Raw genomic sequence first — 288,358 nt, forward strand, 5'->3', positions numbered from 1 at the left:
GTCAAAGGACTTTAGCATGTTCCGACCCGACATTGTCCTAAAATACATGGATTATAGTTCTGGTTGAAATGTTCAGTAGGGCCATGGTGGAGAGACAGCCAGAGTTTCTGCCAGACTTTTTCTCCGGGGGGGGGGGGGGGGGGGGGGGGGGCACTTGAAATTTTCGGGGGGGGGGGGGGGCGGTAGAATTTTTTTCGGGGGGGGGGGAAGAGATGCCTGGAAGAAACTCTGGAGACAGCCCTAGGACCATGGCGGTTGACGTCACCAAAAATAAGACAGACCAAAATGACGTCAAAAAACTCCACCCAACCTGCTAAACTACCACAGCATAAAGAGATATTAAGAACGTAATGCTTTATAAAAATTTTCTTTAAATTACAAATATGTTAATTTTTTTTTAGATCGTTTTAGGAAGGCTTAACCTCTCAAAGTCATTTTCAAGTTGTCTACAGTTTATGTTAGTGTGCTACTGAGGTGATTTAAAGAGGTCATAGACTAATGTCAAGTTGTCTACAGTCTATGTTAGTGTGCTACTGAGGTGATTTAAAGAGGTCATAGACTAATGTCAAGTTGTCTACAGTCTATGTTCGGCTGTGAGGCGTCAGATGACCACTCAAACGTTACACAACCACAGTTCTCCAGCGAGCCAATTAAACAGCTGGTTAAGACAAACACGTGTCTAAAGTTTGGCCGACAAGTGGCAAAAATCTGGCCAACAAGTGGCTGAAATGTGACTCACTGCGTGGTGGCGCCGTCCCGAACAGTATCAGCACACATGTATTGTAAGATCAGCTCACAGTGGTTGTTCGGGTTGTTACACGAATGCTGATTGGTCCTAGAGGTGGAACAAGAAACATCTGTTAATACAATGTGTCATTTATTTAAAGAGTAGCATCCCAAAATAACGAGCGCAACATTGTACAATAGAGCTAGTTGTTCAGTTACTCATGATAGACTATAATTTATTATGTGAACTTAATGCTCTTAGCCATCCATTATTTAAAAAAAAAAAAATTCTGGACATTTCCACCTAAAATAGAATGACTGAGTAAGAATAACACCATCAATTAGACCAACAATAATACCAAACATTAGACGTACAATAAAACCATCAATGGGACGGAGTGGTCTAGTGGTAGAGAGCTGGACTGCTAACCCGTTAGTCTCGAGTTCGAATCCGGGTTCAAGTCAGTAGACCGTCCCTGAGTCCACCCAACTCTAATGGGTACCTAACTCACGTTAGGGAAAGTAAAGGCGGCTGGGCATAGTGCTGACCACACTATCTCTTCATATGCCGAGGTCACAGAAACAAGTGAACTCTACTTCACTTGCCCCATAGACCGTCAGGTTGAAAGTGAAAGTTTTTTTTACTTTTAAGACCTACAATAAAACCATCAATTAGACCTACAATAAGACCATCAATTAGACCTACAATAAAACCATCAATCAGACCTACAATAAAACCATCAATTAGACCTACAATAAAACCCTCAGTTAGACCTACAATAAAACCAGCAATTAGACAATAGACCTACAAAAAACCATCAATTCGATCTACAATAAAACCATCAATTAGACCATCAATTCGATCTACAATAAAACCATCAATTAGACCTACAATACCATCAATTAGACCTACAATAAAACCATCAATTAGACCTACAATAATACCATCAATTAGACCTACAATAAAACCATCAATTAGACCAACACTAAAACCATTAAGTAGACCCACAATAAAACCATCAATTAGACCTACAAAAAACGATCAAGTAGACCTACAATAAAACCATCAATTAGACCTACAATAAAACCATCAATTAGACCTACAATAAAACCATCAATTAGACATACAATAAAACCATCAATTAGACCTACAATAAAACCATCAAGTAGACCTACAAAAAACGATCAAGTAGACCTACAAAAAACCATCAAGTAGACCTACAAAAAACCATCAAGTAGACTTACAAAAAACCATCAATTAGACCTACAATAAAACCATCAATTAGACCTACAAAAAACGATCAAGTAGACCTACAATAAACCCCCCAAGTAGACCTACAAAAAACGATCAAGTAGACCTACCATTCCACCGAGATCGTAGAACCTTGATAGTAGTACAGTGACCCCACGTTGTAGCCGCCCCTGTCGTTGTTCTGCGAGTCGAAGTTGCTGAAAGTAAAATGTAAACTTTTGACCACAAAATCAAATTACCACATTTTTAAAAATAAATACGTCTTAGAAGAATGCTTGACATATGGCAACATACACCATCACCAACCTACAACTGTGGCAGCGAACAACCCGACAACCCGGTATACATGACATCCAACCATGGTGATGGGTTGGCCAACACGAGGAAATCCTACGACCAGTATATCAAGTGTTTCTTTCAGACATTATTTTACCGGAAGGGGTGTATGTCTGATTGTATACTGTTTATTGCTAGGGTACTTGTTCTGACATTATTTAGGGGGGGGGGGGTAGGGGGTAAGTATGTGTATATTTGATGGTGTACTGTATTACTTTAGTACCTGTTCAAACATTATTCATGGGGGGGGGGGGGGTAAGTGTGTGTATCTTTGATGGTGTAATGTATTGCTTTAGTACTTGTTCGGACATTATAACAACTCAGGTGATGTTCATGTTGCGATGTGGAGTTTGAACGACTGTACAAGGTAGAAAAAAAAAGCAGCGGTTGTGAGTAAGATTGCCATAGTTATGACAATACGAACAAGCTTCTGATCCCAACAGTTATTTGTTGGTGACGATCGCACACACCTATCATCAGATTACTCATCATTGTCTCAACAACAACAACACCCCTACCATGTCCCCCGTCCCAATACAACAGCTCGTGATTATAGATTAAATTATAACAATTTAACACTGGACTCAGCTACAAGGCGGGCGTCAACAGAGGCCCGGCTTAAAAGATAATCACACACAGGTAAACGGTCTTACTTGACGAGGTCTTCTTATCAGATCCATACATCACGTGACTAAAATAGTAAACAATGTCCTACCTCAACATCGGATATCTCCTAAAACAGTCAACAATTTCCTTCCTCTACATAGGATAATTCCTAAAACTTGTCAACGGTGTATCATTTCTACATGGGATAATTCCTAAACTTGTAAACAACGCACCATTTCAACATGGGATAATTCCTACAAATTGCCAACAATGTACCATTTCTACATGGGATAATTCCTAAACTTGTCAACAACTCACCATTTTTACATGGGATAATTCATAAACTTTTTAACAAAGCACCATTTCTACATGGGATAACCCCTAAAACTTGTCAACAATGTATCATTTCTACATGGGATAATTCCTACAAATTGTCAACAACGCACCATTTCTACATGGGATAACCCCTAAAACTTGTCAACAATGTATCATTTCTACATGGGATAATTCCTACAAATTGTCAACAACGCACCATTTCAACATGGGATAACCCCTAAAACTTGTCAACAATGCACCATTTCTACATGGGATAATTCCTACAAATTGTCAACAACGCACCATTTCTACATGGGATAACCCCTAAAACTTGTCAACAATGTATCATTTCTACATGGGATAATTCCTACAAATTGTCAACAACGCACCATTTCAACATGGGATAACCCCTAAAACTTGTCAACAATGCACCATTTCTACATGGGATAATTCCTAAACTTGTCAACAATGCACCACAATGTAAGATAGCAGCTGACAACAAAGAGATTGAGGTCAGACAAACAAATTTTCCCAAGCTATTTCACTTGCCGTCAACATGTTATTGATCATGTGTTGATATGTTTGGGTTATTTTAAATCCAACACATTTCGTATTGTGTCGTTGTTCTATTATGTTATTGATCATGTTTTGATAGTTTTAAGTTCCTTTTAATCGAACACATTTCGTATTGTGTCGTTGTTCTATTATGTTATTGATCATGTTTTGATAGTTTTAAGTTCCTTTTAATCGAACACATTTCGTATTGTGTCGTTGTTCTATTATGTTATTGATCATGTTTTGATAGTTTTAAGTTCCTTTTAATCGAACACATTTCGTATTGTGTCGTTGTTCTATTATGTTATTGATCATGTTTTGATAGTTTTAAGTTCCTTTTAATCGAACACATTTCGTATTGTGTCGTTGTTCTATTATGTTATTGATCATGTTTTGATAGTTTTAAGTTCCTTTTAATCGAACACATTTCGTATTGTGTCGTTGTTCTATTATGTTATTGATCATGTTTTGATAGTTTTAAGTTCCTTTTAATCGAACACATTTCGTATTGTGTCGTTGTTCTATTATGTTATTGATCATGTTTTGATAGTTTTAAGTTCCTTTTAATCGAACACATTTCGTATTGTATCGTTGTTCTATTATGTTATTGATCATGTTTTGATAGTTTTAAGTTCCTTTTAATCGAACACATTTCGTATTGTATCGTTGTTCTATTATGTAGCAGGTGAAGCAGACGCGACCTAGTCTAGCCAAAGACAGACAACTACATACAAGACTTATTTCTCTGTCCCACACATCTCAAAGTTTGGATGTTGTTTTTTAAATATTTTGTATTACTTGTAGTATATATACTAGTTAACAATTCAGCAGAGGTAGAAGTATTAGGTCAGTGATGTAGAGGCCGATGGGACATTTCCAAACCACCCTATGCCTCCTCTAGGCTCTAATACGAAGACCAACCCGGCATCTTGACGTCACTAGAAAGTTGTGAGGTCAACTTAAAAATTAAACGACAATGATTTAACTTACTCAGGTAGCCTATACATACTATCTCACACGACCTGATTTAATTAACAGGCCTGGGGTAATTGACACAGCAATCGATTAATTACGTAAAGCTGCATCATCAATTAAGGTTGATCTCTTCAAGGTGGGCACCTTTCTACACTAAAAACAAAATGTTTCACATGCCCAACTTATTGACCAGATTCCTATTTTTACATGTGGAGCTCTAATTTAATTATTTACCCCACAAGGTAAACTTTACAGACTAAAAAACCAAATGTTTTACGTGTATTTCACGAGGACCCGATTCATATGTTTTACGTTAAAGCCTAACCTATACCACTGGGTAAACTAATCAACGAACATCTCACACACACGGGTTCAACAATTTGGTCACTTCCAACTTAACAAACACTGCTAATGCTTGCAACATTGTCACACAATTTTTAAAAATATTATCAGCATCGTTAAAAATAGATCTTCTATAATTTTTTAGTCTTCGTGTTATGCTTTATGTAATATAAGGCATGGATAAAATTTTTAATATATATTTGCAATCAAATGTTTCAGTTCATGGTTTATGGTAATGATACTGAATTCAGTAGGCTGTCGTCTAGGTATGGTATAGGGCCAACACCCCAGTAATTCAGTATGAAGTGTTTTGTCAATTTTTTCTTTCCACAGCAAATCGAAAAAGTCAATATTGAATTTAAATCTGAGTAATTAAAAGATAAGAATTTCGCGTAGATATAGGTATGACGTAATGTAGGTGATTCTCTTGTGCTAATTTTAGAAACAAAATGGCGCGGTTCATCGGTGGAGAAGGAAATATCCCAATGATTGTATGTGACAAATTTTGAATCACCGAGTCCTACTTTCTCCCGGCCTCTAGTCACAATCTCCTACTTTAATGGTATGTCTGTAACTTCAACCAACCAGTTCCTTGTTACCAATGACACAACCTCAAGTGACTGCAGACAACCATGTAGGGAAACTGTGTACCAATGACACAACCTAAAGTGACTTCAGGGGCTGCCTGTGCCCCAATAGTTGGTGACCTCAGCAGGAACTGAACAAGACCTTGTTAAAATTTTGTTATTGAAAGCACGAGGTACGTTACACGGAGATACGCTAGCGCCTAATTTGCATATGAAAAGACTGTAGGTGGCGCAGCGGGGTTATAAATAAACAAGTGAAATGACGTAACAGTACACAGTCTTTCATACAGTGGTAGGGACGGGAAGAGCCCCGATCATATGCTTAAACAAACACACCGCATTTAATCCGCGGAAATCCCGTTTCGATATCTCGCTGCGGGATACAAGAAATTGTGCAGTCAGTACAAAGCAATCGACGTTCTACAAATGTTACAAGCCATGTAGCTAAAATACTGTCTCAATCTGACATTGAAATAATCCTACCTGTATATAGACTATGACAAAAATCTGTAGATGTGGTATACAAGTTTTCTAATGGTCAATCTGACGTCCGTAGATGTGGTATACAAGTTTTCTGATCTACAATCTGATGTCTGTAGATGTGGTATACAAGTTTTCTGATCTACAATCTGATGTCTGTAGATGTGGTATACAAGTTTTCTAATGGTCAATCTGATGTCCGTAGATGTGGTATACAAGTTTTCTAATGGTCAATCTGATGTCTGTAGATGTGGTATACAAGTTTTCTAATGGTCAATCTGACGTCCGTAGATGTGGTATACAAGTTTTCTTGTGGTCAATCTGACGTCCGTAGATGTGGTATACAAGTTTTCTGATCTACAATCTGATGTCTGTAGATGTGGTATACAAGTTTTCTAATGGTCAATCTGACGTCTGTAGATGTGGTATACAAGTTTTCTGATCTACAATCTGATGTCTGTAGATGTGGTATACAAGTTTTCTAATGGTCAATCTGATGTCTGTAGATGTGGTATACAAGTTTTCTGATCTACAATCTGACGTCCGTAGATGTGGTATACAAGTTTTCTAATGGTCAATCTGATGTCTGTAGATGTGGTATACAAGTTTTCTGATCTACAATCTGACGTCCGTAGATGTGGTATACAAGTTTTCTAATGGTCAATCTGACGTCCGTAGATGTGGTATACAAGTTTTCTGATCTACAATCTGACGTCCGTAGATGTGGTATACAAGTTTTCTAATGGTCAATCTGACGTCCGTAGATGTGGTATACAAGTTTTCTGATCTACAATCTGACGTCCGTAGATGTGGTATACAAGTTTTCTAATGGTCAATCTGACGTCCGTAGATGTGGTATACAAGTTTTCTGATCTACAATCTGACGTCCGTAGATGTGGTATACAAGTTTTCTAATGGTCAATCTGACGTCCGTAGATGTGGTATACAAGTTTTCTGATCTACAATCTGACGTCCGTAGATGTGGTATACAAGTTTTCTAATGGTCAATCTGACGTCCGTAGATGTGGTATACAAGTTTTCTAATGGTCAATCTGACGTCCGTAGATGTGGTATACAAGTTTTCTGATCTACAATCTGATGTCTGTAGATGTGGTATACAAGTTTTCTAATGGTCAATCTGACGTCTGTAGATGTGGTATACAAGTTTTCTAATGGTCAATCTGACGTCTGCAGATGTGGTATACACGTTTTCTAATGGTCAATCTGACGTCCGTTGATGTGGTATACAAGTTTTCTAATGGTCAATCTGACGTCCGTAGATGTGGTATACAAGTTTTCTAATGGTCAATCTGACGTCCGTAAATGTGGTATACAAGTTTTCTGATCTACAATCTGACGTCCGTAGATGTGGTATACAAGTTTTCTAATGGTCAATCTGACGTCCGTAGATGTGGTATACAAGTTTTCTAATGGTCAATCTGACGTCCGTAGATGCGGTATACAAGTTTTCTAATGGTCAATCTGATGTCCGTAGATGTGGTATACAAGTTTTCTGATGGTAAATCTGGCGACCGTAGATGTGGTATACAAGTTTTCTGATGGTAAATCTGGCGACCGTAGATGTGGTATACAAGTTTTCTGATGGTAAATCTGGCGACCGTAGATGTGGTATACAAGTTTTCTAATGGTCAATCTGACGTCCGTAGATGTAGTATACATGTTTTCTGATGGTCAATCTGACGTCCGTAGATGTAGTATACATGTTTTCTGATGGTCAATCTGACGTCCGTAGATGTAGTATACAAGTTTTCTGATGGTCAATCTGACGTCCGTAGATGTAGTATACAAGTTTTCTAATGGTCAATCTGACGTCCGTAGATGTGGTATACAAGTTTTCTGATCTACAATCTGACGTCCGTAGATGTGGTATACAAGTTTTCTAATGGTCAATCTGACGTCCGTAGATGTGGTATACAAGTTTTCTGATCTACATTCTGACGTCCGTAGATGTGGTATACATGTTTTCTGATGGTAAATCTGACGTCCGTAGATGTGGTATACACGGTTTATGATTGTCAATCTGACGTCAAGTGATGCTGTGGCGCCTTTGGAAACAACAGCCACCACTAAGGAGTGTGATGTGCTGAGAGGGACATCCCGACATATATTGCTAGCCCACTTCTCCAGCACCCACCATAAAACAAGCATGAGAAAATGAAACCAGACATAGATGGATTACTGGTTCTATTTTAGTCACGTGACTGGTGCAGCGGCACAAGACACATGTGTCACTGTGTCAAATGGTGATAAAAACAACACAACAATCTCAAGAAATAACTCGAGGCTATTGTATTTATGTGTTTTTATACACACATTGAATTCGGCTGTTGGTTATATTGAAAGCTATTAGCTACCAACTAATGGCCGTTTCATTACCATTTTGTGTTGTTTAGGGCAAGATTAATATTCTCCATTCTAGGGAAAGATTATAGTATACTACCACTTCCGCTAACCTTGCAGAAGTGGTTAGAATGCTAAAATAAACTAGTTTGCTAAAAAGATTCACCTTCGATGGCTTAACTAGCTGTAAAGCTACCAACTTGTACCAAGCTTTGATTAAACTTCTCTTTATTTAAAACATTCATGTCTTAAACACACATGAGTTATTTTGTATTCATAATGATTTATTTTCTACTCTTGCTACGCCGACATTAACTTCTTATAAAATTAATTAAAAGTACGCTTTAAACTGATAACATTGAAATAAATAGTTAAACCCTTCTACATCGAGGTGTGTGTGTGGGAGAGGGGAGGAGGGGTAGTTATAGTATCATGAATTTATGGTACGAAATTATGTACGTCCATATGTATATAGTGTGACCTACTTAGGTCGAGTCATTTTTATTTTGACATTGTATATTTCCTTATATGGAATGATTGTGTAACACCTGGGGTTTTTCCATTGACTATTAAGGTGTTTGAGACATAGAAAATTTCCATTAAAATCTGATTGAATGATTCTGATCAGATGATTATCCCAACCAATGGCGACATGAGTTGAGGATAACCTCCCCTGTCACAGAAGTCTTTAATTGCCCCGCACACTCGCAACACGTGGCAGTTTATCTTGACCTGGCAGTCTACGAGGCCGTTTTACCTTAGTCAGGCAGCCGTCCATATTGTCCGGCTATAGACTCTGACCATTTGAACGTGAGAGTACTTAAGACCTGTGTGTGCTTTGCTTTCTTAAGTTGCTTTAATCTTCTAGTTTAATATTACTTGTCGCTAAGTAAGTCTAGAAGCTACAGCAGTGTTGTGTGGCCTGTAGCTGTTCTTTGGACAGTGTAGAAATCTGTGATAGTGTTTTTTTCCTACATTGTGTAAGTTGGGTTTTTGATATTTTATACATTAAATATTTTATCTAGTTCATCTTTGTGTTTTGCCACATCTGAGTTCGCTGATTAAATGGTCGTATGTAGATTGGATGAGTGTTAATTACAATAGTATCACTAGCTCCCCTAGACATTAATTTCGAGCCCTAGTGGTCGTTGTGTTAAGTGTTCATCCACTTAGGCCGTAAGGCATTTGCATATGACCCCGAAAAAAGAATCCGGGGACGTTCTCCTTCTATTTGGCTGATAGAAAGGTTAACGTTACAAAGTGGGAGCTCGCCGAGATTTAATCTGTCGTTCCAGTTGTTGGTTATATCAGTTGAATATTAAGGTTAGTTGGATTTAGTTGTTTTTATATCCAGTAGCGCAGTGTTCTTACAACGCGCGCTCAGGCTAGAGTATCTAGGTCAAATAAGCAGACGTGTCACGTCCTACATTTAGAGGTCAAGTACACGGCCCAACACGGTGTATTAATTTAAAGGATCTAGGCTTGTTGTGATTTTCAAGTAGTGTTATGGAGTCTTTTTTGGCTAATCCTACTGTTGAAGATGTAGAAAAGTTGAGTAGAAAAGTTTTGGTTAGTGTTGTTAAGGAATTGAAATTGGATTATTCTGTTACGCAGAAGTCAGAGGTGTTGAGAGATAAAATTGTGGTTCATTTCATTAATGAAGGAGTATTTGACGAAAGTTTGTTAGCTAGTGTGTTGCTCCGCGAAGAGAAATCTATAGAAGAGAGGGAGCTTCTATTAAAAGAAAAGGAGTTTGAAACTAAAAGTGCTCTAGAGAAGGAGAAAGTTGCTCTAGAGAAACAGGAGTTAGAGGCTAAAATTGCTTTAGATAAGAGGAGGTTGGAATTAGAGTTTGGTCAAGTTAGTGATGTCACTTCTCCGGTAGATCCAAAAAAGTTGTCGGTAGGGCAAGTGATTGCCAAATTTGGGAAATTAGTTCCTAAATTTGATGAAACAGATTTGGTCGTTTTCTTTAACTCGTTTGAGAGTTTAGCGAAGACATGTGAATGGCCCGAAACTTCCATTACTGCTTTATTGAGCTCTGTCCTTACCGGGAAAGCTGCAAAAACATACCAGGCACTCTCTCACGACGTTCAAAATAACTATAGTTTGGTCAAGACTGCCATTTTAAAGGCCTACGCTCTGACGCCCGAGGCCTATCGGACAAAATTCCGAACACTCCGCAAGTTACCCACACAATCATATGTGGAATTTCTCTTTGAAAAGGAGAAAATATTCTCAAGGTGGCTACACTCTGAGGAAGTTTCTGAGTTTGAGAAACTCAGGTCTCTTATCCTAAGGGAAGAATTCCTATCGTCCCTGCCTGAAGAGATACGACTACACATTCTGGATAACAAGATAACTGACATCCAGAAGGCTGCTGAGTCGGCTGACACATATATGTTGGTGCATAAGAAACCACCAGTGTCAGGAAACCGCCTCAACCCCGTGCTTCCCCTTTTTGGCAGCAATCCTCCTGTTGGCCAACACGTGAAGGCATCACAGTCCAGAGAGAAACCAAGATCAACTCTCAATCGTCGAGCAGTATGCCAGTTCTGCAAAAGGCCTGGTCATCTTGTCAAGGACTGTTACAAACGTCGTCAATATAACAGAGAGGTGGTGCGTACTTCCGCGCACTATGCTCTATCCCCTCAAGCAGCCAGTTCAACTATGAACTCTAGAATTCTAAAGGACTCTAACCCTAAGTGTCCGCAAGAAAGTAGTCAAGTCTCCACACATTATGTGCAGTCACATTTTGACTGTTCTCGCCACCATCCAGTTTCTTCCGAGTCTACCGATCTCGAGAGATCGAGAAAAGTTGACTTTTCATCTTTTATTGCCGAAGCCATCATTAGCAAACCAGGTGATCCGTTGTCTCAGAAGAATATCACCGTTCTAAGAGACACAGGAGCGTCACAATCTCTCCTTTTGAAAAGTTCAATGGACATTACACCAGAGACGAACACCGGAAGGATTTCCATTATCCAGGGAGTGGGGACAAAATCTACTGTCGTCCCTCTACACAAGTTTGCCCTGAAACATCATCTCGTCGAAGGTGAGGTCATTTTAGGTGTGATAGATAGTATTCCTGTCCCAGGAGTACACCTACTTCTAGGGAATGACCTTGCGGGAAGCAAAGTATACCCCTGTACGGTTTCAGACCCTTTGTCAACATTTCCAGATAATGATTATGAACTGTATCCTGCATGTGCGGTGACAAGAAGCCAGACCAAACAATTGGCTGACACAACGTCTGAACCACACCCGCCATCATCGTCAAGAAATTCGACTCCCAAACTGGAGTCTATGCTTCCAGAAAACACAAGTCTGGGCTTACCCCTGAGGATATCTCAGGAAGACATCATTAAAGCTCAGCAAGTCGACGCGGAACTCAAGGCAGCGGTCGAAAAATCTCTATCATCTGACGATGGAGAATATTTCTCCGAGAACGGCCTCTTCTTTCGTCGCGCTATACCAGTGATTGCCTCACCGGCCGAACCATGGTTGGGTAAAAACCAGCTGTGGGTCCCTCCACCTTATCGGCATGAAATACTTAAGCTGGCACATGACCATCCAATGTCAGCGCACCCAGGTGTCACTAAAACGACGGCGAAGATCAAAGAACTGTTCTTTTGGCCCAAAATGAGAAAAGATGTGTCGCGTTACTGTAGAAGTTGCACGAACTGTCAGTTGGCCGGAAAGCCAAACCAGACAATTCCTAAGGCACCTTTGAGTCCGATTCCTGTATTAGAAGAACCTTTTTCTAAAATCGTCATGGACTGTGTAGGTCCCTTGCCTAAAACCAAGGCGGGCAACGAGTACCTACTTACCTTTATGTGTTCAAGTACCCGTTTTCCCGAGGCGATTCCCTTACGGAACATTAAGGCAAAGACTGTAGTCAGAGCCATGACCCGGTTCTTCACTACCTTTGGATTACCTAGAATCGTGCAAACAGATCAAGGCAGCAATTTCACCAGTCACCATTTTCAGGAAGCGCTAGCCAAGCTAGGCGTTACCCACATCACCAGCTCAGCCTACCACCCTCAGTCTCAAGGCGTACTTGAGAGGTTCCACCAAACCCTCAAAACCATGCTAAGGACATTCGCTAACAGTAACACCCAATGGGATGAGTCTGTTCCTTGGATTATTTTCGCCGCGAGGGACTGTGTCCAGGACTCTTTAGGCTACTCGCCTTTTCAACTTGTGTTTGGACATTCTGTCCGTGGCCCCCTGAAGCTGATACACGAACGTTGGACAGGTACCAGTGATCATCCAGTGGAAAACTTCGACGATTTTCACGTTCGACTGAAAGCCGTGTGCGAAATGGCTCACAAGAACTTAAGAAAGGCCCAAGTTAGAATGAAAGAACTGTATGATAAGAGTTCTTGTAAACGAACATTCAATCCAGGCGACAAAGTTCTTGTGTTAGTGCCTAATCTGAACAATGCGTTATCCTTGAGATATTGTGGACCCTTTACTGTGCATTCAAAATTAAGTGATTTGAACTATGTTGTCAATACGCCCGACAGAAGAAAGAAACAGACAGTGTATCATGTTAACTCACTGAAAAAATATTATGATAATTGTAACAATTTTCAATCCACAGCTAAAATTAATTTACCTGTATGTTCTAATGTTTCTGATGATGTGATACATGATAAATTGAAACCCCCAAAATTGGTAAATTCTTCCTTTTTAGATAATTTGAATGTCCACCTTATGCATTTGTCCACAGAGGAAAGCCATAGATTGTCTCAGTTATTTGAGACATTTCCCTCTATTTTTGGGGATGTCCCCAAAGAAGCGAAGGTTCCACCTCATGATGTAGACGTTGGTGACGCAAAACCCATTAAACAACTCCCCTATAGAGTTAACCCGGAAAAAGCTGCTTTGATAAAAGATGAAATTGATTACATGCTCAAGAATGATATCATTGAGCCCAGTTTCAGCAACTGGAGTTCCCCATGTCTCCTAGTCCCGAAAGACGGTGGATCTTTCAGGTTTGTGACCGACTTTAGGAAGGTGAATGCGCTCACCAAAGCTGATTCCTATCCCTTACCTCGGATAGAGGACGTTATTGATAAAGTTGGTCAAGCTAAGATAATTTCCAAAATTGATTTACTTTCAGGATACTGGCAAATCCCCTTATCTGACCGTGCAAAAGAAATATCTGCTTTTGTAACCCCTAATGGTTTTTATAGATACAAACGTATGCCTTTTGGTATGCGAAATGCTGGTCAAACTTTCCAGAGGGTCATTAACTCTGTCATTGCTGACATAGACCAATGTGAGGCCTACATAGATGATATAGTTGTATTTTCTAATACTTTTGAAGAACATATTGTTCAATTGACTAACCTTTTTAGAAAATTGTCTGAAGTTAATTTTACTGTAAACTTACATAAAAGTGATTTCTGTAAAGCTTCAATTACCTATTTGGGTTATCAAGTGGGAACGAACCAAGTTCGGCCCATTGAAGCTAAAGTAGATGCTATTGTAAAGTTGCCACCTCCCAAAAATTGTAAAGAGATCAAAAAGTTCCTTGGGATGGCTGGTTACTATAGACGGTTCTGTCAAAACTTTTCAGCTATTGCTGAACCTCTTACTGCATTATTGAAAAAGGGTGTTGAGTTTGAATGGTCAGATAAATGTCAAGAAGCTTTTTTAACCATTAAGTCATTTCTATCTAATGCTCCTGTTATGGCTGCACCAAATTTTAGCAAGCCCTTTAATCTTGCCATTGATGCTAGCAACTTAGCCATTGGCTCAGTCCTATTTCAAGAAGACAACATGGGAATTGACCATCCCATTGCCTTTTTTTCCAGGAAGTTAAATGAGAACCAAAAGAATTATTCTACTATTGAAAAAGAAGCTTTAGCTTTGGTTTTATCATTACAACATTTTGAAGTCTATGTCTCTTCTTCAACCAATCCAGTCAGAGTGTTTTCTGACCATGATCCCCTGAAATTTACCTCTAAGTTAGGACAGACAAATCAAAGAATATTGAGATGGTGCTTATATTTCCAAAATTTTAATCTGGAAATTTCACACATTAAGGGTAGTGATAATGTTGTGGCTGATTGTTTGTCAAGGATGTAAAATCTTGTTACACACATTGATCATGTGACACGCTTTGTGGTTCATTAGGACCATAAGCAGGTTTTGTTTGAGTGTCACTCATATGAAAATGAGTGGTGTGAGTTAGAATTTTTCAAAATTCCAATCCTGTTGAATATTTTGTTTATTTTCAGGTTAACCTTAATTAAAGGTGGTTTTTGATTATTTGTAATCTTTTATAATAATATGTCTCATATGACTCAATTGATATTGTAGCTAGTCATTGAAATAAAGGTCTTGCCCTGGCGGGTTTACCACTTTTAATATCCACATGGAAATATTGTAATACCCTTTTTTGAGGGATTTTGATGTATAATGACTTTTTGAAGGGTTACTCCCCTTTCACCAATTGTAAAAGTTGGAGTTACTTCCCTTTTATGTTCAGGGATATTTTCATCTGGTATTATGATTTTGATTGCCTACATTTGTAAAACATTTTTGTTATTTCATTGCCAGATTGGTTCCTTATGTATGTTTTTGTGGAACCTATCTGTCACTTCCAAAAAGGGAGGGGATGTGACCTACTTAGGTCGAGTCATTTTTATTTTGACATTGTATATTTCCTTATATGGAATGATTGTGTAACACCTGGGGTTTTTCCATTGACTATTAAGGTGTTTGAGACATAGAAAATTTCCATTAAAATCTGATTGAATGATTCTGATCAGATGATTATCCCAACCAATGGCGACATGAGTTGAGGATAACCTCCCCTGTCACAGAAGTCTTTAATTGCCCCGCACACTCGCAACACGTGGCAGTTTATCTTGACCTGGCAGTCTACGAGGCCGTTTTACCTTAGTCAGGCAGCCGTCCATATTGTCCGGCTATAGACTCTGACCATTTGAACGTGAGAGTACTTAAGACCTGTGTGTGCTTTGCTTTCTTAAGTTGCTTTAATCTTCTAGTTTAATATTACTTGTCGCTAAGTAAGTCTAGAAGCTACAGCAGTGTTGTGTGGCCTGTAGCTGTTCTTTGGACAGTGTAGAAATCTGTGATAGTGTTTTTTTCCTACATTGTGTAAGTTGGGTTTTTGATATTTTATACATTAAATATTTTATCTAGTTCATCTTTGTGTTTTGCCACATCTGAGTTCGCTGATTAAATGGTCGTATGTAGATTGGATGAGTGTTAATTACAATAGTATCACTAGCTCCCCTAGACATTAATTTCGAGCCCTAGTGGTCGTTGTGTTAAGTGTTCATCCACTTAGGCCGTAAGGCATTTGCATATGACCCCGAAAAAAGAATCCGGGGACGTTCTCCTTCTATTTGGCTGATAGAAAGGTTAACGTTACAATAGCCTACCAGATCTAATACCATTTCAAGTGTTGAATATATGGTATGAAATTATGTACGTTTATATGTATATAGCCTACAAAATCGAATACCATTTCAAGTGTTGAATATATGGTATGAAATTATGTACGTCCATATGTATATAGCCTACCAGATCTAATACCATTTCAAGCGTAGCAACCAAACGAACAAGTTATACCGTCCTATTCAATACCCATCAGCCCACATCCAGCCCACCAACACCCGTGTTTGATCTAAGCTGTTGAGATACGTTCTGTGTAAAGAAAGGGGCTGGGTTTAACTTGTTTTGTAATAAGTCCAATAAATATTTCAATCGTCTTTTTGAAAGTTCAGTTTTTAAAAATGTCATCACTTTAGTGGTACAAAGTTGGCTTGTTATTCCATCAAGACCAGGGGCGGAACTACCATACCGCCAGACCCCGCAATGCGGGGGGGGCCCAGGGCGTTTAGGGGCCCATTTCCGACCAAAAAACAATGAATTTACTTTTTCAAAAATTATGTTTTTCATGCATCTTGAAAGTGGTTTTGTAAAAAAAAAAAACAGGTCTACTATAGCAGAGATTGTTGCGTAGAAAAATATTTTAAAATCTACAAGAGCTATAGTTTGAAAGGTAGGCAAACATTCACACTACTTCCATGACTTACTGCCCTTCTTTAAAATAGGGATGCCCACAAAGCTCATTTAAATAGTTTTGTACTATGTATATTAAAAAGCAATTGATTCTCTGAATTATTATTTAAATAAGACGTACTAAACAATGGTATAGCTATAAAAATCTATGTTTACAAATTTGATATTATAAAAGCCAAAAATGAAAAAAATAAACATAACGCGAGAAACCATTCATGAATCAAGCTTACGTCTTTATATATTTTTGACCAGCATGTTTAGTAATATCTTTTCCTAGCCCAAAATGAGTTTGGACTAAATTTGTCTGGTTTGTTCTCTCAGAATGGTTATATATTGCAATGAAGTAGACCAAATTACTCAGTTAGGATTATATATATCCTATATATATATATATATATATATATATATATATATATATATATATATATATATATATATATATATATATATATATATATATAAGGGGCCCTAATTTTTTCTTTGCGGGGGAGCCTTTTTTTTCTAGTTCCGCCACTGATCAAGACAGTACAAAAAACAAATAATTTCCGTACAGAGGATGTCTGTAATCCAGTTTACCGATATTTTTGTCTTTATGACAAGTTTTAAAGTTTTCATGTGCAGCTCTTCAATGCGTGATGGTAGGAATCTGTGACATGTCTGCTAGGTCAACCTTTTCATAAAGAACCGTGCCGACAGTTCACGGCAGTTCAGCATCAATGCGCCAAGATGGCAGCTCAGTCGAAAAAAAGAAAGTAGTCCCAGCTCTTTGTTCACTAGGCCATTACGAACAATATTTAAATTTAAAACGTGACGTCTGACTTATAGCACGTGGTGTAATATTGTAAAATCTGAATGTCCAAAACAACACAAAAATAGTGTTGTAAAAAGAAGATAGGGAGAGCGGCCAGTGACTAAAAGGCGCCACATTTTTAAACCGTCTTTGTGTTACTCGTAACTTCAACACTACGTTTCCCAGAGCGTTATTTAAGACCGTGGCGTCACTAGGTCACCTCGCCACCAACAATTTTTCATTTCCTGTTGTCACCTTCTCCACCGACACTTTTATTATTTTAACTGTATAAAATATTGTCTTGAAACTGAATTGTACGTGAATTGTACACTAATGGGTGTCACTGATAGGCGGTACAAAGTTTCTTCCAGGCATCTCTTCGGGGGGGGGGGGGGGGTCAAAGCCCCCCCCCCCCCCCCCCAACGAAATGAAATTTATATAATTTATATAGAAAATATATACTTTTAACAGTGTCCGCCCCCCCCCCAAAGGAAATCTACCGCCCCCCCCCCCCGAAAATTTCAAGTGCCCCCCCCCCCCCCGGAGAAAAAAGTCTGGAAGAAACACTGAGGCGGTATCAATTGACGACTATAACTGATAGAGTAGAAGCTAATAAAAAAAATATGGCGACAACCAAACCGCCTGGATTGTGCAGAAATACGATTCAATTTTCCCCACTAGATAGGGTAGAAATACAACCCAATTTACCCCACTAGATAGGGCAGAAATACGATCCTATTCACCCCACTAGATAGGATAGAAATACGATCCAATTTATCCCACTAGATAATGTAGAAATACGATTCAATTTACCCCACTAGATAGGGTAGAAATACGATTCAATTTACCCCACTAGATAGGGTAGAAATACGATCCAATTCACCCCACTAGATAGGATAGAAATACGATTCAATTTATCACACTAGATAATGTAGAAATACGATTCAATTTACCCCACTAGATAGGGTAGAAATACGATTCAATTTACCCCACTAGATAGGGTAGAAATACGATCCAATTTACCCCACTGGATAGGGTAGAAATAAGATTCAATTTACCCCACTAGATAGGGTAGAAATACGATTCAATTTTTACCACTAGATAGGGTAGAAATACGATCCAATTTACCCCACTAGATAGGGTAGAAATACGATTCAATTTTCCCCACTAGATAGGGTAGAAATACGATCCAATTTACCCCACTAGATAGGGTAGAAATACGATTCAATTTTTACCACTAGATAGGGTAGAAATACGATCCAATTTACCCCACTAGATTGGGTAGAAATACGATTCAATTTACCCCACTAGATTGGGTAGAAATACGATTCAATTTACCCCACTAGATAGGGCAGAAATACGATTCAATTTACCCCACTAGATAGGGTAGATATACGATCCAATGTACCCCACTAGAAAGGATAGAAATACAATTCAATTTTCCCCACTAGATAGGGTAGAAATACGATTCAATTTACCCCACTAGATAGGGCAGAAATACGATTCAATTTACCCCACTAGATAGGGTAGAAATACGATTCAATTTACCCCACTAGATAGGGCAGAAATACGATTCAATTTACCCCACTAGATAGGGTAGAAATACGATTCAATTTACCCCACTAGATAGGGCAGAAATACGATTCAATTTACCCCACTAGATAGGGTAGAAATACGATTCAATTTACCCCACTAGATAGGGTAGAAATACGATTCAATTTACCCCACTAGATAGGGTAGAAATACGATCCAATTTACCCCACTAGATAGGGTAGAAATACGATCCAATTTACCCCACTAGATAGGGTAGAAATACGATCCAATTTACCCCACTAGATAGGGTAGAAATACGATTCAATTTACCCCACTAGATAGGGTAGAAATACGATTCAATTTACCCCACTAGATAGGGTAGAAATACGATCCAATTTACCCCACTAGATAGGGCAGAAATACGATCCAATTTACCCCACTAGATAGGGTAGAAATACGATCCAATTTACCCCACTAGATAGGGTAGAAATACGATCCAATTTACCCCACTAGATAGGGTAGAAATACGATTCAATTTTCCCCACTAGATAGGGTAGAAATACGATTCAATTTACCCCACTAGATAGGGTAGAAATACGATTCAATTTACCCCACTAGATAGGGTAAAAATACGATTCAATTTACCCCACAAGATAGGGTAGAAATACGATTCAATTTACCCCACTAGATAGGGCAGAAATAGGATTTTTCCCTGTAGACTAGTGTAGACCGACGGCCCAGTCCACACCTGCATAGGCTAGTGAACAACATAATTATGGGCACTTACTTATTGCCATTCGCTCTTTCCCGAGTCGCCTCATCAAGACGGTTGTTACTTCCCCTGATAAAAGAAAAAATGAGTAGAGGTCACATATCTGATTTTATTTTAAATTCATTTAAAAAATATTTTAAAATTGGTTAAAAAACGCAATTGTATTCATGAAATGTATTAATAAGATGATAACCAATTAAAACTTGTCACTGGTATGTACCCGTAAATTATTGATGGGTACCCACATGTCAGAGATGGAGAACCAAATATCAGAAATGGGACCCACATGTCAGAAATGGGGACCCACATGTCAGAGATGGGGACCCACATGTCAGAAATGGGAACAGGGTATTACCCCCCAACCCACAAGTCAATTCCCCCCCCCCCCTGGAGTTATTACCCCCTGTGAATTAACCCCCCCCCACCCAGTAGGACATCACCCCCCCCCCCCCCCGGACATGTTTAGGGTTAGGGCTAGAGCTATGGCTTGGGTCAGGGTTAGAGTTAGGGCTATGGCTTGGGTGGGTTAGGGTTTGGTCTAGGGTTAGGGTTCGGCTAGATTATGGGTTAGAATTAAGGTTAGTGTTATGGTCAGGGTTAGGGCTATTGATTTGGCTAGGGTTAGGGTTAGTGTTAGGGTTAGGCTTTAGAAACAATGTCTAGCACTGGTTTTGTGTTAAGTTTTAGGCTGAGTTGAATGCTTAGGCTTTGCTCTTTTTCTTAAGTTTAGGATTAAGATAATATATAAGTATAGAATATGAGTTAGAGTTAGGATACTAACTTGAGAGGGGGGGGTAATTGCTCCGGGGGGGGATAAATACGTGGGAGAAATGTCCGAGGGGGGGGGGGTAATTAATTGACGGGGGGGGGGGGGGGTAATGTCCTGTAGCCGTCAGAGATGAACATTAGCATTGTGCATTTTAATACAACCAATTTAACAGCTATATCTATATACTTATCGGAGTATATTTAATAAATGTATTATTATGATAACATGTATTCTTACCTTGGATTGTGAAGATATATATCTCCTCTTACGATATTCGATATAACGAGAATTAAAATCACTAGAATGTTCTTCATGTTAAATTAATGGTTGCTTGTTCAATATTTGACTTCTGTTGCCGAGTTGTTCACTCGTAAAAACAAATCTAAGAATAATTTAGGCTATATTTTTATTATTAGTAGGTCTAGATTTTCTAGCATTAAACTGAACTCACCGTCGAGATTTAAAATTAAGACTAAAATCAAAGTCTAGCACTATAATCTCAGAATAACTATATTATTTATTACTTAATGTATTTATTACAATACATTTCATTACTAATCCTATAGTTTACTACTAGATTCTAGTTACTGGGCCTGCCTATATCAGCTGTTACGAAATTAAATAAACTCCATTTTTAGAATCCGGATATCCAAAACACTTGCTACTGCTGTGTAAAAGCCATGTCTCACGAGCGTGTGACGAAGTGGAATACCAGTGACGACACACAATAAATAAATATAGACCAGCCTACAATATCTTAGAAGTACACAACACACTTTTTTGGGTCATACGACAAAAACAGTTGCAAGTGTTCAGTTCTGTCTGAGTCATTGCGCTGTTAGCTGTGAGTCCTAAAATGAAAGTTGATTAAAATTGTGACGTTTAATTATTTTGCCAGGTTCTTAATCCTATCTGAGTACATTTTGATTATTAATCCAGTCAGACGAAAACAAGTTTATTGTTTGAATTCAGGTCTAGAAAATAGATCTAGATTTACATATTTTTAAAGGTGGATCTGGCATTGGGCCTAACTAAACTGCGTCGTCAATGAAGCGATAACATAGGATTCATCCGCGTAGAGGTGTGTGTGTAGTGTTGTCACTGTTCAGGTAAATCGTGTGTATTTCTAAGAGACCATGGACGGACTTGACTCAAATTATTCAATTTAATCTGTTCGCCCCTGACATTTGGAGAACATTTCTTTGGAAATCTAGTATTTTATATTGTAGTATTAGTTAGAGGCTAAGCCTGTCACCTATTCTATTATTTATTAAGCCAAGGCTACTATATTTAATATTACTATTATTAAATTTAAATTATTAGCCTAATAATTAATATTAAATTACAAATAGGGCCTAATAATAATAATAATAATAGAATAGGCTAAGTTAAGTATTATTAATTAATAGATATAGTATTAAGTATTATTCTGTGCCAGTGGCGTAGCGAGGTCGGGTGTCACCCGGTGCGGCACTTAATGGTGTCACCCCCCCAGAGGCATAGAGACCCTTCCCAGGGACAAACTTTCAAATTTTCGATTTGCACCCCCCCCCCCTCCTCAAACTTTCGTTTTGCACCTCCCCCTCGAGTTTTTGATTTGCACCCCCCCCTCAAACTTTCGTTTTGCACCCCCCCCCCCTCGAGTTTTTCTCTATATATTTTGCTATTTTTTGCCTTGGTGTCACCCCCCTAAATGGTGTCACCCGGTGCGGTCCGCACCCCCCGCCCCCCCCCTCGCTACGCCCCTGTTCTGTGCTATTACTTAGTAACTAACTACTAATAGGCTAGTAATAGGCTTACTAATACTAGGCCTATTATAAGTTTTAGTTATGTGTATGATAAAGTGCTTTAGAGAGTTTTACAAGTTTTACTACTAATACTTAAATAAAATAAAAGAGCCAAAAGTTTTAGTTAGGTCTAATCTAGATCTCCCAGACGGATCGGACCCCCCCCCCCCCTCCAATTGAGATTCAGTAGCCCCCCCCCCCCCCCCCCTATACATAAAAAATAATTATAATTTATATTACAGTGTTAAAGCAAACATCAACTTGACATCTGTATTTAGGACTACTTTAGGGGTTATCTGCCTTATTTTACTTGTTTACATCAATTTTTTGTTGGACCATATTATTAAAAATCTGTTGTTTTTTTAAATTACAACACAAAAAATATATCTTCATGATCTAGTAATAATATTTGTAATCAATATATTGTAATGGCAATGCAAAATTTTTCCAATTAAAATACATGGCAGGATTGCATAATTGAATTAATTTACACTTCACAAAAGCCTACAAATAAAATAATCACAGTGATTTCACACAGAAATATATTAAAATTATTGAAGAAGGGGTCGGCGTGGTCGAGTCGGTAAAGCTCATGGTTGCTAAACCGAAAAGTCTCGAGTTCGAACCCTCGGGCAGATGAGGCTTGTTAGCTGGGGACAGCCACTCATCTAGGAGAGATAACTCCAAAATTAAACAACTGCTGCCTTGTAGTTTGTTCTTGGTTGGACAAAGGCTATGGAAGCAAATCCAAAAAGAAAAGCAGGCTGAAATCGGAGTCAATGGCCTCAATGGCGCATAACCAGTTGACACGTACCGCTTAATTGTGTTGGAGGCGTGCTCGAGTTGGCAAAAAGCTCATAGTTGATAAATTCGAACAAAGTCTCGAGTTCAAACCCACTGGCAGATAAATCTCGATCCCCTTCAACACTAATAATTAAGAACGAAGAAGAAGAAGAAGAAGAAGAACAGCATTTAATAATTTTAAACTATATGTTGCTTTTACCTATTGTATAATATAGACTTAACCTTTTTCTCTAGTTGAATGATAAATTATCAAATATTGTTGAAATTTAGAAATAAGTTATGATTATTATTTTGACAAAGTAAATGGCCACTATGTTACATTTTTTGCTTAGCTCTATAAATAAACCACACTCATATATTTATATTTCAGTTACAATGGCCTTCACACTACAGAGAGTATTTCATGTTGTATTGTTAATGTCAGTTGCTTGTGCTGACATCTATCTACATGTACCAAGGGGCAGCAATAATCGACTGAATGAAAATACTGCCACGAGGACTAATGCCAACAGGCTCTTTGACAGTCAGGTCAGTGGCTAATACAGAACTAGCAATAACTTCCAATACAAATTTTAAAATTACAGTTTGACTTGGTGTCCCAAGCTCAGTAGGCCTATAATTTTTTTTTTTTTTAAAGTGGACTCTGTTTTCACAACCAATTGTTTTGTTATGTTTACTGGTGAATGTACCAGCATTGTTAAATACACAGGAAAATTACATTTTGTTTCTTTTGTAGGCTTATACTAGTCATACTTGTCTAAAATGGAACAAAAATGGCTTTTTTGAATGAAAGAATGAATATGTGGGCTATATAATGACAGAATATCATTCACGATGTAATAATGTTTAACTTATTAGTGTCGGTACTGCAATAATTTGAATTAATATTACATGCATTGTGTTAGTTCTGTATTATATCTTCATCATCTTTTCCTTTTTGTGCCCAAAACACATGGGGGCCACCACAGAATGTTCTCCACTTTTGTCAGTAACAAGCTATTAACTTTCCCCCATGACAGTTCTGCCTCTGCCAGTTGCTTCCCTGCTCACGCCAAGTCTCCCTTGGCCTTCCTTGCTTTCTTTTGTATTGTATCTTAGATCCTTTTATTTAGCTAATGGCATTTTTCATACAATAACAATAGAGGTGGTTTAATTTTTTAGTACCCATATTGTAATATAGTGAGACTTGTGAAGTCAAGGGAACTCACTCTTCTGTATTAGTATTATATTTATACTGTTATCTTGAGTGATGTCCCTTACATGTTTATGTATATAAGTGTCTCGTGACTTCCGCCCTCCCTCTCTTTCCTCATGGTGTGAATAAAGTACTGTTAACAATCAATGTGGCTTCTCGTCAGTGATTCCAACCCATCACATTGGCGACGAGGATAAATAATCCACTAGAAAGAGCACCTACTTACGCAAAAAAGAGGTTTGCTAGAGCATATTGGCTAAGTATTTCTAGAATAATGGCGCTGTATGGCCAAATAAAAGAATTTGATTCGAATGATGAAATCATTCATGATTACCTAGATAGGTTAAGCTTTTACCTTGAAGCAAACAACGTGACGATAGAAGCCAAAAAGAGAGCTGTTTTGTTAACAGTCATAGGGCCTCAACAATTTAGGCTACTAAAGGACTTATGCGCACCAGCTAGTCTAACTACCAAGAGCTTTAACGAGCTGAGCAAATTGCTAACAGACCACCATGCGCCTACCCCATCAAAGTTTCTATGTCGAGCTAGATTTGACAGTAGGACTCGTCAACCAAACGAGTCAATATCAGAATATGTTGCTGCTTTACGTCATTTAAGTGAATTTTGTGAATTCGGAGACACGCTGTCTGACAGACTATGTGAAAAGTTTGTGACAGGTGTAAACAGCCCTGATGTTCAAAGAAAGTTGCTGCTCGAGTCAGATCTAACATTGGAAAAAGCAATACAACTTGCGACTTCATTCCAGCAGTCATCCGAGGCAGTCAAATCTCTAACGGCTTCAGAGATCCATGCAGTAAACAGCAGGTTAGTCAATAAACACCAACCCCATCAGAGCATTTCAACTTATGCTAAACAGCCTGCACGTTCAAATCCTAGATCTAAATCTAGTAATAATTATCAAAAATGTCATCGATGCAAAGGTCCCCATGCATCTCATCGGTGCAAGTTCAAGTCAGCAACTTGTTATAAGTGCAGTAAGCAAGGTCACATTGCCAAGGCCTGCTTTGCAAAGTCTTCGTCTGTTGCTAAATCTAGCCAGTCAAGACAGTACCGCAACCAAAGGCAGCACTATGTTAACTCTCACCAAGACTACCTAACCCAACCAATGAACCACTCTACCTGTGAAAATGCTCAAACTGATTCGCAGCCGGATTTCAACCTGTTCTCCGTGAAATCAATAAGTCATGCTCCCATCAATGTACCAGTTTATATCAACGGTAAGAGCATCAGCTTCCAACTTGACACTGGAGCATCTCTAACAGTCATCACAAAGAAGGACTTTGACGCTGTCACAGGAGGATCAGTGCCTCTACAACCATGTCACAAGTGTCTAACAACATACACTGGTGACAATGTTCCGGTAATAGGAGAGTGTATGGTTCATGTAAGTTATAATGGTCAAAGTGTTAAACTTCCTCTTCTTGTGGTTGAAGGAAATGGACCACCATTACTGGGTAGGAACTGGTTAAGTGATCTTAAGTTAAATTGGGAGAGTATATGTTCATTGAACAATGCAAGAGAATCTAGTCTTACTTCAATAGATAAAGTTATATCTGAAAATAAATGTGTTTTTGGTAATCCTGGATTACTAAATGATAGAACAGTGAAGTTAAGCATTAAAGACACAAATCCAAGATACTGCAAAGCTAGAGTTCCACCTTATGCAATGAGGAATAAAATTGAAAATGAGCTAAGTAGATTGGAATCTAATGGCATCATAAAGAAGGTGGACTATTCCGATTGGGCAACGCCCATTGTGCCAGTGTTAAAGAAGGATGGTTCTATAAGAATTTGTGGAGACTATAAAACTACACTGAATAAGCAAATAGAGCTAAATAGGTACCCTATTCCTAACATTGAGGAAATTTCTTTGAATTTGGCAGGAGGAGACAAATTCACTGAATTAGACTTTAGTCATGCTTACACTCAACTAGAACTGCATCCAGATTCAAAAGTCTATACGACAATAAACACACACAAAGGACTCTACCAATATGAAAGACTATGTTTTGGCATATCATCTAGCCCTGGAATTTTCCAAGCTGTCATGGACAGTATTTTTAAGGATATTCCAAATGTTTGTGTTTAATTTGACAATGTGTACATAACTGGTAAGAATGACACTGAACATCTTAAAACACTTGATAAAGTCTTGAAAATAGTTGGTGAAAAAGGTTTAAAGATAAACAAAGATAAATGTCAATTCATGCTGACAGAAATTAGTTTTCTTGGTTATATATTAAGCAAGCAAGGTATCAGACCTCAACCTGAGAAAACAAAAGCCATTAAAGAAGCACCCAAACCTGAAAATACCCAACAACTAAGAGCTTTTTTGGGCTTGATAAATTACTATGCAAAGTTCATAGGGAATCTGTCTGGTAAACTATCACCACTGTACAAGCTGCTACAGAAAAATGCAACTTGGCACTGGGGTAAACAACAAGATACTGCTTTTAATACAGCAAAAGAGGCTTTGTCTTCTGACACCTTACTAACTCACTATGACCCAGGGAAAAGACTTATATTAACATGTGATGCTTCACCAGATGGTGTAGGAGCAGTCTTGTCCCACATGGATGAGAAGGGTGACAGACCCATTGCTTTTGCCAGTAGATCTTTGAACCAGGCTGAGAAAAATTATTCTCAGTTAGATAGGGAAGGCTTAGGCATCATTTTTAGTGTTAAGAAATTTCATAAGTTTCTGTTTGGTAGGAAGTTCACCATCTTTACAGATCATAAACCATTGCTAGGTTTATTTGGAGAAAACAAAACCCTACCTGAGCATGCCTCACCAAGAATTCAAAGATGGGCTATCACACTAACTGCATACAATTATGAATTGAGATACAAACCTGGATCTGAGAATAGTGCAGATAGTCTTAGTAGATTACCTTTAAAAAAACCAAAACCTTAGCTATATACCAGAAGATGTATTTGTTCTCTTCACTATCATGGATAACTCCAATATAAATGTGAATGATATTAAAAGAGAAACACAAAAAGATGAGTGCTTAATAAAAGTATATGAGTACTGTAAGAATGGTTGGCCTGAAGAGTCTGTGAATGATGACTTAAAGCCATATAAAATAAGAAAAACAGAGTAAAGTCTAGAAGATGGATGTATACTATGGGGGTCAAGAGTAATTATCCCCAAAATATTACAAAAAGAAGTTTTAAGAACTTTACATGATACTCATCTTGGTTCTTCCAAAATGAAGAGTCTAGCAAGATCATGGTTCTGGTGGCCACATATGGATGCTGATATTGAAAAATATGTAAAGCTTTGTTCAAGCTGTGCACAACATTCAAAGCAACCAGCTACAGCACCTTTGCAAAACTGGGACTGGCCAATCGAACCATGGAAACGTATACATATAGATTTCGCAGGACCTTTCATGAACAAAATGTTTTTAATTGTTATTGATTCACATTCTAAATGGTTAGAAGTTAAAATCATGAACACAATCACTGCAAATGATACCATTATAGAACTTAAGGAAATATTTTCAACTCATGGATTACCAGATCAAATTGTTTCAGATAATGGGCCTAGTTTCACAGCTCATGAGTTTAAACTGTTTTGTGTGGCAAATGGTATTGAGCATATAACCACATCCCCCTATCATCCTGCTGGGAATGGTTTGGCTGAAAGAGCGGTAGGCATATTCAAAACCGCTATGGTAAAAATGAGTACCGGTAACAAGTTTTCTCTTAGAGAAAGAGTAAACAGGTTCTTAACCAAATACCGCACAACTCCTCATATAACAACAGGTGTTGCACCATGTGAATTGTTATGTGGTAGGAAAATTAAAACCCACCTTGATCTACTACATCCAACTGTTCAAAGGTCTGTTTCCCAACATCAACATACACAAAAAGTAAATCATGACAAATCATCCATTGAAAGAGAATTTGGAGTTAATGATAATGTGTATCTAAGAAATTATGGGAGAAAGGAAAAATGGATACCAGGTCAAATTGTTAAATGTACAGGACCTGTGTCTTATAAAGTAAAAACAAATGATGGACTTATTGTCCGTAGACATGCAGACCAGTTAAAAATAACTTGTGCAGATAATAAGTGTGAATCTGTCAATCCCACCAAATCTGAACAGTTCACACCAACTCAGTTTGTTCCACAACCAAGTTCTGTTGATATGAGTGAACCAAGTAGTCTGGAGTCAGAAAATGTAAATTCTGGATTTAATGATTTAAATCCTAGACCTCCTGAGATAGAGAATCCAAATGGTCAGAATATTGAGTCACCAAATCAAAAGCCACTGAGAAGGTCAAACAGGACAATCAAAGTCCCAAATAAGTTAGACCTATGATTTTAAAGGTCAAAAGGACTTTGACATCATTGTTTGTATTTTAATTGTGTTGTAACATATTGTGCATTGTTTGTAAGGATGTAATCTACCATAGTGTTCATGTTACAATATAATTGGTGATTTTAGGATACTGTAAATTGTTCTATTGAGAGATGTGTTGTGTTTACTAAGGGTAAAGGGATGTAATATAGTGAGACTTGTGAAGTCAAGGGAACTCACTCTTCTGTATTAGTATTATATTTATACTGTTATCTTGAGTGATGTCCCTTACATGTTTATGTATATAAGTGTCTCGTGACTTCCGCCCTCTCTCTCTTTCCTCATGGTGTGAATAAAGTACTGTTAACAATCAATGTGGCTTCTCGTCAGTGATTCCAATCCATCACACATATAGTTATAAGTAAATGTATTAATGGATTGTTGTTAGTTCTGTATTGCATATTATTATCTCCCTTAATTTAACTAATGTCATTGTTTCACAGAATAACAACAGAGGTGGTTACAATGTGGGGGACAAGACTGACCAGCCCTCTGGTGCTAATGCCACCAACCAGTATAGAATGGTAATTTAACCCTTTGTTTAGCTGGTACCAACCAGTATAGAATGGTAATTTAACCAGTATAGAATGGAAACTTAACTTGTATTGTTCTTTGATTTTTTTCATTTAACGCTGCAACGCGAATCTTTTATAGAAGAAAATCTAAAAAATGTTGTTATATAATGATTCTCATTTTAGTCAGTACTGAAGCTCTGATTTTCAGAAAAGACGAGAATCAAAATTATAAATACATTGGACTTGAATCTGATTCACTACTATTTTGTGTAAGGGCAGATATATTCTTTTCCTGGCAAAAGATTCACTGCTATTTTGTGTTCATGCAGAAATACTTCCAAAGTTCTCCCTGGAAAACATCCCCCACTGGCGAGGGTAAAAGTTATCTGACCATCGAGTGGACAAACCAACATGGCTGTGGTGGCAATGACAACACAAGCCCAAACAAACAGAACTGTGTCCTGCTCCTACAGTACATGTGTGAGGACGAGCCGGACAGCCCAACAGGTAGTTGCTTCAACAACCCTAAACATACGGAGCTCATTTTTTAAACATACGAGTTCATTTTTTAAACATACACGTTCTTTTTTTTAAATCATGAGTTCATTTTTTAAACATAGGGGTTCTTTTTTTAAACATGCGAGTTCACTATTTAGACATATGAACATCATTTAAATATACGAGCTAATTTTTAAACATACAAGTTCATTTTTTAAAAATACGAGCTCATTAATTTAAACATATGAGCTCATTTTTAAACATGCGAGTTCATCTTTTAAACATAAGAGCTCATAATTTAAACATACGAGCTCATTTTTTAAACATAGGGGTTCATGTTTTAAACATAGGAGCTAATTTTTTTTTAAATAATTTTTTTATTTATAATGAACTGCGTTACTTTAAAAGTTACTCCCACTCAAGGAAGATTAGCTAGATGTAAGTGAATTTCTCAGTGTTAAAGTTTGGAAGTTCTTAGATGAGTGTATATTCTAAACAGTTGACAGCATGAGAAATGGAGTGACAACAAATACACAAGACTTCACAAAACCAACCAAGACAACACTTGGCAGTGAACGTAAGACCAAAGACGTGAAAACTGACAGAGGTCTGCATGAGCCCTGGGACTGGTACAACAAATGCTACATTCGTGAACGAAACAAAGGTAAAATACTGTGTAGTAAGAAACTTTAAAAATCTGTTCTGTGTTTTTTTTGTTATGGAATATTTAATAATTAATTTCTGAAACTTATACTAGAAGTTTAAAATAAAATATAATGTTCTATCATTACTATAAAAAAAAATTGTACTTTTGTTGATGTTAATAATTGCATTATTTGAAGTGAATTATTGAATGTTGTTTTGTGTTACCATAGGCTTGTTTGTTGCTGATCAGAAGCTGACGGCTGATAATGGTCTAGGCTACAGCAGTGCCATCTACACTCGTCAGAATCCAACTGGGAATCGTTATGGTTACGAATGTCCAGAGGAGCGGGATTATTTCCCTTACTGGCATCCAACACCTTGGGCAGACATAGCTGTGTTTGCTGAGAACTCATCAATGTGCAGGTAAGGGGAATTACTCACTAACACTACATGAAAGGGGAATAACTCACAAACACTACTGGTAAGGGGAATAACTCACAAACACTACTGGTAAGGGGAATATCTCGCTAACACTATATGTAAGGGGAATAACTCACTAACACTAACTTAGTTACACCATAATTCAGGTGTGTTTACTCATAAATATTTAAAGGGGTCGGCGTGGTCGAGTCGGTAAAGCTCATGGTTGCTAAACCGAAAAGTCTCGAGTTCGAACCCTCGGGCAGATGAGGCTCGTTAGCTGGGGACAGTCACTCTTCTAGGAGAGACAACTCCAAAATTAAACAACTGCTGCCTTGTAGTTTGTTCTTGGTTGGACAAAGGCTATGGAAGCAAATCCAAAAAGAAAAGCAGGCTGAAATCAGAGTCAATGGCCTCAATGGCGCATAACCAATTGACACGTAACGCTTAATTGTGTTGAAGGCGTGGTCGAGTCGGCAAAAAGCTCATGGTTGATAAATTCGAACAAAGTCTCAAGTTCAAACCCACTGGCAGATAAATCTCGATCCCCTTCAACACTAATAATTACGAACGAAGAAGAAGAAGATTTAAAGTTATTCTTGGCAAATTTTTAAGCTTCCTCGTACAGCTACAGATAAAAAAAATCAATCTTTTGTTCCAGCTACTACACCAGTAAGAGTTTTAATGTCCAGCCTTACACTGAGTGTGTAAGTACAACATACCCTAATGCTAGCAGGTTCAACAATGAGAAGGCCTGCACTGATAATGGCGGCACATGGCTACTGATGTATAACTACTTGGAAAAAGACACATGTAAATAAATCTTTTGGAAAATTTTAGTTTCTAAGTTCTGAGTCTATGATAATATGAAAACTTGTATAGCAGTATTAAAGAGATGATTGCTAACACTGTAGCTTACATCACTAAATGTTATATACACTTGGTTAAGCTGTTGTCAGTATACTCTGTGGATAACTTATTTGGTTTACTTTATTATACAGTCTTACCTTTTCAGCAACCTATTGTCATGAAGAATAAGCCACTTTCCCTTAGGGTGTTCAATTCCTAGCTGTTAAAATTCTGTTGTTTAATGGTTTGTTTGTTTGTTTGTTTTAGCCAAGAAAAGCCAGTCCACTTGTGAAAGCAGCAAGCAGGCTGGTCTGACCTACAAATGGGCCGTCCCACAAGACAGCACAAGTTACCAACCTGAGTGTCTGATCCTGCTTGATGCACCTGACTGTCAGGTGGCACCTTGGTCAAGGTCAGGGCTAGTTTTTCACCTGGGAGATTGTTTGGTTTCCAGATCAAATCAAGTGCAGCATTGATAATTTTTTTTTTTACTTTATGTCAGATCCAACCACTTAGGCAATGGGAGAGATGGATTACCCCTCAACTATACATGGACTCTTCCACACTTCCCATCAAAAAAGAACAAGCAGTGTGTCTTCAGATTTAGGTATCACTTTTAAATCCCTTTACCATTTACTTTATTTGTGTTGTTATAGTTTTACAAGAGTACATTTTATTTAATCAAAGCAACCAAATAAAAACATTTTGAAGTAGAGAAATCAATAAAAATGTATGTAATACATCTCATTACTCAAACTAGACATATCGAGAAAAGTACTTGCAAAACCCTGCTAAAAATTATGGTTAAGGATGTCATGTAATCCCTAGAAAGTTTAACTGTCATAATAATCTGATAGCTGAGAGGGGTTTAAAATATCTTCTTGTCTCCTGTCAACAGGTACAATGTGTCTACAGAAGATTACGATCCTTACAGGACTGACTCAAAGAAAAATGACGATTTGTAAGTTACATGGTACTTGATCCTCTTGACAGAGTTCACAGTATTTACATTAATGAACATGCACAAATTCACTGTATTTTGACAAAATCAATAACAGTTTTAAAAAAAATTAAAGAGTTTTTAAGCTCCTAATTTAAAATTAATGGAGTTCTAAAATGAATGTATTCATTTTATCATTAGGTTAATCTAATTGAAAGTTCTATCTCAACTCTGAATATTTTAGCCCTGTGGTGTCACCTATCAAACAAAATCCATATGTGTATGTTATGAGCAAACAGTCCCCGCTTCATCTAGCCATCAACACTGCGCAGTACGGCAGAGTTTTTCAGGACAGGAGTCACCTGTTCACCATCAGACCCCGGCCAGACGGTGTCACCAACCAGTACATCTACAACCTGAATGTCCGGGGCAAGAGGGGAAACATTGTCCAGAACTTTCCGTCTGTGGAGTATGATTTTACACCCAACACCCTTAGGCTGGGGACTGAGGATCTTGTACACATACAGTGGACAGGTGTGATATTTTGTACATGTACACTTTACGTATCTAATTACACTCCCAATAAGCAGAAGAAAGAGCCTGACATTAGCCCCTCATGTTATCAAACTTTGTATTCCAGGTTCAAATACCCACAATAATGGCAACCCTGCTGGGGATGGTCAAGCCGGAGACGCAGGGGAAGGCAAAGGAGGTGAGAGCTCATCAACATGTTTCTTATAATCATCACCAAATGTTTTTAAATATATACTCTGTCAGGTTTTATAACAAAAATTAAGTACTCTTGTCTATACATGTGGACATGTTTATGATTTGAAGAAAAAGCAATACGGGTTGTATTTTTAATAGTTTTTTTTTTTGTGTTATAAATTTTAAAAATCCTGGTTTTCAGGCACTGATCGCAGCAACTTTGTGGAGATAGGAGAGAGAAATGGAAATATTCCAACCCCTTTTGAACAAACCCAGCTATGGAATAATGTGGAGGTGTTGTGGATTTATTTCATGAAGAAGAACATCCAGCCAATGGACTTGGCCATAACCATGGCATCAGCCGGCTATTACAGGTACAATAAATATTTCCCCAGGTTCACATCATTTCATTCCTCATGTAACATTTAGTCCACATATGCCATTATGTTCACAAATAGAAGTTATATCCTTTTTGAATCAATAATCAATGTTTGTTTAACCAACAATTTTGATCTATAGTGATTCTTTCCATTTACTATGCAAAAATTAAGACTTTCTTCAATTAAACATACATAATTAATCTATGTGAGTCCCAAAGAATTCTATTGGAAAGAGATGGAACAAGATAAAGACAGAAAAGCATGGGAAAATGTAAATGGGCTACGCTCCACTAGTAGAGAATCAGTCCATGTGCCCTGTATAGATTGTAATTACCATGTTGACTTCTCCAGGTGTGCTAGTGCAACAACATGCAATGAACCAGACAACAGCAACTACCTAGTGTCAACCAAAGCAGCAATCAGCAACGTGCTGGACAACGCCCCCGCCTCTTATGAAGGTGCTTTGATAAGGATCAGGCAACCAGGTGTCTACAACTACACCTGCACCAGAAACAACAGCTTCAGCAACCGCAGTCAGAAGGGTACCATTGTGGTGACATAATACTAACAACAGCTTCAGAAAGCGCAGTGGTACCATTGTGGTAACATAATAAACATTTTGGTCATAAATAATTTTTAAAATCTGACTGAAAGCATAAGGGAATTGTATAGCATTATCATATTTATATTATACTTTAGATAGTAATTTTGTGGGATAATAATAGGTTGGTATATGGAAGTGTTTTAATGCACCACTTCCTAGGCTTCTGAAAATGGATTTGTATATATTTTTAAACCATTCTTTACATTCCTGATGTAACATATGAACTCATTTGCTTTTTTTGTTTTATTTTACTGAGTTTTTACTCTTAATGGTTCAATTTTTTTTTAAAAGGACAATTTTAAAAGCTACAATAATTTGTTATCAGAAAAAGTTTATTGACTTTTCATGATGTTGTCTGCTGTTTTTATTTTTCCTATAAGAAGAGTATTGAACAAAGTTTCCACTTAGTTTTGTTCGACATAAAGGTCTTCAATTTTATTTCTTGACCTGCTGGTTCAGGTTGATACTGTGTGTTTTTGATATTTTGTGTCTTTAAGAAAAAATATGTTCTTTTTTATTATATGTAATGCATAATTCTAGTATAAATAAGATATCAGAGACTTGCACACACAAAATTCTCTTAAAGAAAATCTCATACAACCAATTGTAAGAGAATCAAATCACATTCCTGAGCTGAAAAACCCTGTAAGCAATGGAACTATTTTATTAAAATTGTAATGATTTACATTTTAAGCTCCTACATAACATGTTCTTAAAATGTTTGTATGCATGTGAGCTTGATTTTTATTTAGAAGTTATTTGTATGAGTCAGCATGTAACATTCAGAGGTTTTGTCTTTTAAGTCCCAGAACCATTTGATGCAGAAACAAAGTAGAACATTAGATGGTTAATGTGGAGTTATTGAAAGCTGCCTAAAATTAGATCTACAAGATATATCACCTTGTGTTCAATAAGAAAAAGAACAAATAGATCAATTTATTTAAACATTTTTTTGTGCCCCAATTTCAAAATTGAATGTACAATTTATTTATAATATTTTGCACGCAATTTACATTGTTTTAATAAACTATTTTCTTACAAGCTGGGCCTGATGTGTTTATTTTCACAAGGAACCATAATCCGAACTCCGAAATGAGGTAATGGGCAATTAAGTTCATTTCTTTATTTGCAGAGAGAGCAATTTGAAAAAAAATTCATAAAAAACGTTTTAATAACAAGCTTTTATGTAATGATGCACTAAAAAGTAGAAAATAAATTATAGACTACTATTTAAATAACTATAAAGAAAAGCGTGGGTCACTTTAGTATCTATTGGATACCTTTACTAATGTTAAGGAAGACACCCACGCTTTTCTTTATAGTTATTTAAATAGTAGTCTATAATTTATTTTCTACTTTTTAGTGCATCATTACATAAAAGCTTGTTATTAAAACGTTTTTATGAATTTTTTTTTCAGTACTTTACATGTTTTATCTACAATAGAGTTACATGACTAAAAACCATTGCGCGCCTACTGAATATCACGTTCAGTAGGCGCGCAATGGTTTTTGAACGCAGCCATTACGTGGTCGTGATGGCGCAGCTATTGATGACGCGTGTGGTGTGGTTGGCTAGACATGCCTACTAATTCGGTCCAAATTTTAATTAATTCATAAAAAATCAATTAGGCATCCAATTAAGTCAAATTTAGTTTCAGATTGCATTGTCTTCATGTCTTGATCCACGTGCCAACTGTGAATCGTGTCGGTCAAGTAGAACTGTCCGAATTTTCACTCCTGCGTTTCCGTCTAGACAGACAGACTGTCGACTGACGAGGAAGTGAGTTAAATAAAAGCTTGTAAAAAGTAACTAAATTTGATGCTCAAATAATTACTTCATTTTATTTACATGTTCTTTATTTACAATTAAATATATGCTTTATCATTTTAAAGATTCAAAAAATAAATGACAATGTTTTTACATGCCAAATAATGTAAAAGCTCAGAAATGGCTCAACATAAATTAAATTTGTTACAATTTGTAATGCCTCTTTGACACATCCACATTTGTCCTTTGCAAATATTTCAACTAATTAGCATAATGGGTGTAGTAGTATTAAATTACAATTGATATTCCAAAACTAAGATGCTTAAGCTAGCACACACACTGATTTAGGAAACAACATACTAGTGTTGGTGGTTACTACAGCAGCAAGATGAATGAGAACTGCCATAACACATCACCAACTTTGTGACCTAAGAGTTCTATCGATCAACTAAAGTTTCAGCCAATTTATGCACAAACACATACAAGCATTTCTGAGCTTGGTCAAACTTTGACAAATTTATCATTAGCTAGGTATTCACATTGCGAAAGTTATCTCCCCTCAAAAATTGAGTTTATTTTCTTTATTACAATATTTTCTTTGTTAACTCCCTTCCCTGGCAAACAAGCATCACAAAATGATTGTTATAGTTGGCGAGTTGTCCTGCTCACTAGATGATTTCTAAAAGAAACGTGTCGTAAGCTCACAAAATTAGCTATTCAATATGTTAGTCAATTCAATACTTAGTCTGTTTCTTTTACGGCTGTTTCACATAATGAAAAGTTTATTTTCTTCTGAATCTGTCTCACTCTCTAGAGTGCTAAAGTTTGTTTTAATTGAAGATCTGCAGAGCCCCCAAAACTTGCGGGGTGAAAGACTTTTCTCTGTGGCTGTAAACATCCACCCCATGTGTGAGTAGCACTGCTTACAGTTGATTATTGTCCACGCATAGCTGAAAATTTAGTGACAGATTATTATGTTAAGTCTTTTTAAACCACAACTCAAAATTCTAACTTCTTCTTCTTCTTCGTTCTTAATTATTAGTGTTGAAGGGGATCGAGATTTATCTGCCAGTGCGTTTGATCTCGAGACTTTGTTTGAATTTATCAACCATGAGCTTTTTGCCGACTCGACCACGCCTCCAACACAATTAAGCGTTACGTGTCAACTGGTTTTGTGCCATTGAGGCCATTAACTCCGATTTCAGCCTGCTTTTCTTTTTGGATTTGCTTCCATAGCCTTTGTCCAACCAAGAACAAACTACAAGGCAGCAGTTATTTAATTTTGGAGTTGTCTCTCCTAGAAGAGTGGCTGTCCCCAGCTAACGAGCCTCATCTGCCCGAGAGTTCGAACTCGAGACTTTTCGGTTGATTAAAAACACCACAGTGTTGCATACAGGCAATACGACATCATATGACAAAGAGTTTAGGTTAACTCAACTGGGTATAAAAATAGAGTGCAACATTTAAAACCAATTTTTGTCACTGGTCACTCTGCTTCCATTTCAAAGTTTTTGAAAATCTCTAAACAATGTGATAAAAACAAATTTAAAATGTTTCTCACCCAGGGAACCAGCTGAACTCAGTTGAAGAGCGGCCACTAGTGTTTAAATTTTGTACTGCTGTGACTGTAAACATCTCATGCACATAACCTCCAGGATTTACATAGGACCCCAGTGGGCCTTCTTGACTCATACCAAACACATCATTTTTACTTGCGATCTTTTCATGGCAGGAGTGACAACACAACAGAACATCAGTCTAATAGAACAGGGAGAGAAATGTGGTTTAAATGTATAAGTAAATGGAAGAATATGCTGGCTGTGAGATTAGATTTCTATCATCAGAATCTGAGTATTTCAGCACTGATTTTGTGATAAGCCTACACAGCTGTCAAATGTACTGATAACCAGGTGTAGTGCAAGTAATTACCACAAACTCTTTAACATAATGTATAAAACCTTTAGTTACAATTTCAGTTATATTATAAAGCCTTCAATATTTAAAGTTAATGAGATTAATCCTATTTACTAAATGTTGGCTTACTACAGTCACTGAAAGGAAAACTTGGTTAGTACCTTACGAATAATACTGAGCCCGAACCGCAAACGCTGGACAACAGAGTCAAACTGCAGCAGACGCAACCTCAGCTCGTCATCAATGGGCAGATTATGTGCCACCCAAAAGGACAAGTCCACAGGATCATCTGGCAATGATGTGGGACACCAGCTGTGGAGTTCTGCTCGCGTCTGCTCAGCTAGCCATTCCTATCAATCGCAAATTTTAAATATGACAACACACTTTCAAACATGACCACATTTAGGCATACATCATATTTACAACATCAAACAAAATACTTACAATGTCATACATTTTAGATATGACAACAAACTTTCAAACATGACCACAATTAGGCATACATCATATTTACAACTTGAAACAAACTACTTACAATGTCATACATTTTGTAGACCCATGGTGGCCACCAGGTGTAGTTAGCTGAATACAACTTGGTTACCAAACTTTTCCTCCTTAAATCAACCGAGGCAAAGGCCCTGCCTTGCCTGTCTACGGCCGTCTTTATCATGTCGTCTGAATCATCAGGTGGGGAGACCATAATCTTGTAGTGGGATGGGAGTCTAGCACCATCCAGGGCGTGGCAGAGAGAGATCTCAGGCAGTATTCTTACTCTAGCCATCACATCCCTGAACCGTTTCAAAAATTTTTAAAAAGTCATTAAGCTGTTTAAAAAGTGACTATATTTTAAAATCAGTATATTGTCTCATAGTAATTAAGTTGCAATAACATAGCCACGTGGTAATAAATTTATTTACTTTTTAAATGTTTTAATCATTTTTAATTAATTTTTTTTCTTCCTTTGGAGATGTTAAAAAAATGTAAATTTACCCAGTAATTTCATGCTTGATTTCCTCAATTCTAAATCTCTGTCGACCTCTAGCCTTGACCCGGACTGTAGAAATTCCTGACTGTTCATCCATCTCCTCCTTCATGGAAAAAATTTCTGCTGTACAACCCAAGCTAGAGGATTTCTGCCGATCATCATCGTCAAATGATTTCCTGCAGGAAAAGTTTCTAAATGTAGTGCTTCATTTGTCTATCTTAAGAAAAACTTGTTTGTGTCTATTAAGTTAAACAAAATTCCTAATAATTAAAAAAAAAAGATAAAAGATAGCATGCCATAAAGTCAAGCACTCCCTGACACTGTTCCCCAGAGCTTACCCCATGTTACAAGTTCCCCATGTGACCTACTTAGGTCTTCTTTTTTTAATTGTTTAATTTTATGAAATTTTAAATGGCCTTGAGCTAACTGTTTGTTCAAACTAAAGAAATTTTCCATCACGCTCATGTGATAGTATTCACTGAGTTTGTGTGGCTCGTGCTTTGGCTACTTCCTCCCAATGGTCCTTGATATTGAGGTCGACATCCCATAATTTTGGTGTCGTATATAAAGGAGGAATTTTCCTCGCGCGCAAGCCCACTAGATATCCACAGGAGAGAGAGCCACATATGACGCTGTGTTATAATTCTAGATTAAGTAGCAATTATCTCTAAGTTCCAGTGAATTCAGTATTTTTCTGTGTCTTATTTTGATAATGTGTAGGTTGTGTTGATTACTTAGGTACCTTACCCAGTGTTAGTAGTTTCAGTGTGTTATTCTTTGAATCGTAAGTTGGGTCTTTCTTTACATAGCTATTTATTATTTAGACTTGTTTACTTATTAGAAGGGTATAGATTGATTAAAAGTATTATTAGTTGCAGAAGGTCTTTGTGTGTGTTTTTACCCTAGACATTATATTCGAGTCCACAGAGAGTTTTTGTTGTTTGGTAATCCTTTTAGTTTTTAAGTCACCAGTCTAAGACCATCCAAAACGAATCCGGGTATTGCATAATCTTTACCAGTGGTAGAGGTACGTAATACCCAGAGTTTACCCCATGTTACAAGTTCCCCAGAGCCTACCCCAGAGCTTACCCCATGTTGACAACACCAAATGTTTTGTCCTTGTCTGCCACACGTCTCACCATGGCAACCAATCGCTGCTGATACAGCTGTAGCGGGATCACCTGACCAGGGACCAACACAACTCCTGGCAGGAGCAGCAATGGCATTGTAACAACAGAATTTTCCTCCAATATGGTTCTTCCCCTTACATCTTCAAGGTCGTTTCCAAGATACTATTTCAAGTAAATATGTAACAAACTGTCTATTTTTATTGTAATAAAATTTAAGTGACTATTATACATTTAAGTTGATGAAATGAGTTAGATTTTTAAAAAACATTTTCTATCAGAAATGATCATACAAGCAATTTAATATATTTCACAGTCAGGCTTCAGACTCAGTGTGTCTTGTAGTAATTTTTTGTTTCAAATAAGAAACAGGAGGTAATACAATATATCAACATACATACTGAATGAGCGGATGGGAGAGACTTGTCATATGTTACTAAAACTTGAGACATCCGCTTCTTTGGTTTTTCTTGCTTCTTTCTGGCCTTTTGACCACCTTCATTATCAGAATTTAAATTTTGTCCATTTTCCTCTTCATCGTCAACCATATCATCTTCCTGATCATCTAAAATAAATATGAAATGGTTACCCTTACTACTTACTACACTACTTAGGCAAAAAACTAAATTAAATAAGCTTCTTTAGAATTTTAGAATTTTACTAATTAGCAATACAGACAGTTCGATTCTTGAAGTCTTGTTCTCGCTGCTTTGAAGCCATAGGGTTTGGACGAATAAACTAAAGCAGGTGCGTCTGTTTTAACTTTATTAATATATATTTTTTTTTTAAATCTTCACTATTAAATAAAAATATAATTGTATAATAAATTAAATATGGAAAAAAACCATTGACTGTGGAAACAACCTTATTAATAACCTCTTACGACGCCATTTTGTATTAATCTAATTGCCGATTCTGGAAAAGGTGAAGGTGTGAGGGTGGGTTTTTACAGACTGTTTGAGTGAAAAAACACTTCACTTGATTTTACATACTTTTTCCACGCTTACAATATGAAATAAAAGTGTTGATAATTTAGCCCTTAGCCTTAAGAGGCGGATAGTTTATATTTACTTATTTAAAAACTGGATTGCTAAGATATCGAGTTTTGTTATTTAATAAGGTGTGTACGTACTGTTCTATAGTTTGGGGTTGCAGATGTTGGAGGCTTAAATGCCAAGATCACATAAAAGTCATCATAACTCTTACTCTTAGCTAGCTAATTACAATAAATTACATACCACTTTAAAAAGTTTTTATATTATTTTATTACCACTTACTTCTGGCAAGTTCTGGTGTAACTCATAGGCCTTAAAGCTGTAAATTTTATCAAATTCTAGTACTGTTGCCTAATAAGCTAGTCTATTCACTATAACATGTAATCTAGTTATTCTAGGTCTAGTCTAATACCGACCAGGCACTAAGTGACTATATTGTTTGTTTATTAAACAATACAGAAGATTTATGGATGGCCCAAGGCATGATATATAATAAAAAATATTATATTTTCAGAAATAATTGGCAAATTATTATATTATGTAATTATGTATTCTAGTTTAGTAATTAACTGATTTTATAACTATAGTGTAAAGGCCTATTTATTTATAACGAGTGTTTCGATTGTGGTTATAATAAAATTTAATAAAATACGCTCAACTGGAGGTGAACGTGAAGCGGGGAATAAAATACGCTAAAATGGAGTTTTAGTACCAGTGCAGTTGAGTACAGGTCAGTTACAGACTGTGTTGTTACAAATAGAGAATCTAGTATTAGTATCAAGTGACAAGTAGCTATCATGTGACTCAGTGACTGAGTCTGAGTGAGTACATCTGATTCTGACATTTCCATCCAAAAAAAATCGCTCATTTTTTTCTATGACGTTCCTTGGCCCTAATGTAGCATGCAAAAAAAGTTTTGCTTTAAATCAAAGCACCTGAGCATGTTTCGCCACTTTCGGTGTCATCCGAATCCTCTCCGTCAATGGGTTGATTGATTCCTAGTAACGGTAGTAAATCCTCGACAGGGTCGGCCATTATTGTTTATCATCTTCTGGGGGAAAAAAATAATAAAATAAAAATAGCTTCCGCATCATGTGACTAACTTAGCCAATAAAATGTGTTGTCGTGTACCTTTTTCTACTCTTGGTCAATATGCCATACTGGCAAATTTGTTTTAAACGAAATATGAATGATTTCAATGCATTGATAATTATTTAATTGTGGCCTAGATTAATTAAACCGCCACAAATTAGAAAGAGAAATTATTCAGTGCTTATGTTCTAGAGCCAATACTCTACTCACTTATCATCATTTATAGATAATTGAACAAGAAAATAGATATTGTGTGGATTGTGATATATAAGGGAATATAATACATAACTTTTATTTTCAAGTTTAACTATGATATCTAAGCCTACACGTAGATTGATTATGTCTCTACAAATTAGGCTTTACCACAGTTTGTTGGTTGGCGAAATACTTTTGCATGTTCTACAAGATTTTATTTTAACTAGAATACTTATTTTGGCAGTTTTTCCGAACATTTAAACTGGCAGTTTTCCATGACGTAATGTGTATTTATTTGCTCTTCTATTATAAGCAAGCCTCTGTTGTCGCTCAGTTTGCACAGTGGATTTAGATTCTCGATCTATCTAGATCTATAATATCCTAATTCTAAAATACGAAAAGTGTTGACTAGAGATCTGATCAAAAAGTAGTTTTTTTCCCCAGTACTGCAGAATCAAAGAATGAATCTTTATCCAAACTACTTGGTGGTGTGTGCGCTTTATTTGGCGATTCTCGTCGTTGCCAATGCCGCAGAAGACTATTACAAAATTCTAGGAGTTCGTAAATCGGCAAGTGACAAGGAAATCAAGAAGGCTTTTCGGAAACTTGCTTTAAAATATCATCCAGACAAAAATAAAGAAAAGGGTGCGGAAGAGAAGTTTTTAAAGATTGGTAAAGGTACGTGGTTTTAGATTTTAGTTTTGTGGTTACTGTTCTCATCTGTTGTTAGAACAGTTTGTTAATTGTTTAGGTCTACTCAAGTTACAGTTACTTACTGTTTTAAAATTCTAAAAGTTCAGTTCAAGTGTTATATTTTAAAAATTTTATTTTTATGTTTACTAGTGTAGTACTGTTACCAGTTACAGTATTATAAAATATAGACTGTGCACACAGTATTTGTATTTAGTAATAGAAGCACTCTAGACTAGAGTGTAAACTGCATACTTACTATTACTAACAGCTTATTTTATTAGACATTAGATCCATAATCTATATATATAATTCTCTTCTTGGAGACATTAGAAAACAAGATGTAAGCGCGCTCCCTACCACCCCCACCCCTACATGTGATGGTCTGGTGAGCTGTGGTTCACGCTAAATGTTTACAATCATAGAGCCGGGTTTAGTGACGGCTATTAGGGGCAGATAATTTAGTTTGAAACGATTTTAAACTTAGGCGAGGTAACTAAGAGGAGTTTGCTTTCACGGGGGGGGGGGGGGTAGGGGTTGGGGAAAGGGGGGGGGGTATCATCTTTAACGAGATACTGATAGTGTTTAAAAGCAAATATTTTCAGTGGCAGCATTGGTACTGTCGAATTCACTATTGATGAATTACTGAAAAGTAGAAAATAAAACAACTAAATAGAGGCGTATGATACGCCGCGGGTCGGCTCGTAAATTTAATTTTAGAAGATCATCACTGTCTCAAAATGTTTTGTTTTAACTTTAAATTGGCTTGTTATAAATGTCTATTTCAAGTTCTGAGACTAAACAATCTAGCCGTAGCTGCATTTCACTTTTTATACTGTCAAAGAAAAAAAATCATACTTCCAAATAACATAAGATTGTAGGCTTCAATAATTATTAGATTTTTAAAGCAATAATAAATCAATCATGTTTTTTCTTTCTCTATTGCAGCTTATGAAATCTTAAGTGATCCAGAGAAGAGAAAGCAGTATGACATGAATGGGGATGACAGTTTCAATGCAAACAGTGGCCATGGTGGAGGCTTCCAACATGCTGATTTCCAACAGTTTTTCAAGCAGTTTGACGAGGCAATGAACATGCACAACAGAGGTCATCACTATAAACACCATGGCAACGATGGCTTCAAGCACTTCAACAACTTTGGCAACGGAGGAAGTTTCTTTGATTTTGATAATCTGTTTCATGATGATGATGAAGACGATGTCTTCGATTCTCTCAGAGGACACAGAAAACCTAGTGGTGGTTTTGGAGGTCACTTTGCATTTGATAGTGGTTTTGGTGATGATATGTTTGATGATTTCTTCTCTGGGCACAACAAGTACGACAGGGCCCACAACTCAGGCCATCACTTCCATCACCACCAGAGGCACCATGACTTGCACCATAATATGCACCACAGCATGCATCATCAGCAGTTCTCTCAGAACAGTAAGATAGTTTTTGTTAAATTCATTTGTAGTTTGAGTACATGTAATAATTAGTAGTTAGTAATTTATTTACTGGAATAATTTGCTCCTCTTGTTAAATATTTTGACGGTTGCATTATTTTTGTTAAGTGTAAGTAAGTGTGATGGTAACTGTTTGTAAGCAATTAGATTTATTTTTCAATATAATCAAATTGATTCAAATGACATTTTTGTTTTATTTTCAGGACAGCAGAGGTGTACTAAGGTGACGCAGCGTGTAGGCAACCAAGTCATCACTTACACCCAGTGTTCATAAAACTTGATGGTTAATTTCCCCTGTGTGATAACTCTTCTCAGCTGTTTTTTTAGGCCAGGCATTCAGTTTGGTTAGTGCCTTATTGAAACTAATGACATTGCTTCCCTTTGTTTAGCCAGCTTATTCTTTTCATCCTTTATTTGAATATCAAAAACTTGTTATTTTTTAAAATTTGATGCACTGGTATAGGGTGTATCTGCACATTCAAACATTTTCTATGGAACACTACAATGTATACCTTTAGATCTCTTTAAGCTAGAGACCTAAACAAAGTTGTGATATTTGTGAAAGAAAGATGCTGAACATATGATGTACATACTATAGTTATATTCTAGTATAGCTAGATATTTTAATACAACAGCTAGTTGAATGTCTTCTCCAGTAGATAGGACATAGTTAGTGGTGGTGGCTGGGTCTATGATTGTAGTTGTCTTGTTAGCCTACTTATTTTATTTGTTTATTCATGTTGAGATCCAACTTGCTATTGAATTAATACCTTTTTTAATTTCATTATATTTTTGGTTCTCCCTACTTAATTTTGATTCTAATGTAAAACCTTATAAAGTTTAGCTTAAAATTATTTAGTTGTATGAGATATTTACCCTAGGTGTAGCTGTCTTGGTAGAGTTGAGCAAGAGTTGCTTGCCCTGCTGAGTCAGAGGGAGCTAGTAATGCTAGTGTGGGAACCTCTGTTGTTGATTTTGTTTTCTATTGTGACATTGCCAATGTGAAGAATACTGTCTTTCATGGTGTCATCCACTTCAGGATGGCACTCAGATGTATAGTGTGACAGGTGTTTGAAATATCAGGTGATGGTGTGACTGGTGTGTGAAGTGTCAGGTGTATGAGGAGAGTGTGTAATGAGATAGGTTGTGTGTATAATGTGCGGATTAAGTGTGTATGACAAATGCTGTATTAAAATATTTCTAATGCCTGGAGTCTCCTGTTCCTTATATTGTACATATGGTTAATACCTCATGATATTTATTTTCATGAAACTTGTATATTCTCTTCATGAAATGCCACTCCCCTTTTTACAAGTATCTTTTCTGACATTGTAAAGCTTGGCTTACCATATCCACATGCTGTAAGCACGTCTCAAGAATTTTTTTCTCTCTCTTATTGTGCCAAATATTGGTGGTGTTCTACATCAACAATTATTAGAGGTGTTAATTTGGTATCGTTAATTTTGTTACATAATTACAATTTGTTTTTGTGATATATGCCCCATCAGTGGCCAGATCAAACACAATATGAGAGAAGTCATCTATTTTATTAAGTGGCCAAACATTTGAAACACAAACCTTGAGTTATATTTTGTTGATTATACAATAACAAATAAAAGGTGATCTGCAAATGAATTGTGTTAAAGTGTATCCATTATGTATTCAAGTGTGTTCACTGTGTATTTAACTGTATTCAAGTGTGTTCACTGTGTATTTAACTGTATTCAAGTGTGTTCACAGTGTATTTAACTGTATTCAAGTCTTAACATTTCTTCCTGCGTGGAACAGTTTGAGAAATAAAATGCCTCGCAGTCATAACGTGGTATGTGGATGAATGCAGCACAGATGCCGGAGAAGTAGATCTCCTCTGACTGAAAGAGTGGCAGTCTTAGAGCTGCCTCGTACAGCAGGTAGCCCACCTCTGTGGGGTAGCCTGTGCTGGCACCGTACAGGTAGTCGGGGTACTTCTCCAGCTGGTAGGTGTCGTCTGGGAGGTGTAGGCCAGTGGTGTTGGGGTTCTTCATCTGACTGGTGGCCATCTTGCCCAGCATGAAGACCGGCGTCTTCTGTCTCCTGGCCCTGAGTTCTGTCAGCACCAGCGGGATGTTGATGTCGCATTCGTCGCTCGTCTTCACCGTGAAGGTGGCGTTGTAGCAGTAGGTGTTGACCCACTTGAGGGCCGCCAGTGTCTTCATGTTGGCGGTCAAGGGCGTGTCCACGAACCCGGCTTGCATGATGTCCCCGTGGGTACGGGCCTCCTGCTCCACCCCCTCCTGAATGCTGCGGTCCTCACTTGGCTCGCCCACCACGAAGATGGTGACGACGTTAAGCGAGTCTCTGAGAAGCTGCTCTTTCCGCCGGTACGTCTGCCGGAGATCTTCACGCTCCTGGAACTGGTCAACGGGCACGGTGATACACAGAACGAGGTCAATGACCTTTTTGTCGCAGATAAGTCGCGGGCTGATATGGAATTTAAAAGAATAGTCATTGATGATAATCTTCCGTCGAATTCTCATGAGCATTTTAGTCATGGTTTCTTCATAACTCCCGGGGATCAAAAGGTCACGGGCATCGAATGGCAACAGGGTTTGCCTAGAGTAATAAGGCAATTTCTTATTTTCTTCGCTAGGCTCATCATTCAAATGGTACCGGAATTTTATCCTGGGCGGCTTTGAAGCCGTCGACTGACTTGTAAAGGCTTTAAGTGTTATGTAAATGTTACTAAATATTGCCAGGACCAGCATGAGGGGTAAGAGAACAAAAAGGACCCGCCTGAGTTTATTTGGGTGCATGGTAGATCTACCTCCGTTTAGCAAAACAGATTAGTCCTAAGGTTGAATTTGCTGTCAGTGTAACGACACAAAAACAAGTGCTCTCCAGAACAAAGTTAGAAAGCTAAACGATTCAGTCATCTAACGAAACTTTGTATTACAAGTGTATGGAAACTTCCGGTTGTAAAGCGTTATGGCTTAGAGAGTATTATGCTATTTTTAACGCTATATCTGCAAAATAGGAAAAGTTACTCATGCTTTGTGGTTTACGAATAGGCCGGTGTGGGTGGCTAATATCAATACGCCGATTGAAATTAATTCATCTCTTGTTCGGTTTTACTAGCAACAAAGATTGTTTATTTTATTATTTCGTTTTCTATGCAACAGTGTGCTGGCCACATTACATTCTGTCAGTATGGAGGATAAACGTGAATGTAATGGTTTATTTTATGTACAACGTACAGCATCCAGGAATGTCATTTACACATGACATGGATGTCATTGTGGACACATCACAGTTCATCGTTTACCTTATTGTGGAGACTACACGGTGCAAGGTTAATTTATGGTCGGCGTGACGGTGCAAGGGTAATTAAGGGTCAATGCGACCTATTTGGGGACATTTTATTAATAGTTATCACGTTGATGACCGTGATGACGCAATGCTACACATACTATAATTAGATCTTTAACTAGGACAAACCTCTGGCCAGTCGGAGTGACCCAAGCAGAATTAAACCCCAGCACTACAACACTACTGGGCCCATCCCATGACCCCCCCCAGCACTACAACACCACTGGGCCCATCCCATGCCTCCCCCCCTACTCCCAATAAAACACGTCACTACAAAATACGTGTCCCAACTTTCACCCAGTGCGCGTGCTAGTTATCAAAGCCCCGCCCCCATGTGTAAACACACGTGCTACCACATTACTTAAATTACATTCTACCAGACAAAAACCGATGTAATGAATACATAATATTTTCCTTTTGAAGTGGCAGGTGATGGTAATAGTTAATTACCTATAGTGGACGTGGCCTTATGTCGAGCTCTCGATAAGAGGAGGTAAGAATACACGTAGCGCACAGCGATTGGCTGGCGATGAGATATGGGTCACTGTCGATCATGATGGCTGATGATAGTGATAGCGGTGTCCGGGGCTTGATGGGGCTCACGGTGGTCCTCACGCTTTAGCAATGGGGCAATGGAGTGTTCGGTGCAAGCCTTGCACGTATGATTGCTGGCCCCTATCTAGAGTAGGATATACCAAACATGAAAATATGACTATTTTAATCAATTAGTCACGTCATTTAGATTTATATTGGCTTCCAGGCTTATGTCTGTGTGGACTGGCCCGTCGGTCTACCGGAAAAAAACCTGGTGGGCCCCAGGAAAAAAATTCGGTGGGCCCACAGGAAAGCTGCTGTAATAGTCGTATTAGTGTTCTGATTATTTAAAAGTGCAGGCACTTTACAGTTCCTTCATACCAAGGCGTAAAATTCTGTTTTTAGTATAAATTACACCATTTATATTTACAAATTCTGTTTTTAGTACAAATTACACCATTTTCATTTACTGTCTGCAAAATGTTTTTTTAATGTTTTTTTTTTCATTTTGTAAATAGCATCCATTTATGTAGGCTAAACATAATCATTCAACTATTCTATGAATATAAACAATGAACTTTTTTTCCAAAGAAAAACTGCAGCACCCATTTTTATTATTAAATTATTTTTAGTAAACAAGAGTCCCTCATCAGACTAAAGTCATTAGGTCAAATCAATCATTCTTTACACCTGAAAGGTTATGTTAATTTTTGGATACAAAGTTGTAATCTCAAAAATGTTGATGTTGATATTTGGATATCAGTTTCAATGCTGATCATATTATAAGCTTTGTTTTCAGTAGTGAGATGTTGAATTAAGGTTTTTAAAAGACACAAAACAAAGTAGTTTTAAACCTGGTGTCACCAGCCATCTTTATTGAAATGTTTACAAACAAGTGATGCCAATGGCCCCCCATTGGAGTTGATTAGTTTATTTGCATATTGGTTTTGATTAACATAATTAAATGGGAAATTATTTTTAAACAAAAATGTTAAAAAAAACAACTATTTAAATGTAACTGTTTCTATAAAACCTAAAATAAAACAAAATCGACAAACAAGATGAAACATTGATCATATAGAGACTAGCTCTAGCTGCTTTTACCTTTTCAATATAATTATTTCTTTAAAATAAAAAGCAAACACAAATCACATTTTTCAAATTCTGTGAAAAACAAGATAAAAATTATTTACATCTTCATAAAACATATCAGCAGATCTAGAGCCATGTTCTCCATAGGACAGTCTTAAAAACTATCCATATCAGGTTATCCACATAATTGTAAAAAAAATTACTTGACACTTTGAGTAAAAAAAATATTGCAATAAAATAATATTTGTTTTTATTCTCAGGTATTATTTTAAAAAGATTTTAGCAAAGTGAAAATTGCATTTGATTCAAAATAGTCTGAATACATTACAGAAAGAAAACTTGATTATCCACAGCAAATTAACAAAACAAAAAAAAACAATATTAGATCTAGGTCTTAATTTACAATGCATCTGATGTTATGCCCAGCCCAAACAAAACATTAACAGGACAAAACAGTGTGAAAAACAAGGACAATTGCCATCATCGAATACATCACTACAGAAGTTAATAAAATACTTTGACTTATGCACATATATTTTAATTTGGTTAAAATATACTACTAGCATCTAGTATAAATATAAAAAAAAATATATTTTAAATATTATTTACAAGCAAACTCAAATTATTTTCACATGTATTACATTTCTCATATGTCAATCACATAAACTAGCAACACACAAATGAACAAACAAAGCAGTACATAACACTCTTCCATTCTGGGGACAATGTTATACATTTTAGAACCACTGACCAAAACAAAGCATCAATGAATCAGTGCTATCTATTACAAATCAAATATTTTGACAGTGCTTACCCTGACTGCATAAAGTTATTGCTAAATTATTGTAATCATTTCATGGTATTAGTTTGATGGAATTAAAGATTTAGACTAAGGATATGGATGATGACTCACACTATTTTGGGATGTGTAACACTTAGAGCTGATTGCCAGTAGGGATTAATTTTTCCTCAGGGCAGACCCAACTTGACTAGCTCTTCAGCAGAAAATTATTTTGGCTTACTTTAGATTTCATATTTTATTCATGTTATGTTCTAATTTTAGTTGTTACAAATTCTAAAAAAAATAATGTATAGGAAAAGTTCAAAATAATTACCTGTGGTGAAGTTAGATTGTAAGTAATTTTTTTTTTAAGTTTTAGTAAATATTCAATCAAAACTAGAGAGGTAAGAGCTCTTAAATTGTAAAAAGAAAACTTGTTTGGCCACAGTTTAAATTTTTATTTTGCTGTTGAAAAATAGTTAAAATAAACAAAGATATAGATCTAGTTAGCCAGGTACTAACCATCATTTTAACTTTTTTTTTTTAATTTAGCTCAATAGTATTTTGAGTTACTTTTAACTTTAAAAAAAAAAAAAAAAAGTTTTCTTCAAGCAAAAATTCTGCTCAACTAAAGTTTTAGACAAAACTCCTTTACTATTCTTACAGGCCTAATTGTAAAATTATGACAGGGCTTAATTTTTGGCCGACATTTGAATTCATTTTTATTAAATTAATAGAAGCAATTTTATTAAAATAATGAAAAGGGAAATTATTTAAAAAATAAAAGTGAAAATATCTAAATTAAAATAATAAAAAGAAAAACATTTTAATTAAAATAATAAAATGGCTAACATTTTGTGTAGACCTGCACACATCACACAATTCATATAAATATTATACATAAACATTTAAATATACATAAACATATATACACACAAACAATCTGTACTATAACTCCAGTCCTCTGTGTCTAACAAATAAGGAGACAAAAGCAGAAAGAACCACAAGACTTGGCACATATCCCAGCTGTTGACCGGTGTTCTCTCCCTTCAGACTACTGCCTACTCCTCCTGATCTCCCCTTATCTGTGATGTGGGTGCTCTTTGAGATAGGTTTGTTTGTTGGCTGGTGAAAATAAAAAAAAAACATCATTTTAAGATGCTGTTGACTTTACTTCGTGGCATGTCGGATATTTTAATAGCTGACAATTATTCTTGCAGATTGAGAATTATAGCAGATTTTTAAAAAAAAGATTTCTTTATGGAAATTACTGTGAAATTTCATTGTTTTATTCAATTTTAGACATTTTATTATAAAAACATTTTATAATGAATAAAATATTAGTAATGGGATAGTGTATAATTTGAAAAAATAATTCATAATTGTTGGTAATTTATTAATATAAATTCTATTTTAAAAAGATGTTATCCAAGGGAGGAAACTATGCAGAACTAATAGGAATAAAATATTACTTGGGTTGCTTCCCTTGATAAATAACTGCTCGCTTTCAAGTTTTTATTTTAAAAATATTCAGGAGACTAAATCGCTTAAACAGTGTTTCAGAAGTGTTTTTTTTATCAACGAATCGCCGAGCTATTATTAAAGCCATACTTTTTCCAAGAATTTTGTCTAAAAACCTATTGGACATCGAAACTAGCTGAGCTTTTCAAATAGTTTCTCAGAAGAAGGTATACTAGACTTACACCCCAATAGCCTGTATAAAACACACATTGGAAAACCGAGGTGATATTACCAACTATGACTTTTTTATCAGCGTATAACAACAGCATGCGTAACTTATTGATCATTTATTGACAAAACTTGACAGTGGAAGCCAGTCCTTTTAATATTTTTTTTTCTCCACGACAATTGTTATCATTCCACTCATTATTGTTATATCCCCCCCCCCCCCTCTGCTTTCCCACAAATTGTTATCTCAGCCAACAGCAGATCGATGTCATCTGATGGCCTGGATCAATCAAGCCGAACGACACGTTGAAAATGAAATCTCCAGCAGGAAGCCACGCCCCCTGATCACGTGGCACCTCCATACCCAAGACTTCAGAAAATTAGATTAGAAACATCTACACCGACCCCACACCCCCACCCCATACACACAAGTTGTAATACAACCCCCAACACTCAAGTACAACAAGGTACAGTACTCCATAGTAAAGCCAGTATCCTCCCAACTTTGCAGCCAATAAAAAAATCGAAGAAAAATTTTGAGTTAGCATCTTTATAGTTTTCCTCGTCGTCTGCTGCACGGAAATGGGCTTAACGCCCTTTATTAGTCCAAACAGCGACCGCCATTTCCCATTTCCGGTGGCGCATACTACAACTGGGGCGTCACTTCCGGGATATGATGGGCGACGTTACGTGGCAGGCCGTGATTGGCTAGTTATCTTGGCACTTAAACACCAGGACGAACAATTCAATCCTTGATGTATGACTGGTGATTGTTGCGTTGCGTGATTGTAAAGATTGGTGGGTAGGTTATTGTGAAATAAAGCTTTATTTATTTCAGTGTTTCTTTCAGACTTCTTTCTCTGGAAAGGGGGGGGGGGGCACTTGTAAAAGTATTTATTTCCTGTATAAATTATATTTCGTTGGGGTGGGGGGAGAGGCGGTAGAAGATGCCCGAAAGAAACACTGCCTACAATAATAAGCTGTTTTTTTTTTTTGGATGGGTTGGTACTCACCATAGGTTGGATGGGTTGGTACTTACCATAGGTTGATGGTTGGATGGGTTGGTACTCACCATAAGCTGATGGTTGGATGGGTTGGTACTCACTATAGGTTGATGGTTGGATGGGTTGGTACTCACCATAGGCTGATGGTTGGATGGGTTGGTACTCACCATAGGTTGGATGGGTTGGTACTCACCATAGGTTGATGGTTGGATGGGTTGGGGACGGTGTAGTCACACTGGGAGCTCTCGTTGACCATCGTCTTGACGAAAAGTTCGGACAGGGGGATGGCCTTAGCCCCACACGTCATGTTGATGCGCCGCCTGACGCACTCAACCGTGGCCCGCATTTTGCTGTGGAACACACACAAAATTAATGTCCATGACGTCATAGGTACCAACTTTCAAACTGTTGAGTTGTGACATGCCCTTGACGTCATGTAAGGTACCACCTCCCACTAAGGTTCCAGTACTCACTAATTGTTTAGGTCTAACGTCTGTAATCTTTGTCAAACTTCACTCAAACAATACACCCCTGAAACGTTATCCTAGCCACATGATATTTTGTAATTGTCGTGTAACAGGTTTAAACCATTGGTGTGGTTTCATGATGAACGCGGTGGGTTGTCAACTGCTGGGCATTGAGGCACTTACTGGCAAAAATGTTCCTTCTTTCTGTACGTGACTTTGGTTAGGAACCGGATCTTGTTGCCGGAAGTGAAGTCGTTGAGATGTTCCAGGAAACATTTCTCTGACGCCGGTCCGGCATTGGTGAAGCAGGATTGGTGCATTGCATAGCCTGGGGGTGGGGACAGAGGTGGTCAAAACATGTGGGGGTGGGGACAGAGGCGGTCAAAACATGTGGGGGTGGGGACAGAGGCGGTCAAAACATGTGGAGGTGGGGACAGAGGTGTGATCGGTCAAAACATGTGGGAGGTGGGGACAGAGGTGTGATCGGTCAAAACATGTGGGAGGTGGGGACAGAGGTGTGATCGGTCAAAACATGTGGGAGGTGGGGACAGAGGTGTGATCGGTCAAAACATGTGGGAGGTGGGGACAGAGGTGTGATCGGTCAAAACACGTGGGAGGTGGGGACAGAGGTGTGATCGGTCAAAACATGTGGGAGGTGGGGACAGAGGTGTGATCGGTCAAAACATGTGGGAGGTGGGGACAGAGGTGTGATCGGTCAAAACATGTGGGAGGTGGGGACAGAGGTGGGATCGGTCAAAACATGTGGGAGGTGGGGACAGAGGTGTGATCGGTCAAAACATGTGGGAGGTGGGGACAGAGGTGTGATCGGTCAAAACACGTGGGAGGTGGGGACAGAGGTGTGATCGGTCAAAACATGTGGAGGTGGGGACAGAGGTGGGATCGGTCAAAACATGTGGGAGGTGGGGACAGAGGTGTGATCGGTCAAAACATGTGGGAGGTGGGGACAGAGGTGTGATCGGTCAAAACATGTGGGAGGTGGGGACAGAGGCGGTCAAAACATGTGAGGGTGGGGACAGAGGTGTGATCGGTCAAAACATGTGAGGTTGGGGACAAAGGTGTGAGAGATGAAAACATGTAAAAAAAATGGCAGTTCTTATGTCACAAAATGTCGGTTAATGTGTCACATATGTGTCACACATGGTCAGTTGGATCAGTCATTTCTTGGGGTGGGGGGGGGGGGGAGCACAACCCTCTCCCTTCTTGGAGAAAAAATAATTTAATTAGAAAATACATCCTTCAACCATTGTCCGCCCCACCCCAGAACGCTTGAGGTGCCACCCTCCCCTGAAGCAAAATGTCTGAGAGAAACAGGGGCGAAGGGACCCTAAGAAAACTGGGGAGGGGGTGTATCTGAACGCCCCAGTATCTGCCCTGACACCGAGCAAAAAGGAACATGTTCCCCAGTAACCCAACATTAACTGTTATCTAAGGAAACACAGACTAGAAAACACGATATTAAAAAAAATTGTTTACGTACGGAAGCCGCCATGATAGGAGCACGTGACAGGTTGGTACTATTTTTAGGCCAAGGTTGTGATTGGATGTAATTAATTCAAATAAATACAACAAGGAATTATTAGACAGGTTGTGCTGCGTTACGTGTGCTGTTTTAAAGTTGCTTCTTTTTTCTTCAGATAAGACTCTACGTTGTGAGGGGGTGGGCATGTTCGGTAAAGTGCAGGTATCTTACAGGTGTTGGTACACAGTGAGGGGAGCCTCTCTTACATGCTTACACTTTATATGGGGAGTGTGTCTCAACACAGCAGTTGGTGTGTTGATTGGGAGGGGGGGGGGCGGCTAGCATTGACTCGCGACTATAAGAGACCAATGGGACCCCACCCGCACCTGGGACCCCACCCACCCCTGGGACCCCACCCACCCCCTCCAAGCTACACACCCTGGCGCTCATCGACCAGGTCAACTCAGCTTTAATGACTAACTAAACATTAATGTCCAACCCCATCTCTAACTCAGCATTAATGGCCAACCCCATCTCTAACTCAGCATTAATGACCAATCCCATCTCTAACTCAGCATTAATGACCAACCCATCTCTAACTCAGCATTAATGACCAACCCATCTCTAACTCAGCATTAATGACCACCCCATCCCTTACTCAGCATTAATGACCAACCCCATCTCTAACTCAGCATTAATGACCAACCCATCTCTAACTCAGCATTAATGACCAACCCCATCTCTAATTTACCCCTCCCCTTGACTGAACCCAAACCGTTAAGGTCCGAGTAGAGTAACTGACGAGCCCCTACAGTAGAACACAATGCGCCAGACAGGAGTCTCTCACTTCCTTGGATTGATCGGATTGTCTGGGGGGGGGGGGGGGGGGTGGGGGGCTCTAGTAGGACGCCATCTTGAAACATCAACTCGCCTAAAATATAACCTATATATAGGTATATAAATATAACCTATATATATAGGTATATAAATATAACCTATATATTTGTATATAAATATAACCTATCACGTGTAAGGTGTCTGCACTCAACAGTTCCATGTCACGTGAGCAGGGGGGGGGGGGCAAAGGGGGTGGGGCTGGGGTTAAACCAGAACAAAAGCAGACGGTGTGACGTATTTAGCTGATAAATTACCGCCAGTGGAGTCTTTAATTGGCGGTGCTAGTTCCACTGGGGCATTGACCAAGTTCTGCGCATGTCACTCGAGCCGTCCTTCTAATTCACTTCCGGTGACGTCATTGGACTACTTTTTTTTTTTAAGCCAGGTTTTTTTTAAGCGCGTAGGTTTAGATTTTTTTTAGGCGGTCAAAACAATTAGCCCTTTAAAAATGTAGAAATAGGATGGTATTTATTGTATTTATTTACATCACCCATTCAATGGTAGGGTGGGGGGGGGAGAGAGAGAGAGTAATGGCCAGTAGCACACTAACACATGTCTTTTAAAAAAAGTGAAGGTTTTTTTTCTTTAAAAACGGATATAATTACCCTTTCGAACCTGACGGTCCTTGGAATAGGTGAAGTAGATTTCACCTGTTCTTGTGACGTCCTATGAAATGACATGGCCAAAAACTGAGATGGCCAAAAACTGAGATGGCCAAGAACTTACTTTCTATAAGGCTGTCATCTGAGCACAGGTCATGCAGGATGGCCAAAACTGACATGGCCAAAAACTGAGATGGCCAAGAACTTACTTTCTATAAGGCTGTCATCTGAGCACAGGTCATGCAGGATGGCCTGACTCCCAAGCAGGGCCGCGTCAACAGCGGCGTCAATGACTCGGTGTTCGTACACAGGACACTGCTGTCTTAAGTGTCGGACACACGCCATGGAGCTTTTGTAGGAGCTAAAGGAGAAAAACATTTGTTATATGTCATGGAGCTTTTGTAGGAGCTAAAGGGAAAAAAAGAATGATTTGTTCAAATGACAAGAGCTTGTGTGAGATAAAATAGGGGAAAACATTTTTGGAAAAAAATACAGGTTTGTTTCGATAAATATTTATCCCTCCAACACTAAAATATTTTGTCTCCTAAAACCAATTAACTATTTGAAAACTAAACATTTTTCGTGGATACGCTGACAATACAATTTATTCCAACTGCAAAGTTTCCGTTTTTTGTTTTAAAACAACCTCTATTTTGTGTTCGGGGTTGGCGCATGCGCTTTCAGTACACCAGTTGAGGAACACCCCCGACACCGCGAGTGACGTGTTTCATTATAAACCTGTCAGACGGCAACATGGAAAAATCAGGCCAACATTCATACCGCTCTCTGTAGAGCTAGGATCACAGCACGGTACAAGAAGCAAAAATATCTGAAGCAAATATTTTTTAGTGTGTGTGTGTGGGGGGGGGGGGGTAAAAATTTAGGCTCTGAGATCCGGCAGTTTAAAACAGACTCTACATATACAAATGACTCCACGTGTTTAGCAAATATTTCAGCCAGTGTCTTTTAATTTAACATTGATAACACTATGATTTCCACCGTTTGTATAAATTTAACGTAGCGTTTAAAAAAAATAATTAAAATTACTCTTTGTTTTGAAGTTAAGTTGCTTCAAAAAAATATTTGAAATAACCAAGAAAAAATCAAACCAAATGTTCAAACCTTCACCCACTCCCCGCTGTTTCGCCGTAGGAAATAAAAAACATAATTTAGAGTAGACCAAGAATAGTTGGCCATTTTTTGAGGAGGACGTCCCAGATAAACAACGCATGCGCAGCAGGCGGCATAATGGGATAAGCTCGATGAAGAACGCTGTACCTCCGCTTAATGGCGACATTCGGTGAAGTTTAATGCCACGGGCTAACTTTGAAGCTATTGTTACTGCGCTTTACTGTCCCATTCAAGATTACACGGACAGGTTCTGGAAGATTCCCCAACATCGGAGAAAAGTCAAAGCGAGTTATCTTTCCCATAGTTTACTAAGGCTGTAGAACTATGGGAGACAAATGTTTACGGTTTGAAAATCAATGCAGACGTCTAGAAAACATCAGGGCAGGCGTATCGTTTTCCCCCGGGAAAATTTGTAATTGAATTTTTACAACTGCGGTACACATAGAATTGTTAACGAATTCAAAAGCTGGTGGCATTATCATTTCCTGCCTGTCATAATCACAATAGTAGGTTTTTTGTCGTTGGTTAATATTGTGAGGTTTTTGAAGTTGTAAGTTTTATTGTACGTTGTTAACTTGGCTAGTGTGTGCTAACAAGTGAGACAGATAGGTTTGACAGCGTGACTGTGTAATTGTGAGTGTGTCTGTATGATTGTAAGTCTGACTGTGTACGTGTGACCGTGTAAGATTGGCGGCGTGATTCCCTCCCACCCCCCCCCCCCCCGTGTCTTTGAAATGTGAATCCCGTTTTAACAAATAAGACCAAGCCATAACATGCAGCAATGCCGGTTTAATTATTTCCCTCCATTGTTCGTAAGGCCTGGTTAACACTAAATGTTCTCATCCAAAAGATTGTCTCCTAATCCAGAACTTTGTCAATACAGACAGACATGAAGGCATGTCTTAGACAACAAAAACAGACAGAAGACAATAATTATTTCACGCCAGACTAAAGTGTATGGAAACAAAAGACAGACAGAAGACAATAATTATCTCATGCCAAATAAAGGTGTAGGAAAACAAAAGACAGACAGCGACTGATTTAATGAAGATCACAGAGCGACGACGGAGTAGATTTTAACACTGAGGCGCAGAGAATCCATGTTTGACAGGTATGATGGGCCCCTTGTATAGTTGAGGGTCCGCTGGATGTAGGTTTGGGGGCCCACCTGAGACAGGTGTGAGGGTCCTACATGTAACAGATGTAAAGGCCCACCTGTGACAGCTGTGAGGGCCCACCTGTAACATATGTAAGGGCCCACCTGCTACAGTTACAGATGTAAGGGCCCACCTGCTACAGTTACAGATGTAAGGGCCCACCTGCTACAGTTACAGATGTAAGGGCCCACCTGCTGAAGGTGTAAGGAGCACACAGCACCAGGCAGGTGTGTCTGTGTGTGGGCGCCATAGTTAAATTATTTAACACCAAATCTAATTGTTTCAGTGGCTAGGCTGACCGGGCAGCCACCTAGGGCCCTGAACTTCGGTGCCCCAAATTATGTTTTATATTTATTATCTAAAAAACCAGTTAATTAAGCCACAGAGAATTATTGAGTAGACTAAACCAAGACAACCGTACAAGTTTACTTAAGCTGTGAGACGGCTAAGAGACTACATGAATGTCTACAGACTAACATGGAATTACTCACGGCGTCCATGTTCCATAATGTAATGGTTATCTAGTCGTTTCTTATGCGCCCTTACATTTTAAACGTGTATTAGAAGGACGCTAGTAAACGTTGTATTGTGAGATGAGACAATCAACTTCTGCATCAGACATTTCTGGGGCACTAAAGGGCAGATAGTGCGTTAGTTTTAAAGCGGTGTGCACTTGATGACCCGGAGATCGTTTATAAAAATGTGCTTGATTGTGGCTTGTGCCCTTAACTCAACTTGCTTTATCATTGTTGCTTCCCTTAGATCAGCCACAAATGGAGCGGTGTTATCTGCCCTTGAGGCTTGTGTCGAGGGTTCAAGATTCGGTGAGCGGAACAATTTGTTCTCACGGTAGTCTTGCTGGAACTTTTGCCAGGCAGTAAAATTTTAAAACTTCCCTTTGTGGATACGATCTAGACTGGTAGATTGTATGAGGGGTTCGTCTGGAGTTACACGGGGAAGGTCAGGGGTCGAAGTATTACGTCACTTCCCGTGGTTCACCTAACTTCCAGCACCATCAAATGGTGCACGCTAACTTTATCTCATACACTTATACACATTCATCTATCACACACTTATACACATTCATCTATCACACACTTATACACATTCATCTATCACACACTTATACACATTCATCTATCACACACTTATACACATTCATCTATCACAAACTTATACATATTCATCTATCACACACTTATACACATTCATCTATCACACACTTATACACATTCATCTATCACACACTTATACACATTCATCTATCACACACTTATACATATTCATTCCTCACACACTTCCACTCTCGCATCCAACACACACACACACAGATAAATGGACATGTGGGGTGCGGCCTGTGATACAGTGTACACTACTGGTGAAAGTTTCGTACCACACCGACATCGCTAGTGAGGGCGAAATCAGTGTGAGGGTGAAACCACAACCACACCACCAGTGAGAGAGTGATACCACACCCACACCACCAATATGAAGATGATACCACACCCACATCACCAGTGAGAGAGTGATAACATAACCACACCAGCAATGTGAGGGGGATACTACAACTACACCACCAATATGAAGATGATACCGCACCCACACCACCAGTGAGAGAGTGATACCATAACCACACCACCAGTGTGAGGGTGATACCACACACACACACAACCAGTGAGGGTGATACCATAACCACACCACCAGTGCGAGGGGACACTACTCACTAAACTATAAATACGGCGGTACTCGCTATGTTAACAAAGGGCTACAACTCACCCCTTATCTACCGGGTGATACCACAGTGTGCGGGCCGTCTAGGGCAGGGATGATTTGCTTGTCTCAACCTCCCCCCCCCTTGTCTTATCCCCCCTCCCATCCCACCCTATCGGGACTCCCCGCTGGTGTCAGCACGTGCTTGTGTCTGGCATATTTAAGGCGCCGTTAGGGGGAGGGAGGGGGAGGGTCAGTGTGTGTTCCCCCCCCCCCCCCCGGTCTAAAGTCTTGAGGTACATCAAGTTCACACACGGACCAAGCCAGTTGACCAAAGTTTGACACTGTCTTGTCCAGCTCTCTGTAGTCTGTAACTCTCCACACAACACCAGGTTAACTGTACACCAAGATGGCGGCAACCGCTCCATCCAATGAGACGAGGTCACGTGACCCTTTAACAACACTCAGCTAAAGTTGGTACCCAGCTGAAGTAAAACGTATAGCTAATGTGTGGCTAGGGGACATTACTCTGGTTACCGCTAGCAGATACACGGGCTGTGTTATCTCCACTTGTATGTGACATTGTTATATGACGTATCTTGGGTTATGTCCGATCTTGTGGGGTGTGTTATATGTGGTATATGTAGATTTTCTTTATAAGCCTTTGCATGACAAATTATGTGTTTGTTTTAAAATAGACCAGACTTTACACAGAAACACAGAAACCACCGACGTTATAAAAACCGCCGACTTTTAAACATAAACCACCGACCTTAAGACAGAAACCACCTTCTTTAAGAAAGAAACCACCGTACGACACACCACTTTGTAAGATTTAACTTCTAACCTCAGTTCATAAGAATAAGTGAAAATGGAGGAGTGAACCATGATGCGTGAAGAGTGAGACGTGAAAGTGAGCTTGTAAAACAGTTTTACAGCCTAATTTTCTTCTTTTAAATTAGTCCCAGTTTAACTGCACCAATTTTGTTGCTGTATCTTTGGCTAAACGATCATGCTGTTAAAAAGTTTTTGTTGAAAATCCAATTATATTTTGCTTAAAATAGAAAGTTTTATTAAACGAACATAGTTTTGTGGATACATCTCTCGCTTTCAATAAAATAAGAAATGGTTGGGGCAACAGCATAACGCAAGGTGTGTGGATGTGTGATTGGGTGTCTTTACCGGATGCTTGGTGCACTCTCTGTTAATTAGTGCACATTTGATAAGCGGCGCACGATTTGTCAATATCACAGTAATATCAGCACAATTCGTGCGCATTTTTATGTTTGCGTATTTTTCAGTTTGTGCAATTGTCTTGTTGCGTATTTTTCTTACTGCGCGTTTATCATAAAACCAAAATGAACACAAATGGCCTGCAAAGAAATAATAAAAACCTGAAATGTCAGTGTGACAATGTCATTATGATCCTATGTCTTTGCCATACACCACTGATACTTTCACTGTCACTGACATATGCCAGTAACATGTCAGTGCCACATGTCAGTGCCATGTGGTACTGCCACACGCCTCTACAGTACAGTAGGCCTATGTCACTGTAACATGTTAATGCCACATACCAATACAACATGACACTTGTCACTGTCACAGGTCACTGCCATATGTCTCTATCTCATGTTACTGTCACATGTCACTGTAACTGCCACTGTCATGTGTCAATACCACATGTCACTTCAACATATCACTACAACATGTCACTGTCACAAGTCACTGTCACATGACACTGCCATGTCACTGCCACGTGTCAGTGTCAGATGTCAGTGCCACGTGTCACTGTCAGATGTCAGTGTCTGACAGAACGAGACCACCTACCCACAGAAGGCCCTGAGAGTCTCCACATCGATGCCGCAGCAGAGTTTGAGCGGGTTGGTCTGCATGTTGTAGTACTGGAGGCTGTACTCGTTGAAACACGAGCTGGACATCACATCAAGCTCTACTCGCGGACACGACGCCATCGCGGTCAGACCTGCAACAGCAACAAACAGACCGTCACCACCACATACACTGGATCAAGCTTGGTTTTTTTTTTTATTTTCTCGGTAAATAATCTGTTTATAGTTAAAGTTCTGAAGATAAGTTTGGTCCTTTAAGTATGTCAAAACTTGTACATTTTAAAAATTAAAGACAAATAGAATTTACATATATTAGTCACGAGCAGGCTAGAAAAAAAATCAACATCTGATTATTAATAAGGACATCACAAAAAGTAATAAAGTCGGTGTACGGCTAACCAACATCTACATAGTGATAGTTTCATCCAGAGTGGAATAATACAATCTGATTTTCACAGAAATTTTTTGTATTGGGTATTAAGAATGCTCAGTATAAGGGTAGAGATTAAAGTCTAAGAAGGGAAAAGGTGCAAGAGGGAAAGCCATATTGTAAATAACTTTTACACGTTCGGTGGGTCGGGTGGTAGGGTGACGGTAGGGTAGGGGTAGGGTGAGGCTCTGGTGGTAGGGTGTGGGTAGGGTAGAGGTCTAGTGGTAGGGTGCAGTGTTTCTTCCAGACTTTTTTCTCCGGGGGGGCACTTGAAATTTTCTGTGGGGGGGGGGGGGGGCGGTAGACTTTCTTCGGGGGGGGGGGACGGACACTGTTAAGAGTATATATTTTCTATATAAATTATATAAATTTCATTTCGTTCGGGGGGGGGGGGGGCGGAAAAAAAATTCCCGAAGAGATGCCTGGAAGAAACTCTGGTAGAGTGGGGTGGTAGGGTGGGGGTAGGGTAGGGGTCTAGTGGTAGGGTGAGGTTCTGGTGGTAGGGTGTTGTGTAGTGGAAGGGTGTGGTGTAGTGGAAGGGTGAGGTTCTGGTGGTAGGGTGTTGTGTAGTGGAAGGGTGTGGTGTAGTGGAAGGGGGAGGTTCTGGTGGTAGGGTGTTGTGTAGTGGAAGGGTGTGGTGTGGTGGTTTAGTAATGTCTTGTGGTAGGCCATTTGTGGATTAGCCTATCCCATTCAGATTCTGAGACCAGAGCCCATAGACTGTATTGTTTAGAGATGTTAGAATTGAGATTGTGTATGTATAGAGAGGATAATGTGTGATGTTAGAATTGAGATTGTGTATGTATAGAGAGGATAACGTGTGATGTTAGAATTGAGATTGTGTATGTATAGAGAGGATAACGTGTGATGTTAGAATTGAGATTGTGTATGTATAGAGAGGATAATGTGTGATGTTAGAATTGAGATTGTGTATGTATAGAGAGGATAATGTGTGATGTTAGTATTGAGATTGTGTATGTATAGAGAGGATAACGTGTGATGTTAGAATTGAGATTGTGTATGTATAGAGAGGATAACTTGTGATGTTAGAATTGAGATTGTGTATGTATAGAGAGGATAATGTGTGATGTTAGAATTGAGATTGTGTATGTATAGAGAGGATAACGTGTGATGTTAGAATTGAGATTGTGTATGTATAGAGAGGATAATGTGTGATGTTAGAATTGAGATTGTGTATGTAGCCTATAGAGAGGATAATGTGTGATGATAGAATTGAGATTGTGTATGTATAGAGAGGATAATGTGTGATGATAGAACTGAGATTGTGTATGTATACAGACGATAGATTGATGATCTGATTGATCAAAATCGATAGCCTCACAGCTCTCTAAGTTAACCCTTCGAGACACCACGCCCATCTTATTGAACAAACGAACTGACGCCAATATTTCGCCTGACCCCACCCATCCCCTCCCACCCGTCTTTTAAAGTATTTATTTTCCAGATAACTCTTGTTATTGTAAACAAACGTGATCTATCGGTTACTCCCCCTCTCTGTACTGGCGCTGTAAGGGCTATCACTCGCACCAAACAATTTTCTTAAGGGGAAAAAACTGATTAGTTTTTTTTTTATTTACATGTGGACGGGTAGATAGAGGCTGTGTGGGAGGGGGGGGGGGGGAGGGGGGTGGGGCAGGGGGTAGGCTGCAACAGAACACATTTTTCTTGTCAGTTAGTTTGACAAGTTATTGCTCTGGGTTAGTGGACTGATTACAAACGGGTCAGCAGGGCCGTTAGGGTTAGGGGTAGGGTTGGGGTTAGGGGTAGGGTTGGGGTTAGGGGTAGGGTTGGGGTTAGGGGTAGGGGTAGGGGTAGGGTTGGGGTTAGGGGTAGGGTTGGGGTTAGGGGTAGGTTAGCGGATCAAATGTCAGCACATATTGGGGGTCCTGGGCGGAAAAGGCAGTGGGGCGAAGGCAAGTTATAGCGAGAAGATGTCCTGGGGAGCTAAATAATGGGTATCATGGTAAAATGATGCTTGGTGGGAACATTTATCGCATATGGTCTGCCTTGATATAACGTTTATATAAGGCATATTATACATCACTCAAATAGAACAAAGCGCTTTTTACAATACCATGTGTGGGTGATTGTGTGGGGGTCAATGACGTTGTGTGTGGGTATGGTCATTAGAGCATTGCTTGGAGTTGGGTTAAAGGGTAGTCTGTGGGGGTCAGGTCAAGATGAAGTGTGTGGGGGTGTGAAAAGGGGGAGTGTGTGGGTCGGGTTGAGGAGCACTGTGTGGGGGTCGGGTTAAAGGGCAGTGTGTGGGGTTAGGGTTTAGTGGCAGTGTGGGGTTAGGGTTTAGAGGCAGTGTGGGGTTAGGGTTTAGGGGCAGTGTGTAGGGTTGGGGTTTAGGGACAGTGTGTTGGCGTCGAGTCAATTGAGAGCTGAGTGATTTAAGTCCGTTGGTCCTCAGATTATCATATGACCATACAATACATACACTAAAGGATTCCTTACAACACAGAACGAGCATGATGTTATTAGATATAAGACCAGGTGTGTGTGGGGGTGGGGGGATATTTCCGACATGCTGTTGTCTTCTATCCAAGAAGACTGTTATTTATGAAAATAGTTTGGTTGCTTGGTGCTCGGATATTACAATGAGAGATCGTTGATAAGTCAAACTCGCCTAAAATTGGCTTGTTCCCAACTAGGATTCGAACCGGGGTAACATTTTGACAAGCTGAGAGTTATCTGCCCCCGCCCTTAGGCGAGTATATCGTAACTTCTAATCTTCAGTCAGTCAGTCAGTCAGTCAGTCAGTCAGTCAGTCAGTCAGTCAGTCAGTCAGTCAGTCAGTCAGTCAGTCAGTCAGTCAGTCAGTCAGTCAGTCAGTCAGTCAGTCAGTCAGTCAGTCAGTCAGTCAGTCAGTCAGTCAGTCAGTCAGCCAGCCAGCCAGTCAGGCAGAGGTGTAAGAAGTTGTCCAGATTCAACTAAATCCAGCCTAGATCAAGGTCTAGAACCGTCTGCTCTTAGCTGAATATGCCGCAAGGTATACGCAAATATTTACCTGAGATTTCAGGAAATGCGTTGGGCATTATAAAAATGCGTAAACCTTTTACTCGTTTCTGGGAATCCTTTGGAACTATTCCTGCAAGTGCATTAGTACAGCTGGCATTTTGGCGCTGGTTACGTAAGGGGGTTACAGTACTAGGGGACTAGCTCGGGTTGATCTTAGCATCCTGGGCTATTAGGGGGCGCCAACAATGGCGTATCCGTGCCGGCACCAGGTGGGGCCGCCTTGTGGGGGGGGGGGGGGGGGGGTTACAGGGTGCAGGCGCTCCAGGTAGCAAAGGTAGAACCGTGATGTCTGTAAGTCTTGCAGTAACTCGTTTGTTGGGGTAACTATGGTAGTGTTGTGGTCGTTAATTGTGTTAACCGTGGTAGTTGTGTGGTCTTTTGTTAGGTTAGCTATGTAGTTAATTGGGATAGCCACGGTGCTACTTAGTACACTCAGACACCAACAGGTAGGCCTTCCATTGTATCCAGCACGAAGCTGTTACCTAATTGACCAGTCTCCGACACTTAGAATTCTCCACGTAACTCCTGCTGGGTTATGACAACGGCAGTGCAAACACGTGCGGACACTTTGCAACAGTAAGTACTCACCAGTCTGGCTATCCCACTACCTACTCTGACATTTAATGTCACATTACCACACTACCTACTCTGACATTTAATGTCACATTACCACACTACCTACTCTGACATTTAATGTCTCATTACCACACTACCTACTCTGACATTTAATGTCACATTACCACACTACCTACTCTGACATTTAATGTCACATTACCACACTACCTACTCTGACATTTAATGTCACATTACCACACTACCTACTCTGACATTTAATGTCACATTACCACACTACCTACTCTGACATTTAATGTCACATTACCACACTACCTACTCTGACGTTTAATGTCACATTACCACACTACCTACTCTGACGTTTAATGTCACATTACCACACTACCTACTCTGACATTTAATGTCACATTACCACACTACCTACTCTGACGTTTAATGTCACATTCTGCTGCCGACTGGGTGGTTCGAATTCTCCTTAAGCTGCCGGCAAACAAAACACCACAGCCCAGATATCAGATGATGATTCGTTGTTCTAGAAAGTTCTGCCTCTGGGAGGTGGAGAGTGAGAGAGTCTGGAGCTGTGGGTGCCCCTCTAGACCAGTTCTGCCTCCTGGGGGTGGGGGGGGGGGGGCGGGTGTTGAGGTGGCCCTCAGTCACTTGAAGTTAAACATATATCTTTATTACAAGAGGGTTGACAGGTGGTTGAGATATGCTAGACAACCCACGGTTGCATCTCGTAGTGGTTGGTTGTTTCATATTTTTGAGAACACGCTTCGTGTAGCAATTTCACTTTTTAAAAATATCATTTGATTACACTATAATGCTGCTATTTTCAACTATTTTTAAAATCATTTGAACACACTTTAATGTTGCTATGTTCAATTATTTTTAAAATCATATAAAACACGCTTAATGTAGCTATATCCCTTTCTTCGAAACAACACGTTTTGAAATCTTTAAACAGGTTTACACATTACGCTAAGAGATAAACTTCCCCACTTCCTAGTGTGTTTGCAATAATATTGTATTAAAAAGAAAATTGGCAACCAGGCCTTCATGAATAAAAAGATGTGCATTCAACAAATAAAAATGTTTCTTCAAAGCCGATCAAACAAACTGGGTTTAAATTTTAAGTGTTGCCTCAAAAGAAAAAAAAAAAAACAAAAAGTGTTGTAAATATTTCCTTTCGTTTCCGGTGTACAAGCAGATTTATCAAGGTGGTTTACAGAGGTTGGCATACACATACTTGTGTTGTGGACATGGAGGTATATCAACAGTAGGCAAACATGTGTGTAGGTTCAGGGGAGACGGGGTGGGGGGGGAGGTGTTGACAGCAGAACAAGAATGAGTAGTTTAGCACGTCCAGAGGTCACGTGATTAATTAATGCAATCTATTTTCTTAGCACTGTAATCTTGCTTGACAAGCGGTGTGTGTGAGAGTGTGTGTCTGTGTGAGAGAGAGAAAGGGGGGGGGGGGAGACGACATATTGGTGAGTCGACAGATGTGTTCAGCAGGAAGACACACACACACAGAGAGAGCGCTAACATTATCCGATTGTGAGGGAGCCACACACACACACAGAGAGCGCTAACATTATCAGATTGTGAGGGAGCCACACACACACAGAGCGCTAACATTATCCGATTGTGAGGGAGCCACACACACACAGAGCGCTAACATTATCCGATTGTGAGGGAGCCACACACACACACACACAGAGCGCTAACATTATCCGATTGTGAGGGAGCCACACACACACACAGAGCGCTAACATTATCCGATTGTGAGGGAGCCACACACACACAGAGCGCTAACATTATCCGATTGTGAGGGAGCCACACAAACACAGAGCGCTAACATTATCCGATTGTGAGGGAGCCACACACACACACAGAGCGCTAACATTATCCGATTGTGAGGGAGCCACACACACACAGAGCGCTAACATTATCCGATTGTGAGGGAGCCACACACAGAGAGAGCGCTAACATTATCCGATTGTGAAGCACCTAATCTCAGATGTTACCTGAAGAGATATAAAATTATAGAAAACAAGAAGAAATTCTGGATAGTTTCTGAGGAAGTTGAACTAAGATTTTTGTACCGAATTCGGTGAAATTTTGTGGACAAGATTTTCCTAACCTAAATACCACGAGACATTAAGGGATCAAAGTTGTATCACGTGATTTCTGTCCCTGTAGCTGAATGTTATAGTCAATTTTAATTGTGAGGTTCATGGGGTTTAAGTTTTAAACTTGCAGTCTGTAGCCATCGATTCTTTTGCCCGTATTTTCATACGGCTCCTTCCCCGTCTCTGTTATACGCTGGGCCGATTGGAACATAGGTTACATTGATCTTATTGGGGGGGGGGGGGGGCAATGAATGCTGGGACGTGGGGGTAGGGATGTGAGGGAGTAGTTTCTATTGGGCTGGGTACACAGTTCGGCTCGCAGTGTGTGGCGTGTGGTACGTGTTGAAACTTTTGTGGGGGTGTTGTGTTGGTGTCAATACAAGGTGTCATGGGGTGATGTTGTGTTGTAGTGACATCATGTGATGTTGTAGTTAGATGGCATGTTGTAGTGATATGGTGTGTTGTAGTGATATGGTGTGTTGTAGTGAGATGGTGTGTTGTAGTGACACTTCAGAGAATGTGTCGTGATGTTATTATTACTTAATGACTTGACACTTCAGGGAATGTGTCGTGATTTTATTATTACCTAATGACTTGACCACCAAGCGAGACAGAAGATGATGCAGATAGTCTACAGACGTTATTTATTGTGCAAGACAAACACGGGCATCACGTGGATACAACCAACAATTTCCAGCAACACAAACAGGAGCATCTCAAGCTTAGGGGGATCATGGGACGATTATATGTGGGGGGGACGGGGACTGTATGACAAAACACAGCACACGCCAATAAATGTAGATCAATGAAACATCAACTTGAGCAGTTTATGTGTGTGGCTGGCGAACATGGTGTAGATATTTTGGTTGTGAATGCATGTATTAAAAAAATTCTTTGTTAAAAAATGTCATTATTTTAATGCGAGGTTAAAGTTTTTTTCTATTGTCAAAAATTAACAGATGGTGTATACTAGTGTGTAAATAATTGATTAACCGAACTGTAATCAGTGTTAATTAATGAGGGAGGATTATGTTTGTTAAAAAACAAAGAACAATATCTGGTGAAGGTTTTAGCGTTAGACAGGTGTCAGCAGCTTAGTTATCCCATAGACTCCTGACTCATATTGACTACAGACTCCCATAGACTCTTGACTCCCATAGACTCCAGACTCCCATAGACTCCTGACTCCCACATACTCCTGATTCCCATGGACTCCTGCCTCCCATAGACTCCTGATTCCCATAGACTTCACTCCCATAGTCTCCTGACTCCCATGGACTACTGACTCCCATAGACTCCTGCCTCCCATAGACTCCTGCCTCCCATAGACTCCTGACTCCAATAGACTCCTGCCTCCCATAGACTCCTGCCTCCCATAGACTCCTGAATCCCACCTATCAAGACCCTCCCCTCAAGTGCCCCCCGCCCCCACATCAGTAGATCCCTATCTCGGCACGCCGACATTCATACCCCAACTCACCAAGGGCGATAACCACGGCGAGATAGTCCGCGAAAGTTGCCGCTACTCGGCTCACACATCAAAGGCCGCGCTCAATGGGTGGGGGGAGGGGGGATCAGGGAATGACCGGTGGCTAATTTCTTTCAGCGGTTTGATGACCTGATAAGTGTCTGACTACCGGAGTCAGCGCTCGAGTCAGTAGTCGAGTCAGCAGTCGGAGGATCAGGGTGGGATTATGATATTAACCTGCCGGCTGTACTCAAGTGGTCTTCGAATTTTTGATGCTATCGTTGCTTCTAAATGTGTGGAGATAAAAAAACGTCCGCCTTTAGAGGGTTTCGGGTGTTTGTTTTTTAAAGAAAGCAATTGGATACTAAATACTATGGTCTAGAAATTTTTAAAAAACTTTTTTGATTGTCTTCATTTTACATTTTTTTAAATAAAAAATAATTACATGTGTAATTATGCTTAACCTGGCCAAATGTAATGTGTATTCGCCTGGTGTAAGTGGTTACATTACACGGTCATGCACGTTAACCAGATGTTGATTACGCGGCAGACGGCATGAAGCTAGGGTGGTCTCCCCTGATAACAATCGGAGCGTGTCCACCACAGGCAGGTCAAATCGTTTGTTTCGTTTGTTTTTAGTAGACAACACTCCGACTTGTTAGTAGACCACACTCCGACTTTTTAGTAGACCACAGTCCGACTTTTTAGTAGACCACACTCCGACTTTTTAGTAGACAACACTCCGACTTTTTAGTAGACCACACTCCGAATTTTTAGTAGACCACACTCCGAATTTTTAGTAGACCACACTCCGAATTTTTAGTAGACCACACTCCGAATTTTTAGTAGACCACACTCCGACTTTTTAGTAGACCACACTCTGACTTTTTAGTAGACCACACTCCGAATTTTTAGTAGACCACACTCCGACTTTTGAGTAGACCACACTCCGACTTTTTAGCAGACCACACTCCGGCTTTTTAGGAGACCACACTCCGACTTTTTAGTGTCGGATGTGGTTTCAATTGTTTGCAAGATGGCTCTGCAGAAATAACATCTCCAGGAAAGTGACACTTGGAATGATAGGACACTGAAGAGTTGGATCTGAAAGATCTAATTGGCGCGATGTTTGAATCCTTTATTTTATTGAAGACGTTAACGTTGAAAACAATTGATTGTTTAAAATGTTCTACGCAGAGCTATATGATATGGTAGCTAGGTTTTAAGGCAGGTCATTATGTGACCTCCATGTGACCTCCACGTGACCCCCATGTTACCTCCACGTGACCTTAATGTTAAATGCTGACAAAAGGAAACATGTGAAGTTTCGATCAAATAACGTCAACGTACACAATTCGGTTAACCGTACCCTAAAATCATCTCTCTCGAGTGAATTCAAATTTGACTTAATCCCAAATAAATTTTCATTCTGATTTTACCATAATCCCTGTCCCCCTGCCCCCACACCACACTAACTTTAAGTCAGGCTCAGCCGCCCGACCCCTTGGGTCAAAATTCTATCCAGCCAGGCACTTTTGATGTTTATTTAATCAAATATCAATATTCGAATAAACGATGAAGTGGGCTTGACGGCCCTCCAGCCCCTCCCCCCCTGTAGCTTGAAGATCCCCCCCCCCCCCCCCCTGAAGATTGATGATAGCCCAGCATCCTTATGGCGCCAGGATAAACTGCTCCGTCCTTGTCAGCGTACTTGGGGACATTTCAAGTTCACCAGGGGACATTTCAGCCATACCAGGGGACATTTCAGCCATACTAGGGGACATTTTAAGTTTATCAGGGGACATTTTAAGCCATACTAGGGGACATTTCAAGTTTACCAGGGGACATTTCGGCCATACCAGGGGACATTTCAAGTTTATCAGGGGACATTTTAAGCCATACTAGGGGACATTTCAAGTTTACCAGGGGACATTTCGGCCATACCAGGGGACATTTCAAGTTTATCAGGGGACATTTTAAGCCATACTCGCGGAGATTTCAGCCATACTAGGGGACATTTCAGACATACTAGGGGACATTTCAGCCATACTAGGGGACATTTCAGCCATACTAGGGGACATTTAAGCCATACTAGGTGACACTTCAGCCATACTAGGGGACATTTCAGCCATACTAGCGGAAATTTCAGCCGCACCAAGACACAAACTCTCAACACCACTAGGGGACAAACATTCACCTCCACCGCCCAGTTTGAAATTACTTGAAAACTTGAACAACCAATCCCTGGGTTATTGCCCTTGCTTGAGCAGTCCCGCACTGAAGGAGATGAATGTGAACACGGCTGGTGATTGGCTGAAACTCTGGGACACAAGAAAACCAATTTGTTATTTGGTTACTATGGTGAGTTGATGGCCAGAAAAATGATATCCCTCTCAATGGCGTGGAGTTAAATTTTCATCGCCGAAAATCTTTACAATGGATCAAGTTAGACAATATATTTAAAGACAATATAGTTAGGGAATATTTTAAACTTAGCAATAAATATTTAATTGTATTCTGTAAATTAGTTTATCTAAGTAGGTAACAGCAAGTTTTAATATTTTTTTTTGCGAGAGTATAGTGTACATCAAATCTTGGTCACATGACCAACCATCACGTGATGGCAAATGACCAGCCTCATTTCTCAGACATGGAATAAAAAAAACATCCAACATCGACCGATGGCACAATTTATTCATTCTTAGATTTTATTGAGTACGATACACTTCTTCTGGATTTTCCATGTTTTATATTTTTTAAAATAAAATAAAAAATAAAATAAAAAGAAGGGAAAAAATATTTAAAAGACAGAAAAAGCGCAGATGAAGACAATCTTGATGCACAAGCGGACGTCAGGGTAGGCCATCGAGGAGCATCGAGTGAAAATGTAAATTAAAATGATGGACAGTTTCCATAATTTTCGAATTTAACAGCTCGAACAATATTTTCATGGCCGCCGTTGAGACGAGCGACTTCCGGTGTCTTGACGAGCTGACGGCTAGAGTTACCTCCGCTCCAGTCAATATTTTGTTAGGCAATAGCCAGGGGAGAGAAGGCTGGAATTGCCGAGACAGTAGGATTAATATCCCGCTGTGGGTAAGGGCTAGGAGTTTTATCTCAGTTCGGGGGGCTGATGAAACTAGGCCTAAGGTGAAGTGCGGGGATTTTTGAGATTTTTTTTTGTACATTTCAGAAATTTAATCGGGAAAATTAAAAAAAAAATGTTTGTGAATATTTAACGTTTAATACGTTTTACATCCGGGTTAAGCTCAATTGTTGATGAATTAAGCTGCGATGAGGGTTTAACCAATTAGTATAATCTTCAGTATCATCAGCCATTACGAATGTAAGCATGTGATTGGTACATGACCGGGGGAAATTAATCATAAATAAGGGTGAGGTTAAATAAAAGGCTGTAAAACTTTGAACTGAAACTTGACATTTATACTTCAATAGAATTCATCCCGTAAAAAAAATAAATTTAAAAATCAACCTAACGAAAGAAGTCCAAGAAACAACGGCGTAAAATAATTTTGGTTTCTTGTAGGGTGCTGTTAAACATCTTGACGCCCGCCCCAAGAACATTCTAGAACAGAATGTTCTTCGTCTAGCACGTAATGCTCTAGAATGTTCTTCGTCTAGCACATAATGTTCTAGAATGTTCTTCGTCTAGCACAGAATGCTCTAGAATGTTCTTCGTCTAGCACATAATGTTCTAGAATGTTCTTCGTCTAGCACATAATGTTCTAGAATGTTCTTCGTCTAGCACATAATGCTCTAGAATGTTCTTCGTCTAGCACATAATGTTCTAGAATGTTCTTCGTCTAGCACATAATGTTCTAGAATGTTCTTCGTCTAGCACATAATGTTCTAGAATGTTCTTCGTCTAGCACATAATGCTCTAGAATGTTCTTCGTCTAGCACATAATGTTCTAGAATGTTCTTCGTCTAGCACATAAAGCTCTAGAATGTTTTTCGTCTAGCACATAATGTTCTAGAATGTTCTTCGTCTAGCACATAATGCTCTAGAATGTTCTTCGTCTAGAACATAATGTTCCCAATCCAAATACCGTCAGGCTGGGGAGAATTTAAAACGCAATAACTGATTAAAAATTAGGATGACAAAAACTGTGCGATATATTTAACGAAACAAATTCCGGCGCCGCGGCATGGGTTTCCATGGTGTCATTGCGATACATCACGGAGGGGGGGGGGGGGGGGGGAGGATAATGCAAACATGGAGGTTGCATTTAAACAGCCTTGACCTTCAGACGAAGGTGACGACAGGAAAGACGAGGGTAGATCAAACGGAGAGAAAAGTGTTGAGTGATGTGAAACAAAGTTAGGGTGGGGGAGAGGGGGGAGGGGGGGGAGGGGAGGGGAGGGAGGGTGACGTTTAGCTGCAAACATGAAGCTAGATCTGTAAGGTCTAGACAGGAGTGGGGTGAAGTGATGGGGAGTGGGGGTAAGGGGTTGGGGATCGCATGTACATCTATTCTTAATAACAGCATCAAGTAGGCGTGTGTGGGTAGGGGGGGTATGGTTACAAAATGACATTTCATTGCTTTTTTTTTAAAGGCACGATTAAATGGTGAAATATATTGGCGAACATATTTCTTGTAAATATAGGTTTCCATTTGCATGCTAAGCGGCAGAAAAAAAAATATTTCTGAGATATCCAAAATGATCTAATGTGTTTTTTTCTTTGGGAAAATGCAGATACCCTTATCTGTGATAATGTAGATACCACTATTTTAACAAGGCCTCATGTTAATTAAACAATGGCAACCAGCGCGCAATTAATTACAAGATAAAGCATAAACGAACTGTTGCATAGTTTAGATTAGGGTTGAATGTATAGCACGTAGAATTTGTTGCAGGTTATATATAAGGCTTGGTTCATCGATTACACATATGTTATTATTGGTCAGCAATGGTCAAAGATATAGGGAATTTTTTTTTAAATGTTAAAAATATTTAAGTGCTTTGTGTGGAGGGTGAAAATAAGTAAAGGTAGAGTACTCTAAAGTGGGCAGATCTACTTCGAGATACGGCGAGCAGGGGCTAGAGAAAGATGAAAGGCAGACGTTTGGGAAGATGGATGGTCAGCCGTCATCACACGAACTGGGTGAGTACCGCGACCGTTAGTGTGAGCAAGCGATGCACGTGTCTGAGGGGCGATAAGACGAGGGAGTTCAGGGTGCCAGAGTTTCAAGAGCCGCCTGCTGCGGGAGATAGAATTTCAAGTGAACGGAAGTGTGTTAGGGTAAAGGTCAGACTCACGGAAGTGCTTAAAGTGGCTTGGGAAGAGATAATGACGTAACGATGTCATAGAGCTCATCAATATACGTCTCATTTCCAAGGAGGTAGAATTTCACGCAAATAATCTTATTATTGGCTGAAACAGATACTAACATTAACGCCTTTTTGTTTGAAATGGACATATTTAAATTTCCCTACTTATTAGTACTTATACGGCCATATTCCCCCTCTTCTTTATTATGCTCCCCCGATACGACTATTGCACTCTATCTGACAGTGGTCTGGCTCTAGCTAGGGTCTATGGACTGTATACCTGGATAGGAGTCTCGCTAAATACAACCACTCTCTAAACAGCCTCACCCCCCCTAAATGGCCCCTGTATGTACATGGCCACGCTATAGAGCCCATCTATAGATCAGGCCACTCTCTGGCCAGCCTAGCCTCCGATAAACAAACTTGACCAGGAATGGGAGGATAACAGGAGGATTTGGAGGTGGGGTGGGGAGGGAGGGGTGGAGACAGAACACGTCCTGGCGTTAATACCACGTCACTGCACGCGATGGGATTATGGGGTTGACGTCATTAGCGGAAATCCGACTTAGTGATGGCCGCACGGTGGTTTGTCTCTGTCTGAAGTCTGTCTCATGTCTTCAGCATTTGTCTTTGTTGGAAGTCTGTCTCATGTCTTCAGCATTTGTCTTTGTTGGAAGTCTGTCTCGTGTCTTCAGCATTTGTCTTGGTTGGAAGTCTGTCTCATGTCTTCAGCATTTGTCTTAGTTGGAAGTCTGTCTCGTGTCTTCAGCATTTGTCTTTGTTGGAAGTCTGTCTCATGTCTTCAGCATTTGTCTTTGTTGGAAGTCTGTCTCATGTCTTCAGCATTTGTCTTTGTTAGAAGTCTGTCTCATGTCTTAAGCATTTGTCTTTGTTGGAAGTCTGTCTCATGTCTTCAGCATTTGTCTTTGTTGGACGTCTGTCTCATGTCTTCAGCATTTGTCTTTGGTAGAAGTCTGTCTCATGTCTTAAGCATTTGTCTTTGTTGGAAGTCTGTCTCATGTCTTCGGCATTTGTCTTTCTTGGAAGTCTGTCTCATGTCTTCGGCATTTGTCTTTCTTGGAAGTCTGTCTAATGTCTTCAGCATTTGTCTTTGTTGGAAGTCTGTCTCATGTCTTCAGCATTTGTCTCTGTCTGAAGTCTGTCTCATGTCTTCAGCATTTGTCTTTGTTGGAAGTCTGTCTCATGTCTTCAGCATTTGTCTTTGTTGGAAGTCTGTCTCATGTCTTCAGCATTTGTCTTTGTTGGAAGTCTGTCTCGTGTCTTCAGCATTTGTCTTGGTTGGAAGTCTGTCTCATGTCTTCAGCATTTGTCTTAGTTGGAAGTCTGTCTCGTGTCTTCAGCATTTGTCTTTGTTGGAAGTCTGTCTCATGTCTTCAGCATTTGTCTTTGTTGGAAGTCTGTCTCATGTCTTCAGCATTTGTCTTTGTTAGAAGTCTGTCTCATGTCTTAAGCATTTGTCTTTGTTGGAAGTCTGTCTCATGTCTTCAGCATTTGTCTTTGTTGGAAGTCTGTCTCATGTCTTCAGCATTTGTCTTTGTTAGAAGTCTGTCTCATGTCTTAAGCATTTGTCTTTGTTGGAAGTCTGTCTCATGTCTTCGGCATTTGTCTTTCTTGGAAGTCTGTCTCATGTCTTCGGCATTTGTCTTTCTTGGAAGTCTGTCTAATGTCTTCAGCATTTGTCTTTGTTGGAAGTCTGTCTCATGTCTTCAACATTTGTCTTAGTTGGAAGTCTGTCTCATGTCTTCAGCATTTGTCTTTGTTGGAAGTCTGTCTCATGTCTTCAGCATTTGTCTTTGCTGGAAGTCTGTCTCATGTCTTCAACATTTGTCTTAGTTGGAAGTCTGTCTCATGTCTTCAACATTTGTCTTAGTTGGAAGTCTGTCTCATGTCTTCAGCATTTGTCTTTGTTGGAAGTCCGTCTCATGTCTTCAGCATTTGTCTTTGTTGGAAGTCTGTCTCATGTCTTCAGCATTTGTCTTTGTTGGAAGTCTGTCTTATGTCTTCAGCATTTGTCTTTGTTGGAAGTCTTTCTCATGTCTTCAGCATTTGTCTTTGTTTGAAGTGTATCAAAATAAGCTTTGAAACTTTAATCCATCATGGCCGCCAAATTAATTAAGTTATTTATAGAAATACCAACCAATTGTCCGACTCCTGACCAACCACGATTCTATCAAGTCTTGTACATTTTTCAACGTAAAAAAAAGTTTTGAATAAAGCAGAAGTGTACGGTGGAGTACATTATCCTATTAATACATCCAGCCTAAAGAAAGGTTATAATGTATCCAGATGTACACACATCTTGTGTTGCATACTTTCACACAAACCACACAAACCACACAAACCAGACAGAACCACCTGCCGGTTTTACCACACAACATTTTTGCTACACAGAGATAGCCGCAGGCGAAGTAGAGTTCACCTGACACTCGACTTCACCCACCCCCTCCCATCCTTGACCCACTTCCATATAAGATCCCACCCCCGGGGGGAACGTGTGTGTTGTGAGTGTGTTCTACACATGGTTAGCTCTGGTGTTGGGTTACATCACCAGCCGTTAGGCTAGCAGACGATCAACAGCTGCCAACAGACGAGCAGTTTTATTGTTTTATTGTCGCAGGTTCAAAGACTGGCGTCTGTTTACGTTTGTCTGTTTGTATTGTTTTAAGATCAAATATTCCTCGATCATTACATTTGTCATTTGTAAAGTTCTTGAACTGAGGATTGGACTGGAAGGTCAACAAATCCAATCCTAAATAAACAGCAATACGAGTTAACTGTGCCTGCTGCATATTGAAAGTTTAATATTTCTTAAATATTAATTAGCGAAATATGTTTGACTTAACTGCATGCTTTCATTAAGTCATTTACTTAGATAATAGAGCATAAGGTATTTTGTTAATGGTTGTTTGCGAGTTGAGGGTGGAAATGGAAGACTTAGTGGATCGAATTTTCTTGTACAACAATTTCTTTTTTTATTTTAGGCATATATGAACTAAAGGTTGATAAATGTAACAAAATGGCCGACAAAAAAAACGGACCATGGCAAAAACTTGCGGCCTGTGTTTTAAAGGGGTTGCTCCAAGTCGTCTTCCTAGATAGCTGTTTCAACTTTGGACAATAATATCATTTGGTCTAACAAATAATGGTACAAGCAATCTAGTCCAAGAAATATTGGTACAAACAATCTAGTCCAAGAAATCCAGTCGCAGAAATCCTTCCTTGGTGACACTAGTCCTCTTGCTTCGTCTTTTCTCCTAAACAAAACCCCCGACCCCCTAAACAAACCCCGACCCCCTACGCCACTGAGACCCCCAATCCCCTGATGGCAGTAATAAATTAAAAACCGCTCTCGGCTGCCATTTCGGTGTTTAGACGAACCGCAGTAAACATAAACAAATGTCCCAGGGGAGGGCTTGCGTCCTCTTCAAACTCGAATGCATTCGGTAAACTATTTATATTGCCAATTGGGCCGGCGGTGGATCTGCTCTCAGGGGCGTAATTAGCCCGGAGAAATGAGTTGTCTTTTCTTCCCTCAAGTAACGCTAATCTCTGGAAGACGGGGCTGAACAACTTCGCGCGATCGAGGAGGGCAGAAGGGAAAGATGGAACAAAACAGCTCTGAAATATGGAACAAAACAGTCCTGAATGATGGAACAAAACAGCCCTGAAAGATGGAATATAACAGTTCTAAAAGATAGAACAAAACAGTTCTAAAAGATGGAACAAAGTAACCTTTTTTAAAGAATTTTTTTTTTTAGAAAATTCGTTAAAAAAATCTACTACAAAAAGTTAGTCAGTATTTGTCTTTATAGTTTAGTGTAATCAAGAAATGTCTTTACGTCTGTACTCTAACTGTTGGTAGAATTGCGGTGACAGAAATTAATGAGTGACATTACAACTACAAATGGAGTTTAAAATAATTTTAATTACTTGTTAGCCGCGACAAAACAAACAAAAAACTTTATTTTCCGGCAATCGGAAGACAAAATTTCCATTAAAATCTCCGTGAGCAGCCTATGCTGGTGTGAGACTTTGTACACTGTGAGTCGGGTGTAAGGTGGATGAAACTATTCTCGTGGCACTTTTTGTTCTTGGGGGTACGTTTTACCCACGTCATGTTGTAATTAGACCACGCACTACTTTCGGTGAAACCACGCCCCCAAGTAAGTTTATGACTGGTAATTTAAGCTGGGAATTATACAACACACTTCGTGAATGATGAGGGGAGGGGGGACTTAGAGAAGGGGAGATGATAGAACTCAGGTGAGTGACAAGGTCTGCGCGCAACTTTCACGTGAGTCGTGGGGCGGGGGGGGGGGGGTACATTCAGATGTTTGCCTTGATTGAAAAGGTTGTCTTTTTTTCATGAGCTCCAATTGAGCTCAGCCTTGAAGTTTTACGTCGTGGAGCGTGGGTCTGATGGAGTCATTTGTCAGACATATGGAGAGATCAGATTTATGACTGTGACTTCTCGCCAGATGACTTATTGCTCTGGTACCTGCGGCAATCTTATTATGGCTTAGTGTGTGATGGTGCGGGTAACAAGTCTAATACATACATACATAGACACACACACACACACACATATATATATATATATATATATATATATATATATATATATATATATATATATATATATATATATATATATATATATATATATATATATATATATATATATATAAAGAAAACATAACAACTTTGTTTATGCTTTTTGTATTGATGTAGACAACTATTTTTTAATTGGACAGCCAGCCGAGAATCAACCGATAGCATCCCTTGTAACATGTACAAATGAGACAGTTTTTAAAAGTTTAAACATGGCAATAATTAATTAGCAACAATGTCAAACCGAAACCTCCCCTACCTTGTGTATGAAGGTACAGGGATTAGTGTATGAACGCTGTTGGGTTCAACATATAAACATCTGAGGTAACTACAACATGATATAACTACGATAAGAGGTAAGCACGGTATATAGGTAACTACGAGGCGAGGTAATCACGTCGATGAGGTATATACGAGATAAAAGATGTGATCGCTCTCTATTTTAAAATATTTATCATTGTTAACAGAAGTCGTGATATATTGGACAAAAATTTCACAACTCCAAGATTTTGGTTTGAAATGGAAACCAATATCGACAAACAAATTAAGAAAGAGTTCAAGTCTAATAATAGGCCAACGGAACATAGGACAGACGAAACAAAAGCGAACTAAACTAATTATGAATACGCATCAGGCGAATTTAACAAACGACGAACATACCCATTGACGAAAGTATCGCCTCAATTTTCCTGCAGTATCAAAAGCGCCCATCTTCGCCCCGTTCGTCATTTCTGATAATACACAAGGCCGATCACTCCCCTTGGGTAGAGACAAGTGCGTAGTCTCCCCTTGGTCGTGATACCTTTATTATTTTAAAACTGGAACTCCCCGAGTCTGCTGACATTCAGGAAACCACAAGACCGTCCCAGAAGGCCAAGGTGACCCACTGGCAGGCTAGTGCAGCTCCGGCGAGAGGGAAGAAACACATTTTTCTACCCGACACTGGTAGCAGGGCAAGGGAAGAAATATTCCATCATTTCCTGCTCGCTAATAAGGTGACTAGTTGTGATCGGTTTCTATGACAACGGGGTAATGTTAGATGTAATCCATAGTCTCTGTAGTGACCCCCCCCCCTGCATCTTATGCTGGTCTGGGAGTCATCTGCCAGGGATCTGCCAGGGGTCGGTGTGGGGGTGGGTGATGGGGTCTGTTGTGGGTATACGGGCTTAGGGCTTCGACGTACATGCTAATGAAATTGTACTACAAGCCAGGGAAGCTACCCATGACAGGAAATTATTGGATGTCATGACCCCGCCGAACTAGGGTGTGGATGTCATGACCCCGCTGTACTAGAGTGAGTCATTACGGGCAACTGGTGACCCAGGGTGATGGTAGTTTAACACGTAACACATGTGTGTAACAATTAGAAGAATGGTGTGTTAGAGTCTAGGCTAGCACCAGCAACAGTGGAGGGGGGGGGGAGACGTGTGGTCATCTAGCCACTGCCCACAGGTTAAAGAAAGTATCACAGACCTTAACCAAAACAAAACTTTAATATAAAATGTGGTTGTGTGGGTGTGCGGGTGGTTGTGTGGTTATGTGTCTGTGTTTGTGTGGGTGTGTGGTTGTGTGGGTGTGTGGTTGTGTGGGTGGGTGGTTGTGTGGATGTGTGGTTGTGTGTGAGGTTGTGTGGGTGGTTGAGATCCATTCTAATATGGAAACTGGGCGACTCATAGCTTGATCTATCAGACTAGCCAGAGTTCAACAAGGTCCAACTAGTGACTCGAATCTAACCAACTCCGACTAGCACGAGACTCGAGTTTGTCGGACTACTCAGAGTCCAGTCAGCTCAGAAGGTAAGTAGAGGCAATTGGACTTCGATTGGACGAAAACGGTTTTCCGAAATCTATATATCAATTCTAATCACTCAGACTGATGTGATTGACAATTTATAATCACTCACTTTACCCGAACTGCTACCTTAAAAAGTCGTTAGGACCTACCTACCCCACCTACCCCCATCTTCCCCCTACAACCACCTATGCCCAGACTAATAGCCACCAAACGCCCGGATCAACAAACTATTCCATAAATGTATTCCAGGACCACACCACGCTTCAAGACGAACAATTAGAAAACTTTTTATTGTCGCGCCATGAGCGATCACACGAAGGATAATCCCCACTAATCCCTCGATAATCCCCACTAATGGGCGCTCAACCACATGCAATAAATATTGCCAAGAACAAGGCAAATGGTCTTCGTTTCGGTACTTGAACACAGAACTTTCAAGCTCTGATCATGTATTGTAGCGAGTTGTTCAGCTTGAGAGCACAGAGTGCGCATGCTCCAGTCATACAGCTGAGAGCTATAGCACCGTCTGGTAAAGGTTCGATTCTCCTGTTCTATGATCTAGCATTAGCCGTCCTTTCTGCTTAAATTTCTGCTAAAGTGGTTTTTACATTGTTCCAGCTCTAAAAATAAATGGTGAGATGTACGCACGTATAAGTATCACTAAGACAACATTGAGTTCCCTTATAGAAAAGCTTTGATCAGTTATCCGATGGCTTCTCCTGATGGCTAGTCTGATGGCTAATATAACATTATCACATTCACAATAGCCATCGAATATAAGAGCTAAAAGTTCATGTTATTGTTACTTGTTATACATTGCTTGCTGGTTTGCGCCAACTCAGCACTAATGGGTACCTGACGAGTAATATAGCGGCCGCTGAACGGGTCCGCCTAAACTCACGAGCAGCAGAAGTGTTGGATCAGGCGAGAGGTGCTGGACGTCTGATGACGTCTGTGTGCTAGTAAATGTTGCTCTCGTGGTTTGGTTTTGTCCTCGGCACGTTTTCTTACTTTAGTTTGACAGGAACTAATTAGAGCCAAATGTCATCACCGCAGTTCTCTTATAACCAAATGTCATCAGCGTATCTCCCTTATACCCAAATGTCATCACCGTAATTCCCTTATATCTAAATGTCATCACCGTAGTTCCCTTGTAACCAAATGTCATCACCGTATTTCTCTTATAACCAAATGGGATCACCGCAATTCCTTATACCCAAATGTCATCACCGGTGTTCTCTTATACCCAAATGTCATCACCGTAGTTCTCTTATACCCAAATGTCATCACCGTAGTTCCCTTGTAACAAAAAAGTGAACACCACTGGCCAGTAACTGCGAATATTTAGACACGTAGGCTACATCCCCTAAAACAAAACACCACAAGTGCCCCTAAAACAAAAATACACAAGTGCCCCTAAAACAAAACACCACAAGTGCCCCTAAAACAAAAACACACAAGTGCCCCTAAAACAAAAAAACCCAAGTGCCCCTAAAACTGTTACCGGTCTTGTGTGAAACGACGTGCGAAGTTGTAATTTGGGCGATAAATAATTAACTGGCGTAGGATGGAAAAAACTGGTCTGTGTAGAACTTGCCCCTAGAGCCTTTTCCGTCTCACAAGCAACTGTGACTCCTGCATTGACTCCAACTGTAACTCCAACTGTGACTCCAACTTTGACTCTTGTGACTCCCACTTACACCCCAACCCAACATCTTATTCCAAATACCGGAGTCTAATGAAGACGCTTCCAACTAAATGAGCTGACTCAGCATTATCCCCCCCCCCCACACCAATGAGCGATTACCCTACCAGGTAGGTCACACAAAAAACACGTGTACTGGTGTTAGCTTTCTGCTCCAGTGTGCTCGATTGGGTACTCATCTTCTGCTTATGTCGCACGAGGGCCGTTGCATGACGAATGCAGGAAAACTCAGACGGATCCAGCACTTGCGGTCTTTGATGCGAAAGGGTAATATGCCAGTAATGGGAGGCTGCATTACCCGGCATTCCCGGGCGAGTCGCCGGGGGAGATGGGATACCGGGGACGGTGTTGTCTTTACCTGACCGGCGTAGGTCACGTGACTTGTCGAGGTGCACCCGGGGCTGGCAGGGACGGGACAGGTGGGGGGAAGACATCGCTAGGGAGCAAGAGGCGAACTTGTGCGGTCTTACAGTGGAATGTTGGATCACTTGTGTGTCAACACACGTGTCAGAGAAGTCACAGGAAGCTGGGTTGTCGCGTTGTTGAATCTGGTGTAGGAGCTGGTACTGTACTGGGAGCTGGTACTGTACTGGGATCTGGTACTGTACTGGGAGCTGGTGTAGGAGCTGGTACTGTACTGGGAGCTGGTGTAGGAGCTGGAACTGTACTGGGAGCTGGTGCAGGAGCTGGTACTGTACTGGGAGCTGGTACTGTACTGGGAGCTGGTGTAGGAGCTGGTACTGTACTGGGAGCTGGTGTAGGAGCTGGAACTGTACTGGGAGCTGGTGCAGGAGCTGGTACTGTACTGGGAGCTGGTACTGTACTGGGAGCTGGTATAGGAGCTGGTACTAGGAGCTGGTGTAGGAGCTGGTACTGTAATGGGAGCTGGTGTAGGAGCTGGTACTAGGAGCTGGTGTAGGAGCTGGTACTGTACTGGGAGCTGGTACTGTACTGGGAGCTGGTATAGGAGCTGGTACTAGGAGCTGGTGTAGGAGCTGGTACTGTAATGGGAGCTGGTGTAGGAGCTGGTACTGGGAGCTGGTGTTGGAGCTGGAACTGTACTGGGAGCTGGTGTAGGAGCTGGTACTGTACTGGGAGCTGGAACTGTACTGGGAGATGGTACTGTACAGGGCAGCTCCCTGGCAACTAGTAGGCCCTAATGTGCTTGAAGCTGGGATTGTACTGGGAGATGTGATTGGATAAGGAGCGGGTACTATATCAAGAGCAGGTATTTGACTGGAAAGTACCACCTGCTATTGCAGCTCCAAAGATAATATTAGAGCCGTGTATATGTTGACATGGGAGCCCTAAAGATTCGCCAAACAGATCAAAAGCGGTACCAGTGGAGTCACCTAGAGGAGTCACATATAGGAGTCATTTAATGGAATCACTTAGAGGAGTCACCTCGATGTGTAGATGTTGCCGCGTCCATCAGGACAGCGGTTCACAGACAAGTTGTATTGTACCCCCATTGACACTAGTTAACCTTTGGGGTCTCATCGTTTGGGAACCACTGCGGGGAACGGATGAAGACAATCACGTGATCCATAGAGGCGTGCCAACAACAGGCCCCGCCTCCCAGAAATTAGTAAGAAAACTTGACAGTAACCTAAATTATATTGTCAAGTTTTCTTGTTGATTAGAATGATGGATCAAGCGCACCCCCCCCCCCCCCCGCACTTGTTTGTCTTAATTCCATGGCTGGTGGGAAGACTCCCAAAATCAAGTGGGAGAGGGGTGAAAGGTTGTGATGTGTGGTGGATGTTGTGTTTTATGAGTGTTGGATGTTGTGTTTTATGATGGTTCGGTGTTGTGTTTTATGAGTGTTCGGTGTTGGGTTTTATGAGTGTTCGGTGTTGTGTTTTAGGAGTGTTCGGTGTTGTGTTTTAGGAGTGTTCGGTGTTGTGTTTTATGAGTGTTCGGTGTTGTGTTTTAGGAGTGTTCGGTGTTGTGTTTTAGGAGTGTTGCAAGTTGTTTTGTGGGAGTTGAAGGAGAGCGAATGTTGCAGTGGGAGTTTAATGGTGATGTTTTGTGTGTGGACCAGTTTGTGTTTCTGTATGGTATGGTGCATAGTTTTTAGTCGTGTATGTTACAGCTTGTAGTTGTGTGTGGTTAGCTGATTGTCGTATGTGGTATACTTTGTGGTCGTGTGCGGTATAGCATGTATTTTCATCATCTGAAATTTAAACGCTGTATTGCGACACTTTATCTTTATCTATCTTCTCAATTTGTTTTATGTGTAATGTTTGTATTTTTCTATCACTGACGCTAAACAAACGTAATGTTTGTATTTTTCTATCAATGACGCTAAACAAACGTAAAGTTAAACGCGCATGCGTACTCGCCATTCTGTCTATACGAGAGCCCGGATGAACGTTTTTCTCTTCCCCGAGACAAAAGTCGCGCGCTAAGCAAAGACTTTCTGCGTGCCGTGTAAACAAGCGCTAGACGAAATGTCACTGTGCGATAAACTTGCCCAGACGACCTCCTTCTCTCGCTACTTTTGATTGGCTAGGTCCGGGTATTGTTTACCTTAGGCCGCTTCTGATTGGATAAGATGGTTTGAGATTTCACTAAGAAAACTAAACATGCCAAAATGTCGCGAACTATGCATTCACCAGTCAACTTGGTGAACTTCAAATGTTGGACCGGGATCCATTCACTCGGAGAAATGGGAGTTTAAAAACTTGAAAATGTCACGTACGTACAATCAGCTCTCATTATGTTGATGGAGTGGAGAGGGACAGTTCTATGTACTAACAGGAGAGGTAACTCATTGCTGGGGCGTCTTCAGATGGTATTAGGTAAACCGTAATTGTTAACACTTTACAACCCCGGGGATCTCGTCTTACTGAACCAGCCTTAATCTACCGATAATCCAAACGTTAATTTTTTTTTAAATTTTAATCTTTAAAGAAATATATAAATTTATCACGCGTATCATATTTGCTTATTTACTTTCTCCACCCCCCCCCCTTCTCCCCGACCCAAACAACATATCACAACACTTAGAATTCTATCTCTGTTCAACATCACGTTAGACGACCCCCGATTGACGTCATGTTAGACGACCCCTGAATGACGTCATGTTAGACGACCCCTGAATGACGTCATGCTGGACGACCCTCCTGAATGACGTCATGTTTGACTACCCCCTGATTGACGTCATGTTTGACTATCCCCTGATTGACGTCATGTTTGACTACCCCCTGATTGACGTCATGTTTGACTATCCCCTGATTGACGACCTATTGGACGACCCCTGCGACCCCTGATACAACAATTGTCTCTAGATGAAGTTCCCATTTCTTTGATCACCAGGCACACAAAGTGCATATTTAGTTTAAAATGTTAAAAAATCACCGGCCATCGATCACACGACAACAGGATTGGATGTATGATAACAATTGTATGATTGTACACATCATTAGATGTATGATAACAATTGTATGATTTTACACATCAAATAAACAAGCAGTGATCAGAGACAAGGGTTGATCGAATGGATGACTCCATCATTCATCAAGGCCAGGAATCCATTCGAATTTGACTGATGTATGTTATTGCATTTATTTTTTTACTAATTATTGGTACTGGGCCAGATACAGAGGCGTAGCGAGGGGGGGGGGGCGGGGGGGGGGGGGGGGGGTGCGGACCGCACCGAGTGACACCATTTCGAGGGGTGACACTAAGGCAAAAAAATAGTAAAATATATAGAGAAAAATGATAATTCCACTTAATTAAGTGATTAATTCGAGTGTGAAATAGTCTTTTAAGAGGTGCAAATGGAAATTTTTTTTGGGGAGGGGGGGGGGGGAGTACAAATCAAAAGTTTGAGGGGGTGGGGTGCAATTCCAAAGTTTAAGGGGGGGGGGTGCAAATCGAAAATAAATTGAAAGTTTGTGCCGGGAAGGGTCGCTACACCTCTTGGCGGTGACACCATTAAGTGCGCACCGGGTGACACCTCGCTACGCCACTGGCCAGACACACCCCAATATGTAAACACTTATGACGTGAGACTTGTATGTCACACCACGTGACACTTGAATGACACACCACGTGACAAATGTCATCAGTCGCCCGAATCTGTCAGACGAAAAACGAAATTCCCGCCAAAAATGGTCGCCGCGTCCAAAAGTTGAAACCACGGAGCACAAGTGAAATTAATTTGAAATTAAAAGAAAACTGACTCAACACATTAGCCCGTGTTGTTTTTAATCAGCGTTTTCAAAAACAATTCAGCTAAGCATGAGAGGAACAGGATCTAATTGGGAAACTCGGATTTTTTTAGCTCATTGGGAAACTCTGATTTTTTAGCTCATTCAAAATGGACGAAAATAAAATTGGAAAACTCGGAAGGAACCAAAAGGGCTGTAATTTGTTTTAAAATCAGAAAAAAATTAGAGAAAGTAATTAAGTTGCTTTTGTGGGGTTACCTCCCATGGTTGGGTTCGATTCTGTGTTCGGTGGGGGAGGGGAGAGGTAGGACGAGTGTTGGGGGTGTGGAGGAAGGTGTAGGGAGGGGAGGTGAGGGGATGGGGTGTCAATGAGTTCTGAAAAATGAAACATTCGACGACAAAAACGATGAAATGACTCATCGAATTTTTAACGACCGTGCTTGTCATCTTACGTAATGTGTGCAGCCATTTGGTACAGGGAAAATTGCAACAGCCGTCCATTAGGTGCATCCAAAAGTTTAAACAGCCGTCCATTCAGTTTATCCGAAACCGTCCATTCAATTTAATAACAGACCTGAAGAAGCCTAGTCGTCAATGATGTGTCTAGATTTATTTTTAACATTTCTGTAGTATATTTAACTAAAACAATTATAATCAAAATATTTCCTTAAAGATTTTTGTAATATTTTTCTCTGACTTTATTTCTTTGACTTTTTTCCCGATAAAATTTTTCATTTCTGACTTTTTTTCCTAGCAAAAACTGACTTTTTTTTGTTTTTCCCTGTGACTTTTTTCCGCTCACCTAATAAACACACGGCATAAATATTAACTATCTCCTTTATAAACGTATCCTAACTTTAAACTTAAACGTTAAATATTTTCAAACGTAACACCGCAATCGAATCTTTCCAAAATGTGATTCACACAAAGGCCTCCGCCATCTGCGAACATGAGGTGTAAGGACTTATTTAAAAACTTAAGACGTCGGTGCGCTATGGCTGATAAATCATCAGTTTACGTCTCATAAATTGGGAGCTGACAAATTCAAGTGTAGAGCTCAAATTTTGTGAATGACGGCCTAGGCAGTTGAAAACATGGATTTATTCAAAGACTTCAAAGGCAGGGAATAAAAAATGTTTTAATCCTATTTTGTTATGAGCGCCTATTGTACGGAAGGCAATCAAGGTCAGACAGGATTCGCCTTGCATGGCGGAGGAAGTCTATAAAAATGTCGTAATAATAACAAATGTTAGACTTTTGCCGACAGCAAAGTTAGAGTACTCTGGCGGGCTGAACTATCCTGAAGGTTGGAGAATTAGAGTAGCGTCCCTTGTGTATACTAAAGCTAAGGGAGTCTGGCGTCGGTCTGGGCGTCTTACTTGTGGGTAGTGTGGTAGTTGTGGGGGAAGGGTGGGGTGGGAGGTGGGGGTAGTAGATCTGTGATTATGCAATGTTGGCTTACGTACGTAGTATTTGTATATCAGAATAATTCCTGGTTCTTAAATTCTGACGATTGTATTGCACCTTGTAACAACCGAACTGTATGTATGACTTGCATTACGTGTTCAAATCTTGAAGAATCCACCCACTGACCAGTAGCTACTGATGCATGTTAGGGCTGGTGCCTTGACCAAATCTTGAAGACGCTACCCACTGGCCAGTAGCATCTGATGCATGTTAGGGCTGGTGCCTTGACCAAATCTTGAAGACGCTACCCACTGGCCAGTAGCATCTGATGCATGTTAGGGCTGGTTCCTTGACGAAATCTTGAAGACGCTACCCACTGGCCAGTAGCATCTGATGCATGTTAGGGCTGGTTCCTTGACCAAATCTTGAAGACGCTACCCACTGGCCAGTAGCATCTGATAATTGTTAGGGCTGGTTCCTTGACCAAATCTTGAAGACGCTACCCACTGGCCAGTAGCATCTGATGCGTGTTAGGGTTGGTGCCTTGACGAAATCTTGAAGACGCTACCCACTGGCCAGTAGCATCTGATGCATGTTAGGGTTGGTGCCTTGACCAAATCACTCACCCGGAAGCGGTGGAAGCCGTAATTACATAATTAGCGTTTGCTACTTTAGAACTAGAAACATTGTTTCCGTTTTATCACTGGAAATTAATCATAGTTACATAGTGGGGAATCTGTTACGAGCAAATTTATTCTAGAAAATTCTTCTCTGCGATGTCCTGTAAGCCGTCTGCCCCGGGTTGTGAGCCTAATATTACCGTCGTCTGCTTTACTTGCCCCACCGTGAAACAAAGCGCCAACGTGTTGACCTTAATCGACAGGAGTGGTCGGATAATCTGCGGGCTTCTAATCTACGTCGTGTACAAGTTTGGGTTAAAGATTACGCGAAATGCCAGCACGTCTGCTACTTGATAGAAGGCGCAGACGATTTAATCTTGTCGGGAGCGTGCTATTACGTCTGGCTGGGTTACCGTAAAGGGGGGGGGGGTTCGAAATGTTGTGTGTGATGATTGGTTCAAATGTTAGGGTAACAGTTGATTGGTTAACTCAGCGTGAGAGTAACATTTGTTTGGTGTTTCAATCTGTAGGTATCGATGTCTGTAGGTATCGATGTCTGTAGGTATCGATGTCTGCTCCATCATGTAAGCTTGATGAGAGCTATGACTATCGCCCTCCTCCCCCCCCCCCTCTCCCGCGCAACACACGAACTGAACACTGCAACACCCCCCCCTAAACACACCACCCACTCCGCACCCCTCCCCAACAAGCCCCTATCCCCAGGGGAGCTGTTGTTTTACCAGACCCCCGCGACCAGAGTTAGCGCGGCCGCCGAGATTTGGACGGAAATCTCCATCAGCCCTCAAGTTTTTATGTCGAAAGCAGAACCTCAGCAGTAAGCGGGGAAGCTTCAAACATAAGTCATACAGGAATAAAAACACATAAAAAGGTGTATCGTTAAAATACATTCGCGGTGTGCTAATAGCCAAACCACGTGACTCGATAGGTAAGCAAGTGTTGCAGGTACACTGGGCTGGGAGGGGAGGGGGGGGGGAGAGACCTGAGCATGAAAGGGTTAAGTCAAGAGCTAGGTAATAAATTTTTAACCCTCGAACTGACGGGCAGTGACGTGTCTTTATTACTGTTATAATTTATGTACCGTGCTGGCTAGGGGAATCAATCATGGAGAGGGTGGGGCTTGTTTGGTGGCCGTACGGGTTAATATACAAGTGTGGGGGTGGGGGTGTAGTGGGTGGGTGGGATGTCAGTAATGACGTAACAATTGGGGGTGGGGGTGGGGTGGTATCATGTGTAGATAAGCCCTAGTGTACGAATAACAGGACACCGAGACATAGCAGTAGATGGAGCTGGTGGTGACAGGGTTCAATAGGGGATGGTGACAGGGTTCAATAGGGGCTGGTGACAGGGTTCAATAGGGGTTGGTGACAGGGTTCAATAGGGCTGGTTTGCTTGTGTTGTGACAAAGCTCTTTACGGCAAGTGATGTAGTGTTAAGTAAGGCTGGGGGTTGTTGACAGGATTTACCAGGACTGGTGACAGGGTTCACTTGTGTTGGTGACAGGGTTCACACGACATTCGATTGGGTTCGTACCGGAAGATGAAAAGTTTATTGGTACACACGACACTTATCTTTACAGTGCGAAATAGTTAATCGGGTAAGTGACAGGATTCAGCTTAGATGAAGGAAAATTTTACAAACTGCATGGCATCATTGAAGAAGGTCCCTGTTCTAATCAACGTAGCCACCACAATGGGCACAACATCCGAATTGATGTACTCGTACAAGTGTTAGTCTAAGTTTAGCCGCGATCAGTAAACAATACAATGGTTTTAGCAGAGGCGAAATAAAAGACGTGTAATAAGTCTTCAGAATTGGTGACACATTCAAAATTCATGGTGAATTTTTACAGAAATGGCTATCTAAAAACAATTCTGGAATTTTTTTTTGTGCCAAAAAAAATTAAACTTTCTTAACAGTCTACACTTATCGCACCACGTGAAGCACGGGGTCTAAACTTGAAAGGTGAAATTTTTTTTTAAAGAATGTTATCCAACTTGTATAGATATTTCATCAAAAGTTGTTTTTTTTAATGAATATGAGAGCTGGATAGATCTGAATAAATTATGCACTATAGACAGGAAGTGTAGCTCGTCTTGATAGATCGCTGGGATTATGGGTAAAATGTCTGCAGTTCATTGTCAAGGGCAGTTCGGATAGCGGGATTAGAGCAAGGACAGGGAGGGGGAGGGAGGGGCGGGGGCATGAAAGAGAGAGCACATGCCTGGAGGGTCTGACGGCGTCAGTCATGACAATGTAGGTTGATCCAGGTGATTGATGGGTGAGATTAGCTGACATTGTCCACACGCAGTCATCTCCCTTTTTTAGGTGGGGGGGGGGGGTAAAAACGGTGGGGTGAGTAGGCGAAGGGGAGTGAGGGTGATGTGGTGGGTGGGAGAGGAAGTGGGACGCGGGTATGTGGGACAGGTTGACGAGGTCACGTGGCTTAGGTTATGACTGAGGGGTGGGGTGGGGGAGGAGCTATGATAATGATACAATGGGCGCCAATATAAAGACAAACAGGAAAATAAAGCATGGATGTAAATAACTTTCTGCCGTCATTAGCGTTAGAGCCAGGATTGAAGTTATGTCACGACTAGGTTTGGGGTTAGGTTTTTAAAAGAGTTCAAATCGTCTCAAACACACACACACACACACACAATTTTGGTAGCAACAATCCCGGCAAGCAATATTTCACCTGGTAAGTTTTACTTGAAACACCGACCGTATGTTCGCACGCCCCCAACATTTTATTTCACCTGATTCGTTTTACTTGAAACACCGACCGTATTTTCTCACGCCCCAAACACTCACAGATGAGCAAAGTCACAATAAACAATTTGCACATGCAAAGCTACGACCATTTTATTCTAACATCATCATATAGCTAAAGATTGGATACATTAAAAACAACAAACGTTTGCCTATGTTAAGGGGGGGGGTTGGTTGCGTGGGAGATAGATTACCTAAGGGGGCGTAAAAAAATAAAAGCTTAAGTGCCCGTCCCTGATAAAAAAAAATGTTCATTTTTGTGTGTAATGTTATCTGGGCAAACAGCGTTCAAGTGGTTCCTCAAGATGGCGGCCGCCGCTTTAAGTAAACCCCGAGTTTTTTGTCCCCGAGTGGCCCACGGATCCTTGAGAGAAAGATGGCGCGCAAGTCTCTCTGACAACTTGATGTTGTCGTTTCTTTACGAGGTTGGCGTGTGACTGACGACTGTCAAATTAAACGCTTAGCTAAAGGTCACCTGACTTTATACCACGTGTCTAAGCCAGCCTATGGGATCGAAGTTAAAAATGCTGGAAAGGGAAATAAAAAAAAACTTCGACATTAAATAATTTTTTTGTGTCGTCACAATCCTAGAGGGAGGGGTCCGTAGTTTTGTGACGCTGTTTTATGAGGGGAGAGGGGGTTCAGTTAGAGTGGCATGACGTAGAAAATGAATTTTAGCCGTTATTTCGCATTTTAGAAAGTAAATCAATCAATAGAAATTGATTTATATAATACTCTTAGTTGATCGAACAATTTTTAAAAATTTTTTTTTTAGAAAGAAATCAATTTAAATTTTAATTTTAATTTTGCGAGTGGTTGTAGACTTTAGCGTGACGTCATTGTGTGTGTGTGTGTGGGGGGGGGGTCTAGCTTCTATAAATAAACACATCTTTCTTTAAGCCTGACCATAACAAGGATGGGCGCCATTGTTTTCTTACGTCAATATAACGTGACGGACACAAAGACATTTCTTCCACTAGAACAACAGCTCTGTGTGGTCCATTCCCTCCCAGTCAGGGTGTGTGGGTGTGTGGCTATACCACATGCGTGTGTGTGCGTGGTTTGGTACAGGTAAGTGTGTGGAGAGGGAGGGGATCCAGTACTTTGTTTTGTTAATAAAACGACACTCCCGAACAAAGTCGAACCCCCCCCCCCCCTAAAACTTGTCCCCCACCACAAGAACAATAGACTAAGTGTTTCTCTCTTTCGTTATTGGCAGCTCCTTGTTTTGTATTAGCCAATCAGATGTACGGATAAATGCCGTATGTATTCAGGTGTTCTACTTCCGGTGTGGGGGTCGTACCTGGCTAACACGTCTCGAGACTCAGGTGTCACCGACATGTGGGAACTCTTGGGAACCGCTGGGAACTGTAGGGAACCGCTTGGAACTGTAGGGAACCGTTTGGAACTGTAGGGAACCGCTTGGAACTGTAGGGAACCACTGGGAATTGTTGGGAACCGCTGTAGGGAACCACGGAGAACTGTTGGGAATTGCTGGGAACTGTAGGGAACTACTAGGAAATATGACGATGTTTTAATATGGTTGTTAGACTTGGTTGTATCGATACGCCATGAGATTGAAATGTGTTTTGGGGGGGGGGGGGGTGGGGGAGTGGTGACACAAAGCTCGAACAAAACAAGTGCTTTATTTGGTTGATAGAAAACTTTAGGTTGGACGTTGGCTGAATCGAGTGAGACCAAAATACTAGAGCACCAAGATCGAATCTCAGTAAGCAGGAGATGTTGTGACGCGACCGAGATTCTAGAGTACCAAGATCGAACCTTGAGCAGTTTGGCTGTAAAGTTAGATTGGTTGGGACATATGGAGTATGGGGGGGGGGGGGGGGGGGTTGTGTCAATCACTGTGTGGGGTAAGGGCTTGAATTGTGTGATTTGAGGGCAACTAGTGGACAGAACGAACTAAAATTAGATTAGCTGTAGATTCGTCGTGGTAATTAGCATGTGGATACTCTCTGGATACTAGTTAAGCCGAGTCGGAGTGTGATTTTTTTATGGAGTGGATTGAAAGCTGGATGCGAGCCGGATGGGAGCTGGACTTGCAGCTGGATCACCAATTAGTTTGTTTTGTTTCAGTAGTGGATAATATCTGAACAGTTAGGAAGAAATACTAGGTAATATCTTGATAATTAAAAAGAGACTGGATAATATCTGGATAGTTAAAAAGTGACTGGGTAATATTTGGATAATTAAAAAGTGACTGGGTAATATTTGGATAATTAAAAAGTGACTGGGTAATATTTGGATAATTAAAAAGTGACTGGGTAATATTTGGATAATTAAAAAGTGACTGGGTAATATTTGGATAATTAAAAAGTGACTGGGTAATATTTGGATAATTAAAAAGTGACTGGGTAATATTTGGATAATTAAAAAGTGACTGGGTAATATTTGGATAATTAAAAAGTGACTGGGTAATATTTGGATAATTAAAAAGTGACTGGGTAATATTTGGATAATTAAAAAGTGACTGGGTAATATTTGGATAATTAAAAAGTGACTGGATAATGTCTGGATAACACAAGACGAATGTGTTTCTGGTAGATGATGGAGTTTGGGCCCGGGGTGGGGTTGGGGGGGGGGGGTGAGGTATAGAGTTCAAGTGACAGACTGCCCGCTGGAAGACGCTGGAAGAGATCGGCAAGATAGGAAACATCAAGGGGAGAGAAACGTGGAATGGAATCTTCATGGGAGAAAACTTTTCGCAGAGGAAACGCGTTAAATTGTTTCTATCTAGTTCCGGTTTGGCCAAGAGAATAAGGGTCCACATAGACCTAAAACTCGCACGAAATTACGGGGGTAAATTATAAAAATTAAAGTTCTAATTAACTCTGGCAGCTGTTTTTCAGTGGTTATTGTACGCGACACTTAAAAAAAAAAAACTAGCATCATCATTTCAAAGTATTAGAGGAAACTTTTGTCTTATCAATTATTTAGCGAATAGATGGACTTTATGTTCACATTTGCCTATATGCCTCCAATAGTTGAGTGCTGTGTTCACATTTGCCTAGATGCCTCCAATAGTTGAGTGGTGTGTTCACATTTGCCTATATACCTCCAATAGTTGAGTGCTGTGATCACATTTGCCTAGATGTCTCCAATATTTGAGTGGTGTGTTCACATTTGCCTATATGCCTCCCAGAGTTGAGTATGGTGTTAACATTTGCCTAGATGCCCCCAAAAGTTAAGTGTTGTGTTCACATTTGCCTATATGCCTCCCAGAGTTGAGTATGGTGTTAACATTTGCCTAGATGCCCCCAAAAGTTAAGTGTTATGTTCACATTTGCCTATATGCCTCCCAGAGTTGAGTATGGTGTTAACATTTGCCTAGATGCCCCCAAAAGTTAAGTGTTGTGTTCACATTTGCCTATATGCCTCCCAGAGTTGAGTATGGTGTTAACATTTGCCTAGATGCCCCCAAAAGTTAAGTGTTATGTTCACATTTGCCTAGATGCCTCCCAGAGTTGAGTATAGTGTTAACATTTGCCTAGATGCCCCCAAAAGTTAAGTGTTGTGTTCACATTTGCCTATATGCCTCCCAGAGTTGAGTATGGTGTTAACATTTGCCTAGATGCCCCCAAAAGTTAAGTGTTGTGTTCACATTTGCCTAGATGCCTCCCAGAGTTGAGTATGGTGTTAACATTTGCCTAGATGCCCCCAAAAGTTAAGTGTTGTGTTCACATTTGCCTAGATGCCTCCCAGAGTTGAGTATGGTGTTAACATTTGCCTAGATGCCCCCAAAAGTTAAGTGTTGTGTTCACATTTGCCTAGATGCCTCCCAGAGTTGAGTATGGTGTTAACATTTGCCTAGATGCCCCCAAAAGTTAAGTGTTGTGTTCACATTTGCCTATATGCCTCCCAGAGTTGAGTATGGTGTTAACATTTGCCTAGATGCCCCCAAAAGTTAAGTGTTATGTTCACATTTGCCTAGATGCCTCCCAGAGTTGAGTATAGTGTTAACATTTGCCTAGATGCCCCCAAAAGTTAAGTGTTGTGTTCACATTTGCCTATATGCCTCCCAGAGTTGAGTATGGTGTTAACATTTGCCTAGATGCCCCCAAAAGTTAAGTGTTGTGTTCACATTTGCCTATATGCCTCCCAGAGTTGAGTATGGTGTTAACATTTGCCTAGATGCCCCCAAAAGTTAAGTGTTGTGTTCACATTTGCCTATATGCCTCCCAGAGTTGAGTATGGTGTTAACATTTGCCTAGATGCCCCCAAAAGTTAAGTGTTGTGTTCACATTTGCCTAGATGCCTCCCAGAGTTGAGTATGGTGTTAACATTTGCCTAGATGCCTCCAATAGTTGAGTGGTGTTTTCACATTTGCCTATATACCTCCAATATTTGAGTGCTGTGTTCACATTTGCCTATATGCCTCCCAGAGTTGAGTATGGTGTTAACATTTGCCTAGATGCCCCCAATAGTTAAGTGTTGTGTTCACATTTGCCTAAATGCCTCCCAGAGTTGAGTATTTCACCAATTCATGACGTCCTAAAAATAGCCGTTCCCCTAGAAGATCGACATCAGCAGGGTTTAATTTATGGCCTTGTTTTAATTAATTTAAGTGCGTTAGTCTAATCTAATAAATCCGTATGTTTAATTACTAAAACTAATCAAGCCTTTAATTAAAATTTAAGCAACTAAGCGGCGGGGATGTATTGATTCGTATTTAATGTTAGTGTTTAGTTTTTACATTATGTTTAGTTTTTGTATGTGTGTGTGTGTTTAGCGTCCTTTCTGTTAGCCTTTGATTTGTAAGTTTATCCTTAGACTGTTGTGTGTAAGCGTTTACCATGTGTATTTGTATTTAACGAGTTTCATGTGGTGTCTAATCACATATTGCGGGTTCAAATATCATTCACACCAAGATGTTGACCAGGACTTTTCAGGCATACCTGAGTTCACTCAGCTAAAATTAGTACATGTCATTAGTTAGCGAGTATACGCTTGTATTATGCTTGAGTAAAAGAGAACACGGGAACTACTGCATCTACCTTATTTCACATCATGATGAAGTTATGGTGTGACAATATTGATTGGCAATAAACTAACTTGGTCATTTAATTATTACGCCCCCCCCCCCCCGTCGTCGTCTCCCCCCCCCCCCCCCCCCCCCGTGTGAATGTGTCACGCCAGTAGGTGCTAGAGTACATTTCAACCACAAACACCTTCAGCCGACGTCTTTAAATCGGTGCTGTCTTTTTTTTTCCACCTCGTAACCTAGCGCTCCCCGAGCGAGCCTCGAGTCACGTGATACCCGCCTTAAATCAGGCGGTGGAGGGCTTGTGTGAGCGCCGACAGCTGGGCCATCTCGACCATTGTTCCCGCCGCTGTACGGGGAACACGGGGAACATGATCCGCAGTCTACAGCCTCCTCCAATATTTATTGTTTTCATTTTATACCCCCCCCCCTCTTTTTACGTTACAGCCCCACCCCCCACCCCCACCTCCAGTCACAGCGCACTTACCTTGGTATAGGTTAAAACAAGAAATTAAGCATATCACTATGTAAGGCAGTCAATATGTAAAACAGTATGTAAGCCGGTGTCAGTATGTAAGCCTGTCAGTAAGTAAGAATGTTATTATGTGGGAATAACATTGTGTTAGAATGTCATTATGTTTACACAACAGTATTTATGCATGTATGTAATTTTGTCAGTATGTAATTTTGTCAGTATATAATTTTGACGGTGTGTAATTTTGTCGGTATGTAAGAATATAGCAGCATGGAATATTGTTAATATGTGAGTATGTCAATATGCGACTATGTCAATATGTGATTATGACATTATCTAACTATGACATTATGTAACTATGACAGTATGTAACTTTGATATTATGTAACTATGACAGTGTGTAACTATGACATTATGTAACGTTAACAGTATGTAACTATGACATTATGTAACTATGACAGTATGTACCTATGACAGTATGTAACTATGACAGTATGTAACTATAACAGTATGTAACTATAACAGTATGTAACTATAACAGTATGTAACTATGACAGTATGTAACTATGTCAGTATGTAACTATGACATTATGTGACTATGACAGTATGTAACTATGACATTATGTAACTATGACAGTGTGTAACTATGACATTATGTAACGATAACAGTATGTAACTATGACATTATGTAACTATGACAGTATGTACCTATGACAGTATGTACCTATAACAGTATGTAACTATGACAGTATGTAACTATAACAGTATGTAACTATAACAGTATGTAACTATAACAGTATGTAACTATGACAGTATGTAACTATGACAGTATGTAACTATGATATTATGTAACTATGTCAGTATGTAACTATGACATTATGTATGCATGCCAGTTGTCCCAACTTCTTCAGTGTTGGGCTAAAGGGCCCTAACTCTCGAGGTCAACCCGACAAAACATCAGTTGACCACAGTGTACTGGGATACATGGGGGGGGGGGGCAGAACAGGAGGTTTGTCGTTTGGTGCAGTTAACAATCCACAAGCATTTAGAATCATGAAGTGCAATAGTTTCTTCTCTAGGTAACACGCTGTGATGATGTGCTACAACGCTGTGATGATGTGCTACAGCACTGAGCTAATGTGCTACAGCACCGTGCTAATGTGCTACAGCACTGTGCTAATGTGCTACAGCACTGTGCTAATGTGCTACAACTATTCTAATGAGGTTTCAACCTGCCCTTGATGACTGGAAAAAACTCTAAGATTTTGACGTCATCCTTCGGAATTGCATATCACGTGGCTGGTTTGTTTTTAGAACTGCCAAAAATAGATTTTTTTCCCTGAATATGACACGTGACTCAACCAGCCAAAAGTTTGGCTAAATAATATGAATAGGGTATATGATGGGCGGGGGGGGGGGGGGGTGAGCTGAGGTTGACAATGAAGAAAAGATTCCTGATTTAATAATAGATTCCATGAAGGATGGAAGGCTTGGAGGAAATAAATTATGGAGGTGTGTCGGAGCTAAAAACAATGGGGGATTAAGGAACGTGGGGGTAAAAAATAAATAAAGGATGGTAGAATGTCTGGAAAAGATGCGAAGGTCGCGGGAAAAGATGGAGGGTGTCGAAAAACAATGGGAGGGTGTCGGAAAAAATTATAACATTGCGGAAAAAGGTCGGCGGAAATGGAAAGTGGGCGAAATCTGGGAAATGATGGGAGAGGTCTAGGACCACGGTAGAAGGCCTGAGAAAATATATTATATAGATCTTTTAGTTTTAGGGTGCTTACAGTAATGTGTCAGACTACAGGTCTATACTATGTTACGATGTCCCTATTCCTCCCTATTCCTCCCGCCACAACCCCCACCCCCACCACAACCCCCACCCCCACACCCTTGAGCTGAAAGCAAATTATTGATGAGCTTTGAAATAGATCAAAGATTAGGAAGAAATTTCATTAGGCACCTACCAGCACTTTAATCTGGCGTCGGTGTGTGGGTCTCGGGAGAGATGGTGGGACTGGGTTGGCGGGGGATGCCGGGACTGGGTTGGCGGGGGATGCCGGGATTGATGATGGGGTAAGGGAGATAATACAACAGGATGGAAGGAGTTGCGTCCCGTAGTGGTGCTAGGGGAGGTGTGGGGGTGGGGTGGAGGTTTTTACAAATTATAGAGAACTGTAGGCAGTGATTGAAGACGTGAAGTTTCGACATGGGGGGGGGGAGAGTAATCACTAGGTACATAGATGTGGCAACAATCATTGAGTACATAGGTACATAGATGGGGCAGAGTCGGTATTAGTCATTAAGACACATACACACTCGTTAGTAAGCTACACTAGTGGTGATACTCACACTCAAATACACATCACACACACACACACACACACACTTCAATAGAGGTTTAGGGACCACTACACTCACACACATCACACACACACACTTTAATAGAGGCTTAGAGACCACTACACTCACACATCTTAAACTCACACAAGTCCACACACTCAGAGATTATAGAATTATACACAGACAGAGTTAGACATTGACACATTTACACACAGACACAGACACACACACTGACAGAAATACACACTGACACAACAACAATCATACTCATTACCTGCAATTTCAATTGTTAGCTGCACTCTCACACACCGTCACACACTCACTGGTCTGCACGTGATCAAACACACACACACACACACACACACACACAAATACACACAAACACACACACAAATACACACACAAACACACACACAAAATACACACAAAAACACGCACATACAAACACATACAAACACACACACACATGCAAACACAAACACACACACACATACACACACAAACAAACACACACAAACACACACACACTCAGACAACCTACAGGTCTACGCGTGGGAAAATGTCCCATACACACCCCTTGAAAGATGGATAGTGATCTAAGTAACACACCACATAGGTGAAGAAGAACCCACTTGTCCCCTCAGTGCAGTGTTAACACGTCCACCTCAAATATTCTCCAACAAATGCCAATCAACTATTGGTTTTTGCCACCTCTATGTTTGGGGCATGAAATTTTAAAACGAAATTAACATATTTCTATTAAGCGGGTCTAATAACTTCTCTCAGCTGCATTTCCTTCCGAGTTACAATTCGTCGTTCTAAAAAACGCGAAACAGTTGTCATGTATTTTTTAGGTTTAAAGATAAAACTCCAGGAGATTGAATAGGGAATGAGACTTTTGATCTTCTGCGAAACTTGGAATGTATTTCTTTTTTCTTCTTCTAACAACGGAGCATCGTTCTTTTCATTTGCCAAGAATTGATTTTTTTTAAAGCAACTTTATGCGAGAAAAAAAATTCTGACCCAAAAAAAATCTATCGCTTGCAAGAGGGCGGGGAAATTGTTTTAGAATCTGATACAGATGCAGAACATTAAGGTCAATAATTGATAGGGTGGGGTTGAGTACTCGCCTGGGTGGGGCGTCATCACAACACAGTCCTGGTCGCCGGTCCCGCCGCATCTCACCAGGGGGCCGGCGCCGGTCCTGGGTGGGGCGCTACATGAAGCAGGCGCCAAAACTTTGGGGCCACCGCTGCTTATTGACGGGCGTGTCTTTCAGTAATTAGCTCTCGGTGATTAATTAAATTTGTACCGTGGACCCCGGATTAGCGGGAGATTTTTGTGATAATTCGATTACCTAATTAAATAATTAAACGGTCGGCCTCCATATGTCCTACGATCACTCAAGGAAGATCCATTCATCCAGCTATCCATAAAGCAAGCCACACGAGCCATTAATTCACCCCACTCAACAGATCACTCATCAGGACAGTAATCGATACCAATCTTTTATAGATCATCAACCCATTACAATCCAGCCACTGAAAAATTAAACATCTATCCATCCGTCCACCCACATTCAAATACATGTGCTAAAAATACATCAGTCCATCTACCTTCATGTATATGTGCTAAAAATACATCAGTCCATCTACCTTCAAATAAATGTGCTAAAAATACATCTATCCAGCCATGAACTATCCAACTCACTCACCAACTATAAACACAACACATCGATCAAAGCACAGATCACCCAACCCATCAACTTATCCATCCATCCATCCATTTGTTTACCAATGCTGGTAAGACTGTTACACGTTACTTATCCTTACCAAAAAAGAACCCCCCGCGCACACACACACACACACACACACACACACACACCGAGTCGCCCTTTTACCGTATAACTTCCAAATATCCAGCCCCCCATTAAAACGTAGTTCCGTGTGAAGTTCATTAATTAAGCACGAGCCAGGATCCACCTCCAGTTTATGACCTATTGTCTCGCGTCCCACAACTTGATCAGCCAGTACATGAAATGGTCCAGTAAGGGAGATAAAACTTGAGGCTTACAAAAAAAAATGGAAAAGGGAGGGAATCGATTTTTTTACATGGCTTTTAAATGTGAAGAACAATTGAAAAATATTTGTTTGATAAAAAAAAACATGGGTAATTTCTTTGGTCCAATAGACCAACTAAAAGTTTTCTTAAGTGTAATGTATGCACGTAGAATAGTGTGTGTATAATCTGAGAGAAGTTTTAAATAACAATCAGCGGTTGGCGGGGAAAGCACAAGAAATTCTAGTTTCTAGAGACGCAGGGAGTTGTTGTTGTGAAATACGAGTGGCGTGTCAGTGACTAATGCAAATTAAAATTTTATTTCAAATCGTGTAATAATAAAAATGAACAAAAATAATGACTGATCTATTTCAGTTCATTCATTAAGGGAAATGAAACCAGATAATACGTATATTTATTGTCATTACCTCCCCTGTAAGATTCTCTTTCTGATAGCTTCCCTTGTCTGGACTAGCGAGAAGAAGTGTTGAGATAAAAAACAATCACTGATCATTAGTTCACTGGCACAGACAGATGTGCAGCAGAGCTGAGATAATTATCCGGATAATTAATACACTCTTTGTTAATTAACAGCCATTTCCGGGGAGAAATGTGTAATCAAATTTAAATGGCGTAGGCAACAATGTCGAGACCTAAACAAACAGAGTGTCAAGGTTAAATATAAAGTAGTGAAACAGTTGCTTGTCTATTGCTGTGAGCGCTGTTTTATTGCTGTAGCTGTTTCAAGCAATAATTCCTTGACCCTGGTGTGAAGGGATAATGTGGTCAGCACTATGACCTTCCGCATGTACAGTGCCTAACGTTAATCAGGTACCCATTAGTACTGAGTGGACTCAGGGAAGCTTACAGATTCGAGTCCAAGATACGAACTGTAGACTTTCGGGTTAGCAGTCGAGCACGCTACCACCCGACCACCCGTTGAGTATATTTTCTCTAAGACTTCCCAGTCTAAAATTGGAAACATGCTGTTGACGTCACTCAAACATGACCTAACTAAATCTGGACAACATGCTGTTGAGGTCACCCAACCATGACAAATCACGTGAACTTTAATTATCATTTTGTGAACCCCGAAACCATACACCAGTTTCTGATAATTAAATTCAATACGAAAGGATGCGCGCGCATATGGCTTCCGTTCTCTTGGACAAAACATGGCCGCGCCGCGCCATATTTCAGACCTTGATTGGTAATGAGGAGATCAAACATGACGTGTGTAATTAATTAGAAAAAACCTGGAGCGTCGGCTGACGTGACATACTTTCTTTCATCATTTGAAATATTTTAAAATCTGAAATCATTTGTGTCGATGTTTTATATCTTCAAACTAACAAGTCCATTCATAGTGAAATGAAAGTCGGATGTTGAATACCACAGGCAGAACATACAATGGTTTCATACACGTCATGTGTATTGGATGTTTTGTCCGTCTACGTTTGGTCCAGGCTCCAGAGAGATGAGTCCGGTTATGTGTGGCCTCGAGAGATGTTTGTCCGGTTATGGCCGGACAAGAGACATTTTGTTTTTGATTAAAATAGTTCGTCTGAAGATAATGAGACATAAATTTTTGTCACAAGTATTTAGTTTTGGTAAATTTGTTAAAAGTAAAGCTATCTGGAGATATTTTCTCAGACCACTGACCCCACCCCTTTCTCTACAGCTAACAGACCACTGACCCCACCCCTTTCTCTACAGCTAACAGACCACTGACCCCCTACCACAGCTAACGACCCACCCCACCCCACCCCCTTTTTTCACCAACTGACAGACCAATGTCCGGCTGGACAAAAGATTGTTCCAGAAAAAGAAACTGTTGGTGTGACACGGGACAAGGGACGACAACCCCGCATGTAACACTAATAGCCGGGCTCACGAGAACAGGGGCGACAATCCAGCGGCTCACAGCGGCTGTTAGTCTCCCCTTGCCATGCATTATTTAGACATGGATAGCGCCCTAGAGATGGAGAGACACGCCGAATTCTGGACAACACATTATATGGGGCCGCATCTCTATATGGGCCCTTACGTTTCGATGTGGGCCAACAAGTTAGATGAGGAGCCATATCTCAATGTGGGCCAACACGATAGATGGGCCAACATCTTTACATGGGCCAATATGTTGATTGACGCCACAGAAAAATATTCCGGATAATGCATTAAATGGGGGCCATCGCGTTAGATCAGGCTACATACCAAATGTGGGCCATCGCTTCAAACGGGCCACAAACTTATATGTGTAGACATGTTTATTTGGGCCACACACCACAAAATGGCTGACACGTTAGACTGAGCTAGGCTCCATCTACTGGTCCACCAGAGTACAGGGTTACCTGCCCGGTACTGCCCTTATAACTCTACAACAATCCGTCACACAGTCCCTTCATATGTCGACACAGGTAAACTCTACTTGCCCTGTCTCGAATGATCTTCAAGTCTGATGGGGTTGTCTTGACATCTGTGCTAACTTACGTTGATAAACTTTACAGTTTTTTTCTACACGCGCAAAGTTTACGGTTGTTTTCGGTAATTAGCTCTGTGTTGTCCTCCCTTTAACTTGGAATCTTCAAAATCTGCGCGAATGACGTCAGACGGTGCCAAAACCTGAATGAGTTCCTTCCTGTCAGATTTTTGCCAGACCCCCCCCCCTCCCAAAAAAAACTAAAGGGATTCCCCAAGGGTTTGATCTCAAACCGCCCGCATACCGCGCATGTCTCTAGCACTGCGGACGTGAGCCGCACGCTCAGTTCAAGGTCATCAGATTACAAGAACCCGGTCACGTGACAGGTCGAGGTGCGCCGGATGCGGGCATTGCATGACGGGTATTTAAAATTTACCACATTGAAAATGCGGGGATGTTCCGGATATGTAAATTTTCAATCCTCCTTTCAAATTAGCCCCACTTCGTTTTGCGGCATATCATAGCATTGAATTCGGATTGGCTTAATGAGCAATGACAAAAAACATGACTAATTTGCATAATTAGATGACCGAAAGCGAATTTTTAAAATCTCGTCAACTTCATAATTCATTTGTAATTGGATATGTGCGCGTGTGATCCATAACACTTGCAAACTGTGACGTGGGGGTATCAGCGGTGACGACATGTCATTTGCAATCTGGCAGATCATCAAATTTAATTAGGAGAAGCCACATTTAAAATTCTAAAATGAAAACTTGATACTTAAGACAATTTTCTAGACGTTTGACAGAAAACAGAGGCGAACATTTTTAAATGATTACACCATCTATTTTTTTAAAGATTCGCGTTCCGATATAGTGCTCACGTTAGTAGAAGTTAAAAAGTTTTGGGTCTTAATTTTTTTTGCAAAATTATATATATATATATATATATATATATATATATATATATATATATATATATATATATATATATATACATGCAATATTATATAGGCTACAAGTATAGCCTTAACGGTGTAGGGATATGCATATCGTACACTAAAATCGTCATCGACACCCCACCCCTTCATTCCTCTGGTTGATAAGGGCATCAAACATCCGTGATACGGCCAGTGCCCACCACACCCCGTGATTGGGCCTCAACACACCCCAGTGATAAGGACCCACCCTGTGATACAACCCCACCCCGGGCACACGGCCCCACCCTGGTGATACAGTCCGACCATACCCCGTGATATGGCCCCACCCCGGGCACACGGCCCTACTGATCAGTGTATTTTCCGTGTCTCCCACCAAGCCGGATCGCCTTTAACAAGCCGGTTCTCTCAAACCACTCGCCGGTCGTCGCCGTGCCGGCAGTTCGAACGTCGTTTATCACGACCCTGTCCGGCCGGCCTGTCTGTGAAAGCGATAGCGGCCCCGGGTTGAAGGGTTAAGTGTGTAGTTTTAGTTCCTGCTGTCACAGACTCTAATCTTGCAGCGAGCTTACTTAGGTAGGTGCCGTCACCCCCCCCCCCCCTCCTTCCTTTCTAACGGCAAGTGGAGGGGTGGGGCGACATATCATAGTATTGATGTTTTTTTTATTGCTGTAAGTTTACAAGATAAAGGCAAGGAAATTGTCTAGCCTTTTTGTGCATGAGAAAAAATATAAACTCGGTCATTTGTCGTGATGGCCCAATACATCTGTGTTATTCTTAGTGCGAAAAAGCATATATATATATATATATATATATATATATATATATATATATATATATATATATATATATATATATATATATATATATATATATATATATATAGGCCTACATATAGTTTATCAAGTCATTAAGCATCCTATAATACATTCGATCTCCCAGCGCCCGATATCTTGACTACAAGGAAGCTTCTAGATTAAAAATATCACCACGTTTTTACCGATAAATCACCAGCCTATATTCAATTATCCGGGTGGGCAAGTTGCTTCCATAAGCAAACATCAAATTGTTTGATGTTAGCGACATCGGATCGTAATATTAGAACTTGTGCCGGAGTCACGCCCATTTAATCAATCGCCCACCGGAAATTCAATTCATTGCCCCATCGGTTTTCTGATAGTTGATCTAGTAATGAGCTTATAATATAGATTGGCTGAATCTACACACTCAGAAAATAAACATAAAATACACATAAAATACACATAAAATAAACGTAAAATACACATAAAATACACATTCAATTTTGTTCGCGAAAATTGGAGTTAAGATTTGAAAACTTTTGAGAACTGACGAGACAAAATCACGCGATATGTAAGTTTAGTCTCCGAGATGACGCGAGAATCTGCGATAACAATTGCTGAAATCAAGTTCAGATGAGATGTACTCAGCTGCCCAGATACAAGTGACGTCACTCACAAAACCTGTGGACTGACGGTTGGATGACGTCACTCACTGGGGACTGACGGTTGGGTGACGTCAAACTTAACATTCCCTATCTCCAGGTTTCGAGATAGCTGTCCGAAATCGAGACTTTCGGGTTATAAATCTAGTACTCTACCGTACGACCACGCCGTCCCATGATGTGCTTGATTAATAAAATAAGTGAAACTGTTGGGGTATGGTAACCTGTACGAAACAATGGCATACTGATGACTTGACGATGACATAACGATAACATCTGTTGACATGCCTGATGACATGCCTGATGACATGCTGCTAATGAACAACGTAGTCAACACTTTCGTGTCGTCACTAGTGACCTATCGGCCATGATGAACTATCAGCCCTGATGACCAATCGGCCCTGATGACCTATCGGCCCTGATGACCTATCGGCCATGATGACCTATCAACACTAAAGACCTAAAGTAATGATGACCTAACAACAGTGGTAAACTGATGCGAGTGGACGGTAAAAGTAAAACGACGACCTGGTATGCTTACTTCTGGCAGACGAAGACACGACGACAAACAAGCCTGGGGGGGGGGGGGGAGAGGAGAGAGGGAGCTACTGTTTAAGTTTACATAACTCGTTAGAGTCGAGGCAAGGGCCGCAAGCCACTATCGTACTGACATAAAGGGCCGCAAGCCACTATCGTACTGACATAAAGGGCCGCAAGCCACTATCGTACTGACATTTGACTGGGGGAAGAATTTAAAGGACCTCCAAAGATGTGGTGGACAGGAAAGTAATTAGTCGAGAGTAATTAGTCGTTTAATGAGCATAAATGTCTGGAGTGAATGGTTTACATTGGGGGTCTGAGATGGGGGTGGGGGGGGGGGGGGTACTTTTGACTGGTTGGAATTTTGACATCTTCCACCAAAAGTGTGGTTAAAGTGGTGACATCTTCCACCAAAAGTGAAGACTGGGAGCAGAGAAGAGACACGTTACACAGACAAAGGAGTGGCAAGGCTGCTGTTTGAAGATTTTGTAAGATTTTACCGATGTCGGTAAATATTTCATAGAATTGACAAATGTCATGATTGTATGACCGTAGGCAGAAAATAACGACAAATGTCATGGTTATCATGGTAGGCAAACAGCTGACAGCAAAAGTCATGATTGTGTGACGGTGGACAGACAAATGACAGCAAATGTCATGACGGCAAGCCGATATTTGCATTGTATTTTTCAATGGTATTACAGTGATATCCAACCTATTTAGCATAATAACAGTGGTTCGGTTATGTGCTGTCTGGGAGGAGGGGGGGGTGAGGGGGTTATGAGCAAACACATACATTAAAATATTCTACCACACTGCAGATGTTGGACCATAGTAGTGACGTCATGGAGTGGTGTGGTCAGAGAGTGAAACTTGCTTATCTTTCTTGTCTATCCCATTGACACGTGCGCAGGATTTGAACCTGGATCACGGATTAAAGACACACGGATTAAAGACACACGGATTAAAGACACGGATTCTTTCTTTAAAGATCGAATCCTTGAGGTGAATGTCTTGAACCACGCCGAGAGTGCACACGGTCTTTAGCAGAAGGGTTTCCTTGTTTGAAGTTTTGGGGAGCACTTAGTGAGAGGTACACGTTGAGGGGGTATGGTTGGTGGGGGTGGGGATGAAATAGGTGGGGTTGGGGGAATGAATGAAGTGGGGTTGTGGGGGGGGGGTAATTAGGTGAGGGGGTTGGAATAGGTGGGGGGTATAATAGATGTAGGTGCAAGGGGATGAAAGAGTGAGGGGGTAAATAGGTGGGGGTTTAGGGATGAAATAGTTGGGGTGGGGAGATGGAATAGGTGGGGTGAGGCTTGTCTGTGTGATCTTGCTAACAAAACTCGGTGATATCCAGAAAGTCATGTGCTAAAACTGGTTAGACGCCGCGTCATAACTTAGGGCACATTAAAAGACTCCGCAATTGAAACCGTCAAATAAATGAAGTGGAGGGTTGAAATGAGTTTTTATTTTATTATCTAAACAGGCGACGTCAGATATCAAATAAGACGGGGAAGTAGGGGGGTGAGGGGGGAGGGGTAGAAGGGAGTGAGGGAGGGGGGGCTGTATAATAAACTTGGTAGTGCCCGGATGTTGTCAGCTATCTAGACACGTGATCTATCCATCACGTGGGACGAGTTATGGTGAACAGGTGGGTCAGTGTCAGATACTGCTGGGGTTGTCACAGGGATGGGGGTGGTAGAGGTGGGGGTGTTAAAGGGGGGGGGGGCTACAGGTGGGTGGGTAGTACATGTATGTGGGGGTGGTGGTACAGGTGGATGGGGGTGGTACAGGTAGGAGAGGGTGGAACATGTATGTGGGGGTGGTTCAGGTGGTGGGGGTACAGGTGGGTGGGATGGGAAATGGGGGTTGGCTAATACAGAGGATTGGGGGTACAAATGGTGGTACAGGGGTAAGGTCTCTCAAATGTGTGTGGGAGGTGGTCATGTGATCTCAGAGCTTGAGAAAATGTTTGTGTTAGCTCAGAGAGCGGGAGTTGAAAGAAGTTGTGGTGACTTACCCCACGCCAGCAGAGCGCCCACGATACACCACGCCCGCGAGGTAATCCAACTCAAGGAAAACATTGTTTGTCTGAAGGTACAGTCAACATTTTACGTAAACAAATCACAAAGGGAAACCACTGCCGCCACAAGTCGTCAAACACCGGACAGTGCCTACGTTGTGCGCATGACAGCGGGTTTTGAGGATGTGACGTAGAACAGGCCTGTTTTTTGGGGTCCGAACAGCTACATGAAGCCCTGGCCTGTTCGTTAGTTTGGACAGATAGTCCTAGGCTGTTTGTGGGGATTCGAACAGCGCTACATATCCGCAGGTACCAACCAGCTGACAGAAGAGATGGCTGGAGTTCTGGAGTTTCCAGCTACCAGAACGTGTGGCTCTCAAATTTTGTCACCGGAACACGTCTAAAGAAAAGGAAAAAAATTAAAATATTTGTTATTAATTATTTAAGGAAAACATTTCAAGCAAATTGAAACTTTTATTATGTAGACCTAACTGCTTAATAATATATGCTAATCATAAAATGTCAAGTAAAAAGTTTAAATATACAGATGTATGATGTTTATAAGCCTAAGTTAATACTAAATTGTTTCACATCGTAAACAAATGCGTATATATATATATATATATATATATATATATATATATATATATATATATAGGTTTAAGCTATGAAAAGATATGTTAAACGCTGCTGTATCTATCGAAGACGAATAATTAGTGAAGAAGACAGATATATTTCTACTTACACAGTTATTGTCTTAAACTCGGACCTTTCTTAAAGCCCAAACACACGGGCGCACGACGCGACAGGGACCTAAGTCAACAGCCCTCCCTGACATTTACGGCCCACCAGCCCGTAAACCTAAGCCAACAAAACCGGTACCTTTCGCGGGATTCCGCCGGGGCCTTGTTGCGCGCTTCGTGCGCAAACTGCGGGATTACCCGATTATGATTGCGTTGACAAGGCGAGCCCGGTGTATCCGCACGGCGAGGTACTTAGAGTTTTAAGACAAAATAATCGCCGGCAAACACTCGAGGATCGCAGCCCACGGAAATGTTATCGCAGGGCAGGAACGATAACTCCATTAAAATAGTTTCGTCACCAAGGGCAGTAAGCACTTGACATTTGATCAGCTATCTAAAGTATTGCATAAATCAATGGTTGTTTTCAGAATCGCATATCAGAAATATGTTTTTTTAATGTTATGCAAACATTATTTTTTTTAATTTATTTTTAAAGTAAAATATTATGACGTTGAGAAGGGTTGAGTATTTAATTTATAGAGGAGATCGAAGGGGTGTGTGTGTGGGGGGGGGAGGGGGGCAGAAAAATAGGAGTGGTTATGTGGAGGTCAACAAATAATTGAAAGGGAGACTCAGACGGGAGGATAAGAGAACTTTCAGACTAATATGCGAGGTTGGGGGGGCAATATATAAGTAGTGTATAATACGTGAGCGGGAGGGGGGGGGGCAATATATAAGTGGTATTTAATATGCGAGGGGGGGGGCAAATTATTAGTAGTATATAGAAGCGGATGAGTGTGGGAGTGAACGTGCCATATAGACACTCAAACCCCCACCCCACCCCCCGTCTCTCAGCTAATCGCGTCCTGTCTCTGGCCAGATAATCCACTTAAGCACCAGACGGCTGACCTAATTGTCATTAACGTTAACTCCACGCAATGGGATCCTGGCTTACAAGTCAGTCGAAACATTCTGGAAGTTTCCTCAAAACTCGGCCCCTGGGGAAATCTACTGGCTGCTGCCACACACAGCTCTGGGCCAAGGTAGATTGGGGGCCATCTAGTGGGGGCGGTTAGTGGGCCATTTGGTGGGGGGATGTGGGCCATCTTGGGGAAGGGTTAGTGGGCCAGTTGGCCAAATGGTGTAGGCATTTAGTGGGCCAGTTGTTCTTATTGTGTAGGCATTTAGTGGGCCAGTTGGTAGGGCGGTTAGTGGCCCATTTTGGGGAAGGGTTAGTGGGACATCGGGGGGAGGGGGGGGGAAGGAGGTTAGTGGGCCAGTTGGCCATCTGATGAGGGGCCATTTGGTTGAACAGACTTTCATCCAAAATAGTCATGTCGCATGCCACAGCAACCAAATAAATACATTCGAATTCTGCTCACTGTTTTGCTTTTTTTTTCTCAACTTCCCATGAATCAAATGACAACCCAACTCTCACAAATCACCTGATATCATCCCAATATCCACGACTTACGTGACAATCAATTTCCCACAAACCATGTGAAAATAATTTTTTTCACAAATCACGCACAATCAAGTTCCCACGGGTCACGTAACAATCAAGTTCCCACGTTTGTTACATCAGTGTACACTATTTCCCCACGTTTCACACAATCGGGTTCCAATCGTCTTTAGCGTGAACATGCTCACGTGAATGTCGCCGCTCACCCCCCCCCCCCCCCACCCCCAACTCTCCATTGATGTTGAAGAAACATGGACGCTCATCAATTAATTATAATTATATTCTTCATATTTATTTTTATGGACACATTTCCCGTGTCAATGTCAAGATTGATCAGAACAAAACATTTAAAAAATTGTTTTCATATTTGATTTCTTTTGTTGCTCCTAAAAAATAAATATGGCAGTCTCATTTATCAGATGGGGTTTTTCTTAGGTTGAAAGATGATTTTTTTTTTCTGTTAAAGGGGGACAATTTAAAGGACATGGCATGATCTGCCTTTACTGTGTTGTTACATGTTCTGTATGTTGGGTATATTTAGACCCGTACTTCGTGGTCTAAATGTCAACAAACACGACAACACGAACATTAACTATTCAGTAGTTCTTGCCTTCTCTCCTTTTTGTTTCTGTGGCCTTCTTCTATACTTCATTTTGTCCCTTTTGTTTTATTTTTCCCCTTATTAATCAAGCTTTGAGAGAGATTAACAGTTTAATATCTTCCGACAATGGGCCAAGATGGCGGCTTATGATGTCATCGGGGCGGCAAAAAGTGGTCACGTGAGATCACATGACCTCGTGAGGTGAGAGTTATCTTCCCCTAGTCTTGGGTCGGGTTGCCATAGCTGTTGATTGACAAAATATTTTCAGGAATCTATTACGTGACGTGATTTTATCCATCACGTATTTAGTATATTCTTACATTTAGCTGAGCAGCCATGCGCACTCATTAATTAGTTATTTTAACTAATTAAACTTGTACTGGCGTTAAAATAAATTATCTTAATAAAGAAATAATGTCTGAAAGTCTCGTGTAGACAGACAACAGCAAACTGCTTCATCTTTCGTTGGATCCTACACAGACATTTTTTGTCTTCGGCAGACAAATTTATTCTCGCCTGTACCTCGGCTAGATTGAAAAGTTAATTTGTCGCTGGGAAATGCATGTCGGTATAGATGTCGTTTTTTGTTCTATCGCGCGCATGTGCAGCAATGTAGGCCAATCGAGATTCTCAAATCTGCCCAATAAATTGATCTAATTGCGAATTTCGAGGCGTCGGTGGGGTGGGGGAGGGGTCGTAGCTGGATTCTCGGGGAAGGGGTCTTACCTCGATATTGAGGGTAGGAGATAGGGAGGGGAAGGGGTGAATATATATATATATATATATATATATATATATATATATATATATATATATATATATATATATGTGTGTCTGTGTTTGTGTCTATGTATGTGTATATGCGCGCTTTTATGTATGTGATTGTGTACTTGTTCCTAGCATTATACGTAAAATGAATAATGTAGAAAAAAGACAAAGCAACCAGTCACCATTGTATATGGCTATATCTGTCATTCTTTGAATGATAGTCCTGCGCCAAGGGAAGATAATCCCACGTCTCATATAAGCATACAGAATACCGCGCAAAGGGAGGTGAATCACACTCGCGGGTTTACCTCATTACTCTGATTCTTAATGCAAACAAGGTTATGGCCCTTCGGCAAATATCGTTGGTCAGATTAGCAGTTCACCTTGACCCACATAATTATGATTTCCACATTAGTGCCGTGGAAGAGGGGGAAGGGGGGGGGTACGGTCATGCCACCTGAAGGGCCGTCAAAGCTGGTGATGACCACTGTGACGTGTTTAGCAGACGCTCATTAGTGGCTAATTTATGGAGGGGCAGTCTCGCCAGTCTGTTGGCCGGTCATATACGACACGATGTTATATATCTATATAGATAGGCTATAAATATATAGGCTATATGTAGGCTTATATATATATATATATATATATATATATATATATATATATATATATATATATATATATACTAATATATAAAAGACCTTGTGCGCACTTCTTTCTATCTGTCTCTCTCTTGGTCCGCAAAATATTTTCACGGCTTTGATATCAGTATCTTCGGCGATATATGGAGAACTTGATACGGACTTTTGTTAAAAATAATATGCTGGATGTTTTAAAGGTATAAACTGAATTTTATTTAAAGAAGGAAAATAAAAATAAATGCATATTCAAATGTAAAAAAACACGTTTGATTATACAACTGGAAAAGTGTTTATAGTAGTGACAAGAACGCAAAAAAAACAATGACGTCACATATCACAAGGTTAAACTACGGAAAGTATAAGAACATAAAACTAATGGCGTCATCTTCCAATTTTAGAATATGAAGAAATGAACTATTTCGTACAAATTTGATTTAGATCTATAGATCTACTTATCAAGACATACACTATGAAATGTATAAAATTTTCTAGGCCTAATATAATACAAATTACTTTAAAAACCAACATAAATACCATTGAACAGCCAGGTTTTTAACGGAATCATTTAAGTCTTTTAATCAGTGTGCCTATAATATGGTGTTGTGTTGATTAATAATGTATACAATTTGGTTTTTGTAATAAGTATTGGTAGCCTTTGTTATTTTAAATGTGCCCTAATTTTAGCTATTTCGATATTTCTTTTATTTTAAATGTGCCGGATTTTTAGCTTTTTAGTTTTTTCTTTGCTTTGTCACTCATATCTCAATGTATAATGTTGCGTTTTGGCCAATAACCATTTTATAAATTATTTTTTTCCAAAACGTATAACATTAAAAATATATAGGCCTATAATTCCCGTGTAACGGGTACCGACGGCTAGTATATATATAATGGAGTTGAGCGTTAACTAGGCAGCAGTAATCGCTCCCCTAGCCCACCACTCCACACACAACAGCTAGACAAATATTGAATATTCCCGGACCAGCTGACGTGGGACGTCGTACCTAGTTATCCGTCAGGCCATCCCACCCGGGCCACTCACTAATCCACACATCCCACACACGAACCCACACAAACCCCACACAAACCCCACACAAACCCCACACGACCCCCAGTAGGAACGATACCCGATACGGTCGCTCAAACAAGCCACTATTCAACAAACTAACCGGCGAATCAATGCCACATGACCGTTCACAAATAATTACCTTTTTTTACGTAACCATAACTCCCCCCCCCACCCACCCTCCCCAAATCTGCAGATCACGTGGGTTGCTATAGGAATCGAAGACATATTTTAAATATCGCCGTGACATTGTGTACTTATTTTTGACATCTCACACTTAGACAGATGCCGTGAAAATGTCAAGTCTAGAGTGGTCTAATATTGACCCGACTTGTGGAGGGCTTTTACATCCACGTTCATATTTCGGTGAGTCAGTCAGGGACAGTGACGCCATGAGTTATCAGGGACTGTGACGCCATGAGTCAGCCGGGGACTGTGACGCCATGAGTCAGGGACTGTGACGCCATGAGTTATCAGGGACTGTGACGCCATGAGTCAGTCAGGGACTGTGACGCCATGAGTCAGTCAGGGACTGTGACGCCATGAGTCAGTCAGGGACTGTGACGCCATGAGTCAGTCAGAGACTGTGACGCCATGAGTCAGTAGGGGACTGTGACGCCATGAGTCAGTCAGGGACTGTGACGCCATGAGTTATCAGGGACTGTGACGCCATGAGTCAGTCAGGGACTGTGACGCCATGAGTCAGTCAGGGACTGTGACGCCATGAGTCAGTCAGGGACTGTGACGCCATGAGTCAGTCAGAGACTGTGACGCCATGAGTCAGTAGGGGACTGTGACGCCATGAGTCAGTCAGGGACTGTGACGCCATGAGTCAGTCGGGGACTGTGACGCCATGAGTCAGTCAGGGACTGTGACGCCATGAGTCAGTCGGGGACTGTGACGCCATGAGTTAGTCAGGGACTGTGACGCCATGAGTCAGTCAGAGACTGTGACGCCAAGAGTCAGTCGCGGACTGTGACGCTATGAGTCAGTCAGGGACTGTGACGCCATGAGTCAGTCAGGGACTGTGACGCCATGAGTCAGTCGGGGACTGTGACGCCATGAGTCAGTCGGGGACTGTGACGCCATGAGTCAGTCAGGGACTGTGACGCCATGAGTCAGTCAGGGACTGTGACGCCATGAGTCAGTCACACAGACGCCGATTCTCCAGCGGGGAGATAATTCATGCCGGGAGATGAGATATCAGAAAGTTTTTTGTTAATGACGAAACATAATCATTCCCCCACCCCACCTCCCGCCCCCTGCACAGAATTTTGATATCTAAACCAGGTCACAACAACCGCAGGGATTCGCCAACTCCCGGCAGACGTTATGTAACCGTCCAGCATTTGATAACTTATAAACACAAGCAGTGTGAACGGTCTTTAGAAAAAACTGTAGCGTTCAACTGAAACTATGAAATAAATACTTTATCTGGGCGAGATCCTAAATTATTCAGTGTTGGTCTCTCCGACATGTTTTAGATCAAGTTCGCATGAACCTATTATTTGAAGAACGTCACCGAGACCACTAAATCTAAATCTATACTGTAGGACATGATTGCACTGATCACACAATATTTTTTGGTGCTTCGACCAAAATAAAAAACCAGTAGAAAAACTCTTAACACTGTGTGGAGATAGGTGGCAAATTACAGGTCAATTCAAACATATTTCGACGTTAGTTTGGCTCTGTTTTACAGACAATTCGTTAGAACACAAAAAACTTGGAAAAGATCAGTTGTCACTTTGTCAGTGAGATCAGCACAGTGTGGGGGGGGGGGGGGGGCAACTTGGAGAAATCACCCGAAACCGAGTACAATAGAGAGGTGTGGTTGTGCCCCTATGTACGATAGAGAGATGTGGTTGTGACGCTATGTAGTATAGAGAGGTGTGGTTGTGCCCCTATGTACGATAGAGAGGTGTGGTTGTGCCCCTATGTACGATAGAGAGGTGTGGTTGTGCCCCTATGTACGATAGAGAGGTGTGGTTGTGCCCCTATGTACGATAGAGAGGTGTGGTTGTGCCCCTATGTACGATAGAGAGATGTGGTTGTGACGCTATGTAGTATAGAGAGGTGTGGTTGTGCCCCTATGTACGATAGAGAGGTGTGGTTGTGCCCCTATGTACGATAGAGAGGTGTGGTTGTGCCCCTATGTACGATAGAGAGGTGTGGTTGTGCCCCTATGTACGATAGAGAGGTGTGGTTGTGCCCCTATGTACGATAGAGAGATGTGGTTGTGACGCTATGTAGTATAGAGAGGTGTGGTTGTGCCCCTATGTACGATAGAGAGGTGTGGTTGTGCCCCTATGTACGATAGAGAGGTGTGGTTGTGCCCCTATGTACGATAGAGAGGTGTGGTTGTGCCCCTATGTACGATAGAGAGGTGTGGTTGTGCCCCTATGTACGATAGAGAGGTGTGGTTGTGCCCCTATGTACGATAGAGAGATGTGGTTGTGACGCTATGTAGTATAGAGAGGTGTGGTTGTGCCCCTATGTACGATAGAGAGGTGTGGTTGTGCCCCTATGTACGATAGAGAGGTGTGGTTGTGCCCCTATGTACGATAGAGAGGTGTGGTTGTGCCCCTATGCTCTACAAAAGGTCCCCAAGTCTGATGATGTTATTTGAAGTTTTCCTGATAACCTACGATCAGTCGGGAAATCCAAAAATCCCACTTTTTTTCAGGGTTCCTAAATCCCACACAGTCAGAAAGCCCACACGCTAGTAAAAAATCCCACGTTAGTCAGATATCCCATAGTTTCTATAACCTGTTGACTGTAGCCTATTCCCACGTTTGGTTTGATTAGAGTTATCGTTTAGTTCAGCAGAGAGATGGGGGTGGGAGATGGGGGTGGGGGTCGTCAGTCAATAGGAAGTTAATTTTTCTTCAAATCGCCGTCGCTATTGTCGCGATAACAAACCTCAGCACCGACACAAAGAAAGGCCGACGGCGTTTGTTTCACGCACAAAGGAGCGGGTGATTACATCGTCGTTAACTGGTCACGGCCCAGTGGGCACGACGTCACACAGGCTACAATTGTCATCACGTGACCTTGGCGAGGCTTTATCAAGGTTAGTCCACGTGTGTGTGTAAGGGGGGGGGGGCGTGGCACCAAATGAGTGGCAAGTGTTTGCAGCCCAATGTGGTTGTGCACATCTCAAATATCGCTTGATTTAAACTCCGAAACATTTTTCAAATATCGCTTGATTTAAACTCCGAAACATTTTTCAAATATCGCTTGATTTAAACTCCGAAACATTTTTCAAATATCGCTTGATTTTAACTCCAAAACATTTTTCAAATATCGCTTGATTTTAACTCCAAAACATTTTTCAAATATCGCTTGATTTAAACTCCGAAACCTTTTTTTTTTAAAATATCACTTTATTTAAACTCCGAAACATTTTTCAAATATAACTTGATTTGAACTCCGAAACATTTTTCACATATCGCTTTGATGAACGTGTTTCCCTATAGGAGATAGTGGTCAATGGGGCCTTAGAGTAGATGAAGTACTGTGTATCTGTTTCAGTGAAGCCATAGTGCACATGAAGCGATAGTGTACTTTACTCCCACTATTGCTAGCCAGATACTCATTAGAGCTGAGCTGACACAACGTCTTAAAGATACACAGACGTCCTACAGACACAGAGACGCCCTACAGATATAGAGACGTCATATACACAGAGACGTTCTACAAAGACGTGCTACAGAGACGTCTTACAGATGCGAGTCAGAGATTCAAACTCGAGACTTTTGGGTTAGTAATCGAGCGCTCTACCCCAACACGTTCCTTTTTTTAAAAAAACAAAATCAGTTGCGGGAAGCTAGAAGTATTCAATATAAACCTAAAACTAGTTAACCTACTCAATGCTTAAGATGCTGTGAAAATTTGTAATCATTTTTTTTAAATAGTATGCGACACTCTGGATGCCACATTTAATTGTAACACAAACTAATGTCATACTGCAGATGTCATGCTGCAGATGTCATGCTTCAGATGTCATGCTCTAGGTATCACATCCTCACTGCTCCGAAGAAATCCCCCCAACCACCCCCCCCCCCCCCATCTCCACCTATCTTAACTCATTTCTTGTAGTAGGGACCTAGACGTTTTTTAATCTCCATAGATATACTGTTATTACGGAATATATACCCCCCCTCACATCCGCCATGGGACCGTCTATACATCGAACGACCCCCCCCCCAATCACTCCTCAATACAAATACTTACAAGCACCCATCCCAGGTCAGCACGACCTAGACGAGTTAATCAAGAAATTTATGGCGGTCTTCCAAAGGCCGCTCCTTAACGATGTTGACATACCCATGACATTTAGATGACATTAAGATGACAGCTAGAGACGATAACTAGAGCTTCTATAGACTATGGCTAGATCTTTTATAGACTGACTAGACTTTCTCTAAACCATAAATAAACTTTCCATAAACTATTACTAGACTTTCTATAGGGCTGGTAATTAGGTCACCAAATACTTCTACGGTTCAATAAAACCTACATGAACCATAGAACTGTTTATTGCCCTACTTACCAGCCCTATAGACTATAACTAGATCTTCTATAGATCATAACTAGACCTTCTACAGACTATAATTAGATTGTGCACGCATTTAGCTAGCTGTACGCAAGCAATAAGAGTAGACAATAGTTAAAAAATATTTTTTCAAATGTGTCTACCTACGGACGAACTAGCGGACAAACAAACAAACCGACAGACGGACAAATCAAAGAGTAAACTAACTGACAAGCAGATTAATAAACAGACAATTTTCTGAAAACCTTAAGCTGCGGTGAATGAAAAGTATTTGCTAGGATCAAGGTTCTATGTATCCAAACAGCCGTCTATTATATGGGTGATTGTTCAGCTCCTTTCAAACTAAAAAAAAAACAACTCTAGCTTAAACTATCTCTCACTAAAACTTACACTTAACGTTTTCTCATCCCCGACCGCCCCAACCCCCCAATCTACAATGCGCTACCCTACACAATGAGTAGAAACACTGACGATAACCAGAGGTCCAATCAGAAGACGTTACGCTACAACATCCGGTCCACCCAAACCTAGACTACATCCGGTCCCCACCCCCCACCAAATCCCGGTCAATTATTGTCACTCATATTGCAATAAGGCCCTCGCTCTTCTAGTTTTTCAATCATTTTTTCCTGCCGCTCCATTACCCCCATTTGGCCAGAACAATCAGACGGGCCACCTCCCCCACCTCCCCCACCCCACATGTCTACCCCGGGATTGTCAATCTGTCATCTTTCTGCCCGTCTAATTTGCCTTCATCGTTAGCCCCGGCCACCCACCCCCACCCTGCAAATATTGGCCACCCACCCCCACCCTGCAAATATTGGCCACCCACCCCTCAATGCAAATATTGGCCACCCACCCCTCAATGCAAATATTGGCCAACCACCCCTCAATGCAAATATTGGCCACCCACCCCTCAATGCAAATATTGGCCAACCACCCCTCAATGCAAATATTGGCCAACCACCCCTCAATGCAAATATTGGCCACCCACCCCTCAATGCAAATATTGGCCACCCACCCCCGCCCTGCAAATATTGGCCACCCACCCCCGCCCTGCAAATATTGGCCACCCACCCCCGCCCTGCAAATATTGGCCACCCACCCCCGCCCTGCAAATATTGGCCACCCACCCCCACCCTGCAAGTATTGGCCACCCACTCCACCCTGCAAGTATTGGCCACCGGCCCAAACTGATGCAGCAAGCAGCCCAATCAGAAAATATTGAAACATTTTTGAAAAAAAAACAAAAACAGATCCAATAAGAACTGAGTAAAGCGACCAAGACCTCTGAAAAATTGAAGTTCATCAGTTTGAAAAGTATAAAACCTCCCCACTGAATAGTATAAAGCTCCTCCCCCCATTTCTGAAAAGTATAAAGCTTCCCCCCCCCCCCCCCAAATTTCTGAAAAGTATAAAGCCTCCCTTATGAAAAATATAAAGCCTCGCCTCTGAAAAATATGAAGCCTACACTATGAAAAGTATAAAGCCCCCCCCCCCCCCCCCTCTCATTACAAGCCCAAAATTACACTTAGTGTTTCACCTGAAGTTACCTGTAACAAATTACCACTAAAGACGTGACTACTGGGAGATACTAAGGTTTGAACGGTCACGTTAAGTAATGTGCATTACGTCGTACTTGGCTAACCGATTTTATGCTCACATTAGTTTCGCTAAAGACACGGGTCTTAAGGTGCAGTCTGTTTGATCCTACAGGTAGACACGGGTCTTAAGACTGACCGGCCACTTTTGCTTTGTTCCCTTACCATCAACATCAACACATTCCAATAACTACATCGATTACATTCAATTACCGCAACCAAACTCACTTAAAACACAATGACCGCTACATTCATTTAACAACTGAACCAAAATACGACAGTCCCTGCACTAAGTCAACATACCGAAGAAAGAAATTTTCTGAATTTGTTTTTAAATCTTTCACTTGAACTTGAAAATGTTCAAGTTTTCTTGACATCATTTTTTTTAAAATTAATAACTTTTTTTTAAAAAAAAACACCGTGTTTAAAGCTGCTACAGCTTGTTTCTATTGATTTTTAAAAATATTGTTTTTAGTTTTAAACAAGCATTAAAACATTTAATTTTTTAGAAATTTGGACTTGCCTTGTTATAAGTAGCTGATTTCACAATAGGCGCTTCAAGTTAGAAAAGGTATTGAGATATCAGGGTAGCTGATTCTATGGTGGTGATGTTAGGATTCTAGATTTTAGGACAGCTAATTGTAGTGTAGTGAGAAGGCGGCACAAATGTACTGCTACGTTCATTAAGGACACTGATTAATGAGCTCAATGAACAAATAAGAGAACTATTAAAATGTCGACTTCTTGAGCGTACGCTTGGACGACATCTCACAGATTCTCGTATGTTCTCGCGAGACTAAATCATCGGTTCAATCTAGGTTCTGCTCTAGTTCTCGGTCTGTCCATATGAGAGTTGATGTTCTTGCTGCATGTATTAGACATTGTGCTATATAAACAGAACTTAGAGAGTTGATGTTCTTGCTGCATGTATTAGACATTGTGCTACATAAACAGAACTTAGAGAGTTGATGTTCTTGCTGCATGTATTAGACATGGTGCTACATAAACAGAACTTAGAGAGTTGATGTTCTTGCTGCATGTATTAGACATGGTGCTACATAAACAGAACTTAGAGAGTTGATGTTCTTGCTGCATGTATTAGACATGGTGCTACATAAACAGAACTTAGAGAGTTGATGTTCTTGCTGCATGTATTAGACATTGTGCTATATAAACAGAACTTAGAGAGTTGATGTTCTTGTATTAGACATTGTGCTATATAAACAGAACTTAGAGAGTTGATGTTCTTGCTGCATGTATTAGACATTGTGCTATATAAACAGAAATTAGAGAGTTGATGTTCTTGCTGCATGTATTAGACATTGTGCTATATAAACAGAACTTAGAGAGTTGATGTTCTTGCTGCATGTTTTAGACATTGTGCTACATAAACAGAACTTAGAGAGTTGATGTTCTTGCTGCATGTTTTAGACATTGTGCTACACGAACAAAGCCAAGAGATGTAACTGCTGTTGTGATCAAATGTTTTTGGTCTATTGTGTTCTGATGTTGTTAATTACATCTTTTTTTACAAGCTTTTATTTAACTCACTTCCTCTGTCTGTCGCTAGTCGTCAGTCGCCAGTCGTAAGTCGTCAGTCTAGATCGAAACGCTGGAATGGAAATTCGGACATATCTACTTGACCGATACGATTCACATTTGGCACGTGGGTCAAGACATGCAGACAATGCAATCTGAAACTAAATTTGACTTAATTGGATGCCTAATTATTTTTTTATGAATTAATTAAAATTTGGACTGAATTAGTAGGCATGTCTAGCCAACCACACCACACGCGTCATCACGTTCAATAGCTGCGCCATCACGGTACGTTCAATAGCTGCACCATCACGTTCAGTAGGCGCGCAATGGTTTTTAGTCATGTAACTCTATTGTAAATAAAACATGTAAAGTACTGAAAAAAAATTCATAAAAAACGTTTTAAGAACAAGCTTTTATGTAATAATGCAACTAAAAAGTAGAAAATAAATTATAGACTACTATTTAAATTACTATAAAGAAAAGCGTGGGTCTCTTCTCAAATATTAGTAAAGGTATCCAATCGGTACTAAAGTGACCCACGCTTTTCTTTATAGTAATTTAAATAGTAGTCTATAATTTATTTTCTACTTTTTAGTGCATTATTACATAAAAGCTTGTTCTTAAAACGTTTTTTATGAATTTTTTTTTTTAATTAGTTTTATTTGGTTTTTTTAAAGTTATTGTTTCGTTACTTTAAAAAAAATCATTGTTGTAAATAATCGGTCTCAGGTTACCGTCCAGACACGCCCACCCCTTACACCCCCGCCCCTCATGCCCCAACCCGTCCCACCCCACCCCTGGAAGACCCCCACATCACGTGACCCCACACCATAGCTAAAAAATAAAGGATGTGTCTGTCAGTGATTGTAGCCCCTGCTCATTAGTTCTGGCGACCAAAGGAAAGAGAAACTGGAGGAAATGGGACGTCTGCTGGGTTGGGTTGGGTTGGGTTGGGTTGCAGGCGGGGCTGTCAACGAGAACAGATGGGGAAGGGTAGAACACACGGAGTTGTCTGTCGTTGGTTGGTGTGTTGGGTTGGTGGTTGGTGTGTTGGGTTGGTGCTAGTCTGTTGTTTGGTGTGTTGTTGCTAGACTGTCGTTGTTTGGTTGGTTGATGTGTCGGCGTGTTGGTTGATGTGTTGGCTTGTTGGTTGATGTGTTGGCTTGTTGGTTGATGTGTCGGCGTGTCGCTAGTCTGTCCGCTCGTGTTTTATCCTACACAGTGTGACCATCATGTGTTGGGTTGACAGACCCACATTCTCAGCTGATCAACCCGAACTCTTACTTTAAACATTGTTTAAGCACTAACACAATGCCCAGCACATGTGCTAACAAAGTAAACAATACCTGGTTTCTCTGGGTCATGGATGGCGTGGTCGGTAGCTAGAGCGCACGGCTGCCAACCCGAGTCTCGAGTTCGGATCCCGGGCTCAAGTCTGTAAGACTTCCCCCAGTCCACCCAGTTGTGGAAAAGGCTGACCACACATTAGCTCTTCAAATGCCGCAGTCACAAATTGTTGATTCTACTTCAACTGCCCCATAAAAGCGAAGTTAAAAAAGGGTTCCTTTACTTTTCTATTACTTTACTTTGGAAGATGTGCGTATTTTAGCTACCATTTTATTTATAACAAAACAAACCAAACAACGCTCCCCCCCCCCCCACTTATCTTGGGTCCATACCCTCCCTACACAAACCAGTGGCAATGTTTTATTAATAGGCGAATATGATCACGTTGGAGACGATAATTTATTGGAAGGATTACCTTGTCAATTAATTATCGCACAAGACAATAAAATTAAAGATCAAGCCACAGGCACTGTTGATCAGGTATCGTTTGTCAAGTATCGTACTTATCGGGTAATGATGCTCGGGTAAGGTTGGTGAAATATCGATGCTTAAGTATCGTTGGTCAGGTATCGTAGATCGGGTAATGTTACTTGGGTATGATTGGTGAAATATCGATGCTTAGGTATCGTTGGTCAAGTATCGTAGATCGGGTAATGTTGCTAGGGTATGATTGGTGAAATATCGATGCTTAAGTATCGTTTGTCAAGTATCGTACTTATCGGGTAATGATGCTCGGGTAAGGTTGGTGAAATATCGATGCTTAAGTATCGTTGGTCAAGTATCGTACTTAGGGTAATGTTGCTCAGGTATCGTTGCTCAAGTATCGTTAGGACTGTTATGTGGACAAATGGACAGAAAAAATTATCAAAACTGACCAGTTTTTGTTTTGCTCTAGGTCATCGGCCCAAAATTTAAGACACGCCCACTCCATCACATACATACTTTTAAAGAGCCGCATCGAGCTGTCTTTGTAACCCCCCCCCCCCCCCCCCCCCCACCTCTCCCCACCCCCTACTTGAATACAGTCCCCATTAAACCCGTTGCGAACATATTTTAATATCACGTCGTGTTGACTTAACCCTTAAAACCGCCAACCTCTCCATTACCGACTGACCAGAATCAATCAATCATTTCCTAATCAATAAGTCCAGTCTGAAAATGTTCAGTTTTCCAGCTTCACATACACATTTTTCTCAAACGTTTCCACAAATCCTATTTTGTACGTACTCAGGACATTTCAAATGATACTTTCACTGGGCATATTTTCACCCTTCTCCTCCTTGCTGGCATAAATAAGGGCGGTTAGAACGGGTTTATTCCCCAGGTCTTGAGATCTGTGCTGAAGATCTGAGACCAAGTCTTGACGCCGGCACTTTAGTTCGCATAAACGTCAGGGGCCGGTCTGGGGGTGTGAGGGTGGCGGTGGCCGACAGGTGAGGCTGTAATATATGAGATTGTTCTGGAAGGGCAGCTGTCGTGGGGATGTTACAGGCAGTTCGTGTTGGTAGAGGGCGCCATGTGAACTGGTTTACACATCTCTAGAGGTGATGTTACAGGCAGTTCGTGTTGGTAGAGGGCGCTATGTGAACTGGTTTACACATCTCTAGAGGTGATGTTACAGGCAGTTCGTGTTGGTAGAGGGCGCTATGTGAACTGGTTTACACATCTCTAGAGGTGATGTTACAGGCAGTTCGTGTTGGTAGAGGGCGCTATGTGAACTGGTTTACACATCTCTAGAGGTGATGTTACAGGCAGTTCGTGTTGGTAGAGGGCGCTATGTGAACTGGTTTACACATCTCTAGAGGTGATGTTACAGGCAGTTCGTGTTGGTAGAGGGCGCTATGTGAACTGCTTTACACATCTCTAGAGGTGATGTTACAGGCAGTTCGTGTTGGTAGAGGGCGCTATGTGAACTGGTTTACACATCTCTAGAGGTGATGTTACAGGCAGTTCGTGTTGGTAGAGGGCGCTATGTGAACTGGTTTACACATCTCTAGAGGTGATGTTACAGGCAGTTCGTGTTGGTAGAGGGCGCTATGTGAACTGGTTTACACATCTCTAGAGGTGATGTTACAGGCAGTTCGTGTTGGTAGAGGGCGCTATGTGAACTGGTTTACACATCTCTAGAGGTGATGTTACAGGCAGTTCGTGTTGGTAGAGGGCGCTATGTGAACTGCTTTACACATCTCTTGAACTATGGACGGTTAAATAAGGCGTGGTTCACAGAGCTCTGGAACTATGAATTAGTAGACATTAAATGCAAACAAAAAGTCACACGAGCAGCGTACTTGACTGCATGACTTGACTGCATGACTTGACTGCATAACATTCAAGTCATGTATGACTTAGCGTGTAATTTACACGAGAGGACAGAGCATTGTTAAAATAATCTCATTTATGGCGTAACGAAACACACTGCTTACTTATACAGTTACATATTCAGATAAAGATGACTTGAAAATTATGTAATTGACTTTAAAGAACAGAAACATTTACTTGTGAGACATGGAACTTCAGCGAGCATGGCACAATACATACATACACACACGCATATATATATATATATATATATATATATATATATATATATATATATATATATATATATATATATATATATATATATATATATATATATATATATATATATATATACTTACAAAGTAGCAACAATAATTATTTGAAATTAAAAATAAATGTCCTTGCTAAGTTACATTGATATTAATTTTTAAGTGGACGCAAGGGAGAAAACCGAATACTATGTTACAAAAAACTCGTTAAAATAAGGATATAACAAAAGGTAAGTCAAAATGAAAATAGTATTTGCAATTCTCTATTTTATACTACATTCATTATAAGAACTTTATATATGGTCTACTCACTTAACGAAACTGAATTATATTACAATATTATAATTAGTATCAAACCTTTAGCAGGATTAAATAAATATATTGTAGCCTAGCCATAGCTTCAATTATTAGCGATGCATGCTGTGCGCTACTCGGGATTCTCTTTGCTTCATACAAAAAAAAAAAATTATCCAATGATACATAACCTTGTGGGTTGTACTAAGTGTACATTTAAATGTGCGTTGTCTAACGTTCTGAGAGGGGGGTGGGGGATTGGATTGGGTGTGTGTGTGGGTGGGGTGGGGGTGATCGTAGACGAGTACATGCTGGATCGAACCTTGTACCTCTAACGTGGGGGAGTGAGGGAGCAATCGCTTTAGGACTGATGGTCTAGGTCTACTAGTTTCTGTTAATAGACTACAACAATAGTTTGTCTAGACCTACTGGTTTCTGTTAATAGACTACAACAATAGTTGGTCAACATCTACTGGTTTCTAACTGTTAATATACATACACAAGTAAAGCTTTATAGCCTTCGTCCCATAGCTTAGGTAGGAAGCATATGGGGCTGTAAGCAGAGAGGTAGGAAGCATATGGGGCTGTAAGCAGAGAGGTAGGAAGCATATGGGGCTGTTAGCAGAGAGGTAGAAAGCATATGGGGCTGTAAGCAGAGAGGTAGAAAGCATATGGGGCTGTAAGCAGAGAGGTAGAAAGCATATGGGGCTGTAAGCAGAGAGGTAGAAAGCATATGGGGCTGTAAGCAGAGAGATGCAAGGGTATGTGGCTTTATGCAGCTGGAGGGGCGGGGGTGGGGGGGGGGGCGACTTCAAGGTGCGAGAAAGTATGTCGGTCGACCATTAAGATTTAGAGTGTAGTTAGTTGTGTTGTGTGCAAGCTGCCTTACTGTAAGTCTGCCTTACTGTATGTCTGCCTTACTGTATGTCTGTCTTACTGTATGTCTGTCTTACTGTATGTCTGTCTTACTGTATGTCTGTCTTACTGTATGTCTGTCTTACTGTATGTCTGTCTTACTGTAAATCTGCCTGACTGTATGTCTGTCTACGATACTGTGTTACTTTCTGATCGTCAGACTGGCAGAACAATAGAATGATAGGGCCAGCGCTTGGGTCAGCTCTTGGGTCAGTGTATTGTCATGATTGGTGCTAGCACCTGCGCCAGGCATAATTTAGCGATAGGATAAGTTAGCGATAGGCATAAGTTAGCGATAGGATAAGTTAGCGATAGGATAAGTTAGCGATAGGCCTAAGTTAGCGTTAGGCATGGGTTAACGTTAGGCCTAAGTTAGCGTTAGGCATAAGTTAGCGTTAGGCCTAGGTTAGCGTTAGGCATAAGTTAGCGATAGGCATAAGTTAGCGTTAGGCATGGGTTAACGTTAGGCCTACGTTAGCGTTAGGCCTAGGTTAGCGATAGGCCTAAGTTAGCGTTAGGCATAAGTTCGCGTTAGGCATAAGTTAGCGATAGGCATGGGTTAGCGATAGGCCTAAGTTAGCGATAGGCCTGGGGTAGCGATAGGCCTAAGTTAGCGTTAGGCATAAGTTCGCGTTAGGCATAAGTTAGCGATAGGCATGGGTTAACGTTAGGCCTAAGTTAGCGATAGGCCTACTGTTTGAAAACAACAGATTTGAATAAACAGTGTGAAGCGGCACCACAAGATATAGTACCAGCACCACCACCCAACAGATTTTTAATCAAGACAAAATTCAGCGCACACACATGGAAACAATATTGAAAAGTGTAAAGGACTAAAAAAACTAAACTTAATTTCTGGGCCTTATAGATTTTCCATAAACAGTTTAAAACGCTCATTGTAAACGGCGGTGGAGGGCCCTGAATTATTGAGAGGATTGGAGAGTATGTGGAGTCGATGTGTGTGTGTGGGGGGGGGGGGGGGTCGTGTGATGAGAGAGGTGGGAGGGTGTGTGTATGTGTGTGAATCAGGATGTGTGAGGGGAGGTGGTAGTGTGAGGGAGGAAAGAATGTGGGGAGAGGAGAGTGTGTGAGTAGAGAGTGTGAGGGGAGGTGGTGGTGTGAGGGAGGAGAGAGTGTGGAGTGTGGGGGAGGAGGTGTGAAGAGGAACGTGTGACTGAAAGAGTGGACCGTCTAGCAGTGACGGTCTCCACTGAGAGGTAAAAAAAAAACATTTCGGGTTGTCATTTGGTTGTTGGCGAGAGGCGAGGTTGTCATTTGGTTGTTGGCGAGAGGTGAGGGGGTTGGGGCGTTAAAGGTGGGACGAGAGGGGCTGGCAAAGTGTAGTGGGTCGGGGGGGGGGATTATCAGAGTGTTTAGAAGGGGGTAGAGAGGGTTTAATGTACTGTCTTGTTTATAGTTATCGTGAGTTAGGTTGTTGTATGGTCAGCAACTGTGTTTGATAAAGTGTGGACGGCTAGGCAACAAGCAGCCCATGCGTTGATTGATCTATGATATCCCATGTTTGATCTGCGACTTTTATAGCCTTGGGGCTTAACCTAAATCTCATTTAGACCTACAACCATCTCTATAGATAGTTGCGCCCAAACGCCCCGCCCTTTGAAAGGTATACTGCTAATGCAAGACGCTTTGAACCCCCTCATAAACAATTTTTAAACTTCGTGCTTTCCGCGGCTGTCGTTAAAATATTATACCTAAAATATTGATCAGAGACTGGTGATTTTTTTTTCCGAATTCTGATGAGGGCGAACAACGCGGCTAATGAAGATCAAACGTCAGTGACGTCATCTAATAGACCACGTGGTACAGCAGAAGCAGTTTCTGGCGCGTACGTGCAGTCGACGAGTACAGGCAGACGTTGAGCCAAGAAAGTGAGTTCAATCAAGCGTAGAATGTAACTAAATATTTGATGACGTTCTGGGGGAGAGGTTGTGATATTAAAGTATACCATAAAGGTGCAAGATTTATTTTGTCCTGTATGTGAAAGGTGCAAGACTTATTTTGCCCCTGTATGAGAAAGGTGCAAGATTTATTTTGTCCTGTATGAGAAAGGTGCAAGATTTATTTTGTCCTGTATGTGAAAGGTGCAAGATTTATTCTGTCCTGTATGTGATAGACGCAAGAGTTGGTATGATGATGAAATCATTCGATGATTATGTGTTCAATGTTTACAAATCAACCTCCAAAAACACGTCAAGATGTTCGATTACACAAGCCTAAACATCAGAAACTGGTCGTCAATTATATTTCAGCCGAATTTAATTCAGGCATCTCTTCATGGGGGAGGGGGGGGGGCCACTTCAATATATATTTAATATACAATCAGTGCGCCCCCCCCCCCCCCCCCCAAACAAATTATATGTAAAATGAATGAGACGCCAAACATCTTACTACCCCTACTTCCACACACGAGGATTGTCGCAAATGACGTCATTTACGACAACCGTTATTTCTCCAATGTGGTTTTGGAGACAAATTTGTCTAATTGGAAAGTAGCTATAAATTAATTTTAACCGTAAACCATTCATCCACCGTTAATATCAAGTCGCTTGAAATTAATGTAACGGTAGACAATCCATCCAACGTTGATATCAAGTCGCTTGAAATTAATGTAACGGTAGACAATTCATCCAACGTTGATATCAAGTCGCTTGAAATTAATGTAACGGTAGACAATTCATCCAACGTTGATATCAAGTCGCTTGAAATTAATGTAACGGTAGACAATCCATCCAACGTTGATATCAAGTCGCTTGAAATTAATGTAACGGTAGACAATTCATCCAACGTTGATATCAAGTCGCTTGAAATTAATGTAACGGTAGACAATCCATCCAACGTTGATATCAAGTCGCTTGAAATTAATGTAACGGTAGACAATTCATCCAACGTTGATATCAAGTCGCTTGAAATTAATGTAACGGTAGACAATTCACCTAGTTAGCGCGATCTGAGCTTAATACAGATGTTCAGCTGAGCCGGGATAAAAGAGGAGCCGTACATAAAACACTGAGCCACATTTTTATTTCACTGTGTGACGTCACTTCCCGTGCACAACTTCCGGTCCCATCTACCACGTGGAGGCTAATACCACCTGACGTGGTGGTAAAAAAAAAATTCTTTGATTGGCTAAGATTACGTTCATTTCAATAAAAATTTAAAATTGTCCATTTTTTTTTCGAAAGGCTGTGATTAAATTTTTTTAAAGCAAACAAATTAAAGATGAAGGGGTCAGTCCGGCTTGGTTTATCGCAAGCGATAAGGAGATTGCTCAATTAAATTAACATAACTTTAATTAGACTGTGTCTTAATTCCTAACGCGTGCTTGTTTGATTCCCATTGGTTAAGTTTTTTTGAATGTCAAGGTAATTATATCATTGATATCGTTTGTAGGATTCGTATTGTGAGTATTATTTGTATCATCAGTATTTATTGTATCATTGCTATGACGTAGACAGATAATCAACTTGTCATTGATGACAGTCCTGCTGCACAACTTGTCATTTGAAAACTAGAGTAACAAAAAAAAGATAAAAAAATAAGATAGTCGTTAATAACTTATACCATCAAAAAGTGAGCTACCATCAAAAAGTGAGCTACTATCAAATAGTGAGGTACCATCAAAAAGTGAGCTACTATCAACTGATGTATGATTTATCATTTGTCTCAGCGTGCTCGTGCATATTTGTCACGTGGTAATCCCGTGGGTCACGTGAGCGTGACTGTCTAGCCAACCAAAGTTGTCTAGAACTGGTTGTGTAACGGAGTTGTCTAGATCTGGGTCAATAAGTATGCTGCTGTTTGCTGTGACTTTAGTATGTTGCTGTTTGCTGTGACTTAAGTATGTTGGTGTTGTGACTTAAGTATGTTGCTGTTTGATGTGACTTTAGTATGTTGCTGTTTGCTGTGACTTAAGTATGTTGGTATTGTGACTTAAGTATGTTGCTGTTTGCTGTGACTTAAGTATGCTGCTGTTATGACTTAAGTATGCTGCTGTTATGACTTAAGTATGTTGGTGTTGTGAATTAAGTATGCTGCTGTTTGTTGTGAATTAAGTATGCTGCTGTTTGTTGTGAATTAAGTATGCTGCTGTTTGTTGTGAATTAAGTATGCTGCTGTTTGTTGTGAATTAAGTATGCTGCTGTTTGTTGTGAATTAAGTATGCTGCTGTTATAACTTAAATATGTTGGTGTTGTGAATTAAGTATGTTGGTGTTGTGACTTAAGTATGCTGCTGTTTGTTATGACTTAAGTATGCTGCTGTTGTGACTTAAGTATGCTGCCGTTTGTTTTGTTAAAAACATAACATATACTTCCGGTAAAGTGCCATACCTACACTTTATTAATCAAAGCTTTCTTATCAACGTTTATTTTTACCATTAGGACTAGCGTCTATATTAGGCTTATCGCCAGGATTTAAAGATTAGCCCGACGGTACACAACTTGCTGAAGTGGGGATAAAAAATGGATGTTTTATAGAGTAACCCCAGACCCCCAGCTGTGCTACGACGTAATATTTGTAGCACGGTAGGGGGGGGGGAGGAAATAAATTTGTTTTACAAGGGGAGGTACCGTAACATATGGTCGACTCGCTAGTCTTGCTGTGAATGCGCGCTGGTAATGTCGTAGCACAGCGGTGCACGGCGGTGCTGGTTGGTGCGCAGACGGCGGTGCGTAAATTATCGGCGAGGTGTACCCGACAGCGTGTGGTGATGAAGTGTTGTTCACATGCTGGGGAGGGAGGGGGAACATTAGAATAGGAGAGGGGGGGGTACATTTGAGTGTTTTGCTTGGGGTAAAATATTCACCAGCGAAATAAAAAATTTAATTTGTTTTTGTTTCAATTAACAGCACTTATGTAACGATAGTTACAAACTTGAAAAGTTTAAATCTGGATTTAGGTTTTACATTTTTTTAAGCGTTAGGGTCAGGGTAAGGTTAGGTGGTTCAAGTATCGTACTTGATCAATTGGTTATCCTATATGGGCTGTAGTGTGCTATGTGCATATGTGTACGGTTAATCGACCAGTACAAAAAAAAACTACAGTGTTATATTGTTGAATGGGTAGCGTCACTATTACGTTGTTAATCTACCTAATCAATTAACGGGTTAAAATACATATAAAATTATAACTACAGAATTAATTAATTAACGAGTTAAAATAAATCTTGAAATTAAACTACATAATCAATTAACAGGTCAAAATAGATCTAAACATTAAGCTACAGAATTAATTAACGGGTTAAAAATAGATCTAAAAATGAAACTACATAGTTAATTATTGGGTTAAAATAGATCTTAAAATTAACCTACAGAATTAACGGGTTAAAAAATATCTAAAATGAACATAATTATTAACTTGATAAAAGTGATGAGTTGAGCCATCACAAAAAAAAGTAAACAAGTCATAAAACAACTTTAGCTGAGGCTAAGGGCTAGAATTCAAGAACTAACATCCCTGACTAAACGCTACTACCATCCCTGACTAAACGCTACCATCCCTGACTAAACGCTACCATCCCTGACTAAATGCTACCATCCCTGACTAAACGCTACCATCCCTGACTAAACGCTACCATCCCTGACTAAACGCTACCATCCCTGACTAAACGCTACCATCCCTGACTAAATGCTACCATCCCTTACTAAACGCTACCATCCCTTACTAAACGCTGCCATCCCTGACTACATGACTAAATGCTACCTGCTAGTCAGCTAGCGCTCACATCTCAGCTAGCTGTCCTGGCGCTTCTGTAGCTGCAGCTATTAACATCAGCCATAACCATCAGCTATAAATGTTGGCCATGAAAACCTCACACACAAACGTTGGCTTTCATACCTGCTGCGGAGTTTAGCTCTAGCCTTGGTCTGTTCGTCAAATGTGGTTTTTTATAGTAAGTTGTGAAATGTCGTTTTTGTTAAGTCAGTTGTGAAATGTCGTTTTTATTAAGTCAGTTGTGAAATGTCGCTTTTGTTAATTCAGTTGTGAAATGTCGTTTTTATTAAGTCAGTTGTGAAATGTCGTTTTTATTAAGTCAGTTGTGAAATGTCGTTTTTGTTAAGTCAGTTTTGAAATGTCAATTTTGTTAAGTCAGTTTTGAAATGTCGCTTCAACCAAAGTTGCATCATGAAATGTCGGTAAAAAGTCATTTTTTGGAAGGGGTTTGTGTAATGTCTTCCGCGCCGTTAAGTCTAAAATGGCTTCAAAAACCGTTTCTACCAGCAAGCGATACTTAGACAGCTTTTATGTCTTGTTGTATGATGTAAAGATATATACATAGCTAACAAAACAACATACGTTTAAAACATAGACCAAGTTTATCAGAGCAAGGAAACGATAGAACAAGTTAGAACAGGGTTAGTGTGTTGGTTTTTGTGTCGTTGCTTAGGTTACGTAACACTGAGTTTGTAAACATTACTGTAAAGTCGTTACTAAACAAATAGTTTTGTATCTGTAGGTTATCGAGATCACAAGCGGTGTTACGTTTGGCGTGGGGCAGGCGCTACAAAATAAGAAAACAATTGTCCTAATCCGTTCAGGTAATACAGCAGCGACGGTAAGGCAAACAGCTACCTATTGTTACGTGTTGGTTCGTGATCACGTGATACCCGTCATGACGGGCAGCCAATTTTTACCCGTATGCAGCAAACAACGCCAGATGTTTACCAACATCAAAGCTACCCTCATCCCGCCGCAACAAAAACACAAAACATTATTTTCGCACACGGCAGTTGTGAAACTTTTTTTTTTTTTGCTTACAGCGTTTGTGTTTCTTGCTTCTTGTCTAGGTTGTCTTCACGCTAGTCAGGGTGATGGGGATGGGGGGCGTGGGGATACTGGGGTGTGTATGTGGGGCTTGTCCAAGTTACTTCACGCTTGTCAGAGCGCTGGAGATGTGGGGGGGGGGGGGGGGGGGGGACTGGGGCGAGTTGTGTTAGTCTGGGGTGGGATGAGTGGGGTGTTGTGGGGTGGGGTAGTGCCGCTGTGGGGTAGGTTTGGTTTGGGGTAAAGCTAGATTGAGGTTTCTTTGGTGGGGGTGGGGCTGGGGTGGTGTGTGTATGTTGGGGGTGGGGGGCTGGGGTGGTGTGTATGTTGTGTGTGGAGCGGATTGAGGTGTGTATGGTGGGGGTGGGGATGGGGTGAGGTGTGTATGGTGGGGGTGGGTGGGGCGGGGCTGGGGAGAGGTGAGGTGCAATGAATTCTGTGTAAAAAAAATTTAGACAGACATCCTTGAATCTGAGAGACAGACATCCAACAACCCTTAGAGACGCAGGAACTTCCTCTCCACTCTATCACCCGCTAAAAAAACAGACTCTAGGGGGGGGGGGGGGAGGCGGGCGACAGAATCTTACCGGGGTGGTTTTGGTGAGTGGCAGTCCAGGGGGGGGGTGCAAGATTGGCAGAAAATTTAAGGCTGTCAAGACATAGACAGACATATCTGCAGTATCAACAGAGAAAAAAAAACTGCAGACATTTATAGCTAAAGCCTTGACTAAAATTTGAGTAGAAAAATGTTAAGATAAAATTATTTCGATAAAAATATTTCGATAAAAATGATTCAGCTCTTAACGTGAGGCCCATGAGTCTTCAGTTGACATCATTTGTTTTTAGTTAGTAATTTTTTTTGTTCGTTTTCGTTTCTTTGTTTTTTTTTGTTTTTTTTTTTGTTGGTTGATAAGGTACGACAAGGGCAGCAAGGGGCATTATTCTAAGGTAAATGTGTGCATACGGGATGTTTATGTCATGGTGTGTTCGTTTTATGTCTTGGTGTGTTGGTTGTATGACATGGTGTGTTCGGTTTATGTCTTGGTGTGTTCGGTGTATGTCATGGTGTGTTGGCTGTATGTCATGGTGTGTTGGCTGTATGTCATGGTGTGTTGGCTGTATGACATGGTGTGTTGGCTGTATGTCATGGTGTGTTGGCTGTATGTCATGGTGTGTTGGCTGTATGTCATGGTGTGTTGATTGTATGTCATGGTGTGTTCGGTGTGGTAAGAACATGATAGTTTAACTAACAAAGTGACACTATTTGGCATATATAATTCTATGCCTGTTTGTATGTTAAGTTTTGGGTGTAGTACGTTGTGTTATGTTCCTTGTGGTATGCTATGTGTATGTTGGTTGTTTAAGTTGTTATGTGTTTGGTCTAGTGATGTATGTTGGTTGTTTAAGTTGATATGTGTTTGTTCGAGTGATGTATGTTGGTTGTTAAGTCGAAGACAAGGCGACAGAAACGAATCTAAGGAACTAGAGTTTGAATATTGCGGTTATTCGACTGTGTTTACTTTATTATGGTCGCTCGAGGACCACAACTGACCTGATGGGACACAGACGATAGTCGAGGGCAGACGATAGTTGAGGGCAGACGACAGTCGAGGGCAGAGGATAGTCGAGGGCAGTCGAGGGCAGACGATAGTCGAGGGCAGACGATAGTCGAGGGCAAACAAAATCGAGGGCAGGGGACAGTCGAGGACAGTCGAGGGCAAACAAAAAACTGATGAGTGACCACACAATCAGACTGCTTGAAATAATTAGAATGAGGTTAACACATAAATCCCTCCCGTAACACATGAAGCTACACACTATCGTATGTGCTAACACAACAACATATGGACACATACATCTCTCCTGTAACACATGAGGCTACCTTATGAGCTAATACAACAACATATGGACACATTCCCCCCCCCCCCCCCCGTAACACACGATGCCGAACACTACCGTATGAGCTAATACAACAACATATAGATTCTAGTGTATGCCACTCTTTTTGTGTATAAATACTTTTTAAACTTATATTTTGAATACATCATGTAAGCAAATAAGGATAATTTTTTAATATATATATATATATATATATTTGATTTCAATACATAATCGTCTAACTGGACAATAATTTTGTAAGCAACATAACGTTTATCTATGTAGGGGTGTTACTACTTTTGATAGAACTACACGAAACAAATAACTAAACATAGTGGCATTGTTTCGATTATGAGAAATAATTTAACCAAACATTAATCAAATGTGTAACTTAGAAATATTTTTTTTTAGCTCGCTGTGTCAAAATAAACCGATTTAAATGACTCGATCAAAGAAATCAATGTTATTAAAACATTATAAACTGACAATAAAATAATAATAATAATAATAATAAATTATAAAATAATGGTAAAATAACTATAAAATAAATACAAAATGAGTAGGCCCCTATAAGTAATTATTTTAAAAATTTAAAATAATTATAAACTAATTATAAAATAGCTATTAAATAATTATTAATACATTATTTTAAAATATAAAATAACTATAAAATAGTTTTGAAAAATAGTAAAATGATTATAAAAAAAAATAATCGCCACTAACCACCTAAGATATTATACTAACCAGCTCGCTATTTGAGCCCAGTTTACAAAAATATTTTATAACATTCATGTGTACATCAAGCTCACAAAGAAGTGTACAAAATAATCACAATCGTGTGTACATCAAATACACATCAACATGCAATCAGCGGGTTGACAACTGTAATTAATTAATTAAGTGCTCGACTGTATATGGACGATGACCATCACATACCCCCCCTTCCCAACACTGTATGCACCTCCCCTCTACTCCCATCATTGTAAGAGCAAACGGTTTTTTTCGTCATGGAAGAATGCTATCAACAACTGATCGGCTGATATCGAACACACGTCGGCCCACGTCGGTCATTTCAAATGTTTTGTCATCGATATAACTGATCGGCTCATATCGAAGGAACGGTTGGTCCAGGTCGGTCATTTCAAATGTTTTGCTAGGAAGGTAAGGTTGGGTACAGGAGCCTAAGCGTGATTTTAATTCACTAGATTCACTTTTATAGACCTGCCCCTATAGGCATTGATAATACATGTACATTTACGCATATATTTATATAAATAAATATGTACATATATATGTACGTATCTATACATATATATGTACATATCTATACATATATATGTACATATATATGAACATATATATGAACATATATATTTACATGTATGTATATATATATAGCCTATATATTTTTAATAAATATTCAATAGAGCAAATTAATATGTAGACTAAGTCAGTTAAAGACTGCTTTACGTGAATATAAATTGTTATATAATATATAAACGATTATAATACTATTATAAATTATAATATATGTATATATATATATATATATATATATATATATATATATATATATATATATATATATATATATTGTTACGAACCCAAGTGATTTTTACCTGGGTTTGGTCCCATCGAGGAGGGCCAGGTAATTAAAATGAAATGCTCAGGCATGTTAATGCACTGGCCAGCATAGGCCGTGAGAACCTTTGGGCCGTGACGGCCACACCGGATTGGTTACCACGCTGTGGGCGATGCATACCTGGTGTCTTGGGGTCCGAGCTATTAACGTGGCCAAGAACTCGTGATTTACGGTTGGGAAAACCTTCCAGATCGCACAGGGCCGAGATGGACGGTCATGTCCTGACCTGACCTGACCTGGGGGTCAGGCTCGATTAACAAGGTTCCCACACTAGCGAGGGACGACTTGAGTACTTTAGGAGGGTAGACCGGAGACTAGGGGGACACACTCGACAGACACTCGGGGGACACACTCGGAGACGGACGGACGTCTCGGATAGCTAGGTTTAGAGGAGACATGGGTCGTCTCTGTGAGCGAGTGGAAAGCCACGACATGTACTAGACCTAGGCTAGATAGACAGTTAGGGACAAGTAGGGCAGTCGATTTAAGGACTTTAGTTGTTGTAGTTACTTGTGTATATTTCTGATTGTTGTACTTCGGTGGCGGGTTAACTTTAAGTGTTGTGATTTGTGGCGAATAAATAGAGATTACTGAAGTTGGCTTTTATTTATTTTTATTTTTGTTCTTCTTGTTTACGATCCCCTGACTAGTTCGAAAGGATTAGAGAAGGGGGAACGTAACAATTGGTGGCTAGAGTCCGGGATAGGACAGACAACGAGTTGAATAGTTTCTTTTGATGCCATTTTCAGTTGGGGGCTCACGAGCTTGTGTTTTAGTTTTAAGTTTTATGAGTAGTGAGAGTAAAGTTGTTCACGGAATCAGGAGAGTTTTCCAAACATTGAGTAAGTAGCGAGCTTATCACCTTTGTATTGACACTGAGTTTATTTTGCTTGATTTTTATGTTGGTCCAGTAGAGCTGGAATTTTTTTTGTTGATTCAGTATAGCTGGAGGGATTAATGCCCAGTATACTCGAATATTTTTGTGTGGTCCAGTGGAACTGGAGTGTTCGGGTTTATTCAGTACAGCTGGAGGGTCAATTCCCAGGTACGTGAATAAATTCGTAATTTTTGTTTGGTTTGCTCAGTATAGCTGGAGGGTCAATTCCCAGTATACGTGAGTAAATCGTTTGTGGTCCAGTGTAGCTGGATATTTAGTTTGGTTGGCCCAGTATAGCTGGTGTCTACCTATTTGAAGTGTCAAAGGTGATAGCCCTACTTTTAATGTTTAAGTTAAAGTTGTTTGTTGTGAGCCACATTTTTTGTTAGTTAACCGCCACCATTTAGCTGGATAAGTTCCGTAAGTGTGAATCATGGACGTAATGAGTTTTATGGAGTGTCCAACTCTAGAAGTTTTAGACAGGTTTTGTCGCGTAGAGTTGTTGCGTCTAGTTGAGGAGCTAGGACTAGAGGTTGATGTCTCGGATAGAGATAGAGTTCTACGAGATCATATTTGTGTTGAGTTAGTAAATACAGGTAGATTAGAGGAGGAGTGTCTAGACTCGATAGAATATTATGAGATAGGACGAATTAGGGTTGAAGAAATTGAGAGAAAGTTTCAAGCTAAGTTGTTAGAGATCGCGAGAGAAAAAGAGGATAAGTTGTTAGAGATCAGGAGGGATATATTCATGTCAGAATCTTGGAAGGAAATTAACATTAAAAGTTTAGAGAAACTGTTCGGACATGAAGTTAAACTATTAGAGATCAGGAGGGAACGGGATTTACTTAGGCTATGGGAAGAGGCGCAGCTTAGTGGGTTGTTTGACTTTCCAGAATCTGTCTCTGTTTTCTCTCAGGCTAGTGTAGTAGTTTCCGAGGATCGGTATAGAGATGAAGATAGTTTGTTGTCTGATAGAGTTGGTAGTGAGTTTTGTCAGTCTCAGACTAAGGCTGCCACTAGCTTTGGCTCAGTCCCTGAAGTCGACTCTAACCTAGCAGAATCAGCACAAACGTCAAAACGTGCTGATAGCTTACGAGTTGAGAGTTGTGTGCCGACAAGTACTGAAGGCAGTCAGCAAGTTATTGGTTTAGATAAAATCACGGCGACCACACTAATGTTGACCAGTCATGAAAAGGGGCTGTCAATATCTGACCCAGTGGATACAACCACCGATGATATCACGGCGACCACTCTGTTATTGGCCAGTCATGAAAAGGGGCTGTCAATATCTGACCCAGTGGATACAACCACCGATGATATAACGGCAACCACTCTGATGTTGACCAGTCATGAAAAGGGGCAGTCAATATCAGAACCAGTGGTTACAACCACCGCTGAAATCACGGTAACCACCGAGAGAGTGAATACCCATGAGAACAGGCTGTCCTCGTCTGAACCTGAACCAGTAACTGCATCTGATCAAGACCTTACTACTTGTCATCTTGATGGCGTCATGACCTTATCCGGAGGTCATGTGAATGGTGACCTACACCTTCAGTTAGACGAGTCAACGAATCTTCTGCCAGCCGCGGTAACAGACGAAATTGTTACCCATTGTCTTGGAGGTGAGCCTAACACGGGCTGTCCTCCCATGATCCCAGCAGTATTTGATTTCTCCCCGACCAAGTCCAGCAACCTGGAGGCCATGACCTCACCTGGAGGTCACGTGGATGGTGTTCTACATCCAGAGATCGAGGAGACGGTGAATCTTTTGTCAGCGGTGACGAGCAAAGTCGTTACCTTTTGTTTAGGAGTTGAGCCTAACTCAGGCTTCCCTCCCCTTATCACGGAGGTGATTTATTGTTCTCTGACCGACCCGGTCAAAACCAACAACCCGGAGACGGTGACCTCAGCGGGTCACGCTACTTCTCTCAACCGAGGGTGCGTACAAGCGAGCGCACACCCCATTGCTTTCACGGAGACGGGGCGTGTAATCGTTCCCTCTTTGTGTGACTCGATGTTCAGGATTAACATCGTGTCAAAACATGGCTACATTAGTGCAAGCAGTCCTGTGAAACCACGCCTTATGTGCGAGTCGATATTGGTGTGGACGGACAATAACTCTGTTACTAAATTTGTGCTGCGCCGTTATAAAGTTCGGCTAAAGTTTTTATGTTTACGGACTCATGATGACCCGAAAGACGGAAAACTAATTTGTGTTTCAAACCTATTAGAACTGTTTCCAAGATAGACTGTTTCATGTTTTCCCAGGATGCAAGTGTTCTAATCAAAATGAACTGTTTTCAGGCTTAAAGAATGTACCTTTTACATGTCTTGTAAAAAAAAAAATGTGTTATTGATGTTTTACATGATGATGAATTCGTGACAGTTTTTAATTGTATTGACAAGTTTTGTTGACTGATGACGTAACTATCAGTAAAACGAAGACTGTTGGTTTTCAATCTTAGCATTATTTGCGACAGTGACACATGTGTTGCAGATTTGCTGTTTTATTTACTTTGATGTCTATGTTTGATGACATCGTGTTTGGGGTATTTAGTCAAACTTGTTATTGTGACTAAATCATCCACGTTTCTTATCTTTTTAGTAATGATTATGTTAAATGGATTTAGTCCCATTTAGGTTTATTCTGGGACTTTTGAGGAATTGTGAGATTGGTATGGTTGTCTAGTAAGAGATGTTCAATTAATTCACCATGTGGTGGCGAATTAATTTCTTGAAGGGTGGGGGTGTTACGAACCCAAGTGATTTTTACCTGGGTTTGGTCCCATCGAGGAGGGCCAGGTAATTAAAATGAAATGCTCAGGCATGTTAATGCACTGGCCAGCATAGGCCGTGAGAACCTTTGGGCCGTGACGGCCACACCGGATTGGTTACCACGCTGTGGGCGATGCATACCTGGTGTCTTGGGGTCCGAGCTATTAACGTGGCCAAGAACTCGTGATTTACGGTTGGGAAAACCTTCCAGATCGCACAGGGCCGAGATGGACGGTCATGTCCTGACCTGACCTGACCTGGGGGTCAGGCTCGATTAACAAGGTTCCCACACTAGCGAGGGACGACTTGAGTACTTTAGGAGGGTAGACCGGAGACTAGGGGGACACACTCGACAGACACTCGGGGGACACACTCGGAGACGGACGGACGTCTCGGATAGCTAGGTTTAGAGGAGACATGGGTCGTCTCTGTGAGCGAGTGGAAAGCCACGACATGTACTAGACCTAGGCTAGATAGACAGTTAGGGACAAGTAGGGCAGTCGATTTAAGGACTTTAGTTGTTGTAGTTACTTGTGTATATTTCTGATTGTTGTACTTCGGTGGCGGGTTAACTTTAAGTGTTGTGATTTGTGGCGAATAAATAGAGATTACTGAAGTTGGCTTTTATTTATTTTTATTTTTGTTCTTCTTGTTTACGATCCCCTGACTAGTTCGAAAGGATTAGAGAAGGGGGTACGTAACAATATATATATATATATATATATATATATATTACTTTCTATTTTAATATAGTATCTAGTTCTAGCATTAGACTGTCTTCTCTATAAAATATAAATATGATGATTTTATTTAGTATATATATATGTTGTTCTATAAGCCTATAACTTATTTTAAACTAAATGTAGGACTATAGTATACTAGATCCTATATACTAGTGTTCGCATTTTACTCCTGGTCAAAGCCAATCAACAACACACCCACCTAGAGAAAAGGTTTAATCCAAATCCATCGAATTATCCTGAAACAAAGTCCACAGACCGACTGTTGACGACGGCCGTTAATCCACGACTCGTCTAGTCCCACTCCAGTCGAGTTATCTGCCCGTGTTGTTTTCCTACCGTGTGTCCCATTCAACCTTAATAACTCGCCTTCCTTCCGCCTCTCTCTCTCGAGGCTTTGCTACGGCGGGGCCCCCTTAAGTGCTTCTCTACCCCACCGCCCGTTCTCCCCCCGCTGAACAATAAGTAGAAGTGTATTATAAAGTATAGGGGGGAGGGGTTCGTCTTTTCCCTGTTCAACGCTCTGCCTCGCCGTAGAACAACACCGCAAATCGCCGTCCGCTCCTCCCAAAAACGAGGGGAAAAAATCGCGACGCAGCGGGTCGCTTTTCCCCGTCGCCGCTCGGCGGGCCGAGTGTACGGTCGTACCGTGAAGTCACGTGGTTAGCTCACGGTGACTTCCGCCCCGTACCGTCCGAGGATAATTGAGTTTGTTGTTCTAGTCATTTCGCGGCCGCTGATAAAAGGAATTAAACTTGGGGGTAATGAGGCGGAACTGCATAGGTTGTGTCAGAGATGGGTGCCCTAGGCTGGGGCACGTGATAGGTACCCTAGGCTGGGGCATATGATGGGTGCCCTAGGGTGGGGCACGTGATGTGTGCACTGATTATGGGTTAGCGTTGCCATTTTTTAATGTCGTCTTATTTTGTGTGTGATCAATAGCCAAATCAAGATGAAGTAGAGTTAGCCTCTGTGAGACTGGTGAAAGACAGGAAATGTTATTTTCACATCCAGCGCGCATGACCGATCATCCCAAGTTTATCTTGTTGATACACTGCACATGTAAACTTTTGTAAAACATCATCCTGCAGCATGTGGAAGTTACACTACCAACAAAGGGCACTTACATTTGAGGAGCAGGCTCCAACCAATAGTACGTGTTAGGTGACTGTAATAGTTTACAATTCTGTAACTTGAATCCATGAGATGACGATAATGGTAGGTTTAATTTTGTCTTTAAACAGCGGCAGGAATCAAAATTCATCGTAAGAAATCCAGCAAAGCGGAGATTTTGTTTGGGAAGTTGTACACATTAGTCTGTCACCGAATGGTACACATTCGTCTGTCACTGATCGGGTACCATTTGGGTACCCTCGGATCTGAGGCTGCTGGGAGAAATACGAGACTGCTGGTGGGATTACGGTACCGGAAATATGAGACAGGACTACGGTACCGGAAATATGAGACGGGACTACGGTACCGGAAATATGAGACGGGACTACGGTACCGGAAATATGAGACAGGACTACGGTACCGGAAATATGAGACTGACGGGACTACGGTACCGGAAATATAAGACTGTCAGGACTACGGTACCGGAAATATGAGACTGGACTACGGTACCGGAAATATGAGACTGACAGGACTACGGTACCGGAAATATGAGACTGTCAGGACTACGGTACCGGATATATGAAACTTGACTACGTACCGGATATATGAGACTTGACTACGGTACCGGAAATATGAGACTGACAGGACTACGGTACCGGATATATGAAACTTGACTACGTACCGGATATATGAGACTTGACTACGGTACCGGAAATATGAGACTGACAGGACTACGGTGCCGGAAATATGAGACTGACAGGACTACGGTACCGGATATATGAGACTTGACTACGGTACCGGAAATATGAGACTGACAGGACTACGGTGCCGGAAATATGAGACTGACAGGACTACGGTACCGGATATATGAGACTGGACTACGGTACCGGAAATATGAGACTGACAGGACTACGGTGCCGGAATTATGAGACTGATAGGACTACGGTACCGGAAATATGAGACTGACAGGACTACGGTACCGGAAATATGAGACTGACAGGACTACGGTACCGGATATATGAGACTGGACTACGGTACCGGAAATATGAGACTGACAGGACTACGGTGCCGGAATTATGAGACTGATAGGACTACGGTACCGGAAATATGAGACTGACGGGACTACGGTACCGGAAATATGAGACTGGCAGGACTACGGTACCGGATATATGAGACTGGACTACGGTACCGGAAATATGAGACTGACAGGACTACGGTGCCGGAATTATGAGACTGATAGGACTAAGGTACCGGAAATATGAGACTGACGGGACTACGGTACCGGAAATATGAGACTGACAGGACTACGGTACCGGAAATATGAGACTTGACTATGGTACAAAAACATGATACGTGGTCCCTGTCTCTTGAATGGTTGATGTAAGAAGCGACAGGTCTGGGAAATGTTAACAATGTATAATGTTTATTGAAAGTACTGTCATAACTTAAAACTTCTGTATACACTCAGTATACGAGCTTTACCCATGGACATGGCTAAAGAATGATAAAAAAAATGGAGACTGGGACTATGTACAGAAGCTTGTGGCATGTAGAATAATCAAGTACACCAAAAGACACTTATGTCCATGTTGTCTACAGCTCCAGCCACTCGGACCTTTTGTGAAGATAAACCACAGGGGACAGTCCTGCGTATAGTTAGTGTTAATTCTTCATGCAACAACAGCGTGGGTCTCTATAGCCGAAATCTGACTCACTGCCAGTCCCTAGGTCTGTCGTAGCTCTGAGTACATTTGCAAGATCCAGTCTAACTAAACTGGTGTAGGCCCACTTACATTTTAAATATCTAACCCACCTAAGTAAACTGGTGTAGGCCAACTTGCATTTTAAATATCTAACCCACCTAAGTAAACTGGTGTAGGCTAACTTACATCTTGAATATCTAACCCACCTAAGTAAACTGTTGTAGGCCAACTTACATCTTAAATATCTAACCCACCTAAGTAAACTGTTGTAGGCCAACTTACATTTGCAAGATCTAACCCAAGTAACTAAACTGTTATCGGCCAAACATCTAACACAACTTACTAGAGCTGTTGCCCAACTTACATCTCAAAGATCTAACCCCCCTATCTAAATTGTTGTAGGCCAACTTACATTTACAAGATCTAACCCACCTATCTAAACTGTTGTAGCTTACATCTCAAACTAACCCAAATCACTATGACTGTTGAAGCCCAAATATATTTTTAAAAAACGCACCTTGCTAACGCCAAGACTAGACATAGAATTGCCTGTATAGCCAGGCCTAACAACAATCACCGCTACACGTAACTTTACCTGGGCGGGGTACAGCAATTTGATTTGATCCTCATATTCAGGAAACCTATCTGGCACTCAACTGAAAGCGGAGAGTGGCCCGCAAGAGCCGTGTCTTTGGCCCGCGGGAGCCGTGTCTTGTACGACATGACAAACACAATTACCTTAATGGACCTCACTTAATGCTCTTCATTAGTCGGCTCCTGTAGCAGGCGTTATTATACCCCCGGTAATTGAAGATTCAAATGTAAACAACGATGAAACGTGCTAGCCTGGCATCGATGATAATCAAAGATGTCATACTAAGGAGCTCGGGCTTACGTTTTTTTTTATTGCTTGTGTTTACGTTTTGAGTACATTGACGCGGATCACCCCCCCCCCCCTCCCCCACCCCCACCAACCCTAACCCTCTAAACCTTCCTGAAACTTGATCTTTTAACCCCCCTCCCTCTGTGACCCTTCTGATCTAACCCCCACCCCACCCCATACACACGCAGCACCCTTATCACACACACACATACGTACGTACCTTCAATAATGAAAGAGAAAAACAAATGCTGTAAGTTTTCACTATCTCGGTAGTTCGATACGACTCCAGGCTTTACTAAATCAAATCACGAGTAATTAATTAATTGTCAGATTACACATTCCATATTTATTTAAATGTTGATGACCTTAGCCACTAGGTTTTTAAAGGATTTAATGCGAAAGTAGGGAGGGCGGTGGCAGTAGACGAAAATGGAGGGGGCGGGGGGGGGGGGGGGGGGGGCTAATGATGTTTTATTTTTCGGAGGATCACGCCATGTTGTCAAAAAACTACCGTATTTCTTACAATAAGCGTCCACGTAACAAAAACTTTGTAACAACAAGTCACCATGTCTGTGTTGCAATAACCGTTCTCTACGCACGATATGAGTAGTATATTAGGTCACTTTTGGGTAGTATGGGTGAGCAGGAGCAGGAGCAGGAGCAGGAGCAGGAGCAAAGGATATATAGGAAAATACTCCCCCAGCCTGGTACAATGACATATAGCAAAATACTCACCCACCAGGCGCAGCCTGCCGCAGCCTGGTACAACGACATATAGTAAAATACTCCCTGGGGGAGCAGGAGGTACACCGACATATAGTAAAATACTCACCCATCTGGGTGAAGTTGGGTGAGCAGGTGGCGCAGCCTGGTACAATGGGATATAGTAAAATACTCACCCACCTGGGTGAGGGTGGGTGAGGGTGGGTGAGCAGCCTGGTACAACGAGATATAGTAAAATACTCACCCACCCTAGGGTGGGTGAGCAGGTGGGGGAGTAGGTCAGTAGGTCACCACCGGTGACCTTGTGACGTAATTAGTAACATTATGACGTAATCATTGACCTAGTTACGTAATTTTAATGAGTTTTTTAATTAGTTTTAATGAGTTTTTAAAATTTTAATTAATTTTTTGACCTAGTTACGTAATTTTAATGTATTTTTTAATTAGTTTTAATGAGTTTTTAAATTTTTAATTAATTTTTATTATCGAGTTACGTAATTTAATTACTTTGATTGTATTTTTATTTTGTTTAATTTGTTTGTTTACTTGTTGTTTAATTTAATTACTTTGTTTATATTGTGTAATTTTTATTAACGAGTTACGTAATTTGATTATTTGTTTACTTTTTAATTATTTTTATTGACGAGTTACGTAATTTGATTATTTGTTTACTTTTTAATTATTTTTATTTTGTTTATTTTTAATTTTATTTTATTTTATAATTAGTTAAATTATTATTAACTAGTTACGTAATTTGATTTTAATTACTTTGTTTAATTTATTTATTTGATATATTTCTTTTCTTTGTTGTTTAATTTGTTGGTTTGTTTATTTGGTTGTATGTATGTTTTAAATTCTCCCCTACAACGACCGTGTACAAAAAACAGGTTAAATTCTCCGCCACAACGAGCGTTACAAACATAGAACATTCATTAAAGAGAACGATTAACAACACCTGTTACTCGCTAATGGCACCCGGCACGTATCGATCCGCAATCCTTTGTTCTTATCACGCACCGTACAAGGGCCAAGTTCATATCGATCGCACCCAATTAGTATATTAGGTCACTTTTGGGTCGTATTTGGGTGGCGCAGGGTGGCGCACCCTGGATGGACAACGAGATATAGTAAAATACTCGCAGGGTGAAGGGTGAGGCGCAGGGTGAAGAGGGTGGCGCAGGGTGGCGCAGCGCGCAGGGACAATGAGATATAGCAAAATACGCGCAGGGTGAAGGGTGAGTGGCGCAGGGTGAAGAGGGTGGCGCAGGGTGGCGCACCCTGGATGGACAACGAGATATAGTAAAATACTCGCAGGGTGAAGGGTGAGGCGCAGGGTGAAGAGGGTGGCGCAGCGCGCAGGGACAATGAGATATAGCAAAATACGCGCAGGGTGAAGGGTGAGGCGCAGGGTGAAGAGGGTGGCGCAGGGCGGCGCACCCTGGATGGACAACGAGATATAGTAAAATACTCCCTGGGGGAGGTGGAGATACACCGACATATAGTAAAATACTCACCCACCAGGGTGGGGGTGGGTGAGCAGGTGGCGCAGCCTGGGACAATGAGATATAGTAAAATACTCACCCACCTGGGTGAAGGTGGGTGAGGGTGGGTGAGCAGCCTGGGACAATGAGATATAGTAAAATACTCACCCACCCTAGGGTGGGGGATGCGGATGCGGAGTAGGTCAGTAGGTCACCTTTTGGTGACCTTGTGACGTAATTAGTAACATTATGACGTAATCATTGACCTAGTTACGTAATTTTAATGAGTTTTTAATGAGTTTGAATTTAATTTTTAAATTTTAATTAATTTTTGACCTAGTTACGTAATTTTAATGCGTTTTTAATGAGTTTTAATGAGTTTTTAAAATTTTAATTAATTTTTTAATGAGTTTTTTAATGAGTTTTAATGAGTTTTAAAAATTTTAATTAATTTTTGACCTAGTTACGTAATTTTAATGTGTTTTTATTACGTAATTGTTTAATTTGTTTGATTTAAATTGTTTAATTACTTTGTTTATATTGTGTAATTATTATTAACGAGTTACGTAATTTGATTATTTGTTTACTTTTTAATTATTTTTATTTTGTTTATTTTTAATTTTATTTTATTTTATAATTAGTTAAATTATTATTAACTAGTTACGTAATTTGATTTTAATTACTTTGTTTAATTTAATTACTTTGATATATTTCTTTTCTTTGTTGTTTAATTTGTTGGTTTGTTTGAATGTATGTATGTTTTAAATAAAAGACTAACACTAGCCGTGTACTTTGTGAATAACATCCATTAAAGATAACGATCAACCACAGCTGTTACGTATCGACCCGCCCGCGAAGTTTTCTCACCGCTGCCCGTTTTAATGGGAATGTATTGATCGCACCCACGGAGCCATCGGGACAACGGGCGCGTTAATATTGATTCCACACACGGCCATCAAATGATGGTCCGACTAATTAATTTGGTCATGCATCGTGGGTTTATGTGTTGTTCGCCCTCACCCTCCATTGATCGAACCCACTGACCATCAGTATGATGGTCCACCTATGTGTAATTTTTATTAACGAGTTACGTAATTTGATTTTAATTTTTTAAATTTTTAAATTTTTAATTTAATTTTATAATTAGTTTAATTATTATTAACGAGTTACGTAATTTGATTTTAATTTTTTTTTTTAAATTTTTAAAATTTTTTTTTTTTTTTAAATTATTATTTTTAAATTTTATTTTTAATTGTTGTTTACTTGTTGTTTAATTTAATTACTTTGTATAATTTATTTGTTTGAAATTCATTTTAATTAGTTTGCTTTTAATTTCTTTGTTGTAAGCCGTTTGAAATAAAAGACTAACACTAGCGTGTACTAGAAAGTGTCATTGTGTATAACATCCATTTAACCACAGCTGTTACTTATTAGCGACAGCTTGTACTTATCGAGCCGCCCGTGAGCCTCCCCGGCGCTCCCCGTGGTTGCTTAATAGCGGACTCACTGAAGCGATCACAACAGGTAATTAATCGAAACCATTAAGTCCCTCTCCGCGTTAAGTGTGGCGACAGCTGGTGCTGTAATTAGTCATGGCTCTCGGCTTTTTTCATTAGACTTCAGCTGTACATGAACTATGTTCACATATCCTACGCCCGGTCATTCTTTGATCAAATTAAAAAATTTTGTTTCCACATGTCCTGCGAACCGTCCCTTGCTATGTATGAAAGATTAATGGTTGTAACTATTCGCTTATAGCGAGGGTCAGCGAAAACAAAAATATATTTAAGGGTCGGAATTTTCTTTCAACCACAGTTAAGTCAGGTTTTGAGACGAAACGAAGTCTCGGTAGGTTCGTGTTTTTTAATGGGCGACAGGGCGACTTGATGCGTTGGTACGTAGGTATGCGGGGTTAAGGTTCTATAACTCTATATATTTAAATACGTTTTTTTATTCAAATGAGTTTACTCCCCCTAACGTAAGTACATGTAAAGAGGGATTTCCTATAGATCTGTAATGAATTAGGCCTTTTTGACTATGACTTGTTGCCCAGGTGTTGACATGATACGCTTTTTTGAGATATACATACACACACACACACACACAAACACACACACACACACATACACACACATACGCGCGCGCGCGCGCGAAATTCATACTAGGTCGATAAAGGCGGAGAGAACTTATAGGTATACATTATCATGGTGACAACAAAAGCGATCCTTATTTTATTTACATGAAAGCGTGTTTTCCAAAAAGTGTCGCCATGCCGTTGTCATTTTCGCAGCGGGGTTTATTTTAAGTGCACCTCGTGCACGTTTGTTTACATTTTAAAAGACGTGGCGCGTGTCTTCCCCACATGTCTTCCCTAATAGAGAAACGAGAGGAAAGACAACTGTTCTAAAATTAGAACAGCCTTGTTTACAGCCACGAGTAGCGTCCCTTGTGAAAAATCTCGCGTCAGAATCCTTAACTAAACATTCAATTTCTTTAACAAGTTAAAAAATAATTTAGGAAGACAAGGGTTAACAACATTAGACGCCACCGTTTTTGTTTCCTGTGACGACAAGGCACAATACACTTTTGTATTTTATGTCTCAAGTAGAGGGGTGGGATATTTTTTCTTTGTAACCGTGTTGTAAACAACAGGTAGAGGAAGCGATTACTAGGTAAGAGGGGAGAGAACGTGACGTCCATCGCGATATTTGAAAACATGGCGATGTTTAACCTCAACCAAAAAAGGCAATGAACCTAGAAGGAAGACGAATATATATCCTAGTCTTCCAGCAGATTACCTTCCCATGTTCGCTTTAGTATTACAGTTTTCATCAAACTTCTTTTTGACTTGAACTTCTTTAATTTTTTAAGAAAGTTTACTTATACATAATACATTACGTCTAATGACAATTTTTTATTTTTACCACTCAATGTATTTTGTTTTTCTATATCTTACATTGTCATCTTAATTTTTGATCACCTTAGTAAAAATTTGCTTAAGATTATAAACTTCAAGTTTTAAAAAACAACAACGTTATAGTACGTCGTGTCAAATGACACACCGTTTAAAATGTCTACATTTAAAGTTCACCAAAATAATGACGTAAAAACTAAATATGATATGACGTTAGCATACATATCATTCAATCTAATCACTCTAAAGTACAAATCAATAATTTTTATTGATTAAGGGGCTGGGTGAGTTATTTTTATTCGGGTGCCCAGGGAAGGTTTGGAGTTGGTTGGGACAGATTTTATACACGAGTCGGTGACGTTTTCACCGAGGCAGGTTCGAAGGTAGACCATGCATGTTTAGGAATTGTTAGGGGTCGAGTCTATAGTAGGGTCGGGGGGAGTTTTGTTAACACAGAGGGATGTTTCGAAGTTGGTACATGGATGTTTAGGAATTGATGGCAGTCGAGTTCATACTAGGGTCGGGCGTTTTGCTAACACTGAGGCAGGTTGTAAAGTTGGTACATGCATCCTTGGAATTGTTAGGGGCCGTGTTCATACTAGGGTCGGTGAAGGTTGGCTTTGAACTCGGAACATGTATGTTTTGGAATCGGAAGGTCTAGAGTTCATACTAGGGTCGGTGAAGTTTTCACCGAGGCAGGTTACAAAGTTAGGACAGGCATGTTTAGGAATTGTTGGTAGCCTAGTTCAAACTAGGGTCGGAGATGTTTTCACCGAGGCAGGTTGCAAAGTTGGTACATGCATGTTTAGGAATTGTTGGTAGCCGAGTTCATACTAGTGTCGGTGAAGGTTGGTTTTGAACTCGGAACATGTATGTTTTGAAATTGTTGGTAACCGAGTTCATACTAGGGACGGGGGTGTTTTCACCGAGGCAGGTTACAAAGTTCGTACATGCAGCATTGGAATTGTTAGGGAGAGTTAAACTAAGGTCGGTGAAGTTTTCACCGAGGCAGGTTACAAAGTTGGTACATGGATGTTTAGGAATTGATGGTAGTCGAGTTCATACTAGGGTCGGGGAATTTTGTTAGCACTGAGGCAGGTTGGAAAGTTGTTACATGCATGTTTGGGAATTGTTGGTAGCAGAGTTCATACTAGTGTCGGTGAAGGTTGGTTTTGAACTCGGAACATGCATGTTTTGGAATCGGTAGGTGTAGAGTCCATACTAAGGTCGGTGAAGGTTGGTTTTGAACTCGGAACATGCATGTTTTGGAATCGGTAGGTGTAGAGTCCATACTAAGGTCGGTGAAGTTTTCACCGATGGTGGTTTCAAAGTTAGTACAGGCATGTTTTGGAAGTGTTAGGGGCCGAGTTCATAGTAGTGTCGGTGAAGGTTGGTTTTGAACTCGGAACATGCATGTTTTGAACTTGTTGGTAACCGAGTTCAGACTAGGGACGGGGGCGAGGGTGGCGGACAAAGTTGTCGATGTAGGTAGGGTGCAAGAGATATTCAACGAGGAGTGGTGTCTACAAGTTATGTATCCCAGTCTGTTGGAGTGGTTTCTAGGGGGTTGTGATATTAGTTGAATAAATATTTGTCTGTAGGAATGTCATACAGCCTTTGTCTCTTAAATGGAATAGGTATAGTGCGGGTAGTAGTAGTAGTACGGTCTGTTTATCTAACGGTTGGTATTGAGGTTAGTGTGATGACGCAAGGTTGGATGGGAGAAGGGGAACGGGGTTGCGGACAAAGGGAAGGGGAAGGGCGAATAGTGATAAAAACAACTCACCCAGCCCCTTAATCAATAAAAATTATTGATTTGTACTTTAGAGTGATTAGATTGAATGATATGTATGCTAACGTCATATCATATTTAGTTTTTACGTCATTATTTTGGTGAACTTTAAATGTAGACATTTTAAACGGTGTGTCATTTGACACGACGTACTATAACGTTGTTGTTTTTTAAAACTTGAAGTTTATAATCTTAAGCAAATTTTTACTAAGGTGATCAAAAATTAAGATGACAATGTAAGATATAGAAAAACAAAATACATTGAGTGGTAAAAATAAAAAATTGTCATTAGACGTAATGTATTATGTATAAGTAAACTTTCTTAAAAAATTAAAGAAGTTCAAGTCAAAAAGAAGTTTGATGAAAACTGTAATACTAAAGCGAACATGGGAAGGTAATCTGCTGGAAGACTAGGATATATATTCGTCTTCCTTCTAGGTTCATTGCCTTTTTTGGTTGAGGTTAAACATCGCCATGTTTTCAAATATCGCGATGGACGTCACGTTCTCTCCCCTCTTACCTAGTAATCGCTTCCTCTACCTGTTGTTTACAACACGGTTACAAAGAAAAAATATCCCACCCCTCTACTTGAGACATAAAATACAAAAGTGTATTGTGCCTTGTCGTCACAGGAAACAAAAACGGTGGCGTCTAATGTTGTTAACCCTTGTCTTCCTAAATTATTTTTTAACTTGTTAAAGAAATTGAATGTTTACTTAAGGATTCTGACGCGAGATTTTTCACAAGGGACGCTACTCGTGGCTGTAAACAAGGCTGTTCTAATTTTAGAACAGTTGTCTTTCCTCTCGTTTCTCTATTAGGGAAGACATGTGGGGAAGACACGCGCCACGTCTTTTAAAATGTAAACAAACGTGCACGAGGTGCACTTAAAATAAACCCCGCTGCGAAAATGACAACGGCATGGCGACACTTTTTGGAAAACACGCTTTCGTGTAAATAAAATAAGGATCGCTTTTGTTGTCACCATGATAATGTATACCTATAAGTTCTCTCCGCCTTTATCGACCTAGTATGAATTTCGCGCGCGCGCGCGCGTATGTGTGTGTATGTGTGTGTGTGTGTGTTTGTGTGTGTGTGTGTGTATGTATATCTCAAAAAAGCGTATCATGTCAACACCTGGGCAACAAGTCATAGTCAAAAAGGCCTAATTCATTACAGATCTATAGGAAATCCCTCTTTACATGTACTTACGTTAGGGGGAGTAAACTCATTTGAATAAAAAAACGTATTTAAATATATAGAGTTATAGAACCTTAACCCCGCATACCTACGTACCAACGCATCAAGTCGCCCTGTCGCCCATTAAAAAACACGAACCTACCGAGACTTCGTTTCGTCTCAAAACCTGACTTAACTGTGGTTGAAAGAAAATTCCGACCCTTAAATATATTTTTGTTTTCGCTGACCCTCGCTATAAGCGAATAGTTACAACCATTAATCTTTCATACATAGCAAGGGACGGTTCGCAGGACATGTGGAAACAAAATTTTTTAATTTGATCAAAGAATGACCGGGCGTAGGATATGTGAACATAGTTCATGTACAGCTGAAGTCTAATGAAAAAAGCCGAGAGCCATGACTAATTACAGCACCAGCTGTCGCCACACTTAACGCGGAGAGGGACTTAATGGTTTCGATTAATTACCTGTTGTGATCGCTTCAGTGAGTCCGCTATTAAGCAACCACGGGGAGCGCCGGGGAGGCTCACGGGCGGCTCGATAAATACAAGCTGTCGCTAATAAGTAACAGCTGTGGTTAAATGGATGTTATACACAATGACACTTTCTAGTACACGCTAGTGTTAGTCTTTTATTTCAAACGGCTTACAACAAAGAAATTAAAAGCAAACTAATTAAAATGAATTTCAAACAAATAAATTATACAAAGTAATTAAATTAAACAACAAGTAAACAACAATTAAAAATAAAATTTAAAAATAATAATTTAAAAAAAAAAAATTTTAAAAATTTAAAAAAAAAAATTAAAATCAAATTACGTAACTCGTTAATAATAATTAAACTAATTATAAAATTAAATTAAAAATTTAAAAATTTAAAAAATTAAAATCAAATTACGTAACTCGTTAATAAAAATTACACATAGGTGGACCATCATACTGATGGTCAGTGGGTTCGATCAATGGAGGGTGAGGGCGAACAACACATAAACCCACGATGCATGACCAAATTAATTAGTCGGACCATCATTTGATGGCCGTGTGTGGAATCAATATTAACGCGCCCGTTGTCCCGATGGCTCCGTGGGTGCGATCAATACATTCCCATTAAAACGGGCAGCGGTGAGAAAACTTCGCGGGCGGGTCGATACGTAACAGCTGTGGTTGATCGTTATCTTTAATGGATGTTATTCACAAAGTACACGGCTAGTGTTAGTCTTTTATTTAAAACATACATACATTCAAACAAACCAACAAATTAAACAACAAAGAAAAGAAATATATCAAAGTAATTAAATTAAACAAAGTAATTAAAATCAAATTACGTAACTAGTTAATAATAATTTAACTAATTATAAAATAAAATAAAATTAAAAATAAACAAAATAAAAATAATTAAAAAGTAAACAAATAATCAAATTACGTAACTCGTTAATAATAATTACACAATATAAACAAAGTAATTAAACAATTTAAATCAAACAAATTAAACAATTACGTAATAAAAACACATTAAAATTACGTAACTAGGTCAAAAATTAATTAAAATTTTTAAAACTCATTAAAACTCATTAAAAAACTCATTAAAAAATTAATTAAAATTTTAAAAACTCATTAAAACTCATTAAAAACGCATTAAAATTACGTAACTAGGTCAAAAATTAATTAAAATTTAAAAATTAAATTCAAACTCATTAAAAACTCATTAAAATTACGTAACTAGGTCAATGATTACGTCATAATGTTACTAATTACGTCACAAGGTCACCAAAAGGTGACCTACTGACCTACTCCGCATCCGCATCCCCCACCCTAGGGTGGGTGAGTATTTTACTATATCTCATTGTCCCAGGCTGCTCACCCACCCTCACCCACCTTCACCCAGGTGGGTGAGTATTTTACTATATCTCATTGTCCCAGGCTGCGCCACCTGCTCACCCACCCCCACCCTGGTGGGTGAGTATTTTACTATATGTCGGTGTATCTCCACCTCCCCCAGGGAGTATTTTACTATATCTCGTTGTCCATCCAGGGTGCGCCGCCCTGCGCCACCCTCTTCACCCTGCGCCTCACCCTTCACCCTGCGCGTATTTTGCTATATCTCATTGTCCCTGCGCGCTGCGCCACCCTGCGCCACCCTCTTCACCCTGCGCCTCACCCTTCACCCTGCGAGTATTTTACTATATCTCGTTGTCCATCCATGGTGCGCCACCCTGCGCCACCCAAATACGACCCAAAAGTGACCTAATATACTACTGATATGCTCGTTAATCAAAAATGCTAATGAGGTCCATCTATTCCCCGTATGTTTACATGCCCGGGGTGAACCGATTATTCGAGTTATTTACACCGTCTGGGTAATCCGTCATTGAGTGGGGCATGTCATTTCACGGTCATCTCATTAGTGTGGTCAAACTAAACATCTCATTAATGTGGTCACATTTAACGGTCATCTCATTAATGTGGTCAAATTTAACGCTCATCTCTTTAGTGTGGTCAAATTTAACGGTCATCTCATTAGTGTGGTCAAAATTTTACGCTCATCTCATTAGTGTGGTCAAATTTTACGGTAATCTCATTAGTGTGGTCAAATTTTACGCTCATCTCATTAGTGTGGTCAAATTTTACGCTCATCTCATTAGTGTGGTCAAATTTAACGGTCATCTCATTAGTGTGGTCAAATTTAACTGTCATCTCATTAGTGTGGTCAAATTTAACGGTCATCTCATTAGTGTGGTCAAATTTAACGGTCATCTCATTAGTGTGGTCAAATTTAACGGTCATCTCATTAGTGTTTGTCAAATTTAACGGTCATCTCATTAGTGTGGTCAAATGTAACGGTCATCTCATTAGTGTGGTCAAACTGTAAGAGGGATACGAGTTAAGTTGTTAATCGTCGTTGAAAGTAATCGTCAGTCAATTTAATCGTTAGTCAATATAATCGTCAGTCAATATAATCGTCAGTCAATGTAAGCGTATTTCAATACCTGAGAGGTGTTACAGCCTGTTATAGGTCAGTAGGTCACACACAACAGCTGGAGGGCTCTACTCCATTAACTCACCATTTTCTCGGACATTTTAAACCGGACAGAGTTAGCCTCGGGTCATTTTTCTTTCAACCCGATCCTCCCCCGCTAATTGGTGAGTACCTCACGTGCACAGCGTGGTGGTGAGGTATGTTACACCCCCGGCAGGGGAGGGCTTAAAACGTTTCCTCGCCCCGACTTCAAGAGTATCGATACCATACGTGTTATGACCAGTGGCCAGGTAAACAGTCCGTCTGCTGGCTTGACCTTCATGTCAATGGAGGCAGTATCGATCTTATTGAAATCAGTATCGACCCGCTTATTTCCATGTAGATTTTTTTTTTTATTCACGGTACGACGTTTCGTTCTAAATTCTTGTTTCGATGTAGATAGACCTTAATTCAAGACAGCGGCAGATACACCTCACTCCAAGATGGGGGCAGATACACTCCAAGATGAGGGCAGATACACCTTAATCCAAATATGGGGGCAGATACGCTTTACTCCAAGATAGAGACAGATACACCTCACTCCAAGATAGAGACAGATACATCTCACTCCAACATCAGATAAACCACCACAGACATGGCCTCACATGATGTTAGACGTGGCCAGCGTGTATTTTAATTGACCTCTGACCTCCCAGCCTTTCATTGGCCATCACGGAGCCACACGGAGCCACACCGAGCCGCACGGAGCCACAAGGTCGTTTACCACATGATGTCACTTTTAGTGCCAGAGGTGGCCAGGTCAGGACGTCACGTGATGGACACAGCCACCTCTTGTTGCCACTTGTACGTGTCAGTCAAGGTTTCATGCCGCCTGACTAGACAATCTAGAACATGCCGTCTGCTAATTACCCGCCATCGTAGATCATATGCTGGGAGTTGGTTTAGGCCAACACTGCTACATTCGAGGGTCTGCTCGTGGTGTGCTGACTGTGTGTTTAGAGGACAGCTAGATAAATAACTGGGGTTTAGTGGGTGGGACTTCGGACAGTCCAGTATTTTAAACTTCCGGTTCATTATTTTTTGGGACTTCGGGTATGAATTTAATTGTTCAGTTAGAAAACGTAAACTACAGTGTATTAAATAGTTTGCACCTAAATTATGTGTATGTTATTGGACAACATTGAGTTGTATATTGTCGCCCACTGTCAATAGATTGTCTCCATATGTTAGATAGTTAGCGTTAAGAGATTGGCGTGTTGCTGGTTTCATAACTCCACGTCTCTTTATGTGACCCATTGATCGACAGACACCTGGGTGAGGGGGAGGGGGTGGGAGAGTATGATGTGTGGGGTAAGATGGAGGGGGGTGGGAGAGTAGAATGTGTGGGATGAGAACGTTAGGGTGGAGGGTAGAAATAACAGGTCGGGGGATCTAACTTTAAAATAAGATAGGTTCGAAAGCCATCACGTCATGTCGAAGTTTACACCGTGACCAGCAGCCCCCCTCACCCCCCCCCCCTCCCCGCCCTCCAACATGAGAGAGCCAACGCCATTGATCACCATTTATTGCTTTGTGACATGGCCGTGTTTGCCGTCGACTTCAAAGCAAATGTAAATAAGCAATCGGCACAGAAGGAATGGATTTATGATTTACACGGAGAGGTAACAGAATAACACATAGCTTTGTGATCAGTCGAAGTTGAGAGGCTAATCTTCGCTTGGTGATCAGTCTAATTTTAGAAGCTAATCATCGCACTGGTAATGACAACATTTTTGGTAATCTATTTTCCGTTGTGATTTATGTTTGTCATTAGTTCTTGTTAAAGGGTCGCATTAGCAGATGACGTGTAGATAAGCGTACAAACATGTAGCCTAAACGGCAACAAAAGGCAAAAATACAAACATGTAGCTAAACGGTAACAATACAAACATGTAGCTAAACGGCAACAATACAAACATGTAGCTAAACGGCAACAATACAACCATGTAGCTAAACTGCAACAAATGGCAAAAATACGAACATGTAGCTAAACGGCAACAAAAGGCAACAATACAAACATGTAGCTAAACGGCAACAATATAAACAATGGAACAAAACAAAATTGAATTGGTTCTGGATAAAAATACCTTATTGATACCAAATGCCATTGGAATTTGGCTGTGTGAATAACAGGGGTGGGGGGGGGGGGGTGGGGGAGTCTGGCCAGATTTTTGTGCAGTCATATCAGTTGCCAGGTAAGTGCTCTTTGTCCGTTTCAAATGCCCACTGATAGTCAGTGTAAAGTGACCACGTCTGTGAGGAATTCCCCCCCCCCCCTCCTGTGCTAAGTGCAGAGCCCCCAGTGCCAGAGTACCAGAGAATCTCGCCAGGCGAGCTAACGATGTCCAGACGTGAGACGAGATGACCAATATTGACCCGTCTGTGTGAGTTACTGCACGTGTCATGTCTCGCGCGGTCATTAGGCTTGACCTGAAGGGCAGGGGCTAAATTTAGAATGTGGTTAGGTCATTGCGACCCAGTAGGCGAGGATTTGTAAGCTGCTGTCGTGACTTGTGTTGGCGAGTTGTGTATATGACACGTGACACAAGGCACAATGAAACATATGACACCATAAGACACATGACACCATGAAATATGACACATGACACAATAAAACACATGACACCTTAAAACACATGACAAATGACACCATAAAACATATGATAGGTTTAAGCAGTAAAGTTGACATTCCTGTAGCTAGAGTCATCAAATACCAATAAAGGAAATATCTGCCCTTCTATATAATGGGGGATGACCCCTCCCTCCCTCCCCCTCCCCCACCCCCGTCCTACAACTAAGACAAAAGCCGCGGGCGAGTCATGAAATTTATAACTCTTTGTGGGAATTCCCAATCGGCTAAATATAACTGTTCATTAATCCATGATTGTAGGTCCGGCCGGAGGGTCAGTTAAACAGCGCCGGCTGGGTTGTGGGGTGGGAGGGGGGGGGGTCAGACACTTCCAGCCACACAGCGTCCATCAGTATTTCGATGCCAGCCATAAACCAGAGAGGGGCCTATTTGTGGTAAACGGAAAAAAAGTCACAGGAAAAAAAAACACAGAAAAAAAGTCACAGTTTTTGCTAGGAAAAAAAGTCACAGAAAAAAAGTCACAGTGGAAAAATTTTATCGGAAAAAAAGTCACAGAAATAAAGTCACAGAAAAAAAGTCACAGCAATCTTTTTAGAAATATTTTTATTAATTTGTTAAGAATTGTAAAATTTTGTATATTTATTGTTGTGGGTTGTAATTTTTGATAGCATAAATTATTTATAGACGTTAAAAGCATTATAATTTATAACAATTGTAAGTAAAAATACTCTAACATAATTAACACAACAATCTCAACTTTTGTTACGTATTTAGTTAAATGCGCGGTAGAAAAGTTATTTATAAAAGAAATTTAGGCACATTTTGCTGTAGGCTATTCTCTGGTCGGCCTCTCCTCAGTAGGCATTGTCCGAACATATTTTGTGTTGTTGACGTTATGCGTCATTGACAGCCTTTGAACCTTGTCGGCTTTCTGTTTTGATCCTAAGTTTTGTTATGTAATGAGCGTGATAAATGTGGGCAGTAAAGGTGGTTGAACTAAGCATAACTATTGTTGCCATGAGTTGAGGGCAGCAAGTCAGATGAACTTACCATTTCACGGTAATTTAATATTGGTATTTAAAAAAAACACGATGAAAAACATGGACTTTGGAGCATTCTATTAAATGCTACTAATCTTGTTTAAAATAATTACAATCTACATAATTCATAATAAATATTTTTAGATGAACTATAAAAATTCCTATGCGTATACAGCCTAAACACATTACATTACATTAAATTAATCCTAAGTTAATTTGCACTCTATAAATATTTAATGCATAAAAGTATTAACAAATATCATGCAAATATATATTTGTGACTTTTTTTCCTGTGACTTTTTTTCCTGTGACTTTTTTTCCTGTGACTTTTTTTCTGTGTTTTTTTTTCCTGTGTTTTTTTTTTTCCTGTGACTTTTTTTCCTGTGACTTTTTTTCTGTGTTTTTTTTTTCCTGTGTTTTTTTTTTCCTGTGACTTTTTTTCCTGTGACTTTTTTTCCTACAATCCTATTTGTACCGGAGTGGGAACCGCTGTGACGTCTCTGTAAGTCTCAGTAGACGCCATTATTTGGCTCCATAGACACATTGCCAATGACGCAAGTATGATTAAATCAAATCAAATTAATTTACCCACGATGTTGGTCAAATATTCTACCCTTATGTTGTCCAAACTAATATTATAAGAGAAATGTTAAAACACATACATCCATATGTTGAAATCACAATCTTGGCCAAATACAGACATCACAATGTTGGCCAAATACAGACATCGCAATGTTGGCCAAATGCAGACATCACAATCTTGGCCAAATACAGACATCGCAATGTTGGCCAAATACAGACATCACAATCTTGGCCAAATACATACATCGCAATGTTGGCCAAATACAGACATCGCAATCTTGGCCAAATACATACATCGCATTGTTCGCCAAATACAGACATCACAATCTTGGCCAAATACATACATCACAATCTTGGCCAAATACATACATCGCAATGTTGGCCAAATACAGACATCACAATCTTGGCCAAATACATACATCACAATCTTGGCCAAATACATACATCGCAATGTTGGCCAAATACAGACATCACAATCTTGGCCAAATACAGACATCACAATCTTGGCCAAATACATACATCACAATCTTGGCCAAATACATACATCGCAATGTTGGCCAAATACAGACATCACAATCTTGGCCAAATACAGACATCACAATCTTGGCCAAAGATTTGAACGTTGTGGAAAAGCTCATCTGACTCTTGCCTACTGTGGAAGGCGTGTAATTTAGTTTCTAACAGTTGTTACCCGCCCTTGGCATATTCCCACGAGGTAAGCCCTCGCACCAAAATGACGTAATTTGACCACGTGAACAGCAGGACCCCAGATGTGGTGGGGGGGGGGGGTACTAAGAAGATTAATGATTTCATGGACCGACTGACCACTGGGACTTGGTCGCTTTAATGAAATAGAATTGTTGGAGTTGAGAGACCAGACTGAGGGGGGGGGGGGGGGGGGGCGGGATGTGGGGGTACTTGTGTGAGCATTGTGGGTAGTAGGGTGAGCTGTGGGGGTACCAGTGCCAGATGTGGGGGTACTAGGGACATGTGGGGGTACTGATGTGAGATGTGGAGTACTAGCGATTATTATGGGGGTTACCATTGAGAGATGTGTGAGAACGTGTAGTACTTGTGTGAGATATCGAAGTACCAGTGTGGATGTACGAGTGTGAGAATTGTGGGTACTAGGCAGAGGCGTACCGAGGGGGGGGGGGCGGGGGTGCGGACCGCACCGGGTGACACCAAGGAAAAAAATAGCAAAATATATAGAGAAAAACTTGAAGGGGGGGTGCAAATAGAAAATTTGAGGGGGGTGCAAATCGAAAATTTGAGGGGGGTGCAAATCGAAAATTTGAAAGTTTGTCCCCGGGTAGGGTCGCTACGCCTCTGGGGGGTGACACCATTAAGTGCCGCACCGGGTGACACCCGAACTCGCTACGCCACTGGTACTAGGGTGAGATGTGGGGGTACTGTGCTAGTGTGGAATGTGGGGGTACCAGTGTTGATGTCCGAGTGTGAGAATTGGACTAGTGAGATCTTGAAGTACTCGTGCGAAATGTGGCGAGCGTATGACTGACGACTGCCCTCTTTAATGGAAAACTTTAACATTTGTATGAATATTCATGCATTTTAATTAAGTTTAGGTACTATTTCTCATAATATTTTGAATTTAAGTCATTTTATCATAAAATAAATTAATTAACCCTACTGAAATAAAGCCTACGAGTACTAAAAACCCACCATAACACGAAAGTACATTTATTTATGTCTAAAGCTTTCTGTTTTTCCGTTTGTCTCGTAAGGTTCTCTAGACCCTAAAGAGCCCGGATTAACGTGAAATGTCGCACGTCTAAAATCGTCTACATATGGTGTATGTCTTCTTTTGTTCTCTGCTTGTCTTGACGTGTAGCCGGCGACCACTTACGTTGATACACGCGGGCCTTCAAGGAACACACAGGCAGGGATTTGTCATCTAGCTTTGTGGTGTTTGTAGGGACTATGTCATCTAGCTTTGTGGTTTTTGTAGGGACTATGTCATCTAGCTTTGTGGTGTTTGTAGGGACTATGTCATCTAGCTTTGTGGTGTTTGTAGGGGATGTCATCTAGCCTTTTGGTGTTTGTAGGGTCTGTCATCTAGGTTTGTTGTGTTTGTAGGGTCTATGTCATCTAGCTTTGTGATCTTTGTAGTAACTATCATCTAGCTTTGTGGTTTTTTGTTGATATCTAGCTTTGTGATGTTTGTAAGGGGTCTGTTATCTAGCTTTGTGGTGTTTGTAGGGTCTGTCATCTAGGTTTGTGGTGTTTGTAGGACTCATATTTGTGGTGGTTGGGATGGTGTTCATTTTTATATCAATTACCCAAGGGCCAGAAGACGGGCCATCAGGCCTTGGCCATGAGACGGGCCATGAGACGGGCCATCAGCCAGTGGCCATGAGACGGGCCATCAGGCTGAGGCCATGAGACGGGCCATCAACCAGTGAGAGAATCTCCCACCGTCAAACCTGTATGCCAGAAATGTTCCGGGGGTGAGTGATACACGGGGGAGGGAGGGGGGTGGGGTAACTCCTGGCATGTGGAGTAGGCAAGACAACCATCAACGGTCTAACCCTATCACGTGACATGGGTAAATAAGCGTCCTGATGCGCTGTTGCTGTAGAACAACTTGTAGGCTTCAAATGCTTGGGGGAGGGGGGGGAAGGGTAAACTCGGGGTGGTAACAATGTAATCTTATTGACTTAGATAATCATGAGCAAACTGTTGACTTTCTTAGGACAATTTATATATATATATATATATATATATATATATATATATATATATATATATATATATATATATATATATTTATATTTATATGCGTGTATTCTTTTAACAGTTCCTTATATAACCCCCAAAAATTGATAATATGAAACACGTTATGTTTTGAGATGAAGCGACCCATTAAATTTGCTCCAACAGTTGAGCCATTATCTGGGCAATATTTACCGCCATTAGCAGATAATGCCAGCGACTATGACATTTTCAAAACGACCATTCGTTTCCTAGCGCGGGTCGCTTTTTGCGCGCGCTGGGGTCACCTGACCAGTGACGCAAGTCATTTGAACGTGTCACTCACACCGAGGCAGCGGAAGTTGAACGAGGCTGGCGCATGGGCAGACGGTATGTCCGTTAAGTTTTGACAAGTGTGAGTCGGTCTATAGACCGTAATGAGTCTGGCATTTCATCCAAATTTTGGCAGCGTCAGAAAGTGTTTATCAACCAGTTGCTGTATGGTGCTAGAGCCATCACTCGGGGGGGGGGGGGGGCAGGGAGAAGCTAGTCAAATACTCATGTGTATTACTAGAACTTTACATAGACCAAGTAAACTCTGCGACTGTGCGAGATTATCACGTGATGAGCTTAGCCAACATGGCGACGTCCTTGTAGCGTGAGTGATTGTCACAATCTTGGTTGTCGCTCCATGATCTTCAAGGGGAACAACCCGTGTTCTTCAAGGGGAACAATCCATGATCTTCAAGGGGAACAACCCGTGTTCTTCAAGGGGGACAATCCATGATCTTCAAGGGGAACAACCCGTGTTCTTCAAGGGGGACAATCCATTTCGACTAAGAAAGACACTCCAAGTTCGAATTTGTCAACTTTCTGATTATAAAATACGCACCTCTATGATTGTATACTCTTCTATTATTTAAGTGACGTCATTATATTTAAGTGACGTCAGTGTAAACAAAATCTCCGCCGTTCTACAACACCGACGTAGGGCGGCAGATAGCGCATACAACATGCTTGACCGAAGGTGGCGAGTTCGGATCTTGGGATCGAGTCTGTAAGACGTTATTGGGAGACAGTAATGGCGACTGTTTATAGACCTGACCACTCTCCCTCCAAATGCCAGGTCACAGAGAGAGCTCAGGTCATATGCCATACTGACCGCCATATGACGTCATATGCCATACTGACCGCCATATCAGACTACTTGAGCTTTGCATTGTTTTCATTTTAACACGATTGAATCCGTCGGACGTTCCTGAGTCCACACGACTTTAATGGTTAACTGGCTTAATGTAAGTTAGTGAAAATAAAGCCGGGCATAAAACTGCCTGCAGACTTATTTCAGACGCCGATCTAACAGAAAAAGATAAACTCTATTTCACCAGCTTAAAAAACCGCCAGGCATGAAATATTTTAAAAATATTTACCCACACTGATCTAACTGATTAAACATTTGACAATATGAAATCTTATATACAGTCATAAGACTGTACATTCGATTGAACATCCGATTGTATAGGTCAGCTTATGACGTCATACTTCATGACATTGACTCTCTGGTGTTTGTTTACAAACATTTGTCAAATATAGTGACACTATTTTTGTATCACAGCGGATATCAAACAGAATGTATTAGACTGAATTTTATAACAAGACCAGATGTGTAACCCGCACCTGCGTCGCTGTGACAACCCTGAAATCTGTTTTAACCTCATATCAATATTTTTATCTGGCCACAATACTGTCTCACGCCCCATCTGACTTGTGTTTACATTTAGATGAAAATCTCCAGTAAGGCATTTAATCAACAATTAGAATTTATTTTAATTCCATCGCATATACAAACTTTAAAAATATATTAACGTAAAACAAATGTAAAATAATAGAATTAAAATGTGAGGCGATACCTGTAGATAGCCTGCTTTCCATTTACTATAAACTCTAGGAATGAGTCCAGTAAAATGGACCCCCCCCCCCCACACTCACCCACACATATACAATCACACATTCCCCTTCACACACACACACACGGTGCTATGAATGTGAGGCTTTAAATGTGGACATTCCCAGGCTTAAGTGAGAAAACAGCCGCTAGACTTCTAACACACCGAGGAAGACCTGAGGTCGAAACCTCCGCCGTAATGTGTTAGCTCTACCAGATCCCAGTATTTTGTTTTGTGAACATTCGTCTATTTTTAGCCATGTATGTTGCACCCGTCCATTACCACCGTACAAAATTTCCCCCACCGGTCCGGTTAGTACTCACACTAGTGCAAACGTTAATCCTCTGTACCAAAAACTTTTTAATCACATCGCCGCTACCTGCCAGGTTGGGGAGCTAAAATCGGAGCTTAACAGGGAGCTTAACGCGGAGCTAATCGACTAGCTGAAGATCACTCACCAGACATTCTCTGCCAAATGAAAGGAAAACAGCGATTCTTCAGTAGAGACAACTCTCTTCTCCCACTCGCAGAGTTACCGTTCCTGATCATATCCCCTTTCATCATCCCCGAATATTGCAAATAAACAACAGCATCAGCCAAACTTCAACTGTGGCCAGTTTTCAAAGTTTCCCCATCAAGTCACCCGCAGACGACTTTGCCCTCTGCTATATTTACCTTCATTAGTATGACTTAGGCATACGAAAAAAAATCTTTGATCTACGAAAAAAAAAGAAAAAAAAAGGTAAAGCGAAACTACAAAAGTAAGGATAAAATTCGCTCATCCTTAACGATGGATGAATATTTTGGAAGAAGCACAGTAATGCCCCTTCCTCCCCCTCCCCCTCCACGTTATGTTTAACGTGATCAAAATGTATGTGTATGTACCTAAAAGCTAATGGTGGTTTCTTAAAAAAATCTGATTTTAGTTTAAGGGAGCTTGGTTTATATATTGGTACTAGTAGGTTAGCCGTACCCACACTCGTATATTCAATAGGACTGTTGTCGATAAAAGTGTATTTAGCCTTTAACCATAACGTAGCCTTAGACTAATCTTAAACTTAACATTAAAATTAAGCAAATAAATAATTTGAAAAAAAGATTTGTTTCTCGTTGATTGAATTAGAGGCTACACTAAAAAAGTTCTTATAAAGTTTTATCAGAACTATGCCCTTATGATTTATTTCAGCAACCACCCCCCAACCCCCACACCACCCCTGCCAACCACCCCACACCACTCCTGCCAACCACCCCACACCACCCCTGCCAACAACATGACACACTAAAGTGTCCCAACAATTCACGAATAGCCTACAGCTGTATCCCATGAATGTACACACACAAGAACGGTGGTGATTTCAATCAAAATCTGGTCACGTGATGGTCACCAGTACAGCAGCTGTTTACATTCGGGTTCTGGTGTTACTAAATATAGCTCACTCTCAGTCTCTAGCACACATTTAAATAATGCTTCACATGAATCAACCGGGAAGTAACTCTAACAGCACATCAGCGAGTTACTTTCCTCAACAATAAGCCTACCTTCCATCAGTGGGCCAGGGGATAGAACTCAGGACGGAGACACGGGAGGCTACTCTATCTGAAACTGTTGTGTAATGGTCAGCTCAAGTTTTTAATGGTTAGCTTCCAGTTTTGATGGCCAGCTCATCATTTAGAATTAGATGGTCATTTGTGTGTGTTGCTATATTTAAATGTCCTGACTACACACAGAAGGCATCCATACCACAGTTGGTTTTCGTGAACTGTTATCATTTGACATTGGTGGGGCTCGGATAGGATCTTAAGAGGCTGAAAATAACACATTGTTATTGATATACATAGTCATTGATAATCCATGATAATAAAGCAAGTAAAGTCCCGTTTTGTTAAGTTTTATAGCTGAAGGTCCATGAGGTAAGTGAGGTAAGGTTCACCTGTTTCTGTGACCTCGGTATATTAAGGGATACTGTGGTCAACACTATGCGACTTTTACTTTCACTAACGTGAGTCAGGTACCCATCAGAGCTGGGTGGACTCAGGGAAGCTCTACTGACTTGAACCCGGATTCGAACTTGAGATGTTCGGGTTATCAATGGTATGGTCTACCATTCGACCAAAGCTTCCTATAACTCATGACAATAGCAGACATGATATTCCAGAAGTGAGAGGCTAGATTTATAACATTCCAAAGTTAAATACAGCAAGGAGAGAGGTAAGGAACGACAACTCAATACGTGAGGAAGGTGAGAGGGGGGGGGGGCAGTTCTGAACATTAATAGAGCTTTGATTGGTCTCAACAGTCGGCGTCTGCAGGTAAAAATGTTCAATGTGTCGTCACAGGTGTAGAGGACAGGTATATTGTTTCGATGTGACGTCATAGCTTGTGACCCTTAGCTCTGGGAGTTGGTATACGGTTAGGGTATCGGTAAAGTTAGGGTAAAGTTAGGGTAAAGTTAGGGAAAAGTTAGAGTAAAGTTAAGTTAGTAAAGTTAGTCTATATTGTTTCTAGATAGAAATGAGCTGGCGTAAGTTTCAGAGTTTCTTCCAGGCATTTCTTCCAGACCCCCATTAAGCCATTTACTCCAGACCCCCATTAAGCCATTTTTCCAGAATCCTTTGAATGTGTTTAGATAGGTACGCAATCTTAGGGACCTTTTAGTCCGGAGCCGCCTGCCACCCAGGGTTGGTACTACACAAATGTTGCATCAATACAATACCTGTAACTTCCCCCTTCAGGTGAAATCACCCAGCTGCCTAAAGGAACCCTCAGAATTAAAAACCATCTGACTGTCAGTCTTGTTACATGGTCTACGTCATCTAATGCAGGCGATACAACATCTTTTATGTTGGACAAACAGGGAAACGATTGTCTGACATTGTTAGCCAACACCTACGTTCAATAAACAATGAAGACAGTCTTCCTGTGGCTAACTATTTTAATAAGAGAAAATACAACATTAGATTCGACTTTAGTGTGCCAGCTGTTGGTTTTTGTCGTAATTTTAAAAACCGTCTGAACAGGAAAAGGCGGTTCATACTAGAGCGCCAAATTGTTTAAACTAACAGGTAGCTTTCATCTAAGCCACACTCCCCACACTCCCTACCCCCGCAACCCCCCCCCCTCTTACACTACAGCTCCAACCCCTATATGTTGTCAGACGTCTTTTATCTGATGTCTTTTAATATGGATATCGTGGGATTTAGCCAAGACGTGTTTTCACTCAGCCCAAAATTATGTCACTATATTTTTTTCATTTTTGTCTAGTCTTTAATCACACTGTTGTGTGCTGATGAAGACCTTGGGTCGAAACGTCCATTGTACCTGTAATTGTCTTAAATGTGTGAGGATACTAACACTACCCATTTCATTACAATTAGTGAGGGGTAATAATTTTGCTATTTGTGGTTATAGAGTACAAACGCATCCTTCAAAACACGATTCGGCTGTTTGTGGTACATATTTCAGTGGGTAATTAGTTTTTTTTGTTAATAAGATAATCAATCGGATGTTGATGGCAATTAGAGATATTAGAAGACACAGCAGACGGCGCCAGTGTGAGCAAGGTTGATGTACACCGGCAGAAATAACTCTCCCACCCCCCGCTCACTGCTGCCGTCGTTTGGTTCCATTCTCCGGTCACGTGATCCAGGCTACCGTCTGCACATTCCATCTCGCCGCTATCTCAGGCATCCGCCGTCTGATCCAGGTCGTGATGGGAGTCGAGATGCGCGCGCAATCGGAAGAAGCATCTCCACCACGCGGCTGTCATCTTGGTATCGTCTGCTGGTGGGTTTCAAGGTCGGGGCTCGCTTTCATAGTCACGTGATGATACCACAGTGGTGGTAGGGGGCCGGTACTGAGTCTAACTGATGGTACTCACACGCACTCAATACTGCTGGTACTTACCTCTACTTATGGTATTTACCTCACTACTGATGGTACTTACCTCTACTGATGGTACTAACCTCAGTACTGATGGTACTTACCTCTACTGATGGTACTTACCTCTACTGATGGTACTTACCTCTACTGATGGTACTTACCTCACTACCGATGGTACTTACCTCACTACCGATGGTACTTACCTCACTACCGATGGTACTTACCTCACTACCGATGGTACTTACCTCACTACCGATGGTACTTACCTCACTACCGATGGTACTTACCTCACTACCGATGGTACTTACCTCACTACTGATGGTACTTACCTCACTACCGATGGTACTTACCTCACTACCGATGGTACTTACCTCACTACCGATGGTACTTACATCACTACTGATGGTACTTACCTCACTACCGATGGTACTTACCTCACTACCGATGGTACTTACCTCACTACCGATGGTACTTACCTCACTACCGATGGTACTTACCTCACTACCGATGGTACTTACCTCACTACCGATGGTACTTACATCACTACTGATGGTACTTACCTCACTACTGATGGTACTTACCTCACTACTGATGGTACTTACATCACTACTGATGGTACTTACCTCAGTACTGATGGTACTTACCTCAGTACTGATGGTACTTACCTCACTACTGATGGTACTCATACTTCACTGAGTACACTTTACTGGCGTCAAATTGAATTCTTGACGATTCCGTCACGCACTACTTGATTAGATAATTCAATTTTCAGGAGAAGATAACTTGGACATTATGAGAAGATAACTCTGAAAGATTACGTAGGAAACGGTGTCATTAATTTAAACCAGCTGTTTCTATACTTCTGGCATTTGTCTCATTATACAAACCAAGAGAAACTTGTAGAGCTGGGGACATTTTTTATGTGCCTTTACTAATGATGTACACGTCAAAATTTGTCGAGAAATTTTGTTCACGAATGAAATATTAGAGACGTGTTTGTTTTAAATGAATTACCGAATTGCAATTTTTAATGTAACATCCGGGCTTCACGTGAGTTGTGTGATTTGATGTTAAATAACGGACGAGATTTATAACTTACATGTTGGATTTTTTAAATACAGTGGACGTTTTCACCCATTGTCTTGGTTGTGTGTGAGTAAATTGTATTAGATTACACTCAGCTCAATGCAGGTTAGACTTTCATCTCTGTTAGAACACATCACATTTTTAGTCAGGTAGCCAGTCATAAACTAAGGTAGCCAGTCTAAGGTCAGGTAGCCAGTCATAAACTAAGGTAGCCAGTCATAAACTAAGGTAGCCAGTCATAAACTAAGGTAGCCAGTCATAAGCTAATGTCAGGTAGCCAGTCATAAACTAAGGTAGCCAGTCATAAGCTAAGGTAGCCAGTCATAAACTAAGGTAGCCAGTCGTAAAATAATGTCATGCGGGCATTCATAAGCTAAGGTCAGATAGCCAGTCATGAGCAAAGGCACATTACGCTACTTAACCTCCCCCACCCTCCCCCCCCCCCCCCCCCATGACATAACCCCCCCCCCCCCCCCCGTATAAGCGAGTTTATCAAGTACTTTATATCAGGTGAGGGGAGTTGGCTGTTTTGTGTTGACCAGCCACCACAGAAAAGTCACGTGCGATGGTGTATGAGTTGCAGCTTTCCTTTTTCTTTTTCTTCTCTCGTAAAGTTTTCTTGAGACTGTTTTCATACCGTCAGATAAAATACCTCTCTTTTAAAATAGTATGTTTTTAAAACGTCATATAAAATACACCTCTCTTAAAATATTGTTTTCAACCCGTCATATAAATTACACGTCCGGTAAAAAAACGGTTGTGTACCTGCCGACCCCTAGGACGTTTTGATCTGACTCGTGTCCCAGCCTCTATCATCACCAGCCTCCACCATCACCAGCCTCCATTATCATCACCAGCCTCCACCATCACCAGCCTCCAAAATCACCAGCCTCCATCATCATCACCATCCTCCATCATCACCAGCCTCCACCATCATCACCAGCCTCCATCATCACCAGCCTCCATCATCACCAGCCTCCACCATCACCAGCCTCCATTATCATCACCAGCCTCCACCATCACCAGCCTCCAAAATCACCAGCCTCCATCATCATCACCATCCTCCATCATCACCAGCCTCCACCATCACCAGCCTCCATCATCATCACCAGCCTCCACCATCACCAGCCTCCACCATCACCAGCCTCCATCATCACCAGCCCCCATCATCATCACCATCCTCCATCATCACCAGGCTCGCATTATTTTTTAATTGTCTTTAGGTCATCAGGAATAAAATATCCCGGGTGTTCGGTAACTTCCGTTTGATAACGATCTTAATGTGAGGCCGTTAACCCCCCTCCCACCCCCACCCCCACCGGGTAACGGATCATTAACCCTGCAGGCTTGACTGATCTGCTCTCCCGACTAGATCAAGCATGCCCAGCGACATGTACCACTAACCAAACAGCAGCAGACTTGAATTGTTGGACTCCAACAACGACCAGTGTGTTCTAATTATCCTCGATCAAAGAAAATTATTTAAAGGCTCATTATTTTGTTCATTTTATCTTTTAGTTCAAGCAAGTTGAGAATACTTGATGCCATATACACGGAGCTAAGTCTTGAAGCTTGGAGCTTAGTCTTTAGTTCAGGCTTGGAGCTAAGTCTTCAGTTCAAGCATGGAGCTAAGTCTTGAAGCTTGGAGCTTAGTCTTTAGTTCAAGCAAGTTGAGAATACTTGATGCCATATACACGGAGCTAGTCTTGGAGCTTGGAGCTAAGTCTTCAGTTCAAGTTTGGATTAACATGCAGCTGAAAGATATTACCAAGTTTGGAGCTATAGCTCTAACACACACTGAGATAACTCTTCCTGGAGCGTTGAGCTGTTGTAAACAGTTGTGGGCCCTAAATTAGGTGCCAGTATTAGCTCACTTTAATAAACCAAAAAATGCCACAAAGCTTGTGTTACTCTCTCATGTAACCTATTTGACAATACGACTCATTGCCTTTGATCTAGAAATATATTCCTACAATTTCAAATTACTTCTCACTCGTCTTTTAAGAAATGCTTTCTTGAAGTCAACATTTCTTGCATTTAGTCATTCCCTTGGTTACGAAGAAAATGTGTTCACCACGCCAACGATTCACGAAAGTTCTCCAGTTCTACGGACAACTATTAAAATGTCTGCAGGCGCCAATGTGTTTGTCTGTTTATGTTCCTTGAAATCAGAATTTTTATCCCGTGCCAGATCTAGAAGATTCCTTGTGGACAATACGTGAGGTATGCTACTATAAAACTGAAATGCTGTAAAGTATGCTGCGTCAAGGAAGTTTATGATATGCTTTGGCTGGAGGGAGGCAAGCGAGCAGTTGTAGAGCTATAAACCTTATCAACTGCACGTGTGTGAGTCTGTAGGTCTGTAGGAGTGTGTTCTGTGTCTGTAGGGGTGTGTTCTGTGTGTGTGTGTGTCTGTCTGTCTGTAGGGGTGTGTCCTGTATGTGTGAGTATGTAGGGATGTGTTATGTGCGTCCATTTAGGCGTGTTCTAATCTAATCTGTGTGTCTACAAAGTGCTCATCATCTGCATACTTGTGAGTCTTTAGGGGCGTGTCCTCACCTGTGTGTGAGTCTTTAGGGGCGTGTCCTCACCTCTGTGTGAGTCTTTAGGGGCGTGTCCTCACCTCTGTGTGAGTCTTTAGGGGCGTGTCCTCACCTGTGTAATTACCGTGTCATTTTTATGGCCCCTCTGTTGGGGGGGTCAAGTGGGACTTGTACGGGGGGAGGTAAGGTAGGGGTGGTACGGGCTGTGGGCGCCAGGGGTGATGAAGGACACAAAATATGTCGACTGACGTCATTACCCGTCATTTTGGTTGTAGAGTTTTCATCGTCTCACAAAAACCTGGCCACATTTAGCCATGTTGAACTTTGACCCCGTCATCAGACACGTGAACAGCTGCTCACACATCTCCTCTATGCTCACATTCAATGTGTTTGTCCGCTGTTATTTCACCTTCAGCTGTTGCGTGCTGTCCTCTTGGCTGTTGGGTAAAAAATAAATGGCTGTTATTGCACGGAAAATATTTCATGTTTGGCGTCGTTTCTTAACAGAGGACAGAATAATGTGGGGATTATATTGGACTCTTATTGGTTTCAGTTTGAGATCACCTGGGTCTAAATGGGGTTAACTTGAATGCAGTTTGAGAACACCTCATGTTCCGTCAACAAGACCCCAAATTACGTTGTATTATTGATCACCATCCATTTGATTGTTGGCTGGTGTTGGTTGAGGCAGGGTTGGCTGGTGTTGGTTGAGGCAGGGTTGGCTGGGCTGGCAGGGTTGGCTGGTGCTGGTTGAGGCTGGGTTGGGTGGTGCTGGTTGAGGCATGGTTGGCTGGTGCTGGTTGAGGCTGGGTTGGCTGGTGCTGGTTGAGGTAGGGTTGGCTGGTGCTGGTTGAGGTAGGGTTGGCTGGTGCTGGTTGAGGTAGGGTTGGCTGGTGCTGGTTGAGGCAGGGTTGGCTGGTGCTGGTTGATGCTGGGTTGGCTGGTGCTGGTTGAGGCTGGGTTGGCTGGTGTTGGCAGGGTTGGCTGGTGCTGGTTGAGGCAGGGTTGGCTGGTGCTGGTTGAGGTTGAGGTTGGGTTGGCTGGTGCTGGTTGAGGTAGGGTTGGCTGGTGCTGGTTGAGGCTGGGTTGTCTGGTGGTGGTTGAGGCTGGGTTGGCTGGTGCTGGCAGGGTTGGCTGGTGCTGGTTGAGGCAGGGTTGGCTGGTGCTGGTTGAGGTTGAGGTTGGGTTGGCTGGTGCTGGTTGAGGCTGGGTTGGCTGGTGCTGGTTGAGGTTGAGGTTGGGTTGGCTGGTGCTGGTTGAGGCTGGGTTGGCTGGTGCTGGTTGAGGCTGGGTTGGCTGGTGGTGGTTGAGGCAGGGTTGGCTGGGTTGGTTGAGGCTGGGTTGGCTGGCTTGGCTGGTGGTGGTTGAGGCAGGGTTGGCTGGGTTGGTTGAGGCTGGGTTGGCTGGTTGAGGCTGGGTTGGCTGGTTGAGGCAGGGTTGGCTGGTTCTGGTTGAGGCAGGGTTGGCTGGTTGAGGCAGGGTTGGCTGGTGCTGGTTGAGGCAGGGTTGGCTGGTTGAGGCAGGGTTGGCTGGTGCTGGTTGAGGCAGGGTTGGCTGGGCTGGTTGAGGCTGGGTTGGCTGGGCTGGTTGAGGTTGAGGTTGGGTTGGCTGGGCTGGTTGAGGTTGACGTTGGGTTGGCTGGTGCTGGTTGAGGTTGAGGTTGGGTTGGCTGGTGCTGGTTGAGGCTGGGTTGGCTGGTGCTGGTTGAGGCAAGGTTGGCTGGGCTGGTTAAGGCTGGGTTGGCTGGTGCTGGTTGAGGCAAGGTTGGCTGTGCTGGTTAAGGCAGGGTTGGCTGGTTGAGGCAGGGTTGGCTGGTGCTGGTTGAGGTAGGGTTGGCTGGTTGAGGCAGGGTTGGCTGGTGCTGGTTGAGGCTGGGTTGGCTGGTGCTGATTGAGGCAAGGTTGGCTGGTGCTGGTTGAGGCAGGGTTGGCTGGTGCTGGTTGAGGCAGGGTTGGCTGGTTGAGGCAGGGTTGGCTGGTGCTGGTTGAGGCAGGGTTGGCTGGTTGAGGCAGGGTTGGCTGGTGCTAGTTGAGGCAGGGTTGGCTGGGCTGGTTGAGGCTGGGTTGGCTGGGCTGGTTGAGGTTGAGGTTGGGTTGGCTGGTGCTGGTTGAGGTTGAGGTTGGGTTGGCTGGTGCTGGTCGAGGCTGGGTTGGCTGGGCTGGTTGAGGTTGAGGTTGGGTTGGCTGGGCTGGTTGAGGTTGACGTTGGGTTGGCTGGTGCTGGTTGAGGTTGAGGTTGGGTTGGCTGGTGCTGGTTGAGGCTGGGTTGGCTGGTGCTGGTTGAGGCAAGGTTGGCTGGGCTGGTTAAGGCAGGGTTGGCTGGTTGAGGCTGGGTTGGCTGGTGCTGGTTGAGGCAGGGTTGGCTGGTGCTGGTTGAGGCAGGGTTGGCTGGTGCTGGTTGAGGCAGGGTTGGCTGGTGGTGGTTGAGGCTGGGTTGGCTGGTGGTGGTTGAGGCTGGGTTGGCTGGTGCTGGTTGAGGTAGGGTTGGCTGGTGCTGGTTGAGGCTGGCTTGGCTGGTGGTGGTTGAGGCTGGGTTGGCTGGTGGTGGTTGAGGCTGGGTTGGCTGGTGCTGGTTGAGGCAGGGTTGGCTGGTGCTGGTTGAGGCAGGGTTGGCTGGTGCTGGTTGAGGCTGGGTTGGCTGGTGCTGATTGAGGCAAGGTTGGCTGGTTGAGGCTGGGTTGGCTGGTGCTGGTTGAGGTAGGGTTGGCTGGTGCTGGTTGAGGCAGGGTTGGCTGGTGCTGGTTGAGGCAGGGTTGGCTGGTGGTGGTTGAGGCTGGGTTGGCTGGTGCTGGTTGAGGTAGGGTTGGCTGGTGCTGGTTGAGGCTGGCTTGGCTGGTGGTGGTTGAGGCTGGGTTGGCTGGTGGTGGTTGAGGCTGGGTTGGCTGGTGCTGGTTGAGGCAGGGTTGGCTGGTGCTGGTTGAGGCAGGGTTGGCTGGTGCTGGTTGAGGCAGGGTTGGCTGGTTGGGGCAGGGTTGGCTGGTTGGGGCAGGGTTGGCTGGTTGGGGCAGGGTTGGCTGGTTGGGGCAGGGTTGGCTGGTTGGGGCAGGGTTGGCTGGTGCTGGTTGAGGCAGGGTTGGCTGGTGCTGGTTGAGGCAGGGTTTGCTGGTGCTTGTTGAGGTAGGGTTGGCTGGTGCTGGTTGAGGCTGGGTTGGCTGGTTGAGGCAGGGTTGGCTTGACTGGTTGAGGTAGGGTTGGCTGGTGCTGGTTGAGGCAGGGTTGGCTGGTGCTGGTTGAGGCTGGGTTGGCTGGGTTGGTTGAGGCAGGGTTGGCTGGTCTGGCAGGGTTGGCTGGTGCTGTTGAGGCAGGGTTGGCTGGTGCTGTTGAGGCAGGGTTGGCTGGGCTGGTTGAGGCAGGGTTGGCTGGTGACATGGTTAGCTCGGCGCTCTAGGTTTGGCTCCGCGCTGGTAATGAGATAGATGAGGTATAGATGAGACGGCGATGAGTTAGAAGATTAAAGAGATGGGAGTGAGATAAGATGAGATCTATTGTACAGGAAATATTTGCCTCATCTAAAGTTCTGGGGGTAAAAAACGTGATCAATGGAGTCGACTCGACAAGGAATTTGTCTTTGTGTGGAGCAATTTGGTGCCTGTCTGTTGAGCTAATCACATCCCAACATAAGGCGGGAGTGATCTCCCCTAAACTTTCTCGAATATACTGATATTAGACTACAAGGAGAGGGAACTCGAGATATAGACATGATTTTTAATCAATTTTTAATTACTTAAAACTTTTTAAAAAAAATAGAATAGAATCTCGTAGGAAAAAAAATTGCGCACCAAGTGAACTGCAAACAATAAGAGATGTGCATTTTTTGAGAAATAGAAAATAGCGTAAAGTACTACTTCCGGTCAACGGAAACTGCTCAAAATTTAATAGAAGGTAGAGAATTAGATCTTTTACTTACATGTGAAATTTCATTTATCTATCTGAAATAGTACTCAAGCTATAGGCTTTTGAAAAATTGAAAGTAGAATAAGTTCCACTTCCGGTTATATGAAATCGCTGAAAAGTTGATACAGAACTAAACATTTAATATAATACTTATATATGAAATTTCATTAACCTAGCAGTAACGGTAACAAGTTATCGTGTTCACAGACACACACACACACACACGTACACACAAACAGACATACGGACTAAACTGCAAAACTATGTTTTTACGACTCAGGGTGGTGTAAAACGTCCAGATTTGTGAAAATCTCGATTTTGCACGATTACAATACTTCCTCTACAGGCCTACTGGGATAAAGTGACAAAACGGGTGACAAACTTGACTGGGACTTTTATTTCTGCTGGTGTAGGTTCGGTTCCTTGTTGGAAAAGGTCAAATATTTTCAAAAATCGTTTTGAAAAGACGATCATCCTGTACTAGACTGCAAGCGATAGACTGACGGTGATAGAATTGAATTGGTAAAACCAAGATTGAGATTTAAAACCACGCTCAAGTGTAAATTTACGTTTAATACCGAATTAAGCTAATTAACCAATTTAGTTTTTCTAAGACGCCAGCAAAATAAGCAATATACATCAACATTTTTTTCTCCAATCTGGTTTAAAACAGTTCGTCGCCTTCTAATTTAGCCTACACATACACACACACACATGGCTTTAGCACACATACACACATACGTTTAGTGCACACACAGACTGACATTTAACACATACACACACATACATTTAGACCACTAGCAGACTTAAGCAATACTCTACATTAATTGATTTTCGTCAATTAAATAAGAAATAGAAAAACTGGTTTAAAAACATGTGATTTTCTTTAAATTGTGAAACAATGATCAACCTGTCGTTACCAGACAAACGTATTGGCCTATTTACGGAAAAACTCGGGATTTGGTCTCTAAAACGTTTGAACAACTTTAAAAATAGGACTATTGTAGGCATATTGAAAGAATTATTTTGAAGTACATAATTAGTAAGATTTGTGTTTGTCTTGAGTGTTTTAGCGGAACTTGAGTTTGTTATCAAAAGTTGGCAAAGAATGGAGTGCCGTGAAGTCAGGGGAGGCAATGCGCTTTTTGACACGGCCAATCAAAGTCTGGGATGTGAATAGAGATGGGGCGTGTATGCGGCGACATACGCGTGGTTACCCCAGGTGAATGCTTTCTGCTGCAAGTATGAAGTCATCAGAGTTAATGCGGTGGGAAGGTTCCGATACAACTCCGGCACGGAGATAGCGTACGTTCTGTTGACGGGGACGCCGTGGGTTTGTCGTGCACTCAAGTTGTCATAATGAGCAATTAAATGGGCGTGGTCAGGGATTGTGACGTTGTTTTCTTTACATTCAGTGGGGGGGGGGGGGAGTCGTTCGCTGGACTGGGGATAATAAAAATATTGTTTGAGAACTTGAAAGGAGTTTAACTAAAGGTTTAACTTCAGATAAAGGTTTAACTTCAGCTAAAGGTTTAACTTCAGCTAAAGGTTTAACTTCAGCTTAAGGAAATTTTTTTACGTTCTCAAGTCTCTGACGAGTTAGGAAGTCAAATGCGCATGCGCATGAAAAGAACAGATCTTACAACGCAACCTGCAACATTTTGCTATCAATTTACTTATTCCTCGATCTTAGTTGCAAAAATTGAAGGGAAGTTTTTCCATCACAGTGAATCACATTACGTGTCGACATACTATGCACCATATTGCCCGTTGACTCCGACTTCAGTCTACTTTTCTTTCTGGGTTTGCTTGCATAGCATTTGTCCAACCAACAACAAACTACAAGGCAGCAGTTGTTTGATTTTGTAGTTGTCTCCCCTAGATTGGTTTGCTGTCCCTAGCCTACGAAGCTCTTCTGCCCGGGGGTTCGGACTCGGGACTTTGGCTCAGACGACCAAACACCACAAGACGGCGGCCATCTTTGCTGAGGTGTGAAGGGGTCAGCAAAACTAAAAATAGCGGACAGCACGGCGGCCACTTGACTCTACACACGACACTCCACAAAGATCGTCTGCAACACAACTCTCCTCCCCACCGGATGTGGTGTGAAGAAAAATATTTTCGCGCGCAACTTTTGACAGCCCCCAATTAAAGGCTTGAATCCGCCTATAGACTCACTCTTCTCACCAGCCCATTCACCCCCACCCCCTCCTGTCTAACTACCTCGCCTCCTATTTGTTGAGAACATCACGTGATCAGAGCTACAAATAAAAAACGTGTCGTATATGCCCAATCAGACATGACACTTGGCAATTTTCTGTAATTACCAGTCACCAGTCAAGTCCAGGAAATTTTTGAGGAGCGAGAAAAAAAAAATACCAGCGTGTTATTCGCAATGAAATAGATAATGTTATATCTGCCTGTGGTGTGTGTGTGTGGGGGGTGTGGGGGGAAACACAACGGGCGCAGGATTAGGGCAGCGATTGGATTACACGAGGAGTGATGGGCCTTGTCTGCTGCTTGCGGTGACGAGGGGATAGAGTTTCACATCCAAGAAATGTGGATTTATTCAATTTATGAACTAGTTGTTTTTTTATAAACCAGAAATGTCATGTTGTGCATTATCTTGTACTGTACGTGCCCATACAGCACAGTGTACTCGATAATTCTCAGCAGCTACCGTACTGGGGTGGTCGTCAGACAATGACACCACCCCCCCCCACCCCCGCTTCCTGCAGCGGTAGTTGTTTAATCCCCAGTCTTAACCTGTTCCGTGCCTTGTTGCAGAAGATAAATGACCGGTTATTTGACCGGTTCGGTACGGCTAGTTGGGGGTCGGGCTGGGGGGAAGGGGTGGGCTGTAGCTAATAAACTTTGGCACACCTGTCCTCGCTACACCTGTAAATGTAAGAGGTAGCCATGTAGCCACTACTGTAAGCTCCCCCCCCCCCCCCCCCCCCGAAAAAATAGTCTTAAATATCAACATGTCTGAATCATAGTATTAAACATGAGAAGTGTCCGGAAATTTTACTGTTAGTTTAATTTGGTTTTCTAGAACTTGCGAACAAGAATCCAGCTGACATTTAGTCAACATTTTTAAAATTATAATTATATTTTTGGTGTCTCCCCGCTTGTATTTGTTGGGCAAATATCACCAGCAGTTATCCAGATAATACGACTATAGCTAAATACTAAACTAAATACCCATTTAATTAGCATGTGACATCGCTTCCTTGAAAAACTGTGACTTTCCTGTGACGTTTTGTGTGACTTATGTGACATATCTCCGCCCAGCAGAAGGCCTAGTTGGCGAGAATCTGATATCCCACAATCCTTGCGTTTCATACCTCCCGCCGATCCAATGATACAACCCGTTGATTCACGCTGAATGTTGACGTTCCGTTGTTAAATTTTCAGATCATTTGGTCTGTGACTTAAACACCTACCGCTGCTGAAATTAAATCCAATCCTTCATTTTAAAACATCTAAAGTTACCAGAAACAATGCATTTTACCAGGCATTCAGTTGGGAAATGCAAAACATTTTCCGCAGAGAAGCGAGATCATAAATTAGGAGATATTTGAGGCGAAAGATGGCGCACTTTGACGGTTGGGACAATTGGTTTGTAAACAGTCTCTTTTCGTCTTTGTGACGCTGCGTCGACAAGTCTGACGCCGCGTCTAACACAGGCTAGAATGTTGCAATCATCTACACAGCATGGGAGTTTTAGATAGGACGGCGAAGATCCTAAATTATCGCGGGTCTAACTTGCTCCACCCTCCCCACTACAAACCTACACAACCTAGCCCAACCTACCCAACCCCCCACTACCAACTTACACAACCTAGCCCAACCTACCCAACCCCCCACTACCAACCTACACAACCTAGCCCAACCTGCCCACCAATACCAACCTATACCAGCAGATATAAGCAGATACACCCATCTGGTCCAACCTGCCCCCCCACTACCAACCTACACAAACTGCCCCCCCCCCCACTGCCAACCTACACCAGCAGATATAAGCTGAGACCAAGATACTGTTACATTAAGTTACATTGTTGACAAGAGCTTAAACCCCGGCAGCTTTAACAAATTTACGACTTTGTAGCGCATTTAACCTCATCCACCATCCGCTATCCACCCGACCATCAACACAAATCCACCCTCACGCCATTCGTCCACCAACCCCTCGCCCACCTCCCAACATCCACCCACACACTATCCCCCACCTTCCACATCCCAACCATCACTACTCTCCACACACCAACCACCAACCGCCTCCCACCTCCCACCCATATCACGACAGCTTTACACGCCCAGCAACATACAACACTGTAGGGGTGGCAAATTTAATCCGGGATGATTCGCCTTAAGATGGCCCTATTACTTGCCTCTCACCTATGTCTGTAGGGGCCACTTACTTCAACCCAGCATCCGAGGGCCACTTGAAATATGAAAGGCCAAGTTTAGGCCACAATGAAATATGAAAGGCCAAGTTTAGAGACTCGCCCCCCCCCCCCCCCACGTGACGACTGTGTTGCCAAAAACCCGCTGATCCCGGGGGACGGGGAATAGTTTACGTGCTAACACCAGAAAGGGCGACAACAAAGTCCTGTGTGATTATGACAGGGGCACTATATCACGGAGTTTGTTCCCTTACCTAGGTAGTGCGTATAACCTCCCCTGACTAAAGAAAACCGTAGAACTATTTAAAAAGAATGGAACCACCGTGGTGTAAGACAGACGCAGGGACGGGCGGGGAAAGCTGTGTGGTAAGTCGTCTCCGACAGCGCCTGTTTTTGGAGGTAATTTATTTCTTAACTCGCGTGTCTTGAGAAAACGGCTCCACGCTGGGCCACAAGACCCGTGGCTCAAACAGACGGGGCCACAAGACCCGTGGCTCAAACAGACGGAGCCACGCGGAGCCACAAGACCCGTGGCTCAAACAGACGGAGCCACAAGACCCGCGGCTCAAACAGACGGAGCCACGCGGAGCCACAAGACCCGTGGCTCAAACAGACGGAGCCACAAGACCCGTGGCTCAAACAGACGGGGCCACAAGACCCGTGGCTCAAACAGACGGGGCCACAAGACCCGTGGCTCAAACAGACGGAGCCACAAGACCCGTGGCTCTAACAGACGGGGCCACAAGACCCGTGGCTCAAACAGACGGGGCCACGCGGAGCCACAAGACCCGTGGCTCAAACAGACGGGGCCACGCGGGGCCACAAGACCCGTGGCTCAAACAGACGGGGCCACGCGGGGCCACAAGACCCGCGGCTCAAACAGACGGGGCCACGCGGGGCCACAAGACCCGCGGCTCAAACAGACGGAGCCACGCGGGGTCACAAGACCCGTGGCTCAAACAGACGGGGCCACAAGACCCGTGGCTCAAACAGACGGAGCCACAAGACCCGCGGCTCAAACAGACGGAGCCACAAGACCCGTGGCTCAAACAGACGGGGCCACGCGGGGCCACAAGACCCGTGGCTCAAACAGACAGGGCCACAAGACCCGCGGCTCAAACAGACGGGGCCGCGAGAGAAATTCAATGAAAACATTCTCTAATCAAAGCGGAATTTGTTCACCTCAACCAGCGCTAGAAAAAAAAAATTGCGAATTGTGTAAAAAGTAACTTAGAAAACAAAAGACATGAGTTAAACTCTCATCAATAAAACTTTGTGATGTCATTTAGGACTGGTATGTTTGGTAGACATTGTGTTGGTGCCCAAAGTTGGCGTCACACTGTTGGTAGCCAGAGTCGGCGTCACTCTATTGGTAGCTAGAGTCGGCGTCACACTGTTGATCACTAGTCAGCAATTATTTTATAAGCCTACACTTTTCCAGTTTATGTGTGGGTGTGTGTGGGTGGTGCTGCTTCAATATATCCGTGTATCTGTGGATTAGACGCCAAATGTATCGTTAGATTATCAAAATATTATGTGATGACCCAAATGGGCTTAATATGTTAGGAAATAAAGTATACGATTTTAAAATATGGTCCTTCGTTAGGGTAGACAACCCAACACCAAAATCTGTTCATTTGTTACATTGTGAAAGCCCTAGGTGCTAATCAGCTAAAATGTGGACTGAAACACGAATAATTCAGACACCATATCATGCTACAACAATCCACCACTGAAATGTTTAAACTTTCAATGTTTTAGTAAATAAACGAAATATTGCAGAAACGTTTGAAATCAAAAAGTGCTGTTTCAAATCTCGATAAGCTTCCATTTTAAATCGTTTGTTTTTTTTAAATAGTCTGGCAAAGATTCGGTATTCAAATGTAAATAAATCATTTCTCCTTCAACTGATTTCATCTGAGTATCGTCTAGTTTGAAGTTTGACGTCTGAAGAGTTTTGGAGAGGTAGGGGTTGGGTTTCTATAGCACTAGACGCTGTTGTCACAATTTAGTTTTAACAATCGGAAGTTGTTTTTTAGGATTATCTTGGTACTTGTGGGTACCAGACAAGAGCCGGTGACGTCATAGCTTTTGTCTTCTGTGAGCAGGGTGGGTGGTCAGAAACACACAGAGGAACATATTGAGGAACATATAGAGGAACATATAGACGAACATTTAGAGGAAAATATACAGGAACATATAGAGGAAAATATACAGGAACATATAGAGGAACATATAGAGGAACATATAGAGGAACATATAGAGGAACATATAGAGGAACATATAGAAGAACATATAGATGAACAAATAGAAGAGCATTTAAAGGAACATATAGAGGAACATATAGAGGAACAAATAGAGGAACATATAGACGAACATATAGACGAACATACATATAGAGGTACATAAAGAGAAACATATAGAGGAACATATAGAGGAACACACATGAACAGAGGAACAAACAGATTATAGGACCAGTGTATTGTGGGCTTATATAAAGGTAAAAACAACTATTTTCCTATTTACTCTTTGATTCAAATGTTTTTTTTTATTAAACTAAAAAAATCTAGTAACGATTTTCTATGTGGGTATAAAAATAAACAAAATGTCTTAGCTGTATCTAATGATCTTTGATCTCAATAAAGTATCTGTAGAGACAAATCCGTCTGGTATGTGTGTGTGTTTTGTGTTTTTGTGTGTTTGTGTGTGTGTGTGTGTTTGTATAGGATATTATTTATCAATAAATGCTCTCATTAAAAGCAAAAAGAAAAGAAAACAGTTTTATATCTAGGTTTAGAAATCAATTTTTCTGTTAAAATTAATATAGCAACCATTTATACAATAATTTCTTAAAACGTGACATATAAAGCAACAATATTATAATAGCAGTCTATTGTACGTTTCAAAAATTATTTCTTTTGTTATTGATATAATTAACTTTTTGTCTAATTATTTTCTCTATAGCTTCCCGAATTTCCCCGAAGCCAAATTTTTCCGTTAGCCATATTTTATTTCCATGATATTTCAACTTGCTTCCATTGAATTGTGCAAACACAAAAGGTAACTCAGTTAATTATTAATGCCGGCATCCTCGGAGTTGTCCCCCTTATCCCTGCAAGGAAAACATTTGCCCTGTGTTGGGGAGATAATAAACCAAGCTCTCCCCGATTGATTACACCCAGGTAATACAATCAAACAAATACCTTTCGGCATGACGGAAAATGAAAAATGAAGCAATCCAAAAAAAAAACAACTCGCTTTTGTGTCTGAGGGAAATTGGACTTTGTACTTGCCTCAGGTAGGGGTTTGTGTCGTTATGGTAGCCATATTTTAAACAACAAGCCAGCATTCGTTTCTTGTAGGAAGTGGAAGCGTCCAATATTTTGGTTAGGGCAGGTCAGACCGGCGATGGAGCATGAAATAACCTGGTTTTGTCTCGTGGAATCTCTGGGAGAATGGCATGCTTGGTTCTGCTTGTCTATTGGGAGAATGGCATGCTTGGTTCTGCTTGTCTATTGGGAGAATGGCATGCTTGGTTCTGCTTGTCTCGAATTTTTTATACTAATTTCTTCCTAAAACGTGTCTACCATCAATACGTCCATCTTACAACAGTTACGGTAATGTTCCGGCTAAAAAAGGTGAGTTGGGGTGAGGGTGAGACCCAGGTACAGAGAGATCAATCTTTGGTTAATGATGGCAATACGGTGATCTATCCTTGCCTAATGATTACATTACACAGACATCAATCCTTGCTTATTAATGACAGCTAATTTTTGCCACAGGTACTTGAAGATTATTGTCTTGATGACGGATGTTTTGTTGACGGCATGCAGAGTTCTAAGATTGTACACTTTCTTGTAGAGCATTGGCTGCCTCTTGATGCCTCTAAAATTCATGTTGTAACAACTTAGCTCCATATGTCGCTACTGTTCCAGTCTTAATGTTGCGAGCTCTAGGATTAATGTTGTAACTTTTAGCCCCGATTTCTTTAATGTTACTTAATGTTGCTCTCTAGGTCCCTATTTCATTACTGCCCTCATCGTGTGCGCATGTCTGACGTAACTCTCTCCAGCCAGGCCGGAACTGACCGTGTGCGCATGTCTGACAAGTGTAATTTTCTCACAGTTTACATGAACCGGAAGTACGTATCAAAATTTTTTTGCCCAGACATTGCAAGCAGACGTCACTCAAAACTCGAAAGTTAACAAAAAAGTGAACAAAGAGATGTGCAACTTGAGACGAGTTTTTGTTCATGTCTCGACTTGAACTGGAGCAGACGATTTGCCAGAAGATCTTATCGTCCATCTTCTGCAGCTTTAGCCTAATGGCGGGAAAATAATTATTGGAGCAGGAGGGAGTTGTCAGCTTTCTAAAGCTCAAATTTCAATGAAAGTTGGGCCCGTAGCCTCGATAAGCTGATCAATTGCTGGATCAGAAAATTAATTACAGCGCAGTTTTTGGTGAACGTTCCCAGAATTATGTCATTTAAACTGGACATATTAATCTTACACCAGTAGTGTCATAATCGAAGCCCCCTTCACCCACCCCCCCCTCAGTCTAAATGTTTTTTTTTTAAATACGAAAATAATCTGACACTCCCAATATACCATGACAGCTTTATGTGTCATGTCGTGGACCGGATGTCACGTGTCATCTTTCAACTTCCGGCCTGGCTACAATTGTTTTATGAAAGGCACTAAATGTCACAGTTCATGTTGCTCACTTTGTCATTTCCTTTGAGTTGAATGCTGTGCTTTTAGGTGCAATAGAAATCAGCAAAAATGTGGTGACTGTATAGAATTCAGCTAAGATCGGTAGACATAAATAAAAACCAGTAAAGATCTTCAGACTTAATAGAAATCAAAGATCTTTAGATTCAATGGAAATTAGCAAAGATATAAATGTGTCTTGAATTGTGCTGGACACGCAAAATGTCATGTAATTCAGTAATGTCATGTCATGTAATTCAGTAATGTCATGTCATGTAATTAAGTAATGTCATGTCATGTAATTAAGTAATGTAATGTCAAATGTTTGTCAAATTACCGAGGCAAGGTTTGCCATCAAACATCAATCGTGTAAATACCAACATCGCGTATGATAAGCTGAAATGGGCCATCGTTGAAGACAAATTACATGAAACAAATACCTCAGAAAGTTATGTAAACTTTCAACTGCGCATGCGTTGTTTGTTATTCCGTCTGCTCCTACAGTCTCTAGATGGGAACCAATCTGGGCGGGGGAGGGGCTGGGGGGGGGGGTCAGGTCAGGACGAGGGTAATGAAAAGTTTGGCCGTAAACCTCCAGTCGCCTGCAAGTTCAGGAATGGCGGGAGATGGGAGACGGATAGGAGAGGTCAACCAGTGCACTTGGTTGTATATCCATTATGATGGCGTGTTTGATGGTAACAGCCGGAGCAGACGATCAAATGAGTCTAGAGTCACGGAACCTACACACTTGAATATATATATATATATATATATATATATATATATATATATATATATATATATATATATATATATATATATATATATATATATATATATATATATATATATATATATATATATGTGTATATATTAGTGTGTGTTTGTGAGAAGTGTGCATCCATGTATGTATGTCTGTAGGTAAGTGGACATTCTATGTTTCCTTTATCAAAAAAGAACGACAAAGACTTCTTTGAATGAAAGTTTCTGTTTCCGATACTATTTCCAAAACCCTAACTAATCGCTAGCCTTTGTCTCCCTCTCAACTTAATTAATTAATAGACTGATTATAACTACTAAAAAATGAACCAGCGTCCAATTAACGTCAGGTGATTAACACCAACTAAATTAATCAGCTGATGAAATGCTGGTTGAATGACATAACATTGCCTTGATTGATGGAGAAAACAGTATTTCTTACCCCGATAAATATGGGGGGGGGGGGGGGAATCTAATTTCCCTGTCTGTCCGGACATTTCTATCAATCCTGGGGTTGAGGCTATCTTTTCTTGACCAGGTCAGGGTGACACTTGTCCAGGCTGCAAGTGGTCAATGATGGGTGACGTAACCAGGGCACCATGCCCCCAGACCTGTATCTTGTGAGCAACAGTTTGACCCTGTGGGCCGCAAGAAATTAGAAAGATGAGCAAACAATCCAACATCATCCAAGTCACCTGATCTAGGTTGGACAACATTTTGATAACTTTAGATTATTGCAAAACTCAACTCAACCAGTCTTGATAGAAAAATCGTAAGCAACGAATGTTGATAAACAAAGTGGTGTCATTCTGCTTTATTTTTAAATTAGTAAAGTATTTTTATGTTAATGTACATTAAGTGTTGTACATTTAATCTACCTAAATTAAGAAAATTGAAGTAGAGTGGGGTTTTTAAAAAAAACTGTGACTGTGATGCCGGTTTCCGTAGTTCCGGTCAACTGACTGAACCTGCAAGTGGTACCTGGCGTAATGGTATGAACCTACTGAAATACCTGGAGTTTACCTGTAGCGTGACTGAGGTACCTGCTGATGGGACTGGGCGGATGTTAGCCAGGTGAGGAGATCACCTGTCATCTCCTCCTCTCACCTGCTGGTACCAGGCTGTAGGTCAGCAGGGGTGGGGGGGACGGGACGGGCAGTGCTGGCCCCAGGCTGTAGGTCAGCAGGGGTGGGGGGGACGGGACGGGCAGTGCTGGCCCCAGGCTGTAGGTCAGCAGGGGTGGGGGGGACGGGACGGGCAGTGCTGGCCCCAGGCTTTAGGTCAGTAGGGGGGGGGGGGACGGGACGGGCAGTGCTGGCCCCAGGCTGTAGGTCAGCAGGGGTGGGGGGGACGGGACGGGCAGTGCTGGCCCCAGGCTTTAGGTCAGTAGGGGGGGGGGACGGGCAGTGCTGGCCCCAGGCTGTAGGTCAGCAGGGGTGGGGGGGACGGGACGGGCAGTGCTGGCCCCAGGCTTTAGGTCAGTAGGGGGGGACGGGCAGTGCTGGCCCCAGGCTGTAGGTCAGCAGGGGTGGGGGGGACGGGACGGGCAGTGCTGGCCCCAGGCTTTAGGTCAGTAGGGGGGGGGACGGGACGGGCAGTGCTGGCCCCAGGCTGTAGGTCAGCAGGGGTGGGGGGGGGGGACGGGACGGGCAGTGCTGGCCCCAGGCTTTAGGTCAGCAGGGGTGGGGGGGACGGGACGGGCAGTGCTGGCCCCAGGCTGTAGGTCAGCAGGGGTGGGGGGGACGGGACGGGCAGTGCTGGCCCCAGGCTGTAGGTCAGTAGGGGGGGGGGACGGGCAGTGCTGGCCCCAGGCTGTAGGTCAGTAGGGGGGGGGGGGGACGGGACGGGCAGTGCTGGCCCCAGGCTTTAGGTCAGTAGGGGGGGGGGGGACGGGCAGTGCTGGCCCCAGGCTGTAGGTCAGTAGGGGGGGGGGACGGGCAGTGCTGGCCCCAGGCTGTAGGTCAGTAGGGGGGGGGACGGGCAGTGCTGGCCCCAGGCTGTAGGTCAGTAGGGGGGGGGGGACGGGCAGTGCTGGCCCCAGACTGTAGGTCAGTAGGGGGGGACGGGCAGTGCTGGCCCCAGGCTGTAGGTCAGTAGGGGGGGGGACGGGCAGTGCTGGCCCCAGGCTGTAGGTCAGTAGGGGGGGGACGGGCAGTGCTGGCCCCAGGCTGTAGGTCAGTAGGGGGGGGGACGGGCAGTGCTGGCCCCAGGCTGTAGGTCAGTAGGGGGGGGGACGGGCAGTGCTGGCCCCAGGCTGTAGGTCAGTAGGGGGGGGGGGACGGGCAGTGCTGGCCCCAGGCTGTAGGTCAGTAGGGGGGGGGGGGGGGGACGGGCAGTGCTGGCCCCAGGCTGTAGGTCAGTAGGGGGGGGGGGGGCAGTGCTGGCCCCAGGCTGTAGGTCAGTAGGGGGGGGGCAGTGCTGGCCCCAGGCTGTAGGTCAGTAGGGGGGGGGACGGGCAGTGCTGGCCCCAGGCTGTAGGTCAGTAGGGGGGGGGACGGGCAGTGCTGGCCCCAGGCTGTAGGTCAGTAGGGGGGGGGACGGGCAGTGCTGGCCCCAGGCTGTAGGTCAGTAGGGGGGGGGGGGGACGGGCAGTGCTGGCCCCAGGCTGTAGGTCAGTAGGGGGGGGGGACGGGCAGTGCTGGCCCCAGGCTGTAGGTCAGTAGGGGGGGGGGACGGGCAGTGCTGGCCCCAGGCTGTAGGTCAGTAGGGGGGGGGGAACGGGCAGTGCTGGCCCCAGGCTGTAGGTCAGTAGGGGGGGGGGGGGACGGGCAGTGCTGGCCCCAGGCTGTAGGTCAGTAGGGGGGGGGGGACGGGCAGTGCTGGCCCCAGGCTGTAGGTCAGTAGGGGGGGGGGACGGGCAGTGCTGGCCCCAGGCTGTAGGTCAGTAGGGGGGGGGGGACGGGCAGTGCTGGCCCCAGGCTGTAGGTCAGTAGGGGGGGGGGACATGGTCAGTGCTGGCACCAAGCTGTAGTATTTACCTTACCCGTAGTCTCAGCCCCTCTTTCCTGTGATATCTGGCCGTCTATCCTGTGATATCTGACCGTCTATCCTGTGATATCTGGCCGTCTATCCTGTGATATCTGGCCGTCTATCCTGTGATATCTGGCCGTCTATCCTGTGATATCTGGCCGTCTATCCTGTGATATCTGACCGTCTATCCTGTGATATCTGGCCGTCTATCCTGTGATATCTGGCCGTCTATACTGTGATATCTGGCCGTCTATCCTGTGATATCTGGCCGTCTATACTGTGATATCTGGCCGTCTATCCTGTGATATCTGGCCGTCTATCCTGTGATATCTGGCCGTCTATCCTGTGATATCTGGCCGTCTATCCTGTGATATCTGGCCGTCTATCCTGTGATATCTGGCCGTCTATCCTGTGATATCTGGCCGTCTATCCTGTGATATCTGGCCGTCTATCCTGTGATATCTGGCCGTCTATCCTGTGGTATTAAACCCGTCCAGCCCCGCGAGCCACTAAGTGGTACTCACCCACACCACACAACTCGTCCTTTCATCAAGCCCGTCTGACCGTCCATACTATCCCATCTGATACTCACACCATCCTTTCATCAAGCCCGTCCAGTCCCGCTTAAAGCTCCACTTTTACATACATCGCCCCACGTGATAAGCACGTGACATCCGCCGACAGTAAACATCAACAAATAGTCACATGACCATGTTCAGCCGTCCAAATGGAGGAGAAACCTCTCGAGTTAGCTGATTGGTCAGATCTGTAACAGGTTATGGTCATATATATATATATATATATATATATATATATGCATATATATATATATATATATATATATATATATATATATATATATATATATATATTTAGCGTAACGACACTTCCAAAAACAAACCATTCCACCCACACGCATACCGGAACAAACCATACGTCATGGCCCACTTGTAACAAAAAATATTCACACAACCCCACACTAACTCACACCCCCCTCACACAAACCCCACACTTACCCCCACACAAACCCCCACACAAACCCCACACAAACCCCACACAAACCCCACACAAACCCCACACTTATCCCCACACAAACCCCACACAAACCCCACACTTACCCCCACACAAAGCCCACACAGTCTTGACCTAGCAATTATTGCCATCTTAAGATGGAGATCTGTTTGTCTACCTACTCTGTGTGAGCACAAATTGAATTACTGCTGGAGGTAAGAACATCAGATAAAAGTACTTTGATGTCACCCCTCCCCCACCCCGCCCCGCCTTAAACAACCGATGTTGGGGTAATACGACCAGACTTATGACGTCATCGGTTTTGATGATTTTTTTTTACAGATAGTGTTTAATGGTTGAAGTATAAGTTTGTTACTTGCATGTGGGGGGGGGCGTAGTTGGTGGAGTAAGGACTGGAGGTAAAGCGTTAAGCTTTGTTTTTAGATCGGCGGTTTTTTTTAAATAAAGGGCGTTAAATATTTTTAAAAAAACGTTTTTTCTATGCTCTAAAAATAGAAAATTAATAATTACTGTCTGAGAGTATAGAGCACAACTATTTATTAAGAAAAGAAAAGTAATTAACCTTACTTTTAAAGCTACCTACCCTTTAAAAGGCCTACATTATTTCTGTTAAAAATAAAAATATTTTTTTTCTTGTTGGTACAAGATTTTATTTGACTTGCTTCCCCTGTCGTGCCTAGTGCTCAGTTAGACAGGCGAAAGGCAAAAACACGCTCAATTAAGTTTTTACAGTGTAGGCATGTTTATATTTTTTAAGTATACGCTTACATAAAATGAAAATGTAATGATGTAATAAAAAATCTTGTCAAACTAAATTAGCAGCCGACGTGATATCGAACAAGACAGACTTGCATGCAGACATTCGTCTCCGTACAGACATTCGTCTCCGCCTAGACAGGCAGTCTAGCCAGACACCACGGCATGTATCGTCTCTGTTAGACAAGCTCTGACTAGACAAAAAATGTTGGTTTCATCTGTCATGCGCCCAGCACAACCCCAGCATATCCCTTCACACCCCCAAACATTCCCACACCCCCAAACACTTCCCACACCCCAAACACTCCCCACACCCCCAAACACTCCCCACACCACCCAACACCCCTGAACACCCAAACACCGCTGCACATCCCAACATATCCCTACACTCCCATAAGCAACTCATGTAAACGGACTTACACCATAAACCTAACCTTAGATATCCATGTACTCTAGACATCCGAATATATCACTTTTTTCAAACGCACCAGACATATGATACCCCCGCCCCCAAATATGCTACCCCCACCCCTACATACGCTAGCCCACCCCTACATACGCTACCCCCACCCCTTCATATTGTACCCCCCACCCCTACATATACTACCCCCACCCCTACATATGCCACCCCCACCCCTACATATACTACCCCCACCCTTACATATACTACCCCCACCCCCACATAAGCTACCCCCACCCAACAAGACCCCAGCACATGTACCAGAAACCTACGCCAACATAAACAAACGACTTACACGAGGGCGGATGATACACGTCAGACGCCAACAATTAATTCTTGTCGCTGCTAGAGAAAGGGTCAACCTAACTGGCACTGTCGTCTGCAAGTAACTTTTTACTTTCCCAGGCCGTGGCTGGTCTTCTGATTTAACGGTGCCGCCGTTCTAGCATACCACATGTCGGTAGGGGGGGGGGGGGATCGTTGTTGCGCCATGCCCAAGGTCGAGGTGGGGCGCCTGGTTTAAAACCGCCCGCCGCGCCCCAGCGGTAAACGTTGCATGCTGTAAACAAACAGGTGCATGTCGCTCTGACGTGAGCACAGGACCGTTGTGTAGGTTACAGCCGGGAGATAAAACTTTACTCACTTATCTCAGCAGGAGGCTAGTTGCACCAGTCGCATCCCGTCTCCGACAGTCGCCGACAGTCTCCGCATATCTCCGCCAGTCTCTGATATTCTCCGGCATTCTCCGCTAATCTCCGCCAGTCTCCGCTAATCCCCGCCAGTCTCCGCTAATCCCCGCCAGTCTACGCTACCACCATGGAGAAAAAAAACGACTACTCTGGTTTGTAACTAAACAGCTCACAGTGTGAATCGTGAGGTAACCCAAATAGCATCGTCCACTTGTCTACAATTTTCAGTTTATCTCAGAAGTGGTGGGGAGGGTGGGGTGATGTAAAATTTGTTAAAGATGAAACAGTCCCTTGCAAGACCGGACTCCAGATTCATGACGTCACAGCAGTGTGTACCACGTGTCACGTGTCTAAGATGGCCGACCTGGGGGCACTAACTGAAGCAGAGGATGTGTTGGTCAGCGTGATACAGGCGCGGAGTAATCCGCTGGTAGGGGACGTACGCAATAGACAGATTTGGACATACTCCTTAGATGGATTTAGACATACGCGTTAGACAGATTTGGACGTACGCATTAGATAGCTGTATACATATAAATAAGATCAGATTTGAATATACACATGGGATCGGATTTGAACATATTTATTGGATAGATTTAAGTATAGGCTAGGGGTACTGTAGATAGCCCTAGTTCAAACACAGTTAATTGTGACATTATTTAGATTAAGGGTAAAAAAAAAACCATCTAGCCCATGTCAAAAAACAAGTAATTAAAAAAAAGTCTAGTGACAATTTTAGCGCAATTTCCTTATCTATCTATCTTCTATTATACTACTAAAAGTCAAGTTTGTTTACATGTTTGAATATTTATTTGTTTTTTTGTTTGTTTTTTTGTTTGTTTTTTTGTTTGCCTGATTGACTATCTCGCATGGTTGCACTCATCGTGGAAAGCTGTAAAATAGTATGTAGGTAGAGAAAAAATTTTGTTTTAAGACAGACTGTTAATCACACATTTATTTAAAGACGTTAATTACTTTATTGATTTATTCATAGGTAAATTAACCGTATTTTTTTAAAAATGTTAATACATTGAATAAACTTTGTGGGGATAGTGACGTCCCTTGATGTGTTTACTTCTTGGTACAGTAAAAATGGCGGACTCCATCATAGACTTTGTGGCCCATTCAAAAGTTTAACGCGTTACAAAGCTAATTTTCTGCCGGCTATAACTTTAACAATACGTCCGTTTGCTGTATTTATTACGTTCAAACACTTATATCAATTTTCAACTGTCTTTTTCAATTAGTTTTACAATAAATTTCTCTAGATCTAATGATCAGCTGTCGAAGGAAAGTTATTTATAGATCTCTAGATCTAGAATCTAGAATCTAAAAATCTAGGTCAAATCAAAGATTTATTAGTTATAAATACAATAAAAAAAACGAAACTTTAGCAAACCAGTCGTAGATCTAGAATATAGATAATTCTATCTAGATTTAGATAATAATGAGTTTCTATATACTAAACTATTTTAGACCTTTATTATTTTATATAAATCTTTGTTTGTATAGCTATGAAATATGCTAATTAGGAAATGCTGGATGCAGGGCCTATTTGCATAACTTAAGATTCATACGCGGCTTCTATACCGCTAAGTGTGCAAAATTATAGACGTAAACTCTAGATATAGCTCAGTCGTAGATCTAAAATATAGATAATTTTCTATCTAGATTTAGATAATAATGATTTTCTATATACTAAACTATTTTAGACCTTTATTATTTTATATAAATCTTTGTTTGGAATATGGTAATTTTGAAATGCTCGCTCCGGGCCTATAAGCGTAGCTAATGATTAGATCTAGATTCTAGGTCTAGCAAGAAAAACTAAACATAAGAAGACTTGAGCAAAAGAGTCGTAGAATCTAGACTAGATCTAGATAATTCTATCTAGATCTAGATAATTTCAGACCTTCTTTATTTTATATAAATCTTTGTTTGGCTAATTTAAGATAAAATTTAATTTGAAAGTTACTACTACTAGAGTTAGATCTAGATCTATGCGCGTAAGGAGACTCTAAGTATAGTATAAAACTTCACTTGTAATGTCACGAGTAAATAGCTAACTTGGTAGTGAGGTCGGCTCTCATGCGTGTGGTACAGGTTCAAGACCAATTCGTTAATGATTTTTTTTTTCAATTTTTTTTTAGATGTGAATAATAAAGTTGCCTATCTGAACTTGGCAGGATACAGGGCTGGTGAAGTAGAGTTTGTCTGTTTCTTTGTCCTAAGCATATGAAAGGATAGTGTGGTCAGAGACATGCTCGGCTGGAATCGTTTTTTAAACGATAAAAACATGTTGTCTGAGACTTGGCAGGACACTGGGCAGGTGAAGTAGAGTTGAGTAGGTCACATGTGACGTCAGTATATGAAGGGATAGTCCGAAATCGGTGTTTTCGGTGTTTTTAAAAGATAAGAAACATATTTTTGAATGTGGGGTCTGTTTTTTGTGACGATAAGTGACACTGCAGTAGCGTAGCGAGGAGGGGTGGGGGGTGGCGGGAGGGGAGGCGGGGGGGGGGGGAAGGGGGGGCGGGGGGGGGGACATATGTTGGGGCGCCAAAATGGTTTGGAAAAATAAATTGAAAGGCTGAGGGGGGTTCAAATCGAAAGTTTGAGTGGGGGGGGGGGGGGTTGCACATCAAAAGTTTGAGGGGGGGGGGGGGTGAAAATCGAAATCTTGGGGGGGGGGGGGGGTTAAAATCGAAAAGTTTGTCCCCGGGCGCCGGGAAGGCTCGCTATGCCTCTGAGTGACAGACGTGATGTTTTTTGATGGATGACCCCCGAAACCCACAGTTATCCAACGGATGACGGGTATTCTAGTATACTACTAAAAGTCAAGTTTGTTTACATGTTTGAATATTTATTTGTTTTTTTTGTTTGTTTGTTTGTTTGCCTGATTGACTATCTCGCATGGTTGCACTCATCGTGGAAAGCTGTAAAATAGTATGTAGGTAGAGAAAAATTTTTGTTTTAAGACAGACTGTTAATCACACATTTATTTAAAGACGTTAATTAATTTATTGATTTATTCATACGCAGAGTAACCCATTTTTTTAAAAAAGTTTAGAACGACCACTACACTCGGCGGGACCGTGACGTCACAGTTTTTTGTTTACTCTTTAGTACAATAAAATGGCGGCGTCTATCGAAGAAAATTGTGTTCCCATTCAAAAGTTTAACGCGTTCTAAATCTAATTTTCTGTCGGTCATAACTTTAACAATACGTCCGTTTGCTGTATTTATTACGTTCCAACACTTATATCAATTTTAAACTGTCTTTTTTCATTTAGTTTTACAATAAATTTCTCTAGATCTAAAGATCAGCTGTCGAAGGAAAGTTATGAATCTAGCCTAGATCTAGATCTAGCCTAGATCTAGGTCACTAGACTTAATGTAAATTCTACATCTAGAATCTATTTCAGGCCTTAATACATCTAGAATCTATTTCAGGCCTTAATTATTTTATATAAATCTTTGTTTGGCTAATTTAAGATAAAATTTAATTTGAAAGTTACTAGATTCTACTACTAGACTTAGATCTAGATCTATGCGCGGAGACTCAAAAGTATAGTATAAAAATTCATTTGTGACGTCACGAGTAAATAGCTAAGTTTGTAGCGTAGTCCGCTCTCATGCGGGTGGTACAGGTTCTAGACCAATATGTCAATGATATTTTTTTTTCAATTTTTTTTTTTAGATGTGAATGATAAAGTTGCCTATCTGAACTTGGCAGGATACAGGGCAGGTGAAGTAGAGTTCATCTGTTTCTTTGTCCTAAGCATATGAAAGGATAGTGTGGTCAGAGACATGCTCGGCTGGAATCGTTTTTTAAACGATAAAAACATGTTGTCTGAGACTTGGCGGGACACTGGGCAGGTGAAGTAGAGTTGAGTAGGTCACATGTGACGTCAGTATATGAAGGGATAGTCCGAAATCGGTGTTTTCGGTGTTTTTAAAAGATAAGAAACATATTTTTGAATGTGGGGTCTGTTTTTTGTGACGATAAGTGACACTGCAGTAGCGTAGCGAGGAGGGGGGGGGGGGAGGCGGGGGGGGGGAGGGGAGGCGGGGGGAGGTGGAGGGGGGGCGGGGAGACATATGTTGGGGTGCCAAAATGGTTTGGAAAAATAAATTGAAAGGTTGAGGGGGGTTCAAATCGAAAGTTTGAGTGGGGGGTGGCGGGGGGGGGGGGGGGTGCACATCAAAAGTTTGAGGGGGGGGGTTGAAAATCGAAATCTTGGGGGGGGGGGTTAAAATCGAAAAGTTTGTCCCCGGGCGCCGGGAAGGCTCGCTATGCCTCTGAGTGACAGACGTGATGCTTTTTGATGGATGACCCCCGAAACCCACAGTTATCCAACGGATGACGGGTATTCTAGTGTTATCTAAAAATAGCTCTGTCGTAGCGTAAATCAAGAGCAGGGTTAGTAAAACCATTGGTTAGGTATTAAAACGTTTTTTATTAATTTTTTTTCAGTATTTTACATTTTTTATTTACAATAGAGTAACATGACTAAAAACCAGTGCGCGCCTAGCTACCGAACGTGATGTCGCAGCCATTGAACGTGATGGCGCAGCTATTGAACGTGATGACGCGTGTGGTGTGGTTGGATAAAATGCCTACTAATTCGGTCCAAATTTTAATTAATTCAAAAACAACTTGTGACCGAACGAAAGGATATTTTTGAAAACTTTCTTCGGCAATAGTGTTCTAAATTATGGCAGGAATCGATTGGTACATGTTTCAAGTCGCTAAGTGGTCTGGTTGCCGAGATATGGGCCAAAAACTGCATTTTTTCGAGGTTTTTTGGCTTTTCCGGGAAATCCATGAAAGAAACCCGGAATTCTTTTAGCCTATGTTCATCCTGGTAACTTGCTTAACATATTTGCTTTTGGAACTAGTCATCGATATTGCTTCGTTGAGGAGGAGATACGACTTAAAGCTGCGGACACACATCCATCCATACATTCCCAGAAAAGACGAGTTAATAAACGCAATTCTCCAGAATGGAAATTGCGCTAAAAAATAGTCATGGCTTTTTTTGCAACGTTTGAGTAGACTTGGTCAGTCTCCGTGGCAAAGAGGGCCTATTGAGCAATGAGTAAGCTTTTAATGGTCAAAGTTCTACGTTTAGATAATGTCACTAGATATGTAATGTAGAAAGTGCTAACTGACTGTGTTTTAGATAATGCCACTAGATATTTAATGTAGAAAGTGTTAACTGTATGAGTTTTAACAGAATGAGCCAAAATAATGGAATGGGCCGCTACTCTAGTCCACCCCTGGTTGTGGGCTGTATGTTAGGGGACTGTAGTTTAATAGAGCGCTTATCTCCCCTCGGTTGGTCGAGAAACATCTGAGGTCATTAGGTGCGACAGGCTCGAGACGGCATATAGGGATACAGATAGGGATACAGATAGCCACAGATAGGGATCCAGATAGACACAGAGAGGGATACAGATAGCCACAGATAGGGATGTAGATAGCCACAGATAGGGATACAGATAGCCACAGATAGGGATCCAGATAGACACAGAGAGGGATACAGATAGCCACAGATAGGGATGTAGATAGCCACAGATAGGGATGTAGATAGCCACAGATAGGGATGTAGATAGACACAGAGAGGGATACAGATAGCCACAGATAGGGACGTAGATAGCCACAGATAGGGATGTAGATAGCAACAGATAGGGTTGTAGATAGCAACAGATAGGGTTGTAGATAGCCACAGATAGGGATGTAGATAGCCACAGATAGGGATGTAGATAGCCACAGATAGGGATGTAGATAGGCACAGATAGGGATGTAGATAGCCACAGATAGGGATGTAGATAGCAACAGATAGGGATGTAGATAGGCACAGATAGGGATGTAGATAGCCACAGATAGGGATGTAGATAGCCACAGATAGGGATGTAGATAGCCACAGATAGGGATGTAGATAGACACAGAGAGGGATACAGATAGCCACAGATAGGGACGTAGATAGCCACAGATAGGGATGTAGATAGCCACGGACCGGTTAAACGTTTGACCGCCCCCCCCTCTGACGTTTGAGCGCCCCCCCCCCCCCCCTGACGTTTGAGCGGCCGCCCCACCCCGACGTCCCTTGATGGAACGTCTGATGAGAGCCGGGCAGGGGAGATGAGAGCCGTGATAACTGACCTCGCTGACCACTGGGCAGATAGACTTGGGGTTAGCTTAGACTAGCCTGACCCCCAGGCTGTCATACACAATCAGATACAGCCACACGATCAAAGAGTTGCGTTAGACTTGGTTCAAACATACGGAAGTGGTCAACAATATATGAGGGGTTTTGTTGTATAGTCAACAATATGTGAGGGGTTTTGTTGTATAGTCAACAATATGTGAGGGGTTTTGTTGTATAGACAACAATATGTGAGGGGTTTTGTTGTATAGTCAACAATATGTCAGGGGTTTTGTTGTATAGTCAACAATATGTGTTAAGGTTTTTGTTGTATAGCCAACAATATGTCAGGGGTTTTGTTGTATAGTCAACAATATGTCAGGGGTTTTGTTGTATAGTCAACAATATGTGTTAAGGTTTTTGTTGTATAGTCAACAATATGTCAGGGGTTTTGTTGTATAGTCAACAAACATAAAAGGAATATAACACAATACAAAGGGGGACAAAAAAGGGACAGAACTCGACATTGGAAAAAGGGTCAAAACCATAAAAAAAAACCTCAATATCAAACGGAATGCTTGGAGAATCTGCCTGATCGGTCTAAAGCGAGGCACGCACCGAATTTGATCTTACAGAACGTCGCCGTAGAATAAATAAAACGTACAGATAGCCAGCCAATCGGAATTGAGTTTACAAGACATCTCGTGGCTGAGTACTTAACATGGTGCCTCAATGGCTGGCTTGATTAGGGACGGGGAAAAACAACAAACCCAGGGCGCAAGTGATCCAGGAGAAGGTGAAAGTTGAATACATCAAGTGCACTTGTGCAGTCAGTAAACGATATGTGTCCTCTTTGATTGTTGGGCGAATGTAGCGCGCGCCATGACGTATTTTTAACATCATGGCGGCCATGTCTGCAGGGGCGTGGCCAGACGAGCAGCGAAACACGTCATTTCCTGCTTGATTTTGTGAGATAGAAAAGTTATGACATCAAACTTACCGTACTTATTCTAAAAAAAAATAATTGACTAGACAATGTTTGTGTAGTTAAAAATCTTCAGTTCATATCTGATCATCTGCTTCATGTTGCTTAGTTGAAATGTTCAGGAAATGTTTAGAAGTGTTTAGGCATGAATGATGCCGTCTGTTTGTTCGTTCTATTTTAGGCACTAAACTTAATCTTACGGAGAAGAGAAAAGATAAATGTACGGGTCAAAAAATATTTTTTAAAATGTTAGCCGTTAATTTCTTTGGCACGCTGTCATATTTTGTTTTCAAATAACAAAGCTAAAAGAACATATCCTAACGATACTCAATCACTAACAAAGTTCTGACGGCCATTTTGTGGGGCCGGTTTGTCGGAACCTTGTAGCAGACGGCTCTATGGTGATGGCATCGAATCGGTTCCAGCAAGTTTGGCGCCAACTAAATACTCACTCGTGGAGCCGCCCGCACTGTGCTGGAGCCGGGCCTTCAAGCAGACGATGAATAATTTACAGATCGGAAATCCCCCAACGATCGCACGTGGTGTAAACTTGATTTCCGAGTGCTCGGTAATTCAGCGAATGTCAAATTTTGATTCTCCCGCACTCATTAACATTTGCAGGCTGATTACCAGCTTTAGTGCGACAGACACATTGACGCTTTAAAACATTCGAGCAAATCAATATTTGAGGGTTCGATCTAATAGAGCACTTTTCTTATAGCTGCGTTACGTGGGGGTCAAAGTGTAGAGCCTAGGTATGTCACAGACTTTCTTACGACTGTCATTCAGAGCCTAATGTGTAAGATGTTTCTACTGTCCCATTACTCAGGGAGTTAGTGTCTGGTGCGCCATTAAAAATTATTTAAATCTACTCCCCATTTCTAATTACCAAATAATCTTGTCTATACAAAATCCCATACAGTAGGTTGATGAGGTTCCATGAAAGTCTTGAAGAAGTCGAGGAATAAAACAATGTGTGGAGTTAGTTTAAAATGTGAGCGTGAGTTCAGTCAACGTGTTCGTCTGTCATCCGACATGCACGTGAGTTTGTAGGTCACCGTGTCCGTCTGTCGTCTGTCATGTACGTGAGTTCATCAGTCAACGTGTCCGTCTGTCGTCCGTCATGTACGTGAGTTCATCAGTCAACGTGTTCGTCTGTCGTCCGACATGCACGTGATTTTGTTAGTCAACGTGTCCGTCTGTCGTCCATCATGTCCACAACACAAGCTCTTGTCGAGAGTTCGAGACTGATTGGGTCTAGATTGATTGGGTCTAGATTGATTGTGTCTAGACTGATTGGGTCTAGATTGATTGTGTCTAGATTGATTGTGTCTAGATTGATTGTGTCTAGATTGATTGTGTCTAGACTGATTGGGTCTAGACTGATTGGGTCTAGACTGATTGGGTCTAGACTGATTGGGTCTAGACTGATTGGGTCTAGATTGATTGGGTCTAGATTGATAAGACGGTTGTAGCCTTGAGATTGTGCGTGGTCTCAAGAAGTCAACAGAAGGAAGATTATCCAGTATTAGATACTTCTGACAGTTGTCCATAAAATATGATACAATAATTGACAACATGTGTACACTAATCATATGCAACTTGCTTCCCATGTTATATTCTTTTTTTAACCTCAACTATATAAAAAAAAGCTGAAATGAATACAAAATAAAGATTATCTGCCCTTCCCTGTAGGGCCCATTTGAAAGCCAGCACCCGGGGCACACAGAAATGAAGTTTCATTTCCGGCGGCGTACAAAGCGGAAGTAGTTTTCGTTGTTCGACCGGTGCCTCAGCCTGACAACTCTCGGCGCCAGCTTGTCTCGCACGCGGGACTCCGCGAGATTTGTAAATGTCGGGGAGTGGCCGACTCTATCCCGGCAGAGGATCACCATTTACATGTTGATGGTGGCGCTTAGACGGATGACAGGCCCTAGTCCACTCACTCAATACACGAGCCACTCACTCAATACACGAGCCACTCACTCAATACACGAGTTAAACCACTCACTGAATACACGAGCTAAACCACTCACTCAATACACGAGCTAAACCACTCACTGAATACACGAGCTAAACCACTCACTCAATACACGAGCTAAACCACTCACTTAATACACGAGCTAAACCACTCACTCAATACACGAGCTAAACCACTCACTCAATACACGAGCTAAATCACTCAATGAATACACGAGTTAAACCACTCACTGAATACACGAGTTAAACCACTCACTCAATACACGAGCTAAACCACTCACTGAATACACGAGCTAAACCACTCACTCAATACACGAGCTAAACCACTCACTGAATACACGAGCTTTACTTATACACGTCAAAGAGATATATAATTCAAAACGGTCAAATCTCTAGTGCCATTGTTGCTGTAATAGCGTGTACTGATGTGTCGTGATATGTACTAATGTGTCGTCTTGTGTGTCGTGATGTGCACTGGTGTGTCGTGATGTGCGCTGGTGTGTCGTGATGTTTGATTATGTAAACTGATGTGTCGTTTTGTGTCGTGTATGTTTGTTGAGTATTTGTTGAATGTTTGTTGAGCGTTTATTACATTATGATTGTGATAGATGGAAACGTTTAAATGTACTAAATTTACTAAGTGTAGTTGATAACGCTATATCGATTGTTAATTAAAGTAAATTACATATTTAAAAAAAAATGTTATTATTGTATATTATTATCTCTATAACCACTTGCGACAAAATGAAATGTTATAACACAGCAACAGGTTGTGTCTATATTTGTAGAGATACTTGCATTGTGCCGAATCATTCAGTGTAGCAGACGGGTTATATATTGTCAGGTGTAGCAGATCTATAAAAATGGGCTAAATATGACATATTTTGTGTTTTAAAATACGTCAACGATCGCTAGTTTTTGTTGCAATATCTTATTAATTTATCGCATTTAAAATTACCATAACCGTAATGTGAATAAAATTTTAACATTTATTTAAATTCTACAATATGAGAGTAAGGTAAAACAGCTAAACTCCACCTCCTCTACCCCGCCTAATACAGTAGCCTAACTGAACAGTTAGCTCAACCTTATACGGGAACAAATTGTTTCACTTAATAAAATTTTGTTATTAAATTTAAAATAGGCCTCATCATATGTGCAACATATCTAAAGTTATTCTGGAGAGTACATCTGTTTTATTAATCGTAAAGTTCAAACTTCAAAACCTAAGATGTATCAATAAAACATACGGAGTATGAAATGTACAGCATAAATCACAAGAAACTAATGCTAGAATAATTGAAACGCCTTCACAACTTAATTGGAACATTATCCAGTGCATCCTTGCAAGTCCGCGATCTGATGGTTGTACCTTGGGGTTTGGCCGTCCTCATACACACATATACACACTCTTAACGTTCTAAGGGAAACTACCCGCTTATTATGATCGAAAAAATTGCGTCAACAGGGGAGACAATTAATATTTTCTCCAGAAATGATCATTCATAACATATTCATTTAAATTATAATTTTTTTTAAATAGTTAAAAGAAAAAGAATAAAATAATTATTAAAATACTTTGACACCGATTCTGCGTATTAAATTTATTAACATGTGTATCAACTTGAATAGAAATTATATTCTATTCATGTTGTTTTACACAATATATAGTTTTAATCGCTAGTAGCTTAATTCAATGTTTGCCTCACTAACGTTGTTTCTCACTGCTGAAAAGAAAGCAATCATCGTTTTTACTTTCTCGTATAATTTCTGAATCTACTTTGATTGCATATAGCTAGTCCAGGGGTCGGCAACCTGCGGCTCGCGAGCCGCATGCGGCTCTTTTGATATTAAGATAGATAGATACTAATAATCTTAATAAAAAAAATAACATTTGAAATAAAAAAAAATGTTAGTGGCTCTTTAAAACCAGTGAAATATTGAAAATTGTAACTTTTGGCTCTTCCGCTTCAAAAGGTTGCCGACCCCTGAGCTAGACACTTGAGGTTTAATATCTCGTCTCTCCATTAAAACTCAACCATCATACATTCAGCATGTCTGTAAATGACAAACACCCTGTGGATTGGTGCATACAGGATGGTGATTTATCTAAACTGCCAAGACTCCCACAGAATTTAGATGACTTTTCAGAGGCCTGTATTATTAAAAGTGTTGATTGGATTCTTCAGTTGAATGAGCAGCAGATAGAGGATGGAACTAAAGACTTGCAGGAAACTGATATTGCAGCTGGGGTTCCCTGGGCTCAACACAGTGTCGTCCCCTTTCACAAACAGGAAATGCTTCATCTTTAATGGAATGATGAGTAAAAAGTTCAGTCCCCAGTTCTTGCAAGAAGTCAGAGCCATGTCCTTTGACAGTGTTTTGATCCAGTAGTCCCAGTTCCTGCTGATGTGGTCATCTGCTTAGGTAGATGACCATCCCATCCCTTCACTAGAACAGGTTATACATTGGCTGAATGCACTCATTGACAGCCATTTTCAGCAGCTCAAGTTGGCGGAGGATGCTGACGAGGTTATTGTATCTCTACATCAACAGATCACTCACATGTCCCATTGGCTGCTAGAGTGTAAAGCCTTACAAGGAATGTTAGCAGAGCTGAAGAGAAAATTTGAAGAGCAACAGATAAGCACAAAGATCGGAGATTATTGTATAGAAGTTATTTCATTTTAAATGGTTTTAAATTTGCAATGTCATAAAAAAAACAACAATAATTACTTTCTCGTATTAAAAAAAAACAAACTACAGATCGTTTGCCGCCATAGTATTATTTCATACATTAAAATAGAAGTGTTTCCCAATCCGATCCATCATGGAGCTCGTGAGGTTTGTCATGAAGCTTAAGTCATGATACAGTCACCATAGAGGTGAAAAGTGGAATACAAATTACAGGTGTTTATGTGAGCCTAAACACACATTTAAAAGCAGTAAAGCTTAATGTAAAAAAAATTTCATAAAAAACGTTTTAATAACAAGCTTTTATGTACTAGTGCACTAAAAAGTAGAAAATAAATTATAGACTTCTATTTAAATAACTATAAAGAAAAGCGTGTGTCACTTTAGTATCTATTGGATACTTTTACAAATGTTTATGAAGCTCCCCGACTCGGAAAAACATAGTTTTGCAATCTTGTTCGTATGTCTGTGTGTGTGTGTGGATGTGTGTCTGTGTGTGTGTGTGTATGTCTGTAAACACGATAACTTGAGTACCGTTACAGCTAGGTTGATGAAATTTCATATATAAGCATTTTATCAAAATCGTAGATCCGTATCAACTTTTGAGCGATTTCCGGTAACAGGAAGTGGAACTTATTCTACTTTTGGTTTTTCAAAAGCCTATAACTTGAGTACTATTTCAGATAGATAAATGAAATTTCACGTGTAAGGAAAATATCTAATTATCTGTCTTCTTTCGAATTTTGAGTAATTTCTGTTGATTGGAAGTAGTAATTTTCGCTATTTCCAATTTCTCAAAGAACGCTTGTTCTTTTTTCTACGAGATTCTTTTCTATTTTTAAAAAAATATAAGTATGTAAAAACTGATTAAAAAATCATGTCTATATTCCCAGTTGCCATCCTCGTAGCGTTATTTAAGAATATTCGAGAAAGTTTAGGGGAGATCACTATCGCTTTATTTAAATCGTGATCGTGTCATTTGTTGTAATTTCTGCGGTATAACAAATTATGTAGATTACGGCAGTAGGCTAATTACATGAAAAATCACAACAAAATATTTAAGATGCGTTACATTAGCTTTAATAAATAATTGTATTGACCCACATGCGATCAGTAAAATATTTGAACGATCTACTCAACAACAAACAAAGACAGCTGTTGATAAAATATTTGAATCATCTACTCAATAACAAACAAAGACAGCTGTTGATAAAATATTTGAATGATCTACTCAACAACAAACAAAGACAGCTGTTGATAAAATATTTGAATCATCTACTCAATAACAAACAAAGACAGCTGTTGATAAAATATTTGAATCATCTACTCAATAACAAACAAAGGCAGCTGTTGATAAAATATTTGAATGATCTACTCAACAACAAACAAAGACAGCTGTTGATAAAATATTTGAATGATCTACTCAACAACAAACAAAGACAGCTGTTGATAAAATATTTGAATGATCTACTCAACAACAAACAAAGACAGCTGTTGATAAAATATTTGAATGATCTACTCCACAACAAACAAAGACAGCTGTTGATAAAATATTTGAATGATCTACTCAACAACAAACAAAGACAGCTGTTGATAAAATATTTGAACGATCTACTCAACAACAAACAAAGACAGCTGTTGATAAAATATTTGAACGATCTACTCAACAACAAACAAAGACAGCTGTTGATAAAATATTTGAATGATCTACTCAACAACAAACAAAGACAGCTGTTGATAAAATATTTGAATGATCTACTCAACAACAAACAAAGACAGCTGTTGATAAAATATTTGAATGATCTACTCAACAACAAACAAAGACAGCTGTTGATAAAATATTTGAACGATCTACTCAACAACAAACAAAGACAGCTGTTGATAAAATATTTGAACGATCTACTCAACAACAAACAAAGACAGCCGTGTCCGCATTGACCGCAAGCACAGGGCGACCTTCCTGAGGTCCAGCTGTCCAAGCTTGGGCAGGAACTTGGTCAGCTCGCTGTCCAGGTTGTCCTCACAGCTCAGGAGGGTGACGATCTCGGCCGCTGACAGACTCTGGAAGGCCAGCTGCGTGTTGGCCTCAATGGGCATCGCTTTCTTCAGCTCCTCGATCAGAGCGTCTCTGTTGCAGCGCCGGAGTCTGCTCGCCTCGTCCTCGCGCCGCGTCTGGCCAATCACGCGCATCGGGCTGAAGATGTTGCTCATGTCTGCTGGCGAGGTCGTGCTGTCTGCTAGTGGAGTTCTGGTGTCTTTTGGTGGGATTCTGGTGTCTTTTGGTGGGATTCTGGTGTACACTTGCGGTGTCCTGCTTTCTACTGGCGGGGTCCTGGTGTATACTTGCGGGGTCCTTTTATCTGCCACCATAGCCCTCCTCCCTGCTATCCGAGTACGTGGCGGCAATGGCGGTCTAACGCTTCTTTTATTTTCTGGGCGAGGGTCGGGTCCCGAGTCATGTGACGAAGGTTTTGTTTCACCCTCAGCAAAATAGTCGGAGTGACGATTTTGTCGAATGTCATCTTCGCTGTGGTCTGATTTGACGGAAGACACGCCCGAGTCAGCTGACTCATGTGTTTGACCATCGTCCAACTCGGGCAGCTCTTGGTATACATCCAAGGGTTCGGAAAATGAATTGGAATATTCTAGAAAGTTATTTCTGTCATGTGTTAGAGTGCTGTTGCTGTAGTGACATGATCGGTTATAAAAACATGGCGGCAGTAAAGTCTCGTCCACGTCGGAGATAACCAAGTTTTGATTTCTTAAGATCAAAACCTGAGAGTAGATGGAGTCCCGTGCTGTGACGTAATCACCGTCCACCTGGTACCGGTCGTACACGTGGGGGTCAGACTGACGGGCGAGGCTGTCGTAGGGGTAGGTGTCGTCCACGTGCACGCCGCGTCGCCTGACGCTGGGAGTCAGGGTTCGAATCTTCTTGTCGTGTGACCCTGCAGGTCTACTGTCGGAGTTTCCTGCAGCCGTGGACTCGACAGTGTGAGACCCACCCTCCCCCAACGGTCCCGAGTGTCGCGAGACTTGAGACGTTGGTCGCCCGGGCACGGCCGGGATGTGGATGGAGTCTGTGTCTTCATCCATGCTGGCGATGTTGGAGGTGCTGGACCAGAGGGGCTGGCTCTCTGCCGAGCTGGGGGTGCTGATGGAGACACGGACCCCGGGGACTTCCCCGCTGGAGACATGGACCCCGGGGACTTCCCCGCTGACCACGTGCACCCTCTCCATCACACCCTCACGAAATCCCTTCAGACGACTCACGCCTTCATTGCTGACGTCACGACCGCCATCTTGTAGTCCAGTGACAGGTGTTCCCCTTGCAGTCTGGGAAGACCCAGATTCGCCATGACCCGAGTCTGAAGGTTGAGGTTTACTGTGTGGAGCGACTGTGTGTTTGGATGTATCCACCTGTCGTCTGCCTGTAGAATCGTCTGCTGCTGTGCCACCAGACGGCGCCACCAGGATACAGAAGCTGCGGTCTGCCACACTGATCAGCAGACGTCTGGACTGGCTGGAACTGATCAGGGAGCAGGACTGACCTCCACTTCTGTTGAACTTTGAACGTAGGGTGACGTGTCCATTCTGTTGTAAGTTGTCAGACAAATTCAAGTCATGCATCACCTCCATCATGTCCTCCCTGCCATCGTTAACTACATCGAATGTGGTGGTATCTTCTTCAGATATATCTCCAGGTAGTTCAATGACCTAAAACATAATCATGAACTACAATGAATAACCATGAAATAAGCTCTGATTATGCTACCACATAATTATTAATAATTTACAAACTAACGAAACCCAGAAGTTTAAACAATGTATCAAAGCGAAAGTGGTTTCCACGGCATGATACTGTATTCCAGTATAAGAGCTAAAATTGTAAACAAAGCACCCCACTAAAAGACCTCAGAATGTAAAAAAGTTATTTACTTTGAGACAGTGAAACATGTGTGTGTGAATGTAAACAATTTGTAACATGAAACATGTGTGAGTGAGTACCTTGATGGACGTGTGTGAGTGAGTACCTTGATGAACGTGTGTGAGTGAGTACTTTGATGGACGTGTGTGAGTGAGTACTTTGATGGACGTGTGTGAGTGAGTACCTTGATGGACGTGTGTGAGTGAGTAACTTGATGGACGTGTGTGAGTGAGTACCTTGATGGACGAGCTGTATGTAGCACCACGTGACCTACAATGAAGTAAAGCATTTCTCCAGAACTTGCTGGACGTCACCTCTAACGTGTGGTCAGCCACTCGAAACTTGACGTCAGTACCTGTTGGGGGGGTGGGGGGAATTAGAAGGTGTTTCAGGTCAGTCACCTGTCATATGTGTCACCTTACATCACCTGTGTCCCAGCTAGGGCAAGCTGTACAGACACTAACAAACTAGACACCTACAGCTACTGATATCTGTCATATCATAATACTTACGTTTGTCCACATATAATCGAGATTGGATTACCTCCAGCCTACTACTCACCTAACGGAATATCCAGACTAATCGAGTGACCGCCCCTGACCATTGTGCCGGTGACTGTGGTCACATGACTGGAGTCTTGTAGCAGGAACATGCCCGTGAACTGGCCGAGAGTGGCAGGTAACCAGCCCTGTACCAGGTACACGACTACAGGTAAGCTAAATCTGGGGACAGATAAAGTGGCACCACATACACGACTACAGGTAAGCTAAATCTGGGAATAGATAAAGTAAGCAGAGCTGGATATCAGGTACACGACTACAGGTAAGGTAAACCTGGGAGTAAGATAAAGTGAGCAAAGCTGGATATCAGGTACACGACTGGATAATCAACTTATTTGAAATATAATTCGTGTTATAATCTATAACATATACGTGCACGATATATGTATTTGGACACATATCCAATTATCGGACATAATCGATCATTGTTTAAATATTCATTACTGCAGCAGGAGGTGTCACCTGTCGGAAGTCTACCTGGCCAGTTATTTGATTGGTTCATTTTCAGGTGTCTAATAATAGAATCACAGCCTGGAAGGTTAGGTCCAAGCACACCAACAATTTATTTACATTTAAAAAAAAAAGAAATCTCTTTCCCAAGTGAGGTTATAAAAATAAAGTTACCGTTTTAAAATGTCCCCAAATGTCATAACAGTGTCATCTGTCGTCTGGTCGTCATGTGAGATGGCATACAGCAGACAAGGCGTGTCGTCTGTCAGCAGCAGACTGGTGTCGCGCTGGTCCTGGAACATGAAGCACCGGGTGCCCGGGGTGCCGATGTTCTCGAACACGTGGTGGCTGGCCAGTGTCAGCACCTCCCCTGACAGGACCCGGTGGGGTACCAGCCTGGCCTGGTGGTGCTGGCGTACCATCTGGGGACAACAGGCGCACAATCAAAGTCTGGAACTCATCGGGAACATTGGCATGGGGACAACAGGCGCACAAAGTCTAGAACTCATCGGGAACATTGGCATGGGGACAACAGGCGCGCAAAGTCTAGAACTCATGGAGAATATTGGCATGGGGACAACAGGCGCAAAGTCTAGAACTCATCGGGAAAATTGGCATGGGGACAACAGGCGCGCAAAGTCTAGAACTCATGGAGAATATTGGCATGGGGACAACAGGCGCAAAGTCTAGAACTCATCGGGAACATTAGCATGGGGACAACAGGCGCAAAGTCTGGAACTCATCGGGAACATGGGCATGGGGACAACAGGCGCAAAGTCTAGCACTCATGCAGAACATTGGACTGGGGACAACAGGCGCAAAGTCTAGAACTCATGCAGAACATTGGACTGGGGACAACAGGCGCAAAGTCTAGAACTCATGCAGAACATTGGACTGGGGACAACAGGCGCAAAGTCTAGAACTCATCGGGAACATTGGACTGGGGACAACAGGCGCACAAAGTCTAGAACTCATCGGGAACATTGGACTGGGGACAACAGGCGCGCAATCAAAGTCTAGAACTCATCGGGAACATTGGCATGGGGACAACAGGCGCAAAGTCTAGAACTCATTGGGAACATTGGCATGGGGACAACAGGCGCAAAGTCTAGAACTCATCGGGAACATTGGCATGGGGACAACAGGCGCAAAGTCTAGAACTCATTGGGAAAATTGGCATGGGGACAACAGGCGCAAAGTCTAGAACTCATTGGGAAAATTGGCATGGGGACAACAGGCGCAAAGTCTAGAACTCATCGGGAACATTGGCATGGGGACAACAGGCGCAAAGTCTAGAACTCATCGGGAACATCGGCCTGGGGACAACAGGCGCAAAGTCTAGAACTATCGGGAACATTGGCCTGGGGACAACAGGCGCAAAGTCTGGAACTTATCGGGAAAATTGCCCCCCCCCCCCCCACATTTCACTTCTTGATAATGTACGAAGTGGTTTAGGGGTAGAGAGTTCGCCTTTGCTAAGCCGAAAGTCTCGAGGGATTTGGTTTCCTTCTCCGCCAATCACTGATGGGTATCGGATTTGGCTGAGCACACAATCTCGTCAAGCATGAACAGGTATGTTCCATAATGAGTTACATAACACCCCACAGATTAACATAATTATGTTATCCTGAAAGAAGGAACAGTCTAACAAAGTAGACAAAGATAGGCCTATAGACTATGGTGGCAAAGTTAGGAATAAAATAGTGGACAAAGTTAAGGCTAAAATTGTGGAAAATGCCTACAAATGTGCCGTCGTTTTTCCCCTTGCCTGTTTCAACATGAATCCTATTTAGATGAGCAGTAGATTTAAAGTTTTTACAAATAAATAGATTTACAATCCCAAGGTACGAATGCCGAGTATTTTATATAATAGAGTCCACAAAAGTCTAGACAAGCCAGAGTTATTTAAAGTTCTTTAAACATGTTTAATCACAGCGAGACAAAGAATTTTTTATCGATTTTCGCTCCGTATTGATTTCTCTTATCGAACAAAGATCTGCTTTATCAACAGTTTGATTAACTCACCAAATACGCCTGCAAAGGTTTGACCCCACCAACCAAAAAGCTCGTATGATCTGAAGACATCGCTTCCGCTATGGTGAAATATGGAACAGGAGTGGCCATTGGTTCACTGCTGGGATTTCCCGCAACACTGAAATAACCTGGTTAAAAATAGATCCAACTTTTAACTGCATGACATGTTTATATTGCAGCTGGTTCGGTAGGCATCTAAATAGCCCTAATATACTCACGTATAATCATCATGTACTTACCTGTATAGTCTACACGACCTACCCACGACCCACCTGTATAGTCTACACGACCTACCTGTATAGTCTTCGGGTACCAGAAGATCCCTGCCTACAATGCTGTACAGTTTAGTGACGTCATCCCACAGAACGTTCTGGACCGTCACCTGCCTGACGGAGCGCGTCTTGTAGAGCACCAGGGGTTGAGACCAGTCCAGGTAACCTTGGAGGTCAGCAAAGGAGTCAAGGTCACACGAAACAACTCTGGAATCACAAAGAGAGACAAATCGAATGTTGGAAGTCCAAACTTACAGCAAGATAAAGTATACCTTAGCTGAGACAAAGTATACCCCAGCTGAGACAAGTATACCCCAGCTAAGACAAAGTATACCTCAGCTGAGATAAAGTATACCTCAGCTGAATGATCACCTTCCCATCCCTACTCACCTGGGCAGAGAATATTTTTCCAGAACTTGCTCCAGACTGAGGGCCGGCTGACTAAAACTGAGGTGGGGGGTGGGCATATCCTGACCACAACATGGCCCCCTGTCCGTCATATCAAGGTCACAGTGGCCGCCCCCCTCTGGCTTCTCCTCCCCCATGTTCCACAGCCGCATCCAATCAAACAATCAAACAATCCTGTTGTGCCGACTGTGAATCTGACCTATCATTTCCGAAATGTCATTGGTCAATTTTAACCGAAACAATTTTCATCGAATGAATAATCAAAACAACATTGTAGCACTATAGAAGATATTAACAACCCAACGTATGTCTAAAAAAACACACAGTAGCTTTAAAGTCACTCACCTATTCAACCTCACAGGTGATAAGCCGATACTTTCAATATAAGTTTCACACTACATGTCCAGTTTGTGGTCTTGACCGTTGATCCTTATACTTGCTGTAACCATGGCAACGTCGTCATCTACCCAACTACTGTTGGAGTCTGTTTATGTGGATGGTGAACATCACGTGACCATCAAACACGATGGGGTGTGGGTGGGTGGGGGGTAGAGTTGAAAGTTGAGGTTTGTCTGGGGTCTACCTCGTCCAACCTGAAAATTAAACTGTAGAAATTAAACGTCCGACAAGTCGCATCGATACCTTGTTTTATCGATACTCTAACCTTGTTCCTAGCTCCTCATGTATAAACGTAGACCTAACCCTGACTAGCCCAGACTATAATCTTAATTCTAACACCGCACTGATATCAAATATCGACGCCATACCACGTGACCGTGTCGTAGGGTTTATTTAACAGCCAAACAAGGCCCTGTGTCAACAGATGGTTTACACGGGACTTTTTTAACAGGGGGTGTTGGCAGGGGGGGGGGGACTTTTTGCAGGGGGTGTCAGCAATGGAACCTGTTGGCAGGGAAGTGCTAGCAGTTGGCAGGGAAAGAAATCTGAGAACCTCCCCCAAACAAACATCCAGCTGTGGACACGCTTGATTGACTCCGTCATCGAAATATTTTCTGGCGACCATTCATGCGTGACAACATCCGTGGACTGGGCCAACAAGAGGTGCTGATGTTTGCAAACATATCACGTGACTGTGTGTGCTACTGCCGCGGACATTACGTGTTTATTACCACCAGTAAAGAAAAGTGTTATGCGTGTATCGTGTATCCCATAACCTCATCTGCCAATTGGGATTTTTTTTTTCTGCGAACCGCGCAGTTTCGGCCCCAATACGGGACTTGTATACCCCACCCCATGATATAAATTGTATACCCCACCCCCTGATATGAATAGTATACCCCACCCCCTGACATTCCCCACGCTCGGAAAGTCGTGAATAGAACTGATCTGCTAACACTGCCTCGTTTTGGGTTTACCTCCCTCGGATAGTTTCGGTTGTCACCTGATCAAGTTTAAACCATGGGTGGAAAATCCGGGTGGGAACCGAGGAAAAAATACCCGTCGGACCCCTGGAAAAAATACCCGTGGGTCCCCTGGAAAATATCTCCGTGGGCCCCAATGTAATAGTCCTGTTAGTGTTTTGATTTTTTTTTTAAATAATTTGTTGGCATTTGACTATTTCTATTCCTGTCAGTTCTAATGTTTACATCAGGTTCACGTTGTAATGTCTACACTATATTCACAATCGTCATTTAGTTCAAACATTGCATTGTATATACTCCCAACTACAGTGGAAAGGATACGGGGTGGATTTTAACGGGTGGGGGTAAAAATTCTCACAAGGATCCCAAAAATAAGGTTTCCTTAGTTGGTGACTGAGGAACGGTACGCTCTTATCACTTGATATATACACTAGCCGTCCCGGCCAGGCCCTGCACTGGCATTTGAGGTAAAAGTAATTTGTAAAGGACCGTGACTTATGTGCTCATTAAGCATCATATACCCTGCGTTGCCCGGTGTTTGGGAATGTATAAAAATTTTAAATGAAATGTCTATTTGTAAATATTACCATTGTCCCTTATTCTTCCCGGGTGCATTACTATGATCATTATTCGACATAAAGGACTGTTGTAAATTTACATTGATAGCTTTCTTTCACTCTCAAGATGTGTACATATTATACAGGATTTTTACAAAGAAGGAGCGCCATTTGTGTAAATACGTCGGGAGGGCAGAGAGTTGGGCATGTAAGGGGTAGGGCAGAGAGTTGGGCATGTAAGGGGTAGGGCAGAGAGTTGGGCATGTAAGGGGTAGGGCAGAGAGTTGGGCATGTAAGGGGTAGGGCAGAGAGTTGGGCATGTAAGGGATAGGGCAGAGAGTTGAGCATGAAAGGGGTAGGGCAGAGAGTTGGGCATGTAAGGGGTAGGGCAGAGAGTTGGGCATGTAAGGGATAGGGCAGAGAGTTGGGCATGTAAGGGGTAGTGTAGAGAGTTGGGCATGTAAGGGGTAGGGCAGAGAGTTGGGCATGTAAGGGGTAGGGCAGATAGTTGGGCATGTAAGGGGTAGGGCAGATAGTTGGGCATGTAAGGGGTAGGGCAGAGAGTTGGGCATGTAAGGGGTAGGGCAGAGAGTTGGGCATGTAAGGGATAGGGCAGAGAGTTGGGCATGTAAGGGGTAGGGTAGAGAGTTGGGCATGTAAGGGGTAGGGCAGAGAGTTGGGCATGTAAGGGGTAGGGCAGAGAGTTGGGCATGTAAGGGGTAGGGCAGATAATTGGGCATGTAAGGGGTAGGGCAGAGAGTTGGGCATGTAAGGGGTAGGGCAGAGAGTTGGGCATGTAAGGGGTAGGGCAGAGAGTTGGGCATGTAAGGGGTAGGGTAGAGAGTTGGGCATGTAAGGGGTAGGGCAGAGAGTTGGGCATGTAAGGGGTAGGGCAGAGAGTTGGGCATGTAAGGGGTAGGGCAGAGAGTTGGGCATGTAAGGGGTAGGGCAGAGAGTTGGGCATGTAAGGGGTAGGGCAGAGAGTTGGGCATGTAAGGGGTAGGGCAGAGAGTTGGGCATGTAAGGGGTAGGGTAGAGAGTTGGGCATGTAAGGGGTAGGGCAGAGAGTTGGGCATGTAAGGGGTAGGGCAGAGAGTTGGGCATGTAAGGGGTAGGGCAGAGAGTTGGGCATGTAAGGGGTAGGGCAGAGAGTTGGGCATGTAAGGGGTAGGGCAGAGAGTTGGGCATGTAAGGGGTAGGGCAGAGAGTTGGGCGTGTAAGGGGTAGGGCAGAGAGTTGGGCATGTAAGGGGTAGGGCAGAGAGTTGGGCATGTAAGGGGTAGGGCAGAGAGTTGGGCGAGAATACCTGTGCCGGTAGGGGTGGGCGCGGAGAACTCAGTGGGACATCTTAGTGTACAAAAAGGTGTTAGTTTGATCATACTGGTGGGGGTACAATTTTACCTGATGTCTCAACATGTACATGATATGAAGGGTGACTGATTTAATTTTTCTGAACAAAAATAAGTATACTACTTAAATTGCCAAGTTATAAAGAATGCTTTAAGGGCAACGTATTTTTTCAAAAAGTGGACTGAGCAGGTTTTTGCAAATAACCTTCTCAAATATTAGTTATTAGAGACTGTTTCATTTTCACACCTATTAGAAAATTAAGAAGAATTAATTTTAAAAAATGTTTTTATACACATATCATCGTTTACTTTTGTGTGTACTCAAAGAACTGAGAAAATTCGACACGCAGTTATATCCCTTTACTTGGTGAAATTGAGCTATAAATAAAGTCAATTTTTATTCATTTTCACTCTTGTTCAAAAACCGGTTAGTATATATTTTAAAGGAAGTTTTGTATACAAATCTTTTATCTTTTTATCTTTATGTATAATAAAAAAGCGGGAGAAATTAAAAGCTTAAATTCCTGACGCTGTTACCTCCCTTTAGCAATTAAAATTCATGCGTAAAAGCGCTTACTTATTTACCACTTTTATGATAAGTGCACAACATTTAAAACGTTTAACAAAACTATTTTAAAAAAAATCATTATTTATAAAAGATTGATCGCAACTGAAGCGTGAAATAAAGATGATGTTACCTGTAAACAGGATGTGTACATCAGTGAACTTACCTGTAATACATGTACAACAATGTGCAGCAATATACACACTAGTACACATTTGTAAACACAACTATGTGTACACACTATAGCCGTATGAACCCCTGTACACACGATGCCTACGATCAAACTACTTGACCTACCTTTAAAGAGATTTGACACCGTAAGTCAGCACAGTGTTTCAACTTCCTGTTGTAGATAAGTTTTATACCTGAGACACCGTGACACACCTGACACACCTTGACACACCTTGACACACCTGACACACCTTGACCTCCTACCTGATACACTAGGAGCTTCTGATTCGCAGGGAACTGCTGTCACAGGCTACATCTGCAGGGTGTTAGGGCCGGTAAGGTTCAGACAACCGTAGCCATGCAGAACTGTAAGCAGACGATTTATGTTCCCAGTTACATCCCCTTTTAAAGCCAGTTTTTGGGGAAATTATTCAATAGTGTAATGTGTGTGGGCGGCTTATGAATGGATCAAAAAGATTTTTCCAACCTTCCCTAGGTACACACACAGATATACACACGGGTACACATACAGGTACACACACAGGTACACACACAGATATACACACGGGTACACAAACAGGTACACACAGGTACACACAGGTACACACACAGATACACATACAGGTACACACACGGATACACACACAGGTACACACACAGGTACACACACAGGTACACACACAGGTACACACTCAGGTACACACTCAGGTACACACACAGGTACACACACAGGTACACACACAGGTACACACACAGGTACACACACAGATACACATACAGGTACACACACAGGTACACACACAGGTACACACAGGTACACACACAGGTACAGACACAGGTACACACACAGGTACACACACAGGTACACACACAGGTACACACACAGGTACACACACAGATACACATAGAGATACACACACAGGTACACACAGGTACACACACATGTACACACACATGTACACACACAGGTACACACACATGTACACATACAGGTACACACACAGATACACACACAGGTACACACACAGGTACACACACAGGTACACACACAGATACACATACAGTTACACACACACAGATACACACACGGGTACACAAACAGGTACACACACAGGCACACACACAGGTACACACACAGGTACACACACACACAGGTACACACACAGGTACACACACAGGTACACACACAGGTACACACACACAGGTACACACAAAGGTACACACTCAGGTACACACACAGGTACACACACAGGTACACACAGAGGTACACATAGAGCGTTGAATCATAGTTGACACTTGGGCCACGGTCTAACCTCACAGTGACAAACTGGATAAACTGGGAGTTGATAACAGAGTTATAGGCTCACACTTGTAGAGTTGGCGGTTTTAAAATCATTCTTATTAGCACATATGATTTTGATAGAATTGACCAAACTAGTAGTTTAGTATATATATATATATATATATATATATATATATATATATATATATATATATATATATATATATATATATATATATATATATATATATATATATATTTATATATATATATATATATATATATATATATATATATATATATATATATATATATATATATATATATATATATATATATATATATATAGATGCATGCCCGTATTGAAATATTAAATGAAGTTGAAATATTTAAAAAAAATAATATTAAATGATGCTGCTCATATCCATATGTAAATAATTTTAGCAAAGTCATCGCATTAAATATCCACTAGTGCAGCCATAAGATCCGCTTTCAAGATATGTACACGGTAACGTTATGTCCTTATATCAAGATATGTAAACGGTAACGTTATGTCCTTATATCAAGATATGTACACGGTAACGTTATGTCCTTATATCAAGATATGTAAACGGTAACGTTATGTCCTTATATCAAGATATGTACACGGTAACGTTATGTCCTTATATCAAGATATGTAGACGGTAACGTTATGTCCTAAGGCGACAGTTTGTGTCTAATATTGTGTAAGCTTTCATGTCTATACATCCTGTGTCGTAATTTCATTTAAAAAAAATTTCATATAAACAGTGCAGTCTGTTTATAGGCTAAACATATAGGCATTAATGGCATCCAGAAAGTAGTGCGTGTGTTACATGAATATCTTGAATGCTGATTCTATGACGGCATCTCCTTTTACTAAAGTGTGTTGTGATATTGCCCACACCACACAAAAGTGTGGTGTGATATAGCCCACACTAAAGTGTGTTGTGATGTTGCCTAATAACAAAGACACTGCCTGCTCGTGAGACTTACCCCTCCCTTCTAACTTTGATACTTTCATCTGACTGGTAACCGTCCAGTAACCGATACTTTCCTCTACCCCAATCTGGTACTTTCATCTACCCCAATCTGGTACTTTCATCTACAGCAATCTGGTACTTTCATCTACCCCAATCTGGTACTTTCATCTACCCCAATCTGGTACTTTCATCTACCCCAATCTGGTACTTTCATCTACCCCAATCTGGTACTTTCATCTACAGCAATCTGGTACTTTCATCTACCCCAATCTGGTACTTTCATCTACCCTAATCTGGTACTTTCCTCTATCCTAGTCTGGTATTTTCATCTACCCCAATCTGGTACTTTCATCTACATCAATCTGGTACTTTCATCTACATCAATCTGGTACTTTCATCTACAGCAATATGGTACTTTCATCTACAGCAATCTGGTACTTTCATCTACCCCAATCTGGTACTTTCATCTACCCCAATCTGGTACTTTCATCTACCCCAATCTGGTACTTTCATCTACAGCAATCTGGTACTTTCATCTACCCCAATCTGGTACTTTCATCTACAGCAATCTGGTACTTTCATCTACAGCAATCTGGTACTTTCATCTACCCCAATCTGGTACTTTCATCTACCCCAATCTGGTACTTTCATCTATCCTGATCTGGTACTTTCATCTACCCCAATCTGGTACTTTCATCTACCCCAATCTGGTACTTTCATCTATCCTGATCTGGTACTTTCATCTATCCTGATCTGGTACTTTCATCTACCCCAATCTGGTACTTTCATCTACCCCAATCTGGTACTTTCATCTACCCCAATCTGGTACTTTCATCTATCCTGATCTGGTACTTTCATCTATCCTGATCTGGTACTTTCATCTACCCCAATCTGGTACTTTCATCTACCCCAATCTGGTACTTTCATCTAACCCAATCTGGTACTTTCATCTACCTGACTCTGGTACTTACCTCTACCCCAATCTGGTACTTTCATCTACCCCAATCTAGTACTCTCATCCACTCTACTACCTAGTGGCGCCCCTAGTCTACAGCCACTAACTTGCTTTAGACGCCGTGTGTTATCCCAGACGATCGCGTCTAGAAGCGGTGCCAATCATCCTCTGCCATCATACGTCAATAATTAAATTAATTAGGGCAAGCGGCGGGAGATGCAGCACCGGCTCACATGAAAGAGATGCCGGCACCGGCTCACATGAAAGAGATGCCGGCACGGCTGCTACGTCATCGCCGGAATGCTCGCTACAAGTCACGTGGTGATCGCGCGTGTGGCAGTTTCCGCTGCGGCCTCGGGGTAACGGTGGTAAATCATGGCGGACAGGCAATCAGGGGTGAGTGGGGGTGGTCCGTTGATGGGGGGTGGGGGGGGGGGGTGGGGGGGTCCGTTGATGGGGGTGGGGGGGGGGGGGTGGGGTGGGGTGGTCCGTTGATGGCGGTCCTACGGCTGACGGGAACAACTTGCGGCTCGCGGCAACTCATTAGCGAGGTCTAATTAGGCTGAACGTTTATGATAGTCAACCTGCAGCCCGGCGCCATCTTGTACCGGCAATCATAGGACCACCCCACAATCAATATTTTTGTTTGTGTCTATACAGGGGAGTACTCATAGCTACCACATTGTACCACTCACACACACACATAGCTACCACATTGTACCACTCACACACACACACATAGCTACCACATTGTACCACTCACACACACACACATAGCTACCACATTGTACCACTCACACACACACACACATAGCTACCACATTGTACCACTCACTCACACACACACACATAGATACCACATTGTACCACTCACACACACACACACATAGCTACCACATTGTACCACTCACACACACATACACATAGCTACCACATTGTACCACTCACACACACACATAGCTACCACATTGTACCGCATACCAAACACACCCAGAGGTACCACACATAAATACGGTACCACACACATCACACTCAACCAAAGCTACCACACTGTATCGCGTACCACACATACACACACAGAGGCGTACCACTCACACACACACAGAGGCGTACCACTAACACACAGATGTACCACACACCAACAAGGCTACTACACCTATCCCTCACCACGCATCACTCACACACACACAACCATAGCCACCACACTGTACTCAGTGCCGCTCTCTCGCACACACACACACATGGCTACCACACACATACACAGCCACTACATATAGTTGCTCCTCACTAACTCCTACCCCCTACCTCCCTAAACCATGCGCCTCCAGAAACCAATTTGGCCAGAAATTTCTTTTATCGCCACCATGGTACCGCAAAGTCTCCCGCCTAATTCTCGCGCACCGTGTCGCCACCATCAGTCTCGTCCATAAAATTAACATCTCGCGATTATTGACGTGACTTACGTTCTTATGCAACCATCACAAACGCCTGTATTGCTCACCTCATTCAGAGAGGTACTCAACGTTCTTTTCAAGATTAAGGCAACATTTTGTGACACCAGTCATTCAGTGAAGCGTGTCAGATATTCAACCTTAGATAAATGCTTTTTAAAACCTGGTCCAATATTTCTTTTAATTATTTAGGAATAATTTCTTATTTCTTCTCTTCACATTCTCGATCATTTGAAATATCCACTAATTAGCTCAAGCTACATTTGTAACAGCTGATTCGGCAAAGTAATAAAAACACAATATAAAGGTCATTGGGGATCAGGGGTCAGACATTTTTATTCCGATAGGTTGGGGGGGGGGGGGGGGCGTGGGGTACTTCAAACTTCGGGAAAGGGGTGGGACGACGACACTAGTACAAGTATAAATTTTGTTTATAAATTATATTATTTTATTTCCGCTGGGGGTGGAGTGGACGGTTTACTGAACTGCCCGTTTCACCCCTCCCTCCCTACCCCCACAATAGACACTTAAGGTCATGTGGGCAGAACAGAAGACAAAAAAGGTATAAAATGTTCAATTGACTAAAAATATATTTGTGACGTGACACAAACGATAGTATACCATTAGTAAACTAGTTCAACTCTAAACTTTTTAGCTGCGGATGCCGTATTTAAAGTGTATACACAACATTATCTACATTTTAAATGAGGTTCCTGAGAGAAGGGGGGGGGGGGACAACACGCCGTATAAATATTTTGGTAGTTCATCTGAAAAATGTTCCCCTTTAACGTCGTCATCACGTAAATTACCAAAGATGGAATAGTTAACCTTGACCTTGTTCGCGACTGGAACTCACGAGCTGCTTGATCTGCATGTCTCCAAGTAGGTCAAAGGTCAGCCTCGATCGTGTACACGCTGGACAAAAAGATGCTACAAATTCCAACTTGACGGTGCACGTGTCGTGTTTTGAACTCATTCGTAATCAAAACGGCATTGACCTTTAACCTGACCTCACTGATGACTCACGCGGCTGGCAGACCACGACCCGCGGGTACAGCTGCACAAAAAATTGCTGGCTTAAGGAAAATCTTTTTGCTTTAATAATCTCGTCTGCTGTACCCATATTCGCGACCCCGCCCTAATCACAGACCAAGTATAAAACTGTATTTGCGATACGGCGCCCCCATACTGAGCGGCGCAGGATATGCCTGCAGTAAAAAACATCCATCTACCAAATTTTCATGACGGCTCGATTTGCGGGAAAAGCGTAGCGCGCGCAAAAGCCATCTATAACCCAAACAAACATTTGAGATTCGGTATCAGTTTTATTAAATGCAAAACATGGTTGAGGGGGGGGGGGGGGGTTATTTACGTAGAGGCTGAGCGCTAGGTGTGATAAAATAAATCACAATTGATAAACATTGATGCTGTTATCGGAAATCATGTTTATAAACCATCGTAACGGACACTTATCTTTATTTTATATCATCAATTACCCAAATTTGACGTTTCATTTAGGAGTAAAAAAATTATCTATCCCAATAGTTTTAATTAATTAATAAAATTACTATCGTGTGCTTCCACAATACTTCCTCCCCCTCCTTTCTCCCCCCCCCCTCTCACCCACAAGCGATTGTTCACAAGATCAATTATGTCTTAGTGTGCAAGTACACCACACACCACTAGACACCAGTCAGAACACCAAACCCTTACAATCGTTGGCAAGTATAGCTTTGTCTAGTACCGTTATACGTGACGTCACCCATTGGTGCAGTACGTGACGTCATTCAATGGTGCAGTACGTGACGTCACCCACTGGTGCAGTACGTGACGTCACCCACTGGTACAGTACGTGACGTCATCCAATGGTGCAGTACGTGACGTTACCCAATGGTGGAGTACGTGACGTCACCCACTGCTGCAGTACATGACGTCATCCACTGGTGCAGTAGGTGACGTCATTCGCTGGTACAGTACATGACATCACCCACTGAGAAGGTATGAGCATTGCTATCAACAAACGTATCACAAAAACGTCATTTAAATTGAACTTAGCCGCTGTTTTCAACTATTCTACTACTAGACAACGATTCAAAACAATCTATAAACACGTTCTATGTATATCTCTATATGTATATCCATGTATCTGCATGCGTGTGCCACGCGGGACCTTTAAAACCACATTGATGACTTAACAGAAGGAATAGAGAGTGAAAATATAGCCCCCATGAACCCTATACTCTAGAAGCGACATTTTATGCATGGTGTATAGATCTAGGCGTACACGTCCGATATTTTATCTTAGGAACCTGTATCAGGAGTTTATACTAGCACAACCAGGCGATATAGTGAATCAGTTGAGACGTACTCACACAGAACGATGTACAGCTTGATGTCTTCCAATCAAATTGTCGCTCACTGTGTAATGGTGGGCTTGATCTATGCAGGCCATCACGTCGTGAGCCATAAAACCACGGCCCCAGCTCTATCATGCACTTGCCCCTTTAATGCCGTGTCTCTCCCCCTGCCTCACCCCCGGGCGATAGTTCCAGCCCGACCCTCGGGTGTTACTGTCTTGTCTGATGCTTCGATCTTTATCTCATGTAGAAGATCGGGCGCCGAGTCAAAGGGAAGTTGGAGGGATTATGGGAAGGTTTGATTTACCCACGTGGCTATAAGACGTCATCCGCCATGACAGTTTTAAGATCACGTGTCTGACGAGCCAATCACGTGGTATAACGTCGTAAACTGTTAGGTGGAGTGAAGATTAAAAAAACACAGTCTGGTTTACGGAGTTCATCCTCTAAGTTATAGAATTTAGATCAGCTGCTGCCATATATAACCAACTTGGGATGGGCCGGTCTAGTAGCGTGGGTGGGTGGGGACAACATCGTGTGGTCAGAAGGTAGCTCATAGCCAGTGTGGACATGCGTCAGGATTTAAACAAGATTTACAACAAAACCTCAACATGTCTTATATAAGTAGTTGTGACATTTTAAGTGCCAGCTTCATTATCCCATCCAACACAAGTTCTGGTCAGCCGTGAAGTAACGAGCTGACCAGTGGTGAGCTGAACTCAGCTACAAATTTGTCCCAGCCACTACAATATATAGCAAGACTTTGATGTATTGAATGTACCAAGTATGGTTTGCTAGCAGTTTCTTCCAGGCATCTCTTCGGGAAAATTTTTTACCGCCCCCCGAACGAAATTTATATAATTTATATAGAAAATATATACTTTTAACAGTGTCCGGCCCCCCCCCCCCCCCCGGGAGAAAAAAAGTCTGGAAGAAACACTGTTTGCTAGTTGGGTTGGTGACTTGATTTTCACAGCCTTTACAATTAGCCCTTTGGTAATCCATGGAGCAGATGAAGTAGAGTTCATCAGTTTCTCCGACCTTGGCATTTAGTGGGGTCAGCCTTTCCCTAACAAAAATCAAGTACCCATCAGAGCTGGGTGAACTCTGGGCCCTCCTACTGAGTCATGCTTGAGACTTGAACTCAAGTCCTTTATGTCAACAATCATGCACTCTACCAATTGACCACGACCTCCCACTCTTAGATTTTAAATGGAAAATAAAACTAACACAGAAATAAATAAATACAAGTTTATTCAACTCCCACACACCACAGCCACATATAAAGCACCACAGACACATACAAGACACCATAACATACACCACACACGGAATGAGCAACAGGGAAGTGGACAGATCTAGATAGAATTTTTAGATTTTTTCTGAGGAGAAGTGTTTGTGTCTCCTACATCCTACAGGTGGGAACTAGCCAGAGAACAGGTGCTAGTCAGGTGGGAAACAGGTGCTAGTCAGGTGGGAACTAGCTAGAGAACAGGTGCTAGTCAGGTGTGAAACAGGTGGTCAGACAATGAGTGTTGAACCTGTTGTGCTGTCAGGTCTTACAGATTTTGACTAAAGCACACACAGACAGTACAGTTGAGAGGTCACCTTGTCTCAAGTTTTCACTCATCAAGTGTATCAGATCTTCTGTGTAATTTAGCTGAAGCAATTATTCCTGTAGGTAAGATTCACAGCTAATTTAGCTGAAGCAGTTGTTACATTATTCCTTAGGTTAGATACAGCTTATTTTAAAAAAATAAGACAAGTGATATGTTATTGAAAATCTTGACTACATGTGAAGCAGAAGAAAGAATCACAAGCTACATACATCATTGGCTAAATCTTGATGCTGGAAAAAATTGTATCAAACTAATTTGGTTTTTAATTAGAGCATTCTTGATTATGGTGGCTTTCATAAAACAGTGTGACCAGATCACCATAGCAACTAACAAACAATGAAAGATCCCCATAGCAACCATCAGTGTGACAAAATCTCTAAACAGCAACCTCTGGTCAGATAAATGGATTCACAGATAAGGCTAGGTTGATAAAATGAGAAGATAAACAGTTAATTAACTAAACGAGAACTAGTCATTAGTGATGAGTTGAATCAAGATTTTTTCCCTGGGTCTTCCCTCAGTGTCACAGTTCTGTTAAACACAAGCTGAAATACAACAACAATTTGCTTTCAGTCAGGGTGTTAAACACAAGCTGAAATACAACAACAATTTGCTTTCAATCAGGGTGTTAAACACAAGCTGAAATACAACAACAATTTGCTTTCAGTCAGGGTGTTAAACACAAGCTGAAATACAACAACAATTTGCTTTCAGTCAGGGTGTTAAACACAAGCTGAAATACAACAACAATTTGCTTTCAGTCAGGGTGTTAAACACAAGCTGAAATACAACAACAATTTGCTTTCAGTCAGGGTGTTAAACACAAGCTGAAATACAACAACAATTTGCTTTCAGTCAGGGTGTTAAACACAAGCTGAAATACAACAACAATTTGCTTTCAATCAGGGTGTTAAACACAAGCTGAAATACAACAACAATTTGCTTTCAGTCAGGGTGTTAAACACAAGCTGAAATACAACAACAATTTGCTTTCAGTCAGGGTGTTAAATACAAGCTGAAATACAACAACAATTTGCTTTCAATCAGGGTGGAGGACACAAGCTGAAATACAACAACAATTTGCTTTCAGTCAGGGTGTTAAACACAAGCTGAAATACAACAACAATTTGCTTTCAGTCAGGGTGTTAAACACAAGCTGAAATACAAGAGCAATTTGCTTTCAATCAGGGTGTTAAACACAAGCTGAAATACAACAACAATTTGCTTTCAGTCAGGGTGTTAAACACAAGCTGAAATACAAGAGCAATTTGCTTTCAATCAGGGTGGAGGACACACTGCCCATGTAAACATGTGAACTAACCTAACTAAAACACAGGGTCTAACCTAATCAAAACAAACACAACACTAACAAGTAATACAGACAAATAACCTTGGCAAAATAACTTGAAAAAAAAATGTAAAAATAACCAAACCTTTGCCCTATGAAATACAGACATTTAGACAACAGTTTGACAACAGCCAGACAGTTGGACAGCAGCCAGACAGTCGGACAACAGCCACCAATACCAACCTTGTCATGAGTAGAGTCTGGGTCAACAGAGAAGTAGCCAGTCCTCTCAAACTGGAACCTGTCGTAGACCTTGGCACCCACAACAGACTTGTCCACTAGAGCTTCAGACAGGACTTCTAGAGAATCCTGCACACAATGGAAGAAACCTTACAAACATTGTCTATACAACCTGATTTGTTTTGACAGAACTCTAACATACAAGTCAATAACTTTTACATAAGGAAGTCTGTGAAACAAACTTAAAAATCTTCATTGTAAAGATACAGAAGATGAAATCAAGCAAAAAAAAAAAAACTTACTGGATTTATGTCTGTGAGGAACCCACCAGGAACCTGGTTGGAATCTTCAGGGAACTTGTGCTTAAATCTGGGAACAAGACAAATCTCTTAGAAACAATCTTATAAACTTGCATATTATATATCCCATCTTTAACTAGTGATGGGACACAACTCTTAAAAAAACAACCAGCAACATAAAATCTACTCTAGTGATGCCACACAATGAAGTAACACAACTGACACCAACACCAGACAACAAATAGTGCTTACAGCCTGTCGTAGAGACGGATCTCACAGTGCTGGGGGTCTGAGACCCAGTGGATGAAGGCTTTGGGTTTAGGGGCGTCTGCTGCAAGCTTGCACGTCACCACCAGCTCCAGGGGCTGGCCTAGGGAATCCTGGGGGGAACAGAAACATTGCTCAGGGACGGGCCAAGGCAGGTAACTCTTGAAATTAAGTCTGATATCCTTTATTACCTACCCTGATGGTTTGTGAAATTAAAACAGCCAGATTGTATTACCTACCCTGATGACTTAAGTCAGCCACATTATATTACCCACTTAGATGACTTAAGTCCCCCAGATTATATCACCCACCTTGATGACCTTATCCACTGATATCACCAGCCCTGTGTACCTGAGTCCCACTGGCTGGTCTTTGGTTAAACGGAAAAAGTTTTTGTCAGCTGTCTGAAAGTGAGAAAAGGTTGTCCAAAAACTTTAGAATAAATTTAGTTTTAATTTTAGTTGTAAAATTTCATATAAAAAATACAAATTTAGAACTGTAGATGAATTGCCAGTGAATTAAAACTTTTTCAAACCTCCTTAAAGTCTTCCTGTTCTATAAATAGAACACAGCTAAATCCTAGAGAGTGAGATCCTCTGGCTTCATTGCTGGGAAAATCTGGCACAGAAATTTGCTTGGGGAAGTCAGAAGGGAGGTTTGATATAACAACTTTCAGTGGGTGCAGTACAGCCATAGCCCTGCAACAGTGACATAGTTATGTAGATTACTGGTAATGTTTATAAGACGAGGGTTAATGATACTAAACATTTAAATGTTTTCTGTTAAATACCTGAATTCTAAAGATACATGTTTTGTACCATCACTGAATATGAAAAGGCTTTAAGTTCATCAATTTAAAACTAGTTGTATGGCAAAGGTTGTTTTTTTTTTTTTTACATTTACAATTTTTTTATTTGGCTAGAGACCCAATTAAAAAATAAACAACTAATAAGAAATGGATGAGTTAAAGCATTCAGCTAAGTTATCTTTAAACTGTGACATTTAGGTTACAACATTAAGAACATTTTCCCCCTTCCCCCACCCTAACTCGCTTTTAGCTGTGACATTTAGAAAATCCCTGACACAACTCACCTTTTAGCTGTGACATTAAGAAAGTCCCTGACACAAGATTCTAGATTAGAAGGGTCGATACAAGTCTGGGCCATTGTCACACCCACCTGAGACAGATGTGAAAACATGAAAGGTTTGTTCAACAGCAGGTCTAGTTAACTATAGGAACATTAACCTATGATTAGACAACATGTAGTTCTGGCTACCTGGGCACAGAAGTAGTTGATGGCCTCTGGGGGAAAACCTCGTCTCCTCAGGGCAGTCAAGGTAAACAAACGAGGGTCATCCCAGTCTCTGGAAATAACATAAACATGACCCAGATAACAGATATCAAGACATATATCTACACTTTAAAGTTAACTCTGTCCACTTAATCAAAAAAGATTACCAGACACTTAATCTCTTACACTTTTAATCAATAGATACATAATCCCAATACAATCCTAAAAATTAAAGGTTAACTATAAAAAGTATGAAGTTAATTGAAAATTTAGTTGAAATTAAAAAATAAACATCTCAATAAATTAGCCCGTTAAAAAAAATTTAAATAAATTAATATTTAAATTATTCTAAGCTTAACTCTAACCATTTGACACACACATAATGCTTTATAAAGGATTAAGGACTTAAATGACACAGGGATTACATATAGAGGATTGAATATCTGGGGATTAAGTGACCAGAAACCTTTCAACTCATAAGGATAATTTGTCATGTGATAACTTTTTTTTTAAAGCTGTAAGGTATTAGAGATTTGTTCCATTTCTTCCATTCCAACATTTCACCTTAATTCAGCCTTATACCTCCACACTGAATGCTTTAGTTACCTGACAATGTTTTCAGTGATGAGTTTAGCAATTTTCCTTATCCCTCCACACTGAATGATTACCTGACAATGTTTTCAGTGATGAGTTTAGCAATTTTCCTCTTAGACACAACCGTGTAGCTGATGTTAAGTCTCCCGTACTCCCACTGGACAGGGCAGTACATGTCCAACACATTACACAACCAATAGTAAGACGAGCGTCTGAAATTTGGGTTTTTAATATTTAAAGATTGAAAACTACATTAACACATTACACAACCAATAGTAAGACGAGCGTCTGAAATTTGTTTTTTTAATATTTATAATATTTAAAGCTACATTAAAACATTACACAACCAATAGTAAGATGAGCGTCTGAAATTTGTTTTTTTAATATTTAAAGCTACATTAAAATATTACACAACCAATAGTAAGACGAGCGTCTGAAATTTGTTTTTTTAATATTTAAAGCTACATTAAAACATTACACAACCAATAGTAAGATGAGCGTCTGAAATTTGGGTTTTTAATATTTAAAGATTAAAAGCTACATTAACACATTACACAACCAATAGTAAGACGAGCGTCTGAAATTTGTTTTTTTAATATTTAAAGCTACATTAAAACATTACACAACCAATAGTAAGATGAGCGTCTGAAATTTGGGTTTTTAATATTTAAAGATTAAAAGCTACATTAACACATTACACAACCAATAGTAAGATGAGCGTCTGAAATTTGGGTTTTTAATATTTAAAGATTGAAAGCTACATTAAAACATTACACAACCAATAGTAAGATGAGCGTCTGAAATTTGGGTTTTTAATATTTAAAGATTAAAAGCTACATTAACACATTACACAACCAATAGTAAGATGAGCGTCTGAAATTTGGGTTTTTAATATTTAAAGATTAAAAGCTACATTAACACATTACACAACCAATAGTAAGATGAGCGTCTGAAATTTGGGTTTTTAATATTTAAAGCTACATTAAAATATTACACAACCAATAGTAAGATGAGCGTCTGAAAATTGTTTTTTAATATTTAAAGCTACATTAAAATATTACACAACCAATAGTAAGATGAACGTCTGAAAGTTGTTTTTTTAATATTTAAAAAATTGAAAACTACATTAACACATTACACAACCAATAGTAAGATGAGCGTCTGAAATTTGGGTTTTTAATATTTAAAGATTGAAAACTACATTAAAACATTACACAACCAATAGTAAGATGAGCGTCTGAAAATTGTTTTTTTAATATTTAAAGATTGGAGGATCTGCTGGTAAATATATTTATATATAGGCTATATATTTAAAAAAGCAATTTCTAGATTTAAAAAATATATTTTAGACTTTAAGAACACATATTGTTTAATGTCTACATATTAAACTGCTCTCAACCAAAAGCTACATTAAAACATGACAACCACACGACACAACCACACGACACAACCACACGACACAACCACACGACACAACCACACGACACAACCACACGACACAACCACACGACACAACCACATGACACAACCACACGACACAACCACATGACAAATACCTGGATTGGAATTCCTTAGTGCACAGAGAGTGTGAGATGTTCTCAATGGAGTCACATAAACAGTGGGTGAAGTCATACGTAGGGTAGATGCACCTAGAATAGGTCCCAAAATAGAATAAGGTCATTTAAGTTTAAGGTAGGAATAATGGACATACAATCACCTAGAATCAGATTAGGACACTCATACATTAGATATAGTAGATCAGTTATGTTACTACATGTTCACAAAAAATTTTTTTTGTCAGGACAATGTTTATTGTACAGGTGTATAGATTAGGGTTCACATTAGTTCTAGGATGGGGGGGCTGGATGACCTAAGTGTGAAGTACATATGTTTTTACAACTATTTGCTACAAACCATTTGTCTCCTGTTCTATGGTGGGGGGTAAACTTGATTCTATAAGCTACTGGGTCCTTCTTGCCTTCTTCCAGAGTTGTCTTCATACGGAGAGTTGCCTCCCCTTCACCAATTTTACCTCTCTTCATGTCCTGAAATAAAAAATGGCAGCAGCTTTAATCTGATGTAAAATATATAATTAGTATTTAATTCATATAAAAGAAAATAGTGCATTATTTTTGTGAAAATCCGAGTTATTTGATGTTAGCAGAAGGTGGCCTTGTGAGATGCAGAAATGAAACATTTTCTGGGTTACCTATGTGAATGCTATATTAGCCAATCAAATAACCATTTGCATAAATATAGACATTTTTTCTATGCCTTTTTTTTTGTCATTGCAGTAGACAGTTTTGTACAACCATCCAGAACTGGCTTAACTCATGTTGAAGCTTCAACAACTGCAGAGATTCTGAGATAAGGGGCACTACCTCAAACAACTGCAGAGATTCTGAGATGGGTCTGTCCCTCCAGGGCGAGTCGGGTGGGTTGAAACCTTTCAGTGTGTCCGCAGGCATGTGACACACATAGGCGTGGCCTCGCTTGATCAGCTCCACAGCACAGTCGTACAGCTTGTCAAAATTGTCTGACGCATGTGTCACTTTGTATGGTGTGTAGCCTGTTTAATGGAGGTATAATGTACACAATCATACAGCTTGTCAAAGTTGTCTGACGCATGTGTCACTTTGTATGGTGTGTAGCCTGTTTAATGGAGGTATAATGTACACAATCATACAGCTTGTCAAAGTTGTCTGACGCATGTGTCACTTTGTATGGTGTGTAGCCTGTTTAATGGGGGTATAATGTACACAATCATACAGCTTGTCAAAGTTGTCTGACGCATGTGTTACTTTGTATGGTGTGTAGCCTGTTTAATGGAGGTATAATGTACACAGTCATACAGCTTGTCAAAGTTGTCTGACGCATGTGTCACTTTGTATGGTGTGTAGCCTGTTTAATGGAGGTATAATGTACACAGTCATACAGCTTGTCAAAGTTGTCTGACGCATGTGTCACTTTGTATGGTGTGTAGCCTGTTTAATGGAGGTATAATGTACACAGTCATACAGCTTGTCAAAGTTGTCTGACGCATGTGTTACTTTATAGGGTGTGTAGCCTGTTTAGTGGTGGCAAGTAAGATTCATACTTTAGGTAGTCAAAATATGGAACATGTTTATTTGTTTATAATTGTTTAATAATAAGAATAGCATTTTTTGTATGTATTATATTTATGCAATAACATATGAAGAATAAGAACAATAAGTCTACTTCAAACATTTAATTTTGATTGTCCAGACCTCAATGCTAACATTTATTGCCTTAATTCACATATATATTATCTTTACATGAGCCTCTACACAAACTACAACCAAACACTAGAAGTTGGTTCTAAATTTTTTCGTTTGCTAATAGAATCCAACATTAAATCTACTCACCTAGCCACTCAACCATGTCTTTGATGGCCAAGAAAAACTTCTCTTCCTCCTTTTCTGGGTTGGTATCATCATAACGCAGGTAACAAAAGCCACCCATTTTCTTTTCAATGAAAAACAAATATTTTTAGAAACATTAAATATTTCAATATTATTCGTATTGAACAATTATAAATTTTATTTCTAAATAATCGTATTGAGCAAACTGCGCTAACCTTAGCGTAACCAAAGTTGAAGTTGATAGCTTTAGCATGGCCTATATGGAGGATTCCGTTAGGTTCTGGGGGAAATCTTGTAAACACCTGCAGTAGGAAAGTGGTTACAGTTACACTACAATTGACTATGACATGTCAGGCAGCAGGATCAGAGGCAAATTTTGACTCACCTTACCACCTGTCTCTTCCAGGTGTTTCTTCAGTAACTCCATTGTTTTGGGTGTTATCACATAGCCATCTGTCTTGTAGTTTTCACCTGGTATCAAAAATGTTTATTTTAGCATAGCATACACCTTAATCAACAAGAGCATCCCATAATTTTAGCATAGCAAACACCTTAATCAACAAGAGCATCCCATAATTTTAGCATGGTGACACCAGAATCAATAAGAGCATCCCATAATTTTAACAAGGTGACACCTGAATCAATGCCAACAACCCATAATTTTAATAAGGTGACACCTGAATCAATGCCAACAACCCATAATTTTAGCATGGTGACACCTGAATCAATAAGAGCATCCCATAATTTTAGCATGGTGACACCTGAATCAATGAGAGCATCTCATAATTTTACCATGGTGACACCTGAATCAATGCCAACAACCCATAATTTTAGCATGGTGACACCTTAATCAATGAGAGCATCTCATAATTTTACCATGGTGACACCTGAATCAATGAGAACACCACATAACAATCAGATTACCCACCAGGCTTGTGGAATCTCAGTGCGTCACCCATGACTTCAGCAAACCCTTTGACTTGTCCGTCCTCTGATACAGCTGTAGAATATACAATGATTTTAAGTCATAAACAGATCACAAGGTCGTGTAAAGGAATCCTCCCTCACTATCTATACTTAAAGGTCAAATCTGTACACAAATATTGTAATAAAAATTGGCTGTTGATAAATACTAGCAGTAAAATAAATATTTAATTTCAAAGTACACAAGTTGTCTATCATTGCCATAAGACTAAGTAAATTTGTGCTGCCTAAAACGTTCACCTTATCTATTTATTTTATTTATCTTTTTATTTAACGGCAAATGAGACAGTTTCTCAAACTAAATTACTTTTTTTATTACAAATTCTAGCTGTCCTTGTGTGAAACAAACTCAACTAATTGTGTAAATACTGAGTTATGTGCCTCTTATAGTGTAAGGCCTCTCAATGGATGCTGCAATACTACAGCAAGAAACTGTAGTCTGTTATCCAACATTGCAGCATTGACCTTGACCATAGATAAAAATAACTTGACCTAGATAATGACCATGTCTAAAATAGACTATTTATAAAATGTCATGCCAACATTATACAATGCTAAAGAGGTCATTAACATCTATACCATACTTTCCCCAAATAACTGAATTCTACCACAGACCATAATAAGATTAAAAATTTTGCTTTGACATTTTCAGTATACAAAGGGGTTTAATTCTTTGAAAATCTGTCACCATATGGCGAATGTTTTTTTTTTTATTAACCAGCTCACCATTATTATCACTCTCTGCTTTAGATGGGGTATCTGTAGGCTTTGTGGGCTTAGGTGCAGCCTAAAGTAGATTTTAAAAACAACCAAATGATATTTTAGTCCATTTATCAAGCGGAAGGAAGAAAACAATAAGATGAAAGCAGTCTAGTTAAAAAACTGGGGATTGTACCCATACATTATTATAACTTGACAGAAGATTTTACAAACAGAAACTGTAAATAATCAAGTTATGAGTGAAGTGTACATACAAATCAATATTTTGTAACAAACAATCATTAGGTAGTCAGAATTAAGCAGCTAATTAATTAATACATGTATTTACAATTATAAAAAGTCTTACTTTCGACTTTTGGGGTTTTTCCAAATCAGCATCGGTTTTTGGTCCAAGCAGATCCAGGATCTGGGGAAAGTTTTTCAAAGGTTAGTTATTTATTTACCTGCATGTATAGTGGAAGACAACTAGACAATTGCTCAAGTTAGCTATTTATTTACCTGCATGTATAGTGGAAGACAACTAGACAATTGCTCAAGTTAGCTATTTATTTACCTGCATATCCAATTCATTCTTAACCGCCTTGCCGTCAGCCCATTTAATTTTTGCTTTGATTTCACCTAGAGAGAGAAAAAGTTCAGTACATGAAACCTTTGCTTCTTCCTTGCACTTAAACTTTTCCAGACACCCACATTAAAGAAACATACCCAGCATAGGGCCTGTGACGTAGTGATATCTTTTCTCAATTAGAGCATCCTTATGTTTCTTGATGACCTCCTCGACCTGCGCATGATAGAAACATTTAAGTCATGAACTTTTTTCACTGCAGTACTATCAAATGTGTTGTCATGAGATTACAACTTAAAGCTGATAAAAACATTAGAGACATGAAACTTTTTTCACACCAGAACTATCAAATGTGATGTCATGAGATCACAACTTAAAACTGTTTCAGTTTTTATACACAAAAATCAGCTATTTGCAGAACTGTTAATGTGCTCAGATGTTAGTTGTATAAAACAAACAAAATTTCAAAAATTTATGAAAGAAACATATTCATTATTTCACTATACAACCATTTGCTACATAAGGTAAGAAACTATATAATAAAAATAAATCAATACAAAAAAGAATGCCATTATTTAAACTAGAAAACTAACTTACAGCAGCCTCAATCTCCTCAGGTGTGACAACAACACCAACACCACAAGCCTCATCAAAAGATTTCAGATTGACGTCTGACCCAGGATTGTGCAGAAGGTAGTACAGTGCAGCTGGACAATTTTTAGAGATGAAGAAAAAATTCATATAGGCCTGATAAAATTTATAGAAAGTGGGTGAATAAGTTTGTAACATTAATTTAAGTGTGGTTATTATATCTACCAACCATTTAACTGTTCTTCAGTTGTAATTTTCTTGCTAGCTATGTACTGTACAATGAAGTTCTGATGGTTTTTAATCTGTGCTTTAATTTTAGTGGCCAGAATGTAGAGTAGCTTTCCAATGTCTTTATGTCTTGCATTTTCACCACAGAGCTCGTCTGCCTGCCAAGGGGAAAAAACTTATATTTTTAAGAAAGAAATGTGTGTTTAGTTGGAATTAAACATGAACAAATTTCACAAGTTAACCTTTGTTTTTAGTTAGGTAATGTAAGCAAAAATATTTCACTAAACATTATCCTACTTGTGTATAAAAACTAATAGGCCTAAGCCTAAGCTTTACTGTGGTAATAAAGAATAAAGATTAAACAATACAAAAAAGCATTTAAGAGAATATGTCTATATGTTCAACCTATTAGAATTTAGATCTAGATCTATATCTAAATCTTAGGCCTACATTTTTACCCCAGCATTTTGGCCACCTAAGTAGATTTCAATATGATTTCATTTTCATCATCAACTTTTTCTTATAAAAGCCCTAATCAAATATTTTATAATTCAGCCAATAAATAAGCAAAATTTCGGGCTTAAATAATCATACAGACTGAGCGTAAAATAATGGTTTCACCTAGAACCCCTCTCAATACAGAAAGTTTTTTATAACAGAGATTCTTTAAAAAAAAAAAAAAAAAAAAAAAAAAAAGAAAAAAAAGAAAACAGGTCGTAACAAACTGAAGAGCAAAAAGTAAATACAAATGCAACCTTTATATTTTTAAATTTAATTACGGGTACGTACAACTTTTATCAACTGTTTGAGACTTGTACTGAGTTGTTCATTCTTCACAGTTTCTTTTGCTTTCTGCTCTGTTAGACCGATGCTTATAAACAATTCCACGAGATTCTCCGCCATGTTGACACCTTGACCCGGAAGAAAGTTCAACTGTTCCGCTAATCTACAAAAGACGATCAATGTAACAGAAACACAATAACATTTTCTCAAATAAAACATAAAATTAACAGCCTTCAGATATAAAATACAATTTAAGAGAAAAAAGTGTTTATTATTAGCTACATATACAGAAAGCAAATGTGTCTATTGTCTTTTATTTTCTTAATTTTAAGCCTTTAAATTTAAAAGCTTAGGCCTATACAACATTTTTTTTTTACCCTACATTTATCTTGAGTCGGAGGTTATCATTAAACGACGTAATGCTTTTTAAAACGTCCTCCCCCCACTCTCCCACCTAATACATCGTCACACAGCGTAACAAAAGCCAGCCCCTTTCGCTCCAGCCCCGCTTCAAATTATATCATACCTTAGCCTCCTTAGTTGACTTTTTTTTTTTACTGCGCTTTCTTTCAAAAATATTTACTGAGCTCTGTTTCAAAAAGTTAAAGTTAATTGATAATTTTTATTTTTACTATTTAGAAAAAAAAACCATCTACAAAACGCGAAATAACTGGTTTATTTCAGGTTCTAGCATAACGTTTTGAAATGCGAAAACGTGTTTTCACACTTTCTTACCACCCCACCCCCTTCTCATAAGTCCGTCTACCCTCACTCTATGATTTATGGACGACCACTATGCTTGATCTACTAAAGAGTACCATATTCATTCTTTCCTTTCCGTTCGTTTTTAAGTTGACATCCCCTTTCCTCTAATATTAATATAAACTATTAATATAAATTAATATAAACACCCATTATTGTTGACATGGATTAAAAATACGTGCTTTTGTGTTTAAATATCGCAATCATAGAGAGAAAAAAATTTCAAACTTAAGCTTGAAAATAATTCAGAACTGTAATATTTTTAGAATCAATGTTAATACATCTATTTCTCTGCCTTTAGTGACCAAAAATTCTAAAAACATCAAATACATCCAAGATTGGGTCAAGTACGACACATTTATTTTAATATAAACATTGTGCCCAATTCAAAAAATATTTAAAGAACTATTCGTGGCCATTCCCGGCTGCGTCCATTAACTCTTTAGAGTTGCTTGCCCTTTATACACGGAGAGACTTAAACACTCCCTCGTTCTTTGTTGTTGTTTTGTGTATGACGAATAATGCTCAGAGAGACACGTTCAAAATGGTAGACACAGGCGAAAAACGTTTGAGTCAACTTAGCCTAAGGAGTAGACTTGCACGTAAAAAACAAATTGTTTAAAGCAATAAACAATAAACTAATACATGTAATACTTTGTGGACTTTATGTAACAAAATTTGATAATGCAGAGGACTTGAAAAATGTATTTGTTTTATTTTGAGACAACTTTTAAAAATTACAAATACATTTAGGCCTATTTATCTATATCCTTGAAGTATCCGTGACATTCAACTTTGAAATATAGAACCTAAGCTTTGATTGGTTATTTATTATAGGACACTCATTTATTTCTCATGAGTAGCGGGACATGTAAAACACGGAAAACTTGATCATTTGTATATAATCCAATCAGCAGGTTTTAAAATGACAATCAACACGCTGTAATTAGTGTACTGTTCTACTTACCTCCAGAGCTAAAAGACTTCCCTTTGTTTACCCGAACACAGCCAACACAGCAGCTTTTGCTTTTGAAGTCAAGTCTGCTAGAGTCCGTTGAGAAGGCCAAGGTCGCTGCTTTGATCCCCTCAGTGCGCATGCTCAACAAGGCAACTCGTGACCAGCAGCCATTCACAATAGCGGCTCTGTCTAAGAGTTCTCTATAAAACTGTATTAACGGAAACCTTCTCACGACTTGTTCTTTGATCTCCCAACTGTTGTAGACAGTGACGTCTTTATAACATGCTCCTTTGTTCTTCCGAAATCACTTTTACCCAAATTTTCAGATACTTTTTATCGGTGTTGTAAATCAAATCAGACTTGACGAGACTAATTTTAGCCTCGACCTTGACATTCCATGCTTGTTAGCAACCGTTAATAGTTTGTTACCTCTGGGACTTACATTACTTGAATCTAATGTGGGGTCCAAACATTGTTATAAAAATTAAATTCCATGAACTTTTAAATCCACTCGGAGCCTAGGGTCGGTCAATATATCAAGCGTTGTTCACTGATCACGCACATCTTAAAGAAAGGGATGGTTTATTATTTTCTTCTAGTGTGTTATGTGAGGGCAGCAGAGTTCTATAGAGCAAGTTAATTGTCACAGGTTTTCTTTTTCTTTTCTCTGATTAGTGAGGAATTGGAATGGTTAGATGTATAGGTTTACGTTGATAGTGCTGGTGTTAGGCCCTATAGCACAATCTTTAAGACATTCAGATACTATTTTCAATTTGTTCCTAATATTACTTATTTCCCATAATTTAAAAAGGGAACAATATTTTTTTAGAAAAAAATACTGTGTGTCGTGACTTATTTATGGTGGAGGGGTTGGTGTGCAGGTCCTAAAATTGATATAGTGGGATTCATATGTGGTAGCCTTATGTCCCATTTCAGTGTTATATACAATGTAATAGCGAGCATGTTAGTCATACACCATTGTTGTTATTGAAGTTGTCCCATTACATCATCAGCTCACGATGATGGATGTAGTGAGTGGTGTGTTTACAATTGTTCATTAAGTAGGTCATTATGTTCTGCGTTAGCTCAAATTAAAGCACTTAACAGAAAAATAATGTTGAAAAAAATATATTTTTTTTAATTTGCAATTCAATATAGTTACATATTTACATTATTTACAAGATATCGATTTACATTGCGCTTTATTTTAAGCAAAGGTTAGGGTTCTTGATTCGGTGATCTTCTTCCTGGGTTCAGAACACGACATACCAGGATCCAGTTGAAATATAAGAGAGTTAAGTCAGTCTAGTGCAATAAGGTTACAGCACGGGGTTGAGTGTTGTTCAGTAAACAGGACAAATCAGTGTTAGCAGCTGCCTCAGGTTTCAGCGTTGTCTGCAAGTATTTATTGACATCTGAAATGAAAAAAAAAATAAAAATAAATGAGAGATCATGCTCAAGCTGGATAACATAAACACAATATGGCAGTTCGACCCTCCACAACCCAAGACACGTATCACGTTACATATTTATTTCAGTCACCCCACCCCCTTTCAGTATAATAAAATATATCTTGGAACACCCCTCCCCCCAACACAGATATTTGAGAACTTGTGCAGTATTTTACTGTGAGTTGTGTTGGCCCCGTGTTATTGTGTGTGTTCCTATGATCAAGGCGAGTGGACGATTGTGCGGCCCTAGTGGGACATAGAAGCCAGAGAATTGTGTGTATGTAGTGTGTTGTTGTGTGTATTGTAGTGTGTTGTTGTGTGTAGGTAGTGTGTTGTTGTGTGTAGGTTGTGTGTTGTTGTGTGTAGGTTGTGTGTTGTGTGTATAGGTTGTGTGTTGTTGTGTGTATGTAGTGTGCTGTTGTGTGTAGGTAGTGTATTCTTGTGTTTATGTAGTGTGCTGTTATGACTGCGTAGGTAGCGTATAGGCTACCATCACGTGTAAAAAAGTTGTTTATGTACACTGTAATTAAGTATCGCAACAAATTGTCCATACATTGTTTTTGTATCATACAACAACCAGAGCACCACAAAGTACTAACACAACTAAAATCGTGTTGAAGTCGTTCTTTTATAACGGTTAAATAAAGTCTTAAGTAAAGCAACAATTGAGACTTTTTTAGGGGCCTACCACTATATTGGGTATGGACTTGTAATAGATCTCACAGCATATTCTCTCAGATAATTTGTCTGAGATAGTTGTGTTACTTTAATTATCCAATCAATACAAATGGCGGAAAATCGGTAATTAAACACTATGTATCTTTAGTAGTATCTCGACTGCATACATTAACGTCCTACTTGTAGACTAATGACCTGCATATTCCACAGACACGCAAATCCCAATGGCTGGTTTATCCCACATACAAGTTATCCCAATGACTTGTTTATCCCTGTGACTAGATATCCCAGTATCCTGCTAACGCCCCCCCCCCCCTTGTAGTGTGACCCCGCTGGATGCCATGACATCGAATAACGTTGCGAACGATTAGGACAAGATTACACCGAGGTGTGGCGCAAGATGCAGCACGTCATGGTGCGCACGATGCTGCACGTCATGGTGCGCACGACTGCACGCTTTGGTGCGCCAATGTGGTGAGCCGCCGATCTCCGTCTGGCGTTATGGGTATCAAATTGTCGCACGCCAGAGATAAATGACGTGGCGTCTAACTGTTGAGGTGGGTTGGGTGTGAGGGGGGTAGGGGAGAACGTAAGGGGCAGATAACTAGTGGTAAATATTCCTAACACTTAGATACTGCGCAGTGGGGTAGTCTGGTCAGGGGCCATCACTCCTGCCTACTTAAGGCTGTAAGGGTGAGAAATTGATCATTAAAAGTTGCCCCAATCAAAACGACGCTCAGCATGTGAGATAACTCGGGTGGTCTTAAATAGGGGAGAGAATCGCGTACAAAACCAAGGGAGAGCACCGCAATTAATACTCCATTGACCCCATGACTGAAGCAATTAGTTAGTTATCACCAGGGCGTGAGCAGGGGAATTAAATCTTGCAGCTAGTCTAACGGCCACATCAATTGGCCTTCAAACACCAGCCGTCCAGTTTTACATCATCTCGGTATTTAGTCATGTCAGAGAGAAGTGTGGGTCGAAAGTTGTTTTAATGTTCAAGGTTTTAGGATATCAATTCTTCCGTCACACATTTTTGTACAAGCCGGCAAATGGTGGCTATATTTACTTAAATATAAATCACAATGGAAGAAAGATCCGAGTTTAGTAACTGTCCTCACGTCTAAATGATCATGATATGTGTTCACTTCATATTTTCCTTTCAAAATGTCTTAAGATTTTTTTTGTTAGTATATTTGAGATGATATTATACCGACGCTACTAAAATTGTATTTTTACCTGTTATTTTATTTTCTGTAGACCCAATTTAAATTTATTTTAAAAATTAATAATTTGCCTAGGTTTGAAGATTGAGTACCATCGGAAAAGGGAATCTTTAATGTTACGCTCTTACATATATTCGATTTTTTAAACTTTCATTATAGTTAATTGAGTTAATTTTTTTTAGAAGTTCTTGGTGTGTAGCCTACAAAATAAAGTGAAAGTGAACTTACTCAAACAGAATCAAAGTTTAGGTGAACTTACTCAAACAGAATCAAAGTTTAGGTGAACTTACTCAAACAGAATCAAAGTTAAGGTGAACTTACTCAAACAGAATCAAAGTTTAGGTGAACTTACTCAAACAGAATCAAAGTTTAGGTGAACTTACTCAAACAGAATCAAAGTTTAGGTGAACTTACTCAAACAGAATCAAAGTTTAGGTGAACTTACTCAAACAGAATCAAAGTTTAGGTGAACTTACTCAAACAGAATCAAAGTTTAGGTGAACTTACTCAAACAGAATCAAAGTTTAGGTGAACTTACTCAAACAGAATCAAAGTTTAGGTGAAATCACTCAAACAGAATCAAAGTTTAGGTGAACTTACTCAAACAGAATCAAAGTTTAGACGCTGAACTGGGCTGGGTGCAAGGAATGAGGCGCCAAAGATCTCATCAACGGTTCGGCTGATCCGCTCCGGAGAAAACATGTAAGCGTCGGTGGGATTCGATCTCGGGTCTGTGCTTAAGTGACCGCTGCTGCTGCCCGAGTTCATTGAGTAGTTGCCGCTGTCGTCTGTTGTTCTGAAGTTGTCGCTGTCGTTTGGTGTTCTGAAGTTGCCGCTGTCGTTTGGTGTCCTGAAGTTGCGGCTGTCGTTTGGTGTCCTGTAGTTGCCGCTGTCGTTTGGTGTCCTGAAGTTGCCGCTGTCGTTTGGTGTCCTAAAGTTGTGGCTGTCGTTTGGTGTTCTGAAGTTGCCGCTGTCGTTTGGTGTCCTGTAGTTGCCGCTGTCGTTTGGTGCCATGTGTGGTGTCGTCTGACCAACTCCAACGTCTTGTTGCTGGCCTACACTCTGGGAATTTGTCAGCTCTCGACTCAGCAGAAGAGTGGAGTGGGATTCAACAGGAGTGGAGTGTAGGAGCGGGGTGGGAGGTCGGGGCTGTAAAGGGTTAACATCTAACGGACTGGGGGAGCTCTTGTAGGGGGTCCTTTGATCGAGGACATAGTGGGTGCCTTGTTGTGGAATCATGAAGCGAGTTTTTGTTTCGACTGTTTGGGCTGCTGGTAGCGGCCAGTTCAGTTCTGGTTGACCAATCGCAACAGTTGGCTGGACGTAACTAAAGAGAGAAAGACGACGACATTAGAAAAGAAGAAAAACTAAGTAATATATTCACGGTAAACATCAATAGTGATGAATAGTGCCATAAACTGTAACATAAACAAAATGATTAAAGATATTTTTACTGAATTTAACATAAACACTATCAATAATTTTCTGGCCTTTAAAATAAAATGATTTTTTTTTTAAAACTGAAATCTTCGTACCTATAGTTGAAGTGATCAGCATGGAGAAAGTGGTCGTGGTTGATGGAGTGTGGTAGACAGGTAGTTGAGGGTTGTGTGTGGTGTTGTGGGTGATGTTGTGGTTGATGTTGTGGCTGATGTTGTGGGTGCTGCTGTGGTTGATGTTGCTCCACCGTGTCGAATACCACAGGGCTTCTGTACCCTAGAGATGTGTCTGGTGTGTGACCAACTCGACCCAGGCTGATGTGTGGCTTGCTGCAGAGATCGTCCCCTGGGTAGAGACCCACATGCGGCGTGCTGTAGCCGACACCCCTGGGGGAGATGTAGGCTGGGTACCCGGGGGTCTGAGCCTTGTACCCGGGGTAGCAGGGTGAGACAACCCTGGAAGATTCTGGAAGAATTCCCCTGTCGTAGTCCTGAATCATCTGGGCCAGAGCCCGGATGTAGTCGGTAGCCGTCTTGATGACGTAGACCTTGGAGTCCTCCTTGTTGCAGATGTTGGGGTTGTAGGGCATGTTGCAGCGGCGTAGTGCCTCGAGGGCATCGGTCATCTGCCTCTGGCGGTCTCGTTCCTGGGGACAGAGGCATCACATGTAGTTAAACACATGGAGTTAAACACATGGAGTTAAAAACGTGTAGGTAAACACGTGTAGTTAAACACATGTAGCTAAACACATGTAGCTAAACACATGTAGCTAAACATATGTAGCTAAACACATGTAGCTAAACACATGTAGCTAAACATATGTAGCTAAACACATGTAGTTAAACACATGTAGCTAAACACATGTAGCTAAACACATGTAGCTAAACACATGTAGTTAAACACATTTAGTTAAACACATGCGTCTAAAAGCATGCGTCTAAACACATGTAGTCAAACACATGTCGTTAAACACATGCGTCTAAAAGCATGCATCTAAACACATGTAGTCAAACACATGTAGTTAAACACATGCGTCTAAAAGCATGCGTCTAAACACATGTAGTCAAACACATGTAGTTAAACATATGCAGCTAAACATAAGCAGTAAAACCCTTTATCATCCACAAATTATGTTATATGGTACATAGTACGGAGCAGGCATATGGTGAGGTAAAATTTAACGATGTTTTATCTTATAAATGACGTAATAAAGAACAATGCAAATTAATTAGAACTATCTGCTGTATTAAAAGGCATATACAAGTGCAGTTAAAGCAGAAACGGGCAGCTAGTTGCCAAACAGAGGCACAACGTATCTACAAACTTTTACAGTCTATCGGTGTTTAGAGAAACCAATGGTAAATGGGGATCATTTATTCATACCTGTTCATTGGCTCGTAATCTTTTGATTTCAGCTTCCTCGTGACTCAACCCTTCCATCTTCTTACATTTTCTTTTCTTGCTCTGTTTACTTTCAGAGATCGTGTTTTGAGAATCACGTGACGGTGACGTCACCCCAGGTGAGCAGGTGTAAGGTGAGAGTCTTGAGTCACGTGACAACAGCTCACCTTTGGGTGGACATGCAGCAGACGTGGGGAGTTTGTCGTGCAGGCGTGAACGTGGCCTAGTGAGTGTATCCATATTCTGCTTCGTGGTGAGTTAACTGTACTCACTAACACGTTTTCAACTTCAGGATTAGAGATGTTGATGGGTATTTAAGTACAGTCCAGTTGTGTAGTGTGGATTAATCCAGGTGTGTGGTGTGGATTAATCCAGATCTGCGTTTTGAGTTAATCCAGAGTTGTGATAATTTACAAAAGACAGCTTAGAAGTCCGAACTAAATGTGTATCGTCGGACTCCAGTGTCTGAATAGATGAGCAAAGGAATCACGCTTGTAACTGAAATCAGAGCCGTTATGTTGACTCCCCTGGGTGGGGATGGCCCCTTATATGACCAGCCCCGGGGAAAGGTTGGAAGCTCCGCCCATGAGGAGCGACGCCCGTGTATCAGCTGTAGTACTCACCAAAGGGGACGTAATTAACGCCGACTGACCAATCAAGTGGCAGAAGTCGCTCAACAAGTGGCTGTCCGAATGTTGCGTAGGGTGATGTTGTAAATCACCACTCACTCTCAAGGTCATTCGTTGTCTTTCAGACATGTTTGCCGGGTTCTTGAATTAATATTCCATTCAAGTGTTTTACCTATAGATGAGTGTAAATACATCGGCACAAGTAAAGGTGTAAATAGGTGGATCCATTAAAACCTAACTCCCTCTTTTACTTCTTTACCTCATGTTAAACAATATTTTTACCCTTTGAACAATATCGGCCGTCACAAATAAGACTGACACTATGGGACAATAGATGACATACTACGCTGGGTACATGTGCTATTTTAAAGAAATATTTACGTATGTCTGTAATGTGAAACACTTTTAAAGAAATATTCACATATGTCTGTAATATGAAGCACTTTTAAATACATATTTACATATGTCTGTAATGTGAAGCACTTTAAAATAAATATTTACATATGTCTGTAATATGAAGCACTTTTAAATACATATTTACATACGCTGTAATATGACCCTAAATGTCAAATTTAATTGTTGTTTGGTCTTATAAGCTGATTAATTTGATATAGGTCAGAATATAGTCGGTATAGTTATTTTTAGGTAATTAGGTTCATTAACGTCAAACAAGTTTGACTAAATTTCGTGGCATCCATCCTAACCAGAACTTTTCAGATGACCTGATTCCTCTAACGGTCTTAACTTTACAAGACCTCCCTTGTGACGTCATTATACGAAAATTGAGGGAGGGGGGATTTTACAACAGGACGTGACGTACGCCTCATTGGGGAACAACCACCGAGACAACCACGGCGCCAACCACTTCACAGCTAGACGCCAACCTCCTCTCAGACACCTCACCACATCAAAGCACTCTCTCCAGAACTTTCTAGGAAAATGTGCGGTCATAAAATATTTGTACGACTAGAACTCCAGGATGAAATGAAATTAAAATTGAACGTTTATCTACGCCATAGGCTGCATCATACGCCGACCTCTCAGATAGGATACAGGGGTCTGAAGGCACAAAATGAAAACATTTGTAACAATCTATGTACGGTTTTAAGATTTCAAAACAACATGTGTAGAAAGTGTATTTGTGTCAATATAAAAGAAAACTGTGAACTGTGGTACCCCGAGATAGGAATTTAATTAGTTCCATAACATTGCTCATCAAATTGTTCGCATATTAAATCAGTTTTTTTCATTGAAATTAATTGAAATGTCATGACTCTGTTCCAACCGCAAAATATCACCACATTTGTTTTGCTATTTATTTTTAATTTTAAAAATGCATTTAAAAATGTTTGAAAATAAAAAACAACCCATAACGTTGGAGAATGTAAGAAGCTAACTGGTTTTATAAAATGTAAATATTTTGGAAATCAGCCGACTTGCACTAACTGAAGATGCTGATGGGGGTGTGGGGTGGAGGAGATAGGCGGAGCTACTTTACGTTCACTTGCTAATTGCTATACTCCATCATAGGTCTCTGTAGTTCACTTTTTCGTTTCATTTGGTCTCTATAGTTCACTTTTTCGTTTCATTTGGTCTCTATAGTTCACTTTTTCGTTTCATTTGGTCTCTATAGTTCACTTTTTCGTTTCATTTGGTCTCTATAGTTCACTTTTTCGTTTCATTTGGTCTCTATAGTTCACTTTTTCGTTTCATTTGGTCTCTATAGTTCACTTTTTCGTTTCATTTGGTCTCTATAGTTCACTTTTTCGTTTCATTTGGTCTCTATAGTTCACTTTTTCGTTTCATTTGGTCTCTATAGTTCACTTTTTCGTTTCATTTGGTCTCTATAGTTCACTTTTTCGTTTCATTTGGTCTCTATAGTTCACTTTTTCGTTTCATTTGGTCTCTATAGTTCACTTTTTCGTTTCATTTGGTCTCTATAGTTCACTTTTTCGTTTCATTTGGTCTCTATAGTTCACTTTTTCGTTTCATTTGGTCTCTATAGTTCACTTTTTCGTTTCATTTGGTCTCTATAGTTCACTTTTTCGTTTCATTTGGTCTCTATAGTTCACTTTTTCGTTTCATTTGGTCTCTATAGTTCACTTTTTCGTTTCATTTGGTCTCTATAGTTCACTTTTTCGTTTCATTTGGTCTCTATAGTTCACTTTTTCGTTTCATTTGGTCTCTATAGTTCACTTTTTCGTTTCATTTGGTCTCTATAGTTTACTTTTTCGTTTCATTTGGTCTCTATAGTTTACTTTTTCGTTTCATTTGGTCTCTGTAGTTCACTTATTTGTTTCATTTGGTCTCTGTAGTTTACTTATTCGTTACCATCTTACATATTATCATTTAACCTAATGAAAGCTAACTGAAATTCACTTAAAAGATACTTGATAATTAATTAATTACTAATTTCACTTAATTTTCGTGATTGCTGTTCTCATCACTGGACTTGACCTTTTTTGGGCACGTTTTACTCACTCTCACGTGCACGTCCTGGCCGTTTCAAACAAAACCTGTCCAGGTTGGTTTCTTCATTGCTTTAACATTGTTGCGGGGATGAATTTTCTGTGAACTGTATTCCTAGTTAGTTTTATGCATTTCCCAATTAGTAAAATTATTCTTGTATGTATTTAGCAGTTTCTCAATTAATAAATTTATTCCTAAATAGTATTTCGCAGTTTTCCAAATAGTAAAATTATTCTTAGTTAGTATTTTGCAGTTTTCCAATTAATAAAATAACCTCTAATTAGTGTTTGATACGAATAGTTGATGGCGTGTTTCAAGTTGTAGTTTAATCAAGTCTGTCATATTTCTGTTCACGGTTGATTGATCACGTCACGGTTCCTTCACAGCGATGCGGTGATCCGGTTTATGTTTTTGTTGTTGACGTTTTCACGCGCCTCTAGTATGTGAGGTGATTGTTTCTTTCTATCGCTACTTCACCAGATGATAAATATTTATTAAAAAAATAACTTTGCTGTGCCTTGAGCTTTATAATATACGAGGCACAAGGACATTTTAAAATTATTTTAAATCAAATTACGGGCCTACATTTTCCCGTTTATTTTGTGGGTGGGGTTGGGTGGGTAAGGAAAACTACACCCTAGTTCCGCCTTTGCTATTAAGCAACGCAGTTGCAACCATTTGCTCGCCTATGATATTAAGTAACGCAGTTGCAACCATTTGCTCGCCTATGATATTAAGTAACGCAGTTACAACCATTTACTCGCCTATGATATTAAGTAACGCAGTTACAACCATTTGCTCGACAATTATATGAAGTAACACAGTTACAGCCCTTTACTCGTCCGGGACATCACATGATGAATCGTGTCGGCGCTGTCTGAAATAACCGGATATATGTGTTTACATGGAGCGGCGTGGTAGTATGCTAGAGCATGACAGTTGAATCAAACGTTTTTAGTTCGGTACCTAATCTAAATGTTACTTTCGCTAGTTTAGCCTGCCCTAATGGGCACCTGACCAGGATGCCATAAATACTGACCACACACAACTTTAGTGAACAGACCAGATAAACAGGTGACATCTACTTCACCTACCCCGCAGGTTTTATAGAGTAGACCTATTTCTAATTAGCTGTGGGTATTTTAAACCCAATGTCCTGAAGTTATGATCATTTAGCTGTGGGTATTTTAAACAATAAGTCCTAATGTCCTTAAGTTTATTGGTGTTAGTTTATAATCAAACATACAATTAAAAAATAAATCGAACAGTGTTTTTAAATATTTTTATTTCAAATCTTAAAACAAAACAAAAAAATTTCAATCTTCATAGTTAACACGGCTAAACGAGAGAATGTTTAATGAGCCAAAAATACAATTTTTCAACATTTAGATTACATCTGTTTGTAAAAAATATAGCCTAACTGAATAAAGCCAATATTTTAAATTGTATTTAATAATTTTTTAAAAATATTAAGTATAATGGTAACTACTTTAGTATTGTTTAATTAGTCAACCAATAAAAAATTTCATTTGAATTTTCCAGCATACACGAAAGTTAAATCACGCAGCTGTTGCAAGTTTATTCTTCAAACATTTGAAATAACATCAATAAATAATGGTAACATCAATATACAAACAAGCTAGATTCACAATGGTTCTTTGAGTAGCATGTGCCTCATTTAGTTTATAGGCTCACATTATTTTACAAAACACGTTAAAGCTGTTTATAACATACAAGCAAGCATTATAAAAGGTTCATCAAAACATAAAATGGTTCAATTTTCAATCACAATAAAAAATCTGATTACATGATCTAGAAAATACCTCTGAGAAGCCACGTTAAAAACTGGTTCGTCCAGTTCCAAAAGAAAATGGTTAATGTCTTTGGCTTTGTTAATTAAAAACAATTGATGATCTTTTAGTTAGCCAAACAGTTGCCTAGGACTACGGCTATTTAGTTAAAAACAGTTAAAGGTCAGTATTTCAGTAAGCCAAACTTATGCCTAGGGCCACTTAGTTAAAAGCAATTAATGGCCAATCTTTTAGTTAGCCAAACTTATGCCTAGGGCCACTTAGTTAAAAACAATTAATGGCCAATCTTTTAGTTAGCCAAACTTATGCCTAGGGCCACTTAGTTAAAAACAATTAATGGCCAATCTTTTAGTTAGTCAAACCTATGCCTAGGGTCACTTAGTTAAAAACAATTAATGGCCAATCTTTTAGTTAGCCAAACTTATGCCTAGGGCCACTTAGTTAAAAACAATTAATGGCCAATCCTTTAGTTAGCCAAACTTATGCTTAGGGCCACTTAGTTAAAAACAATTAATGGCCAATCTTTTAGTTAGCCAAACTTATGCCTAGGGCCACTTAGTTAAAAACAATTAATGGCCAATCCTTTAGTTAGCCAAACTTATGCTTAGGGCCACTTAGTTAAAAACAATTAATGGCCAATCTTTTAGTTAGCCAAACTTATGCCTAGGGCTACTTAGTTAAAAACAATTAATGGCCAATCTTTTAGTTAGCCAAACGTATGCCTAGGGCCACTTAGTTAAAAACAATTAATGGCCAATCTTTTAGTTAGCCAAACGTATGCCTAGGGCCACTTAGTTAAAAACAATTAATGGCCAGTCTAGTAGTTAGCCAGATTAGTAAATAATTAGAACACTACGGCAACATTAGCCAGACCTATACAAAAGGCTAATTGATTTAAAACCTAATACAATAACCATAAATAAAAGTAATCTCTATGTCTACCAATTTAAAAATATTCAATGACGCAACTAGCCAAATCTATATTGTTACAAGTAATTGCTTGACCTTATTCTTTAGACTATGTCACGAATCAGTTTAGATTTTCAACAGTTATGTGAAAACCATCTTTAATCTGTGCCAAAATCTCAGGGCAAAAAGTTTGACTGAGATTCCTATGGCTGGGGGGTGTTGTGAGACAGCACCACCCTACATGGCTAGGTACTTCACTGGGCCAACTTTAACATTTTGTGTAAGGAACCAAACACTGGGCCAACTTTAACACTTTGTGTAAGGAATCAAACTCTGGGCCAACTTTAACACTTGTGTAAGGAATCAAACACTGGGCCAACTTTAACACTTTGTCTAGGGAATCAAACACTGGGCCAACTTTTACACTTTGTGTAAGGAATCAAACACTGGATGGGCCAACTTTAACACATTGTGTATGAATTAAATCTACAAATCAAAAGGCCTCACCAGAACAGATTTTACTGTGTATAATCGCTTGTCTGTGTTGCTGCCTTTCGTTTTCTTTGTTGTTGTCTGGGGTTTGTGACCTTTGAACTTGAATTGTTTGAGTCTAGAATTCGGTGATCACTTGATTGGCTGTTTGAAGCTAGACTTTGGTAGCCAATTGATTGGTTGTTTGAAGCTAGACTTTGGTAGCCAATGGATTGGTTGTTTGAAGCTAGACTTTGGTAGCCAATGGATTGGTTGTTTGAAGCTACATTAGGGTAGCCAACAGTTTGGTTGTTGCCAAAGTTGTAGCACGGGTAGCCAGCGCTGAAACCGTTAGAGCTGGAGTTCTGGTAGCCATTAGAGTTGTTGCTGGTAGCCGATGTAGAGTAGCCAGATGAAGCATGGCTAGAACTAGAGGTATAGCTGTAGAATGGGCTACCTGAATTGTAGCTATTGGCTACTGGAGTGCTACTGGCATGCGGCAGATAGGGGCTGGGTGGCATGGGGGATTGGGGTATGGGGGAGGGGTGGTGGAACACGTGGTGCTGGGCGTGGTTTTGTGTTAGGACGGGGGTGGAGTGATAAGGTGGGCGTAGGTGGGGTGAGGTATTCCAGTGTGTGCTATGCATGCTGGGACTGCTACCTGTCATACTGGGACTGCTACCTGTCATACTGGGACTGCTACCTGTCATACTGGGACTGCTGCCTGTCATACTGGGACTGCTACCTGTCATGCTGGGACTGCTACCTGTCATACTGGGACTGCTGCCTGTCATGCTGAAAAAACTGCCTGACTTGCTGGGACTACTGGAAGTGCTGCCTGCCAAACTACCCTGTGTAGCATTAAGTCCAGTCATAGCCTGGTTTTGAGGTGTGTAGAACTGTTGACCATTGTTGAATGGTGTTGACCTTGGAGGGCAAAATCCGTTTGTTTGGCTGTGAAAGAAAATTAATTAAATCAATCAAAATTGAACAAAAAGATTTTGTTGAGTTCTAACTATAGTTATATCCTACAAAATATCTGCAGATAATTGTGATGTAAAAGATAGACGAACCTGTTTGATGAATCCATCTGTGTTGCCATCTGCCACTTGTTGCTGATATCACAGAGAACTTGTTGACGTAAAGATGGAGACCTCTTGGTAGTTCTTTTAGCTGCTCGTGTAGCTTTTTGTCTGGGGTTAGTTCCACTTTGCTGGAGGCAGTTGACTGCAGTGGGTGTTTGATTCACGTACATCTGGCTGTTTATTGGGTAGCCGGGGTGGGTCTGATTGCCCATCGTGGATAGTGGATAGGGATGGTGGAAGGTTGGGTTGGACATAGTGGGTTGGCCTGATGTGAAGGATGGGTTGACCATAGTGGGTCGACCTGGTGTGAAGGATGGGTTGACCATAGTGGGTTGGCCTGGGGTGAAGGATGGGTTGACCATAGTGGGTCGGCCTGATGTGAAGGATGGGTTGACCATAGTGGGTCGGCCTGATGTGAAGGATGGGTTGACCACAGTGGGTTGGCCTGGGGTGAAGGATGGGTTGGACATAGTGGGTTGGCTTGGAGTGAAGGATGGGTTGACCATAGGGGGTTGGCTTGGAGTGAAGGATGGGTTGACCATAGGGGGTTGGCTTGGAGTGAACACAGGGAATGCACCATTGTAAGAAGTACCAGCATGGCGGCTGTGTACTGAGACCGTGGTACCAACATGGCGGCTGTGTACTGAGACCACAGCTAGACCGCTGTCGTGGTCCCGTATCATCCTCTCAAGCTCTTTGATGTAGGCGATAGTTGTCTCCAGGAGGTACATCTTTGAGTCCTCCCTGTGGGAGGTGTGGGGGTTGTGGGGCAGGCCCAGATCCCTGAGTGCTGCAAAGGCTTCAGTCACCGCCTTCTGTCTCACACGTTCCTGGGGACAGAGATTTTACATGGACTTGATGTAAGGGAGATAAAAATAATTTTAAGTACTACAGTGTAGCTGTCTCCTACAAGAAGATGGGTCAACTTTTGTGAAGGGGTGGGGTAGGGGGAATGTCAGTCGCTAATTTAATAGTTTAGTCGAAACATCTGTGTAAATTATAGATATAGGTAGGAGAAAAAAGTTGATATTCTGTATTTGTTTTTAAGACTTTATAAATATATATGTAAAGAAATTATCCATAATAAAAACAATCTTCAATACATTTTATCAAGCTTAGCAGTTATATGGGGGAAAAAAACGTTTTCAACGCTCTAAATTTACCGTTGGCCAGATTTTCAAATTTATTGACCAATCATGTCAATAAAACATTTAGATTATTTCTCAATTAATAATTAAGGACATTGTTGGTGCCTACAAATACACCTAGATCTACATCCTTTACAGAAAAAAAGTTCAAGTGATTTGTTTTAGATTACATTAGAAAGTGTACTACGAAACAACTGAATAGAAATATCGAAACTAGATAGTTCAATTCAAATAAATGTAGACCCCTAATATTTTACATTCAGACTGCTTAATACAGTTAAATACATTTAAATGTATTAACATAAGGTCTTGTGACAGCTGAATTAAAGCAGAATAAAATTTTAATTAAAGTACGTCAATAATTATATCTTATGAAACAGCTATTATGTTGATCAGCTAAATATAGAGCATAAATCACGTGGTAAAATCAAACAATTATAACCTACGAGACTACTAAATTAATTAGATCTATAACTTAATCAGCAGCAAGCGACACATACCTGAGTGTTGACACTTAATCTCTTGGCCTAATTAATTAGATCTATAACTTAATGAGCAGCAAGCGACACATACCTGAGTGTTGACACTTAATCTCTTGGCCTAATTAATTAGATCTATAAGTTAATGAGTGGCAAGCGACACATACCTGGGCGTTGACACTTAATCTCTTGGCCTCAGATTCAGGATCTTCGGACTGGGTGTTTCTCTTTCGGGTTTTTCTCAGGGTGGGGGTCTCGTCTGCTGGGGCGTTTTCCATCTTCTGGAGCCCGAGAAACTCTAAAGATCGTCTTCAGCACACAGAGATGCTGGAATGTCTGAACTCGTCCAGTGTAAGAGGATATCAGTTGGTGGTCAGTCGGTCACTTAGTGAGGGCAATATCTAATGGTGTGACCACGTTAATTTAAGCTGGAACTAAATCACGCGGTCAAATGATACGTGTACGGTGGTCATGTCCTATAAGGGTCACAGTTGGATGAACTGACCGGCCACGTGAGCTGACCTGACGACAAAGGTCGACCAGCCACGCCCACTTGATGTACCTGTTGTAGGTGGCGCTTACGTCACACAACGGTAGCTGTACCCGTGGTTTGTTACTGAGACACTGATTGACAGGTGGAACATGTGACGTCATAGCCGTCTGCGTCGGCTGGTTCTGACATCGTCACGCTTGAGTAAACAACGCTGGTGATCTGAGGTTGTTTTTTTTTTAATGCTGGACAGTCGAACAATACAAGTATATTAGCCGACACAAACAAAACATATTTGACACTTGATCAGGCTGTTCGTTTGAACTGTGAAATAACTTTTTATGCAATCTCTTCATTAAAATCTTTCCTTAAATTAAAATTCATCACACTGCTAATGCACTACTTTAGTTTTAATATCAATAAAAACAAACATCGAAAGTTAAACATAAACTGCTGGCCTATGTTACTTTTATTATATTATATTTCACCAAGCTATGTTATAAAAAACGATACATGTAAATACTGCTTGAGAAATTCTAACATTTTTTATTATTTAGCTCAGCTCAGAAAGTGTGGTCTTAGATCTCAACCTTCTCTTATTTAAATAAAAATATCATTGTACAGTCAAACTATACCATACAAAGATAGGCTGTCAATTTCAACAAAAACAAGAGATGTGTCATCAAACGATTTACAACTGCAACAGTTAACCCTAACCTCACGAAACAATGTACAGTTAACCCTAGCCCCAGGTTGTCAAATGACCAGTTGAGCTGGTGGACCAACCATTAACAGACCACTCATTTAATCAACGCCGCAAATAATTCTTCCAGCGCCCATCAAACTCTGGCACCAAAAGTCTTGCCGGCATTAAATTTTACAGACTCAGAACTTTTATTTCCCCAACATCGCTGTTATTTTTTAGATGTTAGCCATCAACCTGTTCGTTAAATCCAAACTGCCAGATTTGACGCTTTTATTTTCTTCTATTCATTTTTAATACACTGGAATAAAGTGCCAATATCAATATTACTAGCAAATATTGTATCAAACTAAACAATGGTATCAAAATAGTTAACTGCGGAAAATTATACATGAAGGTATATAAGAAGTTAATTTGTTTTGTTGTTTTTTTAAACGTTAATCATACATTTTTTGGTGAAAATGTATAAAGATAAACCTGCAATTAACATCATGTTTATATAAAATACTAATTAGCTTAGTTTCAAGTTTCAATGGTATATAAATATTTTATTTTCGCAAATTGGCTTTATTTGTAAATTTTAAAAAATAGAAATTTTATTTCACTGTTGATAATACGAGTAATTCTTTTACATTCTAAAAGTTCTGTAAAGACACATCTAAAATGTTTTTAAATTAAAATTCAATAATAAATGAAGAAAAAAGAAAGTGTCATAAGAAACAACCCCACCCCCTCCCCCACACCCACACAACACCGACGACCCTGATCTAACCACCCAATCAATTATTGCATTGTCCAGAAAGTTCTGACGTCTGATTCTATTCACCACCTGATTGATTGATCAAAGGTGGGTGTCAGGTCTTTGATCGTCTGCTACGTCACCGTCCACCTACCCGGGTAGGGTGGCCGCCATCTTGAGCTGACACGTGATTCAACATGTCTACTGGTGACGTAGAAAAAACATTTCCGTTTATTGTCGGCTCACGGTCGGCTACATGTGGTCAGTCAAAGAGTTCAAAGGTCAGACAAAGAGTTCAAAGGTCAGACAAGTGAACCATTCAAGGCGGCACCAACATGTCTACATCAAACACACCAGGCAAGGGAAATAAGAATGACCATCATAAACCGTATCGGGTTAAATTTTATGATAATATAATTTTAAAAATACTCACAACAACAACACAAATAATAGTATTTAACACAAACGAACGATACAAATAATAATTTTTTTTTATTCCAAATAATAGAACAAATATGGCCATAAAGAAAGGAAACAAACAGACAAATAATTTAGAAGAGCTGCTGTCCCCAGCTATCGAGTTGTCTCTCCTAGAAGATTTGCTATCCTATCGAGTTGTCTCTCCTAGAAGAATTGCTATCCAATCGAGTTGTCTCTCCTAGAAGAATTGCTATCCTATCGAGTTGTCTCTCCTAGAAGAATTGCTATCGTATCGAGTTGTCTTTCTTAGAAGATTTGCTATCCTATTGAGTTGTCTCTCCTAGAATATTTGCTATCCTATCGAGTTGTCTGTCCTAGAATATTTGCTATCCTATCGAGTTGTCTCTCCTAGAAGATTTGCTATCCTATCGAGTTGTCTCTCCTAGAAGATTTGCTATCCTATCGAGTTGTCTCGCCTAGAAGATTTGCTATCCTATCGAGTTGTCTCTCCTAGAAGATTTGCTATCCTATCGAGTTGTCTCTCCTAGAAGATTTGCTATCCTATCGAGTTGTCTCTCCTAGAAGATTTGCTATCCTATTGAGTTGTCTCTCCTAGAAGATTTGCTATCCTATCGAGCTCATCTGCCGGGGGATTCGAACTCGAAACTTTTTGGTTTAGCAGCCATGAGCTCTACCGACTTGATCCCTATATTACGTCGAAAATGATGTTTCTAAAATAAGTTTGTAAATTCACCCTTCCCCTCCCTCCGAACCCTACCACTAACTATGATTTAGACCAGTAAAGGTTATGATTACATTACATTTATATGACACGAGGAAGTAAGGGGTAGGCCAGTTAATGTAAAAATTGTTTTCATTTTTAAATGGGGTGGGGTGACAAAAAAGTTAGGAAACTGCTGACGTAGACAATTAATGCCATTGTAGCTGATAATGATGATGGTGTTGTTCTGTTGCCGTCTCACAGCGCCCTTCACCCTTTGAACATTGTCTCCAGTAAGACCGATCGATTTGTTATATTTTGTTTCAAATTAAATTAAATAATCATTCTATATTGTTAGGTTTTACATAGCGGCAAGTTGGAAAAGTTTTAACTTTTTTCAACTGGCGAGCCTGATAAAGTATCGGAACTTTCAGCCAGATTATCTTTTATGACATTCTTTCAATAAAATTTACTTCGAATCCTTTGGTTGTAATAGAGCAATTATTGCGCACTTTCTTGAAAGTGATGGAAAGTGTGCTTTAATATTGTTGGGGGATCAGGGAACAGGTTGGCGATTAGCTGTGAAATGGTTGGCTCTATGGGTTGTGTGGTTGTTCTGTCACAGAGGGGGCTCTTATAAAGTTAAGACCGTTAGAAAAAAGAGTATTTTTGTTAGGCGCTTTGGACACTGTAGCTAATAAAAATGATAAGCATCGTAGTAAAATTGATTTTGATATTTTTAAACTTTTTCTAAAATTCTGCATTTTAAAACTGTAGGTCGATATATTAATTTCCTTCACATTTAAAAAAAAATGTGTAAAAGCAGCCAAACTTGTCAGGTGTCTTTATATTTAGTAGTTAACACAAGTCAGAAGTTAACACAAGTCAACTGTATGACTTATAGTACCTGGAGGGACGGACAACAGGGCTGATTTATTTTGTGACCACAAATTGTGCCATCGTCAGTATTTACAGTCAAATAACTTCTACCAACTTCAGTTATGTACCTTTAATCTAGGGGGATACTATTTCGAACTTGTGTTGAAAGTTTTTTTTTTTATGAAAACATAAGTAAAGAAAAAAAAACATTATTTACTGATAAAATTTTTAATTTCATAAAAAAAATATTTTAATACATTTCAATACATGAATGAAGTATCAGGAAAACATAATCATATAAAAGATCTAAAAGATAAAATAAAAGAAAATAGAGCGATCAGAGCGTGTATTTAGCTTCTATCTCAGCTTATGCTGTAAATTACTTTCATTTGAAATTATAAATAAAATATCATTTAACATTACCTCTCTAATATCATATAACGTTACTCATAAAATGTTATATAACGTTACTCATAAAATGTTATATAACGTTACTCATAAAATGTTATATAACGTTACTCATAAAATATTATTTAACGTTACACACAAAATATTTAATCAATACACATAAAATGTTATTTAAAACAGATATCTTTTGTTGCCGATATCTAAACATTGTCAAACCACACATGTGGAAAGTATTCTTACTAAAATCACACATTCAAATGTTTATGTTTCAAGCAAAAATAAAATATTAGACCTCCTAATACAAGGCCTTGGCTGACTCAGTGGGTGATTGACTAGAAGAACGATGGGCAACTTTCTTGACTGACTCAGTGGGTGATTGACTTGAAGAATGATGGGCAACTTTCTTGACTGACTCAGTGGGTGATTGACTTGAAGAATGATGGGCAACTTTCTTGACTGAATTAGTGGGTGATTGACTTGAAGAATGATGGGCAACTTTCTTGACTGACTCAGTGGGTGATAGACTTGAAGAATGATGGGCAACTTTCTTGACTGACTCAGTGGGTGATTGACTTGAAGAATGATGGGCAACTTTCTTGACTGACTCAGTGGGTGATTGACTTGAAGAATGATGGGCAACTTTCTTGACTGACTCAGTGGGTGATTGACTTGAAGAATGATGGGCAACTTTCTTGACTGACTCAGTGGGTGATTGACTTGAAGAACGATGGGCAATTTTCTTGATATTTTTAGATGTAATGCCTGTCTGGTAGCATGCGGATTCATCACTGGATTCTGATCTGGTGAAACTGTTTATATATCCACTGTTAGGATTGTTCATGGATCCACTATTAAGATTGTGGATGGATCCAATGTTAGGGTTCTGCATGTATCCACTGTCCTCTGTGTGTTCGCCTGCAGTACCCACATATCCAATGGATTCATATTTCTCTGTAACTGACAATGTATCACGTGAGTCGTGACTGCCATAGCTGTATGTGTCAGTACATGGTGAGTACATCATATAGCCAGTGACGTCACACCAGACTGTGCGAGAGTTGGGAGGTGGGGGTGGCAGCGGTCGATATTTAGAGACATCTGAGACACCTTCTGTAGGATGTGGGGGTGGCAGTGGTCGATATTTAGAGACATCTGAGACACCTTCTGTAGGATGTGGGTGTCTTAGCCCAGAAACACCAGCACAAGATGGGGGAGGTGGACAGACCAGTTTGGGCCAGTTTTTCTTCTCGTCAAAGTGAGCATGTGACCCATGCACTGACCCCTGCACTGACCCCTGCACTGACCCATGTGGGCGAATCAGGTTATAATGTGGCTGGAAGTTTCCTCTGGGAATAAAGTTACTGGGGAAAATACAAAAGTTATGTTTAAAATTTGGAATATAAAAAAAAACTGATTGTATTTATTCGAAAAGTAAAACCATGAGTTTTAAAACTATTAAGACATTAGTAAACACAAAATGCTATATATATATATATTGGTACGACTTAATTATGTAGATTTATTGGCACAACTTACTTTGTTTGGGGTAAATGATGTCTGCTGTCGTTTGTTCTGTTAGGTGTGAAGTTGTGAGGTGGAAATCTGGAGAATCTAAAAGAATCTTGACAAGGTCTGGAAACGTTTGCTCGTCCTCTTAGATTTTCAACAAATTTATTTTGATTGTTCTGGAAACATGGGTTCGCCTGCAATAGAAAATATAATTATGTTTAAACTAAAAAAAAATTATAAGGACAAATATTCACATTTACCATGCTAAAAATATTGTGTATGTGGTACTAGAGACACGCTGAGTATAAGGGAAACACTACACGTATTGTCTTCAAGTTGTATGCTTTCTTCCTGTCTTCAAACGTACTTAAAATTTGGTAATTTTTATTTTTATTTTAAAAATTGTCGTAGATTCTCGCAAAATTAAAAGCAATGCAGAGTTAACTAACGAAAACTTTCGATTATGTAAGTCAACATAAAATTAAGCATGACAAAGTGTGAAATAGAATTAGTCATGTCTATGAAGTGAGCAAAATACAACTATTCTAAGGCTCAGCTATTACATACATTTATTTTTTGTAGTTTCAATTTTATAAACTTTACTTGATCATCATCTTTTACCTTTGGTGTTCAAGACACACGGGGCCGCAAATTTTACATTGTAACAAAATAATTTTCTTCCCTCACAACTCAATATAATTCTACTTGGACTTGGAAACCCTTCCAGCCCCACCTAGTCTACAACATTCTACCAATTGTTTGGTTAATGTAAAACTAGAACAAGATCAATTTACGACGTGCTTTCAAAGACAAATGTTGATTATTATTATATAATTCATTTTAAATTTTCTGCATCAGCCCCAGTAATATAAAAATAATTAATTAGCTTTAAACCAACCTGCAAGTTAAAATTCTGCCTCTTGTTGTCTGAATTGAAATTCCTCGGCTGGTGTTTTCTTTTCTGTGTGTGTCTCATGTTCCCATCATGAGAAAAATGTCCTGTTGTATGAATGTCCTCCATGTTAGGGACTATTGATAACTTTAGTAGTTTGTAAAAATAACTTTAGTAGTTGTTTTATTGTAATAACTTTAGTGGTAGAGGTTTTGATAAGCTTTCAGCACGGGCTGATAGAAATCAAGGTAGACTCATATCAGCAGGTAGCTCTCCTTATATAGGAGGTGGGTCACGTGGTCACTGTGGTCACGCACCAGTAGTCCACACAGTCATCTGGCTATGACGTAGACACCACGTTGACCCATTGTCTGATCAAAGGGTCATTGATGACACGGGTGACACCACCTCCCCTCCCTACCCATACACATTTCACTTGGCATATGTTTTGAGTGATTTTTTTTTTTGCCTTGTAGTTTTACAAAATATTGCATTTATAATTATCACTTTTGATAATACAAACAGACGCATACCAAATTGAGATTTAAGAAAAAAATAGTATAAATATTATTTTTTTTTTTTTGTACATTGAGACAACCCTTTTAAACATCTATATCTATAGCAGTCCTCCAAAATTGTTTTTGTTAAAATTAGTTTTTTAATAAATTTATTTTAAACATTTAAAATAGTAATAACTTATCTTGTAGTTCTATACAGTTTCAAAGACATGAACATAAAGTGAATATAAAGTAATTAAATGGAGAAAGTAAAATGGCATAAGAACTAGACTCAGATAGGGTATGCAAATCTGTTTTCTTTTGACTGCTTAGTTTACTGCACCCCAATTTCTGATGTGGTGCTAAAAGTTGACATCATGGCTACCCATGGCCAGAAAATTATTCTAGCAAACGATGCTTTATGCTAAAGAAACTTAGTTTTTGGTTGTTGTTAAATTACAAACTAATTAAATAATATTAACTTAAAAAATTTGTATCACAACTGTCCACAACCCGTGTTGGTAAAATGTCTTGTTTCTTGATTCTGAATGTACTGTAGGATATATCTTAAAATATATCATATTGGAGATTTTTTAAACAGATTTAATAAGTATTTTTTATTTCTAATTTTAAAAAAAAAATGTATTTGAAGAACAGCATTTATTCCCCCCCCCCCCCCCCCCCGCCTGAAACATCCCCCCATTGATTGCCGTCATCATTAATTTGGTTATCTCTTGTGATCAAATGATGGAGGTTTAGTTTGTGGCTGTATCGACACAACAGTTGGGTATGCTTCATGATAAGGGACATTAATGAAATGTTTCATTTTCACATTTAGACAACTGTTAATTTTAATTCTATAAAGAAAGCTGTACATAATTCTTGAAGAAAATAGCCCTTTGTGTGTATTTTTTTATTACACCAGTATTAAATTTGACACAATACGGGTTATGATGGTCATCGTTATTTCCCTTGCCTGATGTGTTTGATGTAGACATGTTGGTGCCGCTTTGTACAGTCACTTGTCTGACCTTTGAACTCTTTGACTGACCTCGTGTAGCCGACCGTCTGACGGTCTTAAAATTTATAAGAGCCCCCTCTGTGACCGAACAACCACACAGCCCATAGAGCCAACCATTTCATAGATAATCGCCAAGCACACTTTCCATCACTTTCTAGAAGGTGCGCAATAATTGCACTATAACAACCAAAGGAGTAGAAGTACATTTTATTGGGAAAATGTCATAAAAGATAATCTGGTTGAAAGTTCCGATACTTTATCAGGCTCGCCAGTTGCAAAAAGTTAAAACTTTTCCAACTTACCGCTATGTAATACCTAACAATATATAATGATTATTTATTTTAATTTGAAGCAAAATATGACAAATCTATCCGTTTTACTTGAGACAAAGTTCAAAAATGTGGTAATGAAGGTCGCTGTAAGAAGACAACTGAACAACACCATCATCATTATCAGCTACAACAGCAATAATTGTCTACTTCAGCAGTTCCCTCTCTCCTCTCTCCTCTCAGTTTCTCTCCTCGCTCCCATTTAAAAATGAAAACAATTTTTAAAATAACTTTGCCTTTCCCTTACTTCCTCGTGTCATAGAAACGTTTTCACCCAAATCTTTGTAGTCAAGTTAATGTAATCACAACCTTTACTGGTCTAAATCATAGTTAGTGGTAGGGTTCGGAGGGAGGGGAAGGGTGAATTTACAAACTTATTTTAGAAACATCATTTTCGACGTAATATAGGGGTCAAGTCGGTAGAGCTCATGGCTGCTAAACCAAAAAGTTTCGAGTTCGAATCCCCCGGCAGATGAGCTCGATAGGATAGCAAATCTTCTAGGAGAGACAACTCAATAGGATAGCAAATCTTCTAGGAGAGACAACTCGATAGGATAGAAAATCTTCTAGGAGAGACAACTCGATAGGATAGCAAATCTTCTAGGAGAGACAACTCGATAGGATAGCAAATCTTCTAGGCGAGACAACTCGATAGGATAGCAAATCTTCTAGGAGAGACAACTCGATAGGATAGCAAATCTTCTAGGAGAGACAACTCGATAGGTTAGCAAATCTTCTAGGAGAGACAACTCAATAGGATAGCAAATCTTCTAGGAGAGACAACTCGATAGCTGGGGACAGCAGCTCTTCTGGATTATTTGCCTTTTTTTCTGCTTGTTTCCTTTCTTTCGTGACATATTTGTTCTATTATTTGGAATTAAATTATTTATTTATTTATTTATTTATTTCTAACGTTTGCTTGTGTTACATACTATTGTTTGTGTTGTTGTTGTGTATTTTTTTTATTATATCCGTATTACATTTGACACAATACGGGTTAGGATGGTCATTGTTATTTCCCTGATGCGTTTGATGCAGACATGTCGGTGCTACGTCCCCCCCCCCCCCCGAATGAAATGGAATTCATATAGAAAACATACTTTTACCAGTGTCCGCTCCACCCCCACCGGAAAATGTTGAAAGCCCCCCCCCCCCCCCCCCCGAAAATTCCAAGTCCGTAAAAAACACTGTTCACTCGTCTGACCTTTGAACTCTTTGATTGACCATTGAACTCTTTGACTGACCACATGTAGCCGACCGTGAGCCGACAATAAGCGGAAATGTTTTTCTACGTCACCAGTAGACATATTGGGTCACGTGTCAACTCAAGATGGCGGCCACCCTACCCGGGTAGGTGGACGGTGACGTAGCAGACGATCAAAGACCTGACACCCACCTTTGATCAATCAATCAGGTGGTGAATAGAATCAGACGTCAGAACTTTCTGGACAATGCAATAATTGATTGGGTGGTTAGATCCGGGCGTCGGTGTTGTGGGGGATGGGGGAAGGGGGGGGGGGGTTGTGTCTTACAGATCTATTTTTTTTCTGGATTTATGATTGAAGTTTGATTTAATAAAACATTATATATGTGCCTTTATAGTACTTTTAGAGTGTGAAAAAATGTGAAAGAATTTACTTTAAACTTCAGCATTAAAATAAAATTTCGTTATCAATTTCTTTGTATACACAAATATAGCCGATGAGTAAATTGTAAAAACATTAAATCTATACATAACTAATTAGTAGTTTATCTATAGGTTTATGATCGTAAAGGAACACGTAGTATTGCTTGTAGCTAGCCAGTAGCCGTCTGCTATATTTCATATATTAACGCTTGTAGCTAGCCGTCTGCTAGAGCATAGATGAGCTATTACATGGATTTTAAGATGCACGCGGTCAAACTGATGACGTCATAAGCAGATTCAACTGGTCAACTTAACAATGACCCATGACTCAGAATTGTGTAGAAAATACTGAGATCTGTCAATTTTACACACAAAAAAGTGTTTAAAAACAAACCACCAGAATAACGTACAAAAGTAGGCCAACTACTCCATTTTTTTTCATTAAAAATATTAACAAATAAAAATAACAAATAAAACCAACAAAGAGATTTCTTAGAAAATTATCTTCCATAAATAATTTCCCGCAGTTAACTAATTTTAATACCCTAGTTTTGCTACTAATTCTAATACTGATATCGACACTTTATTCCAGTGTATTAAAAAGACTAGATGAAAATAAAAGCGTCAAATCTGGTTGTTTGGATTTAACGAACAGGTTGATGGCTATCATCTAAAAAAATAACGTCGATGATGGGGAAATAAAAGTTCTGAGTCTGTAAAATTTAATGCCGGCCAGACTTTTGGTGCCAGGTTTTGATGGGCGCTGGAAGAATTATTGTGGGCGTTGGTTAAATGAGTGGTCTGTTAATGGCTGGTCCATTTGTACCACTGGTCATTTGACAAGCTGGGGATAGGGTTAACTGTACATTGTTTCGTGAGGTTAGGGTTAACTGTTGCAGTTGTACTTCGTTTGATGTGGCTAGGGTTAACTGTTGCAGTTGTACTTCGTTTGTAGTGGCTAGGGTTAACTGTTGCAGTTGTACTTCGTTTGATGTGGCTAGGGTTAACTGTTGCAGTTGTACTTCGTTTGATGTGGCTAGGGTTAACTGTTGCAGTTGTAGATCGTTTGATGACACACCTCTTGTTTGGGTTGAAATTGACAGTTTAAATTTGTATGGGATATTTTATTTCAATAAGGAAAGGTTTAGGTTTTATAGGCAAATACTAATGAGCTGAGTTAAACAGTAAGTGATGTTACAATGTCTCTAGCAGCACATTTATATTCATCGTTTTTGTAACGTAACTTGGTGAAACAAATTAAAATCTATGTAACATAGGCCAACAGTTTATATATAGCTTCCTATTTTTTTAAATTTGATTGCTATGTTAGGCAATTTGATGTCGGTTGGTTTGTTGTTTGATTTAAAGAAGTAATTTTTATAGAAGACCTTACATAAAAAGTTATTATATCACAGTTCAAACCAACAGCGTAATCAAGTGTCAAATATGTTTTGTTTGTGCCGGCTAATGTGCTTGCATTGTTCGACTGTCCAGCGTTAAAAAAATAAACCTTCAAAACACCAACGGTATTTACTCAAGCGTGACGATGCCAGGACCAAACGACGCAAACGGCTATGACGTCACGTGTTCCACCTGTCAATCAGTGTCTCAATAACAAACAACGGGTACACCTGTACCAATGATAGTCCACCGTTGTGTGACGTAAGCGCCACCTACAGCAGGTACATCAAGTGGGCGTGGCTGGTCAACCTTTGTCGTCAGGTCAGCTCACGTGACCGCACAGTTCATCCAACTGTGACCTTTATAGGACATTTGACCACCTAACTCACAAAAATCATGTGATTGCGTGATTTAGATCCAGCTTAAATTAACGTGGTCACACCATTAGATATTTCCCCCACTAAGTGACCGACTGACCACCAACTGATATCCTCTTACACTGGACGAGTTCAGACATTCGAGCATCTCTGTGTGCTGAAGACGATCTTTAGAGTTTCTCGAGCTCCAGAAGATGGAAAACGCCCCAGCAGACGAGACCCCCATTCTGAGAAAAACCCGAAAGAGAAACGCCCAGTCCGAAGATCCTGAATCTGAGGCCAAGAGATTAAGTGTCAACGCCCAGGTATGTTGCTTGCCACTCATTAAGTTATAGATCTAATTAATTAGGCCAAGAGATTAAGTGTCAACACCCAGGTATGTTGCTAGCCACTCAGTAAGTTATAGATCTAATTAATTAGGCCAAGAGATTAAGTGTCAACGCACAGGTATGTGTTGCTGGCTGCTCATTAAGTTATAGATCTAATTAATTTAGCCGCCTCTTAGTAGTAGCTCCTAGCTAATCCTTAAGCTATAAATCTAATTAATTTAGCCGCCTTTTAGTAGGAGTTTCTAGCTAATAAATAAGTTATAAATCTAATTAATTTAGCCGCCTCTTAGTAGGAGTTTCTAGCTAATAAATAAGTTATACATCTGATTAATTTAGCCGCCTCTTAGTAGGAGTTTCTAGCTAATAAATAAGTTATAAATCTAATTAATTTAGCCGCCTCTTAGTAGGAGTTTCTAGCTAATCAATAAGTTATAAATTTAATTAATTTATCCACCTCTTAGTAGGAGTTGCTAGCTAATAAATAAGTTATAAATGTATTTAATTTAGCCTTCTCGTAGGTTATTATTCACGCAGCTGTCTCCTGATTTATTTTCTGTAATTAGCTGATTAACATAATAGCTGCTTTGTTAGAAATTGAACTTTACATGGCTGCTCATTACTTAAATTTGTATTCAGCTTAATTTTTCTGCCACAAGATATTATTTTATTTTATTCTATTTATCTGGACTTACCTGTATTTAGCTGTCTGATGGTAAAATACGGGGTCTAAACTATATGTTTTATTTATATTTAACTGGGCGGTTATTTATTGATTTGTACTGAACTATCTAGTCTCTATATTCTATCCATCTGTTTCGAAGAACATTGTCTAATTTAATAAAAAATAATAATTATCGTGAACTGCCGTTTATTTGTCGGCTTAATTTTCTTTATAGAATGTAGATCTATGTGTATTTTTAGGCGCCGACAATGTCCTAAACTATTAATTGAGAAATTATCTAAATATTTTAGTGACATAATTAATCAAGAAATTAGAAACTCCATTACCAACGTGAAAGTATTGAAAATTAAGAGGTTGAAAACATATAATTGCCCATATAACTGTTGAACTCAATACAATCTGTTGAAGGTTTGTATTATAGATAATTTCTTTAGCTATAGATTTATAAAGTCTTTAAAAAACGAATACAGAATATCAACTTTTCTCTCCTAACTATATCTATAATTTTCACAGATGTTTCGACTAAACTATTAAATTAGCGACTGACATTCCCCTACCCCACCCCTCATATGAATTGACCAATCTTCTTATAAGAGACAGCTACACTATAGTACATGAAATTATTTTTATCTCCCTTACATCAAGTCGATCTAAAATCTCTGTCCACAGGAACGTGTGAGACAGAAGGCGGTGACTGAAGCCTTTGTAGCACTCAGGGATCTGGGCCTGCCCCACAACCCCCACACCTCCCACAGGGAGGACTCAAAGATGTACCTCCTGGAGACAACTATCGCCTACATCAAAGAGCTCGAGAGGATGATACGGGACCACGACAGCGGTCTAGCTGCGGTCTCAGTACACAGCCGCCATGCTGGTACCACGGTCTCAGTACACAGCCGCCATGCTGGTACCACGGTCTCAGTACACAGCCGCCATGCTGGTACTTCTTACAATGGTGCATTCCCTGTGTTCAGACCAGGCCAACCCACTATGGTCAACCCATCCTTCACCCCAGGCCAGCCCACTATGGTCAACCCATCATTCACCCCAGGCCAACCCACTATGGTCGACCCATCCTTCACTCCAGGCCAACCCACTATTGTCACCCCAGGCCAACCCTCTATGGCCACCCCAGGCCAACCCACTATTGTCAACCCATCGTTCATCCCAGGCCAACCCAATATGGTCAACCCATCCTTCACCCCAGGCCAACCCACTATGGTCAACCCATCCTTCACTCCAGGCCAACCCACCATTGTCACCCCAGGCCAACCCACTATGGCCACCCCAGGCCAACCCACTATGGCCAACCCATCGTTCAACCATCCCTATCCACTATCCATGATGGGCAATCAGACCCACCCAGGCTACCCGATGAACAGCCAGATGTACGTGAATCAAACACCCACTGCAGTCAACTGTCTCCAGCAAAGTGGAGCTAACCCCAGACAAAAAGCTACACGAGCAGCTAAAAGAACTACCAAGAGGTCTCCATCTTTACGTCAACAAGTTCTCTGTGATATCAGCAACAAGTGGCAGATGGCAACACAGATGGATTCATCAAACAGGTTCGTCTATCTTTTACATCACAATTATCTGCAGATATTTTGTAGGATATAACTATAGTTAGAACTCAACAAAATCTTTTTGTTCAATTTTGATTGATTTAATTAATTTTATTTCACAGCCAAACAAACGGATTTAGCCCTCCAACACCAACACCATTCCACAATGGTCAACAGTTCTACACACCTCAAAACCAGGCGCTGACTGGACTTAATGCTGCACAGGGTAGTTTGGCAGGCATCACTTCCAGTAGTCCCAGCATGTCAGGCAGTTCTTTCAGCATGACAGGCAGCAGTCCCAGTATGACAGGTAGTAGTCCCAGCATGACAGGTAGCAGTCCCAGTATGACAGGCAGCAGTCCCAGTATGACAGGCAGCAGTCCCAGTATGACAGGCAGCAGTCCCAGTATGACAGGCAGCAGTCCCAGTATGACAGGCAGCAGTCCCAGTATGACAGGCAGCAGTCCCAGTATGACAGGCAGCAGTCCCAGTATGTCAGGTAGCAGTCCCAGCATTACAGGTAGCAGTCCCAGTATGACAGGCAGCAGTCCCAGTATGACAGGCAGCAGTACCAGCATGACAGGTAGCAGTCCCAGTATGACAGGTAGCAGTCCCAGCATGCATAGCTCACACTGGAATACCTCACCCCACCCGCGCCCACCTTATCACTCCACCCCCATCCTAACACAAAACCACGCCCAGCATCACGTGTTCCACCACCCCTCCCCCATACCCCAATCCCCCATGCCACCCAGCCCCTATCTGCCACATGCCAGTAGCACTCCAGTAGCCAATGGCTACAATTCAGGTAGCCCATTCTACAGCTACACCTCTAGTCCTAGTCATGCTTCATCTGGCTACTCTACATCGGCTACCAGCAACAACTCCAATGGCTACCACAACTCCAGCTCTAACGGTTTCAACACTGGCTACCCGTGCTACAACTTTGGCAACAACCAAACTGTTGGCTACCAAAGTCTAGCTTCAAACAACCAATCAATTGGCTACCAAAGTCTAGCTTCAAACAACCAATCAATTGGCTACCAAAGTCTAGCTTCAAACAACCAATCATTTGGCTACCAAAGTCTAGCTTCAAACAACCAATCAATTGGCTACCAAAGTCTAGCTTCAAACAACCAATCAATTGGCTACCAAAGTCTAGACAACCGAATTCTTGACTCAAACAATCTAAGTTCAAAGGTCGCAAACCCCAGACAACAACAAAGAAAACAAAAGACAGCAACAAAGACAAGCTATGATACACAACAGTAAAATCTGTTCTGGTGAGGTCTTTTGTTGTTTTGTAGATTTAATTCTTACACAAAGTGTTAAAGTTGGCCCAGTGTTTGATTCCTTACACAAAGTGTTAAAGTTGGCCAGTGTTTGATTCCTTACACAAAGTGTTCAAGTTGGCCCAGTGTTTGATTCCTTACACAAAGTGTTAAAGTTGGCCCAGTGTTTGATTCCTTACACAAAGTGTTAAAGTTGGCCCAGTGTTTGATTCCTTACACAAAGTGTTAAAGTTGGCCCAGTGTTTGATTCCTTACACAAAGTGTTAAAGTTGGCCCAGTGTTTGATTCCTTACACAAAGTGTTAAAGTTGGCCCAGTGTTTGATTCCTTACACAAAGTGTTAAAGTTGGCCCAGTGTTTGATTCCTTACACAAAGTGTTAAAGTTGGCCCAGTGTTTGATTCCTTACACAAAGTGTTAAAGTTGGCCCAGTGTTTGATTCCTTACACAAAGTGTTAAAGTTGGCCAAGTGTTTGATTCCTTACACAAAGTGTTAAAGTTGGCCCAGTGTTTGATTCCTTACACAAAGCGTTAAAGTTGGCCCAGTGTTTGATTCCTTACACAAAGTGTTAAAGTTGGCCCAGTGTTTGATTCCTTACACAAAGTGTTAAAGTTGGCCCAGTGTTTGATTCCTTACACAAAGTGTTAAAGTTGGCCCAGTGTTTGATACCTTACACAAAGTGTTAAAGTTGGCCCAGTGTTTGATTCCTTACACAAAGTGTTAAAGTTGGCCCAGTGTTTGATTCCTTACACAAAGTGTTAAAGTTGGCCCAGTGTTTGATTCCTTACACAAAGTGTTAAAGTTGGCCCAGTAAAGTACCTTTTGATTGGCCTGTAGATGTCGCCACCCTACAGCTTTCACCTGAACTTGACCTGGATACCTGAAACACAGGGGGGGGGGTTACACGTAGGATGTTGCTGTCCCTACTGTCCCCAACCAGGGGAGAATCTGTTTGCCCTGAGATTTCGGCAAAGTTTAAAGATGGTTTTCACATATCTACTGAAAATCTAATAAAGTGATCCCTAACATAGTTTGAAGCAGAGGCGTAGCGACCCTTCCCGGCGCCCGGGGACATACTTTCAATTTGGCGCCCCCCTCGGGAGCAAATTTTCGATTTGCACCCCCCCCTCAAACTTTCGATTTGCACCCCCCCCCCTCGAACTTTTCATTTGCACCCCCCCCCCCCCGTCAAACTTTCAATTTGGCGCCCCCCTAAGGTCGGCGCCCGGGGACATATCCCCCCCCCCCGCCCACCCCTCGCTAATTTGGCTAATTTAGTCATTTTGTTTTAATTAATTAGCCATAAACATCAGTCTGATGAATTGGGTCATTGTATGTTTTAATTAATCAGCCATAGTTACCAGTCTAGCTAATGTTACGTTTGTGTTTTTAATTATATAGCCATGGTTATTAATCTAGCTAACTAAAAGACTGGCCATGTATTGTTTTTAATCAAGTAAAACCAGATAGACAGTAATCAGATTAACTAAAAGACTTGCGACTAACCATTTCAATTTAAGTAGCCATACATATATAATGAGCTGGCTATCTTAGTGGCCGACAGACTGGTCATGAAATGTTTGAAACAGAATTGACCTAGATTCTAGTTATAAGCCATTTCACTTAAATAACTGACCTAGAAAAACATTAAGTCTGGCTGTTCTGAGGTTGTTGTCATGTTATGTAATCAGAGTATTGGAATGTAATCAGACAGATTATGGTCGGGGATTGGAAAATTGAACCATTTTTGTTTTAATGAACTTTTTTATTATGCATGCTTGTATTTTATAAGATGTTTTGTAAAATAATGTGCTCCTACTAATTAAATTACGCAATTCAATATTGCTTCACAAAAAAAACCCATTATATATCAAGTTTACTCAAATGTTTGAACACTAAATTCTTTATAGCAGTATGATCGGGCAATCAAATTTGGCTTTCGCGTATGCTTGGATAATCAAATTAAATGTTTTTAAAATTGTTGAAGTCGTACAATATTAAACACCTTACTGTCATACTTGTATTTTTGCTCTTATTAATTATATTTGAAAACAGATTCTGTATTTTGAGATATTAAAAAAAATGGAAAGTATATGTCGAAAAATGTGTTCTTCAAAAAATATTGCCCTAACTTACGTTGATCATTTTATAAATTTTGATTTTTTAAAGAGCTGAAATAAAAATCATAAAACTTGTATTCGTTTTTTTTTTTCAATTGTATGTTTTATGCATGTATGTTTTCTGTCATAACTAAATTAAACAACTTAGGAGTTCTATTTATCAACAGGCTTATACTGTTTACTTCTTTATAAACAGCCATAGCTAAACAATCACTGGTCTATTCTATAAGACATATGGACCATAGGGTAGGTGGAGTAGATGTCACCTGTTTCTCTGGCCATTCAAAAGTGGTCAGTATAATTGACAACCTTGCCACGTCAGTGTTGGCTGGACTATGAGAATTAAAACTAAATATCAGGCACCGAACTAACAACGTTGGGTTGTAAAATAGTGCTCTAACACACCACCAAGCCGCCACATTAAAATACATTAACATATTTGGCCATTGATAGGTTTACTTTCCATAACATAATATAAGACCTATGTTCAATTTTCATCATTGAGCGCCAGAGGCGTCGCGAGGCGGGTGCGATTGGTGCGGACTGCACCGGGTGACACCGTTTATGGGGGTGACATCGAGACAAAAAAAAATCAAGATTTATTGAATAGTATATTTTTTGCCAGTTCAAGGAATGGTTAGTTAGAGTTAAAGGTTAATTTAAGTACATAATTACGATCCTGACAAGGGAGGGGCGGGTGACACCATGACGTAAACTATATTAACAACCGACTAAAGATAAATATCGTTAGTATTAAATGTTATTAAATGTGAACACTTTAAAGCTTTTAAAGGGTGGGTGGGTACACCAACTACGACATTTACAGTGAAAAACAAGGTTAGTGTGACACCATAAGGTGCAGCACCGGATAACACCCGACCTAACGACGCCCTGTTTTAAACACATCACATTTACACACTTGCAATATAATGCATTTAACAGATAAAACATTAGCATTAATGTGAATAAAACGAACACAATAAAAAAAAAAGAGTATGATACACGACTGAAGTATATGTACCAAATAACAGCGGATGTTGTAACTAAACAGTGCAATGTACCATACACAACACACTGCATTATTTGACGTACTATACATTTAAAATGTTTTATTTTAAGTCCCAAGTTTAAGTTTTTGATAATTTATTTTTTAAGCGTCGTTACGTAATCTTGACAAGATGACCATTGCGTTCAGCTGAAATTTTTTTGTTTACCATCAAGTTATGATTTGCTTTGACTGTCCAGTGTCCGATGTGGTCCAGTGAACTTGGACAAAGTTATTGCTGATCACGTAAGAACCACATAAAATTTCATTAGTTACTGCGTCATAACACATGTGTTATGTTGCCGCTTGTTTTTTTCAACACGGCTAAAATATGGTGTTTTCAATGGACCGTGTCTGCTCAGCATTTCTTCACGTTATAACGTCATTTCATTAACCAACAGGAGTTACCTTTTGATTGGGTCCCTTTTCTCTTTCCTGGGGTGTATATTCAATTAAGTTGTCCCAAATTTTTTGGCTGTTTTTATGGTCGCTGTATTTATTTATATGTTAAAATACAATGAATGACTTATGCTTTTCTCTTTTGATTCACTGTATTTTAACTGTTAAAATACGATTTGATTTTTAAATTGTGTTTGAAGTTTATCTGCAACTTTCTTGACTGACTCAGTGTGTGATTGACTTGAAGAATGATGGACAACTTTCTTGATATTTTTAGATGTTATGCCTGTCTGGTAGCATGCGGATTCATCACTGGATTCTGATCTGGTGAAACTGTTTTTATATCCACTGTTAGGTTTGTTGAAAGTTGCCCATCATTCTTCAAGTCAATCACCCACTGAGTCAGTCAAGAAAGTTGCCCATCATTCTTCAAGTCAATCACCCACTGAGTCAAGTAATATCTCAATCTAGAAGATCGAGTTATTTTATTTTTGCTTGAAATATAAGACAATTAAAATTTGCATTTGGCCTAATAAAACTTTCCATATCTGTGAATTTAACATGTTTGAATAACGAAAGAAAAACACATCTGTGAAATGTAAATATATGTGTAATGTTAAATGATAACATAATAGTTGCGCTGAGATGATAGCTAAATAAATGCTGTTCCATCTCTAAGTCCACTTCCTTTAGCTCATAGTCTGTTTATTTTATTTTTTGTGTGTATGTTTTTCTGTATTTTTAATGAATTTATAGAAGATGTTAAATTTATTTTCTATTTATGAAATAAAATTAAAATATCAGTAAATATTGTGTTTCGTTATTTGTTCATTTTTAATTTCACAAATAAAATATTTCAACGTTCAAATTATTTAGCTGGTAGTTACATGACTTAATTTGGTTAAGTTGTAGAACTGCAAAGATCGGTGACAAATTTGTGCGGGAACAGCTGGTAGCACGAGAACTCGTTACGGTAGTCACGTGATCCTCCAGGAAAGTAAACAAAGTTTCGATGGCTACCAGTAGCTACAATAACATGACAACAACATCAAAGTGGGACCAACGGCTACACCAACATATTGGGCTGATTGTCCGCCTGGTGTCAAAACGTGTAGGTAAAAAATATTTGGTCAAGTTCACTGGACCACATCAGCCACAGAAATATCACCTGCCCGTCTACCCGCCAAACACAAAATACTATCAAACTCTGGTTTGTCGACAAAATAATATCAATGGATCGTAACGATCGCCTGTTTGTCAAACTTAAATAAACAATTAATTTCGCCACGTTGTCCTCTATGATTGGCCAACCTGACCACACCAGTTCAATGCCTACAGTAAGAGAGACGGCTCGTATCTTAACATTTCTCTGGCGTGTTCTCCAGACTCAGCTACCAGATTTTCCCAACTGTTCTGTCTGACGGAAAACACGAGACAACCACAGACGACAACATCTTATCAGACAACCACCTGCCTAGCAGATATGACAACCACCTGCCTTTGCAGATCTGACAACCACTTGCCGCCAATCCCTGTCTAACTAAACAGACAATCTCTTGCCTACCTGATCGAGTCAGACAATCAGTAATTCTATTTTAGGTTGAAATAGGCAGCTTGTGTAATTGGAATATTTGGGCCCAAACCTATATATATATATATAGTCTAGAGTTACTAAACCATTTTTTTCATTACTTTCTTTTTTCTAAATCACAATGCTTTTTTTTTTAATTCACGTGCAAGATTAAATGTTTAATTACTTTAATAAATTATTATATAATTTAATAATTGTGTTTTATAATTTTTGTTTGTAATGATTAGACTAGTGAATAAATCACAGGAATAAAACTTGTATCAACGTGTTTTAAGATTGTTCACCTACGTCATCTAGAGGTATAGAACAATGATCGTTTGCTCATTTGCTTACATTTCGCAGTTCAAATCAGCTTACCATATTTTTCATCTTTTAGCCTCGAATTGTGCCAATAAAAAAAATATCTTCACATTGACATTTTAATAAAAAAATACTTTAGACTTAGTGACAGACAAAATTAAATTAAAAGACAAAATACTAGTGAAACAAACGTTTTGTTTTTAATTGCGAACGTGAATTTAGGATCTCTTATAGCAATAAATTTCTTTACGGGAGATAATAACAGGAAAATATTGTTACCTCCCATTGTTGTAATTTCCTCTGTAATCCAAGGGATATAATCCATGTATTATTTTCTTTAAACGTTAACCTCCCTTTCTAATTTAGGAAACAAAAAAAATCGGTAATGGTTACCCCTGAACCTTCTCGTATATTCTAATGGACAGTTCCCTTCTACCTGCCTGAAATTTTGAATTCCCCCCCCCCCCCCCCTTATCGTTAAATTTTCAAATGCCACCACCCTCCCTCGTAGAGATATCTAAAAGATTCAAATTAACTTGAGTGTTAAGATATGACCTTTTCGTGTGTTATGCTGCTAAAACTTTGATATTACAACAAATTACCCATCGAGTTTTCAGGAAAAAGCAGCAGACCCTAAGGAAAATATCGATGAGCCAACAGGAACAGTGCAGAAATAATAATTAGATTTAATTTTTTACTTTCTCGTATAGAGAAAGTGTTATAATCGTGCAAAAAAGAAAATAGAGTTTTTTGCAAATCTCGAAGTTTTACACCTCCCTGAGTTGGAAAAACGTAGTTTTGCAATCTTGTCAGTATGTCTGTATGTGAGTGTGTCTTTAAACACGATAACTTGAGTACCGTTACAGCTAGGTTGATGAAATTGTATATAGAAGATATATATTAAAATCGCAGATCAGCATCATATTTTGAGCGATTTCCGTTAACCGAAAGTGTAACTTTTCTACTTTCGATTTTTCAAAAGTCTATAACTTAGTGCTATTTCAGATAGATAAATGAAATGCCACATGTAAGTAAAAGATCTAATTCTCTGCCATATGTCAAGTTTTGAGTAATTTCCGTTAAACGGAAGTAGTAATTTTCGCTATTTCCGATTTCTCAAAAAAAAAAAAAAAAACGCATGTGAATTTATAAAATACTAATAATATTCCGCACTATTATACACATTTTGGTTGGCGTTCGCTTGGTCCGCATTCATTTTTTTTTTTTTTTGAGATTCTATTCCATTTTTAAAAGTTTAAGTAATGAAAAATCATATTTATATCCCGAGTTTTTATCCCCCGAAGTGTTATATAAGAATATTCGAGAAAGTTTAGGGGAGATCACTCCCGGTATATTTAACATGTGATATACCCAATTTTTTTTTTAAACTGTACCTTGATTATATCTATCAAGGTTAAATAAGTTATACGAGTTATATTTAGTTGTTTTTTCTACTTTTCAGTAATTCAAAATTTGTGAATTCGACAGTACTAATTCTGCAACTGAATATATTTTCTTTAAAACACTAAAACTCTCCCCCCCCCCTCCTCGTGAAAGCAGCCTCCTCTTAGCTACCTCCCCTAAGTTTAAAATAGTTTCAAACTAAATTATCTGCCCCTAATAGCCGTCACTAAAGCCGTCTCTACGCTTGTAAACAGCGTGAACGACAGCTCACCAGACCATGTGGTTAGGGGGGGGGGGGGTAATAGAGATATGCCTAGAGATGAAGAAAGGGGACAGCTAGGCGCGCTTACAGCTTGTAAAACCTTTTTTTTTTAATTAGTATGTCTAAGATTGTGTACGATTGTAGGATCATATAAGGTGGTGATGTGTGAAAAGATATGTGTGTTTAGAAAAATATCTATCTATATATATAATTCTCTTCTTCGAGCCGTTAGAAAACAAGCTGCAAACGCTCTCCCTACCTCCCCACCCTTACATGGTTTTAGTGAGCTGTGTTCACTCTAAATGTTTACAAGCAGAGCCAACGATTTTAAACGTAGGGGGGGGGGGGGGGGAGGAGGGGGGGGGAGGGAAGGAAGGGGGGGGTTATGGTCCTTAACGAGCTACTTATAGTGTTTTAAAGAAATATTTTCAGTATCAGCGTTGGTACTGTCGAATTCACAAATTATGAATTATTGAAAATTAGAAACAACTAAATAGCGGCGTATGTTATGCCGCGGGCCGGCTCGTATATATATAATTCTCTTCTGGGAGCCGCTAGAAAACAAGCTGTAAACGCGCTCCCTACCACCCCCACCCCTACATGGTCTTAGTAAGCTGTGTTCACTCTAAATGTTTACAAGCAGAGCCGGGTTTAGTGACGACTATTAGGGGCAGATAATTTAGTTTGAAACGATTTTAAACGTAGGGGAGGGGGGGAGGAGGGGGGGGGGGGAAGGAAGGGGGGGTGGGGAAGGAAGGGGGGGGGGGCTATGGTCCTTAACGAGCTATTTATAGTGTTTTAAAGAAATATTTTCAGTGGCAGCGTTGGTACTGTCGAATTCACAAATTATGAATTACTGAAAAGTAGAAAAAACAACAACTAAACAGCGGCGTATGTTATGCCGCGGGCCGGCTCGTTTTAAAAAAAACACAAATACGTCCAATTTTATTTTAGAAAGACAAAATAATAAGAAGAATTATATATCTTAGTGTTAATTGTGATTGCTGCATTTATTAGATTAATTAGACAAATTAATAAATGGTATCATATTCAAATCAACCTATCTTTTGAGTGTAGTGCCATAGTTTGAGCACCAGGTCGTTCTAAGATCATTCTTTCAAACGGTCAACTCACACATATTTATACAACACAGAAAACATTTTTAAATTTTTAAATTTTATTTCACTTAAAAAATTGAAGCATAGAAAAATATGATAAAACATTCTAAAGATACATCCTTGTATAGTTTTATAGTCACCAACCAAGTTTTAAAATTGTCATTTGAAATTGGAGACTTCTCGTGTAGGGTCATGGTCAGCCTAGAACTGATTCACAGATGGAGGAGTTGCTGTTTTAGTCTGGTGGGTGTATGGGATGGCTTGTACTTCAAGTAAAATGTCAGTAACCTTTTCTAGTAGGGCCATGCATTGGATGGCCAAGGTTATTCATACTGGGATGGCCAGTGAGTGAGCCATATTGAGGCTGAATGTTTGGGGCCATCTGAGGTTGATGGCCTGGAAAAAACTGAGAGGGTCCCACATTTTGAGATCTGCCATCATGACGTAATGTGTTGACAGTTACATGGGGGCCTAGAGTTTGAGATCTGTCGATGTTTGAGGGCCTCAAATGTTGTTGTGGGACACCACACACGTCCCCTGCTGACCGAGGATATGGGACATAGAATACTGTGGTCTCACTGGGGCCAGTCACGTGATATTGATGATAGAATGGCGCCATCTTCTGGTCAAGTTGTGACGTCATCTGATTGAATGTTGGGTTGATGTATGGTGCTGGCATTGTGGTGCTGGTCATCTGTTGGCCAGTTCCATGAGGTGTGGTAGTGGTCATCTGATGGCCAGTTCCATGAGGTGTAGTGGTCATCTGATGGCCAGTTCCATGAGGTGTAGTGGTCATCTGATGGCCAGTTCCATGAGGTGTAGTGGTCATCTGATGGCCAGTTCCATGAGGTGTGGTAGTGGTCATCTGATGGCCAGTTCCATGAGGTGTAGTGGTCATCTGATGGCCAGTTCCATGAGGTGGAATCTTACAGTTCAGTACCTCCATAGGATTGTCTGACTGCAGAATTCGGAGACGTTGGGCGTCTGTTAGGGGGAGACCATTGTTGAAGAAGGACAGGTAGTTGAAGATTGAAGGGTAAAGGTCAATGACCGAGTTCATGACGTTACGTTTACTGCCCAATCTGTGTCCATTGTTTGGGTTGAGTGGTACCAGTGTTTCCATTTTATCAAAAGCGTTTCTTATCTTCTGTTGTCTGGCTCGCTCCTACATGGACAGAAACAAAAAAAAAGTTATTTTAACTAATTAAATGGTATCAATCTATCTGCATATTTAAATTAGATAAAAAATAACTAGATGATATATATCAAGGCTAATTCATACATATTTACTAATATTTTATATTTATTTGCTCATAATGGACTATTGTATGAGGCCATGTTTTGTAGGGCTTTAGAGATCATAATTATAATTGTTTTTTTAGATGAGGGCGGTGCTAATGATAATTTAATACTAATGTATAACTTAAAAACATATTGTATGTGTAAAGATATGAGAATAGGCCTACACATTGTACAACTTAAAAAATACATCTTTAATTAGTCTTTAATAAATCTTGCTAATACATTTGGATGAACTAAGTAGTGACGACATGCATTTAACGCAACAAAGATTGAATACATTCAAATAAACGTAGATAAATGCGAACATACCTGGGCGTTGACTTTTTGTCTTTTTCTCTCAGCCTCCTGATCCTCTAAAGGTGTGCCTCGTCTTTTACGTGAGACAGGTACATTGGCAGGTGAGATGTTAGGCCTGGGATTTGGCTCCATGTTCAACACCTGGTCAAAGACTCGCGGTGCCGTCTGGGATGAAATCAACACAAAGTCTAGATCAACAGACGGTGTGGTGAGATAACGTTCAAATGGTCCTAGACTTGATCACTCAATATCCAATGACTTGAGACGTATGAGACTGACCACCAAACTGACCAGTGTTATAAGGGGCGACACCTCGCTGACCACTCCTCCCATTGGCTGGTAGAGAACAAAAGGTTCGTTAGCTCAGTCAGCAACAGGTCAAGTGGCGTTAGTGTCGCGGTACTGGTACACCTGATCACGTGATCTAACCCAACTCGCTGATTGGTCCACACTCTCGCCCCTTGTGACGGTGTGGGCGTGGCCATCAGACCGGAAATGTAAATGTTTTTTCAAGTGTCAAATGCTTTGTTTATAATCATGTGGTACACAAGATAAATATTTTTACAATCCAAACAAACGTCCATTATTGTCTAAGTTTAACATTTGGTGTAGTATGTTCATTGAGTTTTAAAACCTTTAACCTAATGACGACACATTTAAAGTTATGTTATGAAAACTATTAAATATATTATTGAACTCGCCCCCTACATGACTGAACAGAATAAATCAACATCGTGATTTGGATGTAGCAGTAAGTAGAGGTTGTAGGGTCGACCAGTGACCAAACTATTATTCCTGTCATTATTTCAATCAAGACTTCTAAATTACACCATTAATTGCTGTCTGTTATTTAAACGATATGGCTCACCGATAGCCAGTAAAACGTGTAGAAGTGTATAACATCTGTACACCTGACCTGGTGCACAAACTGACCAATTACCTTCCAGGATTTGAAACTCTCTTTCGACCCCCGGGTCCATTGCCCCTTAAAGACAGAAAACAACAATAAAGAAAGGGGAAGAATCAATTATCCAGACATAGACACTATGTAAAACCTTGATTTTTTATTAGATCCTAGCGAGTCTCCTACACATGGAGACACACTTTGAGACACACAAACAAACACACACACACGGTATAAACAGATTGAAGAAACAAAGGATTTGGGGGGGGGGGAGTCCGGCGTGGCTTTACCAGGATTGACCTTCACCCTTATGGGGACACAAGAGTCGATCAAACCAATCACGTGGGTGACATCAGATAGGGGCTCTATTTATGTGTGATCTTCTTGGATGTTCGCCGACAAATGCCGCTGTCCACTGGAGTCATGGCTAGCCTAGCCATACAATGACATAAACCCAATTGAATCAAAAGGTTCTTTTTTTACGCGCCACTTACTTGAAGTAGTTTTTATGCAAATAATTAGTTATGAACATTAATTAGAAAAACCAAATTGGCCCAATGATGATATTCCTCTATTAAGTTGTAAAAAAATCTCCAAATTACACGGAGTTTGGGGGTAGGGAGGGAGGGTGAGGATAATCGACTTTACCAGTTACGGATAGTGTTTTAAATATTTTCAGTCGCAGCATTGGTAGTGAATTATGAATTACTGACAAGTAGAAAATAAAACAACTAAACAGCGGCGTAAGCTTACGGCGCGGGTCAGTTCGTTATATAATAACGAGCCGGCCCGCGGCATAACATACGCCGCTATTTAGTTGTTGTTGTTTTTTTCTACTTTTCAGAAATTCATAATTTGTGAATTCGACGGTATCAACGCTGCCACTGAAAATATTTCTTTAAAACACTATAAGTAGCACGTTAAGGACCATAACCCCCCCCCTTCCTCCCCCCTCCCCCTACGTTTAAAATCGTTTCAAACTAAATTATTTGCCCCAAATAGTCGTCACTAAACCCGGCTCTGTTTGTAAATATTTAGAGTGAACACAGCTCACCAGACCATGTAGGGGTGGGGGTGGTAGGGAGAGCGATTACAGCTTGTTTTCTAGCGTCTCCCAGAAGAGAATTATATATATACGAGCCGGCCCGCGGCATAACATACGCCGCTATTTAGTTGTTTCTAATTTTCAATAATTCATAATTTGTGAATTCGACAGTACCAACACTGACACTGAAAATATTTCTTTAAAACACTATAAGTAGCTCGTTAAGGACCATAACCCCCCCCCCCTTCCTTCCCTCCTCCCCCCCCCCCCCTACGTTTAAAATCGTTGGCTCTGCTTGTAAACATTTAGAGTGAACACAGCTCACTAAAACCATGTAGGGGTGGGGAGGTAGGGAGAGCGTTTGCAGCTTGTTTTCTAACGGCTCGAAGAAGAGAATTATATATATATAGATTTTCTTTTCATGGGGACCATAGAAGACACCACGCAGCTTAGCCGTTCCTACCCCGCTTTCTAGGCATATCGCTAACACCCCCTATCCCACCTATCAGGTGAGCTTTGGTTCACCCCGAATGTTTACAATAGAAGTGACGGCTATTAGGGGCAGATAAATTAGTTTTTAAACAAATTGAAACTAAGGGGAGGTAGTTATAAGTTATGCTTGATCTTTTCATTGTCGTCTGTAAACTGTCGCCACAAACGGCTGCTTTCACGAGGGGGGGGGAGGGGGGAGGGGAAGAGAGAAAGGAAGGGGAGGATAATCGTCCTTCACTAGCTACTGATAGTGTTTTAAACAAAAAATTCACAATTTATGAATTACTGAAAAATAGGAATTAAACTAAATAGCGGCGTATGCTACGTCGCGGGTCAGCTAGTAAAAAATAAATCACCAGCAATCTGCCACTAGGAAAACACGAATTAAAATGGTTACAACTAAACGGCACAAATTATAAAACATAACCAACTAACTAAGATAGCTTCAAAACATGTAACTAAAATTATGATATAACTAAACATAAACTTTAACAAATGCACTCGTAAAATACGCCTATACGAAAAAGGAGCTGTAGAAAAATTCAAGTAATAAAAATATCAAAGAAAAACTGAGCACTAACAAACGAAATGCAATCTTATGACTGAACATGAATTCACTATATGGTATATAAAAATGATATGAATATTATTTTGCATCGACAATTTTTCATATAATGTCTTGTTTATTTTTAATGTGATCTGGATTTGTTGTTAAAATGTGTTGTTTTGAAACATATTGTTAGATTGTGAAGTTCGTTTTTTGTTGTTCACTCAATTGATAAACTAAGTCATGTCTAGTGAATACTTTTTAATGTGTTGTCATCAGTGGCGTAGCGAGGTCGGGTGACACCCGGTTCGGCACTTAATGGTGTCACCCCCCCCCCCCCCCCCCCAGAGGCGTAGCGACCCTTCTCGGGGACAAAATTTCAAATTTTCGATTTGCATCCCCCCCACTCAAACTTTTGATTTGCACCCCCCCCCCTCAAGTTTTAGTTTTCGATTTGCAGCCCCCCCCCCCCTCAAGTTTTTCTCTATATATTTTGCTATTTTTTGCCTTGGTTTCACCCCCCTAAATGGTGTCATCCGGTGCTGTCCGCTACCCCCGCCCCCCCCCCCCCCCCCCCCGCCGCTCGCTACGCCCCTGGTTGTCATTAGGGTAAGGGCTTTAAAACTCAATTACAAACTAAACCAAACGTTAACCCTAAATCGTTACAGCCTTTTGTATTGACCGCAAAAATATTTATCTTGAGTACAAAATACGTGTAAACAAAACAAACATTTGACGCTTGAAAATTATTTACATTTCCGGCCACGTCCCCTTTGTCATCTTTAGAATCTCAACCAATCAGCGAGTTGTGTTGGATCACGTGATCAGGTTACCAGTGCCGCGTCACTAACGCCGCTTGACTTGTTGCTGACTGAGCTAACGAACCTTTTGTTCTCTACCAGCCAATGGGAGGAGCGGTCAGCGGTCGCACCGTATAACACTGGTCAGTTCGTTACACGACTGCCAGCAACCTTCCCCCCCCCCACCACCCGCCCATCTGATTAGTGTATTGTTTTTGTGCCGAGATCCGTGAATTTGACCAAACCAAATATTTTACTCAGCTGTTTTTTTGTTTGGTCAAAAATAAGACTACTCCCCCACCCACGCCATCCAAACAAACACAAAAATACCAAGAGTAGATTGGCAATATAGTCACTACTTCTCCACTGCCTATATAAAAAAAAATAATAGATTATATAAATAGCACAAACATGAATTATTTTATAATCAGTCAAATGGCCTGAATAAATTATTTTTACATAAAATATAAAAAGATTTGTATTGTATTGACAAATCAACAACAACAACAAAACGGTCAGCTGAAATTTTTTTGTTTACCACACGTTATGAACGGTTGATTTGCTTTGACAGTCCAGTGTCCGATGTGGTCCAGTGAACTTGGGCACAGTAATTGCTGACCACGTGACCACTACGTAACGGGGTGGGGGGGAAGGTTCAGATGGTGCGACGTCACACTTTTGCATTGTAAAAAAGCAATGTTAGAAAACGAATTTTAGACGTTATTTCGCGTTTTAGAAAACTGTTTTAATAAACTGTAATAGGAGTTGATTAAAATACTCTATTTTGACAGAGTTTAGAAAATATTTTAGAAAAAATATCGATGTTTTATAAAAATTCAACTGCAATTTTGAGGGGGGGGGGGGGGTGTAGGCTGAGGAGTGACGTCAATTAAGGGGGGGGGGTCTGGCTTTTTGTGACGACTTGTGATGGAGGAGGGGGGGGGAGGTAAAAATCGTGACGTCATTTATGGATGACCCCTAGAAGCATTTGTTCAAGTTTCTAATGTAAATGAAATTTTATTTTCTACTGATTTAGTTAAGCAAGTTATTTTAGCACCAAACTTTATAATCGATGTTAATGGTGGGAGTAAGTGTTTAGGTATCTAACATAAAATGGTGTATGTGTGGGTCCATGTTGTAAAATTGTGTTATACAAATCCATCTTTGTACTTAATTCAATATAGTCAGTAGCCGACTGATGAATCGAAATACTTGATATAGGCCTACAGATCACAATTTTTGTCTTATAAGTTAATCAATGATTTTTTTTTTTACTTAATTCAAATTCTTTTGTCTACATCGTTAAAACAATTTTATGACGCTAAACGCATATTAAAACAGGATTTTTAAAGTATCAAAAGCTGCGCACTTTCTAATTAAAGCCAAACGTAATTAAAACATATTTGTTTCAATTTATGTGCTCCCATCTATTTTAAAACAAGTTAATTAAAAAAGTCTAGTGACATTTATGCGCAATTTCCTTATGTTATCTAAAAATAGCTCTGACGTATAATGCTGCGGTGCGTTCAAGCTAGAAGAACGATCGGTTTGTAGGTGTTTATGTAATTTTAAAATTTGTGACCGAACGAGAGGATATTTTTGAAAACTTTCTTCGGCAATATTGTTCTAAATTATGGCAGGAATCGACTGGTACATGTTTCAAGTCGCTAAGTGGTCTGGTTGCCGAGATATGGGCCAAAAACTGCATTTTTAAGAGGTTTTTTGGCTTTTCCGGGAAATACATGAAAGAAACCCCAAATTTTTATGGCCTATGCTCATTCTCGTAACTTGTTTAACATAATTGCTTTTGGAACTAGTCATCGATATTGCTTCGTTGAGGAGGAGATACGACTAAAGCCCGGACACACATTCATCCATACATTCATTCATTCATTCATCCATCCATTCCCAGAAATGACGAGTTAATAAACGCAATTCTCCAGAATGGAAATTGCGCTAAAAATATTCATTAATCATATTATCTAGCCAAAACAGTAGGATTTTCCAGAAATTGTATAAAGTTGTATAAATATTCATGATTCATATTATCTAGTCAAAATAGTACGATTTTCTAGAAATGAATTATTTATCTGATACTGTTTTATAGTAACTTAGGTCAGAATATAATATTTTAAAAGCTAATTGTTGAACAAATTGGTTAAAATAATATGCAACTTCAATGAACATTATATTTAATTAGATATATATTTTTATTTACACCCATTATTATAATTAAATAAGCTGTTTTGTGAAACTATAATCAAAGTATCTGTCCAATAAAATGTGTTAGGTGTTTGTGTATTGGTAGGGAGGGGAGGGGAGGCGGTGTCACCCGTGTCATCAATGACCCTTTGATCAGACAATGGGTCAACGTGGTGTCTACGTCATAGCCAGATGACTGTGTGGACTACTGGTGCGTGACCACAGTGACCACGTGACCCACCTCTTATATAAGGAGAGCTACCTGCTCATATGCGTCTACCTTGATTTCTATCAGCCCTTGCTGAAAGCTTATCAAAACTTCTACCACTAAAGTTATTACAAAAAAAACAGCTACTAAAGTTATTACATAAAACAACTACTAAAGTTATTTTAAAAAAACTACTAAAGTTATCAATAGTCCCTAACATGGAGGACATTCATACAACAGGACATTTTTCTCATGATGGGAACATGAGACACACACAGAAAAGAAAACACCAGCCGAGGAATTTCAATTCAGACAACAAGAGGCAGAATTTTAACTTGCAGGTTGGTTTAAAGCTAATTAATTATTTTCATATTACTGGGGCTGATGCAGAAAATTTAAAATGAATTATATAATAATAAGCAAAATTTGTCTTTGAAAGCACGTGGTAAATTGATCTTGTTCTAGTTCTACATTAACAAAACAGCTGATTTAATGTTGAAGACTTGGTGGGGCTAAAAGCTTTTCTTAGTAGATTTTTATAGAGCTGTGGGGAAAGCATATGTTACTATATCAAATTGGAACTACAAAAATAAGAAAATGCTCGTCTTTTTATAATGAACACTTAACCCTAAAATAGTTTGTTGTTCGTATAGACATGACCAGTTCTATTGTACACTCTGTCATGCTAAATATTAATGGGACTTAGGGAATTGGAAGGTTTCGTAGGTTAACTCTGTATTGTTTTTAATTTTTACAAGAATGTGAGCTTATTTAAAAGTTGTAAATACATTTTTCTTAAAAATAGGTCAGTTAAAAACCTAAATTATTAGCTAATTTTAAGTACTGCGTAGTACTCTGTTCTCCATAAGCTCAGCATCTCTCCTGTACAACATACAAAGTATTTTTAGTGTGGTAAATGTTGAATTTCGTACTTTAAAACTTTCAAAATTATCAGTTTAACAGTAAGTTTTCTTTCTACTGCAGGCGAACCCATGTTTCCAGAACAATCAAAATAAATTTGTTGAAAATCTAAGAGGACGTGCAAACGTTTCCAGACTTTGTCAAGATTCTTTTAGATTCTCCAGATTTCCACATCACAACTTCACACCTAACAGAACAAACGACAGCAGACATCATATACCCCAAACTAAGTAAGTTGTGCCAATACATCTACAGCGTTAAGTGGTACCAATATATCTATAGCATTAAGTTGTACCAATTCATCTACAGCATTTTATGTCTTCTACTCTCTTCATACTTTTAAAACTTTTTTTACTTTTCGAATAAATTCCTAATAAAATATTTTAAAAATCCAATTATTAAACATACATTTTTCTAACTTCTTTTTTCCCCAGTAACTTTATTCCCAGACGAAACCTCGAGCCACATTATAACCTGATTCGCCCACATGGGTCAGTGCAGGGGTCAGTGCAGGGGTCAGTAAAAGGGTCACATGCTCACTTTCACGAGAAGAAAAACTGGCCCAAACTGGTCTGTCCACCTCCCCCATCTTGTGCTGGTGTTTCTGGGCTAAGACACCCACATCCTACAGAAGGTTTCTCAGATGTCTCTAAATTTCGACCGCTGCCACCCCCACCTCCCAACACCCGCACAGTCTGGTGTGACGTCACTGGCTATATGATGTACTCACCCTGTACTGACACATACAGCTATGGTAGTCACGACTCACGTGATACATTGTCAGTTACAGAGAAGTATGAATCCATTGGATATGTGGACACTACAGGCGAACACACAGAGGACAGTGGGTACATGCAGAACCCTAACAGTGGACCCACCTACAACACTAACAGTGGATCCATTCACAATCCTAACAGTGGATATATAAACGGTTTCACCAGATCAGAATCCAGTGATGAATCCGCATGCTACCAGACAGGCATTACATCTAAAAATATCAAGAAAGTTGTCCATCATTCTTCAAGTCAATCACCCACTAAGTCAGTCAAGAAAGTTGCCCATCATTCTTCAAGTCAATCACCCACTGAGTCAGTCAAGAAAGTTGCCCATCATTCTTCAAGTCAATCACCCACTGAGTCAAGTAATATCTCAATCTAGAAGATCGGGTTATTTTATTTTTGCTTGAAATATAAGACAATTAAAATGTGCATTTGGCGTAATAATACATTCCATATTTGTGCATTTAGCTATGTTTGCATAACAAAAGAAAAACACACCTGTGAAATGTAAATATATGTGTAATGTTAAATGATAGCTTAATCGTTGCGCTGAGATGATAGCTAAATAAATGCTGTTGCATCTCTACTTAGTTTAGCTTATAGTCTGTTTATTTTATTTTTTGTGTAAATGTTTTCCTGTATTTTTTATGAATTTATTGAAGACGTGTAATTTATTTTCTATTTATGAAATAAAATTAAAATATCAGTAAATATTGTGTTTCTTTATTTCTTCATTTTTAAATTAAAAAAAATATTTCAACGTTCAAATTAAAGTTCTTTAGTTCAAAGTTAGATGACCTTATTTGGTAAAGTTGTAGAACTGCAAGTTAAAGTTCTTTAACTGAAAGTTCAATGTCTTAAGTTGGTAAAGTTGTAGAACTGCAAATTAAAATTCTTAAGCTGGAAGTTAGATAACTTAAGTTGGTAAAGTTGTAGAAATGCAAAGATCGGTGAAAAACGTGTGCGGGAACAGCTGGCAGCACGAGAACTCGTTACGGTAGTTTCGTGATCCTCCAGGAAAGTAAACAAAGTGTAAATGGCTACCAGTAGCTACAATAACATGACAACAACATCAAAGTGGGACCAACGGCTACACCAACAAATTGGGCTGATTGTCCGCCTGGTGTCAAAACGTGCAGGTAAAAAAAATATTTGGTCAAGTTCACTGGACCACATCAGCCACAGAAATATCACCTGCCCGTCCATCTACCGAATTAATAAAACCATCAATCTCTAGTTTGACA

General features: G+C 40.7%; 9 protein-coding genes across 18 annotated transcripts; 2 read left to right on the top strand and 7 right to left on the bottom strand.

Annotated features, from left to right (window-relative positions):
• Positions 1–712: 712 nt before the first annotated feature.
• LOC131957915 (protein DD3-3) lies at positions 713–21,324 on the bottom strand. 4 transcript variants are annotated; one of them, XM_059322788.1, is made up of 5 exons: positions 21,243–21,324; positions 20,704–20,848; positions 19,713–19,766; positions 2,089–2,175; positions 713–835 (listed from the first exon to the last, which is right to left on the bottom strand). In XM_059322788.1, the coding sequence occupies exons 2-5, from the start codon at positions 20,778–20,780 to the stop codon at positions 736–738; spliced, it is 318 nt and encodes a 105-aa protein (XP_059178771.1). In that variant the 5' UTR covers positions 20,781–20,848; positions 21,243–21,324; the 3' UTR covers positions 713–735. The 4 variants fall into 4 exon arrangements, with proteins under 4 accessions (XP_059178771.1, XP_059178761.1, XP_059178744.1 ...); XM_059322778.1 differs by lacking the exon at positions 21,243–21,324 and adding an exon at positions 21,041–21,158; XM_059322761.1 differs by lacking the exon at positions 21,243–21,324 and adding an exon at positions 21,012–21,140.
• On the top strand, positions 21,172–35,243 carry LOC131957866 (protein DD3-3). Of its 4 annotated transcripts, none has more exons than XM_059322697.1 (14): positions 21,172–21,310; positions 23,428–23,585; positions 29,087–29,167; positions 29,488–29,665; positions 30,156–30,320; positions 30,532–30,724; positions 31,383–31,534; positions 31,838–31,982; positions 32,073–32,177; positions 32,469–32,531; positions 32,755–33,044; positions 33,151–33,222; positions 33,421–33,592; positions 33,950–35,243. In XM_059322697.1, exons 2-14 carry the CDS (start codon positions 23,433–23,435, stop codon positions 34,158–34,160), a joined length of 1,980 nt encoding a protein of 659 aa, XP_059178680.1. In that variant the 5' UTR covers positions 21,172–21,310; positions 23,428–23,432; the 3' UTR covers positions 34,161–35,243. The 4 variants fall into 4 exon arrangements, with proteins under 4 accessions (XP_059178680.1, XP_059178673.1, XP_059178665.1 ...); XM_059322690.1 differs by lacking the exon at positions 21,172–21,310 and adding an exon at positions 21,449–21,547; XM_059322682.1 differs by lacking the exon at positions 21,172–21,310 and adding an exon at positions 21,450–21,575.
• A 782-nt stretch (positions 35,244–36,025) lies between these two features.
• LOC131957885 (protein cereblon) lies at positions 36,026–42,063 on the bottom strand. 2 transcript variants are annotated; one of them, XM_059322710.1, is made up of 8 exons: positions 41,927–42,063; positions 40,398–40,561; positions 39,959–40,161; positions 38,875–39,045; positions 38,420–38,672; positions 38,046–38,234; positions 37,532–37,728; positions 36,026–36,920 (listed from the first exon to the last, which is right to left on the bottom strand). In XM_059322710.1, exons 1-8 carry the CDS (start codon positions 42,024–42,026, stop codon positions 36,737–36,739), a joined length of 1,461 nt encoding a protein of 486 aa, XP_059178693.1. In that variant the 5' UTR covers positions 42,027–42,063; the 3' UTR covers positions 36,026–36,736. The 2 variants fall into 2 exon arrangements, with proteins under 2 accessions (XP_059178693.1, XP_059178697.1); XM_059322714.1 differs by lacking the exon at positions 41,927–42,063 and having other exon boundaries at positions 40,394–40,560.
• Positions 42,064–42,562: 499 nt separating this feature from the next.
• On the top strand, positions 42,563–45,748 carry LOC131957908 (dnaJ homolog subfamily B member 9). Its single transcript, XM_059322749.1, has 3 exons — positions 42,563–42,956; positions 43,917–44,414; positions 44,638–45,748. The coding sequence occupies exons 1-3, from the start codon at positions 42,740–42,742 to the stop codon at positions 44,706–44,708; spliced, it is 786 nt and encodes a 261-aa protein (XP_059178732.1). The 5' UTR covers positions 42,563–42,739; the 3' UTR covers positions 44,709–45,748.
• A 138-nt stretch (positions 45,749–45,886) lies between these two features.
• Positions 45,887–47,293, bottom strand: LOC131957894 (beta-1,3-galactosyltransferase 5). Its single transcript, XM_059322728.1, has one exon. It carries the CDS (start codon positions 47,224–47,226, stop codon positions 46,180–46,182), a length of 1,047 nt encoding a protein of 348 aa, XP_059178711.1. The 5' UTR covers positions 47,227–47,293; the 3' UTR covers positions 45,887–46,179.
• Positions 47,294–49,165: 1,872 nt separating this feature from the next.
• On the bottom strand, positions 49,166–142,787 carry LOC131957903 (uncharacterized). The gene is made up of 7 exons (XM_059322736.1): positions 142,516–142,787; positions 109,505–109,907; positions 62,154–62,307; positions 56,535–56,686; positions 53,530–53,674; positions 53,073–53,229; positions 49,166–51,311 (listed from the first exon to the last, which is right to left on the bottom strand). Exons 2-7 carry the CDS (start codon positions 109,566–109,568, stop codon positions 51,135–51,137), a joined length of 849 nt encoding a protein of 282 aa, XP_059178719.1. The 5' UTR covers positions 109,569–109,907; positions 142,516–142,787; the 3' UTR covers positions 49,166–51,134.
• A 31,378-nt stretch (positions 142,788–174,165) lies between these two features.
• On the bottom strand, positions 174,166–176,883 carry LOC131957935 (mucin-2-like). Its single transcript, XM_059322800.1, has 2 exons — positions 175,826–176,883; positions 174,166–175,495 (listed from the first exon to the last, which is right to left on the bottom strand). Exons 1-2 carry the CDS (start codon positions 176,881–176,883, stop codon positions 174,166–174,168), a joined length of 2,388 nt encoding a protein of 795 aa, XP_059178783.1.
• Positions 176,884–206,083: 29,200 nt separating this feature from the next.
• LOC131957833 (uncharacterized) lies at positions 206,084–217,071 on the bottom strand. 3 transcript variants are annotated; one of them, XM_059322638.1, is made up of 9 exons: positions 216,944–217,071; positions 213,001–213,248; positions 212,638–212,854; positions 212,270–212,454; positions 211,967–212,103; positions 210,116–210,363; positions 209,493–209,653; positions 209,168–209,286; positions 206,084–208,720 (listed from the first exon to the last, which is right to left on the bottom strand). In XM_059322638.1, exons 3-9 carry the CDS (start codon positions 212,805–212,807, stop codon positions 206,903–206,905), a joined length of 2,838 nt encoding a protein of 945 aa, XP_059178621.1. In that variant the 5' UTR covers positions 212,808–212,854; positions 213,001–213,248; positions 216,944–217,071; the 3' UTR covers positions 206,084–206,902. The 3 variants fall into 3 exon arrangements, with proteins under 3 accessions (XP_059178621.1, XP_059178637.1, XP_059178630.1); XM_059322654.1 differs by lacking the exon at positions 216,944–217,071 and adding an exon at positions 216,806–216,866; XM_059322647.1 differs by lacking the exon at positions 216,944–217,071 and adding an exon at positions 216,675–216,769.
• A 7,891-nt stretch (positions 217,072–224,962) lies between these two features.
• On the bottom strand, positions 224,963–238,402 carry LOC131957856 (glutamine--tRNA ligase-like). Its single transcript, XM_059322662.1, has 24 exons — positions 238,308–238,402; positions 236,585–236,741; positions 235,797–235,953; positions 235,574–235,683; positions 235,117–235,192; positions 234,965–235,029; positions 234,758–234,817; positions 234,418–234,478; positions 233,636–233,707; positions 233,093–233,178; positions 232,923–233,009; positions 232,711–232,810; positions 231,706–231,893; positions 231,239–231,369; positions 230,881–230,973; positions 229,399–229,536; positions 228,716–228,803; positions 228,531–228,616; positions 227,974–228,136; positions 227,750–227,842; positions 227,424–227,551; positions 227,175–227,241; positions 226,876–227,001; positions 224,963–225,889 (listed from the first exon to the last, which is right to left on the bottom strand). Exons 2-24 carry the CDS (start codon positions 236,696–236,698, stop codon positions 225,836–225,838), a joined length of 2,343 nt encoding a protein of 780 aa, XP_059178645.1. The 5' UTR covers positions 236,699–236,741; positions 238,308–238,402; the 3' UTR covers positions 224,963–225,835.
• Between the last annotated feature and the right edge of the window lie 49,956 nt (positions 238,403–288,358).

Source organism: Physella acuta, unplaced genomic scaffold, assembly GCF_028476545.2.
Source record: "Physella acuta isolate Inbredline_101_S28 unplaced genomic scaffold, ASM2847654v3 ptg000082l, whole genome shotgun sequence".
In the NCBI taxonomy this organism is placed as follows: Eukaryota; Metazoa; Mollusca; class Gastropoda; family Physidae; genus Physella; species Physella acuta.

Bases quoted from the DNA above. Each gene is read 5' to 3' on its own strand.
- LOC131957935 (XM_059322800.1), bottom strand. From the start codon at position 176,883: ATGTCACCAGCCAACCCTGCCTCAACCAGCCCAGCCAACCCTGCCTCA. The intron at 175,496-175,825 runs GCCTTAACCAGC...TGCCTCAACCAG, and splicing joins AGCCTCAACCAGCCAACCCT to CACCAGCCAACCCTGCCTCA.
- LOC131957903 (XM_059322736.1), bottom strand. From the start codon at position 109,568: ATGTTTTCCTTGAGTTGGATTACCTCGCGGGCGTGGTGTATCGTGGGC. The intron at 62,308-109,504 runs GTAAGTCACCAC...TTGCTGTTGCAG, and splicing joins GGGCGCTCTGCTGGCGTGGG to GTCTGACCGCGATGGCGTCG. The intron at 51,312-53,072 runs GTGAGTACCAAC...TATTTTCACCAG, and splicing joins CATCCAACCATCAACCTATG to CCAACAAACAAACCTATCTC.
- LOC131957833 (XM_059322638.1), bottom strand. From the start codon at position 212,807: ATGCGGCTGTGGAACATGGGGGAGGAGAAGCCAGAGGGGGGCGGCCAC. The intron at 209,654-210,115 runs GTAACTTTATTT...ATCTGTCCCCAG, and splicing joins TTTGGGGACATTTTAAAACG to ATTTAGCTTACCTGTAGTCG. The intron at 209,287-209,492 runs GTGAGTAGTAGG...CCCCCCCAACAG, and splicing joins TAGTCTGGATATTCCGTTAG to GTACTGACGTCAAGTTTCGA.
- LOC131957894 (XM_059322728.1), bottom strand. From the start codon at position 47,226: ATGCACCCAAATAAACTCAGGCGGGTCCTTTTTGTTCTCTTACCCCTC.
- LOC131957866 (XM_059322697.1), top strand. From the start codon at position 23,433: ATGGCCTTCACACTACAGAGAGTATTTCATGTTGTATTGTTAATGTCA. The intron at 23,586-29,086 runs GTCAGTGGCTAA...ATTGTTTCACAG, and splicing joins ACAGGCTCTTTGACAGTCAG to AATAACAACAGAGGTGGTTA. The intron at 33,223-33,420 runs GTGAGAGCTCAT...CCTGGTTTTCAG, and splicing joins CGCAGGGGAAGGCAAAGGAG to GCACTGATCGCAGCAACTTT.
- LOC131957908 (XM_059322749.1), top strand. From the start codon at position 42,740: ATGAATCTTTATCCAAACTACTTGGTGGTGTGTGCGCTTTATTTGGCG. The intron at 42,957-43,916 runs GTACGTGGTTTT...TCTCTATTGCAG, and splicing joins GTTTTTAAAGATTGGTAAAG to CTTATGAAATCTTAAGTGAT. The intron at 44,415-44,637 runs GTAAGATAGTTT...TTTTATTTTCAG, and splicing joins TCAGCAGTTCTCTCAGAACA to GACAGCAGAGGTGTACTAAG.
- LOC131957915 (XM_059322788.1), bottom strand. From the start codon at position 20,780: ATGAAGAACATTCTAGTGATTTTAATTCTCGTTATATCGAATATCGTA. The intron at 2,176-19,712 runs GTAAGTGCCCAT...TTTTACTTTCAG, and splicing joins GAAAGAGCGAATGGCAATAA to CAACTTCGACTCGCAGAACA. The intron at 836-2,088 runs GTAGGTCTACTT...TTCCACCTCTAG, and splicing joins TCTACGATCTCGGTGGAATG to GACCAATCAGCATTCGTGTA.
- LOC131957856 (XM_059322662.1), bottom strand. From the start codon at position 236,698: ATGGCGGAGAATCTCGTGGAATTGTTTATAAGCATCGGTCTAACAGAG. The intron at 235,193-235,573 runs GTAAGTTAGTTT...TATCATGCGCAG, and splicing joins CTGAGGAGATTGAGGCTGCT to GTCGAGGAGGTCATCAAGAA. The intron at 227,552-227,749 runs GTGGGTGATATA...TGTTCCCCCCAG, and splicing joins CAGTGGATAAGGTCATCAAG to GATTCCCTAGGCCAGCCCCT.
- LOC131957885 (XM_059322710.1), bottom strand. From the start codon at position 42,026: ATGGCCGACCCTGTCGAGGATTTACTACCGTTACTAGGAATCAATCAA. The intron at 40,162-40,397 runs GTATGTATGTTG...TACTTGAAATAG, and splicing joins CTCTCCCATCCGCTCATTCA to TATCTTGGAAACGACCTTGA. The intron at 38,673-38,874 runs GTAAATTTACAT...GAAACGGTTCAG, and splicing joins ATCAAGCATGAAATTACTGG to GGATGTGATGGCTAGAGTAA.